The sequence below is a fragment of the Bos javanicus genome, chromosome 1 (assembly GCF_032452875.1).
Source record: "Bos javanicus breed banteng chromosome 1, ARS-OSU_banteng_1.0, whole genome shotgun sequence".
NCBI classification, from domain to species: Eukaryota; Metazoa; Chordata; class Mammalia; order Artiodactyla; family Bovidae; genus Bos; species Bos javanicus.
Genome location: NC_083868.1, coordinates 148,263,156 through 148,481,392, shown reverse-complemented (window position 1 = coordinate 148,481,392; position 218,237 = coordinate 148,263,156). Strand labels below are relative to the sequence as shown.

Genomic DNA, 218,237 nt, shown 5'->3' with positions numbered 1-218,237 from the left:
GGATCTTTTCCAGTAAGTCGGCTCTTTGCATCGGGTGGCCAAAGGATTGGAGCTTCAGCTTCAGCATCAGTCCTTCCAATGAATAGTCAGGATTGATTTTCTTTGGGATTGACCGGTTTGATTTCCTTGCAGTCCAGGGGACTCAAACATCTTCAGCAGCACAGTTCTAAAGCATCAGTTCTTTGGTGCTCAGCCTCTCACATCCGTACCTGACTACTGAAAAAACCGTAGCTTTGACTAGACGGACCTTTGTAGGCGCAGTAACGTCTCTGTGTTTTAATATGTTGTCTAGGTTTGTCATAGCTTTTCTTCCAAGGAGCAAGCATCTTTTAATTTCTTGGCTGCAGTCACCATCCACAGTGATTTTAGAGCCCAAGAAAATAAAGTCTGTCACTGTTTCCCCATCTATTTGCCACGAAGTGATGGGATTGGATGCATGATCTTAGTTTTCTAAATGTTGAGTTTTAAGCCAGCTTTCTCACTTTCTTCTTTCACCTTCATCAAGAGGCTCTTTAATTCCTCCTTGCTTTCTGCCATAAGGGTGGTGTCTTCTGCATATCTGAGGTTATATTTCTCCTGATTAATTGATATTAATCAGTATGGAGGCTGCAAATAATAAAGAGCTCTGTCTGGGGTCTTGGGAATTACAACTGGGGATACACAGGTTCTAGCAAAATAGAATGTTTGGGGAAGAGAAAGAGTCAGGGGGTTTTAAGGCAAAATCCACAAGTTTTGTTAAAGTTGTATTGCAGGAATTATGATTGACTTTGATAGTAAAAAAAAATATTCGTCCTTAAGGGATGGATTTGTCACCAGTTATTTAGGGTATGGGCCAGATAAGTGTCTTGAATTTCTGGAACCCTATGCAAATGTTCTAGATATCTTTGTTAGACGATAAGTGGTCAAAAGGTCAGATTCAGTCTGGGCAGAGACATAAGTCACTTCCTCAATGGCCTCTGGCTCCACTCTGGAGAGTTCTTTTAGCAGTACAAAACTGACTCTTTTTTGATTTTCCTTTTGCAGCTTGAGGTCCCCAAGTTTGAAGACAGGTGCCATGGGTGTTGGTGACCCAAAAAGGTGCGCTTGAAGCGCTTGACTGGGCTGGACGTGAATTACACTGAAGAAAGCCGTCTCATGCCCGCCAGTGTCATCATGTTGTGAAACTTTAATGAGATGAGGTGACTCAGATGGTGAAGAATCTGCCTGCAAGACAGGAGACCTGGGTTCAAACCCTGGGTAGGGAAGATCCCCTGGAGAAGAGAATGGCAACACACTCCAGTATTCTCGCCTGGAGAATCCCATGGACGGAGAAGCCTGGTGGGCTACAGTCTATGGGGTCGCAAAGAGTTGGATATGACTGAGTGACTAACACTTAATGAGATGAAGACTTGTACTTTGGGGATTTGCCTAAAAAATTATCACCCTTCATCCTGATAAACAGAATCCTTTCTCATATGCAGTTTAGTCCTTTTGCTCCTGTACATGTATCTCTATTGACCTTGAGCTGGGTCCTGGGCTAATTAGTAGGATGTCGGACACGACTGAGCGTCTTCACTTTCACTTTTCACTTTGATGCATTGGAGAAGGAAATAGCAACCCACTCCAGTGTTCTTGCCTGGAGAATCCCAGGGACAGGGGAGCCTGGTGGGCTTCCGTCTATGGGGTCGCACAGAGTCGGACACGACTGAAGTGACTTAGCAGCAGAAATGAACAAGTTGGGACTTCCTTGGTGGCCCAGGGGTTACGCCTCTGAGATTCCTCTGTAGGGGGAGATTCCTCTGTAGGGGAGATTCCGCTGTAGGGGGCAGGAGTTCCATCCTGGGTGGGAAACTAAGATCCTGCTTGTCAAGCAGCCAAAGAAAAATGAAAGAAATTAATAAGTCAAGGGCTGTCAGATACTGCCCTTAAATAAAGAGTTAAAAGGTTTTTCTTAAAATATTCACTGCGTTTTTTAAAAAATACTTATTTGGCTATGCCAGGGTCTGTCTTGTGGCATGCGGGATCTTTAGTCTAGTTCCCTGACCGGGGATGAAACCCAGGCCTCTGCATTGGGATCACAGAGTCCTAGCCACAGGACCACCAGGGAAGTCCTCATTGCATCTTTATAATTGTAAAGGAAATACATTTGCCTTGTAAAATTCAGATAATATGGAAATATAAAACAACACTTACCCTAATCCCTTTACGGGAACATATGAATTTGGTGTACATTACTCCATATTTACTATACGCTAAATACTATTTACAGTATGGAACTAGACCTTACATACTCCTCTGCAGCTCATGTTTTTGTTTTATTTAATTATTTCAGTTTGAGATTTCTAAGTGCCCAAATAGTTTTGAATAAATGAACAAAGGAGGAAATGTTAAAAACAAACAGGACTTTCCCGGTGGTCCAGTGGTTAAGAATCTGCCTGCCAATGCAGGGGACGATCCCTGGTCCTGGAAGATCCCAAATGCCGCAAGACAGCTAGCCCACGTGGTGTCCTAATGCCCATGCTCTGAAATAAGAGAAGCCACTGCAATGAGAAGCCCAAGTACTGCAATTAGAGAGTAGCCCCTGCTCACCACAATGAGAGAAAACCTGCACACAGCAACCAAGATCCAACACGGCCAAAAATAAATAAATACAATCAAAAACAACAACAAAAAAACCTGTGCTCTGTTGTTACCCTTACTATTGACCACTGGGTTCTCAACTGAAAAAAAAATGCACAATCTAAAAGTTGAGAATTATGTTTTATTCAGTGGACATACTGAGGACTGAGGCCAAGAAGACAGCCTCTCAGACAGCTCTGAGGGACTGTTCTGAAGATGTAACGGTGGAGCTAGGATAGGGCTTTTTGCAGAACACCTAGGTAGTCAGAGTGTCAAAAGATTACAGTTAATCGACAAAGGATGAGATGGTTGGATGGCATTGCCGACTTGATGGACATGAGTTTGAGCAAGCTCTGGGAATTGGTGATGGACGGGGAAGCCTGGCATGCTGCAGTCCTTGGGGTCGCAAAGAGTCAGACACGACTGAGCGACTGAACTGAAAGAAAACCAATCATCTCAAGTTAGTGAATTTAGTGCTTTTCTTGATATGAGAAGAGGCAAGAGTCTGGGCTTATTGAAATCAACCCTTTGATGTGCACCTTAACTATTTAGAGCCAGTATCCTATTTTTCCCCATCCTGAATCCCCTCAAGGTGGGCAGTGGCTAATGATTTGATGGCCGAAACATCCTTCCTTTACTGATACAGCAGGTAACATTCTTTGTCCACAGGATAAATGGCATGTGAAACACCACCTAAGTAAGAATGCTAGTCAATACCATTTGCAATGCTCTGGACTGGGTAATTTCTCAGTTCCTTCCAAGTTTAAGATTATATTATTACATCAGAGGCTCTTTCATCAACTGTTTATTGAGAACCTACTTTGTGTCTATCAAAGTGAGGGGGCCTAGAATGCAGTGATGACTAAAACAGAGGTTTCCATTCCTGTGGAATCTACAGTCTCTTGGCTGTTTATTCAGTAAGTTGCAGCTCGTTCGTTGTGAGATCAATTTGGTGAGTCTCAACTAGCACTTTGTTTTAAAAAAAAAAAGAAAAACTAGAAAGCATACTACAGTGTCTGCCTGGGCCCAAATCCAAGTTATTAATTTATTAACCATGTGATGTTCAGCAACATGGATTTTGAAGTGAGATTAGCTTGGATTATCCGGATGTGCCCTAGATGTGATCACAAGTGTCTTTATAAGACAGAGGCAGAGAAAGACTTGGTCACAGAAGGCCACTTACCACTGAAGCATCTCTCTAGAGACTTGAAGATGCTATGTGGCTGGATTGGAAAGTGGAGAAGGGCCATGAACCAAAGAATGCAGGGACTGTAGCTTCAGAAGCTAGAAAGGCAAGGAAACCCCATTCTAGAGTCCCTAGAGTTTACAGAGAGAATGAGTCTCTGCAGACACCTTGGTTTCAGCTCGTTTTGGACCTCTGGCTTCCAGAACTCTAGGTTCTGAATACATTCCTGCAGTTTGAAGGCATGAAATTACAGTAATTTGTTAGAACAGCAACAGGAATAGACAGTAGTCTATTCATGTAGAAGCAAATACTTACCTGTACATACAAATTGTTGCCTCCCCCCTCCCAAAAGTTTTTTAACCCAGTTGCGCATACTGCAGAGTTCTGCATTCTCAAGGCTTACTCATATGAAAGAAATGTGAGGCAGACATGTACGGACTAAACTTAAACCACATTGGTATAAAAGGGGCTTTTTCAGGAAAGTAAATGCTTTTGCTTATGTCAGATGAACTCAGCTGACATTTTAAAAAATGTCAAAGCTGAGGTTGATATGATTTTAATGGTTAAAAACTACCTTCTTTGGGGAGTGCTGAATGTTTGTATCCCCCATCCCTGCAAAAAAATCCATGTTACCTGGCCCCGCCATGTGATGGCATTTGGAGGTGGGGCCTTTGGGAGGATAATTAGGTCAAGAGGGTGGGTCCCTCATTAATGGGATTAAAGTGTGAAAGTGTTAGTCACTCAGTCCCGTGCAGTCCAACTCTTTGCAATCCCATAGACTGTAGCCCCCAGGCTCCTCTGTCCGTGGAATTCTCCAGGTGAGAATACTGGAGAGGATTGCCATTCCCTTCTCCAGGGGATCTTCCCGACCTAAGGATTGAACCTAGATCTCCTGCATTGCAGGTAGATTCTTTACCGCTGAGCCACCAGAGAAGCCCATGAATGGAATTAGAGTCTTTGTAAAAGAGACTCTATAGAGATGCCTCAACCAACCCTCTGTTATGTGAAGACACAGCAGGTAGAACCAAGAAAGTGCTGGGTTTTTTTGGCCGCACCACACAGCTTGTGGGAGCTTAGTTCTGTGACCAGGGATTGAACCCAGACCCTGGGCAGATGAGAGTGCCACGTCCTAACCACTGGACCACTGGGAAATTTCCAAGGTGCTTTGACCTTGGACTTCCCAATTACAGAATTGTGAGAAATTAGTTTATTGTTTAAGCCACCCAATCTGTGGTGTCAGCAGCCCAAAATAAGAAAAGAGAAATTTTAAAATTCCATACAAGAGTAAGAATATCAGAATAGAGTAAAATTTCCCACTGACCTAAATCAAACACAATATGAAAACTGGTTGCTTTCAAAAACCTACACAGCTATGCATCTTGACTTCCATGGACTATCTCTCAGAGATCCTTCAGTGCTGTGCATGAAAAATTTCATCACATTATTTTACTGTTTCCTAACATTTTATTATATTGTGTTGTCATTCATGTAGCCAATCTCCTACTGGTGGACACTGAGGTTGTTGCCAAACTTCCTGCTGTTATCAATATTTACAATGAATAACTTGTACATAAGTCATTTTGCACATATGCGTGTATATCGTAAATTCCTGGCAGTAGAATTGTGAAATCAAAAATATACATGTGGCTTGTGTGATAGTAGTCCCCTAACCAGGGATTGAACCTGCCCCCTACAGTAGAAGCCCAGAGTCTTAACCACTGGACTGCCAGGGAAGTCTCCATCCGTTTTTACTTTTGGTAGAAATTGCCCCCACTTTCTCCACAGAACTTGTACCAATTTATATTCTATAGCAATGGAGGAGAGATGCTGTTCACCTATAATTGATGTTGGCTGCCATGGTCAGTGACTAATATCTCAGAGCAATGTTTTTCTCGTGTTGTAAGTATGGGTATCATTTTACATTTGTAAAAGCCAATTGTGTGTGTGTGTATACATACCCTCTATTTACATCTTCTGCCCCTATTTCTATTCTATTTCTTTTCATTGTTCTTTCAGTACTGAAGAAATCAGTCCTTTGTAATATGTCTCAAATATTTTTGTCTGCTGTCTTTTACATTGCTTCTGATGATTTTGTGTTGTGCAGTTTTAAAAAGGAAATTTACATAGCCAAAACTTATAGAACTTTCTCTTAGGCTCCTAGAATTTATGTTCATCTAAGAAAGATCATCTCCATTGTTGGCTTATTTTTTATAAATACCTTTTCTTCAGTTCTTCTAGCGTCTTCGTGTTTTATTCATGGTTTCCAATCTTTGATCTGTTTGGGATTTATTTTGGTGAAAGATGTGAGAGATGAATACAACTTATTTTCCCCCTGTTGGGTACCTGGTTCTCCCAAAACCATTTGTTGACTAAGATACCTTTCTTTCCCGCTACAGTTTGAAGTTCTACTTTTATTACATGTTAAACTTTTCTATGTGTTTTGGTCCGCTGATAGAATTACTAGTTTATCCTATTGATCTCTTGTCCATTTCTGCACTGGTACCAATTATTTTAGCTTTATAATATAAAGATCTGAGGTTAGTTCTCTCAACTCTTCAATAAGTTAACATTTATAACTTGATGATGTTGAATTTTCCTCTCCAAGATCTAGTAAATCTTCCCTTTAGCTCCAAGTCTTCTTGTCTGCTTTCGTAGGGTTGTCTTCAAGGAGCTCTTATAAAGTTTTTTTTCCCCCTGTTTTATTATTGTTGTTATTGGAAGATAGATTTTATCTATTTCATAACAGGTCACATATATATATTACATTGATATCAAAAAACTATATTGATGTGTACATATTAACTTTTTTTTTCTGGCTGTGCCACAGAGCATGTGAGATCTTCATTCTCTGACCAAGGATCGAACCCATGCTCCCGGTAGTCCAAGTGTGGAGTCTTAACTACTGGACCACCAGGGAAGTCCCCATGTTAACTTTCTGTTGAATTTATTGCGTTTAGGCCATTCATACTGTTCATCTGGCCACAAGCTCTACTGCCGCCCCCCCACAACAGTTTTAAACAACTTGTCTTTTTCCTGATGGAATGTATATTGATAGCCTGGCTTAGCTTCAGAAACAAACAGAAAATAATTGGAAGGAAAATATGGCAGAATGTGCAATCAAGGGCTTGTCAGTTACAGCGGTGCCTTTACTACAACACAAAGCTCCCCGAGCATGCAGTTAGTGCACAGTCACGTGCTCCCCCTCCATATGGTATGGAAGCGTTTGGTTGTCCAAGGGCCCAGGAAGAATTCAGCATGAGCCTGGTGAAGTCAGAGTGGGTGGTCCTCACAGAGATGCTGCAGCTGGGTTGGGCTGACTTATGTCATCGGGCAGTGCTGGGACCAGCAGGATGCGGTGGGAAATCCCACCAAGCAGAGCACCCTCCTGTATCCACAGAGGGAAGTCACAGGAATCCCAGCAAGGGGATTCTTAGAGGGATGGAGAGGCCAAGATCGGGGCAGAAAACCCAGTTTCGGGAGCCCACACTCTCTATAGTCCCACAGACTGATTCATTCAAACTTAGTTTTACTTCCCGTTCTTCTTCTTCCTTCCAGCAGCACCTTGGGCAGATAAGTCAACCTTTCTGTTCTTCATTTAGATCTCTGCCGTCTGCCCGTAGATGCCAGACAGCAAAGGAACCGAAGAGACAGGCTCTGTCTTTTCCACAAAAGGGTGCTTGCCTTGGACCAATTATGGGCTCTGCGTTATTGGGTGTTTTCATAGGGTCCCTCTGGGAAGGTGCCTTGCTGAGCCTGAGGAGGTGTAGAAAGAACCAGGCCTGGGGAGTTTGGATCTCAAAGACGGGTTCCTCTATATCCGTTGAATAAACCAATAAATGACTTGAGCTGGTCTTTGCCAGGTGAAAAGAAGAAAACGGTATCGAGTGGATGAAACAACATATGTAAGAAATGCAGCAGATGAAAAATCCCGAGTGGTTGGAGGAGACAGGAGAGAGAGCTAAGGCCTTCAGGAGGCTAGAAACCCCATCAGGCATCAAGAGTCATTACTTTAAAACAAAATTTTTTTTTTCAATGTGGGCCATTTTTCAACTCATTATTGAATTTGTTACAATATTGCTTCTGTTTTATGTTTTTGGTTTTTTTGGCCACAAGGTATGTGGGATATCAGCTTCCCAACAGGGATTGAACCTCCACGCCCTGTAGTAGAAGGCAAAGTCTTAACTACTGGACCACCAGAGAAGTCCCAACAATCATTATTAGAATTTCAATTTAGGGTAAAACGTGAAGCAACTTCTTTTTCTAAAGCTGAAACACTGAAGGGCAAGTTTGTTCTTATTATTCCCCCTCCCACTTGCTTCTGGTTGACTTTGGGTGGGGGGAAACTTGGGCTGGTACAAATGCTTGTTCGCCAGATAAGGTGGGGCCTGGGCTATCTCCCCTGCTCTCACTTTAAATTCACAGTATTTTAAAACTTTTATTGTGGTATTATATACAAAGCATAACATTTATCATTTTAGCCCTTGGGTGGACAATTCAGCAACATTAATTACATTCACATTGTTATGCAACTGTCAACAGCATCCATCTCCAGGACTTTCTCAACCCTAACTGAAATTCTGTGCCCATTGAACACTAACTCCTCAGTCCTTTCTCCTCCAACCTGTGGCAACCACCATTCTGTTTCCTTTTTCTATGAATTTGACTAGTTCAGGTAGCTCATGTACGTGGAATCATATTTGTCCTTTTGTGACTGGTTTATTTCACTTAGCATCATGGGCTCAAGGTTCATCCACGTTGTAGCTCGTGTCCGAATTTCACTCCTTTTTAAGGCTGAATAATCTTCCACTGTATGTCTATACCACGTTTATCCATTCATCCATTGATGGACATGCAGGTTATTTCCACCTCAGCTGTTGTGGATAATGCTGCCACAGATGTGGGTGTACAAGTATCTGTTTGTGACTCTGCTTTCAGTTTTTACTGGAATTGCTGGATCACAGGGTAATTCTATCTTAAATTCTTTAGGGGACTCTCTTCCTAGACCCGATTTTAAAGTCCATTTCCCCCTTGGCTTGAAGGTAGGCATTCTGATTTAGATAGAGGACCACTTGGAAAGAGCTACCAGTTTAGGATGAAAAGTAACCAGACAAGCTTCAGCCTTGCGGCTTCTTCTTTGTTTCCATAAGAGCCATCATCTCTGTGAACTCATTGCTCTGCAAACTAGTGTTTCTCCAAGAGTGGTCCAGGAAGCACTGGCATCAAAAACAACTTATAATACAGACTCCCCCGTGGTTCAGTGGATAGGAGTCTCCCTGCCCGTGCAGGGGTCCCTGGTTCAATCCCTGGTCTGAGAAGATTCCACATGCTGTGGAGCAACTAAACCTGTGCACCACGACTCCTGAACCTGTGTGCTGCAAATACTGAAGCCCACGTGCCTAGAGCCCATGCTCTGCAACGAGAAGCCCCCGCAGTGAGAAGCCTGCACAGCACAACTAGAGAGGAGCCCCCGATCGCCAAGATACCACTGTAGTGATTGTCACAACATCCAGTTGGCCCTTGGTGTAGAATGGACTCCTTGGCTGGTCCAGGTCCACATGACCAGTCTCTCCTTTGATGGTGCTACTTTTCCATGTTTGTGGGTTCATGTAGTCGAAGGTATGGTTTTTCCAGTAGTCATGTACAGATGTGAGAGTTGGACCATAAAGAAAAGCTGAACACTGAACAATTGATGCTTTTGAATTGTGATGCTAGAGAAAACTCTTGGAAGAGTCCCTTGGACAGCAAGGAGATCCTTAGCTAGTCAATCCTAAAGGAAATCAACACTGAATGTTCATTGCAAGGACTGATGTTGAAGCTCCAATACTTTGGTCACCTGATTCAAAGAGCTGACTCATTGGAAAAGAACTTGGTGCTGGGAAAGACTGAAGGCAGAGGAGGGGCAGGGGATGATAGAGGATGAGATGGTTGGATGGTATCACTGGCTCAATGGACATGAATTTGAGCAAACTCCAGGAGATGGTGAAGGACACCAAAGCCTGGTGTGCTACAGCCCATGGGTCGCAAAGAGTTGGACAGGACTTAGTGACTGAACAACAATTAAACTGCAAATAATACCTAGTAGAAGGCATTGTCTTACATGAGAATTTTATTCCAAAGACCAGATTCTGTCTGGTCTCCCAGGTTGTTGTTCAAAGCTTTTAATTAGAGCCTTCATCAACTGTCTGGACCCATCCAGCTCCTTCTAATTTTGCTGGGCATACACACATACTGGGAAATAAGGCTTGTTCTCCTTTAAGATACTCCTCACCACACCTTGGGAGCCACCCGCTCTGCCATGACCCCAGGGTGGCCAGGTTTGGCAGGAAGCCCACTGGGCAGGGTGCCCTCAGAAGTGGTCTTCCATACCTCGCCACGCAGCAGCAGCCCTCCCGGGATTTTCCTGTTGAACTCTTCTTGGCACTGGGCTTGAGGACATAGTGCTCTAGACCAAGACGAACACAGACTCTGTTGACTTTGTAGAATTGGGTAACACTGCTTACCTCCTCCGCAGCTTAGGAAACAACCCAGATGACACAGCGCCACGCCCAGCCCCTGGAAAGCACCCCAGTGGTAACGACCATGTCATTCCCATACATATGGGCTCTGTTCTCACCACACCCCGCTGCAGCCGCGTGTGTTCCAAACCCTGCTTTCTTAGAACAGGGGTTCCAGCTCACTGCTTGCCCCCAGAGCAGTGGCACTTTGGTCCTTGGGCTGGACACCTGGTTTACCTTCTAGGAGGAACTGAGTCAGAACAGTCATCTTCAAAATGGGGTGGAGAAGAGCCTCCATGAGGAAGGAAAAAAAAAACTGGTAATTTTGTTTTTCCTCATACTTAAACAAAAACAACAAATGCGGGGACTTCCCTGGCTGCCCAGGGATTAAGTTCCTATTCTTCCACTGCAGGGGCCACAGGTTTGATCCTTGGTCGGGGAGCTAAGATCCTACATATCGTGTGATGTGGCCAAAAAAAAAAAAATCTCCATTTTCTCTTTTATAAAATACACAATCTATGTGGATACTCAGGTCAATTAATGCAACACATAGGCTTGTGGATACTGAGAGTGAGCAGAAGCTTCGCTTTCGCTGGTGGGGGTTTCCCAGATGGCACAGTGGTGAAGAATCCACTTGCCGGTGCAGGAGATGAAAGAGATGTGGGTTCGATCCCTGGGACAGGAAGATCCCTGGAGTCGGAAATGGAAATCCACTCCAGTATTCTTGCCTGGAAAATTCCATGAACAGAGGAGCCGGAGGGCTACAGTCCATGGAGCTGCAGAGAGTCGGATATGACTGAGCACACACATGCATGATTAAAACTATACAGACCACTGAAGCAACATGGGATGAGTCCAGAGATTGTCATACTTAGTGAAGTCAGATAAAGACATCATATGATATTGCTTATATGTGGTATAAAAAAAAGATACAAAGGAACTTATAAAACAGAAACAGACTCATAGGCTTATGAGAACAAACTTATGGTTACAGGTAGGGGCAAGGGTGGGGGTTGGGGGGAGGTATAGTTAGGGAGTTTGGGGTTGACATGTACACCTTGGTATATTTCAAATGGATAATCAACAAGGATCTACTGTGTAGCATGTGGAACTCTGCTCAATGTTATGTAACAACCTAAATGGGAAAAGAATTGGAGAAAGAATAGATACATGTATAACTGAATCACTTTGCTATACACCTGAAATTAACACAACATTGTTAATAGTATGCTCCAATATAAAATAAAAAGTCAAAAAAATAAGACACAAAAGATCCCCAAAAAAAGTGAAAAAAAATATATAGATCACTGAGGGAACACAGAGAGGATTAGTTCCTACAACTCTGAGGGGTAATTACCATTGATAATTCCACTTTGTAGTTGAGAAGACTGAGGCACAAAGTATATGGCCAGTCTAGCATGTGGGTAAAACTGAGTCCTCAAACTCATGTCCATCGAGTCAGTGATGCCATCCAACCATCTCATCCTCTGTTGTCCCCTTCTCCTTCTGCCTTCCATCTTTCCCAACGTCAGGGTCTTTTCCAATGAGTTGCTTTTCACATCAGGTGGCCAAAGTATTGGAGCTTCAGCCATCACATTTACAAGACTTCTTTTTTACTGTTTTATGCTAAACAGAGATGTATTATTAACTCCCTTTAAGATTTCTACTTAATAAAAAAGGATTAAATTACATATGGTATTGAGTTGTTTTAGACACTGGAGAGAAAAAAAAAGGAAAAAACAAAATTTGTAAATCTAAGTACAGACACGAGAACTATCTTTCATACCATAATAGCTACTGGTGATATAAATAAGCTCTCAGATTGGTTGTCAGTTTGGGGGGTGCTGTACCATGTGGCATGCGAGATCTTCGTTCCTCCACCAGGAATCCAAACTGGGATTCTTGCACTGGGAACACCGAGTCTTCACTGCTGGACCAACACGGAAGTCCCCGCGTGTAATTTTTAACACATATTTGTATGAATACCCATATATGTGATGGTGCTTTTCGACTCTTTTAGCACCCCACTCCAGTACTCTTGCCTGGAAAATCCCATGGACGGAGGAGCCTGGTGGGCTGCAGTCCATGGGGTCGCTAAGAGTCGGGCACAACAGAGCGACTTCACTTTCACTTTTCACTTTCATGCATTGGAGAAGGAAATGGCAACCCACTCCAGTGTTCTTGCCTGGAGAATCCCAGGGATGGGGGAGCCTGGTGGGCTGCCATCTATAGGGTCCCACAGAGTTGGACACGACTGAAGAGACTTAGCAGCAGCAGCAGGGAACCAAGTGGTTCTGTGTTCCCCACATCCTCTCTTGGGGCCAGTGACACAAATTGCTTCTGCCCTGCTCACAGACTTATACATGGTAGGATGTTACAAGAAACGAAACCAATAGTGTTTGTCAAGTCCCCAGACACCCTTGTCTGTAAGAAAGGATGTATCTGAGAGCCCAGATCAGAGCAGTCAGCATCGTCTGACCTGGAAAGTGATGTCATGGAATGCCCTGGTGGCTGAAAAGGGAACATGAGACAGGCAGGTCTGGGAGGCAAGCCTGGAGCACAGGCAGAGAGTGTGCAGGACGCGTGCCAAGTGGACTCTAAATAGGGAAGCTGGGGTAAGACAAAGAGGCTTGAAAAGAGTGAGACGGCATGCTGCCAGCCCCAAGGAGTCTGTGCTGAGGAACCTAGGAATTATTTTCACGAACAGTGATGTCTGCAGAGGTTCAGAGTTCCCAGAGAGGACAGAGTAATAAGAAGAGTCCAGAGTGAATTTCCCTGACAGTAGTTTCAGGCATTAAAGCCTCTGCGACCATGATGATTGATTTATGTCAAGTGGAAAGTGCTGGTTAGGCACATTGCACTGTATAACTGAGGTGACAGCTGTCGGAGGGTTGAAAACGGTGTATTTCTTACCCAGCAGAAGGTGCGAACGCGTGATTTTAATTCGGCAAGAGTTAAATACCCTGAGATTGTCTTCATGCTTACACCTCTGCTGAATAGTCAAAGGTAACGGGCTATTACTATTTTCAGAAAATAATGTATTTTCATTTTAAAATGTGGTACCAAAATAAACATTTAAAGGGACACATGTATGAAAGGTTAAAAATAATATTCAACGAGTTAAAAACGTTTAGAGAGATGTACTGACACATCTGCAACAAAAAACCCCAACTTTTCAATCTCTTCATGGTTTACTTTATATTACAAATTTTGTGCCACCATTAGATGATATATTAATTTCACTTCTTTACATACATTGAGGAAGAAACACAAAATCAGACCTAAATATATTACAAGGCATTTCAGGGAGGTGTGTTTTGTTGGCCACCAAAAAAAAAAAAAAGATTTGAAATTTACTTTTGAAATTGAGATAGACTTGTTTAGAACCACTATCCTGGCTCCTTTTCCATTTTCAGTATATCCTGGCTTTTCTCAAGGTCTCAGTAAATGGCTTACAGAAATTCTCCGGTCCAAGGTTAACATTCCAGATGTTCCAAAAAGTCATGTTCAACACATTCTTCCAGTTGTTTCAAGACCCTTGGGTTATCTGCGACAGGAAACTCCATGAGTGGAGGAGGGCCTTGGGTATCGGTGGACAGTCGACTCTGGGTTTTAAAAGCACAGTTTAGAGTCTCAAAGAAGGGCATCAGTTGCCTAACGCTGGAAAGAGAATGCTGGCGCAGCAGAGGGAACTCGCTCTTCAAGGCGATCTCATCTGAGCTGCTGATTTCCTGAAAAAAAACCAACGACGACATGCTAAAGATTAGAGAGGCTCATGCAGGTGGTGAAAGCTAAGACATGAGTCCTCTAGGAAAACTCCCTGTCTGTCCTGACGGCAGCAGCGTTAACTCGAATCCCACGTCCCCACTGCCGTCTTCCACCAGATTTCGCTGTGAGCCATCCTGCTGGGGCCCCTGCCACCCCTCCTGCAGGCCCTTCCTCTGAGTCACAGAGGAACTCTGCAGGCACGTCTCCTTCTACAGCAGGGGTCCCCAGCCTGTGGTCTATTCAGGAACCGAGCTGCAAAGCAGAAGGTGAGCAGTTGAACAAGATGAGATTACAGAGTAGACTGGACATTAGCAACATACTTCGGGTGTCCCTGTCTGCCATCACTCCCAGCTGGGACCATCAGGTTGCAGGAAAACAAGCTCAGGGCTCCCAGTGATGCTGCATTATGGTGAGTTGGATCATTATTTCATTATCACAATGTAACGATGAAAGAAAGAAAGTGCACAATAAAGGTAATGAAACCACCCTGAAACCATGCCCCCAACCCATCCCAGCTCCCTGGTCTGTGGAAAGAGTGCCTTCCACAAAACCACCTCCTGATGCCGAGGAGGTTGGGGACCGCTGTTCTGTAGGACTGTGTCTACCCAGGACACTTTGCTAAGAGGATGCTTCGCCTCTTAGCATCCAGGATGAGAAAGTGACATACAAACGCTAAGACAAAGATGAAATGTATAACCCTCTTCAAGTCTGAACACTTAAGAGGCAATTTGAACCCCGTTCAAAGTCATTGAAATCAAATGGCATATGAAGTACTTCACTCACCCCCTGAGCCCGCTCCCCCCCACCACAAATACAAATTTTGTAAAAAGGAAAACAATTACCCCATATTTTAATTTTAGAAGTTCAAGAATCCTGACAGTGTGGGGCTTGCATTCTTGGTGATCCTCTTCTAAATCTGAGGAGAAGGCAGGGCTTTCTGTGTCCACTTCGGGAACAAATGCCCACCTGTAACTGGAGGAAGAGAATCCGAGGTCAGGCACATGGGCTCACAGCCCACCCAGAGGTTTTCAAATAGCTTCTCTGAGATGTAATTCACGTACTGTACAGTTCACTCGTTTAAAGTGTACTATTCAGGACTCTCTGGTGGTTCAGTGGCTAAGACTCCACGCTCCCAGTGTAGGGAATGTGGGTTCAATGCCTGGTCGGGGAACTAGATCCCACATGCCGCAACTTAAGAGTTCACACGCTGCAAATAAATACTTTGCATGCTGCAACTAAGACCCAGGACAGCCCAAAATACAATAAAAAATAGACTGCACCATTCCATAGCTTTTGGTATATTCACAGAATTGTACGTCCATCACCATCCATCGTGATCAATTTTAGAGTATTTTAAAACCCCAAATAGAATTGCTGCTCCCTTTAGCACTCACCCCTCAATCCACTCCAGTCATCCCTCAGTCTCATCCCTCAATCCGCTCCTCAATCGAGGCCACCACTGAACTACTTTCTGTCTGTACAGGTCTTTTTTATTCTAGACATTTCATATAAATTAGAATCATGGTTGTACACGATTACATTCCAACTGATGTACTACATGGCTGTTTGTACCTGGCTTTTCTCACTTAACCTACTATCGTCAAGGCTCGCCCATGCTGTTACCACGTGCTGACACTTCCATCTCTTTGTGTTGTAGACTATTGCATTGTCCGGACACACCGTATGTTATTTATCTGCTTGTCAATGGATGGACATTTAGGTTTTCTCTACTTTTTGCCTATTATGATTAGTGAATATGCTATGCATATTCACGTACATTGGAACTCACTTAAAGAAAAAAAAAAAAACTTTCTTTTTATTTATTTATTTATTTTTTAAAAATTTTTTTTAACAACTTTCTTTTTTAGAGCAGTTTTAGGTTCATCCAAAATTGAGCAGCAGGTATGGAGGTTTCCCATTTGCCCCCTGCCCCTTCTCTACTAGGCTGAGCCTCCCTGTCAACACTCCCACCGGAAGGGTACATGTTACAATCGATGAACTGACACTGGCTCACCACCATCACCCCACGTCCAGAGTTAAGCTTAGGGTTCACTCTTGGAGCTGCATCTTCCATCGGCTTGGACAAGTGTGTAACGACATGTGTTCACAGTATAGTAGACACACAATCGCACACAATCATCTCACTGCCCTGAAAATCCTGTGCCCCGCCTCCCTCTCCACTCCTGGGACACACTCATCTGTTCACTGTCTTTACAGTTTTGTCCTTTACAGATCATCATATAGTTGAAAACATATGGTATGTAGCCATTTCAGACTGGCTTCTTTCATTCTGTGTTTCTAACCACAAACATTTCTACACGATTCCTCTCTTTAGGGCGACAGGACAGAGAGAAGTGGCATCTGGGGCCAGGCATGAAATGAAACATACGAGCGGCCATGTTAAGCCCACAGGAATGTGAGCCAATAGGGGCAGAGTGAACTGGAGACAGCGTGTTCCATTTAGTTAATTAAAAACAAAGAGACCAAGAAAAGAAAATACGTAAATGCAGTGAGGATCACCAGCGCGGGCCTCTGTTTTATAACCACCCAATAGCAAAACCCACTGAAACACACACACGAACAGAAACCCATCCATAAATACTACTGTGAGCCAAATTCACCAAACCACAGATGTTGCGAGTAATCTGAAACTCGGTACTCTGAGCAGGCTCCTTGGCCACTGGTAACCCACATGCTGTACAGGAAAGAACAAGTGAAAGTGCTGATGAGGAAAGAAAGTCACCTCCTTCAAAGAGGACACATGGTCCCCTGTGACTTACATCTGAAACAGTGGCATCTTGTCAGGTGGAAAAGAGAGTGCTGTGTCTAGGAATTTGCAAGCTGATAAACAGAGGACCAGCTCGCTCTGGGGTATCTCCCCCACCGACGGCCCATTTCCATCAGAGGCTGCAACTTTCATTCTGTTGATTTTGTTGCTGTTTCTATAAATTGGCAAAGAAACTCTTGTTAGAAATTCATTCACATCCAATGTAGTCCTTTTGCCTAAGAAATGTCCACAAGAAGGTTTTTTCCTTTTGAAAAATGGTCAGAATAGCTGGTCCCTTCACAACTACTTCAAGAAAATGGTGTTTAGGATGAGCTAACCCTACATCATAAACTGATGTTCACAGTCTGGATCTAAAAAAAAAAAATCAAAACAAAAAAAATACAGTGATGTCCATTAACCTTCACATATGTGTACAGACTCATACACTACTTACCTCAATGATTCATTGTCCTTTTTCAGCTCTTCTTCAAGCTGTATGAATGCCTGAATCTTAAAAAAAAAAAAAAAAAAGTGAATTCAAGTTACTCTTTGAGAGAGGTTAAATCTAGCTTAATGTTTAAAATTTGTATGTCCATAAAAATTAGCAAATAAAACAAAAGGAATCAAAAATATGAAAAGACAACCTATGAAATGGGAAAAAAATATTTGCAAACCAAATGCGGTAAGGGATAAATCCAAAATACATAAAGAACTCATATAACTCAATAACAAAAAAGCAAATAATCAAATAAAAAATGGGCAGAGGACTTGAATTGACATTTTTCCAAAGAAGCTATAGGAATGGCCAACAGGCACATGAAAAGATGCTCAACATCACTAATCATCAAGGAAACGCAAATCAAAACCACGATGAGACATCACCTCACACCCGTTAGAACTGCTGTCATCCAACGGGCGAGATTACAAATGTTGGTGAGGACGTGGAGAAAAGGGAGCCCTCGTGCACTGCTGGTGGGATGATAAACTGGTATAGTCACTATGGAAAACAGTATAACCGCTCCTCAAAAAATTAAAAATAGAACTACCGTATGATCCACGAAACCTACTTCTGGGACTATACTCCAAGGAAATGAAAATATTCTCAAAGAGATATGTGCACCCCCATATTCAAGGCAGCATTATTTACTAGGTTGGCCAAAAAGTTTGTTCAGGTTTTTCTGTGACGTGGGAAGAACCTGAATGAACTTTTTGGTCAACCCGATACAGTAGCCAAGACATGGAAACATTCTAAGTGTCTATCAACAAATAAATGGATTAAGTTTCATATATATATATATATGAATATATACCCATGCACATATATGTGTATGTACACACACGCATATGTATATATGTTTACACACATACACGTATGTATATGCATGTGTGCGTATACACACATACATACATATGTATATATGTTTACACACATATGCATATGTGTGTATATGAGAATACACACACACAGTAGAATGCTATTCAGCATGAAAAGGAGGAATCTTGCCATTGGCACATCTGTAGTAATTTGGAAGGACTCTGAGGGCATTACACTACATAAAATAAGTCAGGAGAGAAAGACAAATACTGTATAATCTCACTTATAAGGGGAACCTAAGAAACAAAACAAAGCAAAACCAAACCGAACTCACAGAAGAGATCAGAGGCAGGGGGTGGGAAGAGGGAAGATTGAATGAAGGTGGTCAAAAGATACAAACGTTGATTTATAAGACATATGTTATTGCCGGGAGCCGGTGAGGCATTCCACTCGTGACAAAGGTCATGAGGAAGGAGGCTCGGCATACGCAAAGGCGGGATCGAGCCTCAGGAGTCCCCCTGGATATTCTCGAGCATCTACCCCCAAAAACCAGAGTCTGCCTACTTTATTGCTTTGTGCTCTCACCTCTGACTTTACTGGGGGCTGTCCCCCACCACCATCTCGCTGTCTCTGTCAAAGAGTTAACTTACAGCTCCAATTAATAAAGTTCCTGGGCAATTAGGAGTGTTTAAATCCAAACCCCTCAGATGGCTCTCTAACTCGCCTGACAAGTTTACCCGGGCTCCTACAGCTATGCATACGATTGTTTACAGTCTCCCAGCCTCGAGAGGCATGGGAAGCTTAAGACATTCAAATAGCTTAGAGCCTCTCAGAGAGTTAGAAACTGTCAGAATAAAACTAGTAAAAGATTTCATTGATGAGCCAATGCTTGTTGCCAAGTTTTCACATCCCCTGAATTGTATCCTTGAATGTGTATTAATTAATATAGTTGGTATGTAGAAAAAATAAGTAGTGGCCTTGGTGTTAGTAACTTTAGACCCTTAAGGTAATAAATTCTTTCCTTTGTTGTAAACCCATTACACATCCGCCCTATAGGAATGCAATTTTATCTTCGGAAGATGGCGACAAACCTTAAAATAATTACTCTTAGAGAAAATAAGTCTTTGTTGATAAGTCTTTGTCAAGAGTCATAAAATGTTAATAGGCCTTCTGGCCAGAAGATGATGTAAATCACCTAAACCATTTGTATACGATAAATTTGCAGGAAAGAAACCCTGGTTTTTGATAAGGATCAAAGACTGCTGACTTTGCATCCCCTATTATCCTCTATGTGTAACTTAGGGTATAAAAGCCCCTGTTGAAAATAAAGCTATGGGCCTTGCTCACCAAAGCCTGGTCTCCCCATGTCATTCTTCCCCTCAATTTCCAGCTGAGTCTCCATCTGGAGTGCGGATATCCTCTGCGACCATTTATTTGCCTGGGCGTCTAAGACTCACTTGAGAAGGTGTCTAAGGTGGGGCACCTTCCGCTATTCGAGAGGGCGCCTGCGGCCTCCGTGGTCAGAGCTAACCTGGTGTCACGGGTTATATTGATTTTCCGCGTAAACCGAGCTACTCAGCTTCTTTTCTCCACTGAATTTTCCTACTGAGCTATCCTCATTCTATTACTCTTTATATCTTTGATAAATAAATAAATAAATAGGTCGCCGAAGCCGTCTCTCCTTCGAATACCCTGGATCAGCCGGGGCTGGACCCCGGCATGTTATTACTAGGGATAACGCAGGATGTGACAACTGCAGTCAAAGCTGCTGTAAGTCACAGGTGAAAGTAAAGACAGTAAATCCTGAGTTGTCATCACAAGGAAAAAAATTCTTTTCTTTTGGATCTGTATGAGATGATGGATGTTAACTGAATGTGATACGGGTCTCATGATATATTTCAGTCAAATCATTATGTGGTGCACTTTAAACTTATATGCTGCTGCATGACACTTATGTCTCATTAAAAGTGGGAAAAGGCCAGTTTGAAAAATAGCAAACAGGGCGCTCTATGGCAGTCCAGTGGTTAAGACTCAATGCTTTCACTGCTGGCTTCAATCTTTGGCTGGGGAAGTCAGATCCCAAAAGTCACATGGGGTGGCCAAAAAAAAAAAAAGCAAATAATATCAAATTAATTTAAATAACTACAATTGAGAGGTCAACTAAGATTAGAGGATAAAATATCACTACTTAACCAAGAGCTGACCATGCACTACCAACTTGATTGAAAATTTTACAGATCAAATTATATATACACAAAAGGGTACATTATTACTGAAACCGCATTTTAAAAAACTCCAATTTTACCTCAAGAATAAAGTACTTGCACTTACCAATTCAGAGACCATTATTGGCCACAGTGAAGTCAAATGTTGGGGAGATATTCTTAGCAGCAAAACTCTGAAAAAAAGAAACATCTGAGCAGCAACTGAGGATGTCTGTCCCACTCTGAGATTGTCTGTCAGGCGTTCTAAGGAAAGAAGATTTTCGAGATGTCACACAAATGAGGAGTTTGGAGCTTCTCACTAGACAAAGAGGAAAAACACAACTGCAATCGCTCTGACATTTGACAACAACTGTATGTGAGCTGGGTGTTGGGAGAATGGTACTGCTCTTCATGTTTGCCCACAGCCCTCTTCTTTGTGAGGCACAGCAGTTCCTGGCCTTTGCTAAAGAAGTGAGCCAAGGGCCTCTTATTCCCCTGCTACAGCTGAGTAGGGAGGAGGGCATCAACTTCCGGCTCAAGCTGGAAATCCACTGCATCATCAATGAGCATGTAAGTGATGGTGGGTTTTTTTAATTCTTAATTTTTGGTCATGCTATCTAGCTTGCGGGATCTTAGTTCCCTGACCCGGGGTCAAACCTGTGCCCCCGGCAGAAGCATGGAGTCCTAACCGCTGGACCTCCAGGGAAGTCCTGTAAATGTTCTTCTAAGAATATCAAGTACAAGACATCAAACTATAAGATCACATAGGTTGGTTGGCAGATGACACTGTACTTTGGGGGTGAGGAGTGACAAGTGAAGTTGCGTGAACACAAGAATGATTCAGTTAAGTTTAGATTTGATGACTACGACAAAAACTTCAATTCCTGCAGCAAAAAAGAAGTTGAGTAAAACTCTCTAGTCTCTAAGTCTTCCCCATTTCTCCACTGAACTATTGCTTATAGAATGTGATTCTTCTCATAATTTAAGGTTTCTGAGGAATATGACAAATTGCCATGGCAAACAGCTGAACTATGGTCATGCTGGTTAAGATTCACTGGAATACATTAGTAATAAACTTCTCTTAAAATCATACAATATTCTTTCTTCCTGAGTAGTTAACCTATGTTGGACAGTAAAAGCAAAAAGTTTTATCTCTACCTCTTATGGTTCCAATACGAAAAGGTAGTATTTCAGACACCTATACCACATGGGAGAACAGAAGAGCATCCCAAATGATGTAAAATGTTGATACAAGTATATACATTCTATGTTCGCTGGAATCCCTATAGCCACCACTGCAAAAACTTTAAAAAGAGACACATCCCCAAACCCACTTTAAATAAATCAAAATGTAATGCTGAAAAAATGTTCAAGTAACCTCAGGAAAATAGAAAAAAGGCAAACAAAGGAATTAAAAACAAGGAACAAACAGAAAATTTAAAAAAAGGCATAATATATCCTGACATGCCAGTAATTACATTAAAGGTAAACTGTCTAAATCCACCAGTTAAAAGAGAGAGACTGGTTGAATGGATGAAAGAAATGATGTACTTGTATGCTGCTGCCGCCGCCAAGCCACTTCAGTCGTGTCCAACTCTGCGCAACCCCACAGACGGCAGCTCACCAGGCTTCCCCATCCCTGGGATTCTCCAGGCAAGAACACTGGAGTGGGTTGCCATTTCCTTCTCCAATGCATGCAAGTGAAAAGTGAAAGTGAAGTCGCTCAGTCGTGTCCGACTCTAGCGACCCCATGGACTGCAGCCACCAGGCTCCTCCATCCATGGGATTTTCCAGGCAGAAGTACTGGAGTGGGGTGCCATTGCCCTCTCCAGAAAGAAGAAGTATGCTATCTTACACAAAACTTGTATGCTATCTTACACAAAACTCACTTCAAATATAATTATATAAGTAGGTTAAAGGTAAACAGATGGGAAAAGACACACCATGCAAACATTTTAAGAAAGCTGGAGTGGCACTATTAACACGGAATGGACTGCAGAGCAGAGCAGAGCACCAGGGTCAAAGGGGGACACTGCAGAGCGAAAGGTCAATTCAGCAGGAAGATGTAACATCCTAAATGCCTGTGTACCGAACAACAGCGGTCTAAATTACAAGAAGAAAGAACTACCAGAACTCAAAGAATAACTTCTGACAACTGTAGCTGAGGTTCAACATCCCTACCGCATGACGGATAGAAGCCTTAGGAAAAAAACAGTCAAGTAAGGATATAGAAGAACCAAGCAATACCACCAGCCTGCAGGATCTAAACAACACTTGCAGACCACTCCGCTCAACACAGCAGAATTCATCTCATTAACTGCTCGTGGAACATTCACCAAGACTGCTTAATGACCCATGACAAAATCTAACTTCAACAAATTTAAATTCTACAAAGAATGTTCTCTGACCACGTGTGTGTGTTTAGTCGCTCAGTCGTGTTTGACTCTTTGTGACCCCATGGACTGTAGCCCACCAGATTCCTCTGTCCATGAGGATTCTCCAGGCAAGATTCTCCAGGGTTGCCATGCCCTCCTCCAGGGGATCTTCCCAACCCAGGGATCAAACCCAGGTCTCCCGCATTGCAGGTGGATTCTTTATCGTCTGAGCCATCAGGGAAGCCCACTCTGACCATAATGGACTCAAACTGGAAATTAATTACAGAAGAACAACTGGAAACACTTGGAAACTAACAAACTTCTATTAATAAATAAGATATGGGCTAAGAGGAAGCATCAAAGCAAATAAAAGATATAAAGCAATGAATGAAAATTAAAAAGTTATCAGATTTTGTGGGATATAGTTAAAGTAACGAGAGGGAAATATATAGCACTAAGTGCTTACATTATAAAAGAAGAAAGCACTCAATTCTATAAATTAAGCCTCTGTCTTATGAGACTTGGAGAAGGAAATGGCAACCCACTCCAGTATTCTTGCCTGGACAATCCCATGGATAGAGGAGCCTGGCAGGCTACAGTCCATGGGGTTGCAAGAGTTGGACATGACTTAGCGACTAAACCACCACCACCACACGAGACTAGAAAAAGAACAGACTAAACCCAAAACAAGGATAAAGAAGGGCGTGATAAAGAGCAGAAATAAATGAAATTACAAACAAAACAAAAATAATACACATAAAAAATCAAACTAAAGTTTGGTAATTTGAAAAGAACAATAAAACCAATAAACTTCTAGAAACACTAACCCCAAAAAAGAGAAGGTAAATTGCCAATATCAAGAATGAAACAAAGGTTATCTCTATAGGCATCAAAAAGGATAATGACACTTGAATTACTGTTTAAATGAGGATGCAAAATGGTACATCCACTCTGAAAAACAGTTTGGCAATTTCATAGAGAGTTTCTTAGAGAGTTAGATGACAAAGGTCTGTCTAGTCAAAGCTATGGTTTTTCCAGTAATCATGTTTGGACGTGAGAGTTGGACCATAAAGAAAGCTGAGCACTGAAGAATCGATGCTTTTGAACTGTGGGGTTGGAGAAGACTCTTGGACTGCAAGGAGATCAAACCAGTCTATCCTAAAGGAAATCAGTCCTGAATATTCATTGGAAGGACTGACGCAGAAGCTGAAACTCCAGTACTTTGGCCACCTGATTCAAAGAACTGACTCATTGGAAAAGACCCTGATGCTGGGAAAGATTGAAGGCGGGAGGAGAAGGGGACGACAGAGGATGAGATGGTTGGATGGCATCACCAACTTGATGGACATGAGTTTGAGTAAGCTCCAGGAGTTGGTGAGGGACAGGGAAGCCTGGCATGCTATAGTCCATGGGGTTGCAAAGAGTCAAACACGACTGAGTGACTGAACTGAACTAGAGAGTTAAACACATTTACCACAGGACCCTGTAATCAAACCCTTGTGTAGAGAAATGACAATTTACAACCACACAAAAATGGTACACGCATGCATCATAGAGGCTTTATTTCTAATAACCCCAAACTGGAACAACACAAATGTCCTCCAGTTAAATGGATAAATGAACTGTGAAACATCCATAAAATGGAGTATTATTACTCATTAAAAAAGAGCAAACTCTTGATACACCCATGAACCTACTTGCCTCTGGATGGATCTCAGAGGCATTGTACTGAATGAAAAAACTATTCTCAAAAGGTGACATGCTGCATGATTCCATTTATACAATATTCTCAAAGTGAAAAATCAAAGTCATGGAGAACAGGTGAGCGGTTTCCAAGGGTTAGGCCTGGGTAGAGGGTGTGACTCTATAAAGAAGTGAGTGGCTTGATGCTGGGAAAGATTGAAGGCAGGAGGAGAAACGGACCACAGAGGATGAGATGGTTGGATGGCATCACCGACTCAGTGGACATGAGTTTGGGTAAACTCCAGGAGTTGGTGAGAGACAGGGAGGCCTGGCGTGCTGCAGTTCGTGGGGTTGCAAAGAGTCAGACACGACTGAGTGACTGAACTGAAATGAGTAGCTTGAGGGCGTTGCTTAGTGGTGAGGGAAGAGTTCTATGTCCTGGTTGTGGTGCTGTCCACAAGAATTTGTAGAGGAGATTCATTCACATAACTGGACACACACACAAACATACACAAGAAGAATGCATTGTAGAAACTGGTGAGCTCTGAACAAGTCTCTAGTTGAGTTGCGGTAACATTCCCATGTCAATTTTCGGTCTTGATGAGAGACTATGCTTATGTGAGATGTTACCACAGGGAAAGCTGAACAAATGGTACCCAGGAACACTAGGTACTACTGGTGCAACTTCTTGTGAGTCTTAATCTATTTCAACAAAAAACAGATTTAAAAAAAGTGGTTTGTACACATAGGGCATATTTCATATTGATATTTCAAATCAAAACTAAACTCATGAGATTATTCTTCAGTCAAGATGATCTATTTTAGAATCTCTAATACGCCTTTCTTAGCTGAGTGATAAACCTCACAGGCTTAAGGAGCCCTTGTGAGTAGACAGAGGAGACAGCCCTGAGCCAGAACCATGCACCACTGCCAAGGTTGTGGAATCTCGTTTTAGGCTGGCCAGGTAATCTCACCGAGCCTGCTTCCTATCTGTGAAACTCACCTGCCTCAAAGGGTACCGCCTGAAGACCACAGCCCACTGTTGGGAGCCAGAGAGCTCAGACTTCAGTCCAGGTTTTGCCAGGTAGTGGCAATGCAACTTTACAGAGGTGCTAATCCCTCTGAGCATCGGTATCCTGATGTAAAAAATGGAGCTAACACAGGACAACGAGGAAGACTTAAAAGATGGGAGGGACTTCAGGAGACCTGGAAGGAACTGCCCTCATCAATTAAAGGGCATGGAGTGTTGCCTCAGGGTTGCCTTTCTGATCCCTTCGTCAGGAGCCTTTGTAGGGGGTGATGACTGTCTTCCTTTAATTCTAGACAAGCACCATTTGATCATCCTTCCCATTATAAAATAATAATAATTGCTTTGAGCTCATTTACAAATTCTTTTGAGATCAATGTAAAATTTATGTCATGAGGAGCCAAGATATACGGCGTTATTTAGCTCCGCACTCCACTCACAACCATCACCCTCCACCCAGGGCTGCTTGATGGTGGTCAGTCAGGGGGAAAGGACCCTAGAGGGGACCCCAGAGGAGAAATACCAGGCCTTCCCTATTCCTACCTCTTCTGATCAGGCCTTGACTATCCACCATGGTATACAATTATTTAGACCCTTCTGGATTGTCTACTCCCTTGACCTCATGGCTCCAGAGGCCACTCAGTGACCCAAGACTGTCAGAGAACACTCTGAAACCCACCACTCCAGCACCGCCAGGGAGTTCCACTCAATTTTTTCAAACAGGTAGTATTAAAAAAAAACAAACAAACAAAAAAACAAAAACAAAAAACCAAAAAACCACCCTTGAGTTATCCAAAGTGGAGGGTATTTATTTGGAGAAATTCCTCTTTCTCCAAGGGCTCCCAAACATTTCCTACTTAAAGTCAGCATGAAGGTGACCTTCATATACATATAAGAAAGTAAAAGTGAAGTCGCTCAGTCGTGTCTGACTTTGCGACCCCATGGACTGCAGCCTACCAGGCTTCTCCATCCATGGGATTTTCCAGGCAAGAGTACCGGACTGGGGTGCCATTTCCTTCTCCAGGGGAATCTTCCCGACCCAGGGATTGAACTCAGGTCTCCCGCATTGCAGGCAGATGTTTTAGCCTCTGAGCCACCAGGGAAGCCCCCATATACATATATGCCATATATAAAAGTACCATATATAATGTATATACTATTCTGTGGCCCCCTACTTCCCTCCCCATCTCATGATCTCTCAGAAATTGAATGTTTACATCCTGCCGTGGTCAGACCCTCCACGCCGCTGGTTAAGGAAGGTCACTGTCTGTGTTTTCTTGCTCTGTACACTGAACAGTGTCTCTCCAGCCCTCTGGGGCTCGCCCCAGGCTTTAGGAGAGAGTCTGATGGGCGAGAAGGCGGACTGCCCGGTGCACTGGCCACCACGCTCTGCTTCTGGGACAGGGGGCTTGACGCTGCCCTTTCAGGCCCCTGTCCCGGGGCCAGGTGCATAAAGCACCGTCCCAGATGCTGCCCGTGAACCACAGGAAACGTGGTTCCTGTCGCTCTTCCTCGCTCCCAAATCCTGTAAGGATGCCACAAAATTCAGCTCTGACTCTGCTCTGAGCTGAAGGCTTTGGGGGGCTGCCACCGTCTTCATGGGCATTCCTGGTCACCCTTTGATCTCATCAGCCTGTTAGTACTTCGAGTAAGGACCTGTCCTATCTGAACATTCGCTTTCACACATTGTAGGTATTCAGGATGTTATGGCATGAACATCTCCATGATGCGCTTGACGTTGCAGAAATTATGTCAGCTGAAGTATAAGATGGTATTTTTTATTATTGCCAATGTAAAACACTATCATAATTAATACCTGGGAAAGCTGTTAATGTTTTGGCCTAAAATCATTAAGACCTTTCAAATGGTTAATCAAGTAGGGACGTGGACTGAGAACTAGTAGTACTAATATTTAGGAAAAGCATATACTTCGTGAACTGACAGATATCTATATGAAAATTTTTAGGAGGGCAGCATTAAGAGATCTATTGCATAATTCTACGTGGAACAACCTGAATGCCCTTCCACTGGTGACTGGGCAAACAACTCACAGAATGGAACACTGTAGATAAACAAAAAGGAGTAACTCCGGGTAAGTACAATAGCATGAAGCCAGGCTCAAGGGCTCTACACTGTCTAATCACATTCACATTCTGGAAAAAATGAAACTACGCGAGCAGAGAGCAGATTTAGTGGTTGATGGGGTCAGGGGAGGAGATGACTTCTGAGGGGCAAGAGCAAACTTTCAGGGGTGATGGAAATGTTCTGTATCTTGACTGCAGTGGTGGTTACATGACTGTGTGTGTTTATCAAAATTCACAGAACTGTACAGCCAGAAGGGTGACTTCTACTGTACGTAAGGTGTCAGTCACTTAGCTGTTTCTGACTCTGAGCGACCCCATAGACTGTAGCCCACCAGGCTCCTCTGTTGATGGAATTCTCCAGGCAAGAATACTGGAGTGGGTAGCCATTCCATTCTCCGGGTGATCTTCTGGACTGAGGGACTGAACCTGGGCCTCCTGCACTGCAGGTGGATTCTTTACCATCTGAGCCACTGCTGCTGCTGCTGCTAAGTCGCTTCAGTCGTGTCCGACTCTGTGCGACCCCGCAGACGGCAGCCCACCAGGCTCCCCCGTCCCTGGGATTCTCCAGGCAAGAACACTGGAGTGGGTTGCCATTTCCTTCTCCAATGCATGAAAGTGAAAAGGGAAAGTGAAGTCGCTCAGTCGTGTCCGACTCTTAGTGACCCCGTGAACTGGAGCCTACCAGGCTCCTCCGTCCATGGGATTTTCCAGGCAAGAGTACTGGAGTGGGGTGCCATTGCCTTCTCCGTCTGAGCCACTAGGGGAAGTCATCTTTATTGTATGTAAATTATACCTTAATAAACCTGACCCTCCCCCAAAATGACTGACATCATCATAATTCTAGTATTTATAAAACTGTTTTTACACTAGTACTCATGATATTTAACATGATCTTGAAAGGTTTTTTTTTTTTTTTACTTCATTATATCTTGTTTAGGCTATGAGTAAAACACATTTCTATTTGAGAATTCTTTCATATCTTGGAGGAGGGTGAATTAGAATGTTCATCTTAACATTTCATAAGGAGGGGAAAAAAACCCTTCAAAGTCATGTGTAATATCCACATTCATTTTTTTAAAAAGGATTTTTGATGTTGACTGTTTTTAAAGTCTTTATTGAATCTCTTGGGCTTCCCAGGTGGCTCAGTAGGTAAAGAACCTGCCTGCAATGCGGGAGAAGCCGGAGATGTGGGATTAATTCCTGGGTCAGGAAGATCCCCAGGAGGAGGGCATGGCAACCCACTCCAGTATTCTTGCCTGGAGATTCCCCGTGGACAGAGGTGCCTGGTGGGCTGCTTGTCCACAGGGTCACAAAGAGTCGGACACGACTGAAGCAACTGAGCACAGCACAGCATTGAATTTGTTACAGTATTGCTTCTGCTTTATGTTTTGGTTTTTTGGCCCAGAGAGATGTGGGATCTTAGTTCCCTAACCAAAGACTGAACCCCGAACCCCTGCTCACCACTGGACCACAAGGGAAGCCCCAGTCATTCATTTTTGAGGCAGATAAAGGATACTGATAGGGTGAAGGAGAGGAAAAAACTGCTAAGGAATAAAGGCGCTCCTCCACAGTCTTGCTCCTTGACTAGCCTCCGTTAGCGCTGCACCCTCCAAGTGTCTGCACTGCAGGGGGGATCTAGCAGGAGACAGTGCTGAAGAAGTATGGCCAGACTTTAAAAAATGACCTGATAGATTAACAGCATTATAGTAACTGATTTTTAAAACAAAGTTCCTGATTTACCAAAGTTCTTCTAGGACTGCCCCTGTGGAACGCTCGTCTAACACTGGCCCATTCTGCCAGCATGTGCTGTGGGCCCCCCTGGTCTCCAGCCGTTTTGGCCACTCTGGACCTGTCTGTGCGGGGAGGGGGCTTGGAGGGGAGGGGGGGCCTTCTTACCTTGGATTAGAGGAAGGTAAAGGTGGTATTGATCAAGTTCTCCACTGAAGACAGCAAATGCCTGGCGCTTTAGCAGCATGGCTTTCTGCTCAAAACTGGAGAACAGTTTTAAAGAACTGCTCTGCATGCCTGGAATAAATACAGCAAATACGTTTCACTTAGTGAGAAACCTACAATGAGAGGTAAGTGATGAGAAATTCACACAAGTGTTCATTCCTATCTTCCCTGGTGGAATATGGTCTTGATTAAGGGCATGTAGCTATTATCCAAATATTTAAAATTTATGGAAGTATTTATTTCTTGAGTGATGCTTAACTGTAGGGTATTTGAAGACAATATGCAGTATAGAAAAGTACTCCTAACAAATTACGGTCACTTTATTATTGCTTTCAAAAGTATTTTCTCCATTATAAAAATGCAAAAATGGTGGTGAGAGGCATTCTTGTCAACTGACTGGAACCAGAAAGGTTCATTCATGGAGTCCCGGCAAATCCTATGCATCACAGTATAGTTTGTGGCTGAAACTGCACCATAAAAAGTTTGAGCCACGTTCTGAAATGTGGTAAAAGCTCATTATGACCAAAAGGCATCGGTCCTTTAAAGTATGACTTATGTGCACATTAACACAGAAAAACTTACTCATTAGATCTTTAAACATAGTTTTCTCATGAGTCAGAAGATGGTCAATAATGGACTTCCAACTGGATATTAAAAAAAAAAAAAAAAAGCAAAGTTAAATATGCAAAGGGTGACAGCCCAGTCAAAAATATCAAGGAAAAATAACATGTCCCTTTAAGATTAAAGACTGCTTTCTGAAAAGTTAGTGAAAGGGATGAATAAGGAGAAACTAAGCAGAAGCTCTTCATTTATAACCTTAATATAGGGAATAAATAACAGGGAGTAATGAATAATTCCCAGACCACCATAAAAGAAAGCACTTGTGTCAAAGTCCTTTGGCTTTTGCAAAAAAAAAAAAAAAGAAGTGTTAGTCACTCCGTTGTATCTGACTCTCTGCAACCCCATGGAGCCCATCAGGCTCCTCTGTCCATGGGATTCTCCAGGCAAGAAAACTGGAGTGGGTTGCCATTCCCTTCTCTGGGGATCTTTCCAACCCAGGGATTGAACCCGGGTCTCCTGCATTGCAGGCGGAATCCTTTACCATCTGAATCAAAGGGCTTTTGCAAGGGTTGCCTTTAAATGTGTTTGCACAGATGATGTCCTTACACTTGTGTTGAGGAAGGGCAGTTGGGGCCCTGAAGACAAATATCACTAGTTTTCATCAGACTCTCCCACGGTGCAAAAGGATTACAGGGTGAAAGTCAAAGTCGCTCAGTCGTGTCCGACTCTTTGTGACCCCATGAACTATACAGTCCACAGAATTCTCCAGGCCAGAATCCTAGAGTGGGTAGCCTTTCCCTTTTCCAGGGGATCTTCCCAACCCAGGGATTGAACCCAGGTCTCCTGCATTGCAAGCAGATTCTTTACCAGCTGAGCCACAGGGAAGCCCAAGGATACTAGAGTGGGTAGCCTATCCCGTCTCCAGCGGATCTTCCCAACCCAGGACTCAAACTGTGGTCTCCCCCACTGCAGGTGGATTCTTTACCAACTGAGCTACCAGGGAAGCCCAGGAACACTGGAGTGGGTAGCCTGTCCGTTTTCCAATGGATCTGACCGACCCAGGGTGAAAGCTGTGGTCAAAGAAGCTGACCAGTGTGTACCCTCGACCCCTGCTGTTAATAAAGACATGTTCAGCCAAGCCACGGGCAGAGTTATGAGTGGTTCTGCTGACCTCCGAGTGGAAAGCGCAGTCAGTTCATCCTGATTTACGCATCTCTGCTGCCCACGCAGAGGCAGGTGGCTGCACGGTCTCAGAGACGACTCGTGGAGTGTAAGCCCAGAAGTGGGGGGAAGGACCCAGGAGGGTGACCACAGAGCCCTGACGTCTCAGTGCTGGTCCATCATCTTGTGATTACAAGACAGAGCAGCACTAGGCCAAGTACAGCTGGAACCCCTTGTTATGCTCTTTAGGAATAATAACAATTCTTCTCTTGATTATTAAAAAAAAAAAAAAAAGGGCACCTGTGTCATTTTCAGAAGACTTCAATTCCTTCCCCGGAAATACACTGTTAACCTGCGAGGGATGTCCTAAGATTTGGGATGATAATACCTAGCTCTGCTCACCATTTCAGGAATGGGAACTAATTATAGAAACCCACACACTTTGCTACTTGATGGTTCCCGGCCCGTTTTTTTTAATCAGGATGGTGTTTCTTACTGCACACAAGCCGTGTCCATCTGGAAGAAGGCCGGATCCAAGAATAACTCCAGGGCTTCTTTCTTCCAGGCCCGTTTGGTATAGGCATAACCGCTCAGAGAACTCAGCAGCTGGGCGCCCGCCCGGAAGCTGGGGGCGTTGTAGGCGCTGCAAGGGGGTGGGAAGGGCAAAGGGTCAAGGTCAGAGGCCGTGAGAGGAGCCCTGTTGGATGCGTTTCCCATTAGCCATCTTCCCACACCTGGGCAGGAGTGGGCGGGCTTGGGGGGTTACAGAGAGGTGGTGGCAGCCATACCTGTGATTGCGTAGGTAAGGGAAAACATAGTGAAGCAAACGTGAGATCAAGGGCACCGCTTTCTCCTTCTCGTCACTTCGGTAAACCATGTCCAGGAGCGACGCCAGGACCTAGGAGAACAGGAGTCGGAACTCAGGACTCTCCTAAAGGAAGCGGGAATGTGGGCCACAGACATAGGAGAACAGGAGTCGGAACACAGGACTCTCCTAAAGGAAGTGGGAGTGTGGGCCACAGACATAGGAGAACAGGAGTCGGAACACAGGACTCTCCTAAAGGAAGCGGGAATGTGGGCCACAGACATAGGAGAACAGGAACCGGAACACAGGACTCTCCTAAAGGAAGTGGGAGTGTGGGCCACAGACATAGGAGAACAGGAATCGGAACACAGGACTCTCCTAAAGGAAGTGGGAATGTGGGCCACAGACATAGGAGAACAGGAGTCGGAACACAGGACTCTCCTAAAGGAAGCGGGAGTGTGGCCACAGACAGCCTCGTAGGGCACCCCATGGGGCAGCCAGAGGCCCAGGCTGGCTTACCGGCTCAGCCTCTAAGAATGGACGCACCCCCGTGAAGCCTCATTCCCCCGGCGGGGATGACGAGGCAGACGCGTACTCACCTCTGCCAGGAGGGACAAGGCCTGCACGCTGTACACTGAGGGTGCAGAGGCGGACACCATCGCTGAGGCGGCGGCGGCAACATCTGCTGAGAGAGGCATTTGTGTTTTAACCGTGACGGATGGGGGATGTGCCCACTGGCCCAGTGGTTAGGACGCTGCGACCTCACTGCTGGGGCTGGGGGTCACTCCCTAGTCAGGGAGCTAAGATCTCGCAGGCCAAACAGCCAAAAAAAAAAAAACAAACTCAAGATGGATTGGTCACCATCCATCCATCTTATGCCCCCAAAGCATCACGTGAACGTGAGTCACGAGTCTCCACCTTTCACGCTGATTACGCGTGTTAAGTATGTGTCACATATTCTTCTCTTCTCACGTGTTCAGTTTCAGCAACTGAAAACCTTTGCTTAGCACCAGCTCACCATCTTCCTCCCCGCTTCTCTTCCCATCATCATTCTTGCAACTTCAACATCCCCTTGGGTGGCGCCTGTCACCCTGGCCTCTGAGCTGCGCAAGTCTTTTCAGCGATCTTTTTATTTTGCTGCAGCTCAGCCAGCCACTGTCACCGTCACACACGTGGCTGCGCCAGCTTCCCAAATCTCCATCTCTGGCCTCCTGTCGTGACTGTGTCTTATTCCACCTGCTCGCTTATTCCTGGAATGATGCTATGACAGCTTCCTCCAGCCCCTGCAATACCCCACCTTAACTAGCCATCAACCCCCCCAAGTCTTCGCGTCTCTTCCTCCCCACCCATACCTGTGGTCCATCAGCCACCTTGAGAGCGTTCTTCATTCTTTTTCTCCTGTCTCCCTCCTGAAGCACTCACTCAGAGGCATGCAAAGCTTGGCTAAACCCAGCGATTGCCTAGTTCCACACAGCAAAATGCTCTGGAGAAATCAAACCACTATGAACTAGATCTCACTCTATTTCATGACCATGAACCTCAAAAACACCTGATGCTACTATACACCTTCCCCGTGAATCTCAGCACTATGCTGGCTTCCTCACGCTCCAACCTAATCCACCTCCTCCCTCCAGAGCCACCACCATGTGCACCTTCTCAGCTGGCAGCCTCACTTCAAATCTCATTCAGAAAATGAATGTAAACAAATGCGAACTCCCTCGGTTTGGCCCCACGCGTTATTAATCTAGAACACTGATATCTGTGTTCTCTGCCTTGTCTGTTTGATAGACATGTTCCTGGCTCTTGTCAAAGAACAGTAATTCCATTTACCATGTTAACCCTGGCCCTTTGGCTGTAAAGAGCTGATGCTGGGAAAGACTGAAGGCGGGAGGAGAAGGGGACGACAGAGTAAGAGATGGTTGGATGGCATCACTGACTCGATGGACATGAGTTTGAGTAAACTCCGAGAGTTGGTGATGGACCGGGAGGCCTGGTGTGATGGGGTTCATGGGGTCTCAAAGAGTCGGACATGACTGAGCGACTGGACAGATGGCCGTGAAAAACGTCACTTTCTAACTATCCTTTCACCTTCTGGTCTTGATTCCTACCACTCTGCTGCACTGTTCCATCACCATACAAATATGCTTCGACGAACTCTAACTGAAAAATAAGCCAAATAAACGATATTCTTTGGTCCTTAGTACTACTTCATTAGGACTTCCCTGATGGCTCAAGTGGTACGGAATCTGCCTGCAGTGCAGGGAATGCAGGTTTGATCCCTGGGTCAGGATGATCCCTGGAGAAGGAAATGGCAACCCACTCCAGTATTCTTGCCTGGAGAATCCCATGGACAGAGGAGCCTCTTGGAGAATTACGTTGGCAAGTGGGGAAGGCAGCATAGCACCGAGGGACATTGCGGGGATGGGGGCGGTTCTCTATGGGGTTCCCTGTAGCTCAGTTGGTAAAGAATCTGCCTATGATGCAGGAGACCCGGGTTCGATTCCTGGGTTGGGAAGATCCCCTGGATAGGGAAATGGCAACCCACTCCAGTATCCTTGCCTGGAGAATCCCCTGGACAGAGGAGCCTGGTGGACTATAGTCCACGGGGTCACAAAGGGTCAGACATGACTTAGCGACTACACCACCACCGCTCTGTAGTAGGGTTAGCATATGGGCTGCAGTCCATAGGGTCTCAAAGAGCCGGACACCACTGAGCATGCATTCAGTACTTCATTCCTGTCCCGCTGATGATTAAGCCTCAGTGGGTTATCAACACCCACGGCCAGGTCCTTCTCATCTCAGTCCTTTATGCCCCTTAATCCCAGCATGCCATGACCCCCAGCCGGGTCCAGAGAGCCTGCGTCCTTATCTCACACTGCTTCTCAGCAGCCTTCTCACCAACCACGAGTGTGCCTCCTCCCTCCTTCTGGAAACACTCTCCTTCATAGTTTCCATGACTCGACGTTTTCTCGGTTTCTCAACCTACCCCAGTGACCTTTCCCGACTCTTTCCCAGACCATCTCAAGATTTAATATGGCCACGCAAACCCAGGCTCCATTTCCCACCCCCCAGATGTTCCTGCAAAACCCGCAGTCACCCTTGAGTGCCTTTTGGTGACTCCCGCGTCCCAGTCCATCAGCCGGTTCCGGGGACCCTGCCCTCCCACCGGCCCACTGAATTCTAGCGCCCATGCCTCTGATTCAGTGTCAGCTGCGCCCGAAGCACCATGAGAGCCTTCTGTCTGAACCTCTGGTTTCTGTTCTGGGTGGCTGCGGCCCACGTTGCTCCCAGCCGCCACACTGATGTTTTCTGAAAACTCAGTCTGATCCTGTCACTGCTCCAAACACTTGAATTGCTTCCCGCAGCAAGCGGGCGGACGGCCAAGCCCCAAGGCGAGCTCAGCCTCGAGCCCCATGGCCCTCCTCCCCCGCGCTCTCTCGGACCTCGGCTGACTGCTCGGTAGGCTCCCAGAGGGCTGGTCTCGAGGTTTCTCGGTCTCAGCCCACTCCCAGCCCAAGGGTTTGCCATCCCTGCCCCCCCACCCTGGGAAGCGCCTTCTTAGGTCTCTGCATGCTCGCCTTCTTATCTTTTATTTTTGGCTGTGCTGGGTCTTTGCTGCTGTGCACGGATTTTCCCTAGCTGCAGCAACTGGGGGTTCCTCTCTGTTGTGGTGGGCTTCCCTGGTGGCTCACGATCCAACTGCCTGCCAGGGAGGAGACCTGGGTTCGATCCCTGGGTCAGGAAGATCCCCTGGAGGAGGGCATGGCAACCCACTCCAGTGTTCTTGCCGGGAGAAATCCATGGACAGAGGAGCCTGGCGGGCTACAGCCCATGGGGTCACAAAGGGTCAGACGTGACTGAGACACTAACACTTCTCGCTTCGTTGCAGTGTGCAGGCTTCGGCAGTTGTGGTGCACAGGCTTAGTTGTCCTGAGGCAGGTGGGCTCTTAAGCTCCCTGACCAGGGATGGAATCCCTGCCCCCTGCACTGGCAGATGGACACGCAACCACTGGACCACCAAGGAAGTCCCCGCCCACCCCACTTTATCTTTCCTTTCTCTGCACAACTGTCAGTTCCGTGGGGGACATGTTCTGTAACATCTACAGTGAACCCTGCCCCACTCCCATTAAAAAAAAATATATATATATATATATACATAAAAATTTGGAATGACTTTGCATTTCCAGAAGAACTTAAAGATACCTTTGTTAATTTACTCTGGACCATCACCTTCCATGTCACCCCCACAACAGCAGAGACCCTGTTCATTCTGTTTGCTGCTGGAGCACCAGCGTCTAGAACACGGTGCGTGGCACACACCAGACTCAAATATACACGGAACACCCTGCATGTCTGCTGCATGCATAAAGACTCCAAGCCGAAAAAAGCACATCATTTGAAGCCTCATTCTGTTTCATGCTTGATATGGCCAGCATCCTTAGTTTGTTCAAGACTGAAATAAAAAATAGTTATGATCCAGAGACTCTTTTGATACTCTACAGTTTGCTAATTATAATTAGTTCAGTTCAGTCGCTCTGTCGTGTCCGACTCATTGCGACCCCATGGACTGCAGCACGTCAGGCCTCCCTGTCCATTACCAACTCCCGGAGTTTACCCAAATTGCTCATTAAGAAGCCTCCAAGTCATTTCTGCTTTGAAATTCTATGATTTTTTTTTTTCTTTTTATGTCGCACTGTAGGGTCTTGGTTGCCCAACCAGGCACCAGACCCATGCGTCCTGCATTGGGAGCGCCGAGTCTTAAACACTGAGCCAACGGGAAGTCCTACGATTTCTTTTCTTAAATAAAAAAATCAGATAATTATTTTACTACATTACTGTCTTGAGGTTAAATCTAACGACGGCAAAAAAGTCAGGCCCAGTAACATTTGACACAGTTCAGCTGAGCTGTTGGTGGCTGTTCAGTCGCTCAGTCATGTCTGACTCTCTGCGGCCCCACGGACTGCAGCACGCCAGGATTAAAGAGGCAGTTTAACCCTTACACCGCAAACTACGGCACAGTAACTGAGAGCAAAGGAGTCAAGGAGAGGCACAGACTCTCCTTCCCTAGAACCACACCTATAATCAGAGCCATAGCCTGAGAAGACATAATTGTTGGTTTACGTTAGCAAACGATAGCACACTAGCTTCAGGATCTTCAGTACAGAGTAAAGTGCAATTATTTTTCTTACGTAAACCGCAAAGCTAGCTGTCAAATAAATACGGTGGAAGTGATGGAACGGGGCACCATGATTTAAACGTCTGTCCAACGCCATCCCTTCTCCTCCTGGGAAGAGATGCCCCTCTTGGGTGGGAGACCGCTTCTCGGGGCTCCAGGACATGAGCCCTTCCTGCCCGCTACTGGGCCAGCCGCAGACCAGGAAGAACCAACCAGAACGCCCGCACAAGATTTGATGAACTGCGTCTGAACACCTGGTTCCCACTCTGCCCTCAAAACCAGACACGGAGAGCACGTGTGGGCATTTCATGCGTGTGAGCCAGAACTCCCTGTGCTGCTGCGCTTCTGTCCTCCTGGAGTGGGTTTCTGCTACTTGCAAGAGCAAAGAGCCCAGATTTCTTGACACGCCGTCCTTTGTACGTTAAAACCCGTGGATTCAGGTTTGTTTCTGCTGCTATAACAACTGCTAATGATAATGATCGAGGTCGCATCAGAATGGGAGGGAAGGTAAAGGTGAAAGTGAAGTGCAAGGCGCTCAGTCGTGTCCAGCGCTCAGTCGTGCCCAGCGCTCAGTCGTGTCCAGCGCTCAGTCGTGCCCAGCTCTCAGTCGTGTCCAGCGCTCAGTCGTGTCCAGCGCTCAGTCGTGTCCAGCGCTCAGTCGTGCCCAGCTCTCAGTCGTGTCCAGCGCTCAGTCGTGTCCAGCGCTCAGTCGTGTCCAGCGCTCAGTCGTGCCCAGCTCTCAGTCGTGTCCAGCTCTTTGCGAGCCCATGACTGTTCAGCCCATGGACTTCTCCAGGCCGGAATCCTGGAGTCGGTAGCCTTGCCCTTCTCCAGGGGATCCTCCCAACCCAGGGATCGAACCCAGGTCTCCCACATCGCAGGGGGATTCTTTACCAGCTGAGCCACCAGGGAAGCCCAAGAATACTGGAGTGGGTAGCCTATCCCTCCTCCAGTGGATCTTCCCGACCCAGGAATCGAACTGGGGTCTCCTGCATTGCAGGCGGATTCTTTGCCAGCTGAGCTCTCAGGGGAGCCCAATTTTCTTATCTAGTGCTGAGCAATGTCGGGACTGGGCATAGTGTCTGTGTATTAAATAATACTGAGAACTTGCAACAGTAATTATTAATACTTGCTCCAAGATATGCCTAATCCTGAAAGAAAGACTAAACCAACTAAAGCAGCTCACTTATCAAAACAAGCAGCGTGTTCATGAAGATTCACTTACGGGCCCCCGCCTAGCACTGTGCACACCAGTGCAGAGGTATCTGATCACTAACTCCACCCAGTACCCACCTTGAAACATCTGCTACAGACAACTCGACCTATGCCCCACAGCCCCCGACCATCTTCCCCACGTGTCCCCTGCTGAGACACCCCTCTGACTCAGCCAAGCGTCTCCCTTGCTGCAGCGGATCCAATAACCTGAGATGTGCCTGACTGACAGATTCACCCGGTGGTCTTTAGGGCACCAGCAACTGACAGTCCACACTGTGGCATTTAATTCAGACCCCTCGGGGGTTTCTGGCTGGTCAGTGGTCCTCCAAATAAAGAGATGAGTCTCCTTTGAGAGTCTCCCGACCATTTGCCTAGGAAGTTATAACTAATGATAAGGCTGGGGTGTGCCTACTGTGTGTGACTGCCGTGATAAAATCTTAATGACCTGGGCAATGACCAAATACAAGGATTTCTGGAAGGCAGGCCAGAAATGAAATACATCAACTGCTTGACAACGGTGAGCTGGTTTACTAAGTTTTCTTTCCACGGCTCCATAAAACGAACAAACAACAACAAAAAAAACACATGCATTCTCCCTATTCTTTACCTCACAAAGATTTCTACCACTGAGTCCATGCAAATTATCTTGGGAAGTTATCTCCCAGGACCCTCATCTAGGCTCATGGAAGGCTGAACACGGTAGCATGGGTCACTTGGGATCCTTCCAGTGGAATTCTACTGTTCATTTTACTACAACTTATGTTTATGATACTACAACTTATTTTGTAAGAAGCAAAGCCAGATGATTTTTAATGCAGAGAGAGACCCACAACCTTGCAGCAGGCATTACTTTCTGAGCCATATACACCCACCGTGCAAGTCTTCCTCAGCATCGGATTCTTCTAGAGAGATCTGAGGCTGGGCCTTCACTTCCAAGTTCCTGCTCAGCCAGCTGGTTTGTTCTAAGGAAGACCCAGCAATGTTCCCAACAGCTTCCAGAATTTTTTGAGTGACTTCCTGAGAGGAACCGAGAGAAAAGAGGAAAGGAAGTTAAGAGAGTCTTAAGTGCCTAAGGTAGCACCATCCGACAGAAGTATAATGCAAGTCACGGCTATGAAGCATACAGGTAATGAAGTCTTCGAGCAGCTACCTTAAAAGAAGAAACAAGTTCACAGTGTGCATCTTGATACATCCAAAGTAGTCTCAACATATAACCAATAAAAAATTATTAGTGAGATTCGGCATGCTTCTTTGGTCTAAGTCTTTTAAACCTGATGTGTGTTTTATGCTTACAGCATGTTCAGTTCAGGCAAGCCACATTACAAGGGCTCAGCAGCCATACGTTGAGCTGTGGCTGCTCTACGGTCAGTAGGTAAAACGGATACACAGGAAGTCACAGCGGCACAACGCATTTGGCAGGTTGGATTTCTGGTTTCTTTAGGACCACGGGTACTAGAAATGCACCTTCGACGAACATGGCCAGAAACAAAACTGAGTAAGTTCAAACTGACTTGAGGGTGAAGAGCATAGGAGTGCTCTCAGCACAGAATCCGGTCAAGAAGCCGGGACACAAGTGGAGATGCGGAGCGGGTATCATGGGGTATCATCAGCTAAGAGGGGCTACACATCCCTGACATGTAAGCAGTCCTGGCTTCTGCTGGGAGTGCAGCAGGTGTGTTCGGGCATGAAGCAAGAGTAGGTCCCTCCCTGGTGGGAGGGACGGGGGCAGCGCACCCGAGGGAACCGTCCACGGTGCACCCGGGCAGAGGGGCAGGCGTGGACGCTGGCAGCAAGGGAGATCGTGGAAGGACGGATGGATCTGGGGATGATCATGCTAAGCGAAGCCAGGCAGAGAAAGACACACGTCAGATGATAACACTGACGTGTGGAATCTATGATACAACGCAACGGAACCTATCTAGGAAACAGAAAGCAGACTCACAGACACACAGGACAGACTTGTGGCTGCTAAGGGGGAAGGGGCGCAGGAGGGACAGAGCAGGAGGCTGGGATCAGCAGATGCAAACTATTACATATATAGGATGGACAGACGACGAGGTCCTGCTGTAGAGCAGAGGGGAGCTGTATTCAATATCCTGCGATGAACCATAATGGAAACTAAGAGGAGAAAGAATGCACATACGTGCAAACTGAGCCACTGTGCTGTACAGCAGACGTTAACACGCACTGCTTACGCTTCAGTAAAATAAATATGAAAAAAACATCAAGACAAGGGGTTGAGGGCTTAAGAGAAGCTGCCATTTCAAGGGCAGTGAGCAGATGGGGAAGTTGGGGTGCCTGGAAGCAGTAGGAAGGGGTCAGTGTCAGGAGGGCTGGGACCCTCTGGGGTGGACGCAAGGGCCCATCGAGCTCCTCCAGCCGCCTTACTGGCCACGGCCAAAGCTCGGCCTGGAGGACTGGAGGGGACGGGGCTGTGGCAGGCTACTGGCCGCACGAGATGGAGGGCTTTCAGCTTGGCGTAGGAACTGCTGACCACGGGCTGGGCTGCAGCACGTGCGCTGGGATGGAGCTTTCCCCTCCACCAGGGGAGCCAAAGGAGTCACTGGGCTTTACGCAGAGCTCCAGAGCTTCAGGGTCTCACAAACGCCAGGGGTCACAACAGGGAGCGGCAGTATCGCCAAGGCCGTGAGATACACAGCACAGTTTAATGACCTTGACTCAAAGGAAGGAAATGCAAGGGACATATGTAAATGTGCAGCTGAATTCACCATGCTCTACAGCAGAAACTAACTCGACATGTTGAGGCAACCACACGCCAACAACAAAAATACATGAATAAAAGACACTGAAAAAGAAGTTAAGGCCTTGACTCGAAAAGCTCCTCACTCGATGATTATAAAGGTTATAACATACTGGTTTTTCTCACTCCATCCTACTTATTGGCTGGGTTTCTACTCAAAGGAGATTTTCCTTCTCCGGTGGCTGAGCTTTACTTTTGCTTTTCAGTGTTTTTGAAGTTTCCCATAAGTCTGAATTGCTTTAAAAAGAAGGGGGGGAAGGTTCTAAGGAAGGGAATCTGTGTATAAAGACAGATTTACTGCTCCAGCCATGCTGAAGAGTGAGCCTGCACACATCGGGGTCCAGGAGGAAGCTAGCAGGCGCCTTGAAAATTGCAAGGTGGATGGCTCAAGGCTGACATGAGAACCATCATCTAGAGACTCTATCGAGTCCTCTGAAGACAGTGATGCAGGGAGTCAGATGTGGGAACACATGCAAACCTAAGACCTGGTTCTGCCCCATGTTTAATGTTTATCATCTCCAGTGAGATTGTCTGAAGGCGGGGGGCGGGCAATGCTCTCCTGGGAGAGGAACCATCCTACTGGACACGCACATACAGACCTGCAGATCTTTTTGGTCCTTCTTGCTCTCCAGGTTTGGAGTTCTTGTCACAAAGTCATTCAGCATGCTGTTGAGAGACAATCGGCTTCAGAATGAGAATGCTAGCAGAAAGGAAAACATACATGTTCCTGGAGAAGAAAAAAAAACGCGGTAACGTTGAGTAGCTAGGAACACGGTACCTGAGAAGCAGAAAGTAACCGGGGGGAGCGAGATTCAACTGCACGGACTCCTTCAACACGCCCAACAGCGAAGGGAAGTTCTCTTGCAAGGCTGTTGCTGGGAGCCTATTAATAAAAACAAAGAGACAACAACAAAAAAAATAGGAGGGAAAAAAACATCCAGCCATGAACAGGTCTAATGAAAATGTTTTATTATAAGCACATTTTAGGCGCAGGCGGTTAGAAGGCACAGGACGATGCCTTATCTGCCTGACCTGTTTTGTTCTTCTTAAATTAAAATACATATGCGTTAAATTGTGGTATTTTGGCAAGAACTTGGAGGTTTGGATACCAACCATCTGTCTAAACAGGTCAGACGCTCCTGGTTTCCTCGTCTATAAAGTGAAAGCGTTGAACTGGATGACGGATCTCTGGGCCTGTCGGGCTCCATTTAGCATTTGGCCTCCCTAACATCACTGGAAATGCAGAGTGAGCCATCGGGAGGTCACAGAAGGTGAGGTCAGGGGTCACCCAGCAGGAGGCTGATCTTTAGTAGCTCTCAGGTCAGGCCTCATGGGGAATGAGGACTCGGGGTTGTTGCCGTGGGGTGACGCTGCACCACACAGGGAGGCAGCTGGGCCGCAGCCAGCGGGTCCCAGGGCTGAGTGCTGGTCCCTGACTCGCCGCATCCTGAGGGTCCTGGGTGGGGCCTCCTCCCTGAAAGGAGGCAGCCTCCCTGAGGCCGCTGGACGATGTCACTCAGGCCACTGCAGCAGGCACTTGCTGGGATTATGACACGTATGAGTGAGCACTAGGAAGGACATGGGGAAAAGTGGAAGCAGTGACAGACTTTATTTTCTTGGGCTCCAAAATCACTGAGGATGGTGACTGCAGCCATGAAATTAAAAAGATGCCTGCTTCTTGCAAGAAAAGCTATGATCAACCTAGACAATGTATTAAAAAGCTGAGACATGACCTGAACAACAAAGGCCCTAGAGTCAAGGCTATGGCTTTTCCTGCGGTCACATATGGACGTGAGCGTTGGATCATAAGGAAGGCTGAGCGCCGAAGGATTGATGCTTTTGAACTGTGGTGTTGGAGAAGACCCTTGAGGGTCCCTTGGACATCACACCAGTCAATCCTAAAGGAGATCAATCCTGAATATTCATTGGAAGGACTGATGCTAAAGCTGAAGCTCCAATACTTTGGTCACCTGATGTGAAGAACTGACTCATTTGAAAAGATCCTGATGCTGGGCAAGATTGAAGGCAGGAGAGAAGGGGACGACAGAGGATGAGATGGCTGGATGGCATCACCGACTCAATGGACATGAGTTTGAGTAAACTCTGGGCGATAGTGAAGGACAGGGAGGCCTGGTGTGCTGCAGTCCATGGGGTCGCAAAGAGTTGGACACGACTGAGTGACTGAACAGCAGCAAAGGACCAGCTCGTCTTCCCCTCCTGGAGCAAAAAAGAGCAGTGATGCTCGTGCTGGAGGGTGAATGGCTGGCCTGAACTCGATCCTGGGCCAGGGGACTCCTGGGACTAGGACCCTCCGTCTACCTTCCTATAACCCTAGGGTGTCATGGGTCAGAATAACCATGGAATGTGAACTTGTTAGCCAGGGAGTTCGGTCAAATTTACTAAAGGTGAATCCCCTGAGACACGTGAGGCTATCGAGGCATCCGTGAGATAGGGCTACACCCCCTTCACTCCCGTTACTGCAGCTCTAACCTCCCCGCACAGTGGACGCATCTGGGAGCTGTATCCAGGACCTGCCGTAAGAGCCTCAGGAGGCCAGCAAAGCGTCCTCTCTCCCTGTAGAGAGCCACTTGGGGAACCACTGCAGCTGAGACCCCTGCAGATGGGTGTTCAGCTCAGTGAACCCACGCAGAAACCTCAGTTCAGTTCAGTCGCTCAGTCGTGTCTCTTTGCAACCCCATGGACTGCAGCACGCCAGGCTTCCCTGTCCATCACCAACCCCCAGAGCTTGCTCAAACTCTAGTCCATCGACATGAAGCCGCCCAGCAGAAAACACAGCAAAGCACTGAGGAGAGCATCCAAAACAGTCACTTCTTTTCCTAAAAGAGGTTCTTAAAATTCCTCTTTTTTTTGGTTATCAAGGTAATGCAAACTGTTTATTCTGAAGTTTACCAGGTCTCACACAAAGCTGTGCTGACAAAGTGTTCAAGATACAGCACATAGACTTGAAGATGTCAGATTCACTCTTTACAGAAGGAAAAAGTGAGACTGGCGGGGTGTCCGATGGCCTGAGAGGGAATTAGGACACCTCTCAGATCCCCAGGTCGGCAAGATCCCCTGGAGGAGGAGAATGGCAACGCCACTCCAGTATTCTTGCCTGGAGAATCCCACAGACAGAGGAGCTTGGCAGGCTACAGTCCATGGGGTCACACAGAGTTGGACACGGCTGGGTTAGTAACACACAGATACTTTCTGAACTAAGGCTCTCCAGTAATCAAGAAACACACGGGTGGAGGCAGGGAGGGATAAAGAATAAGTTGGGATTAACATAGACACACTACTGTATACAAAACAGGTAAACAATAAGGACCCACTGTAAAGCACAGGGAACTGTACGCAACATCTTATAACTTGTAATGAAAAAGCATTTGAAAAGGCACACACACACACACACACACCTATATCAAACTGAGTCACTGTGCCGTACACCTGAAACTAACACGACACTGTAAATCAACAGCACTTCAGTTAAAAGAAAAAAAGGAGGACAATCCAGAGTAGTTACTTAAAACCACTGCAACAGCATCTATAATTGAGAAATGCCTTTGAGGGAGCTGCGTTACCTTTGGATGAACGCATAGCAAAACTGCAACACGGGGACATCCACCAGGGGTGATTTCTGAAAATTAAAGCACAGCTAATTACTCCAAAGTGGGAGGAAATAAGGCTAAGACAAGAATTCAAATACAGAAACCAAACAGGTTCTATCTGCTAACAAATCAAAGGTTTCCAGCTCCGGGAGTCTTCTGAATATAATAATATAAAGGATCTCAGTGAAATAAAAGCAAACGTACCCTGTGATGGCCCACATCCTTAGGTCCCTGTTCATCAGACTCCCAGTCCTTTCCCACATTTACCTACTTCTCACCCCAGACTTTCAGCAAGTATTTAAGCAATAGTTGGCATAACGACTGAATCTCCTCAGACACAAAGCTGGTGGCCTCAGGAGCCTGTGTCGAGCTACAGACAACGCCAAATGCGAATACTTAGCTCCGGGAATTTCCCCCAGACAGCTCAGACAACTTCCCTACGTCCCAAATGGCTGGAATTACTTGGAAATAGGTTTTCAAAACACATATTTTTCCCCCTTCTATTTGTCAGTTATAGAAGTTAAGCCAATTAAACTAACCACAAAGGCAACTTTGTTATTCAAAAAGTCAAAAGCCAGTTGGCCAGATGATGTCTTTTGGTTTTATTTTTAAGCCCAGGATTTGCAGACGCTTGTAGATCAAGTACTGAAGGAACAAAGCGGGAAAGCACCTGCACCCTGCATGAAGCTGTCTGTCGCAGGGCCAGCTCCCCCATGGCTGTAGCCGGGATATCATTCGGAGGGACTGACCAGCAGCGGGGAAGGCCAGTCTCCAGCCACCTCAACCTGCTTGGAGTTATAAATGCCAATCCAAGGTCTGTTATGTGAACATTCACGTTCAAGAGTAAAAGGCAGGACCTTCCTGCCAGCCATGCAGTGGTTAGGAACCTGCCTTCTAATGCAGGGGACGTGGGTTCCATCCCTGCTCAGGGAACCAAGATCCCAAGTGCTGCAGGGTGACAACGCCTCAGTGCTGTACCTAAGGTGCCTGTGCGCTGCAGCGAAAGATCCCGCGTGCCGCAACTAAGACTCGATGCCCACAGGAAATAAATAAATAAATACTTTTTAAAAAAGGGTAAAAGGCAACCAGTTGCTGTGCGTGCTAAGTCACTTTGGTCGTGTCTGACTCTTTGCGACCCCGTGGACTGTAGCCCGCCTGGCTCCTGTCACAGGGATTTTCCAGGCAAGAATACTGGAGTGGGTTGCCGTGCCCTCCTCCAGGGGAATCTTTCCGGATCTCCTGCCTCCTGCATTGGCAGGCAGGCTCTTTACCACTAGCACCACCCGGGAAGCCCCACAGCAACAAGAGTCCTAGGCCATGAAGAGATCTGAGGGCAGATGCCATGAAGCCTCCCGTGGCCATCTTACATCTGATTCCTTAAGCCGGTTCCATGATCTGGCCTCACGGGGTTAAGCTGTAGGCTGCCTCATCTCCTTCCCCCAACTAGAATGCAGGCTGGCTGTGGGCGGGGGCGGCGTCACTCTTCAGGATTCCCCACTGTGGACGCACACACTTGATGTTCAATGAACACGTGGAATGACGGAAGGCGACCAGGGCCGAGAGTAACTGACTGGTTAGAGGCCCCTGGAGGCCTTCCTCCCAGCGCGGACATTTCTGCAGAGGGTGACCCTGAGCCACGGGCCCTTTCAGAGGAGGCGCCCCGAGTGGAGGGGTCTCCTGCAAGGCAGGCGGAGCTGTAAACACTGCTAAAGGTATTCCTGGTCAGTTTTCTCACTCTGCGGGGAAAATGGGTGAACGCTTCTCTGATTTCAAGGTTTAGCTTTTGTTCACCACCCTTTGTGCTATGACTTTAATATCTAAGAGCAAGATTTATTTGTTATAAAATTTTGGTAAAATGTATTTGACAAAATTTACCACGTAAAACATTTTTAAGGGTACAGGACAAGGGCATTCAGGACATTCACTGCTACTGTTGGGCAACTATGATCACCATTCATCAGAACTATTTCATCTTCACAGAGTGAAACTCAGTCCCCATTACACACCAAGCCCATTCCCTCCTCCCCCAGCTTCTAGTAACTATCTTTCTCTTTTCTGTCTCTGTGGACTGGACCACTCCTGGGTACCCCATATAAGTGGAATCATGCAATATTGTCCTTTTGGACTGACTTATTCCCCTTAGCATAACGCTGTTAAGGTTCATCCATGGTATAGCGTATGTCAGAATTTCCTTCCTTTTCAAGGCTGAGTCATAATCCACTGCATGTGTATAGACCTCCCTGTGTTTATCCACTCATCTGCTGATGGGTTATTTCTACTTTTTGGCTGCTGCTGCTGCTAAGTCGCTTCAGTCGTGTCCGACTCTGTGCGACCCCATAGGTGGCAGCCCACCAGGCTCCCCCATCCCTGGGATTCTCCAGGCAAGAACACTGGAGTGGGTTGCCATTTCCTTCTCCAATGCATGAAAGTGAAAGTGAAGTTGCTCAGTCGTGTCTGACTCTTAGCGACCCCATGGACTGCAGCCTACCAGGCTCCTCCGTCCATGGGATTTTCCAGGCAAGAGCACTGGAGTAGGGTGCCATTGCCTTCTCCAACCGGCTCTGGTATACAAATATCAGTTTGAATTAAAACTATTTTTTAGTGATCGCTTGGCCCATTCCATTAATTTTCATTTAGGGAATTATTCTTAAGAGTGTTTCTGACGATATCATCTGAAATTACCTGAGAGAGGACAATTATTTCAAGGTCAGAACAAATCCCTGGTTTCTATCAAATTAATTCAGAACAAAATAGCTCCAACACTTTCAATGAAGAAGTCTGCTTTGGTGAAATCAAAGACCTCTCAGGCGTAAAACCATAGAGTCTGTTCTATTGCAAAACCACTGTACGTAAATGAAAAGGTGTCTAAGCAGTAAAAAAGCTCCCTCAACTGCTATGCAGAAATTGGGCAGAAAAACTATAGGAGCTTTGTGGTTCAATCACGTCACCATTCAAAGACCACTGACATCCCTGCAGCCAGATGAAAGCTCTGCTTTCTCAGAATCTCCAGTATGAGTTAAGTCCTCTGGTGTGCATTTTGTACTTTGACAAAAATTATGCAAACTTTTAACTTGCCCATGGACAAAGATGCTCTTCTTGACCTAGTTTAGTCAGGCCCCTCTGCTTTTTGTATTTTTAAAATATTTGTTTGTTTGGCTGCTCCAGGTCTTAATTCTGGCATGTGGAAGCTTTAGTTGCATCCTACGGGATCTAGTTCCCTTTACTGCTGTTGTTCAGTGGCTAAGTCACGTCTAACTCTTGGTGACCTTGGACTACAGCACACCAGCCTTCCCTATCTCCTGGAGTTTGCTCAGGGTCATGTTGAATTCAGCTCCCTGACTAGGGATCAAACCCAGGTGCCCTGCATTGGATAGCAGGGAGTCTTAAGCTGGAGAAGTCTCAGGGTTTGTTTTTTGTCAGCCACACAGCACGGCTTGTGAGATCTTAGTTCCCCGACCAGGCACTGAACTGGGACCCTCAGCAGTGAAAGTGGAGAGTCCTAACCACTGGACTGCCAGGGAAGTCCTTAGCCAGGCTCCTCTGAGCCCTCATCTTGACCAAGCCTCAACCTTGATCTACAAGGTTGTACCTTCAGCACGAACGATTCCATCCACACCACAAACTAAGACTTGAGCAAACACTACTACGGTTCCCAGCAGCTCAAGGCTGTGTCCTAGGGAGATGACCTCGACCCCCTTAAAATGAGAAAGCTCACGGCCTCAGAAGGAATCTGCTGTGTGTTCGGCCAAGTCCTGATACGTTCCTGAAGACCCCTCCTTCGAGCATTTATTAGGAAAAGCTTATGGTTACAAATCCTTCCTCTGTCCCTCTGGGATGTGAATGCCTCTTCTCCAACCCAGGAATGTCTTTCCCAAGGACCTGGTAGCCATCCCTTTAAAATATCATCAAGAAAGACAGGGCCCCTATCTCCCAGGATCCTGGGGAGCATAGGAACCAACCTTTCACAACACGGTCTGTAACTATGCTCTCATTACACTCACCAAGCCCTTTCGCGCTTGTTTGTAGCTTTCCACTCCCCTGACTCTGCTGAAGCTCTGCCCTTCACCCTTTCTATTCATCCTCCCCATAAAATACCCACTCACCTCTGCACAAGCTGGAACTGATCGCACCTCTTCCACCTACTGCTGGAGCTACTGAATGAAGTCGGTCTTTTCTACCTTTAACCAGCGTCTGGCTTTGCTTATCTTTGATGCTTTTTAGGCTGCAAGTTCCTGCAAGCCAAGTGCCATTTCCTCTTTCTAGATTTATTTGATTTGGCGCACAGCAGGCCCTTGATAAGAACCACTACGGGGATTTCACTGGTGGTCCAGTAGTTGAGAATGCAAGAGACGTGGGTTCAATCCCTGGTCTGGGGAACTAAGATCCCACCTGCCTCGGAGCAACTAAGCCTGTGTGCCGCAACTGCTGAGCCCAAGTGCCACAACCAGAGGGCCCGTGTGCCTGCAATGAAAGATCCTGCAAGATGCAGCTAAGACCCAGTGCAGTCAAATAAACAAAGTACATTGCAGAAAACAGAACCACTACTGGGCAGAGTGCTCTGCAGTGGGCTGTAAGGATGGAAGTCCGTCCCCTCAGGTGGTTTGCACCTCAAGACGGGAGTCCGTGGAGCATGTCTCATACATCTCCACAAAGTCCGGCGAGAACACCTCCCTTTTACAGCCCCTTGAATTCCCTGGTGCTCCTGCAACCTTTGTTTCCCTCCCAGACGCCATCTATACAATGTGGACTGGAAGACTCCTGCGTTCATCTGAGGCCCCCCAGGCTCCTGACCTCATCCCCGCGGATCTGCGGCGGGTGCTTCACCACCTCCTTCACCAGGTGCAGCACCGAGTCCGTCTGCAGGGTGCTCAGTGCACAGATCAGATCCACTAGGGTCAACTGGGACGTGCTGGCCGCTGGAACGATCTGCCGAGAAGAGGACCGTTCCTTGAGAGAGACAACAAAAATAAGCAGGACTCCCAGCAAGCACTCTGTGATACTTGCTCCTGGAGGAAGAGATGTGTTTTAATCTTTGAAACAAATATTTAAAGGAATATTAGGTAAAGGACTGTATTGGTAGGAAGAAGAGTAAGGTTAAAAAAAAAAAAAAAGCTTTTAATCACAGGAATGTAATCAGTATATGATACAGATGAGGAATAAAAGGCATAGCCAGTGACAGGCAATTGCTCTGGTCTTTATGAGTTCAAGCTGAGAAAGAGTGTTGGAAACATAGTATTAACTTGAAGGAAACAGGCTGATTATCCAGAGCCAGCCCCCAGAGTAGGAGGACAGCAAGTGAAACAGGAAAACCAGGTTCACAGAAGCTGGCCAAGGAAGGAAAGTCCTGGCATGGGAGGTGGGTTTTGATGATCAACATGGGGGTGGGAGCCTGCCCTTGGAAGTACGAGGGTCCTCGCCAGGGAAGACCCCACAGGTGCTAAGCTGGGTGGCCTGGACCACCAGCCTCTCCTGCCTCCTCGGGTAATGGGGTCCACACTGGTCACCGAGCCAGTGCCCGGGGGTGGGGCAGACGCTCTGAAGAGGTACCGGGCAGGAACCTACATGGACCATGGACAGAACCGAGGGTGAAGCCCGTGCTGGATTTACAGAAACAGGAGACCAAGCTCCTGGCAGGACCTTGTGATGGACCAGTTGGTGGAGAACACTTAGGCAAAATGTAAACCAAAGTCTTGGCAGAGGAATGCGATGATTCCTTTACCATCACGAACGAGTATTATTCTCATAAATTAAAAAAAGCCAAATGTCAACTGTGACTGTGTCAGTGGAGGTTCAGCAACTGTGACAAGCATACCTCTCTGGGTGGGGGTGGGGGGAATGTTGATGGGGGTGGGGAGGTGCATGTGTGGGGGCAGGGGAGTAGGGAAAATCTCTATACCCTTCTCTCATTCTGCTGGGAACTTAAAACTGCCCAGAAAGAGAAAGTCTTTAAAAAGATTGGTTTGAAAAAAAAAGAAAAAGAAAGCTTTTAGAAGGTACTATAACCAAGGAGGGACCCCCAGGGGTCCTCACGGGTAGAATGAGGAACCACTTCTTAGGCTGGGGGGCAGGTCCCCCAATGGTGTTGTTCTTTGAAATGTACACGTTAGATACATTCTTGGAAGTACACTATTAGACAGTAGATTAAAATGTTAAATGAAAAGTACGATATACCCATTGTACGGTAGGAAGAGAAGAGAACAGAGGTTGGGTGGGCTCCACTCCCTCCCCCCACCTCGCTGTAACAGGCACAGCTAGACGATGACGTCACGAGTTTAACACGGTGGGGGGGGGCCGCCTCCGAGGTCTCCCCTGGCGGCCTCTGGGGTCACCTCTAGATCCCACGGGGCCGTCCGCGTGTGGCTTCGGTTTCGGGCTTTACCTTTGTCTTACTGTGGCGTTTTCCCTTCTTCCTGCTCCACACGGCTGCAACTGCTGCTGTCAGCTGAACTCCAAGAGGCGCTGTCAAGGGGTTCAAGAAGTCTAAAATTTTTTGTCGTATGGTCTTAAAAAACAAAACAGAAAAACGATGAGTGAGAGCACAGTCAGGGCTCCAGTGGACCATGCACTTCACCACTAGCACCTGTGACCTTGGGAGCTTTTGTCTTAGTGTAGTGGGCATTATGCTGGGGTCTGGGGGCGGCGGGGTAGGGGGGTTAGGGAGATGGTGGTGGTGCAGAGCACCGCCTGGAGGAGTTGGACAGGACACATGGGGGGAGGTCCAGGTGCACAAACAGCAGAGCAGCGACTCCTGGGAAGTGATGGATACCACCTTCGAGCAGATAGTAGCGGGGCAGTGCTCGGAGCAAGTCACCTGAGGCTCTGCAGACCCAGCGAGAAAGCGGAGACCCTGCAGGGAAGCCCCCAGCCGTGCTGGCCTCAACCAGCTCAGGGAGGGCTTGTAAGTACCAGGAAGGATGTGCCTCGGTTTCCAGAAATATGTGCCATTTACCTAATTTTATTATGCGGCCAACAAAAACGGACCCACGCCACGGCCGGGACGTCACTCGCCACCCTCCCCTTTGCTGTGCCTGGATTTCTCTGCATTCCCGAAACCTCTGTGTTCCCTCCTTTGTGGATGCTGTGGGTCTCCCAGCCTCTAACACACACCTGGGAAGGCACATCCTCTCATCCTGGGTCTTGGCTCAGCCCCTCTGCCTCAGGAAGGCCTCCTTGACCCTCAGAGCAGGGGTCACAGGCTGGCAGAGTGCCCTGTGTTTCTTTGCAGCGCTTCTCATCATTATTTTAAAGTGGATGGTTAATGTCTGTGCCTGCCAGGAGGACCAGGACTTCCCTCTATCTTGTCCACTTGTGGACAGGCAGGGCCAGGTACAGAGCAGCAGGCACACATGTGCCTGTGCAATGAATGGATTTACCTTGGGCTTCCCTTGCTCCTTGAAAGAAAAGCTATGACCAACCTAGACAGCATATTAAAAAGCAGAGACATTACTTTGCCAACAAAGAACAATCTAGTCAAAGCTATGGTTTTTCCAGGAGTCATGTATGGACGTGAGAGTTGGACCATAAAGAAAGCTGAGTGCGGAAGAATTGATGCCTTTGAACTGTGGTGTTGGAGAAGACTCTTAAGAGTCCCTTGGACTGCAAGGAGATCCAACCAGTCCATCCTAAAGGAAATCAGTCCTGAATATTCATGGGAAGAATTGACGCTGAAGCTGAAGCTCCAATCCTTTGGCCACCTGATGAGAAGAGCCAACTCATTGGAAAAGACCCTGATGCTGGGAAAGATTGAAGGCAGGAGGAGAAGGGGACGACAGAGGATGATATAGTTGGATGGCATCACCAACTCAATGGACATGAGTTTGAGCAAGCTTTGGGAGTTGGCGATGGACAGGGAGGCCTGGCATGCTGCAGTCCATGGGGTCGCAAAGAGTCGGAGACAACTGAGGGACTGAACTGAACGTCCCTGTCCCCACTGCCTTTGTCTAGCATCACTTTAGATACAACTGAGCTGGGGATGGGGATGTCTTCTCCCTCCTACCATGGTTTCTGCTTGAGAGAGATGATTCGGGCCCCGGCTCAGGACCTTGGGTCCTTCAGGGAGGGCTTGGGTTAAGTGCTCAGTAAATGCTGCATTGTCGTTGTTCAGTCATGTCCAACTCGTCACGATCCTGTGGACTATAGCCCGCCAGGCTCCTCTGCTATGGAATTCTCCAGGAAAGAATACTGGAGTGGGTTGCCATTCCCTTTGCCAGGGGATCTTCCGAACCCAGGGACTGAACCCATGTCTCCTGCACTGCAGGCATGTTTGCTTGTTTCTTTTTTTAACCACTGAGCCACCTGGGAAGCCCCTGGAAAGCCCCCAACAAATGTCAGCCATCACCACAATGAATTCTTCCATCAGTCCAGCGGGTAGGCTACTAGTAACAGACTCATTTCACAGAGGAGGAAACGGAGGCTCAGGCTGAGTGAACCTTCTGAACCTTTTTAGAGATTAATTTTTAGGCTGAATTTAAGCAGGTTCCTGTGGCCGATTTCCCTTGGAGATCATCTCTGGAACCGACAGAAAATTTCTGGAGGCCCCACCTGTGCCTCCCAGAACCTAAAAGCCCGCTGGTCTGGGAGTCAGACTGCCAGACTGACCACAGGAAGAATCACATGCTCTCTCTACACCCCTCATCTGTCCACCTGGGAATAATAATAGCACCTGCCTTGCAGGTGAGGACTGAATAACGCCAGTAAATATAGAGTGCTCAGATGACGCCTGGCACCCTGTTTGCAGCGGAGCAAACGACAGCACACAGAGGTTGAATGCACGTGCTCAAGGTCCCACAAAGCAGCTGAGCAGGGAGCCAAATCCAGGCGACCTGGGTCCCAGGGCCCTGACCTGTTCTGCTGAACCCAGGCTGCCAGAGGCCAGCGTTAAGCCCTGAGGGCACGCGCCAGCGGTGCTCTGCGGACGGGAGACACGGCCAGACAACTGGGAGCCACTGGACATGGCGATCACACACTGAGTTACGTGCCTGGGTGCCTCCCAGGGAGAGTCAAGGGTTTAACGCAGCACGGGACCCTCTGGGGACTTCCTGGGACAGATCCCTCCACGCTTGTCCTCTGCCGGCCTCTTGTTTGTGGAAAAGCTTTCGCCTTCCAGGCCTCCCCTGAGTCACCAACGCCTGGCTCAAGAATTAATGACTGCGGGGCTTTCCTGATGGCTCAGCAGTCAAGCATCCAGTGCAGGAGACACGGCTCCAGGCCCTGATCCGGGAAGATCCCATATGCAGTCAAGCAACTCATTCATTCCTTCTGCCGCAACTACTGAGCCTGTGCTCCAGATCCCGGGAGCTGCACCGACTGAAGCCTTCGAGCCCAAGATTCCGTGCTCCATGACGAGAGAAGCCACCGCAACGGGAGGCCCACACACCGCGATGAAGCATAGACTCTGCTCCCCGCAACTAGAGAATGCCCTTGCTGCAACAAACACCCAACATGGCCAAAAATAATTTTTCTAAATAGCCAAAGGGAAAAAAAACTGAAAAGTACTCACAAAAGCCTTAAGAAGGCCATGAATATAAGGCTTACTCATAAACAAACTGGAGATTTCTACTTCCGGTTTACTTATAACAGTACTTCTAACGTGGGTTTCTCTGGGCACGTTCTCTTTGACTATGTATGTATACATCCCTGTGTATTTTTATTTCTGGCAGGACAATACAAGACAAAGGAAATCGTAAACCTGCAGAGGAAGCTCTCTCACTTTGGTGGTTTTAAAGTAAACGGAAGAGGATCCCTTCGTGGCTCCGAGGAGATCGACGGGTCTCTTCTGAGTCTCCTCCTTCCTGAGGACGTTCCAGAGAAGGGCCATGGTGTTCACAATTCGAGGGAGCTCTTCCAGAATAGCATTCTTGGCATTCTTCAGATTGGTAGGGTCGGTCACAGCAGCGGTCTGAAAAACAGAGACAAAAACTTGAGACCCGGCTGCATTTCCCTTTCCATGAGGACGCTGGGGCTGGTGAGATGGAGTCTGGGCTGGAGCACTCCCCAGGGCAAGGCCTACACGTGGTCTAGAAATAAGATGCCTCCCTGAGCATTTAAACCCACGACTTCCCTTCAGAGAGAGATGTCTGTGAGTCTGAGGCTCATTACAAACTCGTTACAAACTTTGCAAATCCCTCAACCAAAGTACTAGCTCCGTTCTAAAATTTAATACCAGATAGGGTAGAGTGGGCTTCCCTGGTGGCTCAGGTGGTAAAGAATCCGCCTGCAATGTGGGAGACCAGGGTTCGATCCCTGGGTTGGGAAGATGCCCTGGAGAAGGGAATGGCAACCCACTCCAGTATTCTGGCCTGGAGAATCCCATGGACAGAGGACCCTGGTGGGCTACAGTCCTTGATGTCGAAAAGTGTCCGACGTGACTGAGTTATTTTCACTTTCTAGGGCAGAGTAATCAAAACATAAAATGCCTTCAAACTCCATAAAGTCAAGTAAAAAAAAAAATACATGGAGAAAAGATCACATTCTATGCCACACTGGGCAAGGGCTGACATTGCCCACAGAGTGGCCAATGAGAACAAAACCACATGGGCGTTACTTACGTACGTACATTTGCACATATACTTGCACACAGGCTTGCGTTATTTGCATGTGTGCCACATGGCATTAATACTGACACACGTCTGTATTACATACATACATTTCTTATTTGAAACAGACATAATCCCAAAGAAGACAAAACAATATGTGAAAACTGCCTCGAACTCGGGAAAAAAAGCAATTTACCTTTTTGCTTTGGTTGGGTTGTTCCAAAAGACAGAAATGACTAATGGTTGTTAGGCCTTCCAACAGAGTGAGTGGATAATCCGGGGAGATGTTTTCCCTCTTGGAGGTTATGCTTTGGTGAAGAAACGAGAAACTGGTTTTGAAAATCTTTAAGAATGAGGCCAGAAAAGTTTTTAATCCTAAACACAGAAACCACAGACATATCACCATCTTAAAACAAACTGGGACTCTCATAATGAAATACTGCTACAAAAATGACAGGCCTCTTTTGAACTGTTTTACATTTATCTGGTCGCTTTGGAAAAATGTTTCCAGATGTTTTAGGATTTCTGTGCAGAGGATTCACACTTTTATTTCTGTTTTGCAAAAATAATGGAGACAGACTGACTTGTCCTACAACCCAGATCTGGCCTGGGTGGTCAGATGGAATTAAAAATAAAGGAATCCACATTCAGTTCCTTGTTACCCTCTTTTGACAATTCTAGCTAGGCTTCTGACTAGGTTGAAATGACCCTCCAACTGACGAGGGCCAATAAGCCATTCGTGACAAAAAGCTCTCATTAAACCAATAGGAATATGCCTCTTCCCAGGTGGCGCTAGTGGTAAAGAACCCGCCTGCCAAGGCAAGAGACATAGGAGACGGGGGTTCCATCTCTGGGTCGGGAAGATCTCCTGGAGGAGGAAATGGTAACCCACTCCAGAATCTTTGCCTGGAGGATCCCATGGACAGAGGAAACTGGCGGGCTACAGTCCACAGGGTCTCAGGAGAGTCGGACACGACTCAAGGGACTTAGCACCCAAGCACCAGTTGCCTCAAGGCTCACTGTACCTAAAGGACAGCTTCGCTGACTCGCTCTCATACTGCTTGACCAGCTCATCCAAGTTTTTGCAGATCTGGACAAGGAAGGGTGTTACAGTCCAGCCCAGGGACCTTCCGAAGTACGGCAAGGAATGCGTGACCAGGCTGACCCAGGCCGGGTGCATGCCGTAGCCATAGGCTGGCTGCAGGCCCTTGACCACGGCGGCCACCAGCAGCCCCTGCGATGTGAGTGGGTGGGGCCACACGTACTGCAGGGCCCTGATGGCCTGCTGGAAGTTCAGGGCCCGCCGCCACTCCCGGGGCAGGTCAGGCAGCTGCTCCGCCTCCTCGGGTGCCTGGCCCAGGTGGTGCTCCAGCACAATGAGCACCTGCAGCAGCTTTAGCAGCTCGATCTGCAGTGGGTGCTCGCTCCAGATCTGGTCCTGGCCCAGGTTGATGACATGCTCCTCCAGCACGCCCTCTTCCCGCAGGGCTCCTCCCGGCGCAGCCGTGGCCAGCCCATAGCGCTTCTGGCTCGTGTACATGGAGGCAGACAGCGAGAGCAGGACGAACTCCTGTACCCGGCATCTCTGCAGCAGGCCCTGGATGAACTCCACGTTCTTGCCCTCGGCCGCCTTGGCCACCGAGACCAGCTCCGTCATCACCCTGATCAGGACCTCCACGCTCTTGACCTGCACATCCCGGTTGCCCAGGATGTCCCGGTGCGAGACCCTCAGGGAGCAAGGGTAATAGCTGCGGAGGAAACTGAGGCACAGGTAGGTGAGGAGCTCGATGAGCAGCGAGTGCGGGCACGCGCTAGGGGGCTGGCTTGAGAGCTTGCCGTAGAAGCTCTGGCCCCCCAGGGCCTCCTGGTGGCGGGCCAGGAGGTTGGAGATGAGGTTGAGGTGCGCCGTGGCGCTGGTGTCCACGCTGGTCCTGGACACGGCCTCGATGAACTCGCGTGGGTTGGTTTTGAGCACGGCCTCCAGCACTGAGAAGGCGTAGAGCACCCGCCGCGAGTCGTAGGGTTGCAGATAGAGCAGGATGTGCGCGAACAGGGCCTCCAGCCTCGCCTGCCTCTCGCGCTGCTGCTTCCGCAGCCGGGCCGCCGTCAGCGCCTGCAGCTCCGCGGCCGCCTCCTCGTCGCTGGACGGCGGCGACTCCGAGGCTTGGGTCCGGTCCGAGTCCGCGCGCACCAAGCACGTGGGGCTGCCCACCTGCGGGCTGGGGGCCCGGGCGGCCGCAGCCAGGGGCGCGCAGCACTGCTCGCCGCCGCTCAGCTCCTGCGGGTAGTGCGCCGGCGAGGAGACGGAGGACGTGTTCTCGCTGCTGTCCGTGGCGCCGGAGCTCGTGTCCGCCGACTCGGTGAGCTCGCTGCCGTCCTCCGCAGTGGCGCGGGCCGGCCCGTCCAGCAGGTCCTCGAGGCGTGTGGGGCGGTCATGCTCGCGGGGCTCGCCGCCCACCAGGCGCGTCTCGGGCTCCGTCTCCACCTCGGCCCAGATGGCCTCACGGTCCACCGTGGTGAGCTGGCTCAGGGGCGCGCCGTCTTCACAGCCTCCCTCTGGCAGCTCAGGTGCGTCCCACGCCTCCCCGAATGAGGCTTGCTTCCTGTTGAGCCAGCGGTGCCAGTCTTCTGCAAGGGACGGAATGACAGACAGCTTGAGAACAGAAGGGTTCGTTATGTCAGGCAGTTCCACAGTGATCTTGGTCTTAAAGGGAGGCAGCAAGATCAATATTAGTAAAACGCTCCATGGGGGCGGGGAAGGGGCAAGACAAATTCTTGGCAATATCTGGATGGGCTGGGATGATCCCCTGGAGGAGGAAATGGCAACCCACTCCAGTGTTCTTGCCTGGAGAATTTCATGGACGGCTGAGTGGCTTTCACTTTCACATAGAGAATATAACCAATATGATATAATAACTATAAATTGAGTATGCTCAGAGGCTCAGTCGTGTCTGACTCTTTAAGATCCCATGGACTGTGGTCCACCAGGTTCCTCTGTCCCTGGAATTCTCCAGGCAAGAATACTGGAGTGGGCTGCCATTTCCTTCTCCAGGGGATCTTCCCCACTCAGCGATCCATCCTGGGTCTCCCGCATTGCAGGTGGATTCTTCACCAACTGAGCCACCAGGGAAGCCCATAAATGGAGTGTAACCTTTAAAAATCATGAATCACTATGCTGGGCACGTGAAACTTGTGTAGCACTGTAAATCAACGATACTGCAATAAAAAATAAAGCATGAAAAAACAACAAAATGTAGTTCCTACATGAAACGACAACACTAGAGTCTAGGTTACATTACAGATGGAAGCTAGACAAGCAAAGTGAATAGGTCCTTTAAAACGTTCAAGAAATTGGGTAATTTAGTTATATTATCATAGACAATATAAATATACCAAGTTTAGGGGAAGGGTGATCTATAAAAATGCCTACGGTTTTCTCCCAGGACTTTCCTTTCAAAAAAAGGTACCCTATAGAAATGTCAACAGAAGGTTTTTCAAAACTGAAAGGTTATCGCTGAAATGTGCTGTATAAAGACAAACAAGTGAAGTGAAGTCGCTCAGTCGTGTCTGACTCTTTGCAACCCCATAGACTGTAGCCTACCAGGCTCCTCTGTCCATGGGATTTTCCAGGCAATAGTACTGGAGTGGATTGCCATTTCCTTCTCCAGGGGATCTTCCCAACCCAGGGCTTGAACCCAGGTCTCCCGCATTGTAGACAGACGCTTTACCGTCTGAGCCACCAGGGAAGTCCAAAGACAAAGCATCCGCAAAGTAAGCACGGAAACCTCATGGTGCAGGCCTGCAGAGGGCTACTGCTGGGCTTTCTAAAGACACATCCACATGCACGGATATGGAGCGAAGTGCAGAGTACATTGAGTATTCAAAGAAAACAGCAAGCTGCAGAATCTTGCTGTTCAGAAAAAGTCCGCTTAGGGAAGAGTATCTGTCATACGCAACTATGGTAATGTCTAGAGGATATCTGCTGAGCCATTAACTGTAAAGTGCTCTACTGGCTGGCATGGCAAGGGACTTTATTTGTGCTTTTATTTCCTGATGACTCCGATTTTTAAAATAAGCGCTTGTCAGTACCTCTGAGATCAGAACACAGACAACGCTTTAAAGTGCTCAGGTCTCTTTTAAAAAGGAGTAAAAAGCCAGATGTCTTCGGCACTGCCAAACATTTTTAATAGGCAGCTTTCAACAAATCTATTCCATGAACATTAAGCCAGGTTAGGAAAGAAGGAAGGATAAAATATGAGAAATATGAGCTTCCTGTTGTTCCACTTTAAACAGTATTTAAAAATGAGATTTCCGAAGGACTACCGCAGTAGCGAGGAGGGGAAGTAGAACCCTTCTGGTTGTTTCCATGGAGCGAACAGGGCAGAAGAAGACACATTTTTTTCTTAACAGGCAGGTAGCATTAGACAGGATTAGAAGACGCAGCAGGAAGTGCCCCGAGACTTGTAACACCTGATGGGCTGTAGAGTTTCTTGTTAAAGCAAAGAAATGCTTCAAAATTGACCTGCCATAAATGAAGACCAAACTTTTAAGAAGGTGCTTAGTTTACAGTTCTTTGTATTTTACTTTCTTATAAGTGTGGAGTAATAAAATGCCTCCTAGTTTTTAGGCAGGGAACCTCGTAAAGAGAGGAAGCCACCTGGGAACCTTTGCTTTTTTGGGTGTTGGGCTGCATTCCTCTGTAAGATGAGACTGACGAACACTGAGTATTTACAACCCACTAAGCGGACACGACTGATCAACTTCACTTTCACTTTTTACTTTCATGCACTGGAGAAGGAAATGGCACCCCACTCCAGTGTTCTTGCCTGGAGAATCCCAGGGACGGGGGGAGCCTGGTGGGCTGCCGTCTATGGGGTCGCACAGAGTCGGACACGACTGAAGTGACTTAGCAACTTAGCAAGCTAAACAAACTAGTCAAAGTCTGTAAAGCCATTGCTTAGAGAACTAACTGCAGGAAGTCATAAAATACACTATTGTGGGAAGTAATGTTAGACCATAAACTATGCTAGGTATTAATCACTGAAATTCAACGAAATCATCTGTTTCATTTCAGTCTTTCTTTTCTTTTTCCTATCTCTTTTCTATTCTTTAAAATTTAGTTAAAGATGCCTCTGAAAGTTCTCAGAGCCCAGAGGTCTGTTTCTTCTACTTCTCTGATTTTAGGTTAAAGCTTGAAAGAACCTTGGAGAGCAGATAGAAACCACTTACCTTGTTGACGGTTCTTGAGCAGAAGTGATTTTTATATAGCACAGCTGATTAGCTTACATGCAGGTTTTGACATGCTCGATCATTCATACCTGGGGAAAACCTCTGCTCTCCCATCCCAGGTCTGAGAAGAGCTAGCCTGGCCAGCCCAAAATGACCTTCTCACCAGACCTCAGACTTCCTTCCTAAGTGAAGAGGTGGCCTTAAAGACCTTCAGATGGATGGTCTGTTTTTCTCTTCTACTACCTTGGATGTGCTTAAAGTGCTTTCTCCAGCAAAAGAACCAAGAATCAGCTATATTTATTGGAACATGGGTTGCTAGTATTTTCCTTTTTAATATAAAAAAAAAAATCATATATTTTTCAGTGAAAACAACAAACCTACGACTTAGCACTTCTAAGTGCTGGTTCGTCTGATCCGGAAATTTTAGGAGGCCCCACCAAGTACGTCCCCCACCTTTCCAATCTGGCGAAACCATCCTGTCGGTCTGAGTGCCTTGACTGTGGCCCCAGAGTGGCAGGGAGGTCCCGGATGCCCCTTCCCTCCCTCTGGGCCCAGGGTCCCCGGGATGCAGGGCCGGCCTGGCCCCCGAGTGGTGTGCTCACCTGCCGAATTCTCCCTCGTGAGGCAGTGGATGGCGGTCCGCTGGGTCTTGGGCTGCAGCAGCAGCAGGAGCACGGGCTCCAGGATGCGGGCTGCATCGCCCAGGGAGAGAGCCCGCACCAGCCAGCCCTGGGCAGCGGCCCCAATGGCCCCGTCCGAGCTGCCCAGGCTGTCCAGCACCACGAACAGGGACCTGCCATGGAGAGGGGGCAGGGGTGTGGATGCGTACCGTCAGGGCGGTCAGGACACCCTCGGGGAGTTCCACCCAGGGAGGCTGGACTTGCAGGCCCACGCAGGCGAGGACCACGAGGTCAACCCTGCTTCCAGCTAGGGTCGCTGTTGCTGGTTTGTTGTTGAGTTGCTAAATCAGGGGAGCTTTTAAAAATGCTGATGCCTGGGCCTCCTCACAAATGCGGGGGCAGGTGCGGTACATTAGGACCAGCTGGAATCTCTCCAAGGCTTCATGTCTGACCCCACATCTAGGGCTCCAGGAACAAGGTAAACAAGAAAGTGAAGTCACTCAGTCGTGTCCGACTCCTTGTGACCCCACAGACTGTAGCCCACCAGGCTCCTTCATCCATGGGATTCTCCAGGCAAGAATACTGGAGCGGGTTGCCATTTCCTTCTCCAGGGGATCATCCCCTCCCAGGGATCGAACCCAAGTCTCCTGCCTTGTAGGCAGACACTTTACCCTCTGAGACACCAGGGAAGCTTACAAGAAACAAGGTAGGGGGTTTTTAAAAACCAACGTAGAACAGAACATGCCTGTAATAAAATGCATGGTTTTTGGCCTGGGATTGAGGACATTCAGCTGCACACACTCAGTGTGGCGGCCACCCCAGTTAAGACCCATGTGCGTGCGTGCTCTGTTGTGTCCTACTCTTTGCAACCCCACGGATGGTAGCCTGCCAGGTCCCTCTGTCTATGGGATTTCCCAGGCAAGAATACTGGAATGGGTTGCCCTTTCCTTCTTCAGGGGATCTTCCTGACCCAGGGATCGAACCTGCATCTCCTGCACTGACTGGCAGGTGGGTTCTTTACCACTGAGCTGCTGGGGAAGCCCGGCCAAAATTTACCCCTCCTCATTTTCCTACCAAGCCCCCTCGGGGGGCTCGTTCTGCCAGCTCCTCAGGTGACTCTGAGGCATGCGGGGCTTCCTCCCTTCGTGATCAAGGCAAGAAACCCCCCACGAGGTATTCACCCGTATGGCCTGGATTCACTGAGAGGACCCCAGGAATCTCTCTGCATCAAGAACACCCGGCGGGGGTGGGGCTGGTTTCCGTTTCACATGTCTCCCCAATCCTAGCCTGGTACACTGACCCAGCCCCTCCCCAAAGTGTCCTTTTCCTTTAAGGGTTAAGTTATTAGAAAAAAAAAAAAGTCCCCGTCACCTGTCAAAGGAGCGATTGTGAGACGTCACTCTGCTGCCCTGGATCTCTCTGGTCAGGTGCCAGATGACAGAAAATCGAAACAGAGCTTCCAACCTGGTTCCCTTGAACAGGAGAGAAAACGGGAGTGAGGTGCCTGTTTCTTAACAGAACGGCGTTCTCAGTGGTCGTGAGCCCCATTTAAATGACAGACGAGAACTCCGCGAAAAGAGGGCAAGCAGCGTAGAGATGCCTGAGTTAAGGGGCCTGGTGTCTGGAGGGGCAGTCCGTGTTCCAGACTCCATGATGACCAGAGTCCAGGGCCACAGCTAGGCCTGCGGCTAGAGAAGAACATGAGGCATGGCCTCCTCGTGGCCCTTGGCAGTGCCATCCCCAACCTCTTTGGCACCAGCTTCACGGAAGACAACTTTTTTCCATGGACTGGGGTCAGGGCGGGGGATGGTTTCGGAAGGATTCCATGCTCATGACAGTTATTGTGCTCTTCATTTCTCATTTAATACCACCGCTGATCTGACAGCAGGTTCTGCTCTGCAGCCCAGAGCCTGGGGACCCCTGGCTTAGCGGACAGGACCTGACTGCAGTGCAGAGCAAGGGCTCCGGGGGTGACACATTTTCCGCAGCTGCCTGCTTCACCCAGAGCTCTGGGGGCTCTGCAAGCATCACGGGAGCCTGGGCAGATGTCCCTGGTGAGCTTTGATACAACACACGGGGTGGCTCATGCTTCTGCGGGACTTCCGGTCCTGAAATTACTGATATATTAAAATGCTGCTGATGCAACCCCCCTTCCCGTTAAACAGGATGTCCGCTGAGCCCCAGAATGGCTCCTGTCAGATACAGTTGAGTCTGCCTGAGAGCTTCCCTGATAGCTCAGATGGTAAAGAATCCTCCTGCGATGTGAGAGACTTGGGTTTGATCCCTGGGTTGGGAAGATCCCCTGGAGGAAGGCATGGCAACCCACTCCAGTATTCTTGCCTGGAGAATCCCACAGACAGAGGAGCCTGGCGGGCTACAGTCTGTAGGGCCGCAAAGAGTTGGACATGACTGAATGACTAACACATGCCACCACGTGACACCTGGGCCGCGGGGGCGGGGTGGGGGGTGGTAGGTGTCAGGACCGGGGTCAGACGGAGGTCGCCGGCTGCAGAGACTCACCTTGTCAGGGTTCAGGAGAGCGTGGCAGATGATGTCCTCGCAGATGTTGGCTGTGGGGGCCAGGCAGTGCAGCCGGTAGAACAACTCCACACACGTGATGTGATGCTCCCGGGTCTCCTTGTTCAGCTGATTCCAAAGCACACGAGCCACCCTCTGGACAGAGGGGAGACTGGGTGAACACCGCCAAGTCCTGCCCCTTTCCTCCTTTGGCAGGCCAGTCTGGCCCCCCAGCTGCTAGTTCCTGCCTACCTTTGCTATGTGAGCATCCTTAATGCACAAAGAACCACCACCGCCAGGTGAAAAGAGCCACATCACAGTCCCCTCAGGAGCCACCAGGTGAGGGGAACGGCACAGGTGGAATGTGGGGGTCGGCCACCACGACACTGCAGCTATAGCCCAGACCTCTGCTTTCAGAGGGGAATCACCTGGCAGCAAGCACCTGGTGATGATGGAGACGTCCTCTCAATCAGCACACACCAAGGCTCGCTATGAGCTGGTGCTGGGGTGCCAGGGTTGTGCCCTCTAGGAAGTTTGGGGGCAGATCTGTGGTGGTCGCTGTCCTGGGGTAGACACCCCAGCACCCTAAAACCAGTGGCTGGCTCTAACTGGTGTTCAGCTTTAATCCCACAAACTTGCTTCTTCCCATTTCTATGCTCAATGCTGTAGCAGAGGCCGGGCTCATCTTCAGGCCCAAACTGTATCCCAGGATCAAGTCCTTCATCTCCTCAACTCTGATCTCAGCTCTTTAAACGTATGATGTCTGCGAGTGACTTCAGCCCCTTCCCAAGTTCCTGGGGACACCAGCAGGACCAACCAGGGTGAGACTCAAAAAGAAGGCTGGTTCCCACTCCTAGGAGGGGGAGTTTCTGAAGGCATTTTTTTGGGGGGTCATGGAAAAAGATGATGTCTGACAGATTATGTTTTAGAGACCTTGTACATCAAAGAACTTCTTTTGACTCATTTATTTTTGAGCTTCCCTGGTGGCTCAGACGGTAAGGAAATTGCCTACAGTGCAGGAGACACAGGTTCGATCCCTGGGTTGGGAAGATGCCCTGGAGAAGGAAATGGTTACCCATGCCAGTGTTCTCACCTGGACAGAGGTGAGACTGTCATCAGTCTCAGATGACAGAGGAGCCTGGCAGGCTACAGTCCATGGGGTCGCAAAGAGTCGGACACTACTTGAGCGACTAATACATTTCTGTTTGACAAAACTCTTCTTTGCACAGATCAAATTAATCTCTGACTGGCTTGAGACCCTAACCATTATTTATTTTTTACTTAAGGAAATGTGATTTCCAATTATCAAGTTACACGTAAACTTCATACAAAAATCCTGTCAACTACAAATTGACACTTGCCAAGAGCATCGCCAGCGACAGAACAACAAGGGCATTTGCCATCTGCCTCCCGGAGACTGAACCCTGTGCTGCTGCAGCTGCTGACCAGAGTGGAGGGAGGAACCCTGTGCTCCAGAGAATCTGATGATGGGACGGGTCTTTAGATAGTTAGATATTTTCAAGAACTGACTTGAACTGATCCCCATCTTTGCATCTCTTCATATCTAGAAAGGGCTTCCCTGGTAGCTCAGCTGGTAAAGAATCCGCCTGCAATGCAGGAGACCCCGGTTCGATCCCCGGGAGAAGGGATAGGCTACCCACTCCAGTATTCTAGCCTGAAGAATTCCATGGACTGTATAGTCCACAGGCTCACAAAGAGTTGGACGCGACTTTCATTTTCATATCTAGAAAAGCACTAAATCCCTTCATGGTGACATCAGCTCCTCCTGACTAGCAGAAAACCTCTTGTAAAGTAAACGCTTCACTGCACTAAACTCCTCCTTCACCGAAATCTTATACATTGACCTTCTAGGAAGGACTGATGCTGAAGCTGAAACTCTAATACTTTGGCCACCTGATGCGAAGAACTGACTCATTTGAAAAGACCCTGATGCTGGGAAAGATTGAAGGTGGGAGGAGAAGGGGACGACAGAGGATGAGATGGTTGGATGGCATCATTGACTCAATGGACATGAGTTTGAGTAAGCTCCAGGAGTTGGTGATGGACAGGGAGGCCTGGCATGCTGCAGTCCATGGGGTCGCAAAGAGTCAGACACGACTGAGTGAGTGAACTGAACTGAAGGTTTAATATAAGTTAAATATTGTTATACCTTTTACAAGTTTGTCAGCAAAGAAAGAACCTCAAGTGAGGAAACTTCTAAAATATGTAAATGAGATATGAGCTTTTAGATAAACTTTATTAAGAATAATTATGCTTCAGGAATGTTTATCTAAAATAGTCTCTCCAGATCGGGGTAAGTTATATTTCTAGGATTTGTGCTAAACTAAGTGATGAAAGTTTATTGAGTAGCGAAGTCATTTCCAAATAAAATAAAGTAGTCCCTTTCCTGGCAGTCCCTAGGGCAAATTTATGTGTAAGATGCTCCATTTGGAAGCTTTAAAGGTTTTTTGGAGGGTTTTTGAGACTTGACATTGATCACAAAAAAACACGCCTGCCCATTCATCATCTTTGCCTTCTCGGTCCCTATGCTCTGGACATTTTCTTCAGATCAGATCAGTCGCTCAGTCGTGTCCAACTCTTTGAAACCCCATGAATTGCAGCACGCCAGGCCTCCCTGTCTATCACCAACTCCCGGAGTTCACCCAGACTCACGTCCATCGAGTCAGTGATGCCATCCAGCCATCTCATCCTCTGTCGTCCCCTTCTCCTCTTGCCCCCAATCCCTCCCAGCATCAGAGTCTTTTCCAATGAGTCAACTCTTCGCATGAGGTGGCCAAAGTACTGGAGTTCCAGCTTTAGCATCATTCCTTCCAAAGAAATCCCAGGGCTGATCTCCTTCAGAATGGACTGGTTGGGTCTCCTTGCAGTCCAAGGGACTCTCAAGAGTCTTCTCCAACACCACAGTTAAAAGCATCAATTCTTCGGTGCTCAGCCTTCTTCACAGTCCAACTCTCACATCCATACATGAGCACAGGAAAAACCATAGCCTTGACTAGACGAACCTTTGTTGGCAAAGTAATGTCTCTGCTTTTGAATATGCTATCTAAGTTGGTCATAACTTTCCTTCCAAGGAGTAAGCGTCTTTTAATTTCATGGCTGCAGTCACCATCTGTAGTGATTTTGGAGCCCAGAAAAATAGTTTGACACTGTTTCCCCATCTATTTGCCATGAAGTGATGGAACCGGATGCCATGATCTTCGTTTTCTGAATGTTGAGCTTTAAGCCAATTTTTTCACTTTCCACTTTCACTTTCATCAAGAGGCTTTTGAGTTCCTCTTCACTTTCTGCCATAAGGGTGGTGTCATCTGCATATCTGAGGTTATTGATATTTCTCCTGGCAATCTTGATTCCAGCTTGTGTTTCTTCCAGTCCAGCATTTCTCATGATGTACTCTGCATATAAGTTAAATAAACAGGGTGACAATATACAGCCTTGATGAACTCCTTTTCCTATATGGAACCAGTCTGTTGTTCCATGTCCAGTTCTAACTGTTGCTTCCTGACCTGCATACAAATTTCTCAAGAGGCAGGTCAGGTGGTCTGGTATTTCCATCTCTTTCAGAATTTCCCACAGTTTATTGTGATCCACACAGTCAAAGGCTTTGGCATAGTCAATAAAGCAGAAATAGATGTTTTTCTGGAACTCTCTTGCTTTTTCCATGATCCAGAGGATGTTGGCAATTTGATCTCTGGTTCCTCTGCCTTTTCTAAAACATTTTCTTAGTGGCTGGCAATCTGCCATTACTACTTAGAAAGGGCAGGGCACTCTTGGGACATCTGACCTTACTCTTGCTGGCACTGTAGGCAGAATGAACGCTGGTATGTAAGCTGTTTCATGGGAACGAGAAAAAGGCTAGAGGATCTGGGACCAGCCTGACGCCTGGAGTCTGAGAACCTGGGGCGCACCCTGGCTGAGTGTATAGGTTGCTTTACCGTCTCTAGTTCCAGCATCTCAACGTGGGCAGGCCCCAGCCCTGTGTTATTCTTGAGAACCTGGTAACATTAAGATATAATGTATACTCCAGTGCTTGTCAAGTAGCACGTGCTCAGGTACGTACTAAATCTGAATCAAAATAAAAATCAAGGCTTCAGAAAGAACTCATAAAAGCATACCCAAACAAGAGGAAAGTACTGAGTGCTTTCCTATCATTCTTATTCTATTAATAGCCTTCCAAGAATTCATGGATGAAATTCTTTCTTCTCTTTTCCTCTCTGTGCCTATGATGTAGCTATGCCCAACTCTGTGATGTATGCGGGACCAGGGAAAAAGATCTGCCCAGTCACCACGGTTCCAAGTTCTACAGAGTCAAGAACTATACTGTGACTCAACTTTGGTAGCAAGGAAGACAGGGAGAATGAGGGGAAGAAGCTGAAGAGCAACTAAATCCATAATCTGCCAGGACCCAACATCATGAATGGGGCTAGACTGAACATACCATGGACCCTCTCCCAGTGAAAATTATAGAAAAAGAAAACAGCCAGCCATTTAGAGTTGCTGGACAGTATCCTAAGGGCATTCAAGAAATGAGGAAAAACTCATTTCATAGAGAATCCACGAAAATTCCAGCACAAGAAGCAATAAGTCAATGGCACTTCAACTACGACCCCGTCCACTTCTCAATCCAGGTTGACTTGATAGCGGGTGGCCAGGAAGATGGGACTCCTCTCCTCCCAGCTTCCCAGCTAATAATAAGGCTTTTGCAACCTCCCTGGGAGGAACAGGCCGCCTGTATTTTACTCCTCTGCCCTGGCTCTTGGATGGAGGCTCTATCTAAGCATAGCAGGCTAAGAACACTCATCACTCATTAGGAGAGGAAAAGAGGCACACCCAGAAGACCAGAGGCTACCACCCCGCCCAGCACCCTGCAAGGAAATCACACCAAGAGAAGCAGACAACTGACCCAGTTACAGCTCTTCCTGCACAACAGGATCCAGACATTTTGCCCAGGGGGAGAGGTGGGCCACAAAACAGAGTTGCTCAGCTCTCTATAAGGGAGTGTAGGATAAGGTCAAGCCTAGGAGTGCTCTCAGAAATAACAAGAGATTTTAATGGTAAGTAATTAAGAGGAGGCTGCTAGCTCCATGACAGCAACAGGCTACACCAAAGGCCAGCTCATTTACCAGAAATAAACAGGGACACATCTTGTCTTATTTTATTAAAGTCACTCAGCAACCCCATGGACTCTACAGTCCATGGAATTCTCCAGGCTAGAATACTGGAGTGGGTAGCCTTTCCCTTCTCCAGGGTATCTTCCCAACCCAGGGATTGAACCCAGGTCTCCCACATTGCTTCCCTGGTGGCTCAGACGGTAAAGTGTCTGTCTACAATGCAGGAGACCGGGGTTCAATCCCTGGGTTGGGAAGATCCCCTGGAGAAGGAAATGGCAATCCACTCCAGTACTATTGCCTGGAAAATCCCGTGGACAGAGGAGCCTGGTAGGCTACAGTCTATGGGGTCGCAAAGAGTCGGACACGACTGAGCGACTTCACTTTCACTCCCACGTTGCAGGAGGATTCTTTATCAGCTGAGCCACAAGGGAAGCCCAAGAACACTGGAGTGGGTATCCTGTCACTTCCCCAGTGGGTCTTCCCGACCCAGGAACTGAACCAGGGTCTCCTGCATTGCAGGCGGTTTCTTTACCAACTGAGCTAACAGGAACACAGAGAGCTAGGAAAACCTCCTGTGTCAAAACAAATCTCTAAGACTGGCCTCAAAAAACTACTTGAGACAGGGACTTCCCTGGGGGCCCAGTGGTTAAGAATCTGCCTTCCAATGCAGGGGATGTGGATTCATCCCGGGGTAGGGAAGTAAAAGGTCCTACATGCCACAGGGCAACTAAGCCTGCAGCTGCAACAAAGATCCTGCATGCCACAACTAAGACCCAACACAGCCAGAAAAATAATATATTTATACACACACACACATAAACAAACATTAAAAGAAAAAACCTACCTGAGTCAAGAGTATAAATCGGATCAGGCTGTGGAGTAATTTGTGCCCCAGGGCACTGTTAAAAATAATAGAGCCATCATCCAGTGATTAGTGGAGCCTAACATCTGGGTGTGATACCAACAGAGTTTAACAGAAATCAGGGAAAGTCAATGAAAACCTTGCTAAAATCACCATCATCTCAAGAGTGGCTGCACATTCCTAAGGCAGCAGCCTCCAAGGAGCAGCCCCAAATGGCTCACCCTGCAGGGGAAACAAACTAAAAACAGTCAAGTCACTAAACAAACAACAGAGACAACAATAGCAACAGTCACTGGTGGGAGTTGGAGGGAGGGGCCAGAATACAGAGTCACAACAATGTATTGTCTAAAATGTTGAGTCTTCAATAAAGGTTACAAGACATGGCAAAGATACAAGAAAATATGACCCACACGTAGGGATTAAAGAAGCAGACAGCAGAAGCCAAGAGAGGAACCAGATTTAACAAAGACTTCAAAGGAGCCATTACACATGTGTTCGAAGAACTAAAGGAAACCATGTTCAAAGAAGAAAAAAAAAAGTATGATGACAACGCCTCATCAAATAGACGATAACAAGAAGAAGTCAAAAATTATTATAAAAAGGAAACTCTGGAGTTGAAAGTACAATAACAAATGAAAAATTCCCTAAAGGGGGCTCAACAGTTTATTTGAACTAGCAGAACAGTCAGTGAAAAAATATTGATAAAAATCATGAAATCTGAAGTATATAGGAAAAAAAATAATGAAAAATGAATAGAGCTTTAGAGAAACGTTCAGAATACCATTAAGGGCACCAGCATACACATACGTGGAGTGCCAGGCCAGGAGAAAGAAATGAGCCGGAAAAATATTTAAAGAAATAGGGGCTGAAAACTTCCCAAACTTGATGAAAAACCTCAATCTACATATCCAAGAAGCTCAACGTATTCCAAGAAGGATAAATACAAAGAGATCCACACCCAGACACATCCTAGTGGAATGATAAAGGACAGAGAAAACCTTGAAAGCAACAAGAGAAAATTGATTTGATAATTTACAAGCAAACCCTAGTAAGGTAACAGCCAACTTTTCATCAGAAACAAGGGAAGCCAGAAGACTGGTGGACGACATATTCAAACAATTAATTCAAATGCAGGTTCACTCAAACATTTAGCTGAGCATTTGTTATGGATTATTAAACAGGTGCTGCTTTAAATATTTTATAATCAAGTGTACGTGGAAAAGATTAAAGTGGGCTTATTCTTTGATTCAATGTGTTGAAAGACAAAAAAAAAAGAAACAAGATCTTATATCCCATAAATCTATCTTATATAAAAGACAGAAAAATAAAGACATTTCTAGATAAAGAAAATCTAACAGATTTTGTTGCTGGTAGCTGTACTTTACAAGACTAATGGAAAAGTTCTTTAGGGTGAAAATAATTGACCCCAGACAGTTATCTGAATCCATACAAAAAGCAAAGAGCACCAGAAAAAGTAATTATGTAATTATAAAGAGACAGCATGAATGCATATTCCTTCTCTTTTCTTCTTACAAATAATTTTAAAAACCAGTTGTGTAGAACAATAGGTGCACACTGCACTGCTGTCCCATCACTTGTGCAAAAGTATTTTACAACAGTACAAGCAAAGGTGGACTGGAGTAAAGAAACAGTACCAGGTGTAAACTTGAACCCACAAGTGAAGAGAGCCAGAATGGGGGACATGCAACAACAGACTGGTTCAAAATCTGGAAAGGCGTGTGTCAAGGCTGTGTATCCCACCTTGCTTATTTAACTTACATGCAGAGTGTGAAGGCATCAGTCACTAGGTTGTGTCTGACTCTGCAATCCCACGGACTGTAGCCTGCCAGGCTCCTCTGTCCACAAAATTCTCTAGGCGTGAATACTGGAGTGTGTTGTCATACCTTCCTCCAGGGGATCTTCCCAACTGAGGCACTGAACCAGGGTTTCCTACATTTCAGGCAGATTCTTTACCATCTGAGCCATCACAGAAGCCCTATATGCAGAGCACATCATATAAAATGCCAGGCTGGATGAACCTTAAGCTGGAATCAAGATTGCCAGGAGAAATATCAATAACCTCAGGTATGCGGATGACACCACCCTCATGGCAGAAAGAGAAGAGGAACGAAAGAGCCTCCTGATGAAAGTGAAAGAGAGTGAAAAAGATGGCTTAAAATTCAAAAAACGAAGATCATGGCATCCAGTCCTATCACTTCATGGCAAACAGATGGGGAAACAATGGAAACAGTGACAGACTTTATTTTCTTGGGTTTCAAAATCATTGCAAATGGTGACTGCAGCCATGAAATTAAAAGATGTTTGTTCCTTGGAAGAAAAGCTAAGACCAACCTAGACAGTATATTAAAAAGCAGAGACAAAGGTCAGTTTGCTAACAAAGGTCCATCTAGTCAAAGTTATGGTTTTTCCAGTAGTCACGTATGGATATGAGAGCTGGACTATAAAGAAAGCTGAGCGCTGAAGAATTGATGCTTTTGAACTGTGGGGTTGGAGAAGACTCTTGAGAGTCCCTTGGACAGCAAGGAGATTCAACCAGTCAATTCTAAAGGAGATCAGCCCTGGGTGTTCACTGGAATGACTGATGTTGAAGCTGAAACTCCAATACTTTGGCCAATACTCCAATACTGAGAGCCGACTCATTGGAAAAGACCCTGATGCTGGAAAAGATTGAAGGCGGGAGGAAAAGGGCACAAGAGAGGATGAAATGGTTGAACGGCATCACCAATCCAGTGGACACAAGTTTGAGCAAATTTTGGGAGATTATGAAGGACAGGGAAGCCTGGCATGCTGCAGTCCATGGGATCACAAAGAGTCGGACACAACTAAGCAACTGAACAACCAAACTCTATGAATATATACTTGTTTTCCTTTCTTTTACCAAGTTCTTAAAATATCATAAGATTATACAGTCACATGTTGTTCAGTTTATAACATACCTAGATGTACTATGCATAATAACAACAGCACAAGGGAACAGGAACAGAGCTATTCAAGAGGTGAAAAAGGGTCAGTCAGTCTTGTCTGACTCTCTGCGACCCCGTGGATTGTAGCCTGCCAGGAATGTTTCTGCAACTCACAGGAATTCAGAATGGAAATGAAGTCAATTCTGATAAGATGCATATGGTAAGCCTTAGAGTAGTAACCACTAAAAAAAAACAACTCCAAAAATACATTGAAAAAAATCATTAAGGGGATTAAAACATTACGCTGGAAAAGAGCACTTAATGAAAAAGAAAATAAAAAGGGGGAAACGGTGGGAAAAAAACGAAATCACGTACAGAAAACAAGGAAAATGGCGTATTTCTATGAACATAGTAAAAACCACTGAATCGTGAACTTGAAATTGGTGAATTATATTTAAATAATGCTCTTAACAAAAAAAAGAACAGAACTTCCCTGGTGGTCCAGTAGCTAAGCCTCCACATTCCCAATGCAGGGGGCCCCAGGTTTGATCCGTGGTTAGGGAAGTAGATCCTACATGCTGCAACTAAGACCTGGCAGAGCCAAATAAATTAAAAAAAAAAAAAAGGCAGGGGGACAGAACCAAGCTGGAGATGGCTTCAGCTACATGACTTGCTTGAGGAGGGTTCAACCCAATAGGTGAAAAGCCAGGCCACTTCAAAAGCTGTTCAGAGGACGGGCTATCAAGACCCCAAAGGAGAGTTTACTTCCAGCACTTTATATAAAGCATCGAGAATCTCTCCTCCTCAGGGTCTCTGGGTATGCAGGGCATCTGGAGCCCCTCCTACCCTCAGGGGAAATGGGTTCCCCCTACAGGCCCTGGTGAGTGGTCCTATCCCTGTCTACACTGCATGACCACTCCGTCCTGGCCTGGGTCTCTGCTGTGGTTGACTGGACAGCAGAAGCCACCTGACCCAGGCGTGCTCCACTGACTGCCCATTTAAGAGCCTTGACAGGCGAGCTCAGAACTGTGAAAAAGAGACGCCAGTGTCATTAGCTCTGACAACCAAGCTTGAGGGTCCTGAGGCTGACTGAAGGTCGAGTGACAAGCAGGTTAGGTCCTGGCTGGCAGGGAGACATGGAGAGGAAGCAGCCCTGGGCTCTGACAGCTCCCCAGGTGAGACCTGTGAGAGCCAGCGGCATTCCACTCCCAACCCTGGCCCTCCACAGGCTCCATCTTTATAATAAACCTCAGTTTGTTGTGTTTTTTTTTTCATGAGCTAGCTGGAATAGCTTTCAGCTTCTTGCAGTTGACTGAGCCCTATAACACCTTATTTTCTTACTCTGTCCCCAAGAAAGATGGACAACACCTGCTCACCATCTTCAGCAACAATCTTTCTCACATTTGACAAATACTAAGCTTTTCTAAGAGGAAGAGATGGTTGGAGAGCATCACCGACTCAATGGACATGAATTAGAACAAGCTCTTAGCAGAGACATTGCTTTGTCAACAAAAGTCCGTCTAGTCAAGGCTACGGTTTTTCCAGTAGTCATGTATGGATGTGAGAGCTAGACTATAAAGAAAGCTGAGCACTGAAGAACTGATGCTTTTGAACTGTGGTGTTGGAGAAGACTCTTGAGAGTCTCTTGGACTGCAAGGAGATCCAACCAGTCCATCCTAAAGGAGATCAGTCCTGAATGTTCATTGGAAGAACTGATGTTGAAGCTGAAACTCCAATACTTTGGCCACCTGATATGAAGAGCTGACTCATTTGAAAAGACCCTGATGCTGAGAAAGACTGAAGGCAGGAGGAGAAGGGGACGACAGAGGGTGAGATGGTGGGAGGGCACCACCAACTCGATGGACATCAACTCTGGGAGTGAACTCCAGGAGTCGGTGATGGACAGGGAGGCCTGGTGAGCTGCAGTCCATGGGGTTGCAGAGTCAGACATGACTGAGAAACTGAAGTCTTTCTTGAGGCTGCTGCTGCTGCTGCTAAGTCACTTCAGTCGTGTCCGACTCTGTGTGACCCCATAGACGGCAGCCCACCAGGCTCCCCCGTCCCTGGGATTCTCCAGGCAAGAACACTGGAGTGGGTTGCCATTTCCTGCTCCAATGCATGAAAGTGAAAAGTGAAAGTGAAGTCGCTCAGTCGTGTCTGACTCTTGGCGACCCCATGGACTGCAGCCTACCAGGCCCCTCCACCCATGGGATTTTCCAGGCAAAAGTACTGGAGTGGGGTGCCATTGCCTTCTCCGTCCTTGAGGCTAAATAACCTCAAAGCCTCAAATCTCACAAAGTGGGACAAAGTTTCTCTTTCTGTGTATTTGGGTAAGTTAACAATTCTTACTTATGGAGTCCAGTCAGCCTAACGCTGAACACAAATATTACTGAACACTTGCTGTGGGGCCAGAAACTGCCAGGAGCTGGGGTTAGAGACAAAGCAGGCCCAGGTCTCCAGCCACCCTCTCTGGCTGCTACCCAAGGTACCATACTCTTTGTCACCACCACCAAAACCTTAGGCCTTCCCAGGTGGCACAGCGGTAAAGAGTCTGCCTGTCAATGCTGGAGATGCAAGACACATAGTTTTGATCGCTGGGTTGGGAAGATCCCCTAGAGAAGGAAATGGCAACCCCCTCCAGTATTCTTGCCTGAGAATTCCATGGACAGAGGAGCCTGGGTGGGTTACAGACCATGGGGTTGGCAAAGAGTTGGACATGACTGAGCAAGTGACTGCATACACACACACACATCCACCCACCCCAACCCCAAAACCTCAGGGTCAGCTTCAAAGAAAGAGTCTGGGAAGAAGGTCTCAGGGTCCCAGCTTTCCTCTTCCTGGTGGGAAATACCTGATAGAAGTCTGTTTTCTCTGCAATGACTTTCAGTATTCCTGGAGCGATGGGAGGAACCGTCACCATCTGCAGCTTGCCGAAAAATGGGTTGTGTCCGGAGCTTTTATAGCGTTTCATCTTGTCTTCGATGACGAGGGCAAGGGACTGGGAGTGGTTGATCACTTCGAGTAGGGTGGAGACGGCCACATTCTGGAGGTAGCAGTCAGTCACACAGCAGCAGATGGTCATCAGGGACTTCAGCCAAGGTGGAAAACTGGAATCGCCAGCTCCTGAAAGGAAGCCAACCAGAGGATGGAGACACACAAAAACCTCTCGAGACTGGCTCACCAGCCTGTGGACTCTAAGACCTTCAGGTCTGGGAGGCCACCTGCACAGCAGTGTGATCACCTTCTGGCGGTGACACGCTCCACTGTCCCCATTCAGGGCCGGGGGACCAATGAGACCAAAGTCATGTGCTAACAGACTGTTCAAGTTCTGCAAATGTCACTCTTGGGGTTTTGAGATGATTCAAAACACGTTTCTCTTGTTTAAAAAAATTTTGTAAATGGGACTTTCCCTGTGGTCCAGTGGTTAAGGATCTGCCTGCCAGGGCAGGGGACATGGGTTGAATCCCTGGTCTGGGAAGATCCCACACGCCTCGAGGCAACTAAACCTGTATGTACCCTACAATGACTGAAGGCTTCACGCCCTAGAGCCTGTGCTCTGCAACAAGAGACGCCACCGCAATGAGAAGCCTGCTCGCCGCAACTAGAGAAAGCCCTCTCGCGGCAATGAAGGGCCCATGCACCACAACAAACACCCGGTACAGCCACACACACACCCACAAAGTAAACACAGGAAAATCTGAATTGAAATACTTGTAAAATTTACATATAGTAAAGGTTACATTTGTTGGTGCAGAGCTCAAAATGTGTTTTCAAAGTTCTCTTGGTGGTAGGGCACATGGCATTAGCTTTACAAGAGGCTAAAATTATACCAAAGATATCAATGCTAAATGCATTTCTTCCAAGTATACTGTCATCTGCAGCTTGGGAGTCAAAAGACACATTACATGGGACGTTTAACAAAGGTGATGATGAGGGGAAATCTTCGCTCTCAGCTCCTACCAACTTGATCACTCTTCTCTTATACCTTCCCCTTGATCTTTTTTTCTTTAAAGTGTTCACTGCCTGCAATAGATTTAATTGCATGTGCCTGAAATTCACATGTGAACGCCCCAAGCCCCCAGGGTAACAGTATTTGGGGCGGGGGGGTGCCTATGGGAGTGACTGGGTCTAGATGAGGTCCTGAGGGGTGGCCGACATGATGGGATTGGAGCCCTTATTAGAAGACACCAGAGAGATCCCCTACACACCCCACACACGTCCCGGGATGTGAACACATGGCGAGAAGGTGGCAGTCTGTAACGCAGGGAAGAGCTCTCACCAGACGCTGACTATGCTGGCACCCTGATCGCAAACTTCTGGACCCAGAACTGTGAGAAAATACATTTCTGTGGTTTAAGCACCACCCCCCCGCCTATGGTATTTTGTTATGGCAGCCTGGGCTTAACATGCTGCCAGTAACAGTTTGAACTGCGCCCCCATAGAAATTCTTATGTTGAAGTTTATAAACCCGCAGGGCCTCAGAACGACCCTCTTGGGAAATTGGTCGCAGATGTATTAGTTAAAATGAGGGCCTGGTAGAGAAGAGTGGGTGGGCCTCTAATCCAATATAACGGGTGCCCTGAGTGCATGCATGATCAGTCGCTTCAGTCGTGTCCAACTCTTTGCAACTCTATGGACTGCAGTCTGCCAGGCTCCTCTGTCAATGGGATTCTCCAGGCAAGAAGACTGGAGTGGCCAGCCATATGCTTCTCCAGGGGATCTTTCCGACCCAGGGATTGAACCCGCGTTTCTTATTGTCTCCTGTATTGGCAGGCGGGTTCTTTACCACTAGCACCACCTGGGAAGTCCAGTGGGTACCTTACCGAAGGGAAATTTCAACACAGACACGTACACGGGAAGGATGCCATGGAGAGATGAGGGCTAGGCTCCCACAAGCCTGGGAACCACCAGAGGCTGGAGGAGAGGCTGGAACACACCCTTCTGAAGCACCTTCAGAGGGAGTGCGGCCTTGCCAACACGCTGACCTCAGACTTCTGGCCTCCAGACCGTGTGACAACACATTTCTGTGGTTTAAGCCATTCAGTGGGTGGTACTTTGTTATGGGAGCCCTGGCACACTAACACATAAAGCTTTAGTAACAGGTCTCACGAAACAGTCTATGTACTGACTAGGATGAGGCTCCTTTTATGTCTCAGACTTTTTAACAGGCTGTGCTGGGCACCCGAAGGTTAAAAAATATAGACCCAGGGGTTTTCTTGGTGCTTCAGGGGTTAAGACTTTGTGCTTCCATTGCAGGGGGTGTGGGTTCAATACCTGGTCGGGGAACTAAGATCTCACATGCCGTGTAGTGAAGTGTTAGTTGCTCAGTCGTGTCCGACTCTTCGAACCCATGGACTGTGACCCGCCAGGCTCCTCTGTCCATGGGGATTCTCCAGGCAAGACTACTGGAGTGGATTGCCATTCCCTTCTCCAGAGGATCGTCCTGACCCAAGGATCAAACCTGGGTCTTCTGCATTGGAGGCAGATTCTTTACAGTCTGAGCTACATACAGGGAAGATCCCACATGCCAGGGGGTGCAGCTAAAAAAAAAAAGGAATTGTAAAGATACAGATGGAGCTTCGTTAGGTTCCCATCTGGTGAAGACAAACCCAAACTGTACACAGGAATTACGAAACAAGGAAGGAAAATGGGGGTGGGCAGACAGCGCCCTCTCGGTGGCTGTGAAGTTTTAACTCGTCTATAACCCTCAGGGGCCCAAGGCTCCCGACCCCTCCCAGCACACTCCCTGGGTGCCCCTCACCTGGAGGCTGGAAGAGGACCTCACAGAGCTGCTCCATCTCCTCCTCGGACAGGTACACAGGGAAGGTGGCGCAGTCCAGCAGCAGGTGGCAGGCGGCCGCGAAGGCCTCCCGGACGCCCTCCTGGGAGCCCCCCAGGTCTAGGACCACCTGGTCCACGGCCCACCCCTCGTCCTTCTTGCGGCCGGGGCTGCGGGGTAGGGGTGAGGGCGGCTCCACACTCCTGGCCTTGAAGGGGGACCCTCGGGCCATAAAGAGGTCGGAGAGCATCTGCTTGAACTGGGGCACGCCGCCCAGGTGCCGGGCCTCCCACGAGCCCTTCCCACCTTCATCCCGCGGACCTGCAGGCTCCTCCACAGACTTGGTGTCTTCCCCGGACGCCGTCAGCTGCGCCCCGAAAACGTTCTTGTGGGCAAAGTTGGCGATCAGCTCCTGGATGCAAAGGAACGTCCTCTGCATGCTCCCGCCCTTCTTCCAGATGTCGTCTTTGTCCGGGGAAACCCGGGGCACCCGCAAGTGCTCCGAGAGCTCCGGCGAGGAGGCGCTCAGCCCGATGCCGCTGTCTTCCGATTTCAGCGGGGGAAACGGCGCATCTTCATCGCCGGCGGGCATGGCATCTGTGTCGGAAATCACTTCGGTGTTTTCACCTCTGACTGGACTCTGCAAAAAAAAAAAAAAAAAAGGAATCTTGTATTGTGGATCTCGTAAGACCGAGGGGTTCAAACATCAAGTGAATCAGGCTACGAATGCATCCTCCCTATTTTTCGAGACCAGTTTTCTACGCCAAGAGGATCTCCATGTGTATCACAAGAAAGCCCTCTTCTTACCATTTATTTAGACCCTTCAGAATCCAAAAAGGTTATTTAAAAACAGTTTCTGCCAGCAGGGACCTACTGTATAGCACAGGGAACGCTGCTCAGTGTTGCGTGGCAGCCTGGACGGGAGGGAAGGGAGCTGGGGAGAAAGGACGCAACGTGTACGTGTACGTACAGCTGAGTCACTCTGCTGTGTACCTGAAACTATCACAACAGCGTTCATCCGCTCTCCTCCAGCATGGGCTTCCCAGGGGGCGCTAGTAGTCAAGAATCTGTCTGCCAGTGCAGGAGACACAGGTTCGATCCCTGGGTGGGGAAGATCCCCCGGAGGAGAAAACGGCACCCACCTCCAGTATCGCTGCCTTGAGAATTCCATGGGCAGAGGAGCCTGCTGCTGCTAAGTCGCTTCAGTCGTGTCTGACTCTGTGCGACCCCATAGACGGCAGCCCACCAGGCTCCCCCGTCCCTGGGATTCTCCAGGCAAGAACACTGGAGTGGGTTGCCATTTCTTTCTCCAATGCATGAAAGTGAAAAGTGAAAGTAAAATCGCTCAGTCGTGTCCGACTCTGTGTGACCCCATGGACTGCAGCCTACCAGGCTCCTCCGTCCATGGGATTTTTCAGACAAGAGTACTGGAGTGGGGTGCCATTGCCTTCTCCGAGAGGAGCCTGGTGGGCCACAAACAGTCCATGGGGTTGCAAAGAGTCAGACACGACTGAGCAACTGAGCACAATACTCCAACGTGAGATAGCCAAATTTTAAGAAAGCAAAATGAAACGAAAAAAGAAAAAGTTCCTGACATTTAAGAATATGAATAAGGAAATTGGGTTGAGCATAAAATACAGGCATAAAGGAATGAAATAAGAGGAGACAGAAAGAACAGAGTATTAACCACATACATGACTCACATATGCACACACACGTGTACATACATTCTGTGGCTTTTTCAGAAGGATGACACTTCAATGAATCAACTTCTTATATACTATTATTCAGGGAATACTACATTAAACTGAAAACTTTTCAGCACCTGACCCACTCTCTGGGGAAGAATGAGACAGTATCATGCATATATTTGGAAACATTGTTATTTATATTTGTACACAACACATGCTTATACTTTATAGCTTACATCCTTTTGAGGATTTTTCCAACAGTTTTAACAGGTAGGGAGAAAAAAAAACTAGCTTTGAAAGTGAAGGAAGAACCGGTAACTAGTCTGCAAACTGAGCTTCAAGCCCCACGGGCAGCCCACCTGCCTCCCAGCACTAACCAACACGCACAGCTCTCCTTTCAGGAAAGGAATAAGGTGAAGTTACTCAGTCATGTCCAGCTCTTTGCGATCCCATGGACTGTAGCCTACCAGGCTCCTCCATCCATGGAATCTTCCAGGCAAGAGTACTGGAGTGGGTTGCCATTTCCTTCTCCAGGGGATCTTCCTGACCCAGGGATGAAACCCGGGTCTCCTGCATTGCAGGCAGACGCTTTACCCTCTGAGCCACCAGGGAAGCCACCCTCCTTTCAGGAAGGGTTCCCGTTTTTAGCCTGTTCCTGTCTGCCACTGGACTGAATGGATCTCAAGGGCAGAACTTTCAAATCCCTAAACAAAGCATAAATTAAAAAATAATTCAAAGACCATGGGCCTCAAACTGCTCGTGGAACTGTATTGTTATGGTCTTTTTGGAGGACAATTTGGCAGCATCTCTTCACATTAAGAAATGGGCTTGATTCCCATTTCTAGGAACTGATTCCTCAGAGACACTGGCAGCCTTGAGAGCAGGTTGCATGAAGATGTTGACAGCGGCACTGTAGCAGTGAAAAACTAGAAATAACTGGAAAAAAAAAAACAAAAAAAAAACAACCTCAATAGGGGAGTAGTTGAAGAAACTGTAAAGCCATACCATAAACTCTCATGCAGAAACGAGAAACCAGCAAGATATCGCTGTAAACAGATACAGATGCTCTCCAAGGAGTGTTTGGATGAAAACCAAAGCAAATCAGAGAAATAATGTCTATTATGGGTTGAATTATGTTCCCTAAAAAAAAAAATGCTGAAGCCTCCCCAACACCAGTATTTGTGACTGTGATCTTATTTGGAATTAGGGTCCTTGCAGATGATCAAGTGAAATGAGGTCATTAGGGTGGGTTCTAATCCAGTATGATGGGTGTCCTTATAAAAAGGTGAAATCTGGACACACACAGACATGCACACAGGGAAGATATGGGAAGGGGGAGGCTGAGACTGGGGCAGCGGGTCTACAAGTCAAGGAACGCCAGGAACACTAGAAGACGGGTTAATGCACGGAACAGACGCTTCCTCACAGCCTACAAGGAACCACCCTGCTGACAGCCTCGGACATCTGCCCTCCAGAGCTGGGAGACGGGAACCTTCTGCTGTTCTGTCACCTTACTGCAGCCCCAGGGACTACTATCTCACTTGTAGTGAGTAAAAAGTAAAAAAATAAGAAAGCGCAAAATTCCCCATATACAAACATACACATAGAAAGGTCGAGATGGTGAGCTGTGTGTAAATCATTAGCTTAGTAGGTGGGCTTCAGCAGAAAGACAGTAGGGCAGAGGGTGAAATGAACGGGGTTATTTCAACACGACAAGCTTTCACAAAGCGTATGAGGGTCTTAGAAGCCTGCTTTGGATATTACCGACATGTCTTCTAGTCTTTATTCCTATCCAGGGGGGCCCAAGAGCCCGTTAGCCTGGAAAACCATGTCGGCTCTTCCCAACACGTACCAAGCTCCCACTCGTGGGCTCCGTGTCCAGGTAGGAAGGCGGCATTTGGACCTTGCTGAGCACTTTGAAACAGGTCCTTAGGGCGTGCGTGAGTTCGGGTAAGCTCAGCATCTCCATCTCCTCGGCCAGAGGCTGTAGCAGGCAGCCAAGCACCTGTGGGAGGTACTGGGTTTGCACCTCCGAGTAAAGTTCCTGTGAAACACAGATGTGGGTTTAACTCATGTGTGATCAGCAGAAAGCAGTGCCTTGGAAAACGCAAGCATTTTCTGGGCCTAAGTTTGTTCCACATTTGTTTCCAAGTTGGAAAACAAAACAGTATTTCTTCTTGATCTAAATACATCCATGGACATTTTTTCTCTCCTTTCAGGTGCCTTCCCTCTTTCTAGCAGAAAATGACTGCCACATTCATTTCTCTATTAAGGGAATTTGTTTCCTTGGAGAAAATCAGCCAAGGATGTAACTTTTAAGAAATACGTTTACTTTCTGGGACTTCCCTGGGGGTCCAGTGGTTAAAATTCCATGCTTCCAAATGCAGGGGGTGAGGGTTTGATCTCTGGTCAGAGAACCAAGGTGCCGGGGCAGCGGGACCAAAATTTTCTTTTAAAAAATTTAAAAAAGAAATAACATTCCTTCTCTGGTGGTTCAGCTGGTAAAGAATCTGCCTGCAATGCAGGAGACCTGGGTTCCATCCCTGGGTTGGGAAGATCTCCTGGAGAAGGGAAAGGCTACCCACTCCAGCATTCTTGCCTGGAGAATCCCACGCACAGAGGAGCCTGGCAGGTTACAGTCCATGTGGTCGCAAAGAGTCAGACGTGACTGAGCGACTTTCATTCTATCTATCTATATATCATGATACTCATTCCTAAATAACTGCTGTCCAAGGATGCCACCCAGCTCCTTATCTGGTCTCCGTACCTTCGGCTCAGCCCACTTACCACTGGCTGAAGTGTTATAACTCCGTATATCACAAGGGCCTAAAAGATATGAGACCACATTCAGCTACATCTTCCACGCTGAAACAAACATTAAGTGGTGTCTATGCACAACCACTTTTTCAGTAAGATGCTGGCGGGGGTGGTGGTTCAGTCACTAAGTCATGTCTGACTCTTTGTGACCCCAGGGACTGTAGCCCACCAGGCTCCTCTGTCCATGGGGATTCTCCAGGCAAGAATACTGGAGTAGGTTGCCATTCCCTTCTCCAGGGGATCTTCCTGACCCAGGGATCGAAGCCAGATCTCCTGCATTGCAGGTAGATTCTTTACCGACTGAGCTACACAAGAGAAGTCTGTCGGTAAGATGAGGTTTAGAAAAAGACCAACACCACTAATAAGAATCCCAATGACAGCCAGCATAGAGCCACCTCTGGAGAGCAAAGGACCTACCAGGGGGATCACGTCCAGAAGGAACACGAGGAGGGTGCAGAGCTCTGAGACTGTCGGGGGAGGGCCGATGCTTCTCCCAACAGAGGGACTCCGCTTCACAGGTCTGCGTGAACCACAGGAAAGAAAAACCACTCTCTTGTAATACTATCAAGCAATTCCTATGATTTCCAATAAAGTAATTTATTCTATTTCAACCACAGTGAAAGACAGCTTCTGTAGTTCTAATAATTCAGCCTTGATGCTCAAAATGATCTAACACAGAGAAGCGTCAGTAAGTCTTGAATCTCCGAAACAGGTTGACTCTGACCTGAACTTTATCATAGCAACTGAGAGTGGTCCTTGCCCCCATGGGATTCCATACCTGGCTGATCTCAAAGTGTCAACAGCAATAATTCCAGGTCCCCAGCCCCAAACCAAAAGCGTGTTCCCAGGGAAGGAGCCTGGCTCCAGAAGGCAGGACAGCTGTTCGACTTGCTGTGGGAGCAACCGGAGATAGCTCCCCCTCCTGCTCCCACCCCGCATCGTCCCCATGAGCTTAGAATCCCTCAGCTCCCAGAGAGAACTGCTACTCCACTGGGGAATTCTACTGGTAGCTGCTTATCTTATTCTCAAACTCAACACTTCCTTTTCAATAAGTAGGCAACTGGATACCTAAGTTAAAAAGTCAATATACTGGTTCTCAAAACAGTAATTTTGGATTCATCCTGCTATCACAGTACAGTTCGACCTGAGTTAACTTTCTTCACTGTAAATGATCGCTTAGGTATCTCAGCGTTTATCTGGGTAAGAAATGGAAGAACTGCATTCACTTCATCGAGGAGATTCTGCTCCTAGGTGCCTATTCTAAAGAGACCCCCCACGTCTGCATATAAAGAGACAGGATGAGTGCGGTCACCAGGGTACTACCTGCAGTGATGAAAAGACTGAAACTGGTTTATTCAGACGCTGGCTGACTGCACCCAAGGTGAACGGACTAGGGGTGTATGTTACCATACAGATAAATCTCCAGAGGTCTCTGACCTGCACCTCCCAACCAAACACACATGGGTGAAAAGTTATATGCAATTTGATACCATTGATGTAAAACTTGAAGAGGCAAAACAGACTGTATCATTTCTGGATAGTTGTTTTTATACTGGATACTTTTTTTATATTTGTTATAAAAGTATAGACATCACTGGGACAGACATGCACTTCAGGACAGTGATTAAAGCTGGGATGAAAGAAGGGAAGCTGCTGGGAAGGTAAGGGGTTAGCTCTGGGTGGTAACGTTTTATTCCTTAAAAAAAAAAAAAAGATGTGAAAACCGAAGGTCAAATACTGTCCACAATTTTAGCAATGGGTTCAGGTGTCTGACATTATTTCCCATCTTTTCCTGTGTCTGAAATGTTTCACAGTTAATTCTCTTTTTTAAAGAAAGCGTTCCCGTAACTCTGAAATGGAACTGAGCGGACCAAAGCACACTCCGGTCTCAGTATAACATGGCCTTGCTGTCACCCGTGGATCCAATTACAAGTAATTTATTCATCGTAGATTGAAGCGCCCGCTGGGTCTGGCACCAGAGGCGGCAGAGGACATGGCAGGAACAGCTGGGACGTCAGGCAGGCAGGCCTGGTTCCAGTCTCAGCTGCTGCTGATCTGCTGTGCTATATCACACAGGATCTGTCACATCTCTGCTCTCTGGCTCTCTTACATGATGGATGTGCCTGCTTTTCCTGGGGGTATGTGGAGGGGACAGCCTGAGACAAACTTTAGTAAGTTACGCTTTGATTACAGCTACAGGTACCAAAGGCGGTGTGACAACGCAGAATGTTCCAAAGGAGGTGACGGGAATTAAGTTTTATACCATGAATCACAGGACAGAACTGGATCTTAGAGATTACACCTGTCCTCATTTACAGGGAAAATCTGGGAAAGGGCCCCGCGGGGAAGCTTGCAGTCCCAAGCTGGCCACTGCCCCACAGTTTGGAGTCGGTGCAATCCACCAGATTGAAAGTGACGGGAAAGCTGATTACAGCAGCTCAGAACACAAATGTTTTCATCTGAACCCATTATACACTGATTCCAGTAAGAATTTAAGATGACTGATGATTTGAAAAACACTCTCTCTCCAGTCCCTGGGCCACAAAACCAAGCTTGTTGAATAGATCAGGCCTCTAAGGGCACAGTGGAAAGAAACCTGATTAAATTGACACCAACCAGAAAATGCATGGGTTTGTTACTAAAGTTTGACTTTAATTAGGAAGCATCAGCATCGTGTGAACCCTCTCAATGGCAGCGTTCTTAATTCTATTATGAGTTTAAGTGAATCCAATCATATACTCAGCAGAGATCATCCCAGTGTCAGCCATTGAGTATAACCTGACCACAATGAGCAGCTATGAGAAACCATGACAGCCTCAATTCCTTCCCACATGTTTATAAAGCCTGAACTGGAGGCTTACCTGAAACAGTCCTCAAAACACCTTGTCATGTAATCCCAGAGGAAGTCTGAGCTCAGGGACGTGATCAGCAAATTCACTGTCTTAACAATCTCAGAGGCATTTCTGTTTTCTTTTATTGCACTGTAAAGGAAGAGGAATACTCACATATGTATCTATGAAAAATCCTGTATTACAGGAATACCACATCTGAAAAACACAAATTCATTGTATCATTCATTCACCTGGGGTGCAGTGTGTGAATAAACCCGTTTCAATCTTTTATGACTTATTTCCGGAGAGGCTGACAAACCTTGTCATAGATAAAATATTACTGTTCTTATATAGGGAAGAGCAAGCACGTGCCATCCTAAATAGTACGTATATTGATACATTCCCTCAGAAGTAAGCTTAAGAGCTACTGAAAAAAGAATGTGATATGGAAAACCAGCTTAAGTCCAACTGTTGGTAATTACATACTCTACTGGTAAAATAACATAGTACAGCCATTTAGGAGAGAAATTTGGCTAACATTTAAATGCACATCTATAACTCAGGGAATTTATTCTAGGGACTTATGCTATAGAAATCCTTGTACAAGCACACAAAGATGTACACATAAGGGAATTATGAGAACATCATTATAAAATATTGAAAGAGTAGAGACCACCCAAAAGTTATTAAGAGATTGATCGATTAGTCAGGATTTCTTAAGTGACAGCTCCTTACTAAGGACTCTAAGGCAATCATTATCCTCCACAGGAGAAGACTGTAGAGCCAGTCATAACTTGCATTAAAAAAAAATAAACAGGCAACTGAACAGCTACTGTAACTTCAGCTTAAAAACAAAAGATAGGCACCTATATACTTATGCATTGAAAGTCTGGAATGTTTTATGTTTTTCTCAGAAGGGCAGTGGGATTATGGATGGTATCTTTTTTTTCTCGATACTCTCAGATATTGGTACGTTCTACAATGAACATGTATTACTTTCATATTCAGGAAAACAGTAAACCACTCTCATTCTGTGAGGAAAAAAACAAACATGGAAGACTCTTGGTATACTTACAGTTAATAACCAGGAAAATCCAACAGATTTCAATTTCCAGTACTTGTGTGTGTGTGTGCATTCAGTCGTGTCTGACTCTTCGCGACCCCATGGACTGTAGCCCGCCAGGCTCCTCTATCCCTGGGATTGTCCAGGCAAGAATACTGGAGCGGGTCATCACGCCCTCCTCCAGGGGACCTTCCCCACTCAGGGACTGAACCTGCGTCTCCTGCATTGGCAGCAGGTTCTTTACCACTGAGCCACCTGGGAATCCTAAATTTTCAGTAGACCAATGCCAAGTCAGGGGAAAAGGAATTACATTAAGAATAAAGGAAAAAGGAAGAGGTAGGAGACAGGGGTTCAATTCCTGGGTCAGGAAGATCCCCTGGAGAAGGGCTCGACCACCAACTCCAGTATTTTTGCCTGAAGAACCCCAGGGACAGAGGAGCCTGGTGGGCTGCAGTCCATAGGGGTGCATAGAGTCAGACACGGCTGAAGCGACTTAGCATGCACCCTTCCTTGAAAAGAACAAAAACAGGACAAGACACAGGGCTGACGGATAAGAACAAAAACAGGACAAGACACAGGACTGACGGGTAACTACACACTGTGCACGTTACTGCCTTGTCTGCCGTCTCCCAAACCCCACTCGCTGTACCTTCGGGTCCTCCAGCAGGAGCCCCGGGGCCCCCCCTGCCCTCTGACTTGTCTCCTGAAGACTCACACCCACCGGCCCCACTTCCTGACCCCACGTCCTGCCTGCCCTCCTCCCGGTAACTCACACTTGTACACTAGACCCAGCTGCCTTTGTTGTGCAACTTTTCACACTCTGCCAAAAACACAGTCTGTACGTCCCAGGCTGGGGCAGAGACAAGATCAAACTCCTCGTAACCTTCTCAGCATTCAACAGGGAAAAGTTGATTCAGGTTGACTGATTTAAGAGCAGAAGTTATCTTAAGGAGTGGCTTGGCCTGCTACATCTCCAGCCTCGAGCACATCAGGAAGAGTGAATTTGAAAGCCACGCCCCTACCTTATCACCGAACTTCCACTCTGAGTGTAGCTAAGTTTAAGATCAGAGCCAAGAGCATCTCTGCAATAAGAATAAAACGCCCGGATGACTTCGAGAAACAAATTCTCAACAACTTGAGGCCCTGCAATTATAAAGAAAATGGCCAAATGAATGAATGAGTAAATAAGAAATAAAATATCAATATTTTTTAAAAATCCATTTTTAAACCAACAAATGACAAGTGTGTAACACATATCATGAGTAACTCCATATACATAGATAATTTGTATAGTCTTAAATGTACAGAAACTTAACTTTGGTTGTGAAAATCACAACTTTAGTTGGGGGAATAACATCCATGAAGACAGTCACCATTTCTGTTGTTGTTCAGTCGCTCAGTCGTGTCCGACTCTTTGTGACCCCATGGACTACAGCACACCAGGCTATCCTGTCCTTCACTATCTTCTGGAGTTTACTCAAACTCATGTCCACTGAGTCACTGATGCCAAACAACCATCTCATCCTCTATTGTCCCCTTCTCCTCCTGCCCTCAATCTTTCCCAGCTTCAGGGTCTTTTCCAACGAGTCACCACTTCGCGTCAGGAGGCCAAAGTATTGGAGCTTCAGCATCAGATTTTCCAATGAATATTCAGGGTTGATTTCCCTTAGGATTGACTGGTTTGATCTTTCTGTCCAAGGGAACATTTTTGTAGGGCTTACTATGCGCTGGCCACTATTCTGAGCATTCTGTAACTATTAACTTATTTAATCCTTACAACAGCCAAAGAACCAGGTATGTAATGAGGTATGCTGTCCTGATTATGGATGAGGCGACTGAGGCTGAGTAACTAGCCCAGGTGGATTCTCCCAGGTGGAGGCAGGGGATGAATATTAAGAGCACAGAAACTGCCCAGCCAGAGACAGTCCCTCTACATAAACCCCAACACAGTAGGGCAATTTCCCATTGTGAATACTTTTAATGATGAGCTAGAATGACACAAGAGAAATAATCACCAACCCAGAAAAGCTTAAGATGGCACAAGAAAACTGGACCCTGCCAGACAGGCAGGTGGGAAGCGACTGGACATTTCTGCTCCTCGAGCACCAACCAGTAGGCCTCATGGAAGGTCATGGCTTCCCACCCTTGTAATCAGAGGAATGGACACAGCACGAGGCAGAGAAAACACAAGCTCTGTCAACAAAGAATAAGCAAATAATCTGATCTCTTACGCTTCCAAAGGCAAAGGCCCCCTTTTCACAATAAGCCCCAGGTTGTATTTTATCTACAGCATAAAACTGTGTGTGTGTGTGCTCAGTCTTGGTGGGTCTTTGTGACCCCCTGGACCGCAGCATGCCAGGTTCCTCTGATCATGGAATTTTACAGGCACGAATACTGGAGTGGGTTGCCATTTCCTACTCCAGAGGATCTTCCCAACCCAAATGGTTTTTACTAGTGAAGGAAAGTGGTTGACATTCAAGGAGAAATGAGGAATTGGCTAAAGCCTGGTAGCCAAAGCACAGATAAGACTGACCGTCTTGTGCCTTCCAGTCTACAGTATCAATCCTCTCCTTTGCCCTTCACAAAGAGGGGCCTTTGTGAAGAGGGGCTTGTGAACAACAAGAGGGGCTCTGTGCCTTTCAATGGGAAACTAAACTATCAGAGAGACAAATTTGACTTCTGTGATGAGGCAGAAACCCATCATTCATCCCATTCCAGAAAATACAACCTGGAGCCCAAGTTAGTTCAACACTCACTTGACCCAGGTCAAGGCCTTGACATAAAACACCCATCCCCAAGGCGGAGCCTGGAGACACACAAGCCTTGTGCTTTGAATTTGATCAGGAGCAACCAGAGATGCACCTGTCATGCACCCAAGTTCATCTGTGTCACAGGAGTTAGCATCTTGGGGATGGGCCATCCAAGGGTCATCAAGTAAGGAGCAACGTTCTGACAAACAAGAGCTCAGGTTCTGCAGTCAGACAGACTCCAGAGTTTCAGTCCAGCTGAAACTCCAGCTCCTCGGTGGGCCCTGGAAAATGACTCAGACTTGCTCCACCCTATTCTCCATCTGCAGAATGTGTGTAGTCAGAAAAGCTACTCAGGGTTTTTGAAGGTATGACATATGCATGGATGTATATTAATGATGTGTGTGTTAGTCGCTCAGTCATATCCAACTCTTTGAGTTGGTCTGTAGCCTGCCAGGCTCCTCTGTCCATGGAATTCTTCAGGCAAGAACACTGGAGTGGGTAGCCATTCCCTTCTCCAGGGGATGTTCCAGACTGAGGGGTCAAACCTGGGTCTTCCACACTGCAGGCAGATTCTTTACTGTCTGAGCCACCAGGGATGTATGGATGCAAGAGCTGGACCATAAAGAAGGCTGAACGCTGAAGAATTGATGCTTTTGAACTGTGGTGTTGGAAAAGACTCTTCAGAGTCCCTTGGACTGCAAGGAGATCCAACCAGTCCATCCTAAAGGAGATCAACCCTGGATATTCATTGGAAGGACTGATGTTGAAGCTCTAATACTTCAGCCACCTGATGCAAAGAGCCAACTCACTAGAAAAGACCCTGGTGCAGGGAAAGACTGAAGGCAGGGGGAGAAGGGGTCGACAGAGGATGAGATGGTTGGATGGCATCACTGACTCGATGGACATGAGTTTGAGCAAGCTCCGGGAGATAGTGAAGGATAGTGAAGCCTGGTGTGCTGCAGTTCATGGGGTCACAAAGAGACACGACTGAGTGACTGAACAACAACAAATATTAATGATGCACAAAATGATTGCCCCTCAAATGTCACTGTTATTATTAACAACAAGTAGGACACATTAGGACCGCAGTCTCCCTTCTAACGTGACCAGAAGCCTACGTTTCCCTTTATCTGCCTAGAGGTTAGTGCCTCCCCGGCTGCATAGATGCCTCACGCCTGTCTCTGAAAGCATCAAGGAAAGGTCCCCGTCCTGATGCCTGATGGAGAGGAACTTCGCTAACACTCTCCACTCCTGTTCTCTGCAAATAGTGCCTGAACAGCAGGCCGCCCTGAGCAGAAGGCTCAGAGGACGCCATCGAGACTGAATCCGGGGCAGAAGAAGGGCTTTCCTGGCCGGTGACGCTGTTCAAGGCGTGAGGTGCTGATTTCTCAGGGTGAATGGACACAGGAGCAGTTTATCTTTTTTAAAGCAAGGGAGAGAGAAGGCCACTTTCCTGTTTGACTCCCAGAGGACCACAGTGTGTAAAGGGGGAGCCTTCCCGACCCAGAGTCTAGTTTAACCTGAGGCCTGAGACAGCTGGGATCCAGGCGGGGGTTTACAACCAGCCTCCTATTTACGTTTCTTGAGGAAAGGAGGCAGGTGGGCTGGAGGCTGGATATTTACCATCAGCCTCCTGTTTGCATTTCAAAAAAGGAATAACAGAAATAGGGTAAAGAGCCAGGCTTCCTTCCTGTTTTAATATACAGCTGTGGGCAGGGACAGGGGGGCTGAACTCCTTTTGCATAAAGGATCACGAGTTCATGTATTTCCCCTCCTTGGGGCAAGGGAGACGCTGCACAGGCACAGGAAGCCTCCTGGGGGGTCAAAAGAGGAGGGGCACCATCCCATAATAGGTAATGCTAAGCCTCCCTCCCGTTGGCCTTTGGGCTGGAATCCATCTTGGGAAAAAGTTGCACACGCATGTTGGGGAGGGTCTTCAGGCTCGTCGGGTGTGGGAAAAGAAATCAGGTAACTGGCCAAAGGCAAAGACCTGGAGGAACTGCCCTACACAGATGATTTAACCGTCTCTCTGCTGCTCTCCTCACTAGATGGGACACCTACACCCTTTCTCTGCCTTACCAATGGACCGGCCGTGTGCATGCTCAGTCCTGCCCGACTCTTTATGACCCTCTGGACTGTGGCCCACCAGGCTCCTCTGCCCATGGGATTTCCAGGCAAGAATACCAGAGTGGATTGCCATTTCCTTCTCCAGGGGATCTTCCGGACCCAGGGATCGAACCTCGGTCTCCTGCATCTCCTGCACTGCAGGTGGATTCTTTACCACTGAGCCATCGGGGAGGCCCTATTTCTGCCTTTCTTCCGTCTTAACAAACTATTTCTCTGTGTGCTCTCCTACTTGTTGTTCTGAGTCTCTAATAATAAACTTTGAACCTGTTTTTATAGCTTTTGCCTTTTAGACAAATGTAGTTTTCAACGGGGGAAAGGGCCAGTGGAATTTTGCTGCTTGCCTCTAGCCCTTGCTGGACTAGTGGCCAGGATTCCTGGCTTTCATCCAGGATACCCAGGTTCAATTCCTGGGCAGGGGTCTAAGATCTCACTTCAAGTTACCACTCACTGCTATCTCTCCGAAATCAGACCCTCCTTCATGTGACAGAGGAAAAGACTGAGGCCTACATGGCAGAGGGAGCTTGTCTGGACTCCCAAGGCAAAAAGACAGAGGAGGGTCCCCTGTTTTCTTGAGAATACAACCAAAGCCATTTAACTGAAGACACGTTCTCATAAAGTCAGTACTGTACGTGCCCTGCAGACATGTGTGCCAATGAGCATAACAGCTCAAAGGTATTTTCCTAAAATAAAAATTCAAGTAATTGTGCAAAAAATTTAAGAAGAAACTGCCTACAAAGGTGAGAGACCCGTGTTCTATCCCTGGGTTGGGAAGATCTCCTGGAGAAGGATATGGCAACCCACTCCAGTATTCTCGCCTGCAGAATCCCATGGACAGAGGAGCCTGGTGGGCTACAGTCCTACTGAACGTGGGATCACAGAGAGTCAGACACGACCAAAGCGACTTAGCAGCAGCAACAATTAGTGAAAACTGAAGCACAGAGCATGACTGAAGTCCCTCAAGATTCTGAAATTCCAAAGAGTAAACTGTATTCTAAACGATGCGGTGGCTTCCCTTGTAGGTCAGTCGGCAAAGAATCCACCTGCAATGCAGGAGACTTGCTGGCACTGCAGGAGACCTGCCTTCAACGCAGGAGACCTGGGTTTGGTTCGTGGGTCAGGAAGATCCCCTGGAGAAGGCAATGGCAACCCACTCCATTGTCCTTGCCTGGAAAATCCCATGGATGGAGGAGCCTGGCGGGCTGCAGTCCACGGGGTCCCCCGAGTCGGACCCGAGTTGGCAACTAAACCACTAGCAAACAATGGGGTGACTGCACCTCACCGATATTTAACTGCCTCTCAGCAGGGCATCCACCTTCGGCGCGTGTCGGTAGAGCACGTCTAGTGTTACCTATTTCCGGCTTGTCGAGCAGACTGACGAGGATGCGGAAAGGCTTTAGGTGCCCGTGGTGGCGCTCCTCTACGTCGGTGTCAGGGAACTTCTGGTGCAGGATCTCAGCCAGACCCTGTTGTTTTTTTTTAAAAAAAGCCACACATTAGGGTATTATATACAGTAAAGTGTTGATGGCTTATGGTGAACGGTGTTGGATTCGGAATTTCCAAAGGACAGGGTTTTGCTTTGGGACCAGAGACTTGGCTTCAGTCACTTAGAGCTTTGTGCGCCAAAGTTTTATTACAGTGAAAAGTGGACAGAGAAACAGTTCTGACATCAGAAGGGGGTGGAGTTCAGTTGGGGCTTTATATATACTTTTGCAGTTGCTTACTAACAGTAGAAGGAAATGGAGAAGGAAATGGCAACCCACTCCAGTATTCTTGCCTGGAAAATCCCATGGATGGAGGAGCCTGGTAGGCTACAGTCCATGGGGTCGCAGAGAGTTGGACATGACTGAGCGACTTCACTTTACTAACAGTAGAAAGGTCTTACCAGACCCACTCCCACAACATATCTCTTAAGATAACAGGATGAGTCAGAAGGTTCTTAAGGAGGAGAAACATGTACTTGAGCAGGATACATTGTTGCTATATAATTATTAGTATAGAGTTTAAGCAAAGGAGAAAAGGAAAGATATTCCCATTTGAATGCAGAGTTCCAAAGGATAGCAAGGAGAGATAAGAAAGCCTTCCTCAGTGATCAATGCAAAGAAATAGAGGAAAACAACAGAATGGGAAAGACTAGAGATCTCTTCAAGAAAATTAGAGATACCAAGGGAACAAACATTTCATGCAAAGATGGGCTTGATAAAGGACAGAAATGATACGGACCTAACAGAAGCAGAAGATATTAAGAACAGGTGGCAAGCATACACAGAAGAAATGTACAAAAAAGATCTTCACGACCCAGATAATCATGATGCTGTGATCACTCACCTAAAGCCAGACATCCTGGAATGTGAAGTCAAGTGGGCCTTAGAAAGCATAACTATGAACAAAGCTAGTGGAGGTGATGGAATTCCAGTTGAGCTATTTCAAATCCTGAAAGATGATGCTGTGAAAGTGCTGCACTCAATATGCCAGCAAATTTGGAAAACTCAGCAGTGGCCACAGGACTGGAAAAGGTCAGTTTTCATTCCAATCCCAAAGAAAGGCAATGCCAAAGAATGCTCAAACTACCGCACAATTGTACTCATCTCACACGCTAGGAAAGTAATGCTCAAAATTCTCCAAGCCAGGCTTTAGCAATACGTGAAACATGAACTTCCTGATGTTCAAGCTGGTTTTAGAAAAGGCAGAGGAACCAGAGATCAAATTGCCAACATCTGCTGCATCATCAAAAAAGCAAGAGAGTTCCAGAAAAACATCTATTTCTGCTTTATTGACTATGCCAGAGGCTTTGACTGTGTGGATCACAATAAACTGTGGAAAATTCTGAAAGAGATGGGAATACCAGACCACCTGACCTGCCTCTTGAGAAACCTATACGCAGGTCAGGAAGCAACAGTTAGAACTGGACATGGAACAACAGACTGGTTCCAAATAGGAAAAGGAGTATGTCAAGGCTGCATATTGTCACCCTGCTTATTTAACTCCTATGCAGAGTACATCATGAGAAACTCTGGGCTGGAAGAAGCACAAGCTGGAATCAAGATTGCCAGGAGAAATATCAATAACCTCAGATATGCAGATAACACCACCTTTATGGTAGAAAATGAAGAGGAACTAAGCCTCTTGATGAAAGTGAAAGAGGAGAGTGAAAAAGTAGGCTTAAAGCTCAACATTCAGAAAACTAAGATCATGGCATCTGGTCCCATCACTTCATGGGAAATAGATGGGGAAACAGTGGAAACAGTGTCAGACTTTATTTTTCTGGGCTCCAAAATCACTGCAGATGGTGACTGCAGCCATGAAATTAAAAGACGCTTACTCCTTGGAAGGAAAGTTGTGACCAACCTACATAGCATATTCAAAAGCAGAGACATTACTTTGCCAAAAAAAGGTCCGTCTAGTCAAAGCTATGGTTTTTCCAGTGGTCATGTATGGATGTGAGAGTTGGACTGTGAAGAAAGCTGAGCACCAAAGAATTGATGTTTTTGAACTGTGGTGTTGGAGAAGACTCTTGAGATTCCCTTGGACTGCAAGGAGATCCAACCAGTCCATCCTAAAGGAGATCAGTCCTGGGTGTTCACTGGAAGGACTGATGCTGAAGCTGAAACTCCAATACTCTGGCCACCTCATGTGAAGAGCTGACTCACGGGAAAAGACTCTGATGCTGGGAGGGATTGGGGGCAGGAGGAGAAGGGGACGACAGAGGATGAGATGGCTGGATGGCATCACTGACTCAGTGGACATGAGTTTGGGTAAACTCCAGGAGTTGGTGATGGACAGGGAGGCCTGGCATGCTGCAATTCATGGGGTTGCAATGAGTTGGACACGACTGAGCGACTGAATTGAACTGATAGAGTTTAAGGAAAAACAGACCCTTGAGCAAGATGAGTTGTTTTGTTGTGTAATCATTAGCTCTGGGTTTAAAGAAAGTTAGTCTTAGAAAAGATAGGTTGTTGTCATAACAACTCAGAGTTTAAGGGGAAAAAAATGTCTTATGTGACTTAAGATGAAGGAATATAGAAAAAAAAAGGTTTGTCCCTCAAGGCCCTGGACTCCTTATCAACCTACTTAAGAATCAGCTGTCTCTCAAAAGAGACAGATATAAACAACAGACTTTTGGACTCTGTGGGAGAAGGCGAGGGTGGGATGATTTGAGAATAGCATTGAAACATGTATATCACCATATGTGAAACAGATCACTAGTCCAGGTTCAATGCATGAGACAGGGTGCACTGGGATGACCCAGAGGGATGGGTGGGGAGGGAGGTGGGAGGGGGGTTCAGGATGCGGGACACATGTACACCCGTGGCTGATTCAGGTCAATGTATGGTAAAAACCACCACAATATTGTAAAGTAATTAGCCTCCAATTAAAAAAAAAAGAATCAGCTGTCTCAGAGTGACATCACGGGTTGTTCTAGTTGTTAAACATTCTGGGATAGAAGTAAAAGCAGTCACACGGCACGAGATGAGAACCCGTGGCCCTCCATACCATGGGTTTTGCTTCCTGGGATTCAGTCGTCCACAGATTGCAAATATTTGGGGGGAAAAAATTCCAGAAAGTTCCCAAAGGCAAAACTTGAGCTTGCCATGCACTGGCAAGTACCTATGTAGCATATACACTGTGTTCGGCAACATATTTACATAGCATTTATGTCACAAATCATCTAGAGGTGGTGCCACAAGTAATGTAGAGATGAGTTAAGGTACGCGAGAGGACGAGCATATGTTACATGCAAACACCAGGCTGTGTTATATACAAGGGACTTAAGCATCTGTGGATTTTGGTATCCACAGGGTGGGGGTGTGGGAAGGGCTGGAACCACTCCCTGTGGATTCCAGGGGATGACCACACATGGATTTTTCCCAACTGCGTATGAAGGAACGGGCCCCATGTCTACTCTGAGGCCCCACAAGGAACCTCACTGAAAAACCACAATTAGGAAGTTCCTGATTGGGATCCCCTTTCCAGAAACGCTCCTTTACCTCAACTAAAAGATCCTTGGAGTATTTCTCAAAAAAATACATGGACTGGTCTTCATAAACATTTGAGACTTCGGATTCGGGCACGATGGTATTTCCTTTAATATCTGAACCTGTAAAAGAACAAGAAGCATGAGATGTAAAGAAATTTACACGTTCAGAGTACATCTTATCATGCAAAGGTCTTATTCTGGTATTTCAAAAAACAGTACGCCTCCAACAGAAAATAAAAATCAGATTCAGCAAAACCAAGTCCTGTCTTTCTGACAGTGGCGTGCCAGGAATCAGACAGGCAGAATTCCATCTCAACGGGCTTCAGTTGAGTTTACCCCAAGAATTCATCCTGACTGTCTTTGACAAGTATGATTATGAGAATCAAACAGAATGACTATCATTTGTGAAAACCGGTGCTTACTTGTACAGCAGTATGAGAAATCAAGGTATTCTCATCTGTACACCCTCATTTTGAGCTGTGGCTAAGTCTCTAAGGTCCTTAGGGCAAGGCACAGCATCTTTCTAAGCAGAGAGTCTGGACTCCTGGGGTCATGGCTTATACAAGTGGAAGCTGTTACTGAGCTTGGGTCCCAGGTCCTCCCTACAGACAAGGTGCTGAGCCCCCCTGGGAGGGAGCTGTGCATTTGACAAAATCATCCTTTTAACAAAAAAATGTTTAAAGAGCCTGTAAATATCCCTCTGGAGATCCTTCATAAGCTTCCAAGCTATGACTTCTGAAAGTTTTCTAACTAGCGGAAGAAAGAGTTAGGACTTTCTGACATTGATATGCCAGGTGGCACAGCGGTAAAGAATCCACCTGCCAAGCAGGAGATGCAGGTTTGATCCCTGGGTTGGGAAGATCCCCTGGAGAAGGAAATGGCAACCCACTCCAGTATTCTGGCCTGGAGAATCCCATGGACAGAGGAGGCTAGCGGGCTACAGTCCTTGGGGTCGCAAAGAGTCAGACACTACTGAGCGACTGGGCACCATGAGGGTTAAAAAGAAAAAAAGCTGAGAAGCAGAGGATTTTCAGGCCAGTGAAAACCCTCCAGGTGACACTCTAATGGGAGACATGTATTGTTATAGACTTTTGTGTAAATCCACAGAACGCACAGCACTGAATGGGAATAAATGGGGAGGGAGGGGGCGGGGCTGTGGTGATGACAACATGTCGGTGTAGGTCCCTCAACTGTGATAAAAGTGCCGTTCTGCTGGGGGATGCTGGTTAGGGGGAGGCTGCGTGCATTTTGGGGAGGAGGGCTAGATGGGAACTCTCCATACCTTCCTCTTAGTTTTGCTGTGACCCTAAAACTGCTCTAAAAAAATAAAGCCTTAAAAGAGAAGCTCTGGAGTCCTTTCACAATCACTCTGTTCACCATCTTCTCTTAGGGACATGAACTTGGGAATCTGCAACATTCAGAAAGTGCTACCTTTTAGGCCCTGTGATTTGCTGAACTTGTCCCCATGAAGCCTTTCAACTGACAGTCAAGGGCTCTTTTCCTGCAGGTGCAGAGTCTGTCCACAAAAGAAGTGCGCAGAAACATGAATCAGGGTTCTCGCGCGCTCCCAAAGCCCCCAAAGAAAGTCAAAGTGTGAGTCGCTCAGTCGTGTCTGACTTTTTGCAGCCCCATGGACTGTAGCCCTCCAGGCTCCTCTGTCCATGGGATTCTCCAGGCAAGAAGCCTGGAATAGGCAGCTAGTCCCTTCTCCAGGGGAATCTTTCCGACCCAGGGATCAAACCTGGGTCATCTGCATTGCAGAAAGATTCTTTACCATCTGAGCCATCAGATGGTAAGTCATCCAAATACCTCCCCAAATGCATCAAAGCCACAGATGTTCCCATCCAGACAAAACCTTCCTTGACCATACTCCCATGTTTCTGGGTTTTCTCACACACACCCTTCTACCATGAACTTCTCCACGGCAACAAGCTTCTACCTGAACAAGGCCTAGCCACCGTTATTTTGTGGTCTTCCAAGTTTCTTAAAATTGAATTCAGTTAACATTTTACAAATCTCATTGCTCAGTTGCTTGGTCGTATCCAATCTTTGCGACCCTATGGACGACTGTAGCCTGCCAGGCTCCTCTGTCCATGGGATTTCCCAGGCAAGAACACTGCAGTGGGTTGCCATTTCTTTCTCCAGAAAATCCAGTCACTTCCCTGTATTTTATGTACTGACTGCAAAATAACCAAAGCTGCGGGCTAGACAGCAGAACTCTGCTGACCAGTTGACAGTTCGGTCTGCATGCTGTCTTACCACACTGATGACATTCAGAAATGCATCACCAAGATTAGAACTTATTCCCCAAATCAGCACCTTCCCTCTGGCTCTCTAGCCCCTACATACCAAGTAACCATGCGTAAAGCCTTCTATTCAGAGACATATCCCGTCTCAGGAGGGTCTGAGTGGCAGCTGAGAGGATGCGCACGATGTCGGATCTGAGCAGGGGGATGGCTCTCTCATTGGAATCCTAGGAGGAGGACGAAGGAAACTTTACTGCAAGGTGGTGACATGGTGAATTGCTGGCCTTCTGACATGTGGACCCTCTTTAGCAGCCTACAAAGCTTTACCTTAAAGAGGGGGTTCTCAAAAGGGGTGGATTCTTTACACGCTGCCCAGGGGAGAAGCTACTCGATTCTGCTATGGAAACACCACCCGCACAGAAATGAGCTGAACGGGGACAGTGGTCACTGAGCGCCTGCCCTCCTCTCCTGACAAGACGGCTCGGGTCTCTCCCGCCTACCCCACGGCCTCAGGGAAGCCCAGCACTGCCCCTGGAAGAACACAGACTGCTCACCAGACAGGTATAAAATGGGAAGAAGAACAGGACAATCTCCAGGTTATTTCTTTGCACCAGCACATTTGAGTCCAACAGGCACGCACATAAGGACTTTATCTGCAAGGGACAAAATGCCGTGAACATTTCACGCCCAAGACACTGAGCATCATTTGCAGCTATTCTTTTGAATCGTAAAAATGAAAACAACTCTTCCTGGTTATCTTGAAAGCACTGTGTTAACGTCACGTGGAACAGAACAACACGGTGTAAATATGGGAAACTTGGTTCTAGCTCCAGACGCTAGGGGGAGCTCTGTGTCGTGGGAAAGACGGCACTGTTTGATTTCACAAGTGGAGAGGCTTGGACCCGGTGGCCAGGCTCTAAGACCTCAGATCCTACAATCCCAGAAAGAAACGTTTTTAGGTTCCAACAGGGACCTTTGACTATATTAAAACTCCAATGACATCCAGCCAAACGGACTCCAAACCAATTCAATGCGGATTTTGAGGGTCCTTTCTGAGTACAGATAGAGGTGCTACAGCTGCAGGAGAGAAAACCAGCCATAAGAAGAGTTTTAACAAAAAGCTGTGAGACGGGAAGAGGAGAGGGCGAGATCTTTCCACTGGGGGGAACAGCGAAGCTTTGTGGGGAAGCTGAGCTTGAAAGACAGGCGGACAGATGCTGAGATGGGCGAGAAGAGACGGGCAGTGAGCACAGGACGAGGGAGGGACCAACTCAAGCAAAGATGGCATGACAGACGTGCCAGGCCAGGAGGGGCAGCAGCTCTGGGAGCGCAGACGGCCAGGAGGGGAGAGTCAGGCCTCTGGGCGACCGGGAGCACACCGTCAGGACACTCCTGAGGATGGACTTTATCTGCTGGCAGCAGGTAATTTTTCAGACAGAAAAGATCTAAGCAAAGCTATGCCTCAGCAAAGTGAAGTCTTGCAGCAACCAAAAAAGCACTGGATGGGAGAGGGAAGAGATGGGGAGAAACCAGTTAGAAAATTACATGGTGGTCCCAGAACAAGACCGAAGGAGCTGAAGCAGGGAGGTGAAAACGGAGGAAGAGACAAAGCGGTGCTGACGGGGCAGAGAAGGAGGGAGTGTGTCTGTGAGGGTCTCCTCTGTCCTAAGCATCGGACGATGTCCCTTCATCACTCTTTTCCTCGGAGAGCCCCACAAGGAGATCTATTACTTCCACGGTGCAAAGAGGAATGGATTCAGAGGGGTAAGGAATCGCTGCCCACTTTCTTAACGATGAAATCAGCTTTGAACGTTTCCAGTGTGAAGCGAGGTCCACCACTAGGTGGCGATAGACTGCAAGCCATTAAACAAGTGTTAAGTTGGGGAGAGTTGGTTTGACGCCCCGCCCCAGCCCCACCCCAGCCCCGCCCCCACCGGCCGCCCCCTGCCAGGCCCGGGGCACCCACCGTGAGCTGGTAGTCAGTCCCCAGCATGTACTTCTGCTCCCGGCCGGGCGCGCCCCGGTTGATGTGGCCCACCACGAAGAGCGAGGCGGGCAGGCGGATGGACGGGCTGGCCAGGACACTCCCCCAGAGGGCGGCGTAGAAGACCTCCCTGCCGACCACCAGGGACAGCCTCAGGAGCAGCGCGTCCGTCCTAGGCCGGAAGAGCACAGCGTTAGGGCGCTCCCCGCGGGCCAGGGAAACGCCACCTTCCTCATTCTGAGCCGCCGCCGTGCGCCCCTTCGGTGTCAGCTGTTACTGAAAACTGAATTTGCTAGGACAAACGTGTCACCGAGAGGGGCCGCGTCTTGGCTGAGGGGCAGCATCTGACCGGTCGTGTCCCCCTTGGGGCACAGAGACCGGTCTCCACCTCTGGCCTCACCACAGATGTCACTGTGCTTGTGGGAGGCGGGCCCACTGCCCCAAGGAGATAAGCAGACAGTCACCCTGTATAAAAGCACAAGGAGTCATTAACGTGCGGAAAAAAACACAACAAAAGCTGACACGACTGATTAAAGACCTAAGTAATGATAAAGACTTCCATAGTGGCTCAGATGGTGAAGAATCCGGCTGCAATGCAGACTTGTGTTCAATCCCTGGGTGGGGAAGATCCCCTGGAGAAGGAAATGGCAACCCACTCTAGTATTCTTGCCTGGAGAATCCTGTGGACAGAGGAGCCTGGCAGGCTACAATCCATGGGGTCACAAAGAGTCAGACACGACTTAGCGACTATCACTCACTCACTCAGTGATAAAGACATCCCTGACCTGAGCACGGCCACACACGTGCTCAGGGACACTGGAATTCAGAAATACTGGGGACAGTTGTTGCCTGGGCCTCCCACACCATGGCACATTCTAGAAGGTCTGGGGCCGTTTTCCTGACACTCTGCCCCCAGCATCTCCACACCCCAGCTGCCACTGCGGGAAGCCCTCCTGTGGACCACCCGCCTGGATTCAGGTCTTATCTTTACCCGGGATGCCGTGACACCGCATCGGCACTTGGACGGACCTCCTCAGAGAGAAGCAGCATTGGGGGGTGTAAGCTTGTTTTTCCACCAATACGGACTGAGGTGGGCCCCTCTCCGCTTGGGGAGCGCCTGTGGCTAGCGGGGCCCTTTCCCACCAACTGTGAAAACACAGCTTGTGGGCCCGGTGACGGCACTTATCAGTACGACAGTGGAGGCAGATCCCACGAAGGGATTTCACTTAAGGAGTGGGTCTGACTCGAAAGCTAAAATGATTCCATCTTTCATATGCTTCCTATTTGCATTGACCACAGCGGGAAAAAAAAAAAAAAAAGGACAAGCCCAGTATAAAGCAGTGGCGTTCTGGAATCCGCAATCCTCTATCTACTTCTTGGCAGTGGAGCCTGGGACAAATGAAAGCCCTGTGCATGTCATCTCAGCCGTGGCAGAGAAAAGGGGTGAAAATAACGCAAGTTGTCTCTTGAGTAGACACCCATCACGGGTCTGTTCTGCTAGCTGACCCTCCCCAGTGCCCAGATGAGCGTCTGACACACGGCTGGGCCTCCAGAAAACTGTCAGATGAATGCCACTCTCTCCACTTCACTGTGACCCACACTGTGTGCAGCTTGCTCTTGTTGTTCCACAGCTAAGTCACGTCCGACTCTTTGTGACCCCACTAACTGCAACACACCAGGCCTCCCTGTCCCTCACCGTCTCCCGGAGTTTGCCCAAGTTCAGCTTGCTCAGTGTATATTTAAACATTTTGTACAATAAAGTCTACTACCTTTCAACATCAAAAATTAATTCTATTTTCCTTAACCCTAGCGCTTTTCAACTCATAAAATATCCGTAGCGAATGACACAGAGAAAAAAAAACAAAATGAAGCAGCATCAGTAACAGCCAAATGCTTAGAAGGACACAGAATGGTTTAGAGGCTAAAGGTATTGATCAGCCTTCTATCAGAGCTGAGCCAACAAATAGAGCTTCTCTCTGCCCAGCTCTGAAAACCACCAAAAGCCCTAGTTTGGGGTAGAAGCAGCATTCAGCAGCTGCAGTTGCGGTAAGCTGGGTAGATGGGTCCCTGTGGACACAGTGGATGCACAGGATGGTCCTGAGCTAGGAAGAGATTCCCACAGCAGCAGGTTAATCCAGGAAGCCCCCGGAGAGCTCGTCTCTCCAGGGTCCCTATCACACAAGACCAACGCCAAGCTAAAACCCATCACAAATGCTACAGCGTGGACACTGCTGTCTCCTGCCCCTTGCTTACAAAAGCGTATCCCCAAAGCACGTTTCAGGGAACACTGGCCACGGTAGAGGGGGTTCCACCATCCGAGAGCCTGGGGAATGCCATTTATGCTATCCCTTCTTCAACATTCAGAGAACACTGCCCAGTTTTCTATATTAAAGAAACGGGCTTCCCTTGTGGCTCAGCTGGTAGAGAACCCACCTGCAATGCAAGAGACCTGGGTTCAATCTCTGGGTTGGGAAGATCCCCTGGAGAAGGAAAGGCTACCCACTCCAGTATTCTGGCCTGGAGAATTCCATGGACTGTACAGTCTCTGGGCTCATCAAGAGTCAGACAAGACTGAATGACTTTCATATTAAAGAAGCAGTTTAATATAAAAATAAAAATTTTACCTTAAAAATGAATGGATATTAAAAATTTAAATGATGTTACAGGTCAGAAAAACAAGTAATTATGAAAAGACTCTGCCATGGAGGGGGGTTTCCTAGGTGGTGCTAGTGGTAAAGAATCTGCCTGCCAATGCAGGAGAGGCAGATTTGATTCCTGGGTCAGGAAGATCCCCTGGAGAAGGGAATGACAACCCACTCCAGTATTCTTGCCTGGAGAATCTCATGGACAGGAGCATAGAGGGCTACAGTCCATGGTGTCACAAAAGTGTTAGACATGACTGAGCAACTAAACAACAAAACTTCTATGGAGAGCAAACTAAAGAGCAAGATAACTGGGGTTAAAAGCTAAAGTCAAAGTCACTCAGATAGTGAGGGACAGGAAGGCCCGGTGTGCTGCAGTCCATGGGGTTGGAGTTGCAAAAAGTTGGACGCAACTTAGCGAATGAACAACAAGGGGGAGAAAACTCTAGGACCAGCAGGGCTTCCTCAGCGTGGTGCTGGCCTTGGCCAGGAGAGAGGCCAGTGAAGATTTGCCCACTGCCATTTAAATCAGGGTTTCTCACCCTGTACCATGTGGATCCTGGGGCTGGGCCCTTCTTTGCAGTGGGGGCAATCGTGCGCATCTTGGGGTGTTCAGGCACACCCCTCACCTCTACCCACTAGATGCCAGTAGCACCCGCCCCACCCCGGTGTAACACCCAAAAAATGTACTCAGGTACTGCCAAGGGTGCCCTGGGGGCTGGAGCCACCCTAGGCTGAGAACCACTAAGTTCAAGGGTCATGTCTGGGGACCCGGGTTTTGCCTGCTTTCCAACCACTGAAAACTTCCCACCTCTCTTCCATCTCCTCGGAGCAGGGGTTTAGCATCCACCCCCAACCACGAATCCTGTCTTCCTCGTACAGCAACTCACAGCAAGCCATGTGGGCACTTCCTGTGCACTTTACAAGGGGGATCCTGGGCGGGAGTGTTTGTGGACATCAAAGGGTTATTAGAAAGCCAGGGTGAATAATGAGACGGAACGCCGGCCAAAATCTCCATTGCCTTATGGTTCACTGACAAGCAGAGACCAGGAACTGTCCCCGCCTCCACGAAACCCATGACTCAGCAGCCCCAACGCGCTCACTCACTCACCCCTCAGTATTTTCCACCGGCTCGGACATGGTGACCGGCCCACCCCCAGACCCTCTGCAGAGTATCTGCTGGGGGTGAGGGGTTGGGGGGGTGTCTGACTCAATTCCTGAGCAGGTTAGGAAGGAACCCTCTCAAACTGACCTGGATACATTTAGTCACCTGATCGCTGTGCCCACACGCCTGCGCTCAGAGACCATGCAACCCTGCCCCAGCCTTCACCTCGGAGGCCGGTCGCTCGTACCCCTGAGCACCGAAGACGCCGGATTGGGCTTTGTGTCACAGCCACGTGTACCCCGTGACTCACAGAGCTTTACTCAGCTCGCGGTTGAACACTGAGAAATCATAATATTAGGAGAAAACACTCGTGTTCATCGGCTGGAGCAACCGTTTAAATGAACATTCATTGATCAGCTGGGAGAATATATGACAACACCCTGACTACTGACAGGTTTCTGGTGTGATTCATTCTTACAGGTTAAAAAAAAATTGCCTTACACTGTGGGAGCTGAAGTGCTCATCTTTAGATGATGGGGGCACGGGGAAAGCATTTACAGTAAACATCTGTAAAACAGGAATGGACCAGAACTTCTAGAAAGAGCCTGGGGCTAGGAGTCAAGAGCAGAGTGGGATAAAAGTTGGCTTGTTAACCCCGTGTGACCCTGACTCTTCCTGAACCCACAGGCCCACCTGGCTTCTCAGGGCGTGGAGCTAGGTTTAAGATAGCAACAAGACGGACCCTGCCTCCAAGGGAAGTGGATGCTAGTGACTCAGCATATCACAGAGGTGGATTCCCCACGGGGAGGTAGAGGGCCACCACCCGCTCTGAGTGGAAGCCTCAAACAGCCCAAGTGCACATCAAACGCCAGGATGGATGCGTGTGACTTTAACGCACCCTTGGGTCACCAGCCACCATCCTGCAAACATTCTGATTATTTGGTTTCTTTGAGGGGCACACTCTGAGTGGGCCCTGGATGGACTCCGTGCTTCCACTCCACGCCCCCTGCCACTCCCTGCCACAGCTGACACCATAGGGCAAAGGTGGCGCGGCTGGGGTCTCTGGTGTGGGGAAGATTCGAACAGGGCTTTGGGTCATCAAAGTTTGGAAACTTGTGCAAGCATGCAGGTTTCTAGACCTGCCAGCCAGCTGCACGTGGGCTCTGGAAACGGGTCCTGTGAACAGAGGCTCGTCCTGTGGCATCACTCAGAACAGTTCACACCCTGGAAGTTGAGTTTTCATACTATGATTCTCCAGAAATGACTCTCTGTGTATATGCCATGGTCCGAATGGATAAATCCTCTCTCCCATTCCTAGTGAAAGTGAAAGAGACTCTGTCATGTTTGACTCTTTGTGACCCCATGGATTATACAGTCCATGGAATTCTCCAGACTAGAATACTGGAGTGGGTAGCTGTTCCCTTCTCCAAGGGATCTTCCTAACCTAGGGATCGAACCCAGGTCTCCCACATTATTGGCAGATTCTTTACCATCCTAAGCAGTGACCAAAACCACCACAATATTGTAATTGGCCTCCATTTCAAATAAACAAAACAAACGAATACCATTGCATGAACTTCTGTGCCTGTGAGCTTGCCGAATTTCTCCGAGATGCTTGCAACTCGTCAAGCTGAGCCCTACCCATCAATGAAACCCAGGCTTGCTTTTTTATTTGGAAGCAGCCTGGTAAACAATGGGCTTCCCTGGTGGCTCAGACAGTAAAGAATCTGCCTGCAATGCTGGAGACCTGGGTTCAATCCCTGGGTCGGGAAGATCCCCTGGAGGAGGGCATGGCAAACCCCTCCAGTATTCTTGGCCTGGAGAATCCCCATGGACAGAGGAGCCAGCCAGGCTCCAGTCTGTAAGTTCCTGAAGAGTCGCACGTGACTGAGCGACGAATGCTTTCATGTTCACGAGTATACAGAAGGAGGGAGACCCTCAGAACCTGACACATAAGAGGCAGAACCCCATCCCCACTGCCCACAGACCTAGAGACTCTGGGGAACTTTCTCACCTCCTGACCCTCACCTGGAAACATGGTAAAATTCAAAGGGGCACGCGGTACTTCGTCAGGCAGAGACGCCACAGAAAGGTGAATGTCAGCCTGACGTTCTGCACCTACCCTGCTTCCGAGGTCTTCTCCGCACGTCTCCCCTCGTTTCTCACAAAGCAGCAGAATAAAACACAAGTGGGCACCCCCCACCCCGGGGCGGGCGGCCATGGGCTCTGGCCGACACCCACCTGTCATAGATCTCCGAGCCCTCCTCCAGGCCGGGCAACAGGCCGACGACAAAGGCCTGGAGGCTTGGGAGCAGCAGCTTCTGCAGCGGGAGGAAGTACTTCTCGTACAGGCCGAGCAGCACGGGTCTCACCGACATGGCTGCGTGCGCCAGAAGCGGGAACAGCCCGCAGCTTTGAGGACAGAGAAAAAAGGGAGAGGAAGGAAAATGAGAGGCCTGGTCAGAAGCTCCAAGGGATCGGCCAGCCAGCCGGCCAGCTGTCTACGCTGGTGACGGAGGTGCCCAGCCGTCACGGGACAGTCACCACCCAGTGCTGGCAGGGGGCAGGCCACAGGCAGTGTGCAACAGTGCGTCTCAGCTTAAGGAGAAAAGTCAGGGAGGACTGACTCTGGAGGGTGGGCCCTGGGGGAACCTCCTGATGGATGGCTTCATGGCGAATGGACGCATCCCTTTGTATTTTGCCTTGTTCATCCTTTTCTTGGAGGAGGAAATGGCAACCCACTCCAGTATTCTTGCCTGGAGAATTCCGTGGACGGGGAGCCTGGTAGGCTTCTGTCCATGGGGTTGCAGAGTTGGACACGACCGACGCGACTTAGCACCAGCAGCAGCATACTTTTCTGAGCTGGCGAACTGAAACGTGGATTCCTTGGGGAATAGAAGAGGGAAGTGGTGGGTGAAGCTAGCATTACCTGTACAGGAACAAATCCTTGGCCAACCATTTGGTCCCCACGATCTTAAAGATGATCTCATAGGTTTCTAGGGCTTTTAAGTGCACGCCACTGGGCAAGGCGGGATGCAGGCACTGGGCTAATCTCTTGCTGATGACGAGTCGTCTGGGCAACAGGGAGTACCTCAGGTTACTCTGCAGAGCCTGGAAAACAAGAGGAGATGCATGTGAGGAAGAAGGCAGCGACACGGACAGAGGGGTACGCATCACCCGTCTGGAGGCCGGGAAGACCCCAGCAAGTCGCGGCATGGGTGTAAGAGGCAGGATGTGAGCAGACAGGAAGACACAGGGGCGGCTTGGGAGGGCTCAGGGTCCAGGGTCGCGAGCCAGCGTTGGGGAGACAGGGCTGGGGAAGCCCCCAGCATCGCTGGAATGGAGGCAGGGTGCAGTTTCGAGAGTGAGGGTGATCCTGCGTCCCTTCAACAGAGAAGGAAATCACAACCCACGCCAGTGTTCTTGCCTAGAAAATCCCACGGACAGAGGAGCCTGGTGGGCTTCAGTCCATGGGGTCGCAAAGAGTCGGACACAACTGACCACACCGTACATGTGTTCCCTTCAAAGGGCCTCTGTCTCCATCAGGCCAGCTTCCTGTGAAGCTGCATGCTTCTGTCCGGGGAAGCCTCCAGTCTACACCTGCAACCGAGCAGAACACAGACCTCCCCGTCCCCGAGCAGAGCCTTGTGTGTGAGCCGCGGAAGGCCTGTGTTTCCCATCAACCTCCCAGCTGCGCTTCACAGCCGCATGTTCTGAGTGCAGTTCAGGGGGTCGGTGGGGGGCACCCAGCAGAGATGGGGAGCCGTGTGCTTCTAGGCCAGGATTCCCAGCGTCTTCGCCAGGAAGTTCCACAGGAGAAGTCAGATCCCTGCTGGTGTGGAATGACAGTCCCCCTACCACCCTGCCCCGAGCGGGCCTCCTCAGGCAGGACAAGGGCCTGTGTGCGTGCTAAGTCGCTCAGTGTCCAAATCTTTGCGGCTCCAAAGATGGTAGCCCACCAGGCTCCTCTGTCCGTGGGATTCTCCAGGCAAGAATACTGGAGTGGGATGCCACGCCTTCCTCCAGGGGATCTTCCTGACCCAGGGCTCCAACTCCTGTCTCTTGCAGCTCCTGCACTGGCAGGCAAGTTCTTTACCACTAGCGCCACCTGGGAAGCCAGGACTGTGGGCCTGGTCTCTGCTAGGGCATTCCTGGGCGTTCGCTGCACCTAAGAAATACAGTGGGTGGACTTCCTCCTAACAGGGCGCCTCCCTCCTGGGGCCAGGTCCATGTTGTACTTCACAGCAACGAGTAGCCACTTCGAGAGCGCTGGGTGGGTCCTCGTGACTCAGTCTTATACACCAAATGTCTGTCCTTCCTGTGGAACAATCCACATGACTCACACAAATATTTACTGAAAGCTGACAGGGTGAAGTCCATGCTTCTCACAAAGCCACTCAAGAAGGCCTCAAAGGCAGACTCCCGCCTGATTCGCCGGACCCATATCTCAATGCTTTGGCTTCAAACTTTCTAACAACACAGGTCCACCAGAGGTCCCTGCCTGCCCCCCGCTGCCCCCCAACCAGCTCTGCCTGAATGTTCTCCTCACTGGACTCAGCTCAGCACCTACTCAGGGAGGTAGGAGCATTCCCCCACCCAGGGCAGGGTGCCTGTGCAGCTGTGCTCCGTCGGGTTCCACGTGTCGCTGACTGACAGTGTGGAGCTAAGCACCATCCTCTCCCGGGCTGAGCTGTGTGAGCCATATGGGGCTGGATCTGCCTTCTTCCTCTGCTGTTCTCAAAGGCAGACAGCTCACAGGAACATCACCTGATGTGTGTCAGAGCTGTGTGGTCTCAGGCCTGTGACAGCTTACTTTCTAGAAGCAAGGAAAACGATCTCACCTCTAAAACACACACTGAGGCTATGCAGGAAGTCAAGGGAAAAGAAGGAAAATGACATTTTCCACCAGAAGCACAGAGTAAACTGAACTCTCAAAATCAATAAAACTACCTCTAAAGGAAAAAAAAAAAAACCCTCAAGATCATCAAGAATATTATTTGTAAGAGTTGGATGACTTAAAAGAAAGGGAAAGCCAACCAGTGCCTTTTAATGTGCTCGTGTCCAAAAAAAAAATTGAGGCAGTGACCTGGCAAAACGCATTGTGACAGCAGGTGAGAGCTGAGTTATTGAGGCAGAGAGAAAATGACCATGGGAAACACACAGGAAAGAGCTCATCTGATGACTTTCGAACACGCAGAAAAGCAGGTGGAATCGGAACGCACAACCCAGGTTCAACACGTGTGAGTGGGCCAATCCCGATGACCAGGCTTTCAGGAAACCATGTCTGTGACCGACTCACTGGCTAGCCTCTCGATACCTGGGTCCTGGGCTTTCTCCCCGATCCCAGAGGAGGAAAACCAGCTCTGGCCTCACCTGTTACATCCGTCAGGTAGAGCTCCTGCTGTTTAAGTCAAAATCTCACTTCTGCTCAGCACAGTCTCAGGACTTCTGCTACTTGAGGTGCAGAAGATGGGCTGCTGCTCCCAAGGGGATCCCCTGGGACCCATAAGTGTTTGTCCACCCCCCGCCACACCCTGGGGCTGTACATCAGCAGGATCTCATTTCTCCACCCTTCTGAACACTGGTGTGGGCACCATGACCTACCCTGGCCAGTGAGCTGAGTGGCATCATGTGTCACTCCCGGTACAGGCTTTAGAAGCCAACTTCAAGGCCCAATCGATTTTCTTTCCCTGCTTCTAAGATCGTGGAGACCCTGCCACGAACTGCAGCCCCTCCCAGACTGGGCCCCTGAGAAATTACAGACAGCAGGAACCACCCGCTGACCCACAGAAGCAGAGCTCAACCATGCTGTGAAAACCACTGAGCTGTTTGTTTTGGGGAACTGTTTGTTACCATGGCATAACCTCCCCTCTCCTGACTGATACAAATCTTCCCAGGTAAATGGAATTACAAGGAAGCACAGCCATTCATTCCAAATGAACAAGGCTGGTTGCTATTGCTTTTAAAATTGTTACTCCGTTTAATTTTGTTAAAGAAACATAACTGAGAACTGCGACCTTACCAGAACATGTGAAATGGATTGTTCACTGTACTCTGCCCACGCAAATCCAAGCAAACACATCACACCCGAGTCAGGGAGTCAGGGCCTCTGAGTAACAGGTACACGAAGATGAAGGAAGCTGTTTGATTTGAAGACCAGCAAGAACAAAGGGGACAACAGAGGATGAGATGTCTGTATGGCATCATCGCCTCAACAGACATGAGTTTGAGCAAACTCTGGGAGACGGTGAGGGACAGGGAAGCCTGCATGCCACAATCCATGGGGTCGCAAAGAGTCAGAAATAAATGAGCAACTGAGCGACAAAGGACAGAATCAGACATTACTTAGAAAAACGAGAAGGTGCTCATCCTTTCTGATTAAAAAGAACACAAATCAAAACTTCTGGGAAGTGCTATTCTTTTCACCCATCCATCAGGCTGGCAAGTTAGACGAAAGCACACAGGTTCAGGAGCAGAGCAGAGACGCCCAGAGATCACGAACTGGGTTCATCAAGCCACAGTCGGGATTTGGCCAGACAGTATTTGCAAGCTTGCTCCTCGGAGCGGCTACGATATAGATTGCCCTCTGTACCACTCTTACCACGAACAATGGGGCTAAAATAGTGCCTCGGTCATAGTGATTTTGTTAACACACTTCTCACAGAGGCTGGCATTTAATAAGCGCTTCAAAACTGAGGTTACACAAACAATGAGACAGAGGTTATTATAATGCCTGGTTTAAGTACGCAAGCTTAGGGGTCAGAGTCTGGAATTCCAGTTCCATCCTCTGTTAGATGAACCCCTTAACCTTTCTGCGCTGCAGTTTCACAGGAAGAAAGGGGCCTCACAAAGTTGCAAGCATCATGACATATCACACACAGGGTCTACCATGAGTAAGCAATCAACAAGCATCTCCTCTTATTATAATGACAGTTCAGTCCAGTCAGTCTTATCCGACTCCTTGAGACCCCATGGACTGCAGCACGCCAGGCCTCCTGGTCCATCACCAACTCCCGGAGTTTACTCACACTCACATCCATTGAGTTGGTGATGCCATCCAACCATCTCATCCTCTATCGTCCCCTTCTCCTTCTGCCTTCAATCTTTCCCAGCATCAGGGTCTTTTCATATGAGTCAGTTCTTCACATCAGTATTACAGTTTCAGCTTCAGCATCAGTCCTTCCAATGAATATTCAGGACTGGTTTCCTTTAGGATTGACTGGTTGGATCTCCTTGCAGTCCAGGGGACTCTTCAAGAGTCTCCTCCAACACCATAGTTCAAAAGCATCAATTCTTCAGCGCTCAGCTTTCTTTACAGTCCAACTCTCACATCCATACATGACTACTGGAAAAACCATAGATTTGACTAGATGGATCTTTGTCGGCAAAGTAATGTCTCTGCTTTTTAATAAGCTGTCTAGGTTGGTCATAACTTTTCTTCCAAGGAGCAAGCATCTTTTAAGCTCATGGTTGCAGTCACCATCTGCAGTGATTTTGGAGCCCAAAAAATAAAGTCAGCCACTGTTTCCACTGTTTACTGATCTATTTGCCATGAAGTGATGGGACCAGATGCCATGATCTTTGTTTTCTGAATGTTGAGTTTTAAGCCAGCTTTTTCACTCTCCTCTTTCACTTTCATCAAGAGGCTCTTTCTGCCATAAGGGCGGTGTCATATGCATATCTGAGGTTATTGATATTTCTCCAGGCAATCCTGATTCCAGCTTGTGCTTCATCCAGTCCAGCATTTCTCATGATGTACTCTGCATAAAAGTTAAACAAGCAGGGTGACAATACACAGCCTTGATGTATCCTTTCCCAATCTGAAAGCAGTCTGTTGTTCCATGTCCAGTTCTAACTGGTTCTTTTTGACCTGCATACAGATTTCTCAGGACGCAGGTCAGGTGATCTAGTGTCAAAAGCTCTCCTGCTTATAAAATACTCTCTTGCTTTTTCAATGATCTAACGGATGTTGGCAATTTGATCTCTGGTTCCTGTGCCTTTTCTAAAGCCACCTTGAACATCTGGAAGTTGACAGTTCACGTACTGTTGAAGCCTGGCTTGGAGAATTTTGAGACTTATTTTGCTAGTGTGTGAGATGAGTGCAATTGTGCGGTAGTTTGAGCATTCTTTGGCATTGTCTTTCTTTGGGATTGGAATGAAAACTGACCTTTTCCAGTCCTGTGGCCACTGCTGCGTTTTCCAAATTTGCTGGCATATTGAGTACAGCACTTTCACAGCATCATCTTTCAGGATTTGAAATAGCTCAACTGGAATTCCATCACCTCCACTAGCTTTGTTCATAGTGATGCTTCCTAAGGCCCACTTGACTTCACATTCCAGGAAGTTTGGCTCTAGGTGAGTGATCATACCATCATGGTTATCTGGGTCATGAAGATCTTTTTTGTACAGTTCTTCTGTGTATTCTTGCCACCTCTTCTTAATATCTTCTGCTTCTGTTAGGTCCATACCATTTCTGTCCTTTATCAAGCCCATCTTTGCATGAAATGTTCCCTTGGTATCTCTAATTTTCTTGAAGAGATCTCTAGTCTTCCCCATTCTGTTGTTTTCCTCTATTTCTTTGCACTGAGGAAGCCTTTCTTATCTCCCCTTGCTATTCCTTGAAACTCTGCATTCAAATGGGTATATCTTTGCTTTTCTCCTTTGCCTTTCACTTTTCTTCTTTTCATAGTTATTTGTAAGGTCTCTTCAGACAACCATTTTGCCTTTTTGCATGGCTTTTTCTTGGGGATGGTCTTGATCACTGCCTCCTGTACAATGTCTCGAACCTCTGTCCATAGTTCTTCAGGCGCTCTATTAGATCTAATCCCTTGAATCTATTTCTCACTTCCACTGTATAGTCGTAAGGGATTTGATTTAGGTCATACCTGAATGGTCTAGTGCTTTTCCCTACTTTCTTCAATTTAAGTCTGAATTTGGCAATAAGGAGTTCATGATCTGAGCCATAGTCAGCTAGTATTAAAAATGGAGACAAAATGCACTGCATTTTAAAAGAACTGACTGAAATCCAATCACTTACAAATAATGTCATTTATTGTCACAAAAGCAAGTAAGGACACTAGTTAAATGTCTTAAGAAGAACGTTTGAGGAATTGTTGTTCAGTTACTCAGTCATGTCTGACTATTTGTGAACCCATGGACTGCAGCAAACCAGGCTTTCCTGTTCTTCACTATCTCCTGGAATTTGCTCAAACTCATGTCTGTTGAGTCAATGACGCCATCCAACCATCTCATCCTCTGTTGCCCCCTTCTCCTCCTTCCCTCAGTGTTTCCCAGCATCAGGGTCTTTTTCAATGAGTAGGGTATTCCCATCAGGTGGCCAAAGTATTAGAGCTTCAACATCAGTCCTTCCAATGAATATTCAGTGTTAATTTCCTTTAGGACTGACTGATTTGATTTGCTGTCCAAGGGACTCTCAAGAGTCTTCTCCATCACCCCAGTTTGAAAGCATCAATTCTTCAGCACTCAGCGCTCTTTATGGTTCAATTCTCACATCTGTACATGACTACTGGAAAAATCACCTTCCCAGGTGGCTCAGTGGTAAAGAGTCTGCCTGCAATGCAGGAAACCCAGTTTCGATCCCTGGGTAGGGAAGATCCCCTGGAGAAGGGAATGGCTACCCACTCCAGTATTCTTGCCTGGAGAATTCCATGGACAGAGGAGCCTGGCGGGCTATGGTCCATGGAGTCACATAGGCACACAAACCAGTGGCTAAGACTCTGCATTCCCAATGCAGGGGGCCTAGGTTCAATTCTTGGATAGGGAGCTAGATCCCAGATGTTGCAACGAAAGATCCCAAATGCTGCAACGAAGACAGAAGAGCCCATGTGACACCACTAAGACCTGGTGCAGCCAAATACATACATACCTCATATATTAAAAAAAAAAATATATATATATAGTCTCTACTTTCACGAGACTGTCCCGCTGTCTCACTGAGGACTAATTCGTGGAGAGAATCAGCTCCATGTTTTTAAGGCAAACTTAGGACAGGAGTTATCTAAAGATGTATTCCTCGCTCTGGCTATTACATATTTCAAGCACCAAGTGCTGGTTCAGCCCTGGTGGCTTTCTTCACCCACACACCCTCAATCCAGGTGCATCTCTGCTTGCGGGCTGTTAACTCTGGCACCAGTGCTGTCACCCTGGGGCATGAGCTAAGCATCTGGCCAGCATGGCCAGCCCACTAAGATACTTCTCAGTGGGAAGTCGGGGCTGGGGGTAGGCATTCTGCTGCAGCTCCTCTGGAAGGAGCCTGGTGGGCTCCTGATGCCCTCAGCTTCTGCTGCTCTTGAAGAAGGAGACCTTCTCCCTGGAGCAATCTGTCCTAGGAGGTTTCAAAACAGTGCCGTGCACTGCTGCTGGGAATATAAGATGGGTCAGCTGCTGTGCTCCTCACAGTATTAAACACTTGATTTCTTTACCAAATTATTAATTCCATTTGATCCAGCAACTCCATTTTTGGGCACACACCCAGAAGAACTGAAAGCAGGGACTCAGACAGTTATCTGCACACCACGTTCACTGCATTACAATTCACAATAGCCCAAAGGTGGAAACCACCCAAGAGCCCATCAGTGGATGAATGGATGAATAAAGGTGGTTTGTATGTACAATGGAATATTATTCAGCCTTAAAAAGGAAGGAAATCCTGACATGTGCTAGAGCATGGATGAACCTTGAAGGCACAGCATGAAATAAGCCAGACACAAAAACACAAAGATATTACCTGATCCCACTTACATGAGGTTTCTAGTGTAGTCAAGTGATAGACACAGAAAGTAATTGGTGGTGAGCAGGGGCTGGGGAGATGGGGGGATGGAGGTGAGTTTAATGGGCAGGGCATTTGCAGCTCAGGAAGAGGCAAAAGTTCTGGGATGAATGGTGGTGATGGCCGCACAGCAGTGAAGGACACTGCATGTCACTGGACTGCACGCTCAGAAAGAGTTAAAACGGTAAATTTTACTCTATGTATATTTCACCACCAAAAACCAAGAAGGAAATGAATGCTGTGTTCACCCAGCTGCCCTTGCCAGACCGGTCTTGAGCTGCAAGGACCATGAACTCCTGAGTGACGTCCATGCCTTGGATTAAACTGAACACTCTTTCTTGACCAGAGAGCAAAGGGCCTCTTTTTTAACAGTCCTGAAGGGACCCAGGGACTTGCTCCAGCCCCTCAAGAGTGAGAGTTTCTTACCCTTTAATTAGCAAAATAGCTCCCCCTCACCCCAGAACCGAGTCCCACCAGCTAGAGCTTGAAAACACCCGACTCCCTCCTCCTGCCCCTCGAGCTGCTTAAGAGCTGCCAAGACTGAACCCGGTTCAGGTCAAGGAGGCCCACCCTGACTCTGCCTTGCTCTTTCCAGCCTCCATCCAGGCATTTCACTTTGGCAAGACACTTCTCCAGTGAGCTAAGCTCAGGGAACATTTCCAGGGAAGCTTCATTGTTTGGGTTGTGTTCCTTAGGAAAACAGAAACCCAAAGTGACTGGCCAATAAGCTTAATACACACACACACACACACACACGAACACTGAATAAACAATGTATACTTAGAGTGAAATGCTCTTCTACAGGTGTATAATAAATATCTCAGGGAAACAGATGAATTGGGAAGGAAAACATAGCATGTTTTCAAAATTACTTTTTAACATGCTAACCAAAAAGGAAAAATATGATTAGACAGGAAATTAAACTTCCTTATTTGTTTCACCCAGGCCCTGTATTATTTTACAGTATTTCTTGAGCTATAATTAAGATATAATTACAATAGTTTTAACCTCATTGTATTCATAGGCTCAGCAGACTGATCTTAGAACAAAATAATAAAATACAAAATATAAGTTGTAAAGGAAAGGTCTGAACCACATCCGAGCTCCATTAACAGAGACCAGGAAGTCTCACTTCACTCCACCCAAGGCAATGCCTATGTTTCCCTTTTGTTTCACTGACATTATGCAGTCTGACACTCTGATATTCTGCAGGACTCCCAGCGTGATTAAAACAGCTCTACGTAAGAAACATGATTAAAAATTCCAAAAGGGCAAGTCGTGGACTCGGAAAGTAACTCAATATACTTGGAAATGGTTAAGATGATAAATTTTATGTTATGTGCATTTTAATCACAATTTTTAAAAATGTGAGGGTAATTTAATAACATGGGCGAGGGGAGAGTTAAATTACATTTTAAAAATGCTTTAGCCTCTAAAATAAAATTTTTAAATGTTTCCTTTAAAAATTTCTAGAAGAAAACATGTCCACACTGCTATATATAAAACAGATAACTAACAAGGACCTACTGTATAGCACGGGGAACTCTGCTCAGTACTCTAATGAGCTATATGGGAAAAGGATCTAAAAGAGAGTGGATCCACGTATGTGTTTAACTGATTCACTTTGCTGTACAGCGGATACTAACACGATGTTGAAAAGCAACTATCCTCTAATACGTCTGTGTTGGTCACTCAGTCCTGTCCGACTCTTTGTGACCGCGTGGACTGCAGCCCACCAGGCTCCTCCGTCCATGGGACTCTCCAGGCAAGAACACTGGAGTGGGTTGCCACTTCCTTCTCCATACTCTAATATGAATTAATCTGAAAATAAACATAAACAGAACTTCCCAAAGGAGACAGCCCAGACCTGGCCTCCCAGTGTTAGTGCTGACCTTGGAACGCCTGACACTCGTCTATAAAGGGATGCTGAGGAAGCCAATTTAAAACCCCGGATCTTGTCAAGCAGATGGTGAGGCCTGCATGTTTTCCTTCTGGAAGTCCATCATCTTTATGAGGATGTTTGTTTCACGCCACAAAAATGAAGCTGCAGGGTGAGTCACACTGGCCAGGCAGCACAAGCTTGAACACTCGCTAAATACTTGCCAGGTGACAGCAACAGTGCCCTCCAGACGGAATGAAAACAGGACAGCTGCTGAGTAGGGACAAACCGCCAGGACTTCCCGTGGTAAAGCAGGCCTCGGCACAGAGCATCCAGCCTGCCCTCAGATGGCAGCGACCTGGCCACTGCACCAGCTTGGGAGGGGGCAGGAAACAGGTGGGGAACCTGGCATGTCACCACAGCCTCCAAGAGCCGGGGCGGGGGCCAGGATCCCAGGTAGCCAGCGAGGCCAGCTTCGGTTTTCATGGGCAGCAGGGGAGTGACACAGGTCCAACTCCATACAGGACAAGCTTCCTGCTGACAAAGGTCCTTGACTCGTGTGTCGCTGTACTGCTTTCTGATCAACGCTGAGAGCAAGCCTGCAGAGCTGCACCCTTACGGAGTCAGTTCTCATCCACGCTGCATGATCCAAGCAAAAAAGCTGCCTGCAGAGCCCGGGATGCGGAGGTTCACTCAGCTGCCTGCATCTGTTAGAGACCCAATAGGACACTTTTTTTTCCTTTTAAAATTGTCTTAAAGATTATTTCTTTTGCATCTGGTTTACCTTATTGCTGGAGCTTGCATTCACTGGTACTTTCTGAACAAATAGCACGCGGGTGGCACAGGAAGAACGGACTGAAGGCTGAGCCTCTCCACGCCTGGAGAGACCTTACGGTGCCCAGAGAGGGGCATGGTCCAACTGTGTGTGCCAAGAACCGCCAGATCAAGCCCTGGGCCTGGGCTCTGCTCGGCGAGTCTCAGAAGCTCGTTTCTATCAGCTTGTGCGGCGGCTCGGCCGCGGAGGGAGGACTAGGCGGGCCTCACACACGGAAAGACCAGGAAGCCAAGGGCAAGGGCGACGCGACGGGGAACCCGGGCTCCGATGGGGGCACCAGGCGGGAGCTCTCGGGCCCTCCTCTCCAGCCGTCCTGCCTGTCCCAGGCTGCCGCCCGACATCTCACGTTATTAACAGAAAACGCACCATCACCTGCCCTCACGCTGGTTCCGCAGACCAGACTCCAAAGGGAGCTGAGGCCTCCGGGGCGTTGAGTCCACTCCCGCCCCCCAGGGCATCAGGATCTCATGCGTGTGCACGCACACGGGACACAGCACTGGGGGGCCACCCCAGGCTCCTGGCTGACGGGACTCGGGAGTCTGACACTAGGCCAGAAAACTCTTCTTGAAACATCCCAACGAACGCTTCGCTGCCTCACGGAGGGGCAGGCTACTACACGTGGGCTCACACGCGGCTCTTTGCTTCCTCTCCTCTGAATTTACGACGTGTGGGCTATAAGAGCCACTGCACTCATCACTACACCTCCTTTCCCTGTCCGCCCCCCCCCCCCCGCCTGTTTAGGAACTTCAGGGGCTACTGTGATGCTTTCCAGAGCTTTCCGGGTTTCCAGACTTGATTCTTTGCTGACTGCAAGACAGGTCCTGGGCCCTCCCTCATGTCCACATGCCAACCACCCCACCCTGCCCCATTCCATGGACTTGGATGGGCGCTGGGGCTGAAACACCATGTGCAGAAGAGCCCGGGCTTCATTTGGTGTCTTTATCAGTAACAGGAGTGGAGAATTTTGGAGGATTCTAGGTTTGAAAAATAATGGATGAGAAGCACACAACAGGGGGTTAAAGGGAATCACCACATTGCAGGGGGGGCGGCTAGAGATGGAAAATCATGAAGGTCAAGGCACCTGAGCTCTACAGTAAACCACATGAAAGGCAAATGAACACGAGGGGCAAACATACCCTTCAGAGTGCAGTCTAAACCCTGAAACATACACGATGCAGAGACGGCTGAAATAATTAACCTCCATGCATACGCGGATTCAGTAATAAATGCAAGCCTACCATTTAGACACACAGATGGTGAAATGTCTGGAAACATCTTGTTTTTCTGCTCTTTAAACGTTATGTTAACCCACATGCAAGTGACAGGTCTAACAGACAAACCAAAAGCCTAATAACCAACTTGTCAAAAGTTTAAGAGCCGGGAGGAAAGAAAGAAGATGTGGCAGGTAAGAGTCTCGTTATAAATTCCAAAGAGGCTTCAGACACAGACGCTTTACTGGTAGAACTCAATGTTCTTCAAACTTCACAACACCAGGGAGAACAGAACTGGCGTGCTCAAGTGAGACTCAGTGTTGGGACTGAAGTCCCAGGGGCACCTCCCGACCGCCCCCCACCCGCTGGAGCAGAACGGGACGCGCCCTCCCGGTGCTTGGGCTGCCCTGGCCCACAAGGGCCTCGGGCATCGGGAGGCACCAGGGGTGGGTGGCCAGCAGGGGCAGCCACAGCGCCAGGGACGGTAGTTCAGCCTCAGGTCAGGGCTGAAACTCTCCGCCATGCACCGGCCAGCTGGAAGCCCACCCAGCCGGGCTCATCCTGGGGTATGCTCCTGCGTGGAAGCAGGCGATGCTGAACAAGGCCGCTGGGGGTGGGCGGTGCGGCTGCCAGTGGCATGCCCAGCAGTGGTGGCCAAGGCCCGAGGGCCTGGCTCACTCTCTCCAGGTCGGCTCGAGCCCGATGCCATCTCCTCCCTCCAAACCCAGCATCTACAAAGCTGCCGGGGACACTTGGGACCGAGAGGCAGAGCGCACGGCGGGCACAGGGCAGGTCCTGGAGGAACACAGTCTCCTCGGAGATGTGAGGGGGTCCATACGCAGGATGAAGTCCATGTGGGCACGGAGATAAAATCCTCACCAGTTACTCGGTAAAGACTGATTCAGGCCAGAACCAAGCCAACGCCAGCAGCGGGGGAAAAGGTCACCACAGGACACTCTGCATCTGTGAAGGGGACACACACACACACACACACACACAGGACACTGCGCATCCACAAAGGACACACACACAGGACACTCTGCATCCATGAAGGACACACACACACCCTACTGTCAAGAAGCAACACACACACACACACACAGTTATGCCATAAAGACTGATTCTGGTCAGAACCATGCCAAGGCCAGTGGTGGGGAAAAGGCCACCACAGGACACTCTGCATCCATCAAGGACACACACACACAGGACACTCTGCATCTATGAAGGACACACACACACCTACTGTCAAGAAGCAAGTGTGCCTGCATCAGCCCACAGAGGAAACAGGCTTCCATGGGTTATGGACGGTCCAAGGTTGCAGATCAGATAGGGAGCTTTTGGAATGTAAAGAGTAGGGTATCTGACTCTCCCTGTCTCAGGGAAGAGATGCGGGGCTTCCTTGCTGATGCAGGAATCACAGAAGGTTAACAACGCTGGGCCAAGAAACCCTGGTCCATATGCTTCTGTGTTTGGTCAATGTAAGAGCTCAGTGACATCCTAAAGGGACCCAAACGCTTTCGTGCTTATATACTCCCAACAGTAAACTGACTTCTCTTCAGTTTTCCTTCCATAACCTCAGAGGTCCACTGCATATTAGGCATTAAATTCTCACATGACTACAGAGAAAAGCAAGGAAAAAAAAAAAAAAAGGTCTGTTCCTTTCTTGTCTGTCTGTATTAGAGGAAATCCTCTCCCAAAACTGGCCGGCCACATCTCACGGTCAGAGATCACGTACCTATGTCTGAATTAATCCCTGCCAAATGCCAAGGATAATGGAACTATTAGGATTAAGTCCTCCGACAATAATATTCCACTGGGGCTGGAAGGTGGGGGCTACCATCCTGCAGTGCATCACCACCTGATCCCTAGATGTGCCTGGGTTCTCTCAACGAGGAGGAAGGGGGGTGGTCGAGTGGGTGACCAGCACGTTGGCCCCAAGCTGCAAAGTGCGGGGCCTGCCCCTGAGCCCCAGGGCTCTGCTCCTAAGCTGGGTGTTTCCTCCTTCACCCCACAACCTCTGACTCAGCACACCTTAGCACAACATGTTCACTTCCAAGGCGTATCTCAGGTGCTGGGAGGATGTGACTTAAGCCAGACAATAAGCACCGAAAGCACATGGAGTAAAACATAGGGCAGAACAGTGTTGCTTGGATGAAAGCAATCAATACCTTACAAACTGATCAGGTAATGAAATGAACACATTAATACATTTCTTGCCATATAGAGATAAGAAGTTCTTAAGGTTAGTGAATAGGGAACAAACCGGCCCTTGATGAGGCAAGCAATACAATGGACCTGCCCAGCTGAGGCACTCCCTTTAATGTTGGTGCATGCCAGGGCATGGGGTGGGGAGGTGGGCAGGGGCAGGGACTGCCCACCTGAATCAAGTCCCCTTCTGTGGTAAGGGGTATAAACCGGGCCAGGGACGCTGCGCCAGCTGAGCATTCCTCTCCCTTGAAGATATGAGTGGAAGCGCTCCAGTGTTCTTGCCTGGAGAATCCCAGGGACAGAAGAGCCTGATGGGCTGCCATCTTTGGGGGCGCACAGAGTCGGACACGACTGAAGCGACTTAGCAGCAGCAGCAGCATGTGCCGTGGGGTCACAGAGGGTCAGACGTGACTGAGCCCACACAGTGCAGCTTGTGCCATTAAAGTCCGAGCACACACCTAGATGCTCCTCCCCCTTCCGGTGGGACAGAATGTCAGCAAATGTTGGGAGCCACGTTAAGTACAGCAGGGTCCCTGGCTTTAGCCTGTGGAATGATCATGTGAACGTCAGTCACCCAATCTGGACCCACCACTGCAGAACTGATTCATGAGCAAGAAACTTCAGTCTTAGGGTGGCACTGAAGTTTTCGACTTCTTTGCGACAGCAGCTCAAGGTACTGTTACTGAAGCACTGACAGTATCATCAGTGTTCAACCCAGATCCAGAAGACGCTAACGAAAAAACACAAACAGGACTGGTTGATGGTATGATGGTACGTACAACGGTCTACCCGAAGAACTCAATACAATTAGCTGAAAAAAAACTAAGAAATAAATTCACCAAGTTGGCTAGTTTCCAAATTCTGTAAATTGATAGTTTCCAATGTGGCAACAGTCATTGCTGCTGCTGCTAAGTCGCTTCAGTCGTGTCCGACTCTGCGTGACCCCATAGATGGCAGCCCACCAGGCTCCCCCATCCCTGGGATTCTCCAGGCAAGAACACTGGCAACAGTCATTAAAACAGTGTAAAATAATCCCATTGATAATAGCAAAAAAATACATGTATAAAATATCTTAATATATTTAAGATACAGTAAAGATTTAGGTAAGAAACACAATCCAATGCTTAGGAACCTAAGTGAACGCTTTTTAGTCACTGAGGAGACCACCACATTTTCAGGCTGGAGGAAGCCCGATTGTGTGAAGATGTCACTTCCCCTGAAATATACAATAACTGATACCTAATACCAACAGCCCCTGTAAGAGTTTCTTTAAACTTTGCAAATGATTCTGAAGTTCACCTGGAAGAAAACCACCTGGGAAAGGTAGAAAAATTCTGGAATTGAAGAGTGGTTATGAGGCTAGGGTGGAAAACATGGTCCTGCCAGATAAAGGCATAAAGCACAGGAGCTGGAAGGTGTGGCCCTGGCACCATGCAGACAATTAGTGGAGCACAATAAAGTCCACACGGACTCGTGTGTCCAAAGGTTTAACTACGTTCACTGACACAGCAGCTCTGCCATGGGAGACGCACGTTACACAAACAGCCACAGGAAGAAAGACACCTGTTAGAACCTGCTCTAGAATTACGAAAAACTGCAAGTGAACTAGTCTAACAATAAAGGGTTTCAAGATCTTGTCCATCCCTATACAGTGCCCCCTCACTCCCTTTTTTCCTTACACACACACACACACACACACACACACACACACACAGGAGACACAGCTATACACGAACTGTTCAACCCGCCTTTTTTGCCCCTCTACTTTATCTTGAGTATTTTTCACGTTAGTAACTACAAGTCCACCTCAGGTGAACGCTGCTGGTCATCACACTTGCATCAGCCCCTACTGAGGGCGGTCATTCCCAATGATTCACTATTACATATATCGAAACGATGTAGAGTCTTAGAGTTCTCTTTGTGTTGTATTTTTATCAGGTTAAAACAAATTTACAGGGATCACACACTAACCATCTGATCATTAATCATTTGGGAAATGCAAAAGATAAAGGGAGATATGACCACACTCCTACCGATAAGCCAAAAACAAAAAGACTGCCATATCCTGTGCTCTTAAATTGGGAGAATTAATATTGTTAAAATGGCCATCCTACCCAAAGCAACCTACAGATTTCATGCAATTGCTATTAAGATATCCATGACATTTTTTTTCACAGAACTAGAATAATCCTAAAATTCACATGGAACCATAAAAGACCCTGAACTGCCAAAGCAATAGGGGAAAAAGAACAAAGCTAGAGGTTATCAGCCTCTCAAGACTTCAGGTTATACTACAAAGCTATCGTAATCAAAACAGTATGGTACTGGCACAAAGACAGACACATAGGTCGCATAGATCATAGACACATAGATCAATGGAACAGACTAGCGAGCCAGAAGTAAATCCATGCCTGTATGGTTAATTAATCTAAAAATATAGAGGAGGCAAGAGCATACAATGGGAAAAAAGTCTCCTCAACAACTGATACTGGGAAAATGAGACAGGCACATGTAAAACCATGAGATTAGAAGATCACCTCACACCATATAAAAATAAACTCAAAGGGGGTTAAAGACCAAAATGGAGTAAATGTAAGACCAGAAACCATAAAACTCCTATGGAAGAACATAGGCAGAACTCTAGGACATAACCCATAGCAATATTTTTTCTGGATCTAAGGAAATAAAAACAAAAATAAACAAATGGGACCTAATTAAAAGATTTTGCAAAGCAAAGGAAACCATGGACAAAACAAAAAGAAAACCTATGGAACTGGAGAAAATATTTGGAAATGATAGATTGACAAGGTGTTAATATCCAAATACACAAAGAACTCAAGACAACTCAATATCAAAAAGAAAAAAAAAAAAAAAACTCAATCAGAAATGGGCAGAAGACCTCAACCGATGTTTTTCCAAAAAGCACATACAGGCAGCTAACAGGCACATGGAAAAATGTTCAACATCACCAATTATTAAAGAAATGCAATCAAAAGAACAATGATATCCCCTCACAACTGTCAGAATGGCTATCATCAGTCAGATATCAATTGTTGGAGATGATGTGAAGAAAAGGGAACACTCATACACTGTTGCTGGGAAAGTAAACTGGTGCAGACACTATGGAAAACAGTATGGAGGTCCCTAAATTAAAACTAAAAGTAGAATGACCATATGATCCAGTCATTTCTACTGCTGAATAGTCAGAAAAAATAAAAGCATTAATTTAAAAAGATACAGGCACCCCACTGTTCGCAGCAGCACTATCTACAGCAGCCAAGACACAGAAGCAGCCCGACTGCCTATCAACAGATGAATGGATAAGGAAGATGTGGCATGTGTGTGTGCTCACATGTGCACACACACAATGCAATATTTACTCAACCATAAAAGAGAATGAAATTCTGCATCTGCAGCCATGTGGATGGACTGAGAGAATATTATGCTTAGTGAAATAAATCAGACAGAGACATCATACAATACAAATATTTTATGATATCACTTATATGTGGAATCTAAAAAATAATACAATGAATGTATATGCAAAACAGAAAGTGAAAGTCGCTCAGTCGTGTCCAACTCTTTGCAACCCCATGGACTATACAGTCCACGGAATTGTCCAGGCCAGAATACTGGAGTGGGTAGCCTTTCTCTTCTCTGGGGGATCTTCCCAACCCAGGGACTGAACCCAAGTCTCCCACTTTGTGGGTGGATTCTTTACCAGCTGAGCCACCAGGGAAGCCCCAAACAGGAACAGACTCACAGATACAGACAAAAAAACCACTGGAGGGGTTGGGGAAAGCGTGAGGGACAAAGTAGGGGTATTAGATTAAGAGATACAAACTATTATGCATAAAATAGATAAGCAACAAGGATATATTATATAATATAGCACAGGGAATTATAGCCATCATTGTATAACAACTTTTAATACAGCATAACCTGCAAAAATACTGAATCGCTATCCTGTACACCTGAAAATATAAATCAACTGTACTTCAATTTAAAAAAGAAAGACTGCCCATACCAAGTGTTGATAAGAATATGGAAGAACTGGAGTTATTATAAGTGCTGGTGGGGTATAAAATGATATAGCCACTTTGGAAAACAATTTGGTAGTTTTTAAAAATATTTACCTGCCTACTGGAAGCAACCCAGTGTCCATTAATAGGCAAATGACCAAGTTAATGGTGTATATCCATAAAACTGTACTCAGCAGTAAAAAGGAATAAACTATCAATACACAGGCCTTGGATGACTCTCAGAAGAGTTTTGCTGAGTAAAAGCAGACAGACTGTGGGGTGAGGGGGAGGCGAGGCGAGGGTGAAAAAGAACATATGCTGTATGAGTCTGTTTATATAAAATTTTAGAAAATGCAAACTAGTCGAATTGTAAAGGAAAGCAGCCCAGCAGTTACCTAGGGATGGGGAGAGGGGATGGAGAAGGGACCACAGAAGGCTGTGGGGAAACTTCTGGGGATGGATGCACGCTCTTATGTGGGGAAGGTTCCGTGTGCACACGCTCAGTCCTGCCCCACTCTTTGTGGCCCCACAGACTGTAGCCTGCCAGGCTCCTCTGTCCATGAAATTTTCCAAGCAAGAAGACTGGAGCGGGTTGCCATTTCCTCCTCAGGGGATCTTCCTGACCCAGGGATTGAACCCGGGTCTCCTGCACTGCAGGCAGATTCTTCACTGTCTGAAACACCAGAGAAGCCCCCGTACTGAACTGAAGATCAGAACTCATCAATTAAGCACTTCATAAACGTATAGCTTATTGTACAACAAAGCTATTTTTTTTTTAAAAGAAAAGACCATTAAAAAAGATAAATAAATGGGAACGCTTGTAATTTGGCTCAAACACAAGCTTGAGTGCTGATGTTCATGTTCCATCGGTCATCCTTTTTGAAAAATAGCCCAGCTAACTCATTTCCTTCTGTATAAGTTTGCCATAACAAAATACCACAGTCTGGGGGGCTTCAACAATGGAAGTTTATTTCTCACTGTTCTGGAGGCTGGAGGTCCAAGATCAAGGTGCCAGCTGATTCAGTTCTCCTCCGGGTTTGCAGAGGTGTCTTCTCACTGGATCCTCGTGTGGAGGGAAGAGAGCTTGCTCTTCTGGGAAGGCCACAGTCCTACTGGATTGGGGCCCCACCCTTATGACCTCAATGAACCTTACTTATCTCCTGAAAATGCCAACTCCAGCCACACTGGGGGTTGTGTTGACATGAATTTGGTGGCGGGAGTCAGGGTCAGGGGTGGGGGAGACACAATTCAGTCCTGGTTTCTTAGCTTTCGTGATAGTATTTAGAACATGTAAGTGAATCACAGGCCCCTTCCCTTGTCCATACATTCATTCTGCTAGACGAGCCTTTTCTTTTTTTTTTTTTTTCAGATGCGCTTTCATCATTAGCTTACTGGAAGAATAATTCACCTGCCCAAATCTGGACTATTTCTATCCCTTCAGTATATCTGAAAAGAAGACTAGCCAGAAAAAGAAAAAAAAATCCTTTGCTCAGATGTAAAAGAGAGTACCTCAGCTATAAATTATTGCAAGTGTATCAGACTCCTTTCAGCAAAGAGAAACGCTCCTTTCAGAAGGACTATGTTGTTGGCCTTATGGTGTCTGAGTGGCTCACAGCGAGGCCACGCTTTCGACCCCAAGCAGCAACATTCCTGACAGTTCTCAGCTCCTCCGGGATACCCTGGGGTGGGAAGGAGTCAGTGATGCCACCTGGGCCCCGGGACCTCCCCCACCAGTGAGGAATGACAGAGCACTGGCATCATCTTCACAACCAGGGACGGGAGCTCTATCAGCTGTGTCTCCTAAACCCCAGTGCCGAGACCATGAGAACACTGCCAGAAGCAAACGGGCCCTCTGCTCACCACTCTCCCTCAGAGGATCCACTCTGCCGACAAGCGAAGCGTCAATAATTGCCAACATCATCAAATGTGGTCTCTTCTCAGGAGGCATTCGGGCTCAGGCTTTCCAGTATGACCTGGATACCCCACTTACCTGACCCCTTCCACCCTCAAGGTCACCCCTCCAGACAACAGCACAGGTTGCTGGAAGATGACTAAAACAAACGCCCAAAACTGAGATGCCATTTCTCTACAAGATGGGGTCCCAAAGGTGAGTTCACATGATGGAACCAGGCATCACAGGGCTAAGGGGGGGGCTCCTGGCCCTACTTCCAGCTCACGTGCTAAGCAGAGTCTGGTGCAGTAGGGATCACGGGCAGCAATGCCAACTGTGTCTCAGTGGACAGAGGACAGGTTGGGGAGGAGGACTGGGAGGGCCCTCTCGGGGGGGACACATTGGGAAGCCCAACCTGGAGGGCTGACCTTCCTTAAAAGACACCCCACAAACAGCGCCCACTAACTGGCTGGTGCAGAGCTGGTGAGGTGCTATTGGGTGGGCACAGGTTATCAGGCCCATCAGTGGTCTGGAAGTGTGTTCCCCAGAATGATGGTCTTAGGAGTGGCCTTTGGGAGGTGATGAGGTCACGAGGGTGGGGCCTTTGGGGGGTGATGAGGTCATGAAGGTGGAGCCCTTGTGAGTGGGATTAGTGCCCTTTTATTATGAAAGAGGCCCTGCAGGGCTCCCTGCCCCCTACCATGTGACGACAGACCCAAAGACGGCTAACTGTGAACCAGGAAGAGGGCACTGGCCAGACACTGAGTCTGCCTGCACCGTGACCTTGACTCCAGCCTCCAGAACAGTGAGAAATAAAATGTGTGTTGTTGATTAGCCCCCGGGCTGTGGGACGGTTACAGCAGCGTCCTGAGTGGACTAAGGTGGTCGGGAAGGCTGAGAGACCCAGAAGTTCCGGGCATATCTTGGATCACCACACACACAGGAGAACTGCAGGTCTTCATGGTACTCCAGGGCAGGAGAAGAGATGAAATAAAGAACACTACCCTTCCATGAAGCACGTGACAAAAGCCATCTGAGCTTCCATGAGAAGCTTTCATGGAAGCTTTTTTAAAATGTTGATATGTGGAGAGATGATCTGTACTTCATTATTAAACCCTGTTACAAGCTGCACCATGTCCCTAAAATTCATGTATGAAGCCCTGACCCCTGGTACCTCAGAATGCAGACATGCTGGAGATGGGGCCCTTAAAGAGGTGACCAGGGTAAAATGAGGTCATATACATGGTGTCCAATATGACTGGTGGCCTTATAAGAAGGGGAGATTAGGACACATAAACCACAGGGAGGAGGACACAGTGAGAAGCAGCCAGCTGAGTCAAGGAGAGACGCCTCAGAGGAAGCCAAATCTGCTGACACCCTGATCTTGGACATCTGTCTTCAGACCTGCAAGATGCTTCACCTGAACTAATACTGTTTAATAGAGAAGTAACTGATCAGGGCACAGGCAAACATCAGGATCCAGGTGACCTCATCAAGTTTTCAGCTAGAAGACGTCTCGGAGCTCATGTATAAAGAGTCAGAACGGTTCACCTGGCCTCTGAGTTCCAGCCACCTTCCTCTCATCACGACAAAGAGGCTCTGCTTTAAAAAGCAGGTACTTGTCATTAAGCAGTAAGACTTTTGAAGCTGAAACACGGAACACCCAAGACCCACATCCCTTGCTATTCATGCCACCCACTTTCAGGCCATTTTGTGAAACAGTAGGATATTGCATAAAAGCAGCCAAAAGAGAGTGGCTCATTTAGGAGCATTACAACATTTTTTTTTTGTAAAAGGTCTTAGTTTATTCTCTCTTTCATGAAAAACCTGCACAATCACCACAGATACAGTCACTGCAGAATCTTTACTCCTTCTATTGTCCAATCTCCAGCTCACTTTTTTTTTGCCAGCACCAACGTTGGCCTTTGCAGTCCCCCGGACTTTCTTCATTCTGCTCTTGCTTTCCTTTCACTGTTTTCTTGAGGTCTTTTTCTTCTCATACCGGCCATGTCTCGCAAGCCTGTGTTTGGGCTCATTCTTCTTTGCGTAATCCAAGGAATCGTAAATCATGCCGAAGCCAGTTGTCTTGCCACCGCCTAAATGCGTTCTGAATCCAAATACAAAGATGACATCTGGTGTGGTCTTATACGTTTTGACCAGTTTTTCCCAAATTTCTGTTTTAGGTACTGTTGCCTTCCCAGGGTGAAGAACATCGACGACCATTTGTTTCCGCTGAAGCAGTCGGTTGGTCATGAACTTCCCAGTCCGGATGGTTACTGTGTCGTTCATGATGGCAGCTCATCTTCAAGCGGCCAGGGAGGAAAAGAGGAACTTTTTTTTTTTTTTTAAAGAAGTTTTACTGCAAAGGTTTTTTAAATGTACAGAGTTTAAATAAACTATTCTTCATTTCCATAATTAAATTTACAATCCAGGCTTGGTATGGTGATTGGGTTCCTAAGGGTTCAAAATGAGCTTGATTAAAATTCACCTTAAAATGATCCGTGAAAGGTGACAGCTTGAAGTCTCAAACTATGAAGCAAAAATTACTCTATCCAGGTTGATACACATAACAACTACAAAAGATAAACTTTTCCCTAACAGAAAAAAATTTAAAAAATGGTACTGAAAGCTTAGCAGGTTTTAGAAACGATACAATTAGAACCTGTCTGTAGTCTGACAAACAAGAGACCTCTTGGGGCTCGGTTTTCTCTTGTCAAGAGTTGAGCCAGAGGCACTTCTGCTATGAGACCATGGTTTATGTTTTAGAACCTGCGATCATCTGCTTTCATTAGAACACAACCTGACCTAACTTTGCAACCTAAAGACCACGATACTACTGCTTCTTCTTGCATCATAAAGATTTTTTTTTTAATTAACTTCTCACTAATTTACTCACTGAATTTCTGTATCCATGCAAGAAATTTGACCGTCACTAAAGCCCTAAGAAAATTCTTTATTCACATCAACTCCTACTCCTTGAATGCAGTAGTTGTGGGTCTCCCAGAAGTGAGTGATTGCTAAGCTGCAGGAGGCTTGTTCCCTCCAGCCCCTTCCCAAACCCTCTGTGTCCAGTAACTCCAATCCACCCGGTGCTGAAGCTGCCCCCTCCCTCCTGCAGGCTCCCATGATCAGGCTCCCTCCCCGCCCATCAGCCAGAGGCATTCCTCTCTGCGGAAAAGGCAGTGATGGGTCACCCTGCTCAAAGCCTTCCTGGGAGCTCAGTGGCACCCCTCACTGCAGGATAAAGCCCCGAGACCTGCCCGGGGAGGAGGGCTCCCTCTCCTCCTCATCTCCTACCACCTCTCCTTCTCCAGCCATGCCCATCCCCTCCTGGACCTTGGACTCAGGCCCGCACCCCAGATGGCGTCCCTGCCAGCCAGGGCGACACATCCGGGCCTCTGCTCAAAATTCAAATGTCACGTTATCAAAGAGCCGTCTCTGTCTGAGCGAGTGCCCCGTCCTCCTTCCTTGCTACCCACTCTCACGGTTGATTTCTCTTCTTAGCATTCAGCACCTGACGTCACGTGTTTATTTGCTGTTTTGTCGGCTGCCAGCAAAGCCTTATGCTCCATGGGAGCAGGAATCAGGTGTTCAACGTCAGGTCCTTAGCACCTAAGTGTTCAGTATATACCTTGTTCTACTGCTCTATCAGTTTGCCAGAGGGCTTCTGTAACAAAGCGCCAGCCACAGGGAGGCTACGGCCATGGAACTGGGAGGCCAGGAGGCTGAGATCTAGGCACCGGGCTGAGATCAAGACGTCGGCAAGTGTCAGCAGGGCTGGTTCCCTCCGAGGCTGTGAGCGGGAAACCGCTCCAGGCTGCGCCACAGCTTCTGGCAATCTCGGCATTCCTTGGCTTCTATCCGCATCAGCCTGGTCTCTGCCTTCACCCTTGCAGGGTGCCTTCCCTGTCGGCATCTCTGTGTCTGTGTCCAACTTATCCCCTCTTACAAGGATATAGTTATCATGTTGGATAAGGACTTCGTTTTAACCTGGCTGTCTCTGTAAAGACTGGATCTCCAAATAAGGCCACACTCTGAGATACTGGGGGTGAGGACACGTCAATTTCCAAGGACACAATTCAACCCGTAAAAGCCACTTCGCTGCCACCAGACATGGAATGAGTTAGGTAATTTCACCAGCAAAAGGGGGCTGATCATCAGGTCTCCCTTATCTGGCTAACAAAGAAAGCAGAGGGGCATCTCTGTCCTCTCTGTGAGCCACAGACTCAGATGTGAGAGGAGCCAAGGGCTCTGCTCAGGGGCTGGGCCCCCCTTTGCCATCTGCTGGCTCTGATCAGGCACAGGCTGTTTAGTCTGGGTCCGGCCTCAGGCCATGCTGTGCGCCCCTGGCCCACAGTGGGCTCTCTCCAGATGTCCACTGTCATCGGCAGAGCTGCAGGGGGGACAGACAGCGTCACCCTCATCTCCCCAACACTGAGCAAGTTCGTGCAGCAGGCAGCTCACCCTCATCACCCCATCATGGCAACAGAGAACAGGAAGCAGGAGTGAAGAGGACCTGAGAGTGGGGTTACACGGAATTGGGGGGAAGACTTTTAACAACAAGCTGTCTTTTCAAACTCACATCCATCCCACGGCCCACAGAGGTCACACAGGGACATCTGATGGATGCTCAAATGCACGCTTTCCAATGGGAACCCGGGGTCTCCCCACCTGGCCCGAGGGGCCGGCTGCTCCCCAGTCTCTCTATCACAGCCTTTCAGCTCCTTGAGCCCCCAACCCGGGAGAACCTGCAAGTCATACTCGACTCTTCTTTTTCCCTCGCCTTTCCCATTTGCTCTGAGGACAAAGCCTCTTGGCCATACCTCCAAAGTATATTCAGAATCCAAGCCCTTCCCCATGGGCCTTATAACTGGTCTCCCTGTTTCTGCCTGACCCCACCCAGCAGAGCAGCTGGAGATGGTTCCAGCACCTAAACAGGAAGACAGGCCATGCCCGCTGCTGGGCAGCTGCCCCCAACTCAGGGGCCACCCTCAGACGCCAGCTCCAAAGGACTGGTAAGATGAGATGCCCTCCCTACCCCTCTCCTCTGCAGCCTCCTTTCCTATCCTCTCCCCATCCCTGCTCGGTGACAACCTCCCCAGCCTTGGACACACTAGAGCCTCTGTACTTGATCCAATGGCACCATCTCAGCTACGCTCACCATGCACTGCCTTCCTTACCATTCCCACCACGCTCATCACCCACCAACAAGGTGTATCTTTCATTCCCCATCCAGCTTCCCCACCCCTACCAGAATGAAGGCAGGGTCTTGTCAGTTTGGCTCTCTGCCGCACCCTGGCGTCTGCTGGCACATTCTAGGCACTCAGACAGCCACTGAAAGAAGGAATGGCTAACACTTCCAAAGCTCCTTAAAGAAAGACGCAACTGTACTCAATATCCTGCACATAAAAGGCAGGTTACAATGATTCAACATTTTTGAAAGCTTTTCTGGCACATTGAAACAAAGCCTGGTTCATAGGATAACTCACTGCTCAAGAACTGCGTTTTTCAAGTTCATAATTTTACCTACCTCAAAATAAACATGTTCTGAGCTTGCCTGGTGGCCCAGTGGTAAAGAATCTGCCTGCTTATGCCGGACACATCGGTTTATCGATCTCTGCTCTGGAAGATCTCACATGTCTTGGAGCAACTAAGCCCGTGCACCACAACTACTGAGCCTGTGTGCTAGAGCCCAGGAACTGCAACTCCTGACGCCTGCGCGCCCTAGAGCCTGTGCTCTGCAACAAGAGAAGCCACCACTATAAGAAGCCTGCACACTGCAGCTAGAGAAGAGCTCCCGTTCACTGCAACCAAAGAAAAGCCCGTGCGGCAAGGAAGACCCAGCACAGCCAAAAGTCAATAAATATATATGTGTGTGTATGTTCCTAAATAAATGGAAAAATACTCTGTGTTCATGGATTAGAAGACAATATTGTGCACATGGCAATACTTCCCAAAGCAATCTACAGAGTCCGTGTAATCCCTATCAAAATCCCACTTGGCTTTTTTGCAGAAATTGACATGCTGATCCTAAAATTCATACAGAATGTCAAGGAATCCAGAACAACTCTGAAAAAGAACAACCAAGTTCGAGGACTCTTACTTCCCCATTTCAAAACTTACTACAAAACTACAATAAACAAAGTGGCATAAAGATAGACATAAGGATAAATGGAAAAAGAGGAAAGTCAAGAATTAAACATCTTTCTATAGATAACTGATTTTCAACAAGGATTCCAAGGCCCTTCAAAAGAACAGTCTCGTCAACAGATGGTTTTCCACATGTAAAACAACGAGATTTCCATGTGAGAAGGAATGAAGTTGGAGCCTCCTTAAGCCATGTACAAAAATTAACTTGATCAGCATGTCTATCATCAAAGAGTATAAACAATAAATGCTGGAAAGGGTGTGGAGAAAAGGGAATCCTCCTACACTGTTAGTGGGAATGTAAATTGGTGCAGCCACTATGGAGAACAGTTTAGAGGTTCCTTAAAAAACTAAAAACAAACTACCATATGATCCAGCAATCGCATTCCTGGGCATATATCCAGAGACAAACATGATTTGAAAAGAAACACGCACCCCAACGTTCATTGCAGCACTATTTACAACAGCCAAGACATGGAAGCAACTTAAATGTCCATCAACAGATGAACGGATGGAGATAACGTGGCATGAGTACACCGTGGAGTGTTACTCAGCCGTGAAAAAGAATGAGCTGATGCCGTCTGCAGCAACATGGACGGACCTGGAGCTTACACAATTGAAGTATATAAAAGACAAGTGTCACATAATCGCTTATAGGTGGAATCTAAAAAATAATACAAATTAACTCATTTACAAAACAGAAGCAGATTCCCAGATTTCACAAACAAAGATATGGTTACTAAAAGGCAAAGGTAGGGGGAAAGATAAATTAGGGTTAGATAATCAGGGAAAGAAATTAGGATTTGGGGATTAACAGATACATGCTACTATATAGCTACTAAACAGATGATGAACAAGGACCTACTGTATGGCACAGGAAACTCTACTCAGTAATCTGTAACAACCTACGTGGGGAAAGAACCTGAAAAAGAATGGAACACGTACGTGTACAATGGACACACTTTGCTGTACACCTGAAATGAATATTGTAAATCGACTGTACTCTGATATAAAATAAAAAATTAGATTTAAAGAAAAAAAATTTCCAGAACGTTAGAATGCTTGCACATGCCCAAACCTATACTCCTTCCATCTGAAACATTTAATGTCTCTGGTTATATACCATAATATGGTCAATGTTTTTATCATATACTTTTTAATTGCGTTTATCATGTATTTATTTCATATCATGTATTTGTTTATCATATTGTTTGCATTTCCCAACCATAGATTGCTTAATTTTTAATGTCTGAATTGCATATGTGCTATGAGGTAATTTTATTCTTACTACAAACTCAATATTCATCTATGAAAAACAACAACAACAAAAAACACAAATTAACTCAAAATGAATCAAAGATCTAATTGCAAAAACAAAAACTAAAAACTCTTAGAAGAAGAAAACACAGGGGTAAATCTTCTTCATCGTGGAATTGGCAATGGTTTCTCAGATATGCACCAAGAGCATAATCAACAAAAGAAAAAACAAATGAGACTTCACCAAAAATTTTAAAATGGTGTGCATCAAAAGACAGCCTAAAGAATGGGGGAAAAAACAATCTGCAAATCATAAATCCTGTAAAGGACCAGAATCCAGGATATAAAAGAAACTGTTGCAAATCACAACAAAAAGACAAGTAGCATAGTTAAAAAAATAAACAAAATACTTGAATAGAAATTTCTCCAAGAAAGATATACAAATGGCCAACAAGCAAGTGACAAGATGCTCAAAATTTTAGTCATTAGGGGAATGCAAATCAAAACCCTAAGGTATGTAAGATATACCGCTTCACACCCACTAGAATGGCTATTGTCAAAAAAGAAAACCACCCTGAAAACTGAGAACGAGAAGAAATTGGAGCCCTAATACGTAGCTGGTGGGCATGTGAAATGGGGTAGCTACTGCGGAAAACATCTTGATGGTTCCTCAATAACTTCAATATAGAGTAACCACGTGACTAATCCCACTCCTAGGTATACTCCTGAAAGAAACAAAGACAGGTGTTCAAACAAAAACTTGTACACAAATATTCACACGGGACTACTCCGAAGAGCCAACTGAAGAATGGCTAAACAAAATGTGGTCTGTTCATACCCCGGAACATTATTCAGCCATAAATCAATGAAGTACTGATACAGGCTACAACGTGGATGGACCTTGGAAACACACTAAGTGAAAGAAGCCAGACACAAAAGTGCCACATTATCGTACGATCCCTTTTATATGAAATATCCACAGATACAGAAAGTAGATTAGTGACTACCAGGGCCTGGGTAAAGACAGAAATGGGGAGGGTTTCCCTTGGGGTGGTGAAAATGTCTGGGAAGTAGACACTGGTGATGGTCATACATCATGAATGCACTAAAAGCCATGTATTTTAAGATGGTTGATTGGGGCTTGGTGGCTCAGTGGGAAAGAGTCCACTGCCAAGGCAGGAGATACAGGTTCGATCTCTGGTCTGGGAAGATCCCACACGCCACAGAGCAACTTAGGCCTGTGCGCCGCAACTCCTGAGGCTGTGCTCTAGAGCCCAGGAGCCACTACTACTGAAACCCCTGGGTCCTAGACCCCGTGTTCTGCAACAAGAGAAGCCATCACCATGAGGGCCTGTGCAACTACAGAGTATCCCCTGCTCGCCGTGACTAGAGAAAAGCCCACCTAGCAACAAACACCCAGCACAAACAACAAAAATTTAAAAAATGGTAAAAAAAAAAAAAAAAGTAAATTTTATGTTGCATGAATTTTAACTCAACAGAAAAGCAGTAAGCACATCCCCCTCTCCCCAAGTATGGTATTATTTGATTCCAGGAGAGTCAAGTACTAAAATAGTAAAACACGTAGAAGAACTGGAATGTGTCCAAGTCCCACTCCAGGGCATCTCGCTTTCCCCTAAAAAAGCAGCTTACCTCTGTGCAACACAGTGAATATTACCTTCAGCCAGAAAAGTCCTAAGTCAGAGCTCTGCCACCAAAGCATTCTCAAGCTCTTATTTGCTGTTTTATTATACGTCTCCATCCCAACCCTGGGGGTTCAGACAATAATCTGCCTGCGATACAGAAGATGAGGGTTCAATCTCTGTGTTGGAACGATTCCCTAAAGAAGGGGTTGGCAACCACTCCAGTATTCAAGGGGAATTCCATGGACAGAGGAGCCTGGTGGGCCACATTTCATGGGGTCACAAAAAGTCAGACACAACTGAGTGACTTACACTTCCACTTTCCTTCCAGCCAGCACCAGCCACGGGGTTCACATGTTGTAAATACACTTTGCAGAGACCACGCAGCTTCCTGGGCACTATCTGCAATAACCGCCCATCTCCTCTCTGCCATCTGTGGGTGCTGATAGCTGCTTTCGGGCGGTTGGTGCTGGACAGCTGCTCAGGTGCCGCCCCTGTGGTCAGGCTGCCCACCTTCTCTCTCCCCCTGGCTCCTTGAAGCAGTAAATGGACAAATTCTCTCTAGTGAGGTTTGTTTGAGCCCCCCGGTGTGTGTGACCTGGAGAGTGGGGACCCCCCCAGACTCGGTTAGCTACCTCCCAGCACCCATACGTCACTTGGGCTCCAAAGTCAGGTGTCACACCCAGGAGCCCAGGTAACCGGCAATAGAACCAGGCACAGCCTCTCTGAGCCCAGGTTATCGTCTTCCTAAAGGTCACAGTAATCACCCTCCTTCTGGGCAGGACGGAAATAAACAAAGGTCCCCATCCATGGCACACGAGCTCAAGCCCACAAGTGATCGGTTTTGGTCTCCTTAGACCCAACCCACTTTCCCTTGTCCAAACACACACACACAATTTCTGGGCAGATTTCCATAACTGCTTCATCCTTTATTCTTCTAGGAGTTACCAGTTAGCAGTAAAATGGTGGAAAAGATTAGAGAAGGGAAAAAAAAAAAAAAAAAAGCCATAAAAATTCTGAGCAGTACAGGAAGGACAATTCATCTTTGAATAAATGGATCATTTATAAATTTATCTTGTTTAGAACTAAATATTGTTGAGAAAAAAAAGAGTTCAGCTGTTCTATGGACTCTATCCACACTATACTGTGTGCTCAGAAAGAAAGGGCTGGAAGAGGAGGTTCATATGCTGACAGGTTAATAGCAGGTGTAACTCGGGTGACAAATTAGTGGCGGTTCTTCTTATCTGATGGCTGTAATCTGCATGCAGTGTAATATTAAAAAGACAAGTCCTTGAAACAATAAAAGGACAGCTGTGTGCCCGCCCCCTGCCCCCACAGTGCAAACACTCCCAGCCCCACATACCTTGTTGAGCTTGCCCAAGGAAGATATGAGATCCGCCCATTCACTCGAGGACTCGAAATTTCTTAATGCCTTTTCGATCACGGAAGAGTAATTTCTGTATCTGTAATCATTCAACAGCTCTTGCTCCTCTGGATCCATCTTTCATTCTCGCAGCAGAAAAGGTATCTAAGAGGGAATCAGAGGACAAACAGATACGGCAGCTCTTCAAGGATGTAAAGTGTCCCCAGCCCACTGCCCTGGAGGCCACGTGGCCGCAAACACTCTTATACCCAGACGGGCTGGGTGATCCAACTCAAATATTTAGCAAGGCTGCTGAGCCAGGCACTAGGGGACATAAAAGATAAATGGTTCTGGTGTCTCCTGGACTCTGAGGGAGACAAATGGATGAAGCTGAAAGAAGGAACACGCTAGGGTTCCACTTAATGGACAAAGTGAACTCTAGGAGCGAAACTCACCAAGTAGCTAACTGCATGTTGTTGCCAACTGCGAATTCTGAATGCACGTGGTTCCTGCCAGCATGGGGCATCTACTAGCCCTAAGGAAAAGCAGATCTGTGTCCTAACTGAACAGTTGGTTTAGCACCCAATCCTTTACAGATAGACTCCAAGACAGGACTGTAAGTATTCTACAAGAAAATCAGGTGGGGGGAAAAAAAGTTAAAAAGCCCAAGGATCTAAGCGTGACATGTCTGACAGCAGTGGTGTCAGAAATCCACATGACCGTTCATTTGCGTGTGGGTGTGCTCAGTCATTGTCTGACTCCCCATGGACTGTAGCCCACCAGGCTCCCTTGTCTGTGGGATTTTCCAGGCAAGAATACTGGAGCAGGGTCTTGGTGCAGGGGATCTTCCCCAACCCAGGGAGCAAACCCACATCTCCCGCATCGCAGGTGCATTCTTTACCACTGCGCCACCTGGGAAGCCTTGACTGTTTATTTTCTAAGTAGTGGTTACCTGCCTGGCCCCCGACAGGGTGCTGCCCCCATGGCGCTATGTCTCCAGGCGAGGAGTCTGGATGGAGGTGTGTTACACCAGGGCCCAGGTGCTTGCCATTTTCTTTTGGCCCTTGTATATTTTTTTTCTCCCCTGTGGCTAGATGCATTCATTATACATGAGGACTGCAGCTACTGCAAAGCCTGAGGCAGCGGTGGTAGAGTGGACTCCTCTGGCCTTTTGCCTTCCACCTTTCCCCTATTTTATGCCTCAAAACAAAGGTTTGATGTTGGAGCTGAAGCCTCACCTTGCAACCCAGGGGAAAGAGCCATCTTTAGGGCATGACTCCCATGCATTAAGTGGAAGGAAGGCGCCACACCAACCTTGGACACTCTGCCCCGGACTTACTGCTTTCTGCACGTTAAGAGTTGAGTTTAAGCTGTTAAATCAAGTGTTCTGTTACTCACAGCTAAACATGATCCTGACTTATGAGCCTACGTGGTATCTCACTAGCTCACGCTCTGGAAGGAGAGAGAAGCATGGAGTAATGGTGACGTGAGTAAATTCCCCCGAGGCAGCGTCAGTGTGCTAACCAAACTTCATGTCATCAATCAGATACAAAGGCAAATACTACTTCACAGAAGAAACTGAGCTGCAGGGACAACGTGATCTTTAAGACTCAATGTTTCGTTTCATAGCTATGGGGAAGTTTTAAGACCCTCCAGGTCTTATCCTCTTCGCTTTCTGATTGCTCCGGGCCCCCTGTGATAAGGCCAACACAACTGACTTTCAAATCATCAACGCGAGTGGACTCTGCTTCCTCATTCCGCTCCCAGGAGGACGGTGTGGCAGGCCACTTCCTCCTCCTGCAGACAGCCTCCCATCAGCACACACTCCTCTGGGCCATCCGCCCTGTGCTGGCTCCCACCCACCTCTCTGCAGACCCACCCTCATCTACACGCCTGCCAGATGCTGGCATTCCCGGGCAACATGCTTGGGTCCCTCCCACCCTCTCTCTCTTCCCTCAATGATCTATTCCTTTAAGTAATTAATACCAGCTTCATGTTCATGACTCACAGGTTTATAGCCCTCCAAACCTCCCCCTCGAAGACCCAAATTCATGCCAATGCTTCCTTGACTTCTCTACACGTCTGAAACAGCGCGTCCGAAACTAGACTCTCTAGTGTCCATCAACAACATGAAGTCTAGCCATGTGATGGCATGCTCCTCGGTGATGAGAAAGAACAAAGCGCTGAACATGTGGATGCACCTGGAAGATACAAGCTTAGTGGAAGAAGCCGGTCATAAAAGGCCATGTATCGCATGACTCCATTTATATGAAATGCCCAGAAGAGGCCAGTCTGTAGAGATGGCAAGTGGATGCATGAGTGGTTGCTTAGGGTGGGGAGTAGGAACAGGGAGTAACTGCAAATGAGCACAAGGGATCTTTTTTATTGGGGGTTGGGGGGGAGTGGGGCACGGATGGGTAATGGAAATGTGCTAAAAACTGGATTATGGCCATGGCTGCATAACTCCATAAGTTTACTAAAAATCATTGAATGATATACTGAAATGAAAGAATTTTATGGTCTGTAAATTATAACTCAACAACACTGTTTTTAAAAAACCCTCCACTCCTTTTTTCTTTTCCAGTAGGTTTACTATAGAATATTGACTATAGCTCCCCATGCTATACAGTAGGACCTTGGTGTTTATCCATTCTATATACAATAGTTCACATCTGCTAACCCCAAACTCCCAATCCATGCCTCCCCCTCCTCCCCTCTCCCTCGGCAACCACAAATCTGTTCTCTGTCTGTTTCCATTTTATAGATAAGTTCATTCGTGTCACATTTTAGATTGCATACAGAAGTGATATCATACAATATTTGTCCTTCCCTGTCTTTCTAACTTACTTCACTTAGTATGATAATCTCCAGTTGCATCCATGTTGCTGCAAATGGTATTATTCCATTTGTTTTTTATGGCTGAGCAGTATTCTACTGTGTATATACACCTTATCTTCCTTATCCATTCATCGGTCAGTGGGCATTTAAGTTGCTTGTGCAAAAAAACCCTCCATTCTTGGAGGGGATATGTGTACACTTTCGACTGACTCAATCATTGGGCACGGCAGAAACCAACACAACACTGCAAAGCAATTATCCTCCAATTAAAAATAAACTTAAAAAAAAAAGCCCTCCACTCTTAGAGGGGTATATGTACACTTTCGACTGACTCAATCGTTGCACGGCAGAAACCAACACAACATTGTAAAAAGCAATTATCCTCCAATTAAACTTAAATAAACTTAAAAAACAAATAACTGAAAAAAAAAAAAAAAAAAAAAAACCTCCACTCTGGATTCTACCTGCACAGCATGTTCCCTCTCCAGTCTTCCTTTCCTCAGAAAGCGGCCCCTCCACCTATGAGACCTCTGACGTCATCCTGAACTCTTCCTTCTCTTTATCAGCCACACTGAGCCCAAGTCCTGTTAGCTCATCTTCCAACACACCCGTGGATTCTCCACTGAGTGAGTCATCTTTCTCCTGCAAGCTTGCAGAAGCCTAAGGCTTCTCCTTCAGACTCTTGTCTCTCTGCTCCTGTGCGTACTTTCACACAGCGCTCCAAGTCCTCTTAAAACATAAAACACTTCCCCACCATGTTTAAACTCTTCCCATTGGGCTTCTCTGGTGGCTCAGAGGGTAAAGCAGCTGCCTGCAATGCGGGAGACACGGGTTTGATCCCTGGGTCAGGAAGATCCTCTGGAGAAGGAAATGGCAACCCACTCCAGTACTCTTGCCTAGAAAATCCCATGGACGGAGGAGCCTGGTAGGTTACAGTTCATGGGGTTGCAAATAGTCGAGCGATTTCACTTCATTGAGTCTATATATAGTAAGCCCTCACTCCCTTCATGCCCAGCCCACTTCTGGACCTGCAAGGCTCTACCTGCCTGTCTCCTTGCAGCACTCTGCTTGTCCTAATTCATCCTTTCACGGGGCTTTTGCACATGCTGGACCTCCCTGCAAAAACACACTGCACTACGCATAGGTACGCGATAGGACTGTCGGATCATTCCTGGAAAAGCCTGTCTTTTTTTCTGAAATAATATTTCATAGTTTTTGAAAAGAATAAGGATGGTAATGAGAGATGTAGTTTGTTTTGCTGAGTAAAGACATAAGAATTTAGTACATCACAATGGTCTACGTGTTTTTAATTCCAGGAGATTTATAAGTCTGATATCCCATATTCTGAACCACTGTAATACTCCATGCAGTCTGTTCACTCTATTAGGTGTCAAAGCACTGGGGAAAGAAACAAGAACAAGGCAGGGTTCGACTCTTACAGTTCAGAGCCTAATAAAAGAGGAAATGCCTAAACATGTAATTTCAATTTAACGTGGCATGGAACTTCCCTGGCAGTCCAGTAATTAAGACTCCTTGATGCCAATGCAGGCGGCATGGGTTCCATCCCTAGATGGGGAACAAAGAGCCCACATGCCTCAAGGTACTGCCAAAAAACTGAAAATACAATAAAAACTAAAGGATACATTTTAAAAAATTAATGTGCACACAGAGTGATGGAGGGTTGGCTGAGGTATCAGAGTGATGCTGGCAAGGAGGGCAGAGGGAGCCCAACGAACAGCAGAGAAGTCCTCAAAGTCCACAGGTGTGGGCGCTTGCTAGAAGGAAGAGAGCCTTGTCAGTGACAGCATGTGTGTTTAGGAGATGGGACAGCCAAGAGGCACCACTGCTCATGGGAAGCAAGGTGTGAGCCCAGTAAAAGCGGGTAACTGGAACAGTTCAATGTTATGGTTGGTTGTAAGAAGAAAGCCTCCTTGATGTCACTAACAGCACAGGTGAGAAGTTTGGAAACAGTCAAGCAAGCTCTTTTATTTCAAAATATGGGGCACCTGCTGCTATGCTTGTAAGTGAGACTCCTAGGTGGGCTTGGTAAACCCATCATTTCTGCATGTATTTCTCTCATGCTACACACAAGAGTCCTAGTAGATGGGTATCATCAACTTCCAGATAAGGATGCTGGGATTGAGGCCTTCCAAAAAAGGTGCCAGGGTCCCACTGGGGCAAGCAACTGGCAGAATCAGGATTTCAGTTCAGGCCAGCCAGATGCCACAGAGCCTCAACCATATTACGCCACAGGTAAAACTCAAAGTACAACCTTTATAGAGCTCCCCTGACAATGATTTTGCAATCTCCTCCGGATACCTTTTCTGTGAGAGACTCAATAACTCAGTATACTGACTGAGTATGACAGCCTAGTAACAATTACACTCAAAGGAGCAGTCCTATAAACAAGCACATGGGGCCAGATGAATCCGCCGGAAAAAAATGGAAAACTCTCAGCTGGGAATCTCTCACCTTAACCACGCTTAATTTCTTAGAAAAGCAAGCTGAAGTGAAAAATCAAACACCTAGATCCAAAAGAAGTTACTTTTAGAAATGTTGACATGAAAGACCTGTTTCTGAGATGAAAACATAAAAGTGAAAAAAATGTCAAAAAGTCACATCTCTCATGAGAGAGACCCACTTATCGATAAACAATGATCCTCTGCCACAGCACAGAAAAAACACTCATCTGCAAGCCGTTTAATCGACTCTAGGCCACACATGATTTTGAATGGGGTCTTTCAGAGTGGTAATTAGATTGTAGTGGAAAAACGTGAGGCGTACAATGGGCGCCAGCTTTGGCGGGGAAAAGGCGCCTCTACTTTCTTAACAAAAAAAAAAAATCCTACCAGGGTTCTCCCAAGGGTAGGGCAGCTGTCCCAGATCAGGGGAAACACCTGAGGGTAACAGCCTCCATAAGCAGGGCAGAGAGATGCTTTATGGACCATTTAGGGCGTCAGCAGCCGGCGGCGAGACTGCAAGACGACGCAGGCGGGCCGAGAGCGCACTGCGGCTCAGATTCCCTTCTCCAGAGGGCAGTCTGGAAGGCTTGGGGTGGTGGCGGGGGGTGGTCTTTCCTCCACGGGGAAAACCTTAATCTCACAAAAGATTTCAATTCCTAGACCAGCTTCCCGAGTAGGACTGGGAACCAAAACAAAGCCGCGCGCGGCTCCAGCATCCGCCGGCCGGCTGGCGGGCCGTGACCCACCTGACCTCCACCTGCCGGACTAGAAGGCCGCGCGCGCGGGCCGGACCTGCCTGCCTTCGCCGCCGGGAGCCGGGGGCACCTGGGGGTGGGGGTTGGCGGCCCCTGGGGGTAGGGTCGGAGGGTCCCGGGCCGGCGCCCCCACGCCCACTGGCGGGGGCTCGTTAGGGCCGCCCCCGCGCTGCTGCAGTGCGCGCTCCGCCGAGCCACCTGCATGCAGCCCAGGCGCGCCCCCGAGGCACCGCCCAAACTCCTGGGCACCGGGCGAGGACGCCCCCGCCGCTCGCGGGCCCGCGGGAGGAGACGCCGCCCGGCTCCCTTGGCTTCCATCTGGCAGACGAGCGCGCGGGCTCCACTTACCGGCGGCGTCGGCTTCTTCCGCGGCGGGCGCGCCCACGAGAGAGGCGCGGAGGAACCGGCCTGGACGCCACGGGTCGAGCGGGTCGGCCGGGACCGCGGAGGAAACGCCGCGCCCGAACCCCAGCGGCAGCGGCTCCGAGAGACTGGGGCTGGCCGGGAGGCGGGTCTTCGGCGGCGCCTGGGGAGGGCGTGGCCAAGGGCGGGTCCTCCCCGGGGCGTGGTTTGTGAGGGCGTGGTCTATGGGGGCGGGTCCTCAAACGGGTAGGGGTGGGGCTACGGGCGGAGATCCTCTGAGGACGGGACGGGGCCAGCGTCGGGAGGTGGGGCCCTCGAGGAGTGTGGGCGGGGCCAAGGAAAGCGCCCTCGGCTCGTGAGGGCAGGGCCGAAGGCGTGTCCTCGACGCTAGGGGCGGGGCTTCAGGGCGGTCCCTGGACTCGGGGGCGGGGGCAGAAGGCGGTCCCGGTGGGTGGGGCGGGCTCAGGGAGGCGGGTCCTCTGCGCGCGGGGGCGGGGCCTGAACCCGGGCCTGGCAAGCGCAGCGCTTCCACCCGGTGTTCCCCAGGGTCAGGGAATCAGCCGGGGCCAGGTGGGGTTTGGAGTGACAGGCAAGGAAAAACCGTTGCACCCGAGACCGGTGGGGGTCCGTGGCACCTGGCCATCGGGACCACACCCCAGAGCCTCGGGGAGGAAGCGGAGCAAATCCTTCCATACATGCTCGGGCCACAGGAGGTTTGGGGGACCCTGGCTAAGGTGCCCCACCCCAGCCCCACAGGCTTCACTTTTCCTATCCTTGGCATCAGAGGAGGTGAGGGAGATAATTCCTACAATTAGCTTATTTACGTAGCTCTGGCTCAGGAAGGAGACCTCACATCAAGCCTAAAGGGCATTAATATTTTCAGATGAACCCCTAACCGCTTTCAGGTGCCTTCGGGACCCACACAGTCCAGACCTACCCGGCCTGGCCTGACAGCCTCAGGGCAAGAGGCACCTGATAACCGGGCTCAGGCAGAGTTCACCTGAGCACCTGATGACACCAGCTTGGGGCTCCCAGCCAACCAGAGCAGTGGCACCTGTTGATTGAGGTTGTGGTTTTTGCAGAATCACATCTAATCTGGGGCTCATAAATACTAGGCCATCCGTGAAAGAGTCTGAGGGGATGGGAGTGGGGAGTCTATGAACACGCTGCAATTGGGTAGAACATGTTGTGTTTATCTGTGTTTCTGGAGAAAGGGTATAGAATTTGTATCACATTCCCAGGGGCTCTATCTCCTCACCCAAAATACCAATAATATTTTAATAGTTTGAGATGCTGGACCTCTGGCCCAGCCAGGCTTATGGTTCTGATCTCCCATCTCCATTCCATCCATACCAAGTGTCCCAGATGTAAGCCCTCTAATAGTCAGTTCTAGAAATGGTCTTCAAGTGAAAATAGAAGAAAACTAAAGGATTGAGCATTTGGCAAGACAAAGAATGAATGAAAATTGATTTCCTAATGAAGATGTGATAAACTCCATTTTTACAGAAACAAAGTTGACAAACATATGAGTTTCTTTTCTTTTTTCCTTTTTTTTTAGGCTCCTCAAATCCTACCACTTTCCACATTACGTTGAACTAACAGAGATAAGGTGGCTTCCCCAGTGGCTCAGTGGTAAAGAATCCGCCTGCAGTGCAGGTGACATGGGTTCAATCCCTGGGAAGATCTCCTGGAGAAAGAAATGGCAACCCACTCCAGTATTCTTGCTTGGGAAATCTCATGGACAGAAGGAGCCTGGCTGACCCTAGTCCATGGGCTTGCAAAAGAATTGGATGCAACTTGGCGACTAAACAATAGCAACAGAGATAGAAGAATTGCTTGTATCCACTGTTAAGAATAATCAGTCTGTCAGTGCCAAGACCACCTTGTACAATTTTGTCTTAATGCATTTATATAAAATAATACATGTGTCTTGTAGTTCAGTCACCTAGCGCTGAAGAATGCCAGGGGTGTGGGAACTTAATTTAAATGAACTTTAACAAGTCAGGATAGTATAAACCCTTAAAGGAAGAACTCCATTCATAATCAGGTCGGATGGTAAATGTACAGCATTAAGATTTGAACCTTTCTTCTTTTAAGGGTCTGTTTCCCTGGTTCCGGTTGTCTTGTCACCCTTGATCTACTACTGAGCTATGTTCATCTGTTTCAGTTCAGTTCAGTTCAGTCTCTCAGTCGTGTCTGATTCTTTTCGGAATCGCAGCATGAATCGCAGCACGCCAGGCCTCCCTGTCCATCACCAACTCCCGGAGTTCACTCAGACTCACGGCCATCGAGTCGGTGATGCCATCCAGCCATCTCATCCTCTGTCATCCCCTTTTCCTCCTGCCCCCAATCCCTCCCAGCATCAGTCTTTTCCAATGAGTCAGCTCTTCGCATGAGGTGGCCAAAGTCCTGGAGTTTCAGCTTTAGCATCATTCCTTCCAAAGAAATCCCAGGGCTGATCTCCTTCAGAATAGACTGGTTGGATCTCCTTGCAGTCCAAGAGACTCTCAAGAGTCTTCTCCAACACCGCAGTTCAAAAGCATGAATTCTTCAGCGCTCAGCTTTCTTCACAGTCCAACTCTCACATCCATACATGACTACTACAAAAACCATAGCCTTGACTAGATGGACCTTTGTTGGCAAAGTAATGTCTCTGCTTTTCAATATGCTATCTAGGTTGGTCATAACTTTTCTTCCAAGGAGTAAGCGTCTTTTAATTTCATGGCTGCAGTCAACATCTGCAGTGATTTTGGAGCCCTAAAAAATAAAGTCTGACTCTGTTTCCCCATCTATTTCTCATGAAGTGATGGGACCAGATGCCCTTTGGAGTTCATCTGTTTAAGATATGTAAATAGCCTAGGTGCCTTGCATAATAATACTTTAATTAGGGCACTTCAGATTTAATTTAAATCAGAACTGTAAGCCTTTTGACAATAAAGAAGGCTCTATAAATCAGAGGAAATGACATTTTCTGGCTCAGGCTTAGTGTTTAGTGTTAGTCGCTCAGTCGTATCTGACTCTTTTCGACCCTGTGGACTGTAGCCTGCCAGGCTCCTCTATCCATGGGATTCTCCCGGTAAGAATACTGGAGTGGGTAGCCATTCCCTTCTCCAGGGGATCTGCCTGACCCCAGGCTCAGGCTGGTCCCCCCTATTAGGGAGATCGGCCAGGGAAACACATTCTGAGTCTCCAGGAGCAGATACTGGTGACTCCCTAAGCCAGTCTCTTCTCCACCCACCTGGGTAGGAGCCTTGCATAGTTCTGTAGTTGATGCTGTGCCCACGTTGTGTTGACTTGCAGGAACAAATAAACCTTTGTCAGGATCATCATTATCACCTGTTTCATCTCCGCTGCATCACTATTTGGGCTCTTGAGCTGTCACAATCCTGTTGCAGTTCAGTAGGTGAGGGTAAAGGTGATGCTGTGTTTGGGTTCCCCACACAGGTGTCAACCTAGAAAACTGAAAACGTGTGACAACCTGAAAAGTGTGTCACAGAGCAGCTGATGTGGATGGCATCTCTGGCTCCATTCGGTGCCTAAAAACACATTGTATGAGATAGTTCATTTAAAATATGCCACTTCAGGGAATTCCCTACTGGTCCTGTGGTTAGTTTGCCACAGGGGAACAGATCGCTCTCTAGTTGGAGAACTAAGATCCTGCAGCATGCCCAAACAAATAAAAAATATAATATGCCACTTTGTTTTCCTGCCTTTTATTTCTATTCTATGCATTTCTTTTTTTCCCCCCTTTTTTAAGAAAAAAAGCTTTTTATTTTGTATTTGTGGGCGGGGGGGGGGGGACTTCCCTGGTGACTCAGCAGTAAAGAATCCACTTACAATGTAGGAGACACAGGTTCAATCCCTGGGTCAGGAAGATCCCCTGGAGGAGGGCATGGCAACCCACTCCAGTATTCTTGCTTAGAGGATCCCATGGACAGAGGAGCCTGGTAGGCTACAGTCCCTGGGGTGGCAAAGAGTCAGACACGACTGAAGCAACTCAGCACTCATGCAGGCACATAGCCTATTAACAATGCTGGGATAGTTCCAGGTGAACAGCGAAGGGACTCAGCCATACATTCACATGTATCCATTCTCCCCTAAACTCTCCTCCCATCCAGGCTGCCACATGACAGTGAGAAAAGTTCCCTGTGCTATACAGCAGGCCCTTGTTAGTTATCCATTTTAAATACAGCAGTCCATCCCCAACTTCCTAACTATCCCTTCCCCCTATCCTCCCGCTCAGCAACCACAATCTCATTCTGAAGTCTGTGAGTGTGTTTCTGTTTTGTAAGTAAGTTCATTCATATCATTTCTTTTTAGATTCCACATATAAGGGACGTCATACAGTATTTCTCCTTCTCTATCTGACTTACTTCACTCAGTATGACAATCTCTAGGTCCATCCATTTTGCTAAAAATATGCCAATTTAAAACCATATTTCATTTGTCTAGTTCATGGAAAAGTTCACACAGAGGCTGGATTGGGGATCTAATAATCATATAGCTTACAAATCCTTTAGATTTGGTGTATCATTTCCTCTAATTTTTACACCAAAGGAATTGCCTGTGATCTTTAGACTCATAATAGTGAAGTTGAATGTACCAAGTGCTAGGCATCAAGGAATTTTGTGGTCAAACAGTCCTGGATACAATTCTGATTTTTGGCTCTTGCGATCTTGGAAAGTTAATCACCCTCTCCAAACCTTTATTTATTTGAGAAATGACATTAAGAGCTACCTCAGGGACTTCCCTGGTGGTCCAGTGGTTAAGACTCTCCGATCCCAATGCAGGGGGCCTGGTTCCATCGCTGGTCAGGGAACTAGATCCCACACGCTACAGCTAAGAGTCAAATGCCACAGCAAAGATTGAGGATCCTGTGTACTGCAACTAAGACCTGGTGCAGCCCAATAAATAAAATATTTAAAAAGAAAATCTACCTCAAAGGACTGTGGTGAGAATTATATGAAACAATGTTGGGAAAGCATTAAGCATGACTTATGGCCTAGCATCGGAGAAGGCAATGGCACCCACTCCAGTACTCTTGCCCGGAAAATCCCATGGATGGAGGAGCCTGGTAGGCTGCAGTCCATGGGGTCGTGAAGACTCAGACATGACTGAACGACTTCACTTTCACTTTTCACTTTCATGCACTGGAGAAGGAAATGGCACCCCATGGGGGAGCCTGGTGGGCTGCCGTCTCTGGGGTCGCACAGAGTAGGACAGAAGCGACTTAGCAGCAGCAGCAGTAGCAGCAGCATGGCCTAGCATGCCATGGGTTCTCAATTCATGATTTTTTCCCCTTTCTGAGTCCAAGCCTAAATATTGTTCTTTTTCCTTTACAGCATACTATGAAACGTTTTCATGCACTACTATTCGTTAGATTCCTTTTGGTTGTAAGCAACAATAAGCCATTTCAAACTATCTTAAGGAAAAGGGCAGCTTCTTTTAAGGGTACAAGAGTTTCCTAGGGCATCTCTTAGAATCCAGAATATCAGGGATGATCTGAAGCTGGGGAATGGATGCCCCTGTGAGGAGAGGGGCCTCTTTTAGGGGGAGGGGCAGTCTGTAGCTGCTTTTTAAAGTTTATTTGTGCTGGGTCTTCGTTGTAGCATGCAGGCTCCAGAGCACACGTGCTCAGTATCCCCATGGGATTTTAGTTCCCCAACCAGAGGTTGAACCCACGTCCCCTGCTTGAAAGGCAGATTCTTAACCACTGGACCACAAGGGAAGTTCCTGTAGCTGCTTAATTTTATTTTTTTTAACTGAAGTATTGTTTTTTAATCGAAGGATAATTGCTTTACAATATTATGTTGGTTTCTGCCTTACAGCATGAATCAGCTGTAAGTATACATATGTTCCCTCCCTCTTGGTGGCGCTAGCGGTAAAGAATCTGCCTGCCAATGCGGGATATGCAAGAAACTGAGTTTGATCCCCGGGCGGGGAGGAGCCCCTGGAGGAGGAAAAGGCAATCCACTCCAGTATTCTTGCCTGGAGAATCCCGTGGACAGAGGAGCCTGGAGAGCTACAGTTCATGGGGGTCCCAAAGAGTCGAACATGACTGAGCACGCACACAGCCTCCCTCTGGAAGCCCCCTCCCACCCCTCACCGCGTCCCATCTATGTCGGTTGCACGGGTTGGGCTCCCAGCAGCCGGTTATTTCACACGCGGTAGTGCACGTGTTTCAGCGGTACTCTCTCTGTCCCACCTCTCCTTCCCACCCTGTGTCCACAAGTCTGCTCCCTGAAGCTGCTTTCCTTCGCTGCGTCCTTCTCTGACTGTGCCTGGCTCCCCAGGCTCCTTAGGCAATAGGAGGTGGGGCGCCGTCACTCACAGGAGCAGCTGCCCTCACTCCCTGATCCAGCCCAGCTGGTCAGGCTCTTCAGAGGAAAGGCCTGCAACTGGCGCAGTAAACAGAGGCTGGCAGGACAGTCACCTTGCAGCTGCTGCAGCTACTCACATGGGAACAAGCAGGGCAAATGGGGCCAGGAGAGAATTCTCAGGAAGAGGCTGCTGGGACGATCTTCAGTAAGAGCCCCCTCTGACCTTTACATGAGAATGAGGAATGCCACTCTGATCAGCAGCTTACAATTAGGGGTCTTTTGAGTGTGCTACATGCTGATCCAAAAAATACCAAGTCAGGACATGGCCAGAGACCAAAAAAAACAAAAAAAAGGAGAAGAAAGGGATTGGCCTGTTTAGGCGTGCATTTCCTGTCTAACCCCATCAGACAGAGCCTACAAGTGCTCCATGGTTCCTGTGCTCCTGCCCATCATCGGCAGGAGTCTGGAGGCTGGCTGCAGAAAGGCCAGAGTAGGAAAGGTATTCAGGAAACTTATTGAAAGCTATTAGAATGTTTTTAGAACCAGGCAAGCTGACATTAAAATGTCTTAGGAGCTATGGTCTGAGACGAATATTTGATCACGCAGTGTAGGGAAGGTTAGAGGAAGTGATTCAGACTTCCCTCTACACAAAGTGGATGGAAAAGTGACGTGAGGGTTGTGAGAAGCCAGGCTGCCATTGCAAGTCATAGAATCGAGAATCATAAATACCTTGCCCCCTGTCATGGATCAGAAATACCAGTGTCACCTGGTTAGTCCTGGACCTCCACGTACACGAAAGCTTGAACATTTCCATACTTCACGATTTCCCCGAATGGAAAGCAGGGTTACGCCTTACGTCTGCAGTGCTATTGTCAGGAATTGGGATGTGATCCTCGTGGTCATAAGCAAGGAGAACGTTGCTGTTTCTTACTGTGCACAGTCCATCACAAACTTGAGGTAAATCTGTGGTTACTTTCCTTTGTATTTTGTCCATCCTGTACATGTTGGGTTTTTCTTGTTTGGCTAGCCATTCTTTCTAAAGTCTTGACTCTCTTGAAAGCTTTCATTTTTTCTAAATATTAACTTATTTTTGGCTGCATTGGGTCTTAGTTGAGACACTATGGATCTTCGTTGTGGCGCTTGGGCTTAGTTGCCCCACGGCACGTGGGATCTTAGTTCCCTGACCAGGGATCGAACCTGCGTCCCCTGCATTACAAGGCAGATTCTTAACCACTGAACCACCAGGGAAGTCATGAAAAGTGACTTCTGAGTGGGCTACATGCTGATCCAAAAAATACCAAGTCGGGACATGGCCAGAGACCAAAAAAAAAAAAAAAAAAAGAAGAAACAGATTGGGCTACTTTGCAAAGTCGCTACTTTCTTTGCAAGTATATTTCTTGTCTTTTGTAACATCCTTTAGTCACCAAGGCTTTTTTTTTTTTTTTAATCTACAGGGTATAACCAGAACTGAGGAGGCTGGTTGCAAAACCAATTCTGTTTGAAAGTGGTGGAGTTGCCTGTTGTTACAGATGATGATAGAGGCTCAGGGAGGCCTCTGAAGCATCACCCTGGGCTGGAGCTCACAGGGGAGCAGAACAGGTTAAGAAGACAGTATCCACATCTGTCGGAGCAAAGAAATGGCCCGGACAAAGTTGCTCAGGATGAATGAGATGAGGGGAGTGGCACACATCCTGGGAAGAACAGAGAATGCAAAATCTGGATGGAAAACCCACTGTGGAGGAAACCAGAACCCAACAAGTAAGGACATCCCTCCCAAGTCCTTCAAGCCGTACTTCATATGTGTTGGAACGAGTTTCAGTGTACTCAAATACAGGAAACCAGAATGAGTTATAAAGCTGGGTGGCAGAACTAAGGAAACAGGATGCATTTATAGAAACAGCCAGGGAGGGACTTTCCCGGTGGTCCGGTGGTTAAGACTCTGCGCTTCCCATGCAGGAGGTCCGGGTTCGATCTGCGGTCGGGGAAACTAGATCCCACATGCTGCAACTAAGACCTGGTGCAGCCAAATAAATTAAAAAGAAAAAAAAAAAGAGCCTGATAAAAAAGAAAGAAATAGGAAGGGACAGCTGAACATGGATGGGACCCGCTCTGCAGCCCTGGGGCCACTCGGGAGACTTGTGGTTCTCTCAGTGCCATCCCCACACCCGCAGCCCCTGGGAACTTGTTAGAAACGCACGCCCTTGGGCCCCGATGCTGGGCAGTGCTTTATCACACCCTTGGGGTGGCTCTGCTGCCCTCTAATATTTGGTGACCACTGGGCTAGTTTGTACGTCAAGGCTGTATATTGTCACGCTGCTTATTTAACTTATATGCAGAGTACAGCATGAGAAACGCTGGGCTGGATGAAGCACAAGCTGGAATCAAGATTGCCGGGAGAAATATCAATAACCTCAGGTATGCAGATGACACCACCCTTATGGCAGAAAGTGAAGAACTAAAGAGCCTCTTGATGAAAGTGAAAGAGGAGAGTGAAAAAGTTGGCTTAAAGCTCAACATTCAGAAAACTAAGTTCCTGGCATCCGGTCCCATCACGTCATGGCAAATAGATGGGGAAACCGTGGAAACAGTGGCAGACTTTATTTTGGGGGCTCCAAAATTACTGCAGATGGTAACTGCAGCCATGCAATTAAAAGACACTTGCTCCTTGGAAGAAAAGCTATGACCAACCTAGACAGCATATTAAAAAGCAGAGACATTACTTTGCCAACAAAGGTCCATCTAGTTAAGGCTATGGTTTTTGTAGTAGTTATGTATGGATGTGAGATTTGGACTATAAAGAAAGCTGAGCGCTGAAGAATTGATGCTTTTGAATTGTGGTGTTGTAGAAGACTCTTGAGAGTCCCTTGGATTGCAAAGAGATTCAACCAGTCAATTCTCAAGGAAATCAGTCCTGGATATTCATTTTAAGGACTGATGCTGAAGTTGAAATTCCAATACTTTGGCCACCTGATGCGAAGAACTGACTCAATTGAAAAGACCCTGATGCTGGGAAAGATTGAAGGCAGGAGGAGAAGAGGACGACAGAGGATGAGATGGTTGGATGGCATCACCGACTCAACGGACATGAGTTTGAACAAGGTCAGGAGTTGGTGATGGACAAGGAAGCCTGGTGTGCTGCAGTCCATGGGGTCGCAAAGAGTCAGACGTGACTGAGCAACTGAACTTAACTGAACTGGACTGGACTAGGTTTGTCTGCCTCTCAGGGCTAGAGTTTGGGCAGAACAAAATTGCTCAGCTCCCTTCCAGAACCAGACGCTTTCTCACGAGGAGACTGTCATCGAGGCTCCCCAAGGACAGAAACAGAATCAAACTACCATGCCACAACTCCTTCATTCACTCCTCAGACATTTATTAAGCCTCGAGGGCTGCAGCAGACATTCACCAGTTTTGGACAACTTTGTCCCGAACTAGCTGACCATGGGGCTCGGTGGCATCTGGCGGCAGGAGGGCCAGGTAGACGGGAGTCTCAGCCCCCTCCTCCACTGTCCTGGAGGCATGAGCGCCCCCCAAGTCCGTCTTCACCCACCCGGGGCAGCATGCGTTCAGCAGAATCCTGTCGGCTTTCCTCTTCTCCTCCAGGCGCCGGGCCAGGATTCTCGATAAGACTGTGACCCCCAGTTTGGACACCCCATAAGCCGAGTTGGGCCAGCCCTCCCTCTCATGCACCTCGTTTTTCGTATCCTCCACAAACTTCTTCATGAGGTCCACCAGGTCTTCCTCTGTGAGCGTCTCACACCGGAACTTCTCTTGCAGATCTTCGCTGCAGTTTTCAAGGGCTTGGGAGCCCTGTGAACTACTGACGTTCACCACTCTGCCTGAAACAGGATAACGAAACATGGAAGCGTGTCACAAATACACCATCACTGGTTGATTGCTGACAAACATGCGATTCAGTCATGGGGCAGGCTTAATTTCTGATTTAAGAAATGATTCTAGCAGTCATTACAAAAAGCTCCAAAAGGCATTTGAAAAAGACGCAAGAAGGCACCTGTGGATTTTAACTTTTTGCACTTTGTTCTCCCAAAAAGAACATAATGAGAACATAATTCCATTGATAACATGGGCTAAAGAGCAGTGATTTTCCATTAGGTGAACAGGAGGCAGGTCTGCAGTAGGATCACCAGGCAGTTTGGTGAAACACACCCCCTACACACACACACACACACACACACACACAATTCCAGATGTTTGTGAACTTGCTTTCCTGGAGTTAGCGCCCTCACCTTTAGATTATTTCCTAGGGCCAAGGGGCCACCTCGGCATACTTGAGTGCCAAAGTCAGAGTCAAGCCATCCCTTGCCGATGACCCTTGTCTGTCCTTAATGATGGATACTCTCACATGCGGAAGGGGTTGCGTCTCCAACCCGGATTTGATTTTCATCACTATTTTTTTAGCCCGTAGTTAACAAATAATTAAATATAGTTTAATGAGTTCATCTTCATATTAGCAACTATTCACGGCTACTAAACAGACAGTTCTGTCCATAACATAAAATAGGCCAAAAACTAGAAAGCAATCTGAAGCATTGGTGGAAATCCCCAAACCAGTAAATGTGTGACTTTACACATTTTGTCCAACATCAAGAAACACCAGATTTGGGGAGTTCTTTTCTCCCATGTTATCCTGGATCCATGTTCACTGCATCCAACAGAATAACTGGATTTTATTTCACTTTGTAAGCGGCATTCGCCAGAGGTGCACATTTGTGGGGTGGGATGTGAGCTTGCTGGGGTGTCCTTGAGGGCCCAGCCCCATATGGAGACACCCTCACTCTGGCCTTGTGCCTGAGCATCCCATGTCATCCCCAGCACCTAAGACTCTTCAGTGTTTTCTTTTCTTTTCCTTCATTCCTTCCTTCCTTTTCTCTCTCTCTTGTAATACCTATTTCTTTCCAAACTCTTAACTTTGAAAAACTTTGTAGCCTACACAGGATTTGCAAGAATACTTTAGTAGACATCCATAAAACCTGTAGGCTTCCCTGGTGGCTCAGACGGTAAAGCATCTGCCTCCAATGTGGGAGACCTGGGTTCAATCCCTGGGTTGGGAAGATCCCCTGGAGAAGGAAATGGCAACCCACTCCAGCACTCTTGCCTGGAAAATCCCATAGATGGCGGAGCCTGGTAGGCTACAGTCCGTGTGGTCGCAAAAAGTCGGACATAACTGAGCGACTTCACTTCCACTTCCATATAACCTGCAGCTGAGTTCACTAACTGTTAAGCTTTTTGCCACATTCTCTTTCACTCTTTCTGTTAATTGTAGACAGGTAGCATAAAGTAGGGCTTCCCTGGTGGCTCAGATGGTAAAGCATCTACCTGCAATGAGGAAGACCCAGGTTTGATCCCTGGGTTGGGAAGATCCCCTGGAGAAGGAAATGGCAACCCACTCCAGTACTCTTGCCTGGAAAATTCCATGGATGGAGGAGCGTGGTAGGCTACAGTCCATGGGGTTGCAAAGAGTTGGACACGACTTAGCAACTTCACTTCACCCTGCATAAAGTGAAAGTCAGTCATTTGTGTCTGACTCTTTGTGACTTCATGGACTATAGAATCCATGGAATTCTCCAGACCAGAATACTGGAGTGGGTAGCCTTTCGTTCCCTTCTCCAGAGGTAGTGTAAGGCTTCACCTTAAACACTTTAGTATACATAAGTAAGGACACTCCCTTCCATAACCACAAAGGTGATCATACTCAAGCTATTTATCAGGGTACAACAGTATTATCTAAATATAGTCCATATTCAAGTCTCCCGGATTGTCTCAATAATCTTCCTTTACAAGTTTTTGTTTTTTTTTTTCATCCAGGGTCCAATGTGGAATCACCGATTGCGTTTAGTTGTCCTTTTTAGTCTGTTTTAGTCTAGAGCAGTTGACAGTGAGCTTGAAGCCTCTAAGCCATTGTTTTATAGTATTTCCCCCAGTTTGAATTGGCAAGATTCTTTTTTTATTTTAATGATTATATTCATCTCAATATTTTGATCAGGAATTCTGCTTTGCTGAAGTTACGTTCTTCATTACTTGCTAAGCAGCTTTGTTCTCAAATGCTTGGCTGCTACAAGGAATTAAATTCAAACAGGAAAGCAGGAAAGAAAAGAAAAAAAATTGCAGGAGCTGCTCTATGCCTTTGGTGGAAATAACCTTCTAAGAGGAAGAGGCATCTACTTTGATCTCAGGGCACACCTCTGTGTGGCAGCGGTTAAGTTGGCCCAATCAGCCCTGAGAAGGACTGAGACGCAGCCTCATCGCCACCACCCTTTGCTGAGGGTCAGGTGGACCCACCTGTCTGCAAACACTATAGCATCCTGGAAAGAGTGGGCATATAGCTCTCCCTAGTGGCTCAACATATTAAAAAGCAGAGACATGCCAACAATGTCTTGAGAGTCCCTTGGATTGCAAGGAGATCCAACCAGTCCATCCTGAAGGAAATTTAAAAGTAATAACAAGTCCTGAATATCCATTGGAAGGACTGATGCTGAAGCTGAAACTCCAGTACTTTGGCCACCTGATGCGAAAAACTGACTCATTTGAAAAGACCCTGCTGCTGGGAAAGACTGAAGGCTGGGAGGAGAAGGGGACCACAGAGGATGAGATGGTTAGATGGCATCACCGACTCAACGGACATGCGTTTGAGCAAGCTTTGGGAGTTGGTGATGGACAGGGAAGCCTGGCATGCTGCAGTCCATGGGGTCGCAAAGAGTCGGACACAACTGAGTGACGGAACTGAACTGAAGTGGCTCTACAGTTGCTTGACCTATTCACTCGATCTTGAACCAACAAGCGAGCTGGATAGCTTTCTTTAAAGTGCTATTATAAAGCTAAAAAAAGAGTGGCTTTTAAATCACTTTTGAATGGGGAGAAAGTGATTCCCTATAAACCAAGGGGCTATGATGTTCAGCGTTTTGCCCTCCAGGTGAACAGGAGGTTTGTCAAAAAGTCACAATTATTCTCAATGTGTTACAAACTGAAGATTCCTGCTTTGATAATTACTGTTACAGAAAACTGGTTGAAGACTGTGATTGACCAGCTTTGGGTTGATCCCTGGGCCCCACCCTCCACGAAGCTTCCTTTTATGTTTCAAAATGGCTTGTTCACAGTTGTTTGACATACTGTGATCCTTCCCTCACTAGAACTAATTATCCTGATGTGATTGAAATCAGGAAACGGGGATACTGTTTCCAGTTCTATTACTACCTGACTGTATTTACTTTTCTGGGCCTCAATATCCTTTTCTATAAACTGAAGGTGTAGGAACATAAATGTTCATCAGTACCTCGCGACTTTCAAATTCTATGATTCTAAAGTCCGTAGGGAGAGGACTTCCTGATACTTGGTAAAAGACACAACTGCAGTGAAGTACTACACAGCTATAAAAAAGATTAAGAAAGCTTTCTGTCCTGACCCAGAATGAGTCCCAGATACAGTAAGTGAAGAAAGCCAGGTGGCAAACATAATGTCTTTTTTTTTTTTTAAAGGGAGAGCAAAAATTTATATACATTTATTTTTGCTTAGAAAATAAATAAATGCTTGCATTTATTTAATTTTATTTTTGGCCATGCCCCATGGCTGTGGGATCTTGGTTTCCCACCAGAGATTGAATCCTGGCTCTTGGCAGTGAGAGCAGTCTTAGCCACTGGACCACCAGGGAATTTGCCTTTAAAAACTTCATCCCCAGGCTTTCCCTGCTGGCTCAGTGACATAGAATCCACCTGCCAATGCAGGAGACACCGGTTCGATCCCTGGTCCAGGCAGATCCCACAGGCCTTGGAACAACGAAGCCCATTGCCACAAATACTGAGCTGTGCTCCAGAGCCCAGGAACAACATCTATTGAAGCTCTCGCCCTAGAACCCGCATTCCCCACAAGAGGCATCACTGCGAGGAAAAGGCTGCACACCACAGTGAAGAATAGCCTCTCCTCAGTGTGACTCCAGAAGAGCCCGAGCAACAGCCAGCACAGCCAGAAATCAATCAACCAATCGATCAAATTATAAATACTCCATCCCCCTGGCCCTGGGCACTCACCAACTCCATGCCTCTGGCCCCAAAGCTTCCTTCAACCGGCACTTGCAACTCTTACCTGTGAGCTTTCTACGATCCCATCCCACTAAAGAAACCAGTAAAGAGAATTACCTGTGGAAACTGGGGATGGGCAGGCAGGTGGATCTCTTACCATGCATCTTTTTAGATTTAAATATCTGCACCTGAGATCATCTTTATTCAAAACGTTCAGTTAAGGAAAGCACATTTCCAAGAAAAAAAACTACAGAGCTCTTCTTTTCCTAAGAATCATGATTGATTTCTTGGAAAGAAAGTCCTCGGGGAAGCCAGCCTTCTGTCCCCATCTTGCAGCACAATTGTAATTTACACAGTTAGTGTTCTTTGTCAGTGACAGTCTCCCCGACTGGACTCTGTGCTCCATGAACAGGACTGTCTGTGCCCACAACACTCACCACTGTAACCCAGGTGCCAGAGTAATGTTCAAGCTGGTTTTAAAAAAGGCAGAGGAACCAGAGATCAAATTGCCAACATCTGCTGGATCATGGAAAAAGCAAGAGAGTTCCAGAAAAACATCTATTTCTGCTTTATTGATTATGCCAAAGCCTTTGACTGTGTGGATCACAATAAACTGCAGAAAATTCTGAAAGGGATGGGAATACCAGAACACCTGATCTGCCTCTTGAGAAATTTGTATGCAGGTCAGGAAGAAACAGTTAGAACTGGACATGGAACAACAGACTGGTTCCAAATAGGAAAAGGAGTACGTCAAGGCTGTATATTGTCACCCTGTTTATTTAACTTATATGCAGAGTACATCATGAGAAATGCTGGACTGGAAGAAGCACAAGCTGGAATCAAGATTGCTGGGAGAAATCTCAATAACCTCAGATATGCAGATGACACCACCCTTATGGCAGAAAGTGAAGAGGAACTCAAAAGCCCCTTGATGAAAGTGAAAGTGGAGAGTGAAAAAGTTGGCTTAAAGCTCAACATTCAGAAAACGAAGATCATGGCATCCGGTCCCACCACTTCATGGGACATAGATAGGGAAAGAGTGGAAACAGTGTCAGACTTTATTTTTCTGGGCTCCAAAATCACTACAGATGGTGACTGCAGCCATGAAATTAAAAGACGCTTACTCCTTGGAAGGAAAGTTATGACCAACCTAGATAGCATATTCAAAAGCAGAGACATTACTTTGCCAACAAAAGTTCGTCTAGTCAAGGCTATGGTTTTTCCTGTGGTCATGTATGGATGTGAGAGTTGGACTGTGAAGAAGGCTGAGCACCGAAGAATTGATGCTTTGGAACTGTGGTGTTGGAGAAGACTCTTGAGAGTCCCTTGCACTGCAAGGAGATCCAACCAGTCCATTCTGAAGATCAGCCCTGGGATTTCTTTGGAAGGAATGATGCTAAAGCTGAAACTCCAGTACTTTGGCCACCTGATGTGAAGAGTTGACTCATTGGAGAAGATTCTGATGCTGGGAGGGATTGGGGGCAGGAGGAGAAGGGGACGACAGAGGATGAGATGGCTGGGTGGCATCACCGACTCGATGGCCGTGAGTCTGAGTGAACTCCGGGAGTTGGTGATGGACAGGGAGGCCTGGCGTGCTTCGATTCATGGGGTTGCAGAGTCAGACACGACTGAGCGACTGATCTGATCTGATCTGATGGTAGGTGCTCAATACATGCTTGTGGAAACAGTAATAAATGTTATTTAGTGAATATGTGAAGGTGTGGGTAAGATATTTCCTAATAAAGAAAAGTTTCCTCTGGATGTTCTGAATCAGCTTGGCAAAGGTTGGTACAAGAAAAGAATACAGACAAATTCATAATCATGCAAGAACAGACCCTTTCCCCAGGCCCCAGGTGAGCTGGGTGAGGATGGTCACCTTGGGGAGTTGAGAAGAACTCACTGAGGTTGCTCAAAGGCAAGATGCCTTATGGGACTTGGCAACACCTTCTCCTTCTAGGGTTGAGTTAATGACTTGGGACCCAAGATTGCTATGGATCATACATATCTTTTATTGTTGTTGTTTTGCAGGAGGTGGGAGTTGAGCCTTTAAAAAATGATGATGGGACAACTGGGTAGCCATTTGCAAAATGGTACATTTAGATCCCCTCTCCTTCCTTCAGTTCAGTTCAGTTGCTCAGGCATGTCCGACTCTCTGCGACCCCGTAGACTACAGGACGCCAGGCTTCCCTGTCCATCACCAACTCCCAGAGCTTACTCAAACTCAAGTCCATTGCGTCAGTGATGCCATCCAACCATCCCATCTTCTGTCATCCCCTTCTCCTCAATGAATTGGGTATCTACACATGTACATATCTAGACTCGGCTAAGGGAACTCATGCCTACCAACACACAAGTCAGGAAGGAAAAGTGAAATAATTCTTCCCTAAATTTGGTACGGGATGAGATGGTTGGATGGCATCACCGATTCAATGGGCATGAACCTGGGCAGACTCCGGGAGATGGTGAGGGACACGGAAACCTGGCGGTCTGCAGTCCATGGAGTCTCGAAGAGTTGGACACAACTTGGCAACTGAACAGCAAAGTACCTGTCTTTCAATAAAGCTGAAATGTTCAGATGAGAAGCCAGGTACTGTGAGAAGATAACACAGCTTTCTATTTTTTTCCCCTACGGAGAAATAGCCCACCTGGAAGACTCCTGGGGGACGGGTCCCTGTGGCTCACTCCTTGCTAAGGGAGACAACCTGACGGTCAGCAAAGCTGGACTCACCATGAGGTTTGACTATAGGCAGTAATTCGGTGCAGACGTTTCTCGTGGCAAAGAAGTTTGTCTTCAGCGTCATCTCAGCTTGAATGTCAAAGGGTGTTGGGTCATCAGCTTTTCAAAAAGAGGAGGAAACAAAGTCACACATTTCCCCCCTGAAATTCTCAAGACAAAGTGGATCTTACCTCAGATTAAAAGCAAAGCAAGGTAACTAAAACAATTTCAAGGGCTCCCCTGGTGGCTCAGTGGTAAGGAATCTGCCTGCCAATGCAGGGGACATGTGTTCCATCCCTGATCCGGGAAGATCCCACGTGCTGCAGAACAGCTAAGCCCGTGGGCCACAACCATTGAGCCTGTGCTCTAGGGCCCTGGAGCCGCAACTACTGAGACCCTGTGCCACAACTACTGAAGCCCGAGCACCCTAGAGCCCTTGCTCTGCGACAAGAGAAGCCACTGCAGTGAGAAGCCTGCATACAACTAGACAGCCGTCCCGACTTGCCACAGCTAGAGAAAAGCCGGCACAACAACGGAGATCCAGCCCAGCCAAAGATGTTTAAATAAATTAAAAGCAGGAGGCTGATGGTTCTCAGACGTCCAGCCTCTATCTGAAGCATCCGCAGGGCCTGTTAGAACACAGCTTTCTGGGCCCTGCCCCCAGAGTTTGGGATTAAGGAGTTCCGGGGTGGGGCTTCATAATTTGCATTTCTAATTCAGTTCCCAGGTGACGCTCCAACTACCGGTTTGTGAGCTACACTTGGAGCAGCAGTGGTCAAACCCATCTTGAAAGGGCATAGGAGGAGGCACCTGGCGATTCTGCTAAAATGCAGATTACAGTTCAGCAGGTGTCCGTCTGAGGCTGGCCGTTCTGCGATTCCCGCAGTTCCCAGGGTCGCAGGTACTGCTGGTCGAGGGTCCAAACGCTGAGGGGCGAGGGTTGCCAGATGAGGTCAGTATGCCCCCATGTGTTGTCCACCCATCCCTCAGCTGTGGGCTCCGAGGGGGTGTCCGCCAACTCCCCGCCTGAGCGCGCAGAAAGCCCGGCAGACTGAGTTGCCCCAACGGGTGCCCCGGGCGGTCCAACGCCCAAAGCCGAGGGAAATGAAGACAGGCTTCACAATGCTTCGTTTTCCTCCGCTCGGCCTCTTAGAGTTCTCTTTCCCATTAGGTTGTAAGTGAGGCCGGCCTTTTATTTCTACCCGCAGCACAAGGCAGATCAATAACTTTCTTATTCGAGTCATGGAGCAAGTAATCTCCATCTCCCTGCCCCTCTCCAAAGAAAGATGCTACTTAAAACCACCCTTAAAAAAGAAAAACCCAGAACAACCCGTCTATGTTTGATAACAAGCCGAGCTTCCCTGGGGGTGGGAACCACACTCGCTTCCTTTTTGCCAGAGCCTATCAAAGCCCTGCGTTAAAGAGACCCAAGTCCACTAGCGTGCATATGCGCGCTAATCCGTGTCTCTGAGACTCACTTCCTGTCCCGAGCAGATGCCTCCTGGTGTCTATGAATGCGCCCTTTGAGGGAAAGCGAAAGCCCAAAGAGAGCTTGGAGACCCTTCGCAGAGCAAATGTTTCTGGCATTAGAAAGCTGATGAGCTTAGCAGGGCGTGGTCCCCTCCTCGGAGACCGACTCTCTTGCAAAACTCAGCAGCTGATGGTTCTGGGAGGGTCCCGGGTGGAGCACTGTGGCGCACAGGCCCGCACAGGCCGGCGGGCAGGCGGGGCACGCTGTGCCCGGCACCGCGGCTGCTCTCGAGCGAAACGAACCGCTCCCGCGACTCCGTGGGAAGCGAGAACCAGCCGTGGGAGGCGAGAGCTGAGCGCATCCCGAGGGGCGGGCGCTGCCTTTCCGATCACTCCAGTGGACTGGTGGGGGCGGGGGGCGCGTGCAATTCGTCGCGGGGCGCCCTCGGAGAGCCGGAGACCTCCCACCACCCCCTTCACCTACTCTTGAAGGCGATGCCCGCGTTGTTGACCAGCACGTTGAGCCCCCCGTACTCCTTGCGCAGGAAGTCGCGCAGGGCGCGGATGCTCTGCAGGTCGTCGATGTCCAGCTGGTGGAAACGGGGGCTTAGGCCCTCCGCCTGCAGCTGCTGCACGGCCGCCCGACCCCGCGCCTTGTCCCGCGCCGTGAGCACCACGTCCCCCGGGAACTCCCGGCACAGGTCGCGCGCGATGGCAAAGCCGATCCCCTTGTTGGCCCCGGTGACCAGCGCCACGCGGGTGTAGGACGACATGGCCGGTGTGGAGGGAGCGCGGGGCCCTTGGGTGGAGAGCGATCCGGGCCGTGGGCCACCTGCGGCGCGCGCTGCGGAGGCCGGTCCACAGTCTGAGAAGCCAGGAAGAACTGGGTTCTAGGCTCCAGCGCTGTGACTTGTAGAGAAAGAGGCTCCGGTCCTCGATCCCTCCCCTCCTGGGAGGGGCGGTCTGTTCCTGAATGTTTTGTAACGCCCCATTCCCGGGTCCGCCCCCTCCCCGCGAAGCGCCCACTGTTGATCCGGCCTCTGAGCCACAACTGAGCCAAGCAGTGGTCTATGGGGGTGGAGAGGGGCTTCCCCTAAAGCAGAACCCAGACAGTGGTGAGTCGAAAGGGTCTGAAGATTTACTGCAGTTTGAATGAAGAAACTAGTGCAGGAGAAACCCCAAAGGAGAAAAACAAGTGTTGACAGTTTTCTTGGGCGTGCGCCTGCCATCCTCTACGAAATGAGGATGCTTGCTTTTTTCTTGACTACAGTGAAATGATTTCGACACGGTACCTCCTTCTCAGGACCTCGATCCCGTTCCTTGCTTCAAAGAAACTCAAAAGAGGGAATGAGAGAAAAAAGGTCCCAAGAACAGATTTCCAGGTGTGGGCCGGGTACCCAGCTCTGTGGGATCCCAGTGCTCCCCCACGTGAGCAAGAGTGTTTATGAAACTCCCATTGTGTGTCAAGCGTCTTGCCGGAATGTTTTTATTCATCTTGCATAACTCCTGTGGGTGCCAAGTGTCTCCCCTGGAGAAGGAAATGGTAACCCACTCCAATATTCTTGCTAGGAAATCCCGCGGACAAAGGAGCCCGGCGGGCTACAGTCCTGTGGACTCTCAAAGAGTCGGACAAGGCTTAGCAACTAAATAAGTAGAATACACATTTGTGTGTGTGTGTGTGTATATATATATATATATATATATATATATATATTAATGGGAGAGGGCAATGGCACCCCACTCCAGTACTGTTGCCCGGAAAATCCCATGGATGGAGGAGCCTGATAGGCTGCAGTCCATGGGGTCGCTAAGAGTCAGACGAGACTGAGCGACTTCACTTTCGCTTTCCACTTTCATGCATTGGAGAAGGAAATGGCAACCCACTCCAGTGTTCTTGCCTGAAGAATCCCAGGGACGGTGAGGCCTGGTAGGCTGCAGTCCTTGGGGTCGCACAGAGTCCGACACGACTGAAGCGACTTAGCAGCAGCAGCATATATATTAATATAGATATATATATATAATTTCTCCCAGTGAAATCTCTGTGCCCACAAAATTTAACCGAAAATGAATCCCTAAAGATGTGTCACAGTGTGGACAAGCAATTAGAACTCTTCAACCCACTACTTTTAGTGTGATCCAAGTGCGTTTGATTGGTGACTTTCAGGTTTATGGAGAGCAGTGATTTCATGACTGAGCTTTTCCCAAGCACAGCTTGGCTGAGCTACCCAAGCCTGTCACCTTGACAGCACTTTCTTCATCAAATCAACAAGCGAGGTCAGAAGGTGGGCACCTGCTGTGGCTCAGCAATTATTTTCATTTTCCCCTAAAGATTATTTGGATCTCTCTTTTCAAAAGGTAGGGCTACTCAGGTTTTCTACTTCTTCTTGAGAGCTTAATTCATGTTTTCCAAAACGTTTGTATATTTTATCTAGGTTATTGATTCTGTCATGAAGTCATTCATAATATGCCTTTATTAATCTTGTAATATCCATAGAAATGCCACTTCTCTCACTCCTGATATTGGCAGTTTCTGTCTTTCTTTTTTTTTTTTTTTTCCTGATCTATCTGGTTAGAACTATTCATTTACTTAAGGAAGAAGCTTTTGATTTCATTGATTTTTTCTCTATTTTTTCTGGTTATGTTTCTTTTCTAATGTCTATTTCTTCTCTTCTCATTTGGGGTTTTATTGGCTCGTTTTCCTAGTTGGTTTGTGTTGTGCTTCTTTTTGTTTGTTTTGGTTTTTGAGTTTTAACTATGGAAGCTGAGATCATGGATTTGAAATCTTTCTTCTTTTATAATATAGACATTAAGGGTTATTAATTTCCCTTTTAATACTATGTTAGTGCCATCCCATAAACACAGATACATTGTGCTTTCACTTTCAACCAGTTTAAAATAATTCTAGAGTTCCCTGGCAGTCCAGTGGTTAGGACTCTGTGCTTTCACTACCAAGGGCCCAGGTTCAATCCCTGGTTGGGGAACTAAGATTCCATAAACTATGCAGTGCAGCCAAAAAAATAAAAATAAAATAGGTAACTTCTAATTTACTTTTTGATATATTCTTTGACCAAGGGTATTTAGAAGTATTTTTTTTTAAGCTTCCAACTACTTGGGGATTTTCCAGATACCTTGCTGTTACTGATTTCTTAATTCTGTTGTAGATGGAGAACATGTTTTGTATGACTTGAATTCTTTTAAAGGAGTTTTTTTTAAGCTAGGAGAGAGAGAGAAAAGCATTTTTATGCAATAGGAATTATCTCGAAAATAGGTAAAAATAGGTGACGGAGACAAAGCGAATAATTCAAGAACAAACTGTGTGGGAAGGTGAGTGCAGATGGGTCCTAGGGCTCAGACGGGGACTTGGCCTTGGAATCAGGACACCTCCTGTGACAGGGAAGGCCGTGTGTGTGGGTCTAGTTGTAGGATGTTGGGTGGCTCTCCTGGGGGCACTATTTTCCCTTTGAAGGATGAACGATTTGAGGTCGTTAACAAGCAAAATTCTTTGGGGAGACTTGAGGGAAGTGTAGCCATCTTGCAGAACAGGAAAGTAAATTTATTAGGGAATTAGGCAGCGTTGGTGAGCAGAGTTGGGGGCCCATTTGAGACCTGCAGTCATAAATGTCAAGACAGCCCAACCAGCCCCTTCCAATTTCCTCCCAGCATCATCCACCCACTAGTGCAGCTGCAAAGTTGGAGAGTGGTGTTTCGTCAGGCCCACATAACACAGGGAGAGATGTTTGCAAGGCAAGAAGCATAGTGTAGGGCTATGGCCTCCGAGGACAGAGGAGAGGACACCAGAGGTTTGGAGACTCTGGTGAAGAACAGTAGGGCTGACGGAACAGAGGCCTCTGAGGACAGGACCTCCCTGGAGGCAAGCTTGTAGCCTGGAGCCAAGTTGGGTCCTGGGGGTCAGCATGGGGTGCTTTGAGATCGAGATCTCAGGGGCTGTACAGATGAACCAGGTGAAGAGGGCACAGGGACTTGTGTTGGTGTTTAGAAGTCAAGGAACTGAGAAGCCAGATACTGGATGGAACCGTCACATGTCTACTGAGCTCCTCAGAGAGGAGAAGTGTGGAGGGAAGAAAATACTCAATAATGTGCTGGCCTCAAGGTCTGTGCCTTTGGCTGTTTCTGTCCTAAGACTTTTTTTTTTTTTTTTTAAAGAAACAAGAGTTCCCACATCTTCATTTCGCACTAGCCCTCAAATTATGTAGCAGGTCAATGAAAGGGGGTCTGGGGTGGTTTGGAGAGAGTTTGTTGCTCATAGTAGGGGCTTCCCAGGTGGCACAGTGGTAAGGAAGCTGCCTGCCAGTGCAGGAGATGTAAGATGAGGGGGTTCGATCCCTGGGTCAGAAAGATCCCATGAAATGGCATGCCACTCCTGTATTCAGACTGGAAAATTCCATGGAGAGAGAAGCCTGGTGGGCTACAGTCCATGGAGTCACAAAGAGTCAGACACTTCTGAGCACACATGCACACATACACACACGTTATTTACAGCAGTCATTTCCAATTTTTCATGTTAGAATTCCCTGGGGATATTATTAAAAAAAAAAAATGCTCATGTCTGGCTCTTTTCCCATTGTGATTTAATTGTGCTTGGGTGTAACCCAAGCACTGGGAGTTTCGAAAGCTGATTCCAATGTGTAGCAAACTTTAGGAATCACTGGGTTACATAATAAGGAGTTTCAATTGGTTAAAAGTGACATAATCTTCAAAAAACGGCTGAAGATTTTGAGAAAAAAGAGGAGACAGGGTTTGGAAATGGCACAGGTGATTGTCCCCTCCCTCTTCCTAGACATCAGGTCCTAATCACAGAACCTGTGGATGTCCCTTTGTATGGAAAAAGGGACTTTGCAAATGTGATTAAACTGAGGATCTTGAGATGAGATGATATTCCTTCTTGGTGGGCCCAATGTAACCCCAAATCTCTTTATGAGAGGTAAGCAGGAAGGTCAGAGGCACAATGAGATGTGAGATAAAAGCCAAGAGAGGCATGGAGAAAGACTGAGACTGATTTGACGATGCTTGCATTGCAGACATGACTGTAGTGACTTAGCAGCAGCAGCAGCATTGCTGGCTTTGAAGATGGTGAAGACCCAGGGACGCAGGTAACCTCCAGAACTTGTAAAAAGCAAGGAGATGGGTTCTCCTCTAGAGCCTTCAGACAGAACACAACACTGTTGACATGCTGATTTTTAGGGCTACCAACCTCCAAAATTGTAAGTTGATTAATTTGTGTTGCTTTAAAACATTAAATGTGTGGCAATTTGTTATAGCAGCAATCAGAAAATATACACTTAAAATGGACGATTCTTCCCTTATCTTCTGGGTGGGGTGAAAACACCCTTCACTTACACCTAGTGAAGGATTTAAATTGTGACAAATCTTAAGAAAAAGCCTGGTTTGAAAAAAAAAAAAAAACTTGGATACCTTCCTAAGGGTGGAGGAGAAATGAATTAAAGGGAAAAGGCTGCAGGACACCCTCTGACTCATGACCTGGTTGGCGGATCTGAGCAAAAGTGATGCGTAGGCTATTGTGCCGGATCCAAATTCCCACCATCTAAACCACCCTGCACACCGGGTCAGAAGTTATAGGTTCTGGGTTTTTTTATGTATAATTGTGATTCCATTTAAACTGATTTTGCTCTTGCTTGGTGGGTTCTTCTGTATTTCCTAAATCATTAGGGTTCAAACCAAAGTGACATGATATGCCAGCAGCGTGATATGCTCAGGGTTCTTGTCCTTCGCAAGGTGTGTCGTCACCTGGGCACTAACTGTCTGCAGCATTCATTCATCTGCATCCGCCAGTGAATATGCGAGCACCTGTTAGGCCCCAGACATGTGAACTGGAGTCAACAGGCAGGGGGAGCCTGCATGGAGCTGCTCCTGGTTCAGCTCCTTAGTGGCTCCTTGGGGTAGGCTCTCTATGTCTTCATGCCTCAGTTTGCTTGTTTGTAAAATGGAAATAATTATCGTGCTTTCCTCTTATAACTGTGGTGAGGATGACATGAGTTAATACTACAAAAATGCTTAGAGCAGTCGTGGCAAGTGGGGACACTGAATGTCTGCTGTTATTATATTCTCTACCGGGGAGACAGATGGTCATCTTACACCATTATTGAGGTCCTCCTGTATGACAAGATTGGAGCTAGACAGTCATGTCTCAACCAACGTTTCTTTACGGGAGGCAGATGATCTCATAGGCAGAGATGGAGACAGGAAACCCAGTCTCTCATCCTTCCTTAGAGGAAGTGCTATTGACCCTGTAATGCTCAGAGTATCTGGCTTGCTGACAGCCAACCCCGGGCAGGAACGGGGCCCGTTTTCTTTTTAGAAGCAAGAATGAGTTGCTACTTCAAGCAACCTGTACTGCAGGTTCTGCAATACAGCGTGGCGGACCATAGGCAGCCCTTAGATGTGGCCATAGTTGCACTCCATTAAGCCCCCAAACCTGTTACCAGGTTAGGTGACCCCGAGACCCTTACTAGTCGCTCCCCATTGGTTGGCTGCCACAGTGGGCCCCTCCCCCCAAGTGAGCAACCGTCAGTGGGCAACAGTTAGTGGGCCTACTCAGCCGTTGGTGGCCCCACAGTGGACCCCCTCCCCCAACAAGCGACGGCCAATGGGTGACCGTGAGTGGGCCTGCTCAGCCATTGGTTGGCTGCCACAGTGGGCCCCGCCCCCAAGTGAGCAACTGTCAATGGGTGACCGTTAGTGGGCCTCCTCAGCCATTGGTTGGCTGCCACAGTGGGCCACTCACTCCAAGCAAGCAACCGTCAAGGAAGCACCTGTTGCGTGCCTTCAGCCAACAGTCTGTGGTTTTCCCAGCGGTGGTCCTCAGGTGGAGAGTGAGGTAAGAGGGGAATCCTGGTCTTCTCTCCAGGACCCACCAGCTCACCTGGCCAGTGGGTGAGCTGGGGGGCCCAGGGAACAGGCTAGGGGCTGTTTCCTGCAGGGTTCCAGAGCCCTCGCCAAGGCCACTCTCTGGCCGGGCCCAGACCTTGACTGGTTCATAAACCTCTTCCTTATTGCCCCCTTGTGATGTAATGGCAGCAGCAGGACTCATAGGATGCAGTTTGAGGGGCTTGGCCTGAGGAGCCTGAGGGCCAGTTGGGTCCTGGGCTCTTGGCTCCCTCAGAGATGATGGCTGGGCAGGGTTGGGAACCTGGCCCTGAGGGAGCTGCCCACGGAGCTCTGCCTCCTTTTAGCCAGGACCGGGACTTCAGAGGGTGACGGTTGTGTGGTGGGACCTGGTCCTTTCTTGTCAGGACAGAGGCAGGTCTGGGCTTTCTCCCCGGGGCTCTCCAGGCCCCCTGACCTCGGGGCAGTGGGGACAGCCTTAGGGCTGTGTCCTACAGAGCTCACTGGCTGGGCACAGACCTTGAAGAAGCAGAGAACCTCTCCGCCATCTCCACATCTGTGACCTCATGGTGGGGGGCCATCTCCGCGGGTCACAGTCGTGGAGACCTCACAACTGGAGTAAATGCCACGGCCAAGAAGGTGACAGCTTCAAACAGTTTCAGTCTCTCCATTCAGTTTCAAAACCTGTGACAGCTTAGCTCAGTGTCTACCCCAGGAGGCCAGAGGTCAGGGTTATGTTGCAAGGACTTTGCACATCATTACTTCAGGTCCACCTCTGTGGTTGGGGCTATTCTCTAGGAAGGGCAGTTGTTGTGAGCAGGAAACCAACCTGACTGGTATTTGCTGCAATGTGTGTTTGTTCCTATTGATCGTGTACACTTGCTTCTTTCCAGTTTCAGTGAACAGCTGAGGGCACCTGTCCCTTCTGTAATGACAGCTGTTCAGGGTCTGGGGACCCATTCTGAGGGCACTGCCATCTGAGATCTGCCTCCTAGCTGGGCCTGGGCACTGGTAGGAAGACCCAGACTGGGTGCTGGGCCAGGGACCCCCGCCTCTTAGCCAGGCCTATACCCAGGAGGGCAAAGGTTGAGCCTTGAGGCCTTGCCCCTTCTTGTCAGGACAGAGAATGACATTTGTTTTGGTGGAGGTTTACAGGTACATTGTGACCTGACCCTTACCTGACCTCAAGGACAAAGATCCAAGAAGTTTGCAATCAGGCCCCTCCCTCAACTTTCCTATAAAAGGCCTTTGCTGAAACCTTTCAGAAGTTCAGAGATATCAGGATGTGAGACACCCATCTCCTTGCATGGCCCTGCCGTTATCCTTTCTTGGCTCCAGACTCTGATGTTTTGGTGCTGTTTTGTGTCACTGTGCGTTGGGCACACACACTTGGGCTGGATAACGCAGGCAATGCTCCTCGACTTCCCTGCAACCTCACCCTCCTCTCCCCTGTGCTGGGTGTCTGAGTGCTGAGCCATCGTAGTCCCTGCAGGGCTTGACCAGCAGGGAGAAGGCAGGGCAAGCAGGTGTGGGACGCCTATTCTTTATGGCGGTGAGGAACACAGAACATAAAATATACCATCTTCACCATTTAAATGTCCAGTCCAGCAGTGTTAACTATATGCCGATTACTGTGGAACAGATTACTGTGGAACAGATTCTAGCACTTTTTCAAGGTGCATAACTGGAAGAAATCTATACCCCTTAGCCAACAACTTCCTATTCCCCTTCTTTCCAGACTCTGGTAACCACATTCTACTTGTTTTTATGAATTTGACCACTTTACATACTTCACAAAGTGGAATCTAAGTATTTCTTTGTATGACTGGCTTATTTCATTTAACCTAGTGCCCTCAAGGATCACCCAGGTTTTAGTGTATGATAGGATTTCCTTTTTTAAGGCTGAGTAATATTCCACAGTATGTAGAGACCACACTTTCTTTATCTGTTTAACTGTCAGTGGATACTTAGGTTGATTCCAACTCTTGGTTTTTGTGAATAACCCTGCAATGAACATGGATGTGCTCATTATATTTTGTTCTTGAAGTAGAATACTTGCTAGGATCTAGAAATCACTTGGTCCAAACCAGTTTTTTGCACATGAGGAAATTAAGGCCTCTGAATGTTGACACTGCTTGTATCTCCCTGAACTGGAAGCAAGTCTTCAAATTACCAGTTTAATGATTTCTCCACTACATTACTGTCTTGACTGGTACCAATGTCAGAGCCACCAGGAGATCCATTCCTGTCATATTCCTATTAAACCATTTTGGAGGGTCATGATTTTTTCCCAGCTGTATTGAGATATAATGGAGATATAGTGTAAGTTTAAGGTTTCCTGCAAGATTTGATATATGTATATTGAAAATGATCACCACACTAAATATGGTTAACAGCTTATCACTTTATATAGCTACAAAGTTTTTCTATTGATGAGAACTTCTAAGATGTACTCTCCTTGCAACTTTCAGATGTAGAGCACAATGTTGACTGTAGTCATCCATGCTATACATTCCATGACTTGGTTATCTTTTAACTGGAACTTTGTACCTTTTTGACCCTCCTCACCTTTCCCCCCAACCATCGGGCCACCTCCAGTCTCTATTCTGAGTCTGTGAGATGTGAGATCCTACAGTATTTTTCTTTCTCCTTGTGATTTATTTCACTCAGCCTAACTCCCTCAAGTTCATCCGTGTTGTCGCAAATCACGGGATTTCCTTCTTTTTTTGTGGCTGAATGGTCTTCCGCAGTATATGCACCACGTCTTTATCCGTTCATCCGCTAGTGGGCGCTTAGGTTGTTCCATGCCTTTGCTACTATACACAGTGCTGCCATGAGCGTGGGAGGGCACGTAGCTATCTGAGATGGTGTTTTCATTTCCTTCGGATGAACACCCAGAAGTAGAATTGCTGAATCATATGCTAGAGCTATTTTTAATTTAAAGGAAACTTTATACTTTTTTCCATAGTTGTACCAGTAGGGTATGAGTTCCCTCTTCTCCACAGCCTCTCGGGCTTTTGTTATCTCTTGTCTTTTTGATAACAGTCATCCTAACAGGTGAGAGGCAATATTTCACGGTTTTGAGTTGTAGTTTCCTGGTAATTCATGTTGTTGAGCACCTCCCATGAACCTGTTGGTTATTTGTATGTCTTAAAAAAAAAAAAAAAAAAAAAAAGGTCCATTCAGGTCTTTTAACCATTTAAACCTTGAATTGTTTTTTGCTATTGAGTTGTATGAATTCTTTATATATTTTTGGATATTAATCCCTTATAAGCTACATGATTTCCAAATCTTTTTTTTTCTATTTAGTAGGTTTTCCTTTTATTTTGTTGATGGTTTATTTTGCTGTGCAAAAGCTTTTCAGTTTGAAACAAGTCCACTTGTTGTTTTCTTTTTTTGGTTGTTGTTGCTTTGTGATTTTGGTTTCAAATCCAACAAAATCATTGTCAAGACCCATTTTAAGGAGGTTTTTCCTGTGTTTTGTCCTAGCAGTTTTATGGTTACTAGTCTAACATTTAAGTCTTTAATTCATTTGAGTTAATGTTTGAGTGGTAGAAGATAAGAGTGTAGTTTCATTTCTTTAAACATGTGATAATCAATTTTCCCAGCACCATGTATAGAAGAGACTGTTTTCTCTGGTGAAGATTCCTGTCAGATATTAGTCAAATGCGTGTGCATGGTGAGAGGGCTGTTCTTGAGTCACCACCACGGTGCCTGTCCCTTTGGTGCCCTGGCATTGGCTTCTGGCCTCTGTGTTCACAGTGAACCAGGGAGAAGGGTGATGTTTATTGTAAACATCGTTAATTTGGAGCAACACCATCTCCCCGCAGGGGTGTGTGAGCCAGTCCTGCGTGGTGTTGGAAAGGCTGAGCTCTAGGCCTTTCTCCAAAAGAAATCAGTTGTGCCAATGCCTGGCTGGAGAAGCGTTTAGGGGAGGCTGGGGATCTTTAGTACCATCAGGCTGGTGAAGTACCAGAGCTGAGAAATGTGGGTCTCAGGCCCTTAGTCCTGTTCTTGGGGTGCATGTCACTGCTGGTTCTAGATCAGTATTGCCGAGGAAATACTGGAAAATATTGGAAATACTGGAAAACCAGTCAATTTTGTGCAATTCTAGTGAGTATGTAATTTAGTGTTCTTTCTTGGAGAAGAATTAGACCCTGTCTATGGAAATTTAAAATACGCATCTCTTCCTGAAAGGGAAATTATTGGTGAAATTTGTCCTACAGATAACCTCCTGGGGACATGAAATGACTGCCAAACAAGGATGTTCTTGAAAAGCAGCTCCCAGTCAAGTTCTTGGAAAGGTCACAGGCTATCCAGAAAGTTGATTAAAGTTGTAAATTATTTAAAGGATACATTTTAACTTGCTTACCATTATTGGAAAGGTACAAGTGTTCAAGTTAACACTTTATGTGTTTCTCTATAAACCTGGTGAAGTATGTTGGGTCCACGTTTGGTGGTAGACAGTGCCCTCTGGTGGTCTGGTGGCTACACTTCATGGCAGCTGTATCTGTTCCCTGTGGTCTCATAATGAAGCACCACCAACTGCGTGGCTTTAAACAACAGGAATTAATTTTATCACGTTTATGGAGGCCAGAAGACCTGTCTCAAGGTGTTGTCAGGGCCCTAGTCCCTCCCAAGCTGTAGTAAAGAATCCTTCCTGGTCTCCTCCAGCTTCTGGTAGTTGGCAGCACTCCTTAGAATTCCTTGGCTTGTGGCCTGGATCGCTCTCATCCCTGTCCCCATCCTCACGTGGCCTTCTTTCCCACGTATCTCTGTGTGTCCTGTCCTCTTCTTCTGAGGACTCCACTCATTGGATTTAGGACATGCCCTAACCCAGTGTGACCTCACTGAAACTAATTACATCTGTAAAAACACTAGTTACAAATAGAGTCACATTCTGAAGTGGAGGGTGGACATGAGTTTTGTGCAGCCACTATCCAACCTACCACAGTATCTTTAACCTTTCTGTGGATTCAATTAGTATAATCAGTGCCTTAGTTTTGATCAACCCTTATCACAAATAAGGATTCTTGCCTACAATTTACACATTGAGTTTTGCTGTAATTTGCTTTTATAGTCATACTTTTTTCTATCATAGAAAGTGTATGTAATATCTTTTGTTATTTGTTACCTGATATTAAATGTCTCAAACTAGAGCTTCATTGGTTTGTTAGAACATTTTTTCCTTCCCTCCCTTCTTGGCTTTTAAAAAAATGGTAGCTAATCTTTAATGGAGTTCCTGCTCTCAGCATTTAACAATGCAACTGATTTTATTATAATAGGCAGTTTGCTATATTGTAGAGCTAAGCTTGGGGGCCCCTTTTGAAAGATGACTTGAAAGCATCTTGGGAGCCACATTGATGTGCGTTCACAGCTGTCTCACTGCTTTCTGCTCCTCTCTGTTTTAGCTGATGATGGGTATTCCCAGTTACCAGAGGTCTACAGAAGAGAAGATTCTTTAGCAATCATTTTCCAGAGACTTTATATTCCTTGAGAAAGAATCTTTGTGCTGCTGTCAGAAGATATATTTATCTTCTGCTATTTGGCATCTCATCCTTTGAATCTTCCCTTTAAAAAACCCCCAGCTTTATTAAGTGGTAATTCACATACTGAACAATGCACCCATATAAAGCATACAATTCAATGGTTTTAATGTGTTCAAGGAATTGTGCAACCATCACCACAGTTTTGTAACAGCTTCATGACCCCCCCAATATCCCATACCCATTAGGAATTACATCCTTTCCCCCCAGCCCTAGACAACCACTGACCTATTTTCTGTCTGTAGTTGTGCTTATGTGGAACATTTCATATGAATGGAATAATAAGATATGTGCTCTTTTGTGAGTAACTTCTTCCACTTAACATTATGTTTCAAGGTTTATTTGTATTGTAGTATCTTATTGGGTTTTGAACTATACATTTAGCAAGTGTGGTTTTTGATGGGATTTTATAATGAATTTTTTGTTCATAGAAATGTTTATTCCTAAAGATATTGAGCGTAATAAAATTGATGCAATAGGTATTATAGACTATGACTTTAGAAGTCAGTTTTTAAAAATTATAAACAGTTATAAAAATTGTCAAACTTTCAGAATTTTAACCAAGTAAAACATTTCAACATTCTATTTTTTCATATGTTTAATTAAAAAATTTGTTTTACAGTGCTAAGAAATGATTGATGTGAACTATGTTTTGAATATCCAATTTGTGAAGCTGTGAAAATCTTCAATTCCTCAAGTAATTTATTTTTGTTGTTATTTAGTCACTAAGTCGTGTCCAACTCTTTTGCAACCCCATGGACTGTAGCCCACCAGTGTCCTCTGTTCATAAGATTTCCCAGGCAAGAATGCTGGAGTGGGTTGCCGTTTTATTCTCCAGGGGATCTTCCCAACTCGGGGATCAAACCCAGGTCTCCTGCTTGGCAGGTGGATTCTTTAATACTGAGCCACCTGTGAAGCTCATCTAAACAGATGTCTTCAGATACAGATCCCCGTAGCCAATTTTGTTTTTAAAATTAAAGCTGTGTATTAGTAACTTTTTGCTCTGTAACAAATTACTCAAACCTAGTGATTAAATCAAGACATATTTGTGTTCCCATAGTTTCCATAGTTGAGGAATTTGGTAATGGCTCAGCTGGGTAGTTCTGGCTCAAGGCTCATGAGGTTGCAGTCAAGATGCCAGCTGGCCTGACCTCAGCTGGAGGATCCCTCCCAAGGTTGTTGGCTCATATGGTTCTTAGTTGGAGGCTTCACTTCTTAGCCAAGTAGACCTTTCTGCAGGCTCCTTGGGCATCCTCAAGATGTAGCTGCTGGCTTCCTCCAGAGTGACTGATCCAGGGGACGGTGAGAAAGACAGAAGCCTAAGTATCTTTTGTTGTTGTTGTTCAGCTGCTCAGTTGTGTCCAACTCTTTGCAACCCCATGGACTACAGCTCACCAGGCTTCCTTGGTCCTTCACCATCTCCCGGAGTTTGCACACACTCTTGTCCATTTTGTTGGTCATGCCATCCAACCATCTCACCCTCTGCTGCCCCCAACTCAACCATCTCACCCTCTGCTGCCCCCAACTCCTGCCTTCAATCTTTCCCAGCATCAGGGTCTTATCCAGTGAGTCAGTTCTTCACATTAGGTGGCCAGAGTTTTGGAGCTTCAGCTTCAGCCTTCCAATGAATATTCAAGTTTAATTTCCTTTAGGACTGACTGGTTTGATCTCCTTGCTGTCCAAGGGACTCTCAAGAGTCTTCTCCAGCACCTCTGTTCAAAAGCATCAGTTCTTTGGTGCCCAACCTTCTTTATGGTCTGAATCTCACATCCATACATGACTACTGAAAAAACCAGAGCTTGGACTATACAAACCTTTGTTGGCAAAGTTATGTCTCTGCTTTTTAATATGCTGCCTAGATTTGTCATAGCTTTTCTTCCAAGGAGCAATCATCTTTTAATTTTGTGGCTGTAGTCACTGTCTGTAGGGATTTTGGAGCCCAAGAAAATAAAGTCTGTCACTGTTTCCATTGTTTCTCCCCCATTTATTTGCTATGAAGTGAGGTCTTTTATGACCTAGTTTCATAAATTACATAATTTTACTTTGCCATGGCTACTGGTCACACAGACCAGTTCTGGTCCTGTGTGGGAGGAGACTACAAAGAGTATGAATAGGGGTCAGGGATCATGGAACAGGCTTGGCTCAGTACTACCAGGGGGAAAGTTATCTGACTCCCCAGACTGACAGTCCCAAAATAATTTGAGTCGATCATTAGTTAAAGATTAGGTGAACTCTGCTCCCCCTGCACCTTTTTAAACATTTGAACACTAAACCTGAAGAATTTTTTTTTTCTCCTGCGTGGCATGTGGAACTTCCTCAACAAGGGATTACTTGAACCCATGCCCTCCACATGGGAAGCTTGGAGTCCTCACTGCTGGACCACCAGGGAAGTACTGAAAATACATTCTATATCTATTGGTTGATGACAGATGGGAGTCATAGTGGAGAAATCACAGTTCACGCAACCAAAATGGGGTTGGGCAACCTTTGAGCATCTGGGCTCAAACATATCACTGCAACACTGAGAAATGAAACTTTCTGAACAGCATCAAATCACGGGTACATCTGCTAGCTGCAGTTTTGTCTCAAGGTTTCCCCTTGCATTTTTGTAACCATTTCAGACCCAAACCAATCCTTGATTAACAAGCACCTGTATTTTTTTTTCCCAGCTCCAATCATAATTCTTAATGAATGACTTATGTAACTGCAGCCTTACAATTTTTGCCTTTATAAGCACACAAGTCAAGTACTTCTTGAGTCTATATCTCCTGGCTGCAGTCCTAACAAATCCCAAATCAATGCCTCTTCCTTTCAATCAGATCTTTGTTTCGGAGATTTTGGTTTACTTTGCATGTATACATATATTTTAAAAGTTTGTGCATTTAAGGCAAAAATTCAACTTTTGAAAAGGAGTTTACCAATTGTATACTAGCAATCACTAGTCAGTCTTATAACTTGAATCCTGAAGAATTACACAGTTACAGGGTAATATCTACACATGCTTTAAGAATGACTGCATCATTATTTTGAAACAAAATTATACTGACTAGTATGGAATAAGCTGTATAGAAGTTCTATACAGTCAGCAAAAACAAGACTAGGAGCTGACTGTGACTCAGATCATGAACTCCTTATTGGCAAATTCAGACTTAAATTGAAGAAAGTAAGGAAAACCACTAAGACCATTCAGGTATGACCTAAATCAAATCCCTTAATGACTATACAGTAGAAGTGACAAATAGATTCAAGGGATTAGATCTGATAGACAGAGTGCCTGAAGAACTATGGATGGAGGTTTGTGACATTGTACAGGAGGCAGTGATCAAGACCATCCCCAAGAAAAAGAAATGCAAAAAGGCAAAATGGTTGTCTGAGGAGGCCTTACAAATAGCTGAGAAAGAAGAGAATCGAAAGGCAAAGGATAAAAGGAACGATATACCCATCTGAATGCGGAGTTCCAAAGAATAGCAAGGAGAAATAAGAAAGCCTTCCTCAGTGATCAACACAAAGAAACAGAGGAAAACAATAGAATGGGAAAGACTAGAGATCTCTTCAAGAAAATTAGAGATACCAAGGGAACATTTCATGCAAAGATGGGCTGAATAAATGACAGAAATGATATAGACCTAACAGAAGCAGAAGATATTAAGAAGAGGTGGCAAGAATACACAGAAGAACTGTACAAAAAAGATCTTCATGACCCAGATAGTTGTGATGGTGTGATCACTCACCTAGAGCCAGACATCCTAGAATGCGAAGTCAAGTGGGCCTCAGGGAAACAATGGAAACAGTGACAGACTTTATTTTTGGGGGCTCCAAAATCACTGTAGATGGTGACTGCAGCCATGAAATGAAAAGACGCTTGTTCCTTGGAAGAAAAGCTATGACCAACTTAGACAACATATTGAAAAGCAGAGACATTACTTTGCTGACGAATGTCCATCTAGTCAAAACTGTGGTTTTTCCAGTAGTCATGTATGGATGTGAGAGTTGGACTATAAAGAAATCTGAGTGCTGAAGAATTGATGCTTTTGAATCGTGGTGTTGGAGAAGACTCTTGAGAGTCCCTTGGACTGCAAGGAAATCCAACCAGTCCATCCTAAAGGAGATCAGTCCTGGGTTTTCATTGGAAGGACTGATGTTGAAGCTAAAGCTCCAATACTTTGGTCACCTAATGGGAAGAACAGACTCATTGAAAACGACCCTGATTTTGGCAAAGATTAAAGGCAGGAGGAGAAGGGGATGGCAGAGGGGATAAGATGGTTGGATGGTATCACCAATTCTATGGACATGAGTTTGAGCAAGCTCCAGGAGTTAGTGATGGACAGGGAGGCCTGGTGTACTGCAGTCCATGGGGTCACAAAGAGTCAGACACGACCGAGCAACTGAACTGATCTGAACTGAAAAAGAAATATGTGGAATTCTCCAGGCAAGAATACTGGAGTGGTTTGTCATTTCTTTCTCCAGGGGATCTTCCTGACCCAGGGATAGAACCGGGGTCTCCTTCGTTACAGGCAGATTCCTTACCATCTGAGTCAGCAGGGAATGTCTCAAAAAGAATACAGCAGCTTTAAAGGTAGTAAAAGAGAAGAGACTTCAATATATATTAAGCGAGAAAAGTAATTCTGGCAATGAAAAGCTGGAAGAAGGACTCAGTTCTTGTCTCCTCTGAAGAAGGAATTCAACAAAGAGACCAAGATTGTGAAAAAGATAAAAGTGTTTGTTACAAGAAATATACATGTAGAAAAAACAAAATCCATGTGAAAGAGCACATAGGCAAACCTGGAATGAGTTGTGTCGCATAGGGGTGGCTTAGGTTGCATACTTTAGGGCAGATCAGATCACATCAGATCAGTGGCTCAGTCGTGTCCGACTCTTTGCCACCCCATGAATTGCAGCACGCCAGGCCTCCCTGTCCATCACCAACTCCCGGAGTTCACCCAGACTCATGTCCATTGAGTCAGTGATGCCATCCAGCCATCTCATCCTCTCTCATCCCCTTCTCCTCTTGCTCCCAATCCCTCCCAGCATCAGAGTCTTTTCCAATGAGTCAACTCTTCACATCAGGTGGCCAAAGTACTGGAGTTTCAGCTTTAGCATCATTCCTTCCAAAGAAATCCCAGGGCTGATCTCCTTCAGAATGGACTGGTTGGATCTCCTTGCAGTCCAAGGGACTCTCAAGAGTCTTCTCCAACACCACAGTTCCAAAGCATCAATTCTTCGGCGCTCAGCCTTCTTCACAGTCCAACTCTCACATCCATACATGACCACAGGAAAAACCATAGCCTTGACTAGCCGGACCTTTGTTGGCAAAGTAATGTCTCTGCTTTTGAATATGCTATCTAGGTTGGTCATAACTTTCCTTCCAAGGAGTAAGCGTCTTTTAATTTCATGGCTGCAGTCACCATCTGCAGTGATTTTGGAGCCCAAAAAAATAAAGTTTGACACTGTTTGTACTGTTTCCCCATCTATTTCCCATGAAGTGATGGGACCGGATGCCATGATCTTCGTTTTCTGAACGTTGAGCTTTAAGCCAACTTTTTCATTCTCCACTTTCACTTTCATCAAGGGGCTTTTGAGTTCCTCTTCACTTTCTGCCATAAGGGTGGTGTCATCTGCATATCTGAGTTTATTGATATTTCTCCCAGCAATCTTGATTCCAGCTTGTGTTTCTTCCAGTCCAGCGTTTCTCATGATGTACTCTGCATAGAAGTTAAATAAGCAGGGTGACAATATACAGCCCTGACATACTCCTTTTCCTATTTGGAACCAGTCTGTTGTTCCATGTCCAGTTCTAACTGTTGCTTCCTGACCTGCATACAAATTTCTCAAGAGGCAGATCAGGTGGTCTGGTATTCCCATCTCTTTCAGAATTGTCCACGGTTTATTGTGATCCACACAGTCAAAGGCTTTGGCATAGTCAATAAAGCAGAAATAGATGTTTTTCTGGAACTGTCTTGCTTTTTCGATGATCCAGCAGATGTTGGCAATTTGATCTCTGGTTCCTCTGCCTTTTCTAAAACCAGCTTGAACATCAGGAAGTTCACAGTTCACATATTGCTGAAGCCTGGCTTGGAGAATTTTGAGCATTACTTACTAGTGTGTGAGATGAGTGCAATTGTGCGGTAGTTTGAGCATTCTTTGGCATTGCCTTTCTTTGGGATTGGAATGAAAACTGACCTTTTCCAGTCCTGTGGCCACTGCTGAGTTTTCCAAATTTCCTGGTATATTGAGTGCAGCACTTTCACAGCATCATCTTTCAGGATTTGGAATAGCTCAACTGGAATTCCATCACCTCCACTAGCTTTGTTTGTAGTGATGCTTTCTAAGGCCCACTTGACTTCACATTCCAGGATGTCTGGCTTTAGGTGAGTGATCACACCATCGTGATTATCTGGGTCGTGAAGATCTTTTTTGTACAGTTCTTCCATGTATTCTTGCCATCTCTTCTTAATATCTTCTGCTTCTGTTAGGTCCATACCATTTCTGTCCTTTATCAAGCCCATCTTTGCATGAAATGTTCCTTTGCTATCTCTAATTTTCTTGAAGAGATCTCTAGTCTTTCCCATTCTGTTGTTTTCCTCTATTTCTTTGCATTGATCGCTGAAGAAGGCTTTCCTATCTCTTCTTGCTATTCTTTGGAACTCTGCATTCAGATGTTTATATCTTTCCTTTTCTCCTTTGCTTTTTGCTTCTCTTCTTTTCACAGCTATTTGTAAGGCCTTTACAGACAGCCATTTTGCTTTTTTGCATTTCTTTTCCATGGGTATGGTCTTGATCCCTGTCTCCTGTACAATGTCACGAACCTCATTCCGTAGTTCATCAGGCACTCTATCTATCAGATCTAGGCCCTTAAATCTATTTCTCACTTCCACTGTATAATTATAAGGGATTTGATTTAGGTCATACCTGAATGGTCTAGTGGTTTTCCCTACTTTCTTCAATTTCAGTCTGAATTTGGCAATAAGGAGTTCATGGTCTGAGCCACAGTCAGCTCCTGGTCTTGTTTTTGCTGACTGTATAGAGCTTCTCCATCTTTGGCTGCAAAGAATATAATCAATCTGATTTCAGTGTTGACCATCTGGTGATGTCCATGTATAGAGTCTTCTCTTGTGTTGGAAGAGGGTGTTTGCTGTGACCAGTGCATTTTCTTGGCAAAACTCTATTAGTCTTTGCCCTGCTTCATTCCATATTTCAAGGCCAAATTTGCCTGTTACTCCAGGTGTTTCTTGACTTCCTACTTTTGCATTCCAGTCCCCTATAATGAAAAGAACATCTTTTTTGGGTGTTAGTTCTAAAAGGTCTTGTAGGTCTTCATAGAACCATTCAACTTCAGCTTCTTCAGCGTTACTGGTTGGGGCATAGACTTGGATTATTGTGATATTGAATGGTTTGCCTTGGAAATGAACAGAGATCATTCTGTCGTTTTTGAGATTGCATCCAAGACTGCATTTCAGACTCTTTTGTTGACCATGATGGCTACTCCATTTCTTCTGAGGGATTCCTGCCCGCAGTAGTAGATATAATGGTCATCTGAGTTAAATTCACCCATTCCAGTCCATTTCAGTTCACTGATTCCTAGAATGTCGACATTCACTCTTGCCATCTCTTGTTTGACCACTTCCAATTTGCCTTGATTCATGGACCTAACATTCTAGGTTCTGGAGAAGGCAATGGCACCCCACTCCAGTACTCTTGCCTGGAAAGTCCCATGGACGGAGGAGCCTGGTGGGCTGCAGTCCATGGGGTCGCTAAGTCGGACACGACTGAGCAAATTCACTTTCACTTTTCACTTTCATGCATTGGAGAAAGAAATGGCAACCCACTCCAGTGTTCTTGCCTGGAGAATCCCAGGGACGGGGAGCCTGGTAGGCTACCATCTATGGGGTCACACAGAGTTGGACACGACTGAAGTGACTTAGCGTAGCGTATGCAATATTGCTCTTTACAGCATCTGACCTTGCTTCTATCACCAGTCACATCCACAGCCGGGTATTCTTTTTGCTTTGGCTCCATCCCTTCATTCTTTCTGGAGTTATTTCTCCATTGATCTCCAGTAGCGTATTGGGCACCTACTGACCTGGGGAGTTCCTCTTTCAGTATCCTATCATTTTGCCTTTTCATACTGTTCATGGGGTTCTCAAGGCAAGAATACTAAAGTGGTTTGCCATTCCCTTCTCCAGTGGACCACATTCTGTCAGATCTCTCCACCATGACCCGCCCGTCTTGGGTTGCCCCACAGGCATGGCTTAGTTTCATTGAGTTAGACAAGGCTGTGGTCCTAATGTGATTAGATTAACTAGTTTTCTGTGAGTATGGTTTCAGTGTGTTTGCCCTCTGATGCCCTCTTGCAACACCTACCATCTTACTTGGGTTTCTCTTACCTTGGGCGTGGGGTATCTCTTCACGGCTGCTCCAGCAAAGCGCAGCCGCTGCTCCTTACCTTGGACGAAGGGTATCTCCTCACTGCCGCCCTTTCTGACCTTCAGCGTGAGATAGCTCCTCTAGCCCCTCCTGCACCCACGCAGTTTTCCAGATTTTTTTCCGGTCAATCATCCCCTATTTGGTCCTGATGTGGGTGCACATCTCTCAGCCAAGATGGATTCCAGCTGGTGTCTTTTCCTCCTTTTGTCCTTCCCCTAGACTGAGGGCCTCCTCTGCGCATGTGTCTGACCAGAAAACCCACAGGAAAGCACCCAGTCAGGGCTCAGTGCTCCTGCTGGCATGCATCTCACAGCATCAGCAGGAGACCAACTGCAGTTGCTCAGTCCAGGGCCTGTACATCTCTTACCTCAAAAGCATGGTATCATATAGAGTGTATATTAGTTTCTGTTGCTGCTGCAGAAGTTTATTGCAAACTTAGTGGCTTAATACAAAACAAATTTATTATCTTACAGTTCTGATGCAAGTCTGAGTTCAGTCACTCAGTTGTGTCCAACTCTTTGTGACCCCATGAACCACAGCACGCCAGGTCTCCCTGTCTATCACCAACTCCCAGAGTTTACCCAAACTCATGTCCACTGAGTTGGTGATGCCATCTGATCATCTCATCCTCTTTCATCCCCTTCTCCTCCTGCCCTCAATCTTTCCCAATATCAGGGTCTTTTCAAATGAGTCAGGTCTTCGCATCAGGTGGCCAAAGTATTGGAGTTTCAGCTTCAACATCAGTCCTTCCAATGAACACCCAGGACTGGTCTCCTTTAGGATGGACTGGTTGGATCTCATTGCAGTCCAAGGGACTGTCAACAGTCTTCTCCATCACCACAGTTCAAAAGCATCAATTCTTCGGTGCTCAGCTTGCTTTATAGTCCAACTCTCACATCCATACATGACTCCTGGAAAAACCATAGCCTTGACTAGACAGACCTTTGTTGGCAAAGTAATGTCTCTGCTCTTTAATATGCTGTCTAGGTTGGTCATAACTTCCCTTCCATGAGGTAAGTGTCTTAATTTCATGGCTGCAATCACCATCTGCAGTGATTTTGTAGCCCAGAAAAATAAAGTCTGACACTGTTTCCAATGTTTCCCCATCTATTTGCCATGAAGAGATGGGACCTGATGCCATGATCTTAGTTTTCTCAATGTTGAGCTTTAAGCCAACTTTTTCACTCTCCTCTTTCACTTTCATCAAAAGGCTCTTTAGTTCTTCTTCACTTTCTGCCATAAGTGTGGTGTCATCTGGATATCTGAGATTATTGATATTTCTCCTGGCAAATTTGATTCCAGCTTGAGCTTCATCCAGCCCAGCATTTCTCATGATGTACTCTGCATAGAAGTTAAATAAGCAGGGTGACAACATACAGCCTTGACGTCCTCCCTTCCCAATTTGGAACCAGTCTGTTGTTCCATGTCCAGTTCTAACTGTTGCTTCCTGACCTGCATACAGGTTTCTCAAGAGGCAGATCAGGTGATCTGGTATTCCCATCTCTTTTAGAATTTTCCACAGTTTGTTGTGATCCACATAGTCAAAGGCTTTGGCATAGTCAATAAAGCAGAAATAGATCTTTTTCTGGAACTCTCTTGCTCTTTTGATGATCCAGAGGATGTTGGCAATTTGATCTCTGGTTCCTCTGCCTTTTCTAAAACCAGCTTGAACATCTGGAAATTCACTGTTCATGTATTGCTGAAGCCTGGCTTAGAGAATTTTGAGCATTTTGAGCATTTTGGCATCCAGGCTGTCTGGCTCTAGGTGAGTGATCACACCATCGTGATTATCTGGACCGTGAAGATCTTTTTTGTACAGTTCTTCTGTGTATTCTTGCCACCTCTTCTTAATATCTTCTGCTTCTGTTAGGTCCATACCATTTCTGTCCTTTATCAAGCCCATCTTTGCATGAAGGGCAACCCACTCCAGTATTCATGCCTGGAAAATCCCATGGACCGAGGAGCCTGGTGGGCTACAATCCATGGGGTCACAAATAGTCGGACATGACTGAGAGACTTCTGTGTGTGTGTGTGTGTGTGTTGCATGAAATGTTCCCTTGGTATCTCTAATTTTCTTGAAGAGATCTCTAGTCTTTCCCATTCTATGGTTTTCCTTGATTTCTTTGCATTGATTGCTGAGGAAGAGTTTCTTATCTCTCCTTGCTATTCTTTGGAACTCTGCATTCAGATGCTTACATCTTTCCTTTTCTCCTTTGCTTTTCACTTCTCTTCTTTTCTCAGCTATTTGTAAGGCCTCCTCAGACAGCCATTTTGCCTTTTTGCATTTCTTTTTCTTGGGGATGGTCTTGATCCAAGTCAAGTTGCAAGTCTTGATTGGGCTAAAATCCAGGTGTCAGCCAGGCTACATTCCATTTTGGAGGTTTTAAGAAGAAATGTTTTATTTTTATTTTTTGCTTTTTTCCAGCTTCTAGGGGCGGACTGCATTCCTTGGCTTCCTGCATCTTCAACGCAAGCAACATTGCATCTCTGACTATCCTTCCGTAGTCACCTTTTCTTCTGACTACAGCCTAAGAAGGTTCTCATCTTTAAGGATTAATATGATGACACTGGCCTACCTGAATAATTCAGGATAATCTCCCCATCTTAAAATGCTTATTAACATTAATGACATCTGCAAAATCATTTTTTGTCATGTAACATAACCTGTTCTCAGGTTCTGGGCATTAGGGAGTGGGCCTCTTGGGGAGGAGGTGTTATACTACTGTGTTACTCTACCATTTTGTGTAAAAAATATTGAAACATACTGTGTCTGAAAGGGCACATAACAAACTGGTGTGTTTGGGGAGAACTGGGTAGCCAGGGGATAGGAAGGCTGACATTTCACTGCATATATACCCTTCTGATCATTTTGATTTTTAATCAGTGTGCTTGTATTTATTTACCATAAGTGAAAATTTTAAGGCTCTTAAGCTGTGCGGTGGTTCATCAGTGTTGTATTGTTTGTCTGTGTGTCTTTAATTTGTTGTTGGTCAGTTGCCAGTCGTGTCTGACTCTTTGAGACCCCATGGACTGCAGCACACCAGGTCTCCCTGATCTCTCACCATCTCCTGGAGTTTTCCCATGTTCACGTTCATTGCATCGGTGATGCCATCCAGCCATCTCATCCTCTGACTCCCTTCCCCTTCTGCTCTCAATCTTTCTCAGCATCAGGGACTTTTACAATGAATCAGTTCAGTTCAGTTCTCTTACTAAAAACAAACATACATTGAACCAGAGGGTCACTAGGTGGTGCCCTTTCACTCTTTCTGATAAGTCCTAGTCACATGGTTTTGACTTTGCCTGCTGTTTACTCTTGTGGGAACTTAGTTCCTCCAAGAGGGATGGAACCCCCAGGCCCCTGCAATGGACCACAAGTGTTAAACTGTGGATCACCAAAACACGAATAATGGTAGGCATCAGCACACAGACCCCTCGCATTTAGTTTCCTAAATTTCTTTACCATCCTATTACATTTGAAGCCTGTTTCCTCCTCTGTAAAATAGGGGCTATAACAGTGCCAGCTCATAGCAGTGATATTAGGAAGACTAAACAAGAATCTGCATAGACATGTCTAAAAAGACACACCTAGTAAGCACTGGGTAAATGTTAACTATTGAGATTAACATCCACTTCCCTGGTTAGGCTGTTTTCCCACTAACTCTCCTATTTGTGTCCTAGTTTTCTAGCCTTTCAGTTCAATTCAGTCACTCAGTTGTGTCTGACTCTTTGCGAGCCCGTGGACTGCAGCACACAAGGCCTCTCCCTGTCTGTCACCATCTCCCTGGAGTTTACTCAAACTTGTGTCCATTGAGTCAGTGATGCCATCCAACCATGTCATTCTCTGTCATCCCCCTCTCCTCCTGCCTTCAATCTTTTCCAGCATCAGGGTCTTTTCCAATGAGTCAGTTCTTTGCATCAGGTGGCCAAAGTATTGGAGCTTCGGCTTCAGCACCAGTCCTTCCAATGAATATTTAGGACTGATTTCCTTTAGAATGGACTGGTTGGGATCTCCTTGCAGTCCAAGGGACTCTCAAGAGTCTTCTCCAACACCACAGTTCAAAAGCATCAATTCTTCGGCACTCAGCTTTCCTTATAGTCCAACTCTCACATCCATGCATGACTACTGGAAAAACCGTAGCTTTGACTAGATGGACATTTGTCAGCAAAGTACTGTCTCTGTTCTTTAATATGCTGTCTAGGTTTGTCATCCTGGAGGATGGCATGGCAAACCATTCCAGTATTCTTGCCTGGAGAATCCCTGTGGACAGAAGGGCCTGGTGGGCCCATGGGGTTGCAAAGAATTGGACACGACTGAGCGACTAAGCACAGGTTTGTCGTAGCTTTTCTTCCAAGGAGCAGGCGTCTTTTAATTTCATGGCTGCAGTCACCATCTACAGTGATTTTCGAGCCCAAGGAAATAACGTCTGTCACTGTTTCTATTGTTTCCCCATCTGTTTGCCATGAAGTGATGGGGCCAGATGCCATGATCTTAGTTTTCTGAATGTTGAGTTTTAAGCCAACTTTTTCACTCTCCTCTTTCCCTTTCATCAAGAGGCTCTTCAGTTCCTCTTTGCTTTCTGCCATAAATGTGGTGTCATCTGCATATCTGAGGTTGTTGATCTTTCTCCCAGCAGTCTTGATTCTAGTTTGTGCTTCATCCAGCCCAGCATTTCACATGATGTACTCTGCATAGAAGTTAAGTATGAAGGATAACAGTATACAGCCTTGATGTACTGCTTTCCCAATTTGGAACCAGTCTGTTGTTCCATGTCCAGTTCTACCTGTTGCTTCTTGACCTGCATACAGATTCTCAGGAGACAGGTCAAATGGTCTGGTATTTCCATCTCTTGAAGAATTTCCCAAAGTTTGTTGTGATCCACACAATCAAAGGCTTCAGTGTAGTCAGTGAAGCAGAGGTAGATGTTTTTCTCTGGAATTCTGCTTTTTCTGTGATCCAACATATGTTGGCAATTTGGTCTCTGGTTCCTCTGCCTTTTCTAAAACCAGCTTGAACATCTGGAAGTTAACTGTTCATGTATTGCTGAAGCCTGGCTTGGAGAATTTTGAGCATTACTTTACTAGCGTGTGAGATGAGTGCAATTGAGCGGTAGAACATTGAACATAGAACATTGAACTTTCTTTGGCATTGCCTTTCTTTGGAATGAAAACTGTCTGTTGTAGGTTTTTCATTTGTGATAATCATGGGGTTCATATATGTTGTCCTATAACTACATCCTACTCATTTTAAGCTGGCAGTCATTTAAATTCAAATTTTTGCTTCCCTTCCCCACATTTTTTTGATGTCATATTTTACATCTTCATGCTTATTCCTTAATATGTGTAGTATTTATAATTCCTTTTACAATTTTTTATTTTCTCATCTTCACACTAGCTTATTTCAGTGGTTGATCCCCAGTGTTTACTATGTATTTGCCTTTTCTGGTGGTATTTTCTCTTTCCTAAATATTCTTACTTCCATCCCACTTAGGGAAGTCCCTTTAACATTTCTTAAAGAGTGGTACTCTTGATGAACTTCCTTAGTTTTTGCTTATCTGAGAAGTTCTTTATCTCTCCTACTCTAAATGATAATCTTGCTGAGTATCCTAGGTTGCAGATTTTTCCACTTTTAGCACTTTGAAGGTATCATGCTACTCCTTTATGACCTGCAGAGTTTCTACTGAGAAATCAGCTGATAGCCCTACGGAGGTTCTCTTGTATATGACTCTTTTTATTCTCTTGCTGACTTTAGAATTTTCTTATCTTTACTACTGCTATCGTAATTCTGATATGTTTTGGTATGGGGTTGTTTGTCTTATATGGAACCCTCTATACTTCCTGTACTTGGATATCTGTTTCCTTCCTCAGATTCAAGATGTTTTCAAAACTAACTTTGTCAAAAACAGTTGCCATCCCCTTCTCTGTCTCTTGTCCTTCTGCGATCCTTATAATGTGAATGTTTGTATTCTTAATGTTACCCCAAAAACCCCTTAAGCTGTTTTCATTTTTTAAAATTTGTGTTTCTTTCTTCTTCTTTCTCTTTTGACTGTACTTTGAGGCAAGCAGGATCAAACCCATGCCCTCTGCAGTGGATGTGTGGAATCCTAACCATTGGACTGCTAGGGAATTCCCTAAAATTTGTGTCTCTTTTTACTGTTCTGATTGGGTGATTTCCATTATCTATCTTCCAGATAAGGTATATTTTCTTCTGTATCACATAGTCTTCTAATCATTCCTTTACTGTATTTTTATTTCATTTCTGATTGGGTCTTTTTATATGCCAAACTCGAGTCTCCTGCATTGCAGGCAGATGCTTTACTGTCTGAGCCACTAGGGAAGCCCTTATTTTCTACTTGCATGTGACATCTTTTCAGTAGATCTTTTCTTTCCCTAATTCAGTTAACATTTTTATGACCAATGCCTTGAACTCTGTATCTGGAAAATTGTTTGTTTATGCTTCATTATTTTTTTCTAGGATTTCTCTTGCTGTTTCAGTTGAGAGTATTTCTTCTGCCTTTTTCATTTTGGTTAACTTTCTCTGCCTCTGTCAATCAGGTTATACAGTTATGTACTATAGTCTTGAAGTAATGTTCTTCTGTGGGAGTATCCCTGTGTGGGCTATGTGTGCCCAATGCCTTAAATGGGAGGGCTGGAATTAGGTGAACGTAAGTCACATTTTTCTTTAGAGTATGCTGGCATCTCTCACCTTGGTATTGAGTGTGGCTGGAGATGAAGAGTCTAGAGGTACAGCTGGAGTGAGGTGGACTTTCCACTCTGCTCAGTGACCATCACTGCACTACTGGGAGCAGGTTCTGATCCCAAGTTCCTGCGACAGAAGCCTTGAGGGTCTGGCCCAAGCTGGCTCTTTTCCCTTTAAGTGTATGTATTCCCTTCTCCCCACGCCAGAATCCTTGCCCAGAGGGACAAAGTGCTGAGGCCCACGGCCTGTGTGGGTCCTCGTGTCGTGTGGACTGCAGACAGAGGCCCCTCGCTGTCTTTAGTGTGCTGCCCGTGCAGGTGCCTGCGGTTGTTTCCTTCAGTCGGCTCAGACTCAGCCTTGGGTGTAAGTTCACTCTGTCCCTCACAGGTAATCCCTGACACTAGACTTTCCGCCTGACCCCCTGCACTTTCATGGAGCCACAGAGCAGGGCAGTTGGGACCCACAGAGATTCTTGTATTGTGAGTGACTGCAATCGGAGTTCTGGGATGCTTTGGTGTGCTGCTTGAATAAGTGCCAACAATGGCTACTGGCACCTCACCCAGGCTCTACCCTGGAACTGGGTCACCTGTGTCCCACGGTAGGTTCTTTTCCCTGGTTATGATTGCTCCAGACCCCATCTGCTACCTCCTTCTTTCCCTGCAAGGAAAGGCCAAATGTACCAGAAGGCTTCTAATGATCAATTACTGCGTCCAGCCCATTCCTGATGCTGCTCTGTGAGCCAAGTCTGGACATAGCCCTCTTTTGATACTATCTCTGAGAAACACAATGGTTTACAAGGCAAAGAGGTTTGCTTCCTTCAAGGAAAACTGCTATTGAAGGGTTGGGGTGGAGGGTGGGGTGGTGGTTAGGGGTTCCTGGTAGATGAGCAAAAACCATTTTCTTGCATGGAAAGGAGAAAAAAAGAACCCTGAACAGATAAAAAGGAAGTAGTAATTGTTATCTGCTGGGACCATTATCCACGGCAGAATGGCAATGGTGGCTATTTCCTGAGATGGAATGAAATTACTTAGATTAATTGCTTCTGAAGACATAGCTCTCGTTGCTCACTTAAAAGACTCGTGACAGAGTTAGAAAAAAGTGATCCTATGGTTAGACTTTCAGAGTGGGCAGGGTTCCTAACTGTGTGGCATTTCCAGTATGCTTCCAGGCGGGACATTTGTTTATGAAGCTTCTATTGAGTGCAAAGTCATTAACCAGAACTTATGATTTAATGGTTACCTCATCCTTGCTGCTGCTGCTGCTGCTAAGTCAATTCAGTCGTGTCCGACTCTGTGTGACCCCATAGACGGCAGCCCACCAGGCTCCCCCGCCCCTGGGATTCTCCAGGCAAGAACACTGGAGTGGGTTGCCATTTCCTTCTCCAATGCATGAAAGTGAAAAGTGAAACTGAAGTCGCTCAGTCCTGCCAGACTTAGCGACCCCATGGACTGCAGCCTACCAGGCTCCTCCATCCATGGGATTTTCCAGGCAAGAGTACTGGAGTGGGATGCCATTGCCTTCTCCGACCTCAACCTTAGGATTGCTAAATGTGCCTTTGTTCTGGTATTGTCCTGTATCATAGTTATGAAGTGGTGTATATAGTTAGGTATTATTTTACAGAATTAAGAAAGAAAAGATCTTTGTGATTCCAGTGTGTACTTCAAAACTAGCTAATATGATGCTGTGATGTTGATTTAGGCATTGATAGTCCTCTGGTGTATGTTTAGAAAAACATAATCATAGGGAGCAAAGTAACAGCTTAGTTGAGGAGTAACAATTGTAAAGTAGACCTTACTCTTCAAATAAGGGTTCCATACTTGCTTTCAGGGGCTGTCACTTTCCACTTCCCCAGGGTTGGAAATCTTACATGGGAAATGACAAATAACGTGACAGTAGAGGCATCTATACAGCATGGAGTGCTTTGTGAGGGGAAGGTGTGTGGTGAGCAATTCCTGGAGCCTTGGGGGAGCTGGGTGTGGTCTGGGCAGCACGAAGCTTCTCGTCACCGCCCCTGGTGCAGCCGAGCCCCTCTTCCAGGGACTCGTGATATAGGACACTTGGCGCTTCTAACTTCTTTTCAGCACTATCACTTATATCCAGAAAATTAATCTGTGCATCTATCCTATCCTATTACCCCCATTTTACAGTTGAAGGACACATTTGGCTTAAGGTCGTGCAGGAAGGTGGTAAAGCCTGCACTCTACCAGGTGTTTGTCTTGTAAAATTTCTAACAGAAAAGTTGGGAGAATAGCTGGCAGGCCCAATCTGGCCATGGTTGTTGACTTATATATTGTCTCTGGCTACTTTCATGGTATAAGAGCGGATCTGAGCAGTTCCCACAGAGACTATTTCAACCTGAAAAGCTGAAAATATTTCCTACCGGTCCTGCCTATAAAGGTTGTACACCCGAGTTTTACTCTCTTTTCTCTTGACCTACCTTTTGATATATTACATGCAATATATTACACCAGGGAAGATGGGGATTTCCCTGGTGGTCCAGTGGCCAAGACTCCAGACTCCCCAGGCAGTGGGGCCCAGGTTCGATCCTTGGTTAGGGAACTAGATCCCACATGCCCTAACCAAAGAGTATATGTGCCACAGCTAAAGACCTCGCACGTGGCAAAGAAGATCCCACGTGTTGCAACTAAGACCAGGTGCCACCAAATGAATAAATATTAAAAAAAAAAACAAACTTCTGAACTGGTTCAGCATATAACCAGTCTGCACAAATGGACATTTATAAAGAACTATTTATTCATTTATTGATTTCTCTTTATTATTTATCATCCATCCTGCTTTTCCTCCCCTGAGATCACAGAAGACATCACAGAAGGCTTCACAAAATTAGCAGCCATTTCCCAGTGAGAACTTGAAAGGGATACTTTGATTCTTTTTTCTTTCTTTTGTCTGCCTAGGGAGATTTGTGACAGTGTAAGTGTCTATTTGGTGAATCTGGGATAGCGATATAAAGGGACCCATGGGTGAGCTGTGAGTGAGCTCAGCATTGCACAATTTTTTCTCGGAAACAAACTCTCCATGACGGCCCTTAGCATCTGAGGGCAGAAGGGCCAAGTACACGGGGGCTCCTTCTTCTGGGCTTTTGGGGGCTTTGAGTCCTGCCATGTCGGTTCTCACCCACCCTGGGCAGCAGGCATTCAGGAGGATCTTGTCCCGTCCTCTCTGCTCACTCAGTTTCCTGGCTTGGATTCTGGACAGGGCCGTGATGCCGATTTTCACCACTCCATATATATTATTATCCGGCCAGCCCTCCTTCCTGTGCACCCCGTTCTTTGTGTCTTCCACAAATTTGTTCATGAGCCCCACCAGCTCCTCCTCTGTGATGGTCTCACTCCTCAGTTTCTGCTGCAGTTTTTGATGTGTAGGTTTTCAAAGCTGCAAAGCTCACTCTGCTTGACACATTCACCACTCTGCCTAAAACACAATACAGATCATTGCCTAGAAGGGTGCGCACAAACATGATGAGTACCCAATTTGCTGGGGTGTTGGACCTCTAACTTCCATTTGATGGCCAGTTACCAGTTTCTGTGAGATTGGTTAAGACTGCTTATACCATAGAAGTACATGAAACAGCCTGTTGGCCTGTCATAGCCATGATGTCTAGGATGAGAACAGAGAAAGCAATGCTCCAATGGGGAGGTCAGTGTCCAGATTTACTGGTGCTGGAGGGTCTGAGCACAGGCAGTGACATCCTCTCTTAGCTCACTTATCGCAGATGCCTGTAAGGTGAAGCTACATGCTGTCAAGACCACTCCTGCTTGAAACTTGACAAGGTCAAGCAGAAGCCCTGGGAACATCTATGGGATATGGACATAGGACGTGGTGATGAACTGAACCTGTTGAACATGGCCAGGTGCGGGGCGTGCAGGGCCTTTTCAAGCAGAGCTGACCAGGCTGGGGGCCAGCAGTGGTGAGATAGCATGGGATGGGGGGGTCTGTCACAGTCAGAAAAGCCAAGGACTGTGTTCCCAGCCAGAGAAGGCAATGGCATCCCACTCCAGTACTCTGGCCTGGAAAACCCCATGGGTGGAGGAGCCTGGTAGGCTGCAGTCCATGGGGTCGCTAAGTCGGACACGACTGAGCAACTTCACTTTCACTTTTCACTTTCATGCATTGGAGAAGGAAATGGCAACCCACTCCAGTGTTCTTGCCTGGAGAATCCCAGGGACAGGGGAGCCTGGTGGGCTGCCGTCTATGGGGTCGCACAGAGTCGGACACGACTGAAGCGACTCAGCAGCAGCAGCAGTGTTCCCAGGTTCAGTGCTGTGAGTACTTGAGAAGGAGGCCGTACCACTTTCCCTCCCTCCTAGGAGGGGCCAGATATTCCAGAAGGTTCCTAATGACCACTCCTGACTGCACCCCTTCCTGGTGCAGCATCCTGAGCCAAACCAGGACACAGCCCTCTTTTGATTCACCTCTGAGATACACTGTGGTTTGCAGGGTGGAGTGGTGAGCGTCCTCCAAACAAAACTGCTTGGTGAATGGTCATTAGGGGACTAGGGATTCCTGGCAGAGGAATAAAAATCATTAGAGGTGCTGCATGCATGCACGTGTAGGTCTCCAAAAAGAGGAAGGAGTACAGTTACTATCTTGTGCTGGGTCCATCAAACCCGAAGAATTGGAATGGTTGCTTCTTCCTAAGATGCAATGAAATTACTTAGGGTAACTGCTTTGAACTGTGGTGTTGGAGAAGACTCTTGAGAGTTCCTTGGGCAACAAGGAGATCTAACCAGTCCATCCTATAGGAAATCAGTCCTGAATATTCATTGGAAGGACTGATGCGGAAGCTGAAGCTCCAATAGTTTGGCCACCTGATGTGAAGAACTGACTCACTGAAAAAGACCCTGATGCTGGGAAAGACTGAAAGCAAGAGGAGAAGGGGACGACAGAGGGTGAGATGGTTGGATGGCATTGCTGACTCAATGGACATGAGTCTGAGCAAGCTCCAGGAGATGGCGAAGGACAGGGAAGCCTGGCGTGCTGCAGTCCATGGGGTTGCAAAGAGCTGGACACAAGTGAGCAACTGAAAAACAACAACTACTACTTCTGAGGACATAGCTCTGCTTGCTCTCTTGATAGAAACTCAGCTTGTTAAAGACTTTAGTCCTGTGATTAGACTTTCAGTGTGGGCAGGCTACCTGACTCTGTGAAATTCAATGTGTCCCATATAGAAGGGTTGTTTATGAAACTTTTACTGTGTTCAGGGCCATTGACAGGAATGTTGTATTTAAAAGTTACATATCCCTAGGTTTGTTGAAAATGTGTACGTTTTGATTTGTCTTAGGTCATAGTTAACAACTGGTTTATCACGTAGGCTTTGTTTTTCTGGAACTAAGGGTATATGATCATTGCGATTTCACTATCCATTTCCAAACTAGCAGGTGTGATGCTGACTTGATCTAAACATGTGTGATCCTCTGCTGTCATATGGTGTGGGATGTGGGGGGAGGAGGAAAATAACAGACTAGTTGAAGGCCTACAGTTGTGAAGTCAACCTGACTCTTCAGGGAAGGGCCCTGCCTTTGTCTTCAGGGGCTGTTGCTTTACCAGGGCTGACAATCAGAGGTGGACAGTGACAGCTAACCATGAAAGTAGGGGCATCTGTACCACATGGAGCTTCTGTGAAGAGGCAGACAGTCTTTGGGGCCCTGGGGAGCCGGATATGGGGTTGGAAAGTGTCAGGGGACGTTCAGCTTTAAGGGATCCAATATGTTATTCTCTTCTTTTGTGTGCGGTTTCTCAAGGACTCTATTCCTTATCAGTTCCTGGAAAACTAGAATGAGCGGAGCTGCATGCAGTTCTCAGGACTGAGATCATGAGAAAAGGCACCTGCTTGGATTCCTTTCAGTGACTCCCTTCAGTGACCTTTTACTTAAAGGTAGTCTATTCAGTTATGCCCCTCTTACTCAGGATGTGGAATGCTTTCTGGCCCTTTTAAGATTGTTATTTGCTTGGCTTTGTTTTTGCTCTATTTTGTTACTGCCTAAAGCTGCCTTGTATGAAGATATATAAACGTGCATTTCTGAAAATAAAGCACCCTTGTTTCACTTGAGACTTGGATCCCCTGCGTCCCTCTTCTCATCGACTCCAGTCCCTAGGTTCCGGTCTACAAAGCCCGTGACAGGGAAGCAGGAAGCTGCCCTGGGTGCAGCTGGGCCCCTCTTTCAGGGACTCATGATAAAAGATACTTGGCACTTCTGATGTATTTTCAGCACTGTCAGCTATATCCAGACAGTTAACCTTTACAGTACCACAATCCTATGACAGTTCTCATTTTACAATTGAGGGGATACAGCAGATGTGGAATTTTGCTCAAGGTCACACAGGAAAGTTGCAGAGCCAGGCTTTTTTGGTTCAAGATGTTTATCTTGAAAGATTTTAAGTAGAAAGTTTAAAGCATAATAGTGGATACCCATGTGTCCTCCCAACTAGGTTCAACTGTTATGCATATGTTACTCTAGTTATGTGTTCCACTTCTGTGTGTATTTTGCAGAACCATGCTAATGTTGTAGACCTCCTGACACCTCATCCCACAAAAATGACACATTCACGCTGAAGAGATTTGATAGCGATCTCTCATACCCACTCATACCCACCCATTCTCAGTTTTCCCCATTGTCTCAGATTCTCGTAGGATGTTATCTTTCATACCAGCACCCCCTCACATTTCACATTTACATTGCTTTTTTTCCCAATGAGTTTGTGTTTACAGGCACCAGAGCAGATGTTTTCCCTCACGGTGTGGTCCATGTTATACTAGAGGCTGGTCAGCTAAAGCTGGCAGACCCAATATGGCCATGCTTGTTGGCTTATATATTGTCTCTGGCTACTTTCTTGGTAAAAGAGAGCAGGTGAACAGTTCTCACAGAGACCACTTGAACCTGAAAACTAAAAGTATTTCCCATCTGGCCCCACTGATGATAATTCTTTCCCCAAGTAGTACTCTCACTTTCCTTGACCTACATTTTGGTCTATTGGACTTCTGAACTGGTTCGGCATATAATCAGTTGGAACAAACAGACATTTATAAAGAACCATGTATTCATCTATTGATGTTTATTCTTTATTTGTCATCCATTCTTCTTTTATTCCCTGGGATTACATAAGAAATCACAAAAGATCTCACAGAATAGTAGCCATTTCAAAGTGGCTTTGAAATTTACATAGACATAGGCATGTTTGGTTTTTTTCATGGGGAGATGTTTTGAACACTGTGTTTTCTTAGTCTAATCAGGACAGGTAACCAAGTGGGGCCTATGGGTAGAACTCAGGCAAGAATTGCCATTTTGCAACTTTTTTCTCATGGACAAACTGTCCATGAGGCCCCTCGGCATCTGAGGGCAGAAGGGCCAAGTACATGGGGGTCTCTATTCCTTCTTCTAGGCTTTTGAAGGCTTTGGATCCCCCCATGTCGGTTCTCACCCACCCTGGGCAGCAGGCATTCAAGAGGATCTTGTCTCCTCCTCTCTGCTCACTCAGTTTCCTGGCTTGGATTCTGGACAGGGCCGTGATGCCGATTTTCGCCACTCCATATATATTATTATCCGGCCAGCCCTCCTTCCTGTGCACCCCGTTCTTTGTGTCTTCCACAAACTTGTTCATGAGCCCCACCAGCTCCTCCTCCGTGATGGTCTCACTTCTCAATTTCTGCTGCAGTTCAGGGCTGCAGCTTTCAAGAGCTTTGAAGCCCCATCCGCTAGACATGTTCACCACTCTGCCTAAAATGCAACACAAACCATTGTCTGGGAAGGTATGTATGAGAATAATGAACACCCAATTTGCTGAGATGTTGGACTTGATTCCCACTGGAGAGCCAGTTATCAATTTCCTATGGGATGTAGGGGATCTGGGAATTAGAGGCAGGTGGGCCTAGATCTTGTCAGAAACACTGCAGTTTGGGCTCAGTCAGACTCACCTTGGGGTTTTATTAGAGGCAGGAGTTCTGTGCATATATCCCGGGTCCCAAAAAAATTTGTTTTCATGGTCATTTCTGCCTTAATTGGAGTTGGCGTGGGATCACTAACTTTTAGGGCAAAAAACAAAACAGGATAAATAAATATAAGCCATACGGTAAAAATGCTTACTTGATACAGTATTTTTTCCTGTGAAATGTTTTAGTCTAAGAGGTGGGTGGAGTTAGTGAACAGTATTGTGCCAGTGGGAATTTTGCGGTTTGATGTGTGCTCAGTCACTTAGTCCTGTCTGATTCTTTGCAACCCCATGAACTACAGCACTCCAGGCTCCTCTGCCCATGGGATTTTCCAGGCAAGAATACTGGAGTGGGTTGCCATTTCCTTCTCCAGGGAAGAAATCGGTTACAGTTCGATAATGCCGTGTATTTGTGTACGATGGCATCATCAGGGGAGGCTGAATGAAGACAGCTCACACAATCTCTCACTCTACCACTCTTTACAACTTTCTATTGGTTTCAAAGCAAGTTAAAGATTTACCCAACTGGTCCAAAGTTCAATGAAATCAATATTGTAAAAATCCTAGGCATTGTCCTTAACACTGATATCAAAGCTATTGCAAGGCCTTCTTGCTGGAAAAGCTTGTAATCTCGAAGGACTTGCTCTCCCTGTGACCTCCAGCCTAAGGCGGGGGTTCTAGATCCCACAGCAGAGGTTCAGGCAGTAGCCCCGCCCCGTCAGGCTCCCCGCACAGAGGCTGTAACCCTCTAGCTCCCACTCACTTACGCTGGAAGGCGATGCCCGCGTTGTTGACCAGCACGTCGAGGCCCCCGTACTCCTTGCGCAGGAAGTCGCGCAGGGCGTGAATGCTCTGAAGGTCAGTGATGTCCAGCTGGTGGAAACGGGGGCTCAGGCCCTCAGCCTGCAGCTGCTGCACGGCCGCCCGACCCCGCGCCTCGTCCCGCGCCGTGAGCACCACGTCCCCTGGGAACCGCCGACACAGGTCGCGCACGATGGCAAAACCGAGGCCCTTGTTGGCCCCGGTGACCAGCGCTACGCGGGTGGAGGACGACATGGCCGGTGGGCAGGGCCCTTTGAATTAGAGCTGACAAGGCTGGAGACCCACGGGGTGGCGCGGCGTGGGACGTGGAGACCCGCCGCACTCCAGAAGGCAAAGAACTGTGTCCTGGGATCCAGTGCAGTGACTACTTTGAGAAGGAGGAGGCCCTGCCTTCTACCCGCTTAAGGAGGGATCAAATGTTCTGTAAGGTTACTAAACACCACTTTTGGCTCCACCTCTTTCCGCGTGTACAGTATTCTCAGTCAAGCCAGGGCACCGCCCTGTTTTTTTCTTTAAAGTTTTTATTATATGTTGGAGCATTGGGCTTCCCTGGTGGCTCAAACGGTAAAGATTCTGCCTGCAGTGCTGGAGACCCGGGTTTGATCCCTGGCTTCGGAAGATCCCCTGAAGAGGGGAGTGGCTACCCATCCAGTGTGCTTGCCTGCGGAATCCCACGGACAGAGAAGCCTCCTGTGCTATCACCAACAAGGTGGCAAAAATTCTTCACAGAATTAGCAGTCACCTCCCAGTGAGAACCTGATGGGATACTTTGATTCTTTTTCCTTTCTTTTGTCTGTGTAGGGATATTTGCGACAGTGTAAGTGTCTGATTGGTAAACCTGGGATAGGAACATAATCAGCCCATGGGTACAGCTGTCAGTGAGCGCACACACAACTTTTCTCTCGAAAACAACCTGACTGGAGCCCCTCGGCATCCGAGGGCAAAAGAGCCAAGGGGTCTCTGCTCCTTCTTTTGGGGCTCTTAAGGCTTTGTGTCCGCCCCTACCCTTGTTGGTTCTCACCCATCCTGGGCAGCAGGCATTCAGGAGGATCTTGTCCCCTCCTCTCTGCTCACTCAGTTTCCTGGCGTGGATTCTGAACAGGACTGTGACTCCAATTTTCGTCACTCCATATGCGGTATCGGGCCAGCCCTCCTTCCTGTGCACCCCGTTCTTTGTGTCTTCCACAAACTTGTTCATGAGCCCCACCAGCTCCTCCTCCGTAATGGTCTCACTTTGAAACTTCTGCTGCAGTTCAGGGCTGCATTTCTTTAGAGAGTTGACACTGACAAAGCTGGATACATTCACCACTCTGCCTAAAATACAACACAAATCAGTCCATAGAAAGGCGAGCACGAGAAGGATGATACCCAATTGGGGACAGGCCTGACCTCTTGAAAGAGGACATTAGGGAAGGAACGGAATGTATTTTGGGAGGGGGTTCCTCAATGAGTTTTATCTTTTTTATTATTATAAGTAACAACATGTTACTTCTAATGTTTTTAAAAATTAAGCTACATCTAATTATTTTAGAAATTACCAGAATGAACTATTTCACTCAAACTCAATAAATAAGTCATGACCAGAGGAAGAAGTCTGTGAACCTATTACCCAGCATGACTTGTGAAAATTATTTTCAAAACTGAACTATTTAAAATCTCTGGAAATGGTCCTGAGTGTGTGCAGCAAATGAAGAAACATTTTTTTCCAGACTATCTCCAATAACTCAGGTGAGAACAGAAAGAATCTATTTCAACCATGACTGCTCCTTCCTTTCCTCCTTTCTGACCGTAGCAATGGAAACTTCACTCTGGGATGGTGCATCTGAGATGCAGGACTCCCTCCCTGCCAAGGGGCTGTGGTATCTTCTCACCATGCGGATGACATCACATTTCTCATCCTGTTCCTCAGCTACCTGCTGCAGAGGTTCAGTTCCTGGCAAGTGTATCTAGGAGGTTAGGACTTCCTTCTCCAACCCAGCCCTCACTTGTGGGACCAAGGCTCTACCTTGGGCTGGGCATCCTGAGAATGCTGGAGCCTGGACTGCCCTTGTTTGTGAGGCAGAAGTAGCATGCAAAGGGAAGTAACATGCTGGGAAGACCAGGGGCTACAGCGCCCTCTCCCAGCTCCTAACACAGGAGTGTCATTGAAAGAAAAGTGAGAGGGTAACAGGTAGGAGGGTAACAATAAAGGAAAGAAATGGTATGGACCTAACAGAAGCAGAAGATATTAAGAAGAGATGGCAAGAACACACAGCAGAACTGTACAAAAAAGATCTTCACCACTCAGATAATCACGATGGTGTGATCACTCACCTAAAGCCAGACATTCTGAATGTGAAGTCAAGTGGGCCTTAAGAATAATCACTAGCAACAAAGCTAGCGGAGGTGATGGCATTCCAGTTGAGCTATTTCAAATCCTAACAGATGATGCTGTGAAAGTGCTGCACTCAATATGCCAGCAAATTTGGAAAACTCAGCAGTGGCCACAGGACTGGAAAAGGTCAGTTTTCATTCCAATCCCAAAGAAAGGAAATGCCAAATGTTCAAACTACCACACAATTGCACTCATCTCACATGCTAGCAAAGTAATGCTCAAAATTCTCCAAGCCAGGCTTCAACAGTATGTGAACCCTGAACCTCCAGATGTTCCAGCTGGTTTTAGAAAAGGCAGAGGAACCAGAGATCAAATTGCCAACATCCGCTGGATCATCAAAAAAGCAAGAGAATTCCAGACAAATATCTATTTCTGCTTTATTGACTATGTCTTTGACTGTGTGGTTCACAACAAACTGGAAAATTCTTCAAGAGATGGTAATACCAGACCACCTGACCTGCCTCTTGAGAAATCTGTATGCAGGTCAGGAAGCAACAGTTAGAACTGGGCATGGAACAACAGACTGGTTCCAATTGGGAAAAGAGTATGTCAAGGCTCTATATTGTTACCCTTTGTATTTAATTTCTATGCAGAGTACATCATGAGAAATCCTGGGCTGGATGAAGCACAAGCTGGAATCAAGGATGTCGGGAGAAATATCAATAACCTTCGATATGCAGATGACACCATCATTATGGCAGAAAGTGAAGAAGAAAGAGCCTCTTGATGAAAGTGAAAGAGGAGAGTGAAAAAGTTGGCTTAAAGTTCAACATTAAGAAAATTAAGATCACAGCATCCGGTCCCATCACTTCATGGCAAATAGATGGAGAAACAGTGGAAACAGTGGTGGTTTAGTCACTAAGTCGTGTCAGACTCTTGGGATCCCATGGACTGTAGCCTGCCAGGTTCCTCTGTCCATGGGATTTTCCAGGCAAGGATACTGGAGTGGGTTGCCATTTCCTTCTCCAGGGGATCTTCCCCACCCAGGAATTGAACCCGAGTCTCCTGTATTACAGGCAGATGATTTACCAAGTGAGCTATGAGGGAAGTCCCACTGCAGAAACAGTGGCACACTTTATTTTCTTGGGCTCCAAAATCACTGCAGATGGTGACTGCAGCCATGAAATTAAAAGACGCTTACTCCTTGGAAGAAAAGTTATGACCAACCTAGACAGAATATTAAAAAGCAGAGACATTACTTTGCCAACAAAGGTCCTTCTACTCAAGGCTATGGTTTTTCCGGTAGTCATGTATGGATGTGAGAGTTCGACTATAAAGAAAGCCGGGCGCAGAAGAACTGATGCTTTTGAACTGTGGTGTTGGAGAAGACTCTTGAGAGTCCCTTGCACTGCAAGGAGATCCAACCAGTCCATCCTAAAGGAGATCAGTCCTGAATATTCATTGGTAGGACTGATGTTGAAGCTGAAACTCCAATACTTTGGCCACTTGATGCGACGAACTGACTCATTTGAAAAGACCCTGATGCTGGGAAAGATTGAGGGCAGGAGGACAAGGGGACACCAGAGGATGAGATGGTTGGATGGCATCACTGACTCAATGGATGTGAATTTGAGTAAACTCTGGGAGTTGGTGATGGACAGGGAGGCCTGGCGTGCTGCAGTCCACGGGGTGGCAGAGTCGGACATGACTGAGAGACTGAACTGAACAGGTAGAAAGGCCAGAAATCCCCAAGTGGTAAGAGGAAACAAATTGCAAGTGGCAAGCGTTCTTTTTCCTTTACAGAAAATAAGAGGCATCTTTTAATTCTGTGCTGAGGACACCTGGTTCTCCCTTGAGGTAACCAACGTGTTTTTCTTATGGAAATGTTTTTCTTTTTTTTTTGGAAATGTTTTTCTTAAGCTGTGTGAATAAAACTATGTATTTGCTTTGGAATTTACCTTTCTTCAAATGGTGCCGCCTTAGGCCAGTACTGGAGGGGGTTGGGGCAGGGGGGGGCGAGGGGGGGCAGGGGGGCCGGGGGGATGACGCACCTCTTGCCATGCTATCTCAAAAGCGCATACTGTGGGGTAGCGGCCTGGTGAAACTCCCGCAGCCTTGAGGCATCTGTCATATCTGATTAATAGCTTGCTAAGAGACAAAACACCTTGTGAAAAACTAGCAAGACAGCACTCTTTCTGTCCCCTTCTGAGTCTATGTCAAAAGCTTGCACCATCTCTATTATACTTTAATAAGACTTTGCGACATAAGAAGCTCCAGGTATCAAGCCTCCTCTCTGACCTGAATTCATATCCTCTCCTGGGGAGGTCAGGAATCCAGGCATAACACATGGCTCACAGCAGCAACCTTTCAGAAGGGTCACCATCCCTGCCCCCACCTTCAGACCTGTGGCTTAGAGATTTAGCACAAGAAAGGGGAAAAGATAGGACATAAAAACCAAGAGGCCCAAAGTTCCTCCAAAAGGATGGGATTTCTTTGAACCAGAGTGTGGGGGCTTCCCAGGTGGCTCTAGTGGTAAAGAACCGGCCTGCCAAAGCAGGAGACATTAGAGTCTCGGGTTGGATCCATGAGTAGGGAAGATTCCCTGGAGGAGGGCATGGCAACACACTTTAGTATTCTAGCCTGGAGCATCCTGTGGATGGTGGTTAACAAAAAAGACCTAAATGCAGGGACACATTGCATTCATGAGTTGACAGACTCAGGTAAAATGTCAAGTTTCCTCATATTGCTGTATGATTTAATGGAATTTAAATCAAAATCTCAGAAAGTTTTTTTTTATACATACAGACTAACATTTGAAAATTTATGTGCAATTGCAAAAGAACTGCTGCTGCTGCTAAGTTGCTTCAGTCGTGTCCGACTCTGTGTGACCCCATAGACGGTAGCCCACCAGGCTCCCCCGTCCCTGGGATTCTCCAGGCAAGAACACTGGAGTGGGTTGCCATTTGCTTCTCCAATGTGTGAAAGTGAAGTCTGTCAGTCGTGTCTGACTCTTAGCGACCTCATGGAGTGCAGCCCACCAGGCTCCTCTGCCCATGAGATTTTCCAGGCAAGAAAACTGGAGTGGGGTGCCATTGCCTTCTACGGCAAAAGAACTTAAATAGCCAAAATATTTTTGGAAAAGAGATATAGTCAAGAATTATTATGATGCTAGAATAATCTTGACGTGGTACACAATCAAGAGAGAGGCACACCTCTGTAAAATATCAATTGCCTATAATTTTGTGGTCAATTTTATTTTAAAAAGTCTTTTTAACAAACGGAGTTGAAAAAATTGGACATTTAGGATATCTACCATAGATAAATGAAATTTTATTGTTACATGAAAACCCATGCACAGATGTTTATAGCAGCTCTGTTAATAATTTCCAAAAGCTAGAAGTAACTTAGATGTTGAACATAGTCCTGTTACAGCCTGGCTAATGGCTGAGAGCTCAGAATTCAAAAAAGCAGGGGCCACTATGATATCAGAAGGGGACGACAGAGGATGAGATGGTTGGATGGCATCACGGACTCAATGGACATGAGTTTGAGCAGACTGCGGGAGATGGTGAAGGACAGAGAAGCCTGGCGTGCTGCAGTTCATGGAGTCACAAAGAGTCGGACAGGACTGAGTGACTGAACAACAACAGCTATGATATCAAAAACTGGGTCTATTCATGAGGAAAGGGAGGAGAAGATTAGGAAGAGGGGTGGGAGGGTGATGAAACCTAAACCATTACTTTTATTTCTGAACACTTAATGATATCATTTTTATATTCACTTAAAATGTACATAAATGGCTTCATACTGTCCAACTCTTAACTGTACTACTGTACTTTCTGTCCAAGGCCCATTTTCTTTCTTCTTTGAGTAAAAAAGCAAAAAAAGTGAAAGCTGTGCTAAAAAGCAATTAGGAAGAGACTGGTAGCTTTGACTAAATCATTTGCATCAGTAAGTTTGCTAGAGAAAGTTAAGGATAAGAGCCCTTTTTGGTTCAGAACAGACCACAAAAAGTACCCTTCAAAAGAGCCTGAATTAACTTAGATTAAAGTCAATCTGTGGAGCAATTTATGCTGTGCATGTGTGTGTTAAGTGGCTTCAGTAATGTCCAACTCTGTGACCCTATGGACTATAGCCTGCCAGGCTCCTTTGTCCATGGGATTCTCCAGGCAAGAATCCTGGAATGAGTTGCCATGCCCTTCTCCAGGGAATCTTCCTGTCCCAGGGATCAAACCCATGTCGTTTATGTGTCCTGCTGGTTCTTGAACACAAGTGCCACCTGGGAAGCAGTTACTTTTTCACATGTCTTCCATCTGCACAGTAGCAAAAAAAAGCTATTAACTTGTAGGTTGGTTATAATCAATAATCAAATGACAGTCTCTTTTTTATTCGGTATTAGCTAGTCTACCTCAATGGTGAAAATACCAACCTAGGAAGCTTGACCAGGAGATCCAAAGGTCTGTCCAGATAATAGACTCCTGAATGTTCCTGCTTCCTCTTCCCAACGTGTTCCATGCCAGCCCTGCCCACTGACCAGGTCCCCAGGGACTGGAGTCAGTCACCTGGAGCCCTCTCCTTGCACCCCACCCCCCTAAGCTCGGTGAGACTGTAGACTCCTCAAGCAGAATCACACCCTGGATTAAGTCATAATAAGATGATCCACTTAAATTCAGTGGTTTTAGACTTAAATTGAAGAAAGTAGGGGAAACCACTTAGCTCAGATGGTAAAGCGTCTGCCTACCATGTGGGAGACCTGGGTTCAATCCCTGAGTCAAGAAGATCCTCTGGAGAAGGAAATGGCAACCCACTCCAGTATTCTTGCCTGGAATATCCCATGGATGGAGGAGCCTGGTAGGCTACAGTTCATGGGGTCACAGAGAGTTGGACAGGACTGAGTGACTTCACTTTACTTTTACTTACTTAGGGAAAACCACTAGACCATTCAGGTATGACCTAAATCAAATCCCTTATGATTATACAGTGCAAGTGAGAAATAGATTTAAGGGACTCGATCTGACAGATAGAGTGCCTGATGAACTATGGACAGAGTTTCGTGACATTATACAGGAGACAGGGAGCAAGACCATCCCCATGGAAAAGAAATGCAAAAAAGCAAAATGGCTGTCTGTAAAGGCCTTACAAATAGCTGTGAAAAGTAGTGAAGCAAAAAGCAAAGGAGAAAAGGAAAGATATAAGCATCTGAATGCAGAGTTCCAAAGAATAGCAAGGAGAGATAAGAAACCCTCCTCAGATGTACAAGCTGGTTTTAGAAACGGCAGAGGAACCAGAGATCAAATTACCAACATCCTCTGGATCATCGAAAAAGCAAGAGAGTTCCAGAAAAAATCTATTTCTGCTTTATTGACTAAAGCAAAGCCTTTGATTGTGTAGATCAAAGTAAACTGTGGAAAATTCTGAAAGAGATGCGAATACCAGACCACCTTACCTGCCTCTTGAGAAACCTGTATGCAAGTCAGGAAGCAACAGTTAGAACAACAGACTGGTTCCAAATAGGAAAAGGAGTATGTCAAGGCTGTATATTGTCATCCTGCTTATTTCACTTATATTCAGCGTACATCATGAGAAATGCTGGGCTGGATGAAGCTCAAGCTGGAATCAAGTTTGCCAGGAGAAATACCAATAATCTCAGACATCCAGATGACACCACGCTTATGGCAGAAAGTGAAGAAGAACTAAAGAGCCTTTTGATGAAAGTGAAAGAGGAGAGTGAAAAAGTTGGCTTAAAGCTCAACATTCAGAAAATGAAGATCATGGCCTCTGGTCCCATCACTTCATGGGAAATAGATGGGGAAACAATGGAAACAGTGTCAGGCTTTATTATTTTGGGCTCCAAAATCACTGCAGATGATGATTGTAGCCATGAAATTATAAGACGCTTACTCCTTGGAAGAAAAGTTATGACCAACCTAGATAGCATATTGTAAAGCAGAGACATTACTTTGCCAACAAAGGTCCGTCTAGTCAAGGCTATGGTTTTCCCAGTGGTCATGAATGGATGTGAGAGTTGGACCGTGAAGAAAGCTGAGTGCCGAAGAATTGATGCTTTTAAACTGTGGTGTTGGAGAAGACTCTTGAGAGTCCCTTGGACTTCAAGGAGATCCAACCTGTCCATCCTAAAGGAGATCAGTCTTGGGTGTTCACTGGAAGGACTGATGCTGAAGCTCAAACTCCAATACTTTGGCCACCTCATGTGAAGAGCTGACTCATTCAAAAAGACTCTGATGCTGGGAGGGATTGAGGGCAGGAGGAGAAGGGGATGAGAGAGGATGAGATGGCTGGATGGCATCACCGACTTGATGGACATGAGTTTGAGCAAGCTCCGGGAGTTGGTGATGTACAGGGAAGCCTGGCATGCTGGAATTCATGGGCTGGCAAAGAGTCGGACATGACTGAGCGACTGAACTGAACTGAACTGAACTGAAAATGATCCACTATAGCTTTCCCTACACAACAGAAGACTTCTCCCCTGTCAAAAGGCAAGTAAATCTTGCACTCACCTGAGAATAGACTCTGTACTTAAATTTCCATGTACTCTAAGCCTTAGTGAGGCAAGATAAAGTGTTAACAGGAGGCTGCCTTAGCAAACCCAGAGAGTATTCATTCTTCCTTCTGGAAAAAGCCCAAACACAGCAAGGAACAGCCAGTTAAGAAAGAAGAGTAGTCATGCAGGAGTCATCAGCCCAAGGTCCAAGAGGCAGACAGGGACAACGTTCAGCTGACACAGGGAACTCCACAGCTGCCCTCAAGTGTTGGGATGGCTGGAGAGTCTCATGACATGCTAAGGAGTGGACTCCTGAGCTCCTAGTGAGCCAAGTCTTAGAAGTGGTAGAACTTTCCAGGAGGACCAGACAGGGAAACAGGGAAGAAGCTGAGTGTAACTTGTAAACACGTCTACTGATCCCTAGGATGACTCTTAATCTTTCTAAAAGAATCCGTTCAATGGGTGTGGTTCCCCTCCTGGCCCCTTGAAAGTGAAAGTGAAAGTAAGCTCAGTCATGTCCAACTCTGTGACCCAGTGACTGCATCCCGCCAGGCTCTTCTGTCCATGGAATTCTCCAGGCAAGAATACTGGAGTGGCTTGCTATTTCCTTCTCCAGGGGATCTTCCCTATCCAGGAATTGAACCCTGGTCTCCTGCACTGCAGGCAGATGATTTACCAAGTGAGCTATGAGGGAAGTCCCACTGCAGAAACAGTGGCACACTTTATTTTCTTGGGCTCCAAAATCACTGCAGATGGTGACTGCAGCCATGAAATTAAAAGACGCTTACTCCTTGGAAGAAAAGTTATGACCAACCTAGACAGAATATTAAAAAGCAGAGACATTACTTTGCCAACAAAGGTCCTTCTACTCAAGGCTATGGTTTTTCCGGTAGTCATGTATGGATGTGAGAGTTCGACTATAAAGAAAGCCGGGCGCAGAAGAACTGATGCTTTTGAACTGTGGTGTTGGAGAAGACTCTTGAGAGTCCCTTGCACTGCAAGGAGATCCAACCAGTCCATCCTAAAGGAGATCAGTCCTGAATATTCATTGGTAGGACTGATGTTGAAGCTGAAACTCCAATACTTTGGCCACTTGATGCGACGAACTGACTCATTTGAAAAGACCCTGATGCTGGGAAAGATTGAGGGCAGGAGGACAAGGGGACACCAGAGGATGAGATGGTTGGATGGCATCACCGACTCAATGGACGTGAGTTTGAGTAAACTCTGGGAGTTGGTGATGGACAGGGAGGCCTGGCGTGCTGCAGTCCACGGGGTGGCAGAGTCGGACATGACTGAGAGACTGAACTGAAAAGGTAGAAAGGCCAGAAGTGCCCAGGTGGTAAGAGTAAACAAACTGCAAGTGGCAGGCATTTTTTTCTTCTCTACAGAAAATAAGAGGCATCTTTTAATTCTGTGCTGAGGACACCTGGTTCTCCCTTGAGGTAACCAACGTGTTTTTCTTATGGAAATGTTTTTCTTAAGCTGTGTGAATAAAACGATGTATTTGCCTCGGAATGAATTTGCCTTTTCCTCAAAAGGTGCCGCCTGTTGCCAGTGCGGGGGAGCAAGGGGGCGGGGATGACGTACCTCCTGCCATGCTATCTCAAAAGCGCATACTGTGGGGTAGGGGCCTGGTGAAACTCCTGCAGCCTTGAGGCATCTGTCATATCTGATTAATAGCTTGCTAAGAGACAAAACACCTTGTGAAAAACTAGCAAGACAGCACTCTTTCTGTCCCCTTCTGAGTCTATGTCAAAAGCTTGCACCATCTCTATTATACTTTAATAAGACTTTGCGACATAAGAAGCTCCAGGTATCAAGCCTCCTCTCTGACCTGAATTCATATCCTCTCCTGGGGAGGTCAGGAATCCAGGCATAACACATGGCTCGCAGCAGCAACCTTTCAGAAGGGTCACCATCCCTGCCCCCACCTTCAGACCTGTGGCTTAGAGATTTAGCACAAGAAAGGGGAAAAGATAGGACATAAAAACCAAGAGGCCCAAAGTTCCTCCAAAAGGATGGGATTTCTTTGAACCAGAGTGTGGGGGCTTCCCAGGTGGCTCTAGTGGTAAAGAACCGGCCTGCCAAAGCAGGAGACATTAGAGTCTCGGGTTGGATCCATGAGTAGGGAAGGTCCCCTGGAGGAGGGCATGGCAACCCACTTTAGTATTCTAGCCTGGAGCATCCCGTGGATGGTGTTAAAATAAAAACACCTAAATGGAGGGACACATTGCTTTCAAGAGTTGACAGACTCGCGTAAAATGTCAGTTGTTCTCATATTGCTGTATGATTTAATGCAATTTCAATCAAAATCTCAGTAAGTTCTTTTTGTACATACAAACATTCAAAAATTTATGTGCAATTGCAAGAGAACAAGAATAGCAAAAATATTTTTGGAAAAGAGAAATACTCAAGAATTATTATGATGCTAGAATAATCTTGACGTGGTACACAATCAAGAGAGAGGCACACCTCTGTAAAATATCAATTGCCCATAATTTTGTGGTCAATTTTATTTTAAAAAGTCTTAACAAACGGAGTTGAAAAAATTGGACATTAGGACATCTACCATAGATAAATGAAATTTTATTGTTACATGAAAACCCATGCACAGATGTTTATAGCAGCTCTGTTAATAATTTCCAAAAGCTAGATGTAACTTAGATGTTGAACATAGTCCTGTTACAGCCTGGCTAATGGCTGAGAGCTCAGAATTCAAAAAAGCAGGGGCCACTATGATATCAGAAGGGGACGACAGAGGATGAGATGGTTGGATGGCATCACGGACTCAATGGACATGAGTTTGAGCAGACTGCGGGAGATGGTGAAGGACAGAGAAGCCTGGCGTGCTGCAGTTCATGGAGTCACAAAGAGTCGGACAGGACTGAGTGACTGAACAACAACAGCTATGATATCAAAAACTGGGTCTATTCATGAGGAAAGGGAGGAGAAGATTAGGAAGAGGGGTGGGAGGGTGATGAAACCTAAACCATTACTTTTATTTCTGAACACTTAATGATATCATTTTTATATTCACTTAAAATGTACATAAATGGCTTCATACTGTCCAACTCTTAACTGTACTACTGTACTTTCTGTCCAAGGCCCATTTTCTTTCTTCTTTGAGTAAAAAAGCAAAAAAAGTGAAAGCTGTGCTAAAAAGCAATTAGGAAGAGACTGGTAGCTTTGACTAAATCATTTGCATCAGTAAGTTTGCTAGAGAAAGTTAAGGATAAGAGCCCTTTTTGGTTCAGAACAGACCACAAAAGGTACCCTTCACAAGAGCCTGAATTAACTTGGATCAAGGTCAATCTGTGGAGCAATTTATGCTGTGCATGTGTGTGTTAAGTGGCTTCAGTAATGTCCAACTCTGTGTGACCCTATGGACTATAGCCTGCCAGGCTCCTTTGTCCATGGGATTCTCCAGGCAAGAATATTGGAGTGGGTTGCCATTTCCTTCTCCAGGGGATCTTCCCCACCCAGGAATCGAACCCAGGTCTCCCCCATTGCAGGCAGACGCAGGCAGAGGCTTTAACGAAGCCCAGGAACCCACCTGGCCCCTACTTCAATGTAAACATTACAGTAGTTCAACCCAAAGGAATATGAGTTTGTTTTGTCCAGAACATGGAGCACACTGAAAGGTAGTTATCGGATTACAGAGATCTCTACTAGCCATGCTAAGGGCTTGGACTTCTCTTCAGGATTTTTGGGAGGGGCAGTGAGCTTGCTCAGAAAGCAAAAGACTCAGGAAGGGCAGGGGTTCCCTTAGGAGGGTTTACAGTTGTCTAGAAATGACAGCTGAAGGCCTGGGTGTAGAGCTGGGATGGAGGAGAAGGCTGGAAAGAAACTCAATCGGACAACTCTTCAGTTCAGTTCAGTCACTCAGTCGTGTCCAGCTCTTTGCGACCCCGTGAATCTCAGCATGCCAGGCCTCCCTGTCTATCACCAACTCCCAGAGTTCACTCAGACTCATGTCCATTGAGTCAGTGATGCCATCCAGCCATCTCATCCTCTGTCGTCCCCTTCTCCTCCTGCCCCCAATCCTTCCCAGCATCAGAGTCTTTTCTAATGAGTCAACTCTTTGCATGAGGTGGCCAAAGTACTGGAGTTTCAGCTTTAGCATCATTCCTTCCAAAGAAATCCCAGGGCTGATCTCCTTCAGAATGGACTCGTTGGATCTCCTTGCAGTCCAAGGAACTCTCAAGAGTCTTCTCCAACACCACAGTTCAAAAGCATCAATTCTTCGGCGCTCAGCCTTCTTCACAGTCCAACTCTCACATCCATACATGACCACAGGAAAAACCATAGCCTTGACCAGATGGACTTTTGTTGGCAAAGGGTCTCTGCTTTTGAATATGCTATCTAGGTTGGTCATAACTTTCCTTCCAAGGAGTAAGCATCTTTTAATTTCATGGCTGCAGTCACCATCAGCGGTGATTTTGGAGCCCAGAAAAATAAAGTCTGACACTTTGCACTGTTTTCCCATCTATTTCCCATGAAGTGATGGGACCAGATGCCATGATCTTCGTTTTCTGAATGTTGAGCTTTAAGCCAACTTTTTCACTCTCCTCTTTCACTTTCATCAAGAAGCTCTTTAGTTCCACTTTGCTTTCTGCCATAAGGGTGGTGTCATCTGCATATCTGAGGTTATTGATATTTCTCTCGGCAATCTTGATTCCAGCTTGTGTTTCTTCCAGTCCAGCGTTTCTCATGATGTACTCTGCATAGAAGTTAAATAAGCAGGGTGACAATATACAGCCTTGACGTACTCCTTTAGGACCTGCTAAATGACAATAAGTGGGCAGGCAAGGTGACCTCCAGGTGCCTGGTGAGTGGATGAGGTTATCAGTGACCAAGATGCCTCGGGGAAAGGATGAGTCTTTGGAAATATGTGTTTTTGATGGGGGAATTCAGGGGAGGAAGGGGGAAATCTGGAGAGGACAGAGAAGTAAGAAAACAAAATGTGTGCCTGGAACTCTGGGGATTTTCTAGGCAGTTGACAGATTGTGGTGGGGGGTGGGGTGGTGTGCTAATGAACTGGTGGTGGTGCAGGCGCCACTAGCCTGTGTAAGAGGCGGGCAGGGGAGAGGGAAGGTCTGGGAAGGACTCCTGAGGAACTAACCCTGTGATGGGCACAGAGCAAGTCAAGGGCCTCTTGAGATGGAAACCTCTGAGCTAAGATGGGAAAGAGAAGAAAGAGCCAGATGTGCAAAAAGCAGGTGGACAGATAGATAGCACCAAGGACCTGGGCAGTGTGTGGTGGGACCTCAGGGTGCAAGACAGCTGGCTGGGTGGAGACACGGTGGAGGCCAGGGAAGCTGGGCAGGAGCGGCAGGGGGCCTGTAGATGAGGCCAGAGCCAGGTGGGCCCAGATCTTGCCAGAAGCACTGCAGTCTGGGCTCCAATCAGACTCACCTTGGGGCTTTAGTAGAGGCAGGAGCTCTGTGCACACAACTCTGGTGCCAAAGAAGTTTGTTTTCATAGTCACCTCTGCTTGAATAGGAAATGGTGTGGTGTCAGCAGCTGATATCCAGTGGGTGGAAATCCCACTGCCTCAGAACAGAAGATAGAGGAAAGAATGAAAAGAAACAAAGACAGCCTAAGAGACCTCTGAGACAACATTAAACACATCAACATTCGCATTATAGGGGTCCCAGAAGGAGAAGAGAGAGAGAAAGGACCTGAGAAAATATTTGAAGAGCTAATAGCTGAAAACTTCCTGAACAAGAGAAAGCAAATAGTCAACCAAACCTAGGAAGCGTAGTGTCCCAGGAAGGAGGAAACCCTGAGACGCGTAGTAATCAAACCAACAAAAATTCAAGAGAGGATAAAATATTAAAGCAGCAAGAGAAAAATGACAAAAACCATACAAGGGAACTCCCATCAGGCTATCAACTGATTTCTTAACAGAAACTCTACAAGCCAGAAGGGAATGGCATGATATATTTAAAGAGATGAAAGGGAAGAACTTACAACCAAGAATACTCTACTCAGCAAGACTCTCCTTCACATTTGATGGAAAAATCAAAAGCTTTCCAGACAAGCAAAAGTTAAGAGAATTCAGCACCACCAAACCAGCTTTACAACAAATGCTAAAGGAACTTCTCTAGCCAGGAAACAAGAGAAGGATAAGACCTACCTACTGAAAATAAACCAAAAACAATTAAGCAAATGGTAATAGGAACACCCCAAAAAGATGTCCTTTTCATTATAGGAGACTGGAATGCAAAAGTAGGAGTCAAGGGATACCTGGATTAACAGGCAAATTAGCCCTTGGAATATAAAACAAAGCAGGTCAAAGGCTAAAAGAGTTTTGCCAAGAGAATGCACTCATCAGCAAACACCCTCTTCTAACAACAGAGAAGACTCTACACATGGACGTCACCAGATGGTCAATACCAAAATCTGATTGATTATACTCTTTGCAGCCAGACATGGAGAAGCTCTATAGAGTCAGCAAAAACAAGACCGGGAGCTGACTGTGGCTCAGATCATGAACTCCTTATTGGCAAATTCAGACTTAAATTGAAGAAAGTAGGGAAAACCACTAGACCATTCAGGTATGACCTAAATCAAATCCCTTAATGATTATACAGTGAAAGTGACAAATAGATTCAAGGGATTAGATCTGATAGGCAGAGGGCCTGAAGAACTATAGATGGAGGTTTGTGACATTGTACAGGAGGCAGTGATCAAAACCATCCCCAAGAAAAAGAAATGCAAAAAGGCAAAATGGTTGTCTAAGGAGGTCTTACAAATAGCTGAGAAAAGAAGAGAAGCAAAAGATAAAGGAGAAAAGGAAAGATATAAGCATCTGAATGCAGAGTTCCAAAGAATAGCAAGGAGACATTAAGGAAGCCTTCCTCAGTGATCAACCCAAAGAAATAGAGGAAAACAACAGAATGGGAAAGACTAGAGATCTCTTCAAGAAAACTAGAGATACCAAGGGAACATTTCATGCAAAGATGGGCGCAATAAAGGACAGAAATGGTAAGGACCTAACAGAAGCAGAAGATATTAAGAAGAGGTGGCAAGAATACACAGAAGAACTATGCAAAAAAATCTTCATGACCCAGATAACCACGATGGTGTGCTCACTCACCTTGAGCCAGACATCCTGGAATGTGAAGTTAAGTGGGCCTTAGGAAGCATCACTACGAACAAAGCTAGTGGAGATGATGGAATTCCAGTTGAGCTATTTCAAATCCTAAAAAATGATGCTATTAAAGTGCCACACTTAATATGTCAGCAAATTTGGAAAACTCAGCAGTGGCCACAGGACTGGAAAAGGTCAGTTTTCATTCTAATCCCAAAGAAGGGCAATGCCAAAGAATGTTCAAACTATCGCACATTTGCACTCATCTCACATGCTAGCAAAGTAATGCTCAAAATTCTCCAAGCCAGGCTTCGACGGTATGTGAACCATAAACTTCCAGATGTTCAAGGTGGATTTAGAAAAGGCAGAGGAACCAGAGATCAAACTGCCAACATCCGCTGGATGATCAAAAAAGCAAGAGAATGCTAGAAAAACATCTACTTCTGCTTTATTGACTCCACCAAAGCCTTTGTCTGTATGGATCACAACAAACTGGAAAATTCTGAAAGAGATGAGAATTCCAGACCACCTGACCCACCTCCTGAGAAATCTGTATGCAGATCAAGCAGCAACAGTTAGAACCGATCATGGAACAACAGACTGGTTCCAAATTGGGAAAGAAGTATATCAAGGCTGTGTATTGTCACCTTGCTTATTTAACTTATATGCAGAGTACATCAAGTGAAACGCCGGGCTGGATGAAGCACAAGCTGGAATCAAGATTGCTGGGAGAAATATCATAACCTCTGATATGCAGATGACACCACCCATACGGCAGAAAGCAAAGAGGAACTAAAGAGCCTCTTATTGAAAGTGAAAGAGGAGAGTGAAAAAGTTGGCTTAAAGCTCAACATTCAGAAAACAAAGATCATGGTATCGGGGCCCATCACTTCATGGCAAATAGATGGGCAAACAATGGAAACAATGAGAGACTATTTTTTTGGGCTCCAAAATCATTGCAGATGGTGACTGCAGCCATGAAATTAAAGGACACTTGCTCCTTGGAAGAAAAGTCATGAGCAACCTAGACAGCATATTAAAAAGCAGAGACATGACTTTGCCAACAAAGGTCCATCTAGTTAAGGCTATGGTTTTTCCAGTAGTCATGTATGGATGTGAGAATTGGACTATAAAGAAAGCTTAGCACTGAAGAATTGATGCTTTTGAACTGTGGTATTAGAGAAGACTCTTGAGAGTCCCTTGGACTGCAAGAAGATCCAACCCGTCAGTCCTAAAGGAAATCAGTCTTGAATATTCATTGGTAGGACTCATGCTGAAGCTGATACTCCAATACTTTGGCCACCTGAAGCGAATAACTGACTCACTGAAAAAGACCCTGATGCTGGGAAAGATCGAAGGGAGGAGGAGAAGGGGATGACAGAGGATGAGGTGGTTAGATGGCATCACCAACTCAATGAACATGAGTTTGAGCAAGCTCCGGGAGTTGGTGATGGACAGGGAGGCCTGGTGTGCTGCAGTTCTTGGGGCCAGAAAGAGTCAGACATGACTGAGCAACTGAACTGAGGTGGGATTGTGGTCCCTTCCTGGTATTTCTTTTGGCCTGAGGTGACCTCGACCTTAGGTTTACAGGCTGTGTTGTCAATGGTGACTGCCAAGAGGGTTTATGCCAAAGGGGACCTTCCCAGACTGGTACCCCCATCCCAGTGGTGAACCCCTGCCAAGCCACACCTCCACAGGAGACCCTACAACACTAGCAGCTGGTTTGGTTCACTCTCCTACTCTTTTCCTCTGAGTCTTGGTTCAGGCAAGGTTTTGTTGAGCCCTCCAAGACTGGAATCTCTGTTTCCCCCAGTCCTGTGAAAGTCTTGTAATCAAATCCTCTGGTCTTCAAGGGCAGATTCTCATGGGGTTCCCAGTCCCTTTGTTGGATCCCCAGGCTGGGAAACCTGATATGAGGTTCAGAACCTCCACAACAGTGGGATAATTTCTTTGGTATTATCGTTCTCAAGTTTGTTGCCTACCTGAGGAGTTTGGGACTTGATTTTATCATAATTGTTCCCCTCCTACCATCTTGCTGTGGCTTCTTCTTTGTCTCTGGACACGGGGTATCCTTTTTTTGGTAGGTTCCAGCACTCCAGAACTCTTGCCTGGAAAATCCCATGGACGAAGGAGCCTGGTGAACTGCAGTCCATGGGGTTGCAAAAGTCAGACACGACTGAGCGACTTCACTTTCACGCATTGGAGAAGGAAATGGCAACCCACTCCAGTGTTCTTGCCTGGAGAATCCCAGGGACGGGGAGCCTGGTGGACTGCCGTCTCTGGGGTCGCACAGAGTCGGACATGACTGAAGCAACTTAGCAGCAGCAGCATCCTTCTGGGCTTCCCTGCTGCCTCAGCTGGTAAAGAATCTGCCTGCAATGTGGGAGACCTGGGTTTCATCCCTGGGTTGGGAAGATCCCTTGGAAAAGGGAAAGGCTACCCACTCCAGTATTCTGGCCAGGAGAATTCCATGGACTATAATTCCATGGACTCTATAGTCCATGGGGTGGCAAAGAGTTGGACAGGACTGAGTGACTTTCACTTCACTTCACTTTAGCATCTGCCTGTCGTTGGTTGTTCAACAGCTAGTTGTGATTTTGGTTCACAAATAAGGATTCTTGCTTACATATATAGCGTTTGGTTTTCTTTTTCTATCATTTGCTCTTACATGTTTTCTATCATCATAGAAATTATATATCATAACTTTATGTTTTTTGTTATCTGATATTAGTAAGTGTCTCTAAAGAAACTTGATTGGATTGTTAGCTTTCTTTCCCTTCCCTCCCTTCCTGGCTTTTAAAAAAATGGTAGATAATCTTTATTGAGTTCCTGCTCTCAGCATTTAATGCGTGTATGCTGAGTTGCGTAGTCATGTCCAACTCTTTGAGACACTTTGGACTGTAGTCCGCCAGGCCCCTCTGTCCATGGGTTTCTCCAGGTAAGAATACTGAAGTAGGCTGCCATGCCCTCCTCCAGGGGGTCTTCCTGGCCCAGAGATGGAACCCATGTCTCTTGTGTCTCTTGCATTGCAGGTGGATTCTTGACCAGCATTTAATACTGCAGCTCAACTTATTATGACAGGAGGCTTTCTATAGTGGAGCCAAACTTGAGGGACCCCTTTTGGAAGCAGACTTGAAAGCATCTTGGTAGCCACACTAATGTTCTTTCACAGCTTTCTCACTGTTTTCCGCTCCTCTCCGTTTCAGCTGGTGATGGGTACTTCCAGTTATCAGTGGTCTATCAAAGAGAAGATTGTTTT

General features: G+C 46.8%; 4 protein-coding genes across 7 annotated transcripts; all 4 read right to left on the bottom strand.

The window, feature by feature from the left end:
* Nucleotides 1–13,299: 13,299 nt before the first annotated feature.
* Nucleotides 13,300–144,303, bottom strand: DOP1B (DOP1 leucine zipper like protein B). 4 transcript variants are annotated; one of them, XM_061424471.1, is made up of 37 exons: nt 144,213–144,303; nt 137,810–137,974; nt 107,497–107,678; nt 106,809–106,979; nt 100,803–100,992; nt 99,391–99,489; nt 98,940–99,063; nt 96,601–96,710; nt 92,964–93,078; nt 87,761–87,881; nt 85,706–85,825; nt 83,262–83,364; nt 81,880–82,071; nt 78,319–78,976; nt 75,409–75,680; nt 63,646–63,798; nt 62,497–62,597; nt 61,108–61,298; nt 56,302–57,904; nt 55,473–55,584; nt 54,451–54,639; nt 51,121–51,243; nt 49,533–49,688; nt 44,715–44,770; nt 41,912–42,016; nt 41,733–41,799; nt 39,245–39,389; nt 32,581–32,663; nt 31,965–32,074; nt 31,673–31,819; nt 30,037–30,098; nt 29,398–29,526; nt 20,460–20,596; nt 17,268–17,323; nt 16,827–16,988; nt 14,889–15,018; nt 13,300–14,009 (listed from the first exon to the last, which is right to left on the bottom strand). In XM_061424471.1, the coding sequence occupies exons 2-37, from the start codon at nt 137,945–137,947 to the stop codon at nt 13,755–13,757; spliced, it is 6,867 nt and encodes a 2,288-aa protein (XP_061280455.1). In that variant the 5' UTR covers nt 137,948–137,974; nt 144,213–144,303; the 3' UTR covers nt 13,300–13,754. The 4 variants fall into 4 exon arrangements, 3 of the variants coding, with proteins under 3 accessions (XP_061280455.1, XP_061280475.1, XP_061280464.1); XM_061424491.1 differs by having other exon boundaries at nt 49,533–49,667; XM_061424480.1 differs by lacking the exon at nt 144,213–144,303 and adding an exon at nt 138,265–140,501.
* On the bottom strand, nt 129,182–129,747 carry LOC133251832 (small ribosomal subunit protein eS24-like). Its single transcript, XM_061424612.1, has one exon. The coding sequence runs from the start codon at nt 129,689–129,691 to the stop codon at nt 129,371–129,373; it is 321 nt and encodes a 106-aa protein (XP_061280596.1). The 5' UTR covers nt 129,692–129,747; the 3' UTR covers nt 129,182–129,370.
* Nucleotides 144,304–153,896: 9,593 nt separating the features above from the next.
* Nucleotides 153,897–163,909, bottom strand: LOC133251800 (carbonyl reductase [NADPH] 3). The gene is made up of 3 exons (XM_061424592.1): nt 163,248–163,909; nt 161,306–161,413; nt 153,897–154,383 (listed from the first exon to the last, which is right to left on the bottom strand). Exons 1-3 carry the CDS (start codon nt 163,534–163,536, stop codon nt 153,947–153,949), a joined length of 834 nt encoding a protein of 277 aa, XP_061280576.1. The 5' UTR covers nt 163,537–163,909; the 3' UTR covers nt 153,897–153,946.
* A 33,444-nt stretch (nt 163,910–197,353) lies between these two features.
* Nucleotides 197,354–199,487, bottom strand: LOC133251778 (carbonyl reductase [NADPH] 1-like). Its single transcript, XM_061424573.1, has 3 exons — nt 199,009–199,487; nt 198,228–198,335; nt 197,354–198,030 (listed from the first exon to the last, which is right to left on the bottom strand). Exons 1-3 carry the CDS (start codon nt 199,295–199,297, stop codon nt 197,567–197,569), a joined length of 861 nt encoding a protein of 286 aa, XP_061280557.1. The 5' UTR covers nt 199,298–199,487; the 3' UTR covers nt 197,354–197,566.
* Between the last annotated feature and the right edge of the window lie 18,750 nt (nt 199,488–218,237).

Bases quoted from the DNA above. Each gene is read 5' to 3' on its own strand.
- LOC133251832 (XM_061424612.1), bottom strand. From the start codon at position 129,691: ATGAACGACACAGTAACCATCCGGACTGGGAAGTTCATGACCAACCGA.
- DOP1B (XM_061424471.1), bottom strand. From the start codon at position 137,947: ATGGATCCAGAGGAGCAAGAGCTGTTGAATGATTACAGATACAGAAAT. The intron at 78,977-81,879 runs GTACGTGTTGGG...TTTTTTTTGCAG, and splicing joins AGCCCACGAGTGGGAGCTTG to AGTCCAGTCAGAGGTGAAAA. The intron at 15,019-16,826 runs GTAAGTCACAGG...CTCTTCCTCCAG, and splicing joins AAGATGCCACTGTTTCAGAT to TTACAGGTGGGCATTTGTTC.
- LOC133251800 (XM_061424592.1), bottom strand. From the start codon at position 163,536: ATGTCGTCCTACACCCGCGTGGCGCTGGTCACCGGGGCCAACAAGGGG. The intron at 161,414-163,247 runs GTAGGTGAAGGG...CTTTTTGAAAAG, and splicing joins CGCGGGCATCGCCTTCAAGA to CTGATGACCCAACACCCTTT. The intron at 154,384-161,305 runs GTGAGTCCAGCT...ATCCTGTTTCAG, and splicing joins GCCTATAGTCAAACCTCATG to GCAGAGTGGTGAACGTCAGT.
- LOC133251778 (XM_061424573.1), bottom strand. From the start codon at position 199,297: ATGTCGTCCTCCACCCGCGTAGCGCTGGTCACCGGGGCCAACAAGGGC. The intron at 198,336-199,008 runs GTAAGTGAGTGG...TTGCCCTAAAAG, and splicing joins CGCGGGCATCGCCTTCCAGC to TTAGTGATCCCACGCCAACT. The intron at 198,031-198,227 runs GTGAGTCTGACT...GTTGCATTTTAG, and splicing joins GCCTCTAATAAAACCCCAAG to GCAGAGTGGTGAACATGTCT.